The sequence below is a fragment of the Hippoglossus stenolepis genome, chromosome 18 (assembly GCF_022539355.2).
Source record: "Hippoglossus stenolepis isolate QCI-W04-F060 chromosome 18, HSTE1.2, whole genome shotgun sequence".
In the NCBI taxonomy this organism is placed as follows: Eukaryota; Metazoa; Chordata; class Actinopteri; order Pleuronectiformes; family Pleuronectidae; genus Hippoglossus; species Hippoglossus stenolepis.
In genome coordinates, this window is record NC_061500.1 from 7406615 (window position 1) to 7663585 (window position 256971).

The following is a 256971-nucleotide window of genomic DNA, read 5'->3' on the forward strand; positions in this document are numbered from 1 at the left end:
GAGAGTTTGTGGTGATAAGAGCTGGAGATATTACGTCACTTCCTGTCTCTGCCTGCTGTACCCGGCTGCTCCACCTCTCTCCTGAATAATGCAGAGGATTTGTTGCTGTTGTGAAAGCGTCTGTGCAGAGAACCTCCCGCTGTGCTGTGCGTGTGTGAAAGGTGAACTCTGGGTAAACTCTGTAGCCAATTCTCCAGATTTTACCCTGAGGTCATGTCTGAAAACGGCTTAACTAACAGTGGAGGGGTTTTCTCCCTCGAAGGCTCCCGAGCTGACGGGTCAGAAAGTAACCTAACACATACACCACCTGAAACCATTCATACTTTCTCATACTCCCCTCTCCTATGTTCACAAATCCCACGTTGGATTTTGTGTAATCGCAGGAAAATGCAATTGCCCAAAAGGGTTTTAAGTCATCTTATGTGGAAAATTCTACAATTAAAGATTTTCCGGCGTTTTGTCGAAACTCCAGCGAAGGGCTGAGTTTGAATCTTTTTTACACTCATAAAAGAAGCTCTAACCAAAGCCAGATGTGCAGCTTATTTTATTGATCACTAAACTTGCATCAAAAAAGCCACAGTCGTTTCCAGAGACAGGTCATACTGTGAATCACCGATGTAAATGTGTTTTCTCTGACTGCGTTTGAAGCAGCGGCTGCAGATTTTAATCACAGGATGATAAAAACATCTGCTCTTGTCTAATCTTGGAGCCTTTTTAAAAAAACATTCCATAACGATTAGTGAAAGTTTATCTCTAAGTGGGAAAAAAAAGTTTTAAAGATTTAAAAGATGAATCAACAAGACCATGTTGCATAACCTCACGTAGAAAATGAGCGGGGGTGTTGAGCTTTTTGTTGAAACAAGTAATGTGACACCCCCCCCATAATGCAGTTATCTGTACGGACATTATACGTATTGTCACTTGTTAAGAACAATGATACAAAAGTGGGCGTCTCTCACTGTGAACATGAACTTCACAGCTCATTGTTGTGAGTGATGGGCGAGCTCTTGTGCTCTGGATGTGGACCTGCGTGAAACATCCAGTGGCCGTCACTCCGACAAGAAAGTGTCTCGGACAAAGATCATGTGGATTAGTTGTGTCTCAGACGGGATTTGTGACCTATTTTCTCAAGCTCAGCATCCTGTGATGAAATGAGAGGTTTATTAACAATGCTTTGGCTTGAATGTTTTAAGGATGTTTGTTGAATTTATTTATTTTACCAATTATGTCATATCTTTGGATTGTCTGCAGCCCTCCTGCGACCCTCAAAGGATATGATTGATTGATGGATGATAATAAACCATTTACTAATGCGTTCTTTTACGCTGCAAATGGGAAAAGTTGTTTATAACACAATAAGAAGAAGAAAACTTAATTTCAATAGCATTTAAGGTTATAAAGTGCTTATAAATGGATTGTGGTGTAGATTCTCTGCAGCAAGAGTAATTTGAATGGTTCCCTGGTGGGGTTTTCATTTGAAAAACTGTAGATGTGGGCAGCAAGGTGCAAGGAACCACACTGTATATATGGTCCTCGTGATATACTAAATATTTAAAAGACAAAGAAAGTTCGAGGGTATTTGCCTCTACAACCACCCAGAAGTTTTATTACCATTGATGAATTGTAAACCTGTTCAAACCCAAAATGTGAAGTACTTAAAAGTGACATTACTGTATTATTGGAAGAACTAACTGTGATGGTAGTTGACTGCAGGCACTGCTTAAGCCACCAACCATGAAAATGTACATTCATTCTTTGCGTTTACTCATTCAAGCAGGAAGATGTGTAACGAAAACAGATTTCCAGCTCTTCCAGTTTCAAATGGTCTCGTTCGACTTTCAGGTGTGAGAAAACGTTTGGTGATCACCCGGATGCGTGACTGATCTAGCCTGCAGAAAAAAAGTTTGTGAAATCAACCTGTCTGATTCTCATCCACAGGGGAAAAAGCTCCACAAAATGAGCGTTGAAAAAGACGTCTAAGGTTTTGGTTGACTTTAATAATGTCGTCATATTCATCATCACCCTCCTTTTTTTAGCTTAAACATACATCCAGGAGTTCAGAGACATGTTGGCATGTTGCCATGCATGTTCATTTTTTTTGGAAGCAGACCGTGTAACAACTACAGTAACATTAAGCTCCTCATGAGTATTTTTTTATTGCTATGAATGAAGCCGAAACCCAAACTCCCCAAATAAGCCCCTCAGTGTGCGCCCTGTCCCGTCCTTGTCCGGGTGGTCGCAGCCCCTGCCTCTGTGCAGAGCGCGAGATTTCTGCTGCAGCACCGTGTTATTTGATCCTTGCTCTTTCTTTGCTGGGAAGAAAAGCTCGCCTCTTTCCCACGCTCTGAGGACACGTGGTGCCCGGAATGAATTGGATTCATAAGCCCCTCCCTCCCGGTAAAACGTCACCCTCTCTCTCTCTCTCTCTCTCTCTCTCTCTCTCTCTCTCTCTCTCTCTCTCTCTCTCTCTCTTTCCCTCTCTCTTTCTCCCTCTCTCTCACACACTCACAATCCGAGTTCAGTCCAATATGCTCCCTGGCAGGAAAGTTAAATCACAATATTGCCAAATCGTAATGATGAATCGACATATTTGCTTGACATCTCCACATTAATTTCCCTCGTGCGTTTTCCTCTCCAGCGACGTGCACTTACACGAAAACATCCCGGGACGCGACGGGACGGGACGGGGGGCTCCTCCTGTCTTGTCTGGCCCCGGCTGCCCCGGGTCTCGGCGCCAAAAACCCGGCCCCTGCGCACCGACTTAGCTCACACGACTCTGGCTTCTTTCTCTGTCACTAAATAAAACCACACGTCTTGTTTATCAATACACTGCAACAGACGGGAGATATGGCTGCACAAATACAACCAGAATAGACTTGGATTATCTGTGTGTTACGTGACAACTTTCCATTTGGGAGTTGGAGGAGACCCTGGCTGTGCCCATTCATGTAATTGGCGTGCGTATTTACGCACAAAGGAATGCGCGTTTTTTCGTTGGAAATTGAACTTTTCTGTTTCTCTGATATGTATAATAATATTAATAATCAAATGATATTCTGATAGTCAAAGTAGCCTATTCTTTATTTTATATCTTATACCTACACCTAATCTCAAGGATTGTATCTGGTCTTGGATTCTATTCAGACAAACTTTAGCCACACTTTGTGTGTGTGTGTGTGTGTGTGTGTGTGTGTGTGTGTGTGTGTGTGTGTGTGTGTGCGTGCGTGCGTGCGTGCGTGCGTGCGTGCTGTGTGGTAGGGGGCATTTGCGCTCTCTCAAGAGGGAGAGGAGCACAAATGCCACAGAGTTTGGGGAAGAAACTCATCCAAATGCAGAAACTTTTGGCTCCTGTGGTCTGTGCAAATGTTTTCCAAGTGTCCAGACGCTCTGCAGCCAAAGCTCTGATAGTGGACAGATGTTCCTAATTTTCCAGAAGGTCTTTTGCACCATTCAGAAACTCTAAGAAATAACCACACACACTGACACATACTTTACACGATAAAAAACCTCCACTGATCCATTCAAGTCTGAAAGTAACCATAACCTTTGTACGGTTTCGTATGCGTATGTGAAAGTTTTGAACTACAGACTCCAACATGGCCCAGATACAGTGCACAACCGTGTGCTGTTTTACATGAAGAACAAGGAACACACATCTGTTATGGCGGCCAACGTATTCACCACAGAATGACTCAGAGACACCGTCTTTGTTTTGGAGCATTTGCAGCTGTGGGCCACTTGTTGCAGAGGAACAAACAAAAAATCGCCGTCACACAGACACCTGCAGTTAACATTTAAAACAGATGCAGTCAGCCCAACAAAGTGTTGTTGGCCTTAATGTTCATCCTTTAATTCTCACTTGAACAGGTCCTATAATCATATGGGACACCTTTAAACATGGCTCAGGCCAAAGTCAGTTTTATTTACAGAGCCCAATTTAGAATGTGCAAATAACATAAACTAGACACAGTTTACAAAAATGGAAAATGCTCCAAGGCTCCACTGTGTCCTGTTATGACAATAATGGATCCAAAACCATCCAGTATGACCTTTTGAAAAAACACTGATCAGTTTGATTGGTGTAGGTTGAATGATTGATGAGGTGCTGTGACATAAAGAAATAATGGTTGAGCTGCATCAGTTTGGGCTTTAAACAACTGGAACACCAGGGAAAAGGGACGATTATGATGTACGAGATACGTACATTTTTACAGCTCATGTCTAGTTGCTTTAGCACATGTGGCAACAAAACTTGAAGCAAAAATGGTTCCCAGACGAATGCAATTGACTTTTGTCTTTTGGTGCCAACAGATCCAGACAGTTTATAATGCTCTCCTACATCTGTACCTATACAGTGAACCTGGTTTTATCTTCATTTTTGCTTCAGTCGTGTTCTCAGTCATATCATTAAAATTAAGTCAAATATTCTGTGAACTTCGTGGGATCTCTGCTGCCTTTTCTCCCACGCTGACGCTCAGGTCCCCCGACGCACGGTTTTCACACTCGCATGCAGGCAGATGCGGCCACAGACCTGCGCCAACTGTAGCTGAGACTGTGGGAAGAGAGGACAGTGTGAAAGAGCGGAGCGAGGAGCGGTTTTATAAAGTGTTACAAGCAGATGCACAGGCGGAGCAGACGGCTCCATACGACGGAGGTTGACATACATGTAGCTTGTGGTTTGCACACATTTCAGTTTCCCTCCGCGTGTCCTTCTCTGTCACTTTCACATGCATTCTTCTCTGTGTAGCTGTCTATCTGTCTATCTATCTATATCTATCACCACCTCTCTCTCTCTCACACACACACACACACACACACACACACACACACACACACACACACACACACCCACACACGCACGCACACACACACACACACACACACACACACACAGGCGCCCAGTTCCCACGGTGGTGGGGGCAGCTGAGCTTCGTGTCAATCTGCGCACAGCGTCACCTCTTTTCACTTGCAAAAAGGAAGTAGCGAGGGGCTTTTGTTATTTGAAGTCCCACCATAGTCATTCAGAAACAACTGGAATATATCCGCAGTTTATGATTTAAACAACCTCCTCCGAGGTGTTTCTTTATGGAGCGGTGCGTCTCAAAGACTCCCGGCCCGTTTGGAGGGTTTTTATGATTATTATTTTACCATTTGGTTCAGCTGACGTTTCAGATATTTGATGATTTAGATGATGTAACTATTTAAACTTTAAATGCACCTACAGCCTGTAGGTTGAGAATAAGCATTTTTTGTTTTATTTCATATTTGCGCACAAGTTAAGCCAGATGTTCACAGGCAGTCATTCCGCTGGATTGGGTAACATAAGCAGCAGCACACAGCTGTAAACCATACCCTCTCCTGGATAGTGTGTCACAGTAACCTGTCACCTTTTCTGCCCCCGTGGAACTTGAAAGAGTGTGAATGAGTCCACATGTTTTTCACTTTCAAAAGAGACATTTATGATCAAATTCGGGAAAATATTATGGAACCAATAGTGAGAAATTATTTTCTTAAGAAGTGAAATTCTACTTAAGTGAAATTCACCTATTGTATGAGTCAAAATAACAGTGAAACTCCAAAATGTCCCATTTTGATTTGTGCGTAAAATGTGCCATCGTGTTTCAGAATATATGATTTTTTGAACCAAGTGTCCATTTTGGTTCATTTCTCAGCCACTTTCTCGCTGTGCACATGCAGAGCAAACTCCTCAGATGCCAGGGAACATGTCCATCCCTGCCTCTGACATCTAACTGGACTTTTCTGTTTCAAGAACTTTGTTGAGGTTGAATCCACTGGACGATCCTTCACATGCACGTTGTTCACTCAGCGGTTTACAGCCCTGACAGCACCGATGCCTTCTGGCTTTGAGTCCACATCCTGGGGTCGGCTACAGGAGATCCGATACTGAGCTCACCATAACACTGCTGCGGGCGGCTTGTTTAGAATTTCTGCAGTTACGCTTGGCTCCCCCTCCATCAGAAGAAAACACGCCCCTTCCTGCAGATTCACAGGGAGCTGGTCCCTCCCACTAACCAAGCCGGCAGCCTATAACCTTCCCGGCTTTCCGCCCATTCCTCCACAGTTGATTCTTTGGGAAGGTATTGTCATGCATATAAAGGACGCGTAAAATATTCCCCCAGAGCGCAGAGCAGGGCAGAGACTCGCGGATCGCACGCAGGACACAGACCTGGGCCACACGGTGGATTTCTATCGCTTTCGTCGCCACGGACCCGTCCATCTGTCACAGGTAAGGCAAACATCCGCAGCGGATTACACCTCCAGACATGTTTAATGGCAAAATCAAGCAGTGTGTGCGTGCGTAAAACGTGCGCTCGGAGTGCTCCTCTCTCGCTCTTGGATGTAGCGGAATGTGAGGTCTCTCCTGCGGTCTGTAGGTGTGGACTCGGGATTCATGTGGACCTTTCTTGTCTTTTCTTGTCTTTCCCAGACGCCCTGGCCACACGAGCAGCGACTTATTGCCTGGACGTGTAGCCAGGAAACAGGTGGGAACGTTTAAGGAAAACCTGTGGGGACCCGGTAACGAGGAGGCTGCCCTGTGGAGATCCTACTTCCAGTTTCCCCTCAGAGAAGTCGGAGGTGTCCCTCTTCTCCATCCCCCTGCGATAGGCGACCTGCTGCTGCTACAGAGGGGGAACTTCATCTAGAGACCCTGGACCTCTCGAGAGCACCCCTTAATGCTTTAGGGATTTATAGGATCTCTCAATTTATTTACCTTTTTGCACACCGAGTGTGTTATTTTCTCTATTGTCCTTTTTGGGATATATACAGTGAGCATTTTTTGTCTTTAAGTACCTTAAAGTGCCTTAATAACTGGTTGTAGTCCAGTGTAACTGTGGCATTGTTACCAGACCAGAGACGCTCAGCAGGGAGAAGACGTTACCATCAACTTTAGAGCTCCGGGCAGGATTACGTGTTCCCCCACCATCCAGCGCGCTGCAACCATGAGCCAGGCGGAGGTGTCGACGTGCTCCGCGCCGCAGAGGGTTTTCCAGGAGGCGGTGAAGAAGGGCAACACCAAGGAGCTGCACTCGTTGCTGCAGAACATGACGAACTGCGAGTTCAACGTCAACTCCTTCGGGCCGGAGGGACAGACGGCCCTGCACCAGTCCGTCATAGACGGCAACCTGGAGCTGGTAAAACTGCTGGTGAAGTTTGGCGCAGACATCCGACTGGCCAACAGGGAAGGGTGGAGCGCTTTACACATCGCCGCCTTCGGGGGCCACCAAGACATTGTGCTATACCTCATCACCAAGGCCAAGTACTCCTCTGGCGCCCGGTGATCTGTCTCTGCTGTCAGGTAAAAAAAAAAAGAAAAAAAAAGACAAATAACAGAACAACAGCAACAATAAGTGGAAAAAATCGAAATGCAACACATGCGGGAAAGCCAGGCTCTTTTCAAAACTGCCATTATCTACATAGTTGTGCCAAATTATATATATATTCATATATAAAAGGAAATGCATAAACAGGCCTGCACAATAACCCTCCCTCACTGTAAACCAAACGGGGCCCTCTCTGCACCTCTGAGTGAAGCCACCACATGGTTCACACACACACACACACACACACACACACACACACACACACACACACACACACACACACACACACACACACTCAGCACGAATCTTGAACAAAAAAAAGAAAAACGCCACTTCGGTGAGTTTGTTGGTACTAAAGCTTTCCTCTTGAATGTGTCTACTATAGATCGTGTGGTCCACTAGAAGAGCAGCCTGTGTGTGTGTGTGTGTGTTAGGACTCAGGAGTGCAGATGGCCCAGTTTTTTCTCCTCTATCCATGACCTCCCATCCTCAGTACAGTTGAATAGTTTCTTTGTGGGGGGAGGGGGGAGGGGGGGTGTGTGCACAGATTTGACCTGTTGCCCCTCATGCATTGTTCACTTGTAAAAAAAATCCTCTTTTTCTAAGTTATTTGATATGAAACACGGCACTTGATGCTACATGGCTGCATGCTGGAATATCTGAAAGGGAAGACACACGAGCAAGAGAAGAAGGGTTGCCCTCTGTTGGCTACCAGAGGCCTATATTTCTTTAATGAATCAATTTTTTTTTTTTTTTAACTCAAAGAGCGGCATTATGGCTATCCAACACGCTTTCCAGATGTGTAATCATGATGTAACAACAACTGGCTTCATCGATGTTGTGAAGTACTGTACACAATAGCTTTACTATTATTATTTTTATTTTATTTTTAAAGAGAAAAAGAAAGAGACAGTAGCTGAGTGCACTGTGCCTCCTCTGCCGTGCTGGCGTCCAACTCTTTCCTGGCCAGTGCGACCACTTTGCCAATGGTCACTGTGTTACTAAAAAAGAAAAACCGCTGCTTTCGCTTTGTATCAAAAGAAAAAGAAAGAAAGAAAGAAAGAAAGAGTCGCATTTGGAATTCACTTTATAATCTCCTTTCAGTATTTTATTAACATCCTAGTCATCACTGTGAAAGCAGGCTGGGTTATTATTTTTTTTTTCTATTTATGAAGGTACATTGAGAAGATGCATTTTTGAATATGTTGTGGTTCTTCTTTTAAAAAAAACAAACAAAAATCTATGAGTGTAAGAATATCTAAGGGTGACTCAAGCTGCTTCAGACTCGTAGTATATAAACTGTCCCGTGTGGAGGAAACCCTGCCACCCTCACCCACCACCACCATCACCCCAGAAACCCAACTCCCCCCCCCTCTAGCCTGTTGACCCTCCAGAGGACTGTCTCCACCCCCCTCCTCCCATTTAAAGGACTTTGTTTGGTTGCCTTTTGCCAGCTACCTCGACTTATAAAGTATTCTCAAGTTGTTCAGCTGTCTCACCACTCTGCCACGTTGTTTTGGAGTCTGAAGAGATTCACTTTTTGTTTGTGATCATCCGCATGCCAGTATGTTTTGTTTTGTTTTTTGCTATGACACCTGACAGACAGACGGACTCCAGAAGATGCAATGAACCCATCCCTGCATCCTCAGTCGGGACAGTTTTTATTTTACACTACAACCAAACCAATTCTCAAAAGCAAAGCGTGATTTTCTGCAAAGGAGTCTGTGGTTTCTCTCTCTCTCTCTCTTTCTGTCTGTTGCGTTGTTGTTCCCTATAAACCTCCACCTCTCTGTCTCTTTCTCTGTCTCCATCAGCCTGTTTGGTCGTTTTATTTTTTTATTTTCAGTCATACAAAAAAAATGGAATTGTATCGCATGACTTATAAATGCAGGGAGTTTTATTGCACAAAAAAATGCGGAGCCTTGCGCGCCCCCAGTGTTTGTACGGGGTAACTGCAGGAGCCAAGGCTTTGGAATAGTTACTACTACTGAGCAGGACCCTAATACTGTTGGACGATGAAGACTTAAAGACAAAAAAATCACATGACTGTTGCAGGAGGTCACAGAAAAGGAAAAAAAAAAAATGGTTCCATCAACTTGCCTGCTGCATTTTTGAAAGTCATGGCACCCTAACATTTGTATCGATGCTGCTTGTATGTTTTTCTTTTTTTTTTTGTTCATGTTGACGTTGTTGTTGTTGTTGTTTTTTTAAAAAGCCTACTGCTCAAATGGCCAACAGTTGTGTAGAAGCTTCACAGCAGCACTAGTTCACCTCATGAGAAGCTGCTGAGAGTGTGTGAGTGAATATTTTCTTTTTGTCTTTTTAAAATTGAAGTGTGTGTTTGTGTGCGTGTGCTTCTCATGAGGCTCCGTGCCGCTGCATTGAACAGTCGTCCAGACTGAGAACTTCCCATTTTTCAACAACCACAATTAACAGAAGCGATAGATCCACCACATCAAGGTATAGATTGGTTATCAGGCAACAAATGAAATATGCATCGCTTGTCTTAAACTTGATTTTTTTTTTTGTTTGAATATTGCACTGATGACTGTTGTTGAAACGTTGGCTTTTATGTGTCAACATTTTTAATTTTTTTCTGAATAGAAAAAAAAACAAACACAACAAAATACTATTGTATAAATATATGCTCCAGGTGATAATGTCCTAATGTGTGTGTCACTTTGTGGAAAAAAAGAACATGATGTTTTTTCTTTTTGACAAAGATGCGTGTATCTCTGTGATTGGGTGTATGTATATATACATATGGATATATATATATCAACGCTGATGATGATGATATCTTGGGGCACTTTCTTTTCTGAAGTGCTGTCTTCCTGTTTTTTTTTAAAGGGGAATAATACATTTGATGGTAAGATCATTGTAACATGATTAAAAATTGCACGGTTGTGTGGTCGTCTGGCTCACGAGGGTCATAACATTTATGATGTAAGGGGCCAGCTGCCGGATTGGTGTACATGAGTGAGATGATTTTTGTTTTTTTAATAAAAAATAAAAAAAAGTGCTGACTTCTTTGGACCAAGTTGTGTTTCTGGTCTTGCTTCATTTCAAGCAGGAGAGAAACGGCAGATTTTTTCATGAGTGATGCAGATGTTCCATCGTGTTTCATTTTTGTTTGTTTGTTTGTTTGTATTCTTTTATTTTTGAACGTTTGTAACACTGTGATGATGACGTGACGTCATGTGGAGATGAGTGCTGTATTATTTTTGTACGTTTGTGTACAAGCCAGTAAAGAAATCATTAAACTCACTGGTGTATGCATACATTTCTTCCTCATCCTCCAAAGCACAAGCTACGTTTTCCCGGCCTCAACACCCCCCTTCCTCCCTCGCTCTCACTCCCTCCTCCTGCATTTTTCATAGAAAAGGTTGGTTTGGGAAACACCCCCCCCCTCCTCCTCCCCTCTCTCTCTTTTTCCCTCCCTGTCTTCCAAGCCCGGGCCCAACCCAGATCCCCATTCTCTCCTTTTGTCATTCATCTGGCCTCATCCTTTCACTGCCGGGATAAAAGAGCCCGGTGCATTGTGGGTAGGCTCGGTTTAAAGAAGGGTCCCCTCCCCTGTGTCTGTTGTGGGAGAGCTGGTTTTATGTTACACCCCCCCCACCCCAACCCCCACACACACATACACACCCTCAAAAAGTTTCCAACACACACCCGTCTCTTGTGCTCTCTTTTCCAACGACTGAGGCTTTGCTCGCTGCTAACAGCTCTGCTCTGCCTCTCCGACTCAGCTCCGCACACACTTGAACGTGTCTCGTATTCATTATTTATGATCTTTTTGTCGTTTCCTTCTTTGAATTTACTCACCTTTTCTCCTGAGCTCCATTACTCTGCGTCTGCAAAAGATTCCTCTTGTTCCCAAAAGAAAAGAAAAACGTTTCCATGTAAATATTTCAATGTCTGTTGAAATTTGAACTTTGAAGCCTCGTGGCCTGCTGTGATGAAATGGACCTGAAAATGTCTGGTTGCACTGTTAACCACTCTCACTTTATTTGGATCGGTCATGAGTCAGAAAAGGTCGAAGGGAAAAGAAAAGGCTGGAACACGCTCACTCGTTCGCAGCAAAAAAGGTTAAACAGTGTGTGTGTGCACTTTCTGTAAAGACTGTGTGCTTTTTAAAGTGTGACTTGGAGTTCAGCTTTTTTACTGCTCTGATAAAACGTGCACGTGATATGCATGGGCTGTATTTTGGTCTCTGCACCTGTTTGATTTGAAATTAAGCCTTTGACTGGGTCGTGATCTCCCTGTTTCACAAAAATGCTGCGCGTCTGCAGGAGGATCGTGGGAACACAGGCGCGTCTCTGCATCTTTCACAGCCCTGTTCCCGTTGCAACATCTACTGGGTGTCGACCCAGCAAGGGCTTGAGCAAAGAGGATTGCAAATGTGATGGGAAAAGCATAATGGCTGTGTGTTGTTTTGTTTTTTGCGAGTTTTCATTTCAGCAAGATCTTGAGCTCGAATTCCGAGAAGCGGCTGCAAACGTCTGGTTTTCACCGACAAGTAAAAGTTTGCGCTATTGTTAGAGCAGCTGTTAAAGCCGGCTCTCCGAGCTGCAGCTGAACCATCTGTGACCTCAGCGCTGACCACATCAAGTGCACTGGACTGATGTATTTCTTTGTCAGATACAAACTCAACACCAGGAGAGTTCGCTGCACTAAGCTCCAGCCCCTCTGTGTTTTGATACCGTGGCAGCCCAACGAGCTATCTGGCCTGCTGCTCGCTTGTCCTCTCCTCGCCTCCCTCCCAGCCTCCCTCCCTCCCAGTCTCTCACTTCTGCAGGATGTTTTTGTTGAGCTGGGTTCCCATTGTTCACACACTGAGTTGGCAGGCCTCCCAGGGTTGCTGCTGGCTGCTAGGCCCCCTAATAGGTTCTTCATGTGCCTTGGCTTTCCTCGCCCCGTCTTGGGTCTGGCTTCTTGCATGGAGCGGCCTGCTTTAGTGAGCCAGACAACGCCAGGCATTTTCAGGAGGAATTTTGCAGAGAGGACAGAAAAATCAGCTGAAGAATTGGTCGGGGAATTGTACTGGGTCCAGAAAACGTAGGAGGGCGTCATCAAAAATCACTTTAGTAAAGAAGTAAACAGGCCGAATTGGCAAAAAGGACCGGTTGCATTATTGTGTGCGTACGTAGGCCTCGTCTGTTTTATTTGTAGTTCAACGGTAAATGATATTGAGTGTTGTTGTAGCGTCAGTGTTGGAGCATCTGGGTGATTATCTTTCTTTGCTGTTCAAAGCACCCTCATAAAATATTCATACCTCATTTGAAGGGGTACACCCGATCTGTGAGACACAAGCTTAACAGAACGTGTTGTGATACGTGTGAAAACACAATTTAATTGGACGATGAATTCAGTGTGAGCCTTGATTGTGACATCCTTCTCTCGCTCAAAGTCGTTATCTGATTCAGGACGTGAACACACACATGAGGAGGTTTTACAGTTGCTGCAGGAAATCGTTGAGTGACGACAGCCACGTAAAGAGGAACTTAGAAAAACGTTCAACTGTCTTTTCATTAACTTGAACCACAGGCTTCACAATGGCTTGTGTCTTGGTTTTTTGTCACCCTCCACATGACACCCGCCCTGCTCTTCTAATGACCTCAGCTTGTGAAATCCAAACGTATATTTCCTCATATAGATTGTAACATACCTCTAACGTGACTCGATTCTTGCTTGCGACAGGATTCTGCTGCTTGAATGTGGACACTCTGTCAGCTTCTTGGCTTTCAGTGTTTTCCATGAGCACGTTTCAGAAAACACTGAGGCGCAAGATCAACTTCCCAGACTTGGGTTTCCTCCAGATCACGACAATCTCCCAAAATGTAGCGTTCACATGCACAGATGTTATCAGTTTCCTCTTCTCGGATACGTGAGCTCGTACCAATGAAACTTTATTGACCTCTACCTGACTTAAAATTACTTATCAGATATGTTCAAAATAATTAATCTGTGATGGCTCAGGAGAGTAAAGCACACACACACACACCCGTCTCTCTGTCTGACACGTTCTTAGACTCTCACCTTGATTCTGATGAGTGATGAATGAGACGTTGCTCGATCTGTGTTTTCATAAATCAAACCATGTGTTAACTGACTTTTTGGCCTCATGTTGAGGGCAGCACACTGAGCTCGGGAAACACTTTAATATTATCATCCTTTAAAGTTGATATAGTGAACTTGTTATCAAACAGCTGCTCACGAAGGTGTGCTTATGTCTAGCTTACAAATTCTTTTGTTCAAAGCATGAACTAAAACAATAATAATTAAATAAATACTCATTTGAGCAAATGTTTATGTAAAATTGTGCGGATTATAACAGTTTTAAAGGTGATGCTTATCCACGAACCTTGAACATTTTCTCTGGAGCCATGAAACCAATTGACCATCTGTTGTTTATATTATCAGCTGATCATAGTTCGTATCTAGGCTCTTTTAGCATCGAGCTGTTGCACGAACATAACAGTTAAAATTTCAAGCGATTTCAATGTGAAACAAAGTAAATTTCCCTTGAGGCGTTTGTGCAACAGACAACTAAACCAACCTCTAGAGATGAACTGTGTGCTACATCCGGTTTTACTGATGCGAGAAAAACAATAGAAATATTTATCTGAGACATAGTTGCACAAGTTCCACCTGAACAAATAGTTGGATGCAAAACTACTTTATCGTCAACTTGTTTTGATTGAATTCAAAAGTCACATAAACATGCATTCATACAACTTGCATTCAGCATTTCAGCTCATAGCGATGACTGATACATAAACTATGCAATATCCAGTAATCTTGTAGAAATGAGACACAACTTTTCAGATTTATTACTGATTCAGATCTTGTTTTATTTGTGTGTACGATCATCCCACAGTGTCACTTGTCAGCACCTTTTCTGCTCAGCCATCCTTTCTGACAGTCTCACGCCACGTTGCTTACTTTTATTTGGTTGCAGTTGTTTCACAGAGTGGGGAACAAGATGCTTTAAACCACAGCAGCAGACTGTGGAGTCAACGACGCTGGCTGATGACACTGAGCAGTGAAATCCTGCTGATACTGCACTTTCTCCCTCAAAATAAAAACATGTCTGTCGCTAAACACGTCCAGTGGACACCCCCCCCTCTCCCCACAAGTCTGCCTGTGAGTAAGAAGGGGAGTAAAAGGGATAAAGTGAGAGAGAGAGACAGGTGGTCGGGCCGGTCTTTTCCTTGCCCTCCGCTCCTTTTTGAACTTTTCTTTCATTCTTCCAGTTCATTCTGTGCTGCTCTCCATTGCGCCAGTGACAAGGCGCTCCATTCACTGCCTCATTCTTCCACCCCCTCCCTCCCCCCCTCCATCTCCCTCACACACCCCGACCCCATCCCCTCCCTCCCGGCTCCTTTGTCTAGCTCGCGGGGGCCTGCTTTAGCTGCTATTCACCAGCCAGACGGACCGCCATTGACTGGACCCTGCAACCCCCCCCTCCACCCTGACATCCCACAAAACACCCTCACACACACACATATGCACACAGCAACCTGGCCATTCCCCACCCTACGCCCTGTATCAGGCAGCTGCTATGCTAATAGGGAGGAAGGGATGGATGGAGGGAGAGAGGGAGGCGAGGAGGAGAGACAGAGTAGCCAGCCTATAGTAAAGGAACAGAGGGAGGGAGAGCAGGGAGAGTGACCCCTCTCCTCCATCTCCATAGCCATGCCAGAGCAGCAGCAGACCTCCTGTTACACAAAGGGAGTCCCCCGGCCCTCCTCCTTCCACCCCACTGTTCCCCTTTTTCTCATTCAAATCCATTTTATACCCCAGTGGTAAAGGGAGCTGTAAGTGCAGTATGTAAAGTAACCTTACTCCTGCCCCGCGGGCGTAACCATTCAGGGCTCAATACACAGAGAGCAGCCTGTGTGTGTGTGCGTGCATCTGTGTGTGTGTGTGTGTGTGTGTGTGTGCGTGTGTGTGGAGGTATGGGCTGCAGTCCTAAACAAAGCAGGGGAATGGATACACACACACACACACACACACACACACACACACACACACACACACACACACACACACACACAACTGACACCTGTCCTTGAGATGAGTTGCATCTCCCTTCACAGTCAAATAGTGTTACACACATTAGAGGCGTACGTGCCTCACACACACACACTTACACACACAGCAATCATTGTTTTCGTCCGAGCAATTAATAACGAAGTACACGCAGTTACCACTTTATTAGGTACAATTAGCTACAACCTGCAGTTTAAAGTTACAGCCCCCTGCAATAAATGCTAACGTCATGAAAGTCAAGCTCTAACTGAATTATGTTCAGTTACGTCAGTGAGAGAAGAAACAAATCATTTCTATTTTGCAATCTTTGCAAAAGAAGCTCATGTAATCTAACCACAATTATATTAAATTATATAAAACACAATTAAAATATAAAATGAAATTACAATGAATGCAAGATCTCAAGGAAAGTTACTGATCGTTAACTAAAGAGTGATCATACACGGTCGCCGCATGTTTCTGTTTTTAATTTACAGTGAAAAATTAGACTCCAATGGGTTGAACATTTATTTCACTCACAGCCATTGCAGCTCTCTATGTTTTTTCCCTTTCATTTTTTTTATACTTTTCATGATTTAAAAGTGTCTCAATGCCACTTAGAAGTGTGTAGTCGTGTGTGTGCCCGTCCCTGAGTGTTGGTATGTTTGTGTCAGCAGCTCATTTCTCTGATAGCATGTGTACACATCTCTTTGGGTGTGTTTTTGGGGTGGGGGTGTGCTGGCAGGAAGGCATCTCTCTCTCTCTCTCTCTCTCGCTCTCTCTCCGTCCCTCCTGTTCTGTTATTTACCCCTGTGCAGTGTGACCCTGTGCCCCCTCAGGGAGGCACGTCCCATTTGACATCTGCCTGTTTGCAGGGGGGGGATACAAGGGGTGGGGTGCCCATATGGAGCTTCAACCCCCCAACCACCACCCAGACCCAGCTACCCCCCGACCCTGACACACACACATGCACGCACACACACACACACACACACACACACACACACACACACACTTACACACGCACACACCACAGCTCCTGCTGCCAGCACCCTTTGTTCCACCGTGCATATGTGTGTGTGTGTGTGTGAGTGTGCGTGAGTGAGTGAGTGTGTGTGATGTCATGCCATTCCAACACACAGACCTGGTGTAAACTGAGTGAGGATAAGGGGATTGAGATTGTGTTTGCAGATATAGATAGATGGATGGATGGATGGATGGATAGATGGATGGACGGAAGGATAACATGGATAGATAGATGGATAAATATATTCATAGATAGATGGATGGATGGGTGGGTGGATGGAAGGAAAGATGGATGAATAGATGGATGGATGGACAGATGAATAAATACATGGGTAGATGGACAGATAAATACATGGATAGATTGACAGATAGATACATGGATAGATGGATGGTAATAAAGTTCACATTTCACACTTGTTAAATGAAGTTAAATCTTCCTGCCATTTTCATTTGATGGATCATCCTGCCCGTCTATCCATACCTACAGCCTGCTGTCCTTATATGCTGCATGATAGAGTGCACCAGTTCCCCTGTATGGATTATCCTCCCACACAATGATTCAGTGTGCTGGACGCACAATGAGCAGCCTGGCCGCAGGGCTGGATCTAGGCTAACAAGCTCGGTGGAGTTTAAATTGCTCAGTGCAACACTGACAAGAACTGTCGGTGATACTGCACTCTGCGACAGCACTGTCTTTGTCAAGGTCTGCTGCCTTTGTCTGACAGGCTGTTTAGTATAATACCTCTTGTTAAAGGGCTTACAGTGAATTAGGTTGTTAACACATATTGTGACACATCTGTTGCATCAATTTTTCTATTACGGCAAAAGAAATTAGGCTTAGTTGGCTTCGGAAATAAATCTCTAGATGCATTGTCTGAGTTGTGTCTCTCTGGGGTGATGGGGTGCACATCCTCTCTGATATTTAGGCCAGTCAGTGGTTACTGATCAATGTTTCAATAGGACCAGGTCTTCAGACAAAGAGCCTAGAGGACAACGGGCACAAAGATCACGACTTTTTGTCTATGTCTTGATCAGCTGTTCAGAAACAGTAAATAAAACAATAAACAGGTAAACTCTGTAGCAAGCACCGTAACACCTTTATGGATGTTTTTTTACGGCCACCGGCTGGTAGGATTTCTCCCAGAGAATAGGTTTGATCAATAAGCGGAACCATGATGATTATTATGTGCGTTTACAAATTTTCCTTTCTTTACGATCATGATAAATGAACAATCTTCCGAGTACATGACAAAGGAATGGCTCCATGTGGGCCTGTTGTGGTTGTCTGCTGTGATATGTTTTCTAAGCCATAACAGTTGAGCTTTCAATGAGACATGCAGCAGTGCAATTTCATTAATATTACGTACATGATTTTTCTGCATGTGAACTTCCAGGTTAAGCTGTTGAAGTATTGCAAATTGAAAAATGTGACTCTTGACATGTCTTTATTTCAAGAGTCAGTTATTTTTTTGATTAGTGCATAATTTATTTATATATAAGATATATTTATGCGTGTGTGTGTGTGTGTGTGTATGTGTGTGTGCGTGCGTGTGTATACGTGTGTGTCAAGGAGTAATTATGGAGAATAAAGGCCTGGTTGTACAGAGTGAAACTGTGGGTTTTGAAGTGAGATGGGAGATGCTTTTCTGTTTGGCTGAGCAGACTCAATGGTCCTATTCAGCCAGCCCCCTTACTGCCCATTGTCCTCCCACCACGAGCCCTCCACACACACACACACACACACACACACACACACACACACACACACACACACACACACACACACACACACACACACACACACACACACACACACACACACACACACACACACACACTTAGCTGCAGGGACTAGTGGAATAGGAGTGGAGGCCTGGAGGAGAATGGAGAGCTGTTGAGGAAGAGAGGTGATCTGGTGGAAGGAATCGTTTGAGAACTAGGAAACAAGTGTGACACATATTTGTCTCTAACATGAAATCTTTAAACCTTTGTTTGATACAATTTTCCTGCAGGAATCGATGTTTGACGAGCAGCGTCATCGCAAATTCTCAAATACCCAAACTGTTTGATATGAAAAAACGACACGAGCAGTTGTAACTATCTCCTCAAGACAAATTTAAAGCCTCTGCATGGGATGCCCTTATTGTCCATCTGTCCATTAATGTCCATCACTTACCCAGGTCAAGAAAACACATGTTGTCACCATCTCAATTAGACCTCTCCTCCAGCGGTTAACCAGCTCCACACAACAGACAACAACCCACACACCACTATGGTCTGTAAGCGCACACACAGCGGCGACACAATAGTCTGGCCAGGCGTATGAAGAATTCACACTCATCAGGGGTTAATGATCGTCGGCCATTGGTCCGGGGCCCATTAGGCCATTGATCTGGCTGCGTCTTTTATACCACCTGGGGAAAGGAATGTGCCGGGTCGCCTATTGAGTCTGTCTGGCTGTGTCACAGAGTGGTCATACACCAGTGTGTGTGTGTGTGTGTGTGTGTGTGTGTGTGTGTGTGTGTGTGTGTGTGTGTGTGTGTGTGTGTGTGTGTGTGTGTGAGAGTCAAAGAGAGGTCAGTCAAAGCAGAAAGGGTTAGAGCATCACACACTGTGCAGAGAGACAGTGGAGGGTTGAGGTCACTTGGTGAAGGGTCATGTGGTCTGGATTGACTTGAAAACATTTATGGCCACACGCTGACTGTATACGAACACAAATATATAAACACACACACACACGCCGACGCCCCTGCACTTAAAAGACCCTCCGTGGAAGTGGATTATAATGCAGAGCTCAGCACCTTTAGCAGCTACGTGAGGCGCATACACACACACACGCACCCGCACACAAAGGGAAGAAAGGAGCTTCTTTCAGCTGCTTCTTTAAGGTTGAAAAACACTAGAACTTCTCCACAGGTGGAAAACAACTCATTACAAGCACTTTCATTCTTAAATCGATAATCCTCCACTCACTGGAGTGGGACTTTGGATGAGGCAAACTGCCACTGACTAGTATGGCATCCATTTAAGTGGGTGTGTAAGTTGTGACTATTGATAGATGCAGAATGTGACATTTATCTGAACAACTTGCCTGTTTACACGGGGAAAAACCTATGATTCTTCGTTAATAAAGTATTTGTGTTTGATGCAAAAAAAAGTGCGTGGGATTAAATTATTTGAAATATACACAAGTATACAATATTTTAATTGTGTCTCTGTCTTTTGTATTTTCTGTTTTATCCGTTCTTGTATTGTTTTTCCTTTGGCATGTTTGCAAAGTACTTTGGCTCAACTTCTGTTGTTTCTAATGTGTTGTAGAAATTAATCTGACTTGACTTGACCATGCATGTAATGGTTAATAAATTAATAAATGGTGAGTTACAAACTCTTACTAAAGTATTCCTTATTAGAGACTGTTTTGATACATCAGCAGGATTTAAATGTCACATTTATCTTTGACTTTTTTACGACTTCTAACATTTCAGTAATTTTCTTGCTTTCTTTCCAAAGTTGAACTCTTTTGCTAAATGTTTTTCTGAAATCTGTCTGGTTCTGGAACAAACGTCTGCTCGGATCTCAGGCTTTTACTTAAGGGACACAGATGACACAGCTGGGATTTAGGGGAGGGGGTTAGCAGGGTCTTTAAATGTTGGGGGGCTGCCAGTTGGTCAGCCATGTAATCAGAGTTGAACTTGAAGAAGGAAAGAAAGTGATGTCCAGCACAAGATGTGTGTGTGTGTGTGTGTGTGTGTGTGTGTGTGTGTGTGTGTGTGGGGGGGGGGGGCTTCTGTGGGAAGGACAATAGTCAGTGGCAGCAGCAGCTGACCAGAATCCCTTCTTCTTTTGTCATCCTGCATAATGACATCTCCACCACACACACACTGTCTCTCTCTCTCCCTCCCTCCCTCCCTCGCTCCCTCTTTACCAATCACTGCTCATCCTTCTTCCATCATCATCCTTCTCTCTCTCTCTCTCTCTCTCTCTCTCTCTCTCTCTCTCTCTCTCTCTCTCTCTCTTCACCTCTCTTGTGCCTCTTTCTTGAAATCAATTTTCTCTTTGCACAAAACACGTGTTTTTATCATTACATATTTTCTGTCTGTAAAATTTGCTGTATAAATGTGTATTGGTATGGGTTCATATGGGTTTGTACATATACATGTGTGTGTTTTGTAAGGAATGTAACCTCGGAGACACTGTCCAGACTCAGTAAATATCTCGGCCACAGTCCATATGTTCAGTGTTTATGTCCAGCTCCCATCTGTGTGCAGCCTGTGTGTAATGACATCTGTTTCACTTTAATCACGAAAGAGACATCACTTCACTGATAAGGCCGACAGAGCACAAATACTATCAGCAAGTACTTGTTCTGCATAAAAAACGGCCCGTATGCCTTATCATTATCATTATATAGTACACTTTAATACTCATGCACTAATGTGTAAGCAGTATTTTAATGTTTTATTTGGCTGAGATTGAGTATTTATAACTTTAATTACTTCTAATATAGATTTACAAGTACACTTTTTGCAACAATAAACAATATCCACACACTCATTCGTTTCGGCTGCTAGAAGAGAAGTGGTCCCTGGAGATGGAACCGGAGAAGGTGTCACAGTCAATGGACGTGTGAAGGCCTGGTTGAGGGTGAAACAGGCTTTCTGTAGAGCATGGGGCAATCTGGAGGCCTGTGTGTGTGTGTGTGTGTGTGTGTGTGTGTGTGTGTGTGTGTGTGTGTGTGTGTGTGTGTGTGGTGGGGGGGTCAGTGTGTACACTCCAGGAGGAGGGGACCCTGCTTATAGTCTTCAAATGTTCTTGAAAGTTAATAAAAAAACGTTTCTTTCCTTCTAACCTGTTTCCATTTCAGAGGAATCAGTAGTGTTGCAGAGCACATCACACTGTGGACCCGACAGCATTTTGTTGAAGTGATTCTGATGGCGAGTATCTGCGGTCGGTCGGTGAGACATCGCTCAGAGAGACGCGCAGAGGTCAGCAGATGATGAGACAAACCAGCTGAAGGGTTGAGGGGATTTTCCTGTCTGTAGCTCGGCCCGTCTAAGGTACTGGAAAGTTTTGTGCATGACCGATTGAAGTTATCGCTTCCTCTCACTCTTCGTGGGAACCTGCTGAATTTCTTTTCCTCTTCTCACTCTGTCTATTCTCGTGGTGTAAGAAAACCGAGGTGTCAGAGTTTGTCCCAGCGAATGTGCACGAATGTGTGTGTGCTAAAAACCAGAGAAGTATGTGACTGTGATTATCCGTGTGTGTGTGTGTGTGTGTGTGTGTGTTTGCACTTGTTTGGTTGCCCCTCCCTCCCAGCGCCAGGTGATATGGCCTGGTACGGAAGGTCACCGCCGTGATGTCACTTCCCTTCCTCTCCGGATATTCCCAGCATTCTACTGCCAGCAACCGGGAACTCTGGGAACTAAGAGCAGGAAGCCTGGCTCCTTCGCAGGAGCAAGAGAGAGAGAGAGAGTGTGTGAGTGAGAAAAGAGAGAGAGAGCGAGCACAGTGATGAGGTTATATGTTGATGTTACAGTAGTGAATGACTCATTTACTGTAAAAGAAACATAAACAGTGAGGAGAGAGTTAAAATGGACAGAGATGCACTAATTACACAGGGATGAGGAAGTGTGCTGCTGTGTATTGTTTTTGTCTTTTACTGTATAAATGTGTGTGTGTGCGCGTGTGTGTGTGTGTGTGGTTATGTGTTAGTATCACATTGAAACTGTGTGAAATATATGTGAATCATCTGTACATAGACAAATATCTCCCCCTAGTGGTTATAGTCACACAATGACATGCTGCATGTTTTGCATGTACCCACAGACCCAAGTGATTTATATAATAATAATAATAATAATAATAATAATAATAATAATAATAATAATAATAATAGTTTGAGGTGTTGTTATTGCCCCGGATAAGGAAATACGTCATTTTTTTATATGTAATGAGGGAAATGCCGGAGTAGATATTTATTTTTGTAGATAAACGCACAGTATGTTAACCCCTCCGTGGTTATTTTACTTGTGTCATAGACAAACTTCTAGTTACATCTACAAAAAATGTATTCAAAACTCCAATAACATAACAGAAAAAAACCTGCAATCATAGATATAGCACATAAAGAAATCAACTATATTTAATTATATTTTTTTACAGGTGAGGTCTCTAGAAAGCAACTTGAAACAATAAAAACACCAGTCCAACTGATCATGACGTTTTATTAGTGATCGGTTGTGATGTAACTTCTCATATTTGAGGTGCACTGATACACTTCTTTATTGTGATGTTGGCTCATGTTGCATCTCTGCACAGTGTGATGAGATGTTTCCCCTCTTCTCGCTCAATTTGCCGTCAGGAGGTCTCCATCTGCCAAAAGGGAAGAAAGATGGGGTTTTTCCATTGGCTGGCGTCTGTGTCTGCTTCTATTTACAATCTGCTCTTGGTTACTTATTCTGCATTTTCTGTATTTCTATTGGACGTCTCACCATCTTTAATGATGCCGCAGTACTCCTGGCACTCTGCCCTGCTGTAGAACTGGTTGGCGTTGCTCTGGCAGGAGCCGTCTTTGTAGGGCAAGCATAAACCGGTGATGGAGTCGAAGGCCCAGATGGACGACTGACCTGTGCAGGGTTCAGGGTCCAGGGGCAGACGGCAAACAGCTGCAGAGACAGAGCAGATATTTGTACGTATACAACCTTTTTCCACATCATATTACTTAATTCCGGCCAGTGGATGTGCTTTGACACCGATGCTCTGTGTGATGCGTGTGTATTTCCCTCCTCACCCTCAGTGCGACATCTCTGCAGACACTCTTTCACACTTAAAAAGTTGTTCTGGTTGCCCATGCACCCTCCGAAGGTAAAGCGCTCACAGCTCATCGAGGACGAGTTGTAGAAGAAACGCGGAAACGACCCATAGCACGGTCCGATCTCTGGTGCCGCTTTGCAGGCCTCTGAGGAGGCAGAGTCGTGGATGAAGGGGTGTAAAGGAAACAGTCATTGCAACAGAACAGATCTGGGTGTGTCATTATCAAAGCTCCTCTCCTACCGGCTCCATTGAAGAGAGGTGCCATATCACCGGATCCCTCCTCTTCTGCAGGAGCCAGAGACGGCACCACCTGTCTCCTCAGCCGCTGCAGCAACACACACACACCTTGGTTTTATCTGGGCTGTTTCATTTTTTTGATTTAATTTGTTATCTTGATTATTGTGTTTTGAAAAGTGTATATTTATTATTATTATTATTACTCAGTTACCTGGGGCTCAGGCTGAGCTTTGGTTTCTTCCACCTGTTCTGCAGGAACACAGTCACCTGCACAGAGAAATTAAATAAAAACACACCATTAGGCTCCTTTAACATCTTCATTTGTCTTTTGTGTTGTTGTCGTGCTTACGTCTTTGTGTTGTCTGGCAGAGAAACATCTCCCTCCGTGCACCTTTAATGCTCTTTCAAATATTGTCTGGTAATGTTTCATAATTGGAGGCATGTTGTGTGTGTGTGAAAATGTGTGTGTCTGAGTTGTGTTACCTTTGTTCTGCTTGATGATAATGGTGTCGTCACTCATTCCCTGTTGTCCGACCAGAGTTTTGAAGTCATCCAGCACAGTGTCTCTCACAGACATCGTCCGACCTGAAGAGGTAAGAAATCCAACCCAGTGTTGAGGGTTTGAAGGAGAAACATCTTCTCCAATTCATCCAATAATCACTGTCACCTAGTTAACTCTTAATGAAATGACTGATTTCCCTTTGTAGTCAAAGTCTACAAACTATCATCATAAAGTCATATTATTCATCTTTATCTTTACACAGGAAGATGGAGTATCCTCCCATAAATCTGAAAAACAATAACACCAATCAACACTATTCAATCACTTTTATAGTAACAGCAAAAAACAACAGTGGAAAAAAGAGAAATCTGTGTCCGCTCACTGTACAGCTTAACTGAGGTGCTCTTCTCCCCCGATGTTTTCTTTTTGCTCATTATTACTATTGCATACTCGTTGTAGTTGGTGTGAACCACGTAGGCGTCCACGTCTGCGCCCCACCCTGCAGGAGAGAGAGACAGAGACAGAGAGAGAGACAGAGAGAGAGAGCACAGAGTGAAGACGAGCATCACTTCATCAGATTGAACTGAGACAGACTGAGAGAGAGAGAGAGAGAGAGACACCTACTCTCAACATGGTAGAAGATTCGTCCTGGTGTGCTGGTTAACTCATATTCTCCAGACATCTCCATACATGTTCCATGTCTACACACACACACACACACACACACACACACACGCACGCAAAAATAGAAGCGACACATTTTATGTTTACATGTTTCATGTTCACAGCTATGAATTCCTCTTTGCATCATGTATAATGTAACGAGCATCCCACTAGCTCTGATCTAATCTAACATCTACATATATGGGATGAAATCAACTTCAGATTCTGCCTGTATATATATAAAACGCTAACCCCATGTATTGATATGTTTGATATTTAGATAGTTTTTCCCTCTGATTTCTACCAATTTAGCCTCAGTTATCGTTCCCTAAAATATTTTATGACTGTTGCTATTTGCTGAAATTTTATGTCGCAATAATTGCATAATATTTTTCTGTTTTTTGATAGATACTTTTCTTATTTGAATCTGTTTGATGAACAACTATATCCTTTGAAATAGTTCATATTTTCCCGTGTGTGTGTGTGTGTGTGCGTAAATGAGATACACACACTTGTCACAAACCTGAGTGCAGATCGTGTCACCTTGAGTTTGCCTCCAGTGTCTCTTTCCAGAACCAGTTTACCAATGGCTGCATCTGCCCTGTGACGCTGCATATGGGGGCAGCTGCTCGCCACGGCAACATCGTGCCATGTTCCCATAAACTGTTAAAAAAGTGAGGCCATAAAAGTTTGCAACTTACAAAGAAATCACGTTTAACCCATTTAGAACACACACGTTCAAAGGGCTGAAAATAAGAATTGCTGTTGCACTGCTGAGAGCTGTAGTGAGTCTGGACCAATAAAACCTCTGCAGGGTGAACTTTACCTTCAGATTTTGTATTCTTAACAGAAAAATTGCAGATTTTGAGCAACAAATTAGTGACATATAGGTTTTATTCAACACACACCTGATATGATCAATTCATGCAATACAATTATTCGAGTATAATGCATTTATACGTTACTTTTCCACCATTTAACTGAAACTAATATTTTAATTCCAAACATCTTTAATGTTTTGAAACATTTCAATGCTTAAGAATTGCTGGAGCTTTTATCTTCTGTCTGTCAATATGTCGACAGTTGACATTTCATCCATAAAATGTTAGTAAATGTATGTAGAACACACAGGAAGTTCAAAAGTGCCTTTATGTACTTCTACATTTAAACTTAATTTACTGAATATATACATTTAAAGTAACAGAATATTACACACAAAGGAGTAAAGAAAATATAAAAAGTAAGACAGCAGATCTCAGCCGCTCACCCGGGTCAGATCAAAGTTCTCCTGTGTTGGGTAAAGAGGTTCAGGGAGCACAGGGAGGCCCTGGAGGGTCCCGGTCCAACCCAGGAGCAGCAGAGAAACCAGAACCATTGTTATATTCATCCTAGCAGCCATCTGTCCACTTTTCTCTGAGAGGATAAAAGTCTGACACAGTGAATCCCAGGAAAAAGGCTCAGCTCTTCAAAAGGGGGACAGGACATTGACCTGCTGTGTGTGTGCTGTGGCCCCCTGTGTGTACACACTCCCACAAACCAGCAGAAAACAAACAAGTTACAGAGCAAAGTTCTGCTTGTGTGTGTCTCTCTGTCTGATTCACCCGATCAGCTGACCTCTTCGACAACATCAACAAATCAATACACGTCTTCATCTAAGAGACTAATGAGAAACGGCTGCAGGATCATTTATCCTGTTATATCCACATGTCACAAACAATAATTTTGGTTTTCATGAGGAAAAAAAAGCTTCTTCTCCAATTTTCTGAATCAATGACATTATTTGGAGAAAAATTGAGTCATTTTTCTGAATAAGCAAGACAATTTTCTGTTTCCATGTGGAAAAAAATCTGCTCTGTTTTTCTGAATTAATTTGATAATTTCCTGTTTTCATGAGAAAAATCTCCTGCTCAATTTTTTTCTCTTTTCAAGAGATTTATTTTTTTCATGAGCACAAAATGTGCTCCGATTTTCTGGTATGACATAATTTTAGTATTCATGAGAGAAAAAATCTGTTCCCTTTTTCTGATATTATGAAATAGTTTTTGTTTTCATGAGAAAAATCTTCGGCCCGATAATTCTGAATCCACAAGATAATTTTGATAAACTCTGCTCTTTTTTATGAGATAATTTTCTATATTCAAGACAAAAATTCAGGTCTGTTTTTTTGTTAAAAAAATGAATTATAATAAGTTATTTCGAAAAAAAACCTTTAGTTCAACACAAAAAAAAAGAAATAAAAATTCGATTCAGTTCTTTTATTTAGAATACATACTTACAAAGTGATGTCACTGACATACAACATGGCATGATGTCAAAATACACAGCAGAAAGGCATGAATATTTATTTTTCAATTTTCTTTCAAGTTTTGTTCATCTTAACTTGATTGTTTGAAAGTTATGGGATGTTCCAGTAGTTTATTATTTATTTCATTTTCAGTATTATCTGAAAGGTCAGTTGCACTCAACGGAATCACTTTTTTTGCAAAGCAGCTACATCACAGATTCATTTGAACAAACCCAACGTTTTGTATCCATAAGAAATCTGGAATAAAGGTGTTTAATCAATTAAAGAAAATGTTCTTCTTGCTCAGTTGATTTGATTTGATGAGTCATTGATCGTGTGACCTCAGGATCGTGTGATGATCGTCCTCTTCAGTCGGTCTACGAGACTTCACTTAACAAACATTTATTAATATGCTCAAATTCCACAGAAATGCAATGTGTTATATATTTTTAACGTAAAATCAAGGGTCTAGAATACAGACAGTCACAATGCCTCTCTCCACAATTGTACATAATCAGAATTTGTTTTCTAAAATAAAAAACAAGGTTCTCTCCCATGGTCAGATATTATGAGAGTCCACAGGCGGCACCACATTTCTCTTGGACTTCTTGGGAGCAGAAATCTGAATGATGGATACACAAGAATCCCACAACATGTGAATGAGCACTTTTTATTTGCAGACACAGATGTGTGGTTTCAATATCTGCAGTTGACATTTCTGGGTTGTACCTGAGGCTGAGTAGTGGGCTCTGTCTCCAGCTCACGTGGAGCACACTCATCTGGGAAGACAGGAAAGAGGAAGAGGAGGTTTTTTTGCTATTCATACATTTGTCTATGTAAAAACAAATAAATATAAATTGTAATTTGAATCTAATATCTGCAGTACAGGAATGTCACTGGACAACAGAGAAAACACATCATTAAAAGTACCTTTTTTGTGATTCATGATGACGGCCTCATCACTCATTCCATGTTGTCTCACCAATGTTTTGTAGTTGAGCAGCACGGCAGGAGTCACATCCACAGTCCGACCTGAAGAACATCAGTAACACACACTGGTTTAAACAGGAAAAAACTAAAACACTGAACTGTGCTGTATAGGGAAAAACTTTTTTTCCCTATTTTCTGAAACTTAAACTGATGAATTGATTATTAAAAAATATTAGTAGCTCAAACTAATGATTACTTTCAAGATTTTTTAAAACAAACCTTTTGTTGGATTCACTCACTGTAAAGTTTGATGCTGGTGGTTTTAGTTCCCGATGGTTTCTCTGTGCTCAGCAGAAGCATCAATGCGAACTCATCGTAGTTGGTTTCAACCACGAAGGAATCAACATCAGCATCAAACCCTGCAGAGAGCAAAGAGTTCAACGGGGGACAGATCTGTGGACACATCTTAGTAGTAGATTTACCAAACCTGCTGCATTGAAGATTTAACCAAAACCTTGTCAATGAGGTGTGAAATGTGCTGAATGAAGCTAAGAAACATACTGAGAATACGGTGGAAGAATCGTCCTGGAGTGTCGGTCAAATCATAAACTGTGGACGTCTGCTGACACGAGCCGTTCCTGCATCCAGGGGAAAACACACACAGGTGACACTGAGTTTAACATTGTCCAATCTGTGTGTGCGTGTGCTGTTGTGTGCGTGAGTCTGACCTGACAGAAGCTGCCGTCATTGTGAAGTTGACCTGAGGAGCAACATGTTGCAGCTGCAGTGCCACGATGACGGGGTTCCCCCTCTTGCGCTGCATGTAGTGAGGACAGGTAGAGACCACTGCCACCTCGAACCACCGCCCCATGAACTGCAGGGAGCACGGAGACATTTACTAGTTACATTTGAGATAATATGATATCATCTAAAGCACATGGAAGGGACGACAGATTTCTACATGTGCTTGTCCTCAACTAGAACAAAACTCTGATATCTCAAAGACAGTCAGGATATAGTCTTCAAATATTGATTTATAGTTGAATTGAGCTTGAAGGACACAGAAGCATCACGTGGTGACAGGGAACACACAATCAAAATTATTGTATTTATCATCATTTTGACAAAATTAATAACCCCATTTGAAATAATAAAAGCAGGCAAAGAAAGTGCAGTTGGCAAGATGAGAAAGTGTTAACATGTTGTATATAAAAGCTGAAAGAAAGATGAGAAAGATAAATATGAAACCAGAAATTTGTATAATGTCCCAAATAAATTAAATAACTAGAATGGATTTCAGTAAAGTGCATAACTCCGGTGTGATAAGAAAATGGAAGGAAAAAAAACTGGATGTGCCCATTTATCCTCATTGACCCCAAAATGTGGGTTCTTCTCAGGCCCAGGACCCACACCCCCCACTCAGGTTAGTGGAAATCGGTTTGGTAGTATTTGCTCAATCCTGCTAAGGAACAACAAACATGGGTGAAGAGCTCCATGGCAGAGGTGAAGAGTCACTCACCTGGTCCAGATGGAAGTCCTCCTGTGGGAGGGGGGGAGTTTCTGGGAGTGTGTGGACCCCCTCCAGGGTCCAGACTGACCCCAGGACCAGCAGAGAAACCAGACTCACTGCTTTCTGCATCCTGTCTGTCCACCCGAGGCTCCGTCCCTCACTGACCTCCCGTCTGTCCACCTGAGGCTCCGTCCCTCACTGACCTCCTGTCTGTCCACCTGAGTCTCTGACCCTCACTGACCTCCCGTCTGTCCGCCTGAGGCTCCGTCCCTCAATGACCTCCTGTCTGTCCACCTGAGGCTCCGTCCCTCACTGACCTCCTGTTGCTGCACGAGGTGAAACTGAGACAGAATTGCGTAAATCTTCTCCCACAAAACTACAAGACAAAAAAAAGCTGGGGTCAGACCTGTATCTGCCTTTGCGTGTCTCTTGTGCGTGTGTGCATGTGATTGTGTGTTTGTTCCTGTGACTAATCAGTGAATCGCTGGACTTCAGAATTTGTCTCTAAAACAAACAACCAATCAATACCTGGCAGAAGTAGATGGCTGATAAATAGTAGGGAAAAGGCTGCAGTGTCTCAGAGTACATCAACAGAGACGGACACTTTCCATTAGTTTCTTCTTTGACAGAGAGGAAGAGGGTGGGAAATTATTATAATTTTATGTAATTAATGTAGAGGTTACAGTGGTCAAATTGATGTGTGGTGAAATCTGCCCCCTGGTGTTCATGTTGGAGTAAGGCCCTGATTTGGTTTCCTTCAGGTGACCCTACACAACCAACAGATACACACTGAACCTCTGTACACACATGGTACACACTTGGTACACACATGGTAACACATGAACAAAGGGGATATGACGCCACTCACAGGCGACTCCTTGAAACGCACGCTCACCTTGTGACTTCTGCAGTTGTGAGGAAAAGAAGAAGAGTTCCTTGAACATAAAAAAATCGATGAAATAAAATCAACAAAAAAAACGCAACAAAATAAATCGAATTAAACTAAACTCTACAAAATATTAATTAAAAAAATCTACAAAATATATAAATAAAACAAAATGAACAAAACATATCAACAAAACAAAAATGTATCAAACAAATCAATTAAACAAACAACAAAATTATTCAACTAAACAAAAAGATAAAATAATAAAACAATTAAACAAACAACAACAAAATGTATAATCTACCAAATCAACATAAAAAATCAATAAAGAAAAGATAACATCTGAAGTTTTTCTATTTTCTATTTCTTTATTTAACTACGTCATCACAGCAGAACAATACAAATGAAGTAAAACGTTACATAAAATAGGTTTTAGAAGAGGATTCATAAATGTATCATTCATCGTGTTTGCAGCCAGAAAGATGAGTTTTGCTTTTCTGTACTTCAGAGAAAAGAAGAAAACACTTGATCTGAGGTACATGAGGGAACCTGGAGGCAGAAACAGACACACACACACACACACACACACACACACACACACACACACACACACACACACACACACACACACACACACACACACACACACACACACACACACACACACACACACGTGAATCTGAGTTGAACTGCCTTTGGTTTCCAAAAGAAACCGATCGACCTAACGTCCAGATGCAGAGGGTGGGCAGTTCTCTGTGGGCCAGAAACACACAGAGACATGAATTAGAAAATAGTGATTTCATTCATCCTGTTTTATGTGTGTGTGTGTGTGCATATTGTGTATAAATGTGTGTGTTATTCCCTGCTTTACCTGCTGGAGGTGGAGTCAGAATAGAATCTCTGGATAAACCTCGGGACGAGGCGAAGCCTTTAAACCTCTGAATGATATCGATCTTCAGTCTGAGAGAACGACCTGCAGAAGCAGATGAGCAGGGTTGGTGAAGCTCAAATATGCAGCTAACATAAAAAAATAATATATTATTATATATTATATATATATAATATATATGTTTATCTCACCGTAAAGTGCCACCTGTGTGTACTCTCTGTTAAAAACCTTGTGTTTGAGAACCACAGCGTATTCACTGTAGTTTGTGTCCACCACTGTGATGTCCTTCACCATGTTATGGCCTGACAGAAAATATACAGCATTAAATATTTTACTTAACCAGAGAAAAATGAGAATAAATAGAAAAATCATGTAAGTGACATCACAATAGATGCTGTAGACAATTTAGTAAAATCTGTTGAAATTGTCTGCCAGAAATAAAAAGAGATTCAAAACAACAAAGTGCCAACATGCTCTAAAAGTGGGTGCACTGAACCAAAGGCAACACTATTTAAGATAAACTGAATATGAACGAACATGAAAAATATAAAAACATGCAATAAATATGATAGAACATACAGCAAATGACAGTAAAAAGTGAAAGAAGGTATTTAAAGTAAAAAAAAAGTATAAATACATATAGTTTGGAAATAAATCAATATCAGCATGGATTTGCAATTTATTTAAAATTTACAGAACAGCTTCTCTAACCGAATGTGTCAGAAACTGACTATTATCTTTGATATGATACAAATAAAACTATATATTTTATTATAATTAAAAAGAAATCAAATTAATATAATTTAAAAAAACAAAATGTCAACGTGTTCATTTAAAAAAAAAAAGAAGCATACTTTAGGTCAAACAAGCAACAATAAACAAATTTAAAATACATGCAAGTACATTCAAAACAATTCTATGCAAATCAACACTATAAAAATGTGCTTGGTTATTTTTTGTGTAAAATAGAGACAAGTCTAAACAACAGACGTCTATTTGCTTTCTTGTGTTTCTTGCACAAAAACATACTGTTGCACTTTGTAATATGTTTCTTCTTATTCTCAGGTTCAAACCAGAAACTTGTCTGCACAGTAAATACAAATCTATCGTTACATTTACTCGCTTTACGTTTTATCACATGACTCAGGAGTCACGGCCGACATCTGTGAGATCGTACTGTTGATCCAGAATCTCGACTTCTGCTGCAGACGCCTGTCAAATATTGACCCTATCACGGGATGAGTAGATCCACAGAGAGACTTACGTGTGCTGAAGTAGGTGAACTGTCCAGGAACAGTGGTCCTCTCATAGTGGTACGTTTTACTCTGACAGCCCCACGGCCTGCAGCACACACAGGAAACACAATGTTCTTCAACATCCCTCAAACCTCTTCACTCATCTGTGTGCTTCCCTCCCTTCTTTGACTAACACACGCTACTGTGTAAAGAAACATGGACTCTACTGTATAATATGACCATGTATAGACGGTGCTCAAACATGTCACAACCCCCCAAACACACACACACACACACACACACACACACACACACACACACACACACACACACACACACACACACACACACAGACTCACATGGAATCCCACATGGTGAGGTTAACGTTCCCGTTGGGCAGCTCTGTGATGATGCCCATGGACGCTTTCATCCTGTCTCTGAAGGGGACAAAACTTGGAGCATCATAGGCCAGACCCACACGGTACCATTTCCCTGCAAACTAAACACACACACACACAAATGTAAGTTTACACACTAAAGATCTGTGAGTGTCTTTTACTCTTCACCGTACATTACATTACTTTACATGAAGTATTTTTGAACTCTCAATCCATTTTTGCAGTATTCTGGTTTGTCCTACTCTCATCCTATCCACCGTGTGACTTCTGACTGCCTACTATGTTGTACTATGTACTATGTTTTGAGTACTTAACATGTTGTGTACTTATATGTTCTGTCTACTTATGTGTTTACAGAGAGAAACAGCAACGTCTATGTCCTGTTCACAGCAGAACTATCAATAATGTTGACTTTGGCTATATTTGATTAAATCTTTGTTGCTGTATATATGAACTGTTTGTTTTTTTAAAAACTGGTAGAAATAGTTTAATTTCATAGTTTAACAGATTTTTTAAACTATGAAGGGGGGAAGCTTCATCAGGGATAAAAAGGTTGTTAAGTAAGGGATAGAGACAAATGGTTGTAATAATAAGATAAATATGGTAATAATACAATAAGAATACACATTGAATTAAAAAAATATTATGCAATAATAGAATAAGAATAAAATAATAAGTCCTTGTACAGACACAAATGAAGAGATATATAAAGAATGTCATATATTTGTATAATGTGTGGTGGGTTATTATTATTATAATCATTATTATTGTTGTTGTTGAAGATATTAAAAGGAGATATCAATGATAATAAAATAAAATATAAATAAAAAATAAAATATAAAACCGAACCAAAGCTTGTAAATATGTTTTCAGTTTGTTTTTGAAAGAGGAAACTGTTGTAGCTCTCGTGGTGGAGAACTGACGATAAGATGACATAATACTTAATTAAAGTAAACAACCAAATACTAATTGGTCTAATGCATCACTGGTTTTAGTCTTTTGATGAGATTTGTTGATGTTGAAAAACAGAACATCAGTCGATTTGTCTTTTCCTGTGCGTGGACGTGGAAAAAACACTTTCATAGTATTGGAACATCTGCCATTTTGTGGCTGTTTTGCATGTATACATACATTTACACAAGTCTTTATTTTTAGCGTAAGTCACCGAGGGAGCAACAAGGGAGCTGTGTTCATGTTACCAACACTGCTGTGAACCACCGTGTTTCCTCATATCTGTACAAACTGTGAATCCTTTAAACACAGGCTGAAGGAGGGAGTGTGATCGGGACTGAACATCCTGACTTTAACTAATAAGGAATAAAATAATGATATAAAATAATAATGTGAGGTATAAACAAAAAATAAACTACTTGATGGATTAAGACAAAATTTGGTGGAAAGATGTGACATGGCTCAGGGAAAAATCCACTACATTTTAACTTTGAGAGATAGAGCGTTTCTCAACATTTTCTTTAATTTCTCAGACAACAGTTCAATGATCTTCATGAAAATAATCAGGCAGGTTAAAGGGAAAGATATTTATAAATGTGTGCAATTTGGTGCAGATCTAAGCAAAGATCTGGACCCAGTGAATTTAAATTTAATTTCCTGGGGGGGAACTGTTGGGCCTCGGTGGTATGAACTCCACAGAGAACGACGATTCGACTTTGTAGATAAAAAAACTGAGAACGTCACAGCAAAAAGTCCAGGTTTCTCTTTTGCAAAAAATGGAAAGTTCCACTATGGGGATCATTAAAATGCCTCGGAGATAAATCCAGTTGCTGATCAAACAAGTCACGGGAAACAAGGGAGGATGTTCCTTCTCATATTCATGACGAGTGTCTGCCATGTCAGACCAACATCTCTCAACCTCCAGTGTGTGACGACACCAGAATAAAACAAATGTATTAATCACAACAATTTGTGACTCAACTGTCACTGATGAAGAGGAGGAGGAGGAGGAGGAGTGAGATTAAACCGATGACTGTTTGTTTTGGGTCATCATGTGAGGAGCTGTTCTCAAACACACGCAAATACACAGTGTTCACTTGATAATCAACAAACAGTGAGAACACTAACACAGGAGTTCTTCACTTTACTAAACTGATTTAAATTGAGCTGTATGATGTGTGTGTGTGTGTGTGTGTGTGTGTGTGTGTGTGTGTGTCCACCTTACCCTCTGCAGGTTGAAGTCTCTCTGTGGCTTCACATCAGCGTCCACCACCATCATCAGGCACGTCACCATGACAACAGCCAGCACCGTGGTCCTCATGGCCGCAGGTAGAAGAGAAGAGGCGAGGTGCTGAAAGGTTGAGAGAGGGTATCTGAGCGGAGCCTAAAGTGAACTGCAGGCAGTCAACACACAGGTACAGAGTGGCACAGCCTGAGGCAATGTTTGTTTTTGGGTCCTGATCCACCCACCTGCTCGTCAGCCAATCAGGACGATCAGGGAACAGTGGCCAAGTGTTGAAGATGTGTGCTTCCAGAACGAGCCGGACTTCCCGCAGGTTACAGGAATATATCAGACACGTGGTTCGTTGTAGCTTCAGCTTCAGGATCATTTAGTCTCAGCACGACCTCAGACGGAAGTTTCCCAACACTTCGTCCCGCACTGAGGGACAAGGTGTTGATCAATTTGGACTTTCTACAAATAATAATCATGTGAATTAGTTAAAAACCCCATTCAGATATATTCAGGTTATTCACTTAGATAGATGTAACTGTTTACACTACTGGGGATTTGAATCAGTAACAATGTAGCATATTCTAGAAGTTTTGTAAGAAAACATCAAGTCCCCCAGACTTGTAAATACAGTTCTTTTTCACAGCTTTGGAGGCACAAAGTTAAACACTGATAAAGTATTTAATCAATTAATTATTTACTATAAAACAGTCAGTTAAATTAGTTAGTTTATTAATCTATGCATACGTGGAGCTTGGGGATGATTTGCAGGCTGAGTAAATATCAGAAATAGGCCACTGGACAGGAGAGTAAATAATTATATACAGAGCATATGATCGATGTGTAAAAGTGGGTTTGGAGGGAGCTGTGTTTGACATGAGAACTCACCTATGAGTTCTTTAGAGGTTTTGTCTAATTCATCAAGATATAGATAAATATAAGAATCAAAATAATAATCATCTCAGATTTAACATCATCTCTTTCTGTGAGTTTTCACCGGTTGAACCTAAATACAGTTTTCCTGATGTTTTACAGAGTATGGTTTCGTTGTTGGATTGTCCACAGGCTATTCATACAGTTTTTATATCAGCATTGAGAGGATATTGAACAGTCAATAATTTACTAAAACTTTAATAATATCTATTTGAAATTCTCTTACAGGAAGTTCAATATAACCTGAAGTGACCTGCTTAACCAAAGCTTTTATGCAATAATGGAACACTGCCTTTCTGGGTAAATGACCATGTAGCTTGTGCGGAAACAGCTGAGCTGCTGCCAGAATGAAACAGCAAAGAGTCAACGTGGATTAGTGAAGAAAAGTGTCCAATCACACAGCGGAAAAACAACCAGGGGCCAAGTGAACAATTTAAATAGTTTTTATTAATAATGATTTTCCATTTGCAGCAGGGCTTTTATCTCATCTTCTTCAAATGCATGACGTATACAGCTCGCCTTCTGTGGACAAGAGGACATCAGTGTGTGTGTCTCACACTCACCTCACAGACCTCCCCTATATACACACACACACACACACACACACTTGCACACGCTCAGACAGACACACACACACACACGCAGACATGTACAAACCAGTTTCCTTCTCTAGCACTTTTTTCGGAGGAACACGACAGCAAGAAAAAGACAAAAAGCGCAATAAGCAGGTTGAGTGATGTCGTTCGGAGACATGAGGAGACCAGAGAGACACTTGGACACAAAGTCCTCAGTTAGGGGTTGTGATCTGTGGCCTGTCTGCAGTGTAATGACCCTCACATAATAATCCTGAACTTCACAAGTCATTTTTTCCATCTCGAGACTTCTCTTCACTGATCTCAGTATGAGACGCCTGAAAAATATTTTCACTTTCACTAGAGCTCAACTGAATAAACTTGAACATCAACACACACACTTCAATCACCACGGAGTGACACAACGTACTATCTCAGGGTTTTTGGGGCAGGCGTGAAATTGGTTTTTCATCTGTCGATTAATAATGTGAATAAAGTAAATGTACAAAGAAGCTGGGCAATTATAATTTGTTTGACAAACTCTTGAATCAAAAATGTAAAAGGGAAGATTTTTAAGATTGGTGATATGTACAGGCCAACTGAAACATGAAAAAAAACTAAATTTGGAAAACGATTGACAGGGAAAATAAATCCACATTTTGAAATACATGTTAGATTTCATTTAAATCAACACATTTATTTTCTGTTACAGTTTAATTTGAAACAATTGGGTCCTTTTAATAGTTTATCCAAGGGCTGCGCGATAAATGGGTTCTCTTCAACTTTACTAAAAGTATGAGGGAAGTCACAGTGCCCCCATCTGGTGAAACGGGTGACTCAAAACCTCGACGCAGCCTGTCCCCACAGACCCTTCACCCACTGCAAGGCCCTTTCCTGCATTGACCTACAGCATCTGGGAAATGGTAAACAGGCTCCTGGCCAAACTCATCTAGAAAGGAAAGAGTCCCGGCTGGTTCCATGTGCCAAACATTTAGAATAAACAAAAAAAAGAAATCAACTGTTTGATTGTCTTCCACTCACTTGTCCCCTTTTTATACCAAAGCCGCAAAAAAAGCTGCAATTTCACGCAAAGAAAAGAAGAACGAACACAAATACCAGTGAAACAATCAAAAGTATAATCAACAGTTTCTCAAAAATAATAATTTAAACTCATAAAAAACAAAGAAAAGGAAACTTCTTATTCAGAGTGCTCGTCTATGAGGCTGTGTAGTCACGCGCCCCCTGGTGGTCGGGGTTCGACAAGCGCAACCCTCGGTCAGAAGCATCATAACAGCCAAACTGCGTTCCCTTCGTAAATGACACTTTACAAAATCATCATCATCATTGGTCGCTCATTTAGCTTTTCAGACATTCTTGTGAACATTTCACGCCCATCATTAAAGAACCTGTGAGAGAGGGACTCAGAACTAAGACTACAGAGGAAGCAGGGATGATTCTCAATTTCTGTCAAATGGCTTCGTTGGTCTTTTCTCCCCCCACCCAAAATAAACTGGGAAATGAGGAGTGAGAGCAACTTTGATGAACAGCGTCAGCAGACATCAAGGTCAACTGTGTCAGTCAGTGCAAAAAAAATGAATCAAAGTAAAGCCATGGAAACATATTGAGAGTCAAAAAGCATTGCCAGAGTGAAGCGTATGAAGAATTAGAGCCAGACGTTAAATGTTGGCAACAACCTGCCTCGCTTTACGGCCACTGACTAAGGATGTGGTCAGTTGCAAAGATAAGAAAAAAAAAAAGTAATTGCAAACTACACACAACGCACATCGGGAAAAGATACTTGAAAACAGATTCTGAGTTGGAACTTTGTGTTGACAAAAGAATAAGGACAAACTTTTAAAGAACGCCAATATTTTAAATCTATTCAACTACAGTTTTTACTTTTGTCTGAAGCAGACGTGGCAGAGAATAAGAATCCAGACGAGGCAGAGGATCCAACCAGGGGTCAGGCACCTGATCCCGGCTGGATCCTCGGACTGTGGCTCTTCGAGCAGGTAGAGGGAGAGAAGGAGGGAAGAGAGGACGGAGGGGGTTGGCAGAAAGACGATAAAGGCCTAAAGTAAAGGTGCTGAGCAAACGGTAACGTGGGTGAATGATATCGTCAGGACAACTAAAGTTACCGTCACGATTGAGAGATCAGAGGGAGGAAGTAAAGAAGACAGAATCCTTGACATTTCAAGCAGCCTCAAAACATTGGGACTCTTGCCCAGTGAGACGTGAACTCAAACCCGTCCTGTAGCTTGACCAGATGAAGGGGTCAGTCGCTTTGAGAGGCCCCTAGGACAGAAAACATCTAAAAGCTCATGAGATAATGGACGATAGAAGCTGAAGGAGAAGAGTGAAGGTAAACGTCCAGCGCAGGGAACCATATGAGACACTATGTGTGGGCCAGGGCCTGTGAATCTGGGAGGTGAACTCACAGTAAGGCACAGTGCTCTGCTTGTGGTCGATGACGCTCATTCATGCTGCTGCGACCTCCGATGACGGCTACTTCGGACAAAAGACAAAATCGATGACGAAGCACATGTTTCCTCTTCTTCTATTTCAATACAGTGTCCCTCCTCCATGCCCTTGAATCTTTGGATCGTTCGGCTCTCCTGAATCTGGCAGAACATCCCGCTTTAGCGACAGAAAATACTTCAAAAAAACACACAAGAGCTTCTCTCTCTTCACTCGAGTGTTTCAGAAGAATATTCGCACAACGTACGATACGTCTACGTTTAACAACCAACCTGCACAATACGGCGGCACGATCTCGCTGTACGCCAGCTCAGTCAGTGACCAGCGCTGTGAGTGGAGAAAGCCCCATGTGTTTAGCCCAGGGTTGAATCAGTCAGATCACTTTAGTATGTGTTATTGAGCCGCTGATATAAAATGCATGAAACCGATTTGGATAGAGATACAAAAAAGAAAAAACCCCTGATACATTTGTCACGACAACGAGAGAAGAAAGCTTTTACAACATAAATTACTAAAACTATTCTTAAATATGTAAACAAACACTACAACTTAAATATATTTGGTGTGATGCAGACATATTTAAACGCAAAGACTTGTTTTATATCAGCTCTGGTGTGGTGCGGCTGATTATTGCACTGCAGGAGCTCAGAGCCCTATTGCACTTTAGTGAACCCTTCAGCTGGAACCACTGGTCTGATTCAACCTCTGTACTTCACATGTTTATGAGTTCCCTTTACAATTCATCGTGGTGTCCCTCCTTCACTTTCAGTGCAAACTGGAAATGAAGAAGAGGAGACCAGAGGGGTCATTTCAGATAAAGGTGTGGTTGTCACAGGTTTGTCACTGCTGGCTGATTGTGCAGGTGAAGTCAATGATCGAGGCTCCAGTTTTTCCAAAAAAAACAACATTGTTAAAATAGCGATCAGAGAAAGAGAGAGAGAGAGAGATTAGGTCCTTGTAGGTCCCTCCAATGTGTTCTGAATCCATATTCCTCTTCATCATCCAGAAAGTTTGTGGTTTTCTGTAAGTTTCAAGTTTTTGCATTCAAGATGCCAGGCAGCCTGTACTCCTGACGACCCCCCTCCTCTCCCAGCCACCCGTGGTGTCCCCCCCCCATAACATCTGGTTCAGTGGATCATGATGAACACACCGTGGGGGGGTGGGCTGTTTGAGAGCTGTGTGCACCGGGATTATGTGGCGATGAAGAGTGGTCTCAAGTTACCAAATAGCCCTGGTCGCTGGGTTTGTGCATCTCTGTGTTTGCTGAGGTAGGGAGAGGAGTTGCCGGGGAGATTTCAGGAGGGATAATTGGAATAGTGCTGTGTGTGTGTGTGTGTGTGTGCAGCGTGCTAGAGCTAAGTGAGCTTGGGAATAAAACATTGTGTGTTGGCATTAGAATGAGCACATGTGAATTTGTATGGCTATTACTTTGTATGTGTATGCTGGGACAAGGTTCTGCGTTCTGCTCTCAATATATGTTCCTCCCTCTGTATGTGTGTGTGAGTGTGAGTGTGTCTGTATAAATGTAGTCGTCAGCCTAGTCATCACAATTTGTGTTTCCCTGACAGTATTGAGCTGTAAAACTCCTCATCCAGCCGCACATAGCGCCCTCTGCTGGAATCCATGAAGTAGAGTCTGTCCGGCACTGCGCTCGGATCAAAGCCTTCCCTACGCATATCCATCTTCTGAAACTTAAATGTTCCTGAGAAAGAGAGACACAGAGAAAAGATGTTGCTATTTCAGTTTGTCCTACAATGCATTAGCAAACATTTGAGTTTTTTTTCTTAGTGATGATATTGCTATTGAACAGATTTGATTTCTCATTTCTACACACTCAAGTGAGATTTAAGGAGAGAAAATGTCAAAACAAAATTCCGCAAAAGAATGTGTAAACATTCTACGAGTGACACTCACATTTTTGAGGGGGAGAAGGCTTTACTGTCTTCTTCAAAACTATTTTTTTCGAATTGCATTTTAAGAACGCCTGTATTTATCTTTTATGTTTTACACAAACAGCAATGGAAAGAGCATTGTACCTGTCTTGTTGACCTCAGGAAGGAAGCGGAGGAACACGGGTCTGGCGTACGGAGGCAGCGCCTTCTCCATGTCCTTCACGAACTTCTCCAGGTCTGTGTTGTTAGACGGATCAGCGATGGCTGCCATGCCAGCCTTTCCCTCTGCTCCTGCTCACACACAAACAGGCAAGTTAGAGGTTAGAGCCGAGGAGTCAGGTCAGGCAGATGCTTGGGTTTATGCAAGATACACAGTACGTTTCTTATTCATATACTGCTGGTATAGTCAATGTCTTACAGCAGATGAGATCTGTCTGCCTGTATTTACCTCTGTACATCATTGATGCCATTATTTCTTATTTTTTGTGGCTCAATGGACAGTATGTTTTTCATGTTGCCTCCTGTGATCAGTACGACTTGTGTATCTTGTTATTTGTCAATGTACTTTTCTGATCAAACTAGTTCCCCCTCTTTGAGGATTAATGCAGTTATCTAATCTAATCACAGTGACTGGAAAGTGGCTTTTTCTGATTTGTCTTTTGAGTCCCTCAGTCTGCAAAGCGTCAACTACAGCTCAGCTTTATGTGGAGTGACATTTCTAAATGGTGGAATTCATTTAATGTCACAATAGGTCAAGAGTAAGGAAAGACACGGCGGATGCAAAAACAATCTCTCTTCTCTCTATTCAGCGTGTCCCTGCATGTTGTTTTAAAAATCAATGATTTTGATTTAGTTTCCAAGGATGATTTTAATTGAGACAGTTTTAGAATAATACTGAAATCCAACTGAAAACAGAAAACCATGAAAAGGACCCAACTAAAGCACATTTTGAACGTGAATGAGAAGATGACCTGTGTCAGGAAGGCTGCATGAGAATTTTGACTTTTTAATCTCAAATATATAAATATATACACACATAAAATATTCAAACGTGCACAATATGTTCGAGGACGTTACCTGGTACTTCCACTCCGTACACAACTACATCTTTCATTTCTAGCAGCCTGCTGAGCGTTCCCTCCACCTCAGTTGTGGAGACGTTCTCTCCTTTCCAGCGGAAAGTGTCTCCTGTCCGGTCCTTGAAATACATGCTGCCGTAAATGTCCATGATCAACACATCGCCTGGTGAGAGGAGGACAATTTTAATTAGATTCACTCAAAAGAGAATAGGGTGAATAGCTACATATGTGGGTGATTGTGTGACTAACCGGAGAGATAGGCACTGTCTCCCTTCTTGAAGACACTATGAGCAATCTTCTTGCTGGTTGCCGTTTGGTTGACGTAGCCATCAAACCTCCTGAGAGGGTCGTTCTGAATGATCCTGCCTACGAGCTGGCCAGGCTCGCCTAGAAAGAGAAAGAGAAAGAGAAAGAGAGAGAGAGAGAGAGAGAGAGAGAGAGAGAGAGAGAGAGAGAGAGAGAGAGAGGCCAGACATAAAACATTAAAGACCAGACATATTAATGAATGAAACTTAAACTATAACTGCCATTTTAGTGTATTATTTGAGCTCCACCAGGTGTGTCAGAGGTCTGTGCATTTCTGTGTTAACAACAAATCACACACATTACAAACACAATGCTATGCTAGTCATTTGGGGACTGCAGGATGGCTGGTTTTGGAAAGTGGCTTTTGATATCATGCCAATATACACATTTTTATGTTGCATCATAAGTCTTAGGTGAGGCCATCAGTCTTTGTGTTGAAAGACAAATGCTTGTGCAAATAGCCAGAATCACTGCAGAGTAATCATTCAGCTTTAATTCACTGTTAATCAAACATGTGCTTGTGGATGTGAATGTATTAACAGCTGTATAATTGTCTGCTTAACACCACGTCTGTTTGTTCACTATAGCTTAACAAGCTGATATATAGTTTAATATGTGTACACACACACACACACACACACACACACACAGTACACATACCAGGTTTACAGGGAATGCAGACGCCGTCAGGCCCCCTAATGAGTTCCATGGTCTCTTCATCAACCCTCACCAGTCTGATGGGGTAGATGAAGGGTAAAATCTGACTGTTGAAGCCACACGCTCCGACCTAGAGGACAGACAAACAATGTCAACAACCACAGTGTGGATCAGTGTGGTGATGAAGCGGCAGAGGCTGTTAGAGCTCTAACGAAAAGTAAAGCCTTTGATAACACTGTGAAGTTCTCTCAGCGGAGAGTCGTCGACACATAATAGTAATTTTCCTTAAAAAATGACTTTGATGTTTGTTCAGAGCATCAGAACTTCAGTGCACGTTCCCTACCCTGTTATCGAAGTTGCCCAGGCTGCAGTTGCACTCTGTGGCTCCGTAGAACTCTGCAATCTGCGGGATATTGAAGCGGTTCATAAACTCCTCCCATATGCTCTGGCGAAGGCCGTTACCCAGCGCCATGCGGACCCGATGCCGCTGCTCTGTGTCCCGCACTGGCTGGTTCAACAGGTATCTGCAGATCTCACCAATGTACTGCACAATCTGTTGGAGGATGGTGGTAAGGAACAATAATTTAGTGATGAGACATAACAGAGATATGAATTCACTTATTACAGATTTAATACCTTGCTCATAATAATGAAAAATTGTTCCACAGAGGGGGAATAACATTAAATCTTGAGATTACGTTTATAGGAGGCGACATGCAATAAGTCTTCAGCGACACTGAGAGGCTATAGTGTGCTACTCAATAACTAAAGGAGTCTGTAATTTACACTGTGCTTACAGTGCAGTTGTATTTGGCGCAGTCGTCCCAGAAACGCGAGGCAGAAAACTTCTTCCTGATGACTACAGTCATGCCATGGATCAAACACTGGCCCACTCCCACAATGTTTCCTGTGGACAGAGAAATACGAGCTGTCAGGGTCGTAGGGGACACGTCACAACATGGAAATATACAGACGTTAATAATAACAATAATAAACTAATATTATACACCGTCAAAAACTGCATAGTATAGCAGAAAGGCTCCACAGTCATTCATTTCATAATTGGACTTATTTTCCCACTTGGTACAATTTGTTTGGAGATATCTAAAATGAGCAAATGAACTCAACTCAACAACTGCACAGGCACCCTGAGGACAAAGTGGTGTCAGTGGTGCCACCTCAATCTGAGCCAACTACATGGCCAACTGTGCTAGTTTGAGCTAAATGTCTCCTGTAGCCGGCTGTGATCTGCATGATGTGGAGCAGATGAGCAAAACCAAACAGTTTCAAGCATCTAGGATTTGTCAAGGTCTGATCTAGAGAAAGAATGAAGTACTTTGCCTTCTTGATGCAGTTTGTATTAATGCATTTTGGTTTGGACGGATACGTTTATATGACTTTACCTGCAGAGTGGTAGAGTGGAAGGCAATCATACAGCACATCGTCTGACGTCATCCTGAAGCCGTAATATACCAGAGCTGCCATGCGGTAGTACCTGAACACCAGGGTGTGGTGGGGAAAGTGAATAAAGTAAAAAATAAGTCTGACATGTTTTATGTTGTTTCTCTTCCACTACAATACTTGAACTACACATGAAAGCAGCGAGGATCAACAAAGAGCAGCTGCGGTTCCTGCGTGTCTTTAGTTAGCTGCGCGGCTCCTTCCTACCTGCTGTGCACAACAATGGCAGCTTTAGGCATCCCAGTGGTTCCTGATGTGTAGATGTAGAATAGGCGATCTGCAGCAGAGAGAACGAGGAGAGTGAAAAAACACAGACGTCTACAAGTTTGTTTCTACTGACGATTTTCAAATGAACATTTTGCTAAGTGTAAATGATTGGGTTTAATCCTTATTTAGAGGCCTTGGTACAGTTTAATTATTATTTGAGCATTGATTAGTTATTGTCTACATAAAGATATATAAAGGTTTCCCCCTAGCACAGCACATTCTTAGGTTACATGCACAGTGGGACATCAACAAAAATGTATCAAAATAGATCAAATGAATTAAATAAAATACAGGCAACAGAGTTCCAGAGCTCCTTGATATCACAATGGAGCCCTTGTGTTTGGATTTCACTTTCCTGCTCTCACTTGATCTTATCTGGAGCAACAACCACTGTTAAGCAGCCCCTCTGTGCAGCGATACTTCACTTTCACACTACACTACACTACGAACTGTATGTGTACACTTGCACATGCTCTAATCACATCTGAATGTGACCTTACTGTTCTAATCCCGATGCGTTTTGTTTGTATCCAGATAGTCAGAGAAACGTTTTACAAGCATGAGCAAAGGTCGCAGGTTTTATAGCAGAACCCGCCTGTGTGGCAGCCATGTGGGGCTGAAGTGGCCGATATAATAAATATGAATCAGCAGGTAGGATTTGATTAATTGTTCTGAATCTCATCCAACTGATTAGCTCTGTAGATACAGAGAAAATATGAAATGCTATGTTGATAACAGCAAAAAAAACGTTCTGAATGATGGATCTAAAACAGAGGGTATGTTGTAAAAATGGTCTTGACTTGTTTATTAGGGTTCAATTCATTCTGTTGACCCAGATACTGTATATGAGTTGCCTTAGAAACAAGCAATACATATAATCCCTAGTGAGGCATCAGTAATTGCCTATTACAAGAAAAACAGTGGAATCATTTCTCTCATTTAGCTTGTGACCATTAACTTATGAATCATGCAAATGCTTTATTTATGTGTGAACAATAATAATAAGAATCGTATCATTTCTAGCTCCGTGTTGAATTGTAGTTGAAAATATCATTGCAAAAACAATCAGAGATGACAATAGTCACAATTTCCAATGATGTAGTGGTGTGATTTCATTGACTTTGAGTTATTCCCTATTTTTATTGCCCTGAAGATATTATTCACCACTTGTCAACCGGTCTGTGTCGGGCAGCACAGTGAAAGCAAAGAAATTACTTTTTGAAATTGCTGTATTGCTTTAGTTCGAGTGTGCGCTGACAGTCTGACAGGGAGATTTTTTTCCCCAGATGAATTGGACACCGGTTGCTGGTTGGTGAATTATCATTACTCCCCTGAAAGAATATCACCAGAATTAGTCCCGAGAGCAACCGTAAAATGTCTGGAAAACTGACGACGTTTCTCACCTGTGAAGCAGCGTAGGGGCCGGCTGGGCAGGTGGGACGGGGCCGCAGCCAGCAGGGGCTCGAGGCACTCGGTGCCCTGTGGGACTCGTTTGGGGTCCCAGTCTCCGGAGCAGAACGTCTGCACCGCCTTCCCCATTGAACTGTGGACCTCGCAAACAGCTTCGAGAGGGGAGACAAACACATTAGAACAAATTAGGTTATTTCCCATCCCCGACTGCAAGAGGATGGCATGTGCTGTAACATTTAAGCACCAGAGCAGACAAGGAACAAAGGAGAAAAACATTAGGGGCGGAAATTGGGAGAGTGAGAGAGAGAAAAAAGAAACATCTTGAATATTTCCCCCTTAAAAAAACTGACTTCCTTTAAAAGCCCTGTGTCATGCTGGCTCAGTGCTAATGCTAGTGCCTCGACTTGGCCGGGGCTCAGGAGCCAAGAGGCTGCGTTTCTAATTACTTAAAAAGGTATAAAAAGCACATGACAGGTCCAGGATCCAGCACATAAACTCTTCCATCAATCCTAACATAGTCTCCAACTCCAGAGTGCTGCGTCAGCGCTGGAGAATGGTCTGGCTGCACTGTCATCATTTTTCTACGGGGGGAAAACACTCTGTGCTTGTTTGTATGACTTCAACCAATCACAGTTACCTTGGGTGGTACTAAACCCCCCCTTGCTGCGTGTGTCAAGGAGGGGACTTGTTTAGGTGGAAAATTTGCACGTGCTGCAATTTAAATAACTAATTCCCAAAAAAGAACCCCCCCCCCCCAAAAATAGTCAGTGAAAAGAAATATGTCAAATATTGGAGAGCACAATCAAAGGGGGATTTTGTAAATGTAATAGGCCAAAAGTGGAACGTGAGGATAATGTCGCCTGAATTTGGCGCCCAACACCCGGAATCGACATCCTGTGAGTCAGACTAATCCCAGGATGACCATCTCAAGACTAATTCGCTCATAGCTGATGGCTGATCTCAACAGCTATAAAGTTATAGCTGTTGCGATCAGGGCTTTTCAGATTATGTAGGGACCCAGGAGAGGATAATGAGGAGACTGAAATAGATCCTTAAAAATTATGTTTGGCCAATCGACTGAGCTGCAATTTCATTTAATCCATTAAAAACAACAGGCGTAATGTAACAATGCAGCAAATTTATAAAACACAATATATGAATCAACAGGGGTTTGTACTGGTATTAAATCAGCTCTTTTGTTTTAGTTTTTGTTCCAACATTCAGTCAAAAAAAATTGTCTGATAGTATTTAGCTGAGTATCGTACAGTACATATCTGTCTGCATGTCAGTGCTGTAGGTCACCCCCCCCCCCTACCTCTTATCTGTTTCATGTTATCATTTATCAGACAATCTTTCATGCTTGGACCTTGAACACGGGAGATTGATGATGGAGACATTTCTCCACTTCCTTCTTCATTATTTCTTCCCTTTCCTTCATACGCCAGCCATTTAAAGCTGCAGTGACCGATATTAAAGAGACACCTCCTTCGAAAGCCATCCATCTTTTATGACCCCCCCTGCACCACTCAGCGCTCTCAGTCTCACAGCAGAAGCAGAACAACACTCAACAGCATGAGGCGTCGTCAGACAGATTGTAAAGCCCTCAGAGACAGATTTCCAGCTACAATCTGGAATGTGTTGCCGTAACAAACAAAATCCGTCACATATCCTTCAGATGTTTCTCCAATCTATAACTCTACCCCCCACACACCCCTCCTCCGTTCTTCCCCACACTCACCATCAGTCAGCTCGGCGCCAAAGACCACAGCCTTGGCATTGGAGATGGTGACACAGTGGACCAAGGCCTCTAGTCTCAGATTGAAGTTGATGAGAGCGGCCTCTACTCCGATCTTGGCCATGCCCAGCCAGAGGCCCACGTACTGGGACCTGTTCTCCATGAAGAGGGCCACCACATCACCCTCCTGAGGAGAGAAACAACAGAAAGAGGGACTTGTGAGGCTGACTGCAATAAACTCATCGACTGACTTTGAATCGTATTTGTTTTCTGTCATGTCTTAGGGGAAATGTTTTATAGATGTACCTTGAAACCCCGTTGTAGCAGCAGGTTAGCCACTCTGTTGGAGTACTCGTCCAACTCTCGGAAGGTCCACTTCTCCCCCGTCCCCTCGAAGATGAGTGCCGTCTTGTCACCGTGGCGACGCACTGTCTCAGCAAAGATCTTGGGAAGGGTGTTTTTCTGTTTGAGGTGACGTCTGACGTTCATCTTCACACGCAACAACACACTTGCCGCACTGAAGGAGAAAGAGATAATTCATTATTAAAAGAGAAAATGCACAGGTTCAAATTACTTTGGCACAGCTTTGGCAAAAATACAAATGAAATATTTATTGTGACCTATGATGGTGACTTTTACAACACTTATCTCAGACAGGTTTAGGAGTTAGTTGATTTTTACTGATGAAGCTCAACGAGGCATAAAAGGTTATGACAGAGATGACTGGGTGGCAGTAAATGGAAACATCTCACTCAGTAGATTTATTGTGCAAAGGTACAGGGAGGGGTAGAAACATGATACAAATCTATCGAGCCAAGTTACTTCACAGAAACACTGTGATGGTGATAAGGTTTTTTATCTTTGAGGATTACTTTCATGTTGGTCACGATAACCACGATTGAGTGTTGCAGAGTTTTTCTCTTTATTTCATTATCTCCACCAATCAGGTTTTTTGCTTTCATTGCTGTTTCTCTGTTAGCACGATTAAACAAAAACTATTTATTTGAAACTTGATGGAAGGTTATGGGCCAAGGAAGAACATATTCATTATTTTGGATTCAAGTAAGGGGAAGGATCAAAGATTTTCTTTTCCACTTTCCTGAACATTATGATATGAGATGGGGAGTTTTTTGACATTTTTGTGAATTTTTCAAAAAACTAATGATCTTCAGGAAAAAATGTGTAAAGATGAAGTTTGGTGTACATCCGGATAATGATGCAGATGTATTGGATCGCAATGTATATGCAATATGGTGATAAAGTGGCCAATCAGCCTTGAAGGAGGTTTCAATCTCCGACTGCCCTTGTAGTTTATACACTTGACCGCAATAAAGCTATTTGGAGCCGTTTCTAATGCAACACATGAGCTGCATGGACTCTAAACTATGTAAATAATGTAATCACAGGTTTGTGTGGACTGGGGGTTGGTTTAGTCCGCCATAGACGGTGAGTTGTGAACCATACAAGTTTCTGACATTGTAAAGACCTACCCCACGTCACCACAGATTGCACAACAAGAATTTATGAGTCACTGAGGAAACAGCCTCCTTCACCCGTTCAGATATGGTGAATTTTTAACCTTGAGGCCTCAGACTGAGCACCACACTATCAGAATTATATACTTTGAGGTATTTGTAGCCTGGCAGGTAAACCCAACTTGGAGGCTGAAAGTTTAGGAAGTAATCGGTCTTAAGAAGATAATAATTTACAGTAGTTGTGATAAGACATTTCAGCAAAATGTCTTTAAAGCACGAACTGATCTTTGCCTCTTATTGGTTAAAGAGATAATCAGAGCTTATCACTAGTTGTTAAGTCACTTTGTCTTATTTCTCATGGAGAAATACAAAAGACGCTATTGAGGAGAAATAAGGAAGTTATTCACAAATCACTTCCAAGAGCAAACCCCAAATGTAAACACTAGCTTTAGGTGAGACAGTCACTCTGCTCCCCCATTCTCCTCTCTGTCGTTTGTTTTTGTCTAAAATACTTCAAGCTACCTGTTTTGTCACATTGTTCGGAAACATGCGCGACAGAAATATGCAGCTGGTTACAAACATTCACTAATAAATCAGGTCTGTTGAACAAGAACCTCAGGTCCTGGCCATTGAGTTCTAAAAAGATGACAGTCTACATTTTTGCAAAGTTTGGGATGTGAAAACATGTGCACATGTTCCTCTGTTGGACAACCCTGTTGACTCTTGAAACAATAAAATCATTCAAAACCGCTTGATACCGTTCCGGTTTGTATTCAGAGTGGAGTTTGAAAGGGATCTTGACCTGGTGCATGATTTTAATAATTAACTAAGACAACATTACTGTCAATGAGTGGATATAATTGTGTTGTGTCATCACATATGATTCCGCTGAGGGGTGATAGATGATCATTGTGATTTATAGCCCTGTCCTATGAACATGTCTTTGAAAGGGCTCTTAGCAAAGGTCAGCAAAGATCTTTAAAGTTTTTATTGGTCATATTTTGACTTTTCAATAACATATGGCGTAATTGTTTATGTTAAATGTTTCTTTGCAAGTATAGTGTGTACAAATGTCTTATTCAAATTACTTTGTGTCCAAGGTTTTGTTCTGGCTGATGAAAACTATCCTCAGGAACATTGACTGAGAAGCATTTCAGTCTTTTTACAGTGGCACAGTTTATTTTATTGTGTCTGTGTGCACTACAGTTGACATGAAATAATTGTAGCTGTTCTCCCACATATACTTAACTTATAATTAACACTGTAAGAATTATAGCTCTTTAAAATAAGAAAACTACAATTCCCTCATTTCTTACGACGATAGTGAGGCTTTTGTTCTAATACTGCTCACACAAGCTGGATATTAATACCTAATTTAAGCTGAAAGTCAGCACTGTATCCTCATAGCCATTGTTTCACTTGAGTTCCAGTGTTCTGGAGTACAGAGCCTAAACAGCTAATTTGTCATTGTCAAAGTACAGACGGCACAATACTGTGCCTCACACTTTCTGTTATAGCAAAGACGTACTCAGTTGAAAAGCGGTAAATTAAAAATCAATGGTAGTATTTTTTCCCATGCTTGGGAGAGACTGCAAAGCATTTGAATTCGATGGCTTTTCTGGGTTTAATTATTCATCATTAATTACACTTACTGTAAGTCTCTGCCGATAGTTTTGGCAAAAATCTGCAGGAAGCTCCATCCTCCGCTTCCCAGATAGAAGATCAGGATGGCCGGCAGAACCTGGTACCAGGGCAAGCCCACCAGCAGCCTCAGCACAAACAGCAGGGCTGTGCAGCACCCTAGACGCATCATCCTGGAAGAATGCACACACAAAAAAGGAAAGAGATAGTGACCGACAGGCTGCAGACTGTGGCTTGCAACTCCAAACATTTCAGACTAAACATCTGTTCAGTAGGAGACATGTTAAATGTGGTTCAAGCAAGTTCCGCAACAGTGGTATTCAAACCAATCCACTGTGGATGTTATCTCTTAGAAGAGTTGACTCGAGTGCAACTGGACTTGGCTGCAGATCGGGTGGGAAATCCCAGTTATTAAACTCATGGCCTCTGTAACGACAGTTGTTAGAGACACATGGAGTCACCTGCTGTTTACACTGATTCTACAGTCAGTTAGAAATGAAGAAGCCTCTTGGCCGGGAGGGGAAACGTCTTCGAGATCTACGACCACGTACAGCTGCCCGTACTGCAAAGAACGTCACCATATCCCTGATATCTTTTGGTTACATGGCTTCAGTGAATAAAAAAATGGCCGTCCTGATAACTTGTATTACAAAGGTTAAATTTCAACCGGCTCACTTGACTCTGGATTTTGCAGCTATGAGAATGTTCATAAGAGGCGAAGTAGTTATTGTTAATATGAGAAGAAACCCTGATACTTTCCATTAGTGTCAGTTATAGCGAAATTGAACAGTGACATTCAACAAAAATAAAATATACAAAACGATCACTTAACAAGAATTTAACAACAAACTGTAGATCCATGACTTTAGTCTTCTAATGATCTGATATGGCTAATGGTTGGGGTGTTGACAGGTTTCGATCAACCTGCTCCAGAGCAGGTTAGGGATTCAGCATAGGTTGCCATGGTGATTTACCCTGGCAGGAAGTGAACCAGTTTCGTAGGAGTGAAAAACCTGTATTAAAACCTGAAGTTACCTCGATCACCACACACCCTTATTCATAGTACAGACCCCTGGATGACTGAGAACCTTCACAGACGTCCTGGGCCCATTAGCCTCATATGAAATATTTAAGTGGCCATAACAGGAGTGTGGTATATTTATTTTTGTTTTTAAGTGTGCGGTATTAATGAAGCCAAGAAATCCTTTCGAGTTTCTTTTTCTCTTGCAGGCGAAATGAGGCCCAAGGCTGAAGAAACCTTGGGGAAACCCTTATTCAAAGTAAATAGTCCATTTGTGACAGCTAAGAAGCACAGAGGACAGCTTGTGTTGAGCTCAGTGCCACCTGATAGCTGGGAAGATGATCCCAAACCAGTGAAAGATAGGTTTACATTGCATATTATATATTCATTAGGCTGCTCAGAAAAAAAAACGCTGAAGGGTAGAATTATGGGACAGCAATTGAGCCTTTAGGGAAAACGGCTATTTTATCACAGTAATGTAGGTTTTCCCAGAAGCTGACTGGTTATTTATTGCTCTGTGTCCCTCTGCATGTGGCTCTAATGGTGGTGATGGCTTCATGATGGCAATTCAATAAGCCTGCTGCTATTTACACCACCGCTCTGTGACTGGACGATTAAATTACAATCCAAGCGGCTCAACATGATAGAATATGTGACACGTCAGGGGAAAGAAATGCAGTAAAAAGGAGCAGCAGCCACTCCACAGTTTAAAGAAAAAAAAATAAACCGTCATCATTTGCTGCTGCTGCTGCTGCTACACCCGGAAATTTAGCAGGCGCATAGCATCATATTGCGGTAGATAGCAGGGGGATCGTAGGGAGGCGCAACCCACTAATGGTGAGACGACACCTCACCAACCATGTGCGCGTTCAGACAGGGGCCTTCAGCCGCAGCCCGGCTGGGGAACATCTACCGGGCTAAACGCTGGCACGATGGAGCTGATCGCGGTAACAGGCGCGCCGGGGAGAGCAGGATGCGCAGCGTATTGCGCGCATCGGCTTATGGAGGAAGCGGATGGACAGTGTGACAACATCAGCAACCCGTTACAGGATGAGCAGGCACGCGGAGTAGATAGCACCCGCATTCAAATCACCCATCACGGGCACGGAGCGTGCGGAGCCGACCTCTCGAGTCCCGTCAGTGGACCGTGCGCTCCACAAGGTTGACAAAGGACAAGAGAGCCACTGCCGGGGCTCTGTCTCCCGTTCTCCGAGCGGACAATAACCGGAGCGATCGGTGAAGTGAATCATCACAGGGGTGCTCAGACCGGGAGGTTTTTTTTTGGGGGGGGGGTTACATACCTTGCACTGGGCTCGCACCGTCACAGCATGTATGTGCGCAGAAATCCCCTGACGCGTAAATTCGTTGTGTGCGATTCCACCTTGATCGGCTTACGCGTTAGCCCGGTCGCCCCCTCCGCCTCTCACAGCCGCTCGCCTGGCTCCACGGAGGCTCACACGGACAGAGACACACGCACCGGGATCCCCCCCTCCTGCAAATGCCACACCGAGCCGCTGCTCCTCTCCTCCGGCTGATCGGGAGTCAGATTCGCGTGACGGTGCGCGTCGACTTTGACCCCGCGATCATCATCATCCCGCCGCTGACAGCATTTCTGGGATCATTGCCGCCGATCACCTCGCTGGCGAACGTAATTCAAATGACCTTACAATTTTCTAAGCTGCGCCCGCCCACCACCGTCAACGTCCCATCACTTGTATCAGGAATAAGGGCTGACGGACGTGCGCCTCAGCCAATGGAGAGCTGCCTTCTATTTACATGTCTCATCCGGCAGGGGCGGGTTTGCGGCACTGGTGAAGAGGAAATGCGGCGCGGCCCTGCCTGCTCGCCTCTTTATATTTACAGAGCAGGCTGCTAGCTCACAGGCAGCAGCTTCCATCCAGCAGGATATCAAGGCCCTGATGCGGAACTGTGGTGCGTAAAATGAGCCCTGCCTCTCCCCGTAGAGTCCGCCCAGCCACGTCCATTCATTATTCCGCACTCAGCCACAATCTGTGCTTTAAATGCACGAGGAAGGACGAGGTATCAAACAATGCTGCCATAACCTGCCACTGTGGGCTAATAAAGGTGAAAACCATCAAAGCCACCAGCCTGCTGTTTTTCCCTTCATCGGCTGATTACATGGTTTAAGTAGCTCTTGGGCCAGAGGCTGGTTGTTCACTTACAAACCTGCAATTGAATAAGAGAAGATAATTCTTGAAGCCCATAATGTTAAAACAGAACTAGAATGGCGATCAGTAGAGCACATAACTCCACTAAAGCCCAACAGCCTCGTTAGATTCAATGAAGCTGCTCACACTTATAGAAATCAGTCCCCTAAAAGTGCCACATTTGTTTCCAATCAAGATCCATGAGCAAAAAGTGTAAATGTCCAAAAACGCCACTATGCCACTTCTCGCAATGTTGAAGTGAAAAAGAAATCCTGGATCCACACCAAAATTTGGTTCCTCCCTGACCCATCACTCCACCAAGTTCTGGGGTACTCTGTCCAGTAGTTTTTGCGTAATCTAGTTTACAAACAAACCAACAAACCCACAGACAGGGGTGAAAATATAACCTCTGTGGCAAAATACCTTTGGCCTAGTTTTCATTACAGCAGTTTAACACGTCATTAAATACTATAATAGACGTGAGTCACTACTGAAGGTCTGGAGAGCTCAAATTCACAAGGATGTATTTTTTATTTTTAAATTCTTACTGAATAAGGTACAGAATTAAGTCCTATTCTTACTGAACAGCTTGTAACTCATTCTTCAAACAGCTACCACCCTGTGCAAGAACTCATGACAACCACCTAAGTCAGCATTTTACACCTTGATCAGCACTCATCAGCTGGTATCATCGTGTGTGAACATGTACCACACTTAACACAGTATGACTGATAAGGTCAGATCAGGATAAGAAAATAGGATGAGCTTTGACCTGCAATTGATTAAAGTGTACACACACGTCACTTTTTCATCATACACTCACAGAGAACAGCCGCTATCAGTCCAAGAAGACACATTATCAGTGGGTCTCAGACAGATAAGGGCACACCCAGCATATTATGCCACTTGTGCGCATTGTCTGTGCAGAACATGTACTGTACGTTTCAGGCACACTGAACATAATTGTTTTTTTTGTTTCTTTTTTAAATAAAAGAAAGTAATGTAGCTACCAAACTGTTTCTCCTGTGTTCTACTTTTGGATGATCCCGTGGAAACGACAGGAAATTGTGAATGAGCGTGACAGTTGTCTAATATACTTGTGAGTGATGTTAACATGAGCTTCAGGGGGATGTTACAACTGTAATGTTTCACAATTAGAATTGATTTCAACAGAGACGGGCGTTAAAAGAGGGGACTATTTTTAACTGTTACACTTCCACTTTAATAAAAGCATTTACTTACAATTTGGAGACTGTTGATAACCGAACATAGTTAAACTCAGATGATTACTTCCACAAAAACTAATGTTACAACCACGATGTATCCGTATTTGTTCAGTTTCCTTCATTTGATTAGGGTTAGGACAAATAAAAAAATACTGTGTATGGTGGTACCTTATTTTATGTTGTCAATATACAAGGCATATTATACTAGGAGCAAGAAGCCGTTTATTTCACACGTTAAGTTCCCACATTCCTGCTTTTCTTCAGAGAAATACCTGATAACGATAAAGTCTACATGCCTGCATACCCTTATCCAAACCCCACTTAGATAAGCTCCAATGTCAAAACAAAACAAGTCCTTTCAAAGTTGTGTCTCAGGAGCATTTAAAGATGTGTGAGAGAGGCAAGGGAAATGCAGATGCCTCTATAAAAGGGCTCACTGGGCTATTTGAGGAGTATACAAATTAATTATATGCTCGCTTTGTGTGGAGATTGGGCCTCTTTTGTCATCGCCACTATGGAAATATTTATATTGTATATGTTCACGGCCAAGTCATGGAGAAGCACAGCGGTGTTTCTACGTAACTTAAATATTTTCTAGAACATTAATTCTTCATCAAGGCTCCATTAGCCTAAACCTTAAGATTTGAAACCAACTGAACACCGGAGAGAGATTTTGGAATAATGTGTTTGACAGCGCTCTTCATCATCATCATCATCATCATCATCATCATCATCATCAAATGACAGAATATCTTGTGGTAGAATATTCATCCCTCTGGCAGAATTCAGAGACTTGGAGAATCGCTCACAAGGAAGGGACAAAGTGTCGAGGCGAAAGGTGAAGCAACATCTTACTAAGACACTTCATCTTGGTTTTAATTTCTCACCCATCAATTTATTCTTGCACAAACAATATGCCGGAGAAAAGTCATATAATATATACATTTGTTTTATGTTAAAGTCTTATATTAATTGTCCAAAGCAGATGGTATCTCTTGAATATTAGATCTGCCTGCTGTACCGATACCATTGTCACCTCATCATGCTCACTGACGTTAATCAGATCTCTCTCTGTCTAAAGGAGGAAGTTCAGGTCAATACAGTTTCTCCAATCACATCTTTAGTCCACATCCAAACTCCTACCAAAAACTTATTCTGCTCCTTTTCTTTGTTTTTATCCTTATGCCTCCCTCCCCTCGGTGTTTGGAAACCATTCTCACCACTGTATTTTCATTCGTATATTTTCAGTCTTCCAGCTCCAGACCAAAGTGGCTGTAGAGATCTCGTGTGGTGGTCCCCCTCAGATCAGCTGCAAGACACAGAAAAGTGGGGGTTAGGTCCCTGTCTGCAGATGACATGGTCAACTTCCTCTGGTCCTTCTTTCAAACAAACCTCAAAACACTGAACAGACCACAGTCAGATCATAGCACTGAACAACTGATCACTCAACAGTTAGTGAGAATTTATAGGTTAAAAATAAAACCAAGCTCCTATATTAGCCTCTCTAGTCTTTTTCACTGCATCTAAGATCATGTAAGATCAGGCTTTTTCAAAGTGAGCCCCTCTAGCTAGCCCTCTGCTTCTTTTGATTCATGCAGAACCAAGCTATGCTGAGTTGTGCTGGAATGACCCTGACACAAAGACCAGCTTGTTTTCCTGTTTACCTCGTTCATTTACACTGTGCATATGTACAAGGTTTTGAAGTTAGGTTTCCTTTCAGATTTATTATTATTCTATTTGTTTTAATTCCTAGACATTTCATGAAATTTCAGCTTACTGAACATGAATACTACTTGCCAATTGTAAGAATCTAGAAGTGGCAAATGATCCTTTCATGCAACTAGAAAGTGAGAAACATTTAACGACCAATGACCTTCAACAAAAGCTAAAAATGGAAATGAAGACTTCCTCTATATATGAAAAAAAAGGATGCATCACTACATGCACAAAATTTAACTTTTCATCACCCACAGTTGATAAAGTTAGTTTTCCTTTTTCATTTCACAAGGTCAATTACATACACTAACCTTGAGGGCAAACTTCTTGTGGGTGAGACCATGTTAAATAAATGGCTCTAAACTTGTTAAAAACTAATAATTTACATAATAGCAAAGCAAAAGAGGACAGTTCTAAGTGATAATGACCTTAACCCTGACTGACAGACGAACATGGTGACAGACAAAGGGACAGTTGTCTTTAGAGGGTACTGCAGGGCATCTCCACTTGTCCCATCTCACTCCACAGACAGCCCACTGATCTCCTCCCTCTCAGCATAGCAGCATACAGTACAACAGAAACTCAGTGTTTAAGTGAAGATGCTTTGTGAAAGTGTGTGTCTGTGATTGAGAGAAAGCGAGAGGAGAGAGCAGAAAGGGGGGAAAGAGGGGATGGTAACATGTGTTTGTATTTTAAGGCGTGTGCATGCATTAGTGTATGCACGCGTCTGTGTGACAGACAGAGATTGTAATTGTGTGTGTGTGTGTGTGTGTAAGTGATGTAAAAGACTGTCATTGTGTCAGAGGGGAAACGCCATCTCCATTCACTAAGAGGTCATTATCATCCTGACTCTCCACTGTACTGAGAGATAATTTAAGGAGACAACTTTTAACTCAGAATACCATTTTAGAATAATGGCTCACCCAGTTTATTTCTGCATAGATTACTGCAGAAGTGGAAAATAAGTGACCTTAGAGAACGAAAGGTATAATTGTATGTGTCCAGATTTTACTTTACACTATCCGCATAAGCACATGAATGTCAAAGTAGGTAAAAAGTCTTGTTCGTTATGAACCATGCACAGATCGGGATGTGACTTGGCTGTGATTCATCCCCACTTACCCTTAACAGTGTGAAAAACTCAACATTTCATGCAGTTGCAGCACATGTTCACAAATAGACTTGAACGGGACTCAGACTCATAAGACTCATTCAGGCATTGCGACTTATTGAGTCATGCTGGGGTGACCCCACTGTACATTCATCCCTATCCGACAGACTCACACAGTACGATGCAGTGTCAGAAGTGATGGTAAAGGTTGTGGGGAGAGGCTGCGATGTCAACACAACATTTGATCTCACTGATAGGTTAAATAATGGGCTCATGGCATAACCCAGATGGCCAAAATAAGAGATACAACAGCCAATTAAAATGTCTTAATCTAATAGAATATTAAATAGTCTAGAGGCAGTCCAATTAAATACTGATTACACAATGTCTAAATGTAATTAATTAAAGATTAATTACTAAATACATATATTTTGAAAGACTTGGCCTTTGTACAGACTCACTGCGCTGTTGCCATCTAGTGGCTGATTGCAGAACATCTTTAAAATCAATGTGATCGAGCCAAGAACATACATTTTAGTTCACATTTTTCCTAGATGTAATAGCTGCTATACCTAATTCTGAAAAAAGTTAATTCAAATGTTTCTATTGATTTTAGTTGTTTTATAAAGCCACAGACAGATTCTTAACTATAATATTTATATATTTTCAATACACCATAATCTTTTAGATTCAGACAACAATGTAGTTTTTTAAGGATGCGATCACACGTTTGTCCAGTTTGTTTTCTTACAACTTAATTACACCAGGAAAACGACACATTGTTGTATGTGTCATCCAGTCTGTTCAGGGTTCACACTGACTGATGATAAATGAGCCAAGAAGTGTAAACTCCTATGAGTCACATAGAGAAGACCGACAGCTCACTCAGCTGACAGTTTTGGTGTGATGAAGTCTTGCGACAGGTTTTTTTTGGTGTGAGGTGCTTAATCACAAGTCATAACTGCAACTGGACTTAATCTGTAAGGGCTACAAAAAGGCTATGGACTGTAACATTTGCAAGCCCAGACTATGGGTGCCTTTAAATGCCACAAGCGAGAGCATAGAAAAGTGAATAGGAAAGTTTTTCTGTCTATATGAGCAGAGTTCATACCAATACGACCCAGGAGTGATTGTCCAATGTCTTTGATGTCATTGTATTCATGCAGCATATCAATATGATGTTCCAGCTCGTCTACGTTGCATCCTCTGCAGTAACACACACACAAAAGCAGATCTTTGCAATTACTCATACAAAGGCACGCACATAACGTTTGAAAAGAAGCAAAATCGGATTAATGTTGGCAAAACAATGGACCAAAAAAGATCTGTTTATGGGTATTTCATGGTATTACTTCTGAGGATCATCACAGTCCCATGTACTCTAATACTAAACCGAACCATCAACAATCAACACTACATGCTTAACCTCAACACTATTTAAGTTTAAGTCTACAAAAACAGGAATACAAGACAAACACACACACAGCTGTACTCACTCAGCCTCCAGCTGTGCTATCTCTGCGTCCAGCTGATCTCTTCTGTGCTCTAGCTCTGCCACCTCCTCTGCAGGACTAACTTTAGCCCTCTCAGTTACTTGAATCTGTGAGGTGCAAAACAGGCGACCATGATAGGGGAATGCACACGCGGCACTAAATATAGGATTTATCTCTGTGTGTGTGTGTGTTACAGACAGAGAGGGGGTTTACTTACAGGTGATTTGAAGTTAGAATTCACCCTCTTAAATTTGGAAAATGGTGTTCTAGGGGGAGAGAGAGAAGGAAATTATTGTCATAGGAATGACATTTTTCATGGCCAAGGCCAGTCAAGCTCTTAACCGACACACAAAACAAACAGTACAACTCTTATTTGACACTGTCACGCACTTTAAGGGTATTTTTGAGACTTTTTAATGATCAAGTGGAGTATGTATGTATGGATATGGAATTCATATATTTATGTTGTGTGAGTACACTGGATTGAGTGCATTGTCTTTTATTCTGTTGTCTATGCATCACTGGAGCAATTTAGATTTCGTTGTATTCAGCTGATAAAATGACAACAAAGTCTTTCTATTCTATAATAACAGAATCAATTGTCTTCCAGAACTGGTCACATGTTCTGTCGCTCTTCAGAAATAACTCCTAGTAATAGCATTATCTGTTTGCACAAAGAAAATGACAACTGATTTAGAGCAAATAAACCCACATAACAAGGTCACAATCTCCATCAGTTTCATGGCTGATAACTATCAACCAAAGGATGACTCAGATCAGTGGCCTCTGATTTTGTTTTGTCATGGTGTCATAATAAAAATCGACTTTAATTTGACACACATTCTGCAAAAAAGCACATGTACTTTACAAATGAATCAAACTGCTTTGGTGAAAGTTTGAAGAGCAGGTACTCTTTAGGGTGATGGGTTGATCGTTCATTGTATTAAAGGAGGAAAGATACTTACTGACATTGTAGTCAACAGAAAGGAGGGTACAATGTGACGTGTGGTCAAAACTACAGTAGCAGACAAAAACCATGTAATCTAACTTCTTCTGTGAATAAAACTGGGAGTAATGTAAAGAAAACGAATTATTGTTGGTTTTTATGTTAGTATTTTAGACAGTGATGTGTCTGTGTGTTACTATCTGTACCACTGGCCCACTGTATTCTGTTGTACACTGCGCAATAACAACAACGTTGGAGCTACTTCATGTCAAACATAAAACTTTTCCCAATTACTATCCAGTAACTTTAATGTTAGCAGGCGTTAGCTCTGACGGTAGCTAGCTAGCTAGCTAGCTAACTGTCACAACATGTACACATACACATGCACCGCACACAAATAGTTTGCTAGCTCAACAAGCTAACAACAGAGCTAACGCTAAGTGTTATATTACCGCTTGTTAGCCGCTTTCTTCACGTCGCTCTGCTCCGGCGTTGAACCTGAACACGTATCTTCACCGCGGCTGGTTTCAGTCGGCTGCTCAGAGTTCATGCTGCCGTAAATGTGACGAAAACGACCGTGTTATGGTGGATTTTAACGCAACAGAAGAGCAACGTGCGAAGAGCAGGACGTTTGGAGTTCGCGGCTGACGGCAAACAGACTGAGACTGCAACGTGATTGGTTGTTGAGGCCGAGAGGCGGGACTGCGAGTGGTTTGGTTACCCTGGTAACAACGTTGCGACAATGGCGTAGAAGTAGTTTGGTGGGGAGACTCAAATATTTGCGGATAAAGGCTAAGTAATAAGCGTAATTAACTTACAATATTATTTTTGTTTTACGTTGGAGTTAAAGGTAATAAATCAAACTTTAATAGAAATAGTTGACGTGAAATTAATTTGTTTTCACTGTGCTGGGTGATACAAGAATAAGCGCACATGATTTAAATCATTTTTTTAAATCACTCCAAATATTATTCCGTCAGTGAGTGATTGTCAAAATAAATTGTATACAAATGAATCGCTAACAAACAAAAATATTCTTGTTTTGTTGTATTTACAGTCCAAACCCAACAACCACAGTATTCAGAATTCAGGGACACAAGAGAAAAGAAAATCCTCTTACAAGAAAATGTTATTTTTGCACTGTTTTTAATCTATAAATTCTCGATTATCAGAATAGCTCCACACTGTCTTTCTAATGATCAACCTGAAGTTTCAGTTCTACTCAATTCACCAACCAACCTCTTTACTGTGTTGCCTGATTAGAACACGTTGACAAACCCACCCCTCTCTCTGCCCACCAGATGGTGTCAAAGCACTGCTCAAATGGACTCTTTCATTTCTCTGCTCATCTCATCTCCTCCTTGATTCCCACTCACATCAATTACATCCAGACTCTCTCCTTTTCACCCTCTGTCTGAAGCAACCCACACACTTCTTGACTGAGAAGAATATTGCATAATCAGAGTGTGATGCTGTGGCACATATTCAGGGCGCTGTAATCTAAACGGAGGCCACTGAGGACTGCTCACCAACCAAGCTGCCTCTCAGACCGATCCAAAGCCACCAGTGCTCTAAATCTAAATCGGTGGTGGATTAGCAAAGTAAAAGGTCACGTTCAAACCACAAACACAGACACACACACACATACACACACACACATACACACACACACATACAAAAACACACATACAAAAACACACACGTTTTCCCACTGCATACAGTCTTTCCAGTATGGTTCACTGGGCAAGTACCAATGGAAGAGGAATACAGCAAGATTTATCTCTCAAACCAGAGAGAGAGAGAGAGAGAGAGAGAGAGAGAGAGAGAGATGGAGAGCAAGAGAGACGGGGTTTATGGAGACAGGAAGAGGGTGAGAAGAGACAGAGAAAGGCAGACAGAGTGTGTATCCAGAGGAGTTTATGTCGGGGGTGTGGAGGACATAAAATTGAGTCCATTCTTGCTTTATGTCCTCAGAAGTCATTGCTTATTTATCAGTTGTTATACGGAGACAGAGAGGGTGGGGAATGAAAAATTCAGACAGGAGGCATGGCCTTTCCTCCTTTTAGAAATCGAAAGATTACACACACCGGGCGGTAACAGCTCCTGCATGCAATTGTGTGTGTGTGAGACGTGGAAATATCTTTCCATATCTCTGACACAGCAATAAGTGCGTACTCTGAATGAGTGCCATATGATATTTGTTAATTAAAGACACAAAATCATGTTTCATTTTGTCAAAGAATTCTGCAATAATGTCCACGAAACTTGGTGGAAGGATGGGACATGAACCAAGATAGAACTCATAACATTTTTGCCCATATCATTTGCCAAGATTTTTTTTCAAATCACTGTCTTTAACATTGCAAGATACATTTTCTGACATTTTCAGAAACTTCCCAGAAATTTATTGATGGATCTTGATTTTTTTTAAATCAGGCACATTTAGGTAATTGATATCTATGAGTGTGCCAAGTTTATTAGGACTATTGGGTCTTGGCGTTATTATATGCTCCAAGAGTGCCATTCAACTTTTAAATGTATGATAACAGCACAGGGTATATTTGAAATTTGTATTTTCTTGTAACGAAGCCTGCATTGAGTCCAACATTCACATTTGTATTTTGAATAACCAACATAAAGAAACACAAAACACAACCTTAGTTTGACTTTCTACTTTTCTTTTCTGTGAGATGCAGTTGTAATCTCTGTAATATGAGTCGACCTTGACTGATATCATTATTTCCAAGATCAAGGATTAATGTGAAACTCAGCTATTTGTTTTTCCTTGGACTTGGGACATAGCTGAGACAATTTCAACAAGGCCTTTATCAATAGTGATTGTTATTTGTGTTTTTTCTAAGAGTAAATAGCGCATGAACAACGACAGTTTCAAAATCCTATTTTACAGAAAATGAGTGTTAGGGAAATCTGAGCATCATGAGTGGAAGGAACAGGACAGGAGGCTGAAGCAGCAGGACAATAAGAGGAGATGAGGACACGGGGTAGGGAAGCTTTGGTTTGTAATATTAGTTGGAAAGCCCCCTATCTGTCGTGTCCATAATTCATGGAGTCCCAGCCACTCATCTGTGCTGCATCTAAATTCCACTGCTGGGGAATTATGGGCAGGAACCATAAAACAGACCTACACACACACACACAACACACAACACACAAAATACTAGAGAGTAGGGGAGGCTGCAGAAGATGAAGGGATAGAGCGAGAGAGAGAGGCCATAAGAGATGCAGTGGACAGACAGCGAGAGAGTGAGTGCAGAGCTACAGAGTGAGGGCTCGACAATTCAAAGCATGTCATAAAACATCAATACACCTCTAAAGGCCGCACGACGAGCTCTGCTTACGCTGGAGACGATTATGCCTCTAAATAATTAATTTAGCCCTCAGTGCATTCATACAAATACAGTACAAACACTTCATGCAAACAAATACAAGAATGATCAAGCTCAAACATCACCGAGAAAACAACGCAGTCAAATGTGGACAATGTCAGTCAGGACGAAAGGATGCTGTTACATACCTCCCACATTTTCAGCTTTATTTTTATTTGATTATTTTTTTATTTTGCAGTGTCATTGAGATTTTTGATCTCTTGAGAATAGGAGACATCCACAACCAGCAAATAAAAGCAACACAACAAGTCAAATCATGACTAACATCAAGTAGCAAATATTCAAAATCACCAAGTGGAATGTAAGACTGCAGTTGGAGGATTGCAGCTCAAAAAATGTGCTTGATACCTGAACCCAATTCTGCCAGCATTAGTGAAAGCATAGGAGATATTTAAGCTGATGTGGTTACTGGATCCTGTACTGTAGTAAGATTTAATTGAGAGAAGAGAAGTGAGATCGTTTGGAAGCTTCAACAGTAGAACTTTATAAATGAATAACACAGTTTCTTCTTGACTGTAAGAATAAATCAGATTGTCCATCCGAGCGGGTGATAACAGAGAACAATGATGAGTACAAAATTTGTGAGGTTTTGATGATGCCCAGTGATACACAGTGTTTAACTGCTGAAGTGTTGATGGGGCAGCATGACAGATGGATTCACAGTTGGCAGAAGACAGAGATTCTTTAATCCTGCACAACAATTCGATTTTTAATCTTCCAGTCAAATGTGGAATATGAATTATTATCTGCTGTCGAACCAAATTCCAAAGTACTCTAAAGTATTTGTATGAATAAACAAGAGTAATTCGTTTTTTTTTTCACAACAATCAAAACCCCCGATACTGTACATCCTTCCCAACAACATGGGCATTCATCTCAATGCCACTGATGCTTCCAGTCTCTTTAGCCGAGCTACAGCATGCTGCACACGTCTGAAACCTGAAACAAAGATGATTTCTTTGTAGGAATTTCCCATAAATGTCATATTGTTCATTCAAGTGTGCAAGTCCACAAATGAAAAACCCTCCAAGCCTCTTCAAAACAGCCAGACAGGGTTTTAAAAAAGCCATTTACTGAACCCAGCGCAACTTACACTCCAGCATCGCCTGAAGTGCCTGTGATATTATTACTCGTAAATTACGGCGACTGTAACGAGAACAAGTAAATACATTTCCATCCAATTTGTCTTGTGGGTGGAATGTTAGTGTGACAGTAATTCCCTGGTACAGTACTCACAATTCATGTAGAAATAAGTGGGAGGTTGAATATATCTACATCAAAGGGGAATCCATCATATGTGAGAGGGTTTTCATGTCTGAAGCGGCGCTGCTGTATTATTGCCATCGCAAAATGGCTATTCATGTCCCTGCCAGCGAGGCTTGGGTTTAATATCAGCTCCTGTGCGCCTCCATCTGTCTGCATCTATCTGTGGTATGTGCTATTTCATTAGCTCTGACTCATCCTTCTAATAACTACCTCTATTTCCTCCCTGGAATAGTTCTCACTTGTTTTTTTCTACAGCACGATTAGTCTCCTTGGCGCCATGACTCACTCAGTTTATTGTCAGAATAAAGCTTCCGTAGTCCTGTTGCGCGGGTGACATTTCATTGTGGCTGTCATTTCCTCGCCTCTGTCAGGGCGGTTTATCATCACGCTTAAGTGTCCCATTCTCGATGCTTTCACGCTCTCGCATTCAAACATGTTTGCTGTCATGACTCTCACCTTGTTGCCCCCAGGGCTGACGGGATGAAAACACACTTTGTTGCATGTGTGGATAAAGGCTTCACTGTTTTCTTATGCTGACGTCTGATCTCTTACAGTACGCCTGATTGTTTGACTTTAAAACACATTATTAGTTTCACTGGTTTGCTTCTCAGATATATTCACACCAATAAGCATTGAGCAAATAATATATTTAGCAACACAATGTCCTCCTCCGAGTTGAGATGTTGAACCGATGTCGGCTTATTAGTTTCATCTAAATCAAATATCCAACATATGCACCAAACACAGCAGAATTATATTGTTTACGAGTCGAGACAGATTTTCAGACAAACTTGCAGTTTATCAGTGAAACTAATGATAAATCTCAGTTAAGTTTGAAACCTTGATTTCATCTGTTATTGTATAATTGAATACATGTATGTTTTAATATTCTTTTATTTTCGTTGTAAGCCTGTTCAGCACGTTGGTCGACAGTGGTTGTTTTAAATGTACTATATAAATAAACTTTGACTTGACTTGGCATATTTTTCCACTTCCTCATATTTATGCATGCATTGAGCAGTTTACTAAAGAAAATAATCCAGGATGATGCACCATACTCTAAAGCTGAATCCATCATTCAACATTTTACAGTCAGCAGATATACAGTATGGTCCTGTCCAGGGGATGTGAATTCTCATCATAGAAAATCTCTCTTGATAAACCTTTTTATTATGAGGTTTATTTTCTCAGTTTTAGTGAAATCAACAACAATAACAACAAAACAGATGAGAAGGATTTTCACAACATTTTATTAGCAACAATGTGTCCGTTAGTTATACATTAGAAACAAGGAACATTTCTGCTGTACTGTACTGAGTCTGAAAAACCAGCTGGCTCATAAAATAAAGCGAGTAATTCAAATACTTTAAGGTAAAAGCAACACTGCATTTGAATATACACTAGTAAACATAATGATAATGATAATAATAATAATATTTCTCTAGTAATTCATTATGGCACTACAATTCCTGTGCAACTGTCACATAGTTTCAGTTTCAAAAATAAGAAAAGCATAGCATTGACAAACTAATGTGTGTGTGTGTGTGTGTGTGTGTGTGTGTGTGTGTGTGTGTGTGTGTGTGTGTGTGTGTGTGTGTGTGTGTGTGTGTGTGTGTGTGTGTGTGTGTGTGTGTGTGTGTATTGTGTTGTAGTGTATTTGCAGGAAAGCACATGTCACAAGAGGAAAAACTAAAAAACAAAGTCAGTTACTGTTTCACTCTTTGGGAAAATAAATGAGAATGATTTTTGATGAAATCAACAGATAGACAGAGAGAGAGAGAGAGAGAGAGAGAGAGAGAGAGAGAGAGAGGATTAACCATCCATTTGGGCAGCGCCGTGAGGGGGGGAGGGGGGTATCGAAGAAGGGACAATCAATCAGCTTCAAACTCCTCACACAGCCACCAGTAAATCATTTCATTCATTAAATGTGTGTCTATAAAACTAAGCCGCTGCTCCTCCAGTCAGAATATCAGCACCCCAGTCCAAAATAAAACAATCCCAAGAAGACAGAGGAGCAAAAGCAAGTACTCCTAAGTCCAACGCGTCGAGAGAGCGACTGCAGTGTATGTTATGGCCTGTTAAATATTTATACATGTGTCTTTAAAGGTGAATGAATCTTTAGCCCATGAACCCAGACAGCAACAAATCAGCGACATCACAAGGATTTGCAGTCCACAAACTGATCCATCAGTGGAGAACGATAATGGATTTAGAAGTGTTGCCATAAAAAGACCTGTTTGCGTCTGAGTGACACCCACAGCTTGAACCTGTGTTACAGCATTAATCAGGGAAATAAACATTTACAACCTTGTTGAAAACCGACTCAGAGTTTCTCCTATCCGCTGTTTGGGACATTCTTTGCATTGAAAGGGATTTTATATGAATTTAGGGTAAAGTGGCACATGTTCCCCTATTTCAACCAAAGTGAACCTGGTGCCAGTTTGCTTTTCCACGGGCTCGAACCATTTCATCTCCGATTACCCAGCGACACTAGCGGTGACTTCAAGCATCAACATTGACAATGGCGGATGACAGGGTCTCTTTTCAAGTGTTAGTCGTGGCTTTGCAAACGTACATTGGCATCTGAACATGACTGGTCCATAGTTAGAAATATCTAATCTTCTTTGCTGACTATACAGAACGCAAGCTCAGTTGGATTTTTCTTTAAATGGTCGTTGCAATGTGTTCGTTGGTCTTATTGGTCACAATAATCCCACCCCAGTCTTTCTTCTTGTGTTGGAACTAAATTTGAGAGCTGGTTCTCTGGCTGTCTAAACACAAAGAACTAGTTCCAGATTACGTAATCCCGAATCATCCCTTGAACCACCCTTTTTGGAAAAGGGGTTCTAGAAACCTTACCTCACGATTTTACGCTTTATGATAGATGTTTAAAATGTTATTGCAACCCACCACTGGGTTCATAGCGGTGACAGATTGGGTTTAATGGTATGGGATAAATATAACAATCAATCAAGTCACACACACACACAGACACGCAGCACACACGCATGCAGGCACGCTCACACATACGCACACAAATACAAGAGCCCAGCCCCCTTTGGCACCTATCATCCACCCTGCCTGTAAAAACACTGAGGTCTTTCTCTAATTAAGTGTACGATATTGTTTACACACTCAGTGTTGTTAGCAGGCGCTCAGAGAAACCAGCCTCTCGTCAAACCGGAGACCTCAATGACAGGATGTGGAAAACAAGCCGGGTTTTTTTTACATCTTCTGTGAGCCCTTTACATGTATGTCTTAAAATATTATGGCCTTAAGTTGGATCCATCTAAAATGTCTGTGGGTGGCAGCTAAAACACGACATCCCCCCCTCCCCTCTGTTCTCTAGTCCTTCCACTGGTGGCGAGTTATACTTTATAATCTCAATAATCTGTGGATGGAGGAAGAGACAGATCATCCCAATAGAAAAGGAAAACACTGGACTTCTCCTAATCATATTGTGTTTGTAGCAGCTATGGCAGAGAGTAAATCCCTGCCAATCAGGTCATTTTGACTTAGAGGGAGTCTCTCTGTCTTTCAGGCCACGGGTAGAGAAGGCTGGGGGAAGTAGGGCGACGCAAATATACTCAAATCTCAAAAGTAATTCCATTCTTTTTCAAAAAATAAAAAGAAGAAATATTCAAAACAAGTTCATGTTATTGATAATTTTACATTTTTAATTCAACAAATACTCTTAAGTCTATATTGGTCCAAGTGTAAGGTCCTGGACCGGAGCATAGTACCTTTAAAAATGCAATCCTGAGAGCCATCTGAGTCCTCCATTCTGCAAGAGGCGACCAGGAGAATGAGACCAGACTACATCACACAATAGAAGACTGGACTAAACTGGTCAAGATGACGAAAAAACAAAGTCTGACTCAAGCCCAGTCCATCCTAGGCCTTTACGAGCCATTTAAACATGAACTTCACGCCAAGTTCCAAGCAGCTACACATCAGTGCTGATGCTGCAGCTGCGTGCGAACATGTCCCTCATGGTGACAGACCGGGCGAGGTTTGGTTTGCGATAGTTTGAAATGTTCACAGGCACTGGCAGGTCCAGCTCCTGCTGCTGGACGCTGCGGTAGCTGATCCGGTCGCCTCCGTTCCTCAACCCATCTGGTTGGTGGTGGATCTGTGGCTGAGGGGGCTGGAGGTAGAAAGGCTGCTCATAGTGTGTACAGGATGGACAGAAGGTCTGTGAGCGAGTCAGTTTCCTGGCCAGCGGAGGGGTGGAGAACAGGGCGGGGCCATTGGGGATGGAGGAGGCAGCGGCCGTCGCCGCCACAATGTTATGATTGGAGTGGACCGGTGGTAGGCGGGACGTAACGGCAAAGTCGGGCTCCTCCTCCTCCGACTCCGACTCTTCCTTCTTACAGCAATAATACTGATGTTGAGAGATGGAGGAAAAGTGATGGGGACCAAAGACGAAGGGATAGGAAGGGTGGCAAAAGTATCAAATGATGTAAAATGTAAAAGGGAGACGAGGAAATGGGCGTAAACAGAAAAAAGACAGAACATTAGTTATTATAAGATCATAGCAGCAATAGAGCAAAATAAATGCTTTGCCAAATTAGTTTGAAGTCGCGCTCTGGCCAACATTCAGTATAGAGTGGTTATATAATTTATAATTATCGAAAGACAGAAACAACTTGTTACATTCATTATAAAATAAATAAAAAGTATACACATTTATGAGCAATGTCACACAACGACAATTGTCTACGATTCACACTCTATGGACATTGGAGCAAATTGACCGTTCGAGGAGATGATGTCTCTGATCTTTTGTCCATTTCCTCATGAGTTGTGCAGCCACATGTTCATATTTGTCACTTTAGTAAATCCTCAACAAGTTCTGCTCATTTTTCAGTATGGAGAACTAGTGTTTGCTATTTCTGGTCCACAGACTGTAGCTTTCAAATCTATTGCTGGCATCCTCCCAATTCATTGGAAGCCATACTATGTGAATCACGTTTTATTGCACTGTGAAATATAAGAATCTCATGAACTTCAATCAGCTCTAAGTGGAGAGGATCGTATATGGTAATTTACCCTTCAGCAAAGTTAGCTTCCAGTTGAGCTCACTAAAATGCACTTTTATATAAAGTGCTTTACAATTTGCTTCTGACTCACTTGCTCTCTACCCACTCCCCATACATATCGAAATACCACTCATACACCTGGCATCATCGGGAGAAGTTTAAAGTTCAGTGTGTGCTCAAGGACACTTAAGACAGGAGGAGCCAGGGATTGAATCAGCAGCTCTGTGATTAGTGGAGGAGCTGAGCCACTGTTTCAATCAGTTTTTAAATAAAGATAACAAATTAAAATTACGTGACATCTTTACAGACAGATTTTTAAGCCAATATATTCATATAAGTGCACACACATAAGCGATAATGGTGGTAGCAACACCCTAATAACAACTTTATGCCCCATTAATTAAATTTGGCTGAATAAAATATACTCTGAAAGTATGTAATGTTTCCTATGAGATAAGTTGATTTGGAGCAAGGCTTTTAAAAAATACTCCAAGGAGACTTTTTTAAACTCCGAGTGTGAGCACGAAATCAGACTTCTTTGAAATTATTATTACGCTCCCTCAGGGAAAAGAGATGTATTTTTCATGTCCCTCGACTAAGAGAGAAACTGATGCAATTCCTGGCAGTTGGCTGTCGAGAGTCCGAAAGCTGAAGAAATAAGTGTTTAATGACTCCCAGTTGTCCAAATGAGGAGCTCGGCTACATGGTAACAAGATTAAACTGCTCTCACTCGTATTTTCTGTACCTTGACATTCAGGATTAAAACTGATTTATTTTCTGTCGACTGTGCACATGTAGCGTACAGGTGTGAAAGTGCCTTTTGGATTTAAAACTTGTGATAACAGCAATCAGCTCTGCTGGCAAATGCATCTGACCCTGAGACAAGGGCAGAGGTGGTTAGTTTCTCTGTTGTTCAGTGATATCAGACAACTTAGTTCTGAGTGGTTGGAAGGCATTATCACTGTAGGGTTTGTTACTAGCACCTTAGCACACTTATAACTACAGCTACACACGCAGTTTTGAAGTCAAGGTTGAACGTGCGATATGTCACCTTTAAGGGTCTCTCACTCAAAACAATGACAAAAGCAACATGGGATAAAATGGATAGGAAGCAATTAAAATGCGACCAAAATTAAAAGTCTTGTTATTTTGCTAATAAGTGAGTGTTCGAGATGCTGGTAGGTGCATTTTATCGTTATTTTACACAGCAATGTTACAATTGTGAGTGTGGCTTCAATGTTTTCATCAAACTCTTCTCCACAAAGCAAATATGCATAATATCCAAAATGTTAAATAGGCACAATTATGAAATTGACTCAAATGTAATATGTGTAGTTTCAGTTGTGACTCATTCAGTTTGATTGTAAATGCTGAATTGCCGTCAAAGCAGCTGAAGGAATAAGTTCAGTGTAACGAGTAAAATAACAATGGTAAAATAGAAACAAACCAATGTATTGGATCAGTTATTCACAGAGTGAAGTAATGCTCCCTGTGGTGTTATTATTGTGATATGCAGTTTCTCAAGCATAAAACAGTTGTTCTTTTCACCTAATTTCATGTTTTATTATTTTATTCTGACACGGAGGACCTGGTCCAGACTGGGTATCTGAATACATACAAAATCTTTCCACTGTGCGATTTTCTCAGGAGGAGATGAAACATAAGTCTTCAACACAAACTAGTTTGAGACAAGGATCAAAGACAGGATTTGCTCAAATTTAAGACGACGGGGTAAAGAGGCCTGGGTGATACTGGCTGATGAAAGCCGAGTGTTCATTTTTCTGCCTACTGGTGTGAAATGAGAGTATTGGAAGTTATTTTACTGAGGGTAGATATGGTTTGTATTCCTCACTGCGCTGTAGCAATTTTGGACAGTTTCTTTTCTTCCAGCTGTAGAATAGATGATTTATGTCTTCATGTTCCAGTTAGGATTTTTCGCTACAGTTTGATGACCAGAAGGCTCAAGTCAAAAAGACGAGGATCAAGAACTGCTGATGTAGGTTGAGTTTACGCTTGATTTCTGCAAATGCTACTATATGAATGGCCATGCCCTCCGTAGGGATGGTCAGGCCTACCACTGAGGTCCAGACTGTAATATCTCAACCACACTTGGATGGATCACCATGAAATTTGGTTCAGACATTAAATTTTTCTTTAGGATGAATTGAAATTACTTTACAAACCATCATAAGGTCAGAACTCCACTTACTGCAATACTTTGATAAATGACACAATACACGCAGAAAGAGATCCTCTCATCTTTTGTAGATTTAAAAGCAGGTTAAATCCATACAGTTATTTAACACAATACTGTGACTGTCAAGACAGTGCAGAACTGAGGGGGATTCATTTTCTACAATTCGGTAAACTTAAAGACCCAATGGGTGGAAGATTGGCGGAATGCAGCGGTGCCTCACCTGCAGCCTGCAGTAGCACAGTACTGCGATGATAAGGAGTAATATAACCGTAGCAAGAATTCCACCAGTGATGACCACTGTCCCGGCTGTCATTCGAATGGCTCTCCATCAACACCCTGCAGAGAGCAAGAGGAGGGATGGATGGAGGAGAGGGTCAGAGAGGTTCAGAGTGAAGAGGAGGGAAGGGAGCGAGTGAAAGGAGAAATGAAGGAGAAGAAAGCACAATTCATCAGTACAGTGGCTTTATTAAGTAGATTATAACTGGGTGTCATCTCCGTGGTGCTTATTGAATTATCCAGCAGTTAGGAGACATGTAATTGAATCATCCCGCAAATGCTGCGCTTAATATAGATGAGATCTCAGACAGGAAAACATAGAAAGTGTAAGAGAGGGAGGGAATCAGCATTCAACAGCAGAGCGGCAATTAAGATGAGCTGCAGAAATGACAGGGGAGCAGAGAGGTAAAATAAATGGTTTGGGGGCGTGAGGGGAGCTGAAGTGAGCCAGCAGGAAGTGGAGATGAGCAGAGCATTATGTAGAGCAAGAGGTTTGATCAATGATATGAGGAGACAAAGTGATGGAGACGCTGGCGTGAGACAGATGAGCAGAGGTGAAATGTAAACAGGGGGTACATGGAAATGGGGAGGAGTGGATGAGAAAAAGATAAAGATGGAATGATGACAAAGGAAACAAGGGTGATTGAGTGACAGTTTAAAAGACCACGAAAGAGAAGATAGAGATGGAATAATATCTTGACTAAAATATGACTAAAAGGTCAGAATGTAGCAGAGTTTAAAATATCAAATACTTGGATGATAGCTTCTTAACAAATCAGCTCTTAAACATTTTCTTTATAGGGGGATTAGAACCGAATGGCAACGAAAAGAACCGGAGGAGAGTGCTCTTTGCCTCGCTCTTCCTCTCTCTCTGACCGTCTGTCACAGTCAGACTGAGGAATCCTACATCTGTGACTTTACTGTCTATGGCGGGGCAGCAGGAGACCATCCCCCTAATAACTAGAAATACCAATCTTTGGATGTAGCCTCCACCAACCAAGGTAGTTTCAGATCATGTGAGGTCACCCTGACCTTTGACCATCACCCACCCAAATTCTAGTTGAAAACATGATCAGGAAAGATGACCGATCAATAATATCATCACATTCCATTAAGTTTAGGTCAAAGGGATATCTTGACTAAGTGTTTCTGAATATTCCTCTTGGTTCCATCAGTTCATCTTTGATTTAAAGTGAACATTTGTACCAAGTTTGAATATATTTCCTGATCTTGTGATATGATGTCCACAAGAACCTAAGTTCACCTTTGATCCCCTACGGCCAGAATCCAATCGCTTCTTCTTTGAGTCTAATTGCATGTTTTTTACCACGTTTGAAGAAATTACCGTAAGGTATTCCGGACATGATGCGTTCACAAAACCACAAACATGGTTCATAAGGTCCCAGTGACCTTGACCTTTGACCACCAAATTCCATTCACTTCATGTGTGAGTGCAAAAATAAACATTTGAACCAAATGTGAAGAAATTCCATTGAGGCGTTCTTCATATATACCAATAATGCGACGGATGGATGGACAGACAGGATATACAACCAGAAAACAAAATGCCTCCGGCCACAGGCTGTATGTATACCCAGATGGTGACAGAAGATCAGGGGCAGTTTACGAGACACTGGAGAGAAATCCTGGGTCACTAGTTTCACTTTTATACCTGATGCATCTACTGAACACAGCCAATATGTCAATATCAATGCATCTATGTATCAAGTCGGTGAAAGTCTGAGGACGCTCCTGAAGGAGCTTTCACAGTCACAATGAAACAGCATTTTAAGAGCTCCGCTTCCTTAATCAGATTCCTCTCCTAACGAAACAGGGATCATTTAAAAGTCTAGACTGAGCTGATATCAGATGAAGGAGAGAAAAAAACAATCATGATTGGATTAATGCTTTGATTCAACAATGAGCAGAAAGAAAGGGAAATCAGACACAGTATTAATATAAGGTTACAGTGCAAAGCAGACACAGAGAGACCATGAGCCTCATTGCATTAATCAGCTGGAAACATTCAACAGGGCAGCTGAGGGTGACCTGTGACCTCTGACCTTTAATCAGAGGTCATGACAAAGACAAATGGAGATGATGACGGTGAGACTCAAGCTCCGTTTCATAAAGCTCTGGTGAACTACAGTATCTATCTTGTCTCATGTGATTGTACGCTCCTATTTAATTGCTTATATTCCAATAGTTATATGTTATATTTACATTTATATGTAATTTAATTCCGGATAACGTGACGTAGCTGTGGGTTAAGCATGTGTCCGTTTTGCATGAAAACAAAAACCCGAACCTTTGCCGTCTTAATGTAAAAGATAAACTGTTTTCCTCCATTCAGGAAGTTGACATTTGTTGTGTGAACACTTGTCGAATCTTTGGCACACTATGACGACTATGGTTTAATGCTGCAGTACACCATAAGAACATTTGCAGCTGTGTGATTGACTAGAGGAGTGAACTGACCTCATTCTCGGTTTATTATATCAATGCTTCCCTTTAATTGCCTCTTTTCAGTCTCTGCAGCAGCTGGATTACCGTGAGCGCCCAGAGGCTTTCAAATATTCATTCTGCTCTCGTAAGTAATGTACAGTTTAATCACAAAACATTGTAATAGCATTGAAATTGTCAAAAGCAAGTCCTTAATTTGAGCATGAAGCAGGGAAAGTGCCAGTGTGTGTCCATCAACGATTCATTCAACTAATACTGACAGACACCGGTTAAACAGGAAGACCACCCTAAATCCTCAGTGGTTCGACATCACTGTACTGTACATGGTGAAGAGCTGAGAGAGAGATATTCAGCTTGTTTTTATGATAAACTAGAACTTTTCACTCAGTCGAGCACACACCTCCGCCACGGCCCAACTGTCCTTTACATTCTGCACCTGAGCCAACATTTTAACTCCGTCCTAGTTGTAAAACCACTGGAGATACATACAAACTGTTGATTCCCTACTGAATCCACATTATCTCAGCAACACGTTGGTGGTAGTTACAGGTTTTTAGCCCTATTTGTTACTGGAGTGGCTGCAAAAAGCCTGCGCTTCCTGATGAACTTACATTTGCATCAGCTAAATCCACATTATCATTTGGATCCACCGCAGTTGCACAGACTTAAAGATATTAAATAATATACCTGATATTTGCCATCAAGATCCTCTAATTAATCCCTGGGAAATCAGTGAAAATTAAAAAAGCACCCTATCTCTCAATGATTAAGAAAGTAATAAAACATTCATAGATCTGCCCCTTGATTTGGATCAACCCCCACATTTTATTGGTTCTTTCTTGGCCTGTGTCCCATCCTTCCACAAAGTTTGGTGGAAATCCATTTAGCAGCTTTTGCATAATCTTGCTTACAAACAAACAAACAAACAAACAAACAAACATGTCAACCAACGAACATACAATACAATACAAAAACTGCACCATTGAATTGTGCTTTCCAAAGCTTTACTTGTATTTCACACCTTTCATTTGATTCCATGTGACCTCTACTTCATATAAATTCACATTACATATATTCTAAGACAGTATCTCACAGTAGTTATGAACTGTATGACAATGATACATGTGTTTCAAAATATTAAGGTTAAGAGTTGAGATGAATCTGTAAAACTACACTGCTTGTTTCATGCAGGCATAAATAAATGAATTCAATGATTTCCATATTAAACACCAAACAAAACCATGACTATGTAAAAAGCATGAGGGAAATATTGGAGAAAAAAATAGAAACAGCTTTAAGGCCAAAACGCTCTGTTCTATGTTGTTCCTTTCTTTTGATGCTATTTTAATGGGAAACAGTATTTTCCCCCTCATGCATATAAAGGAACACTATTTGTCTTGTCGGGCCTTCCTGCCTTGTTACCTGACATATCTCATTATAGTGGAACAGACACTGATTTAAAAAACAAAGCAAAAACAAAACAAACAAAAAGTTGTCACTCCAGGTAAAGTATATTTAGGGGAAGCCTGCAGATATTTGACAGATGTGGGTACAGACCTTTTCCCTTCACTACATCCTCAATATGGAAGTGTCACAGGGAGCCACACAGTCACACTGCATTGTGGATAAAATTGTGACTGAAAACCAAAAAATAGGGCCAGAGGGCTCGTTGCTAAGCCGTGTTCCATTGGTCTGAGCCATTATCAGCACTGAGCACACAGCAGTGTGGGCCCGTGTTGTCAAGGTCTATCTCAGCGGTGACACGGACACACCCTGAAATAGAAATGCTGAAGAGACATCAGACTGCCACAGTCATCACACAGAATATGAAGCATTCTGGGGTAAATAAAAATGAGCTGTCACATTATTTTCTGCTTATTCACCAAACATGCTACAGTGACTTTGTTCCTATTGCCAGGGCTCTCCATCAGCCTCCTCCCATTGACTTTACTGTAGGACAGAGAGTGCACTGTTTAACACATGACTGACAGCTCTGACCTTTTCACCCTGAGAAAAAACCCTTGGGTCACTTGTCTGAACCACATTAGCTCTCATTCTGATATTCCTCTCCAGAGACGCTCTCTATACAGTTAGAATGGATCAGACGCTCTCTACGGTAGATGTTTGTCCAGTCGACAAACACGAGGCGACTTCTCCTCCCTCAAGCTGTAATGCAGCCGGACTCTAATCCAATCTGCAGGCCACACAGTCCACCAACCAAATCAATAGCAAGGAAAAACACAGGACAGAGCATTTTGGCCTTTAAGGCGTCGAGTTAAACCGAAGAGGCAAATGTGGTGAAAAGGGAAAAACAAGTATGAATTCTGAAGAACGTTGCACGACCTCCTTTAAGGCAGTTACTGAAAAGTCTTTACTAATTGCTCGTGTCGGATCTTTATTAATTACTGATAATGTGTGAATTCATAACGATGAGTCTAAAGATACAATAATCAATACTTTTATAAAAACAATAGATTAAGTGAAACGTGAAATAGCTTAAGAGAAAAGTCAGTCAAGCTTTTATCTATTTCAGTCATTGACCGTATGTAAAGATGGAAGACACGACTTCTCCCTCAAAGTGAAGCAAGAGCTCGATAGCATCTGGTGGTTAACTACTGTAAAGGCCATGAACCCGCCACCTCCAAGTTAGTGGATGGGACATGCACCCAACTTAAAAAGGAGGTTTCTATCATTATGGGTCTCACACTGACGTTTAGACAAGTGCTCATTTTTCCTGTCAGTTTGGTTTTAATTCGTTATTTGATGCAACAGAAACGGAGCGAAACGTCATGATTGACAGCTGAGACTATTTGGGCTTCATTTCGGTACAGTGGGAGGAAGTGGAGACGAGTCGTCCATCTTTATTTATAGCGCATTGGTTTCCGCTCATTGTTGGGATTGTATGGTTCATCTACACTGTTGTTTCTCACTTTCAGCGCTGCTGCTCCCCTGTTTGCTTACAGAGTTTTATAAGGTGATTATATGTCAGTGTTGTATTTACAGATTGTTCCAATGCCCCCAAGTCACGAATAAATCTATAATTTCTACTTTTAAAACACACATACACACACACATACAAATATTTCACAGAGATACTCAGTGTCCTCAGATTGTTATTAACTAAAGGCAGAGTCACATTGTGCATGAAAATGGATTGGTGACATTTTTTCTGTTTTATAAATAACACTTCACATAATGAATGGAACAGCCAATGAGTCAGTTTCTCCCTGCGTGTGGGTTTCATCAGCTTGTTTCCTGTGGAGGTATTGAGCTGGTTCTGTTGAGAAAAGAAAAACACGATACCTAACCTCTGACCCTTCTCTAATGGTACACATTACGTGTAGCACACACACACACACACACAAACACACACACACACACGATGCAGGGATAAATTTCACGGTAGATTAATATTAAGCATATTTAGGACGTCTGTGTATTTGAAAAACAAACAAACATGAACCCTCTCAAAATCTTGACAAGCGCACAAACACTAAAATGATCATAAGCGGTGATACGGGAAAAGTCATTACTCATGTGCACACACACCCTGTCTTAGCCATCGTCAAATACACACACACACATGCATGCAGCATTAGTCATTGTGCAGGGCAGGCATGCAGCGTGTGTCTCTTGGGGCTCCCTTAATCAGATCAGTGTCTGAGGGATGTGTTGCAGCAAGGCGACGAACAGTGTTAATTATTTAACCGCAAACACAAACACGCAAATGCACTGTGAAATAGTACAGGGGGGGGGAAAGTTGTCTGCTCAGCTCCTTTTGCTGGTATTCGTCCGCCGGAATGACAAGTGGCTTCGGAGCGAAAGGAAGAGCAGCAGTGTGGGCACACGCACAAACACTCACAAACACTCACATGAAATAATTTTTGTCCTCGCTAACATGCTCAGACAGTGGGCTTTAGAATAAATTGCCACGCTTTGATAGAACATGGCAGGGATCACAGCAGAGGTCCTGCTAGGAATAATGGCTGTTGACAGGCTTTCAGTTCAGTGGGGGAGAAGTACACAGTAGGTGGCGGATTCCAGTCATACACAAGAGACAATAACATGCCCGCAGACTGTAGCGTCAAAGAGTGACTGCAAACACACGCACACACACACACACACACACACACACACACACACACACACACACACACACACACACACACACACACACACAGACATAGAAAACTCAGTGCACACACAAACGGTCCAAAATATTAGCTTTTGTTTAAAAGTGAATGGCGTCCTCGATGCCAGGAGTTTGTTTTCAAGCCTCAGCCTTTGGTAACTGAGCTCTAATCGGATAAGCAGAAGATACAAAGACCAATGCTTCATCAGGTACAGCTTTTCTCTACACCCTCTGATTAACTGTGCAATCAGTGAGTATTCAATGAGCTTTTGCCAAAGCTTAACAGTTTCTATCATTTCATCAAAAGAAATTAAAGTGAATTCAAATTTGCATAATGCAACATTAATCCTATTCATCACTCTCTAAATACTTATGTGTGATGTGCATCACGAAGATGATGATCGACTTTGCACATGTAATAATTTTAGTTTCTTTGGAGCACAGTTTGTCCTGGTTTGATATGTTTGTTACACTGTAGCTGGGAAGTTGTGGGGGCTGAGAGTTAGTCGACGTAATGATTTCATTTTAAAGGTCCAGTGTGTTGCATTTCACCACATCTGGCTGTAAAGTTGCACATTGCACCCGATTCCTCACATGATTAAAAGAGAAATACTTTATTATAAAAACTGTTCCATTGTTCAAATATGACCTGAAAAAATGTTTAGAGTAAACGTTTTGCCTTGCAGTTGCTGCAGCCCCCTCAGTGACCCTTACTTCCAGCGTCCTTGAAAGAGTTTGGTTTTTGGTAACTTCATTTTCATGCTGATGCTAAGATGAGATGATCGATACCTTGCTTATGTCTAATGTGTGGTAGGTGTGGAGATACAGAGCCAGGAATCAAATAGGTCATAGCTCAGCACCAGAGCCTGTTTTTCTCTACAACACAGCAGCTCACTAATTAACAAACAGATTTTAATATAAAACTGCAATTTCAAATTCTAGAGAGATATTTATCGACCATGTATCATTAGTCTGTCCAGGGATTTTCTGGCAACCTTGCTGTGATGACAGCAGGAAATCACTTCACCCTGCTGCTTTGTTTTGGCAGAAACTATTTACAGCACGTATCTGTCCTAAACTGACAATCTGACATTCACCCCCACAGCACGCCACCGCTGGCCAGCTGTGCAGAGGGGAGAAGAGGTAGGCTGGGCTGGAACATCTGTCTCTTGCTCTATCATTACTATTTATATCACCTTTTTGCAACACCCTAAAGTCCTCCTCCTGGAGATTGTCTGAAAATATGTGTCATCCCCTAACTTTAACGATATCACTCCTCCTCCTCCGACTCTATGATGTGAAGCGTTCCATTCCGCCCTCACCTGATAAAAAACGATAACTCCATGAAAATGAGCTCGTACAAGCAGAACTATTGACTACAATAAAGTCCTCATGAACCCACCTCTCCCCCACTAATGCACTGAAGTACACACTCTTTCTTAGATAAGCTTACAAATTCCTCGTTAAGCCTTGTCACAATATTATCCCGTGCGGATGCACCGACCCTGACGACGGCATCACTTGATTCTCCCTCTCAGGCTGTCGGCTCACCTTGTTCCTGCATAAAATTTCACTACACTCACAATTTTTTTTACCGAACTGCTGTTTTCTTTGTGTCCCTGCACCGCCTCCAAGAACAATGGCAACAAACAACTATATGGCCTCCGGTCTGTAACCTTGAAATGAAATGACCAACTGTGAACATCCCCAACTCTGACCTTGAATCAGGTGCCTGAAATCACAATGGCCGTCAGGGGAGGATTAGGGTTGTGGCTGAAGAAAAGATAGGAGCTGGTTTTCTGTGGTAGACATTGCCAGCCAGGAATAGGTTTCATCCTTCTCATGTGTCCTAGCAACGTTAGCAATGTTTCTGTAATTAGAGCCCCTCTGTGAACAATATATCATAAAAATGGCTCTGGGCTAGTGTGGATATAGCACCACGAGGACATTTGAAAAAACCTTAACGGTGACCCAGGGGTCCTCATTTAATTATACAGCTCACTAAATGTCTCTCATCCATCTGAATGACCTTGTCTGGCTGTCCCTCCAGTTCAAATTGCACTGATGTAAGACGCACCGCTGTAACTTTATCAACATGCTTCGCGTGCACTGGAAGCAAAGGGTGACAACTTCTGTTTGTCAGCCACCTACGCAATGTACTTTATTTTTTAAGCTTTACGCAACAGTCTCAATAAAATTGTATGAATATTTTGGGAATTGATCATGTAACATAATCATGTACATATTGGATTTAAACACTACAAGTAACAGAAAATATGGATGCAGGGGAAATGGATGGTCCTGCAGCCACAACAGTCAAATACTGAAAACTTCAAACAGACAAATTTGCCAAAAACTACGAAAAACCACACAGCAAATATTCAGTTGATTCAAGAATGGGAAATGATTTATTTCTTGAATTTTGCAGACAGCAAGACACATTTTAAATGTAAATCTACAGTTACTTCTGTAAAAACCATCCAGATTCAGATATTCTATCCCTATTAACAATAGATAAAAATGTCTAATCATTATGTAACAACATGTCAACAGTCAACATGGAACTATTGGAGATAGCTTTCATATTTCGGAAAGACATACAACAGGACATGGATTGTTAGATATTGTAAGTGTTGATGCTGCTAGTGAAAATCACAGGGTGAGGTTGCATCACTGCTCATGTAACAGCTTTCATCATGTCAGTGTAAAAGAAGGAGCGGTGTCATGTGACAACAAAAAGCCTAAATCGAGTTTCATTTATCCGTCAGTTTCCCAAAAATATCTCTTTCCCTCTGAATGGTTTAAGGAAAATGAACTTTCACTTTGAAATCATTTCAAAATAATTGCATTTAATCACATTTTGTCAGTCTTTCACTTCACTTCCTGCTCCGCCCCTCTGCCAGGCTGTGCTCTACCCTCTGCTGTGCAAATAATACCACTGGTCTGTGTTCGACAGCCTATAATCTCGGCTCCAGCAGCTGCAGCAGAGTTGTAGTTGGCACAGAGATATTGCATTTCTCTGAACGTCCCCTGCCAATGGACTGAAGAGCAGCTCCAGGACCTGATGCAAGGTGGTAAACAAGGGTTCTCGGTGCATTTCAACTATTGTCAAGGAGTTGAAGGGCAAATCCAGGCTTTTCTAGAGGCATTTACTGCAATGTCTTATTCTTCACTTAATCATAAGCAACTTTAATCAGTTGACACAATAAGCCTGTTTCACAGAGCACGCAGATTAGTCCCAGACACTGGAAGGAGCCATGTCAGTTAATAGGAATCTGGATTCATAAACAAACCCTCACAATAAACTCAAGCAACAAACAAGGCCACAATGAAAACGGCTGCAGCTGCTGTAATCTCAGGTATTCACCCCACCTAGGTCTGTGTACAGTATCTCACTGATTCCCTCCACCATGATTCAACATGCTCACTCAGCCGCTGATGAGGCATGACTACCGCCAGCCGAGCAGGGCAGACTGTAAGACCTACATCCAGCAGTCGACTGCAGAGGCAGGATGATGGCTCCATATCAGCTCAGCGGGTCAAGCAGCGATTACAAAATAAGATGCTGTTTAATGAGATTGCATTTTCGCTATCCATGCATACTTTATTTTCTTGGTCACATCCACATGTTGGATATGCATCATCAGTGACATGTTCTGCCCCACGGACGACAATTTAATGAACCAGGGAGTCTTATGTCTCTATATAGAGTCTGTGCATTTCTTCTTTTGTCTCTTTTTCTTCTCGATTACATGCTGAGAACAGAAATTGAGAAAATATACAAAAGCACCCACATCCAATCTTGATAATCACTGGCTGCTGGACAGAAGTGACAGCCTACACCAGTTAATGCTCATACGGTAAAACTTATTTATTCAACCTCCTGGGTGGGTAACGTTTTCAGACCCTAAGCATCCTCTGCTCCTCTAATGCATTTCACCCAGGAGTGTGGAATGGCCTCTATGCCCCAGTGGGTCTAAAGAAGGGCCTGTGCCCAAAACAAAATAAATACGTTTATGGGAGCATTAACTCGAGAGTGAACATTGATCCAACCCTAAAGTGCCTCAACTGAGAATCATCATCGTCTTGCGTCATCATTATTAAAATACTCTCTGTAAATAACCCTGACAGAAGCTTACCTTAATATTACAGAATGTTTGTGTGTATATATCTGTGTTTGATGAACAAGTCTTTTTGATGCAAGTGTGTATATTTTTGTCCGTGTGAAGACATGATCGTAATTTCACATGAGCGGAAAAGACAATATTTGTTACTGCGAGGCAAACTATCATCCAGTGGGTCTGTTTTTATGTCTCACTCTCACACACACACACTCACACTCACACACACTATCTCCAGTCTCTGCACAGGAATAAACTGCTGTTTATGACAGAATATCAATTGAGACTGAATTTATGCAAACTCTCTGCGCTCTGTTCTTACTGTGCTATTTCTCTGAATAATAACAATAACATTAATGAAACAACAGAGAAACCAAATCTCAGCACGTTCCATAATCTCAGGTGTGTGTGTGTGTGTATGGTGTGCAGCAAGCTGTCTATCCAGTCTATCCAAATGCTGCCTGCAACTGTTTCACTCTTATTTGTCTGTGTATTGTGTAAACTATTCTATTCTATTCTAACTATGAACAGGATGAATCTATAATATGTCCAGATTCTCCCTGCAATTGGTTCAATCTTGTTTGTGTGTGCATAGTGTGCACTAATATGTGAGTATTCTATTCTATTCTAGTCTATTCTAGTCTATTCTATTCTATTCTATTCTATCTCAGTATAACTCTATCTGATAACACTGGCTCCTGCCTTTAGATGGTTCACTCCTGGTTTATAAGTTTGCCGTCAGTCACTTCTGCTCCTGAGGAATCGCGGTGACAGAGGAGACAGTTTGTTGTGACACTCGGAGCTCGGAGCTCCGTAAAGAGCTCGCGATGTGAAAAACGTTAGCCATGCAAACACAAGGAGCGGATAATACTGTGCTGAGTCTCCTTCTGTGACAGGTTAATATATTACTGCAGAACACTCAAAAGTTTAATCATATGTATGTAAGGACACACACACACACACACACACACACACACACACACACACACACACACACACACACACACACACACACACACACACACACACACACACAGCCCTTCCCTCTGGCTACATGCTCTGTTCAGGGTAATACGCTGGCCCTCAAATAAATTTAATTCCTTTTCCTCTTCCTGGATTAGATAAGACACCAATAAATTACATTTGCTCCTTGACACTTGACAATGGGATCGTTCCAATTTTAGACTTTTTCCTTTTCTTTGCTTTCTCTCCCCAAGCAACAGCGAGGTATATATAGGCCCATATATAATGTTAGCCCTGGGTTGGGGAGTGGTTGGGTCTAGAGTTGGACTACATGTCAGCAGTTGCATGATTTTGTACCTTTTCAGTGTTCATGTTATCTGCACATATCAAACATCTCTGCTTTCCTTCAGAGTTCTTCCCACCTCCCCCTGTTCTCCAAGTTTGGAGTCTGCCAACTCAGAAAAAGCATCAATCCGCAGGAAGTCAATTCACACATCACAGGTAATGGTGGGTTTCAATTCTGTCTTGTTTGTTGCATGTAAACCATCTGCTGCTTACTGCTGTCATGCATGGTCACCCCTGGTGTGTGATTGGCTGCCAACAGAACATGTGGGTGTAGGAAACCAGCATTTAAAAATACATTTATGGCGACATTACTGCGCTTTGAATCTCATCGAATTCATCCTTGAATGACGTTACGTCAACACAGAAAGTATTTTCATGATTTTGATCTTTTCTCTAAAATCAGTTCTTTGTGAGTGAGAAGAAAAGTGTCTGCGTCCGTGTCACCTGTGCATTCGAGAGGAGAGACGAGGGATGAAAGAGAGGCGGGTTGTTTTTGCAGACTGTGTGAATGCAAAGTCCTGAGCTGATGCTAAGTCAAGGACGTGTAACCTGACCAGCCATTAAATCCTCATACTGCATAATGGCTATTTCATCTCATGTTTAATCTAAATGTGTGCATTAAAATGCACCATACAGCGCCTGAAGGATAAGAAGGTTGCACACACACACACACACACACACACACACCTGAAGAGACCACAGTAAATGTAGTGAAACAAGAGGTGGTGTAGTGAAGGTCACGTCGTATTATGGCATCCTAACCTGGTTATGACAGCGCTCACTGCTACTTAACCCCAGCTGCTGCTCCTCATGCACCATCTGACAAAGCATATGGTTTGTGGGCAGGAGAGGAGGAGGAGGAGGAGGAGGAGGAGGAGGAGGAGGAGAGGAGAGGAGAGGAGGAGGAGGAGGAAGAGAAGAGAAGAGAAGAGAAGAGAAGAGAAGAGAAGAGAAGAGTGTCAGAGACCTACGTAGAAAGTTGTGTTTATGTATTTTTATATATAAATAAGGGGGAATGTGCAATTTAGTCTAAATTGCAGTATCTTGTCTGTGTGTATTTGTGTACACTGTAACAATATCTATTAAATTATATATATAATATTCAAAAAGTCTGCCAGCCAGAGTTGCCAAACACTGTCAAATTACAGTAAAAATTATAATTTATATTCATAAATTATAGTAGTTATTCTAAAGAAATAGAATGTATATTTTGGTATTTTTACATAGAATTCAAAGAAATTTAACATTAAATACCATTTGAAAAATTCTTTAAATAAATCTGAATCATGAATGTATGGATTATAACTCATAATTTATTGTTATTATTTTTAATTTAAGTAATTTACTTTATTGTTTTAGTGCATTCACAATTAATTTAGGGAAAAAAGTTAATATAGTAAATTTCTGTTGAGACACTTCTTCCCTTTACTTTGCTGTCTTTCTCTCCCCCTCTGCTCTCCCCCACTCTCTCTGTCTGTACAGCTGATGCACGCTGTCCTGAGGAGCGCAGACAGACATCACTTTGAGCGGCAGTGCCACTCACGAGCGGAGACAAGCGCCTCGGACACGGAGACGGATCAATCCCAGTGCGCGTCACTTTGCATATCAAAGCAGAGTTTGTCAAGCAAACACGAGATTCACAAGAAGTAACTCGAGTCAGAGGAGTCTCAGGAGAGTCAGAGGTCACTACGTATCTGAGGCACTGATGAAATCATCACACAGCTGTGGCTGCAACAAAATGCCATCCATCCATGCGTCCGTCCATCCATCCATCCATCCATCCATCCATCCATCCATCCATCCATCCATCCATCCATCCATCCATCCATCCATTCATCCATCCATGCATTTATCCATCCATCCATCCATCCATCCATCCACAGACATGGGAAAAACAGGCAAACACACACATCAGACCGAGTCCCCTCTTGCTGTGAGGTGACCGTGCTAACCACTACACCACCATGTCACCCAACCCCCCCACACAAAATCATTATCATAACTTAGTGTTGCAAATGATTACATTGCAGTTCCTCAATATTTGCTCTATTGCCCGGTCAGCGTCATATCTGTGAAACCAGATGTAGGACATGGAGTTCAGCCTGCGTGTCGGTGACCTGGTTGTGGCAGGTGTGTGACAGAAGGTGCATCATGCAGCCAAACGACACTAGATCTGCAGGACACAGATGTGAGTTCCTGCGCATTGAACATCTGGTTTCAATGTTTGTCACGGTTAAATTGGGTGTTGCTGTTGTGTTCATGTGCTTGTGTTTGGAAAGAAAAAACCTGCACCATTTTTTTGGATGAAAATCTACTCATGCAAAGCTCCAATGTGAGAATTTGCCCCCCTGCAGGGAAGAGGTCGAACTTTATGTCCATGAGTGTAAGTGACAGAGACAATCAGAGAGAGACTATAAAACATCCGATGCAGAGTGTTTCTAACATGTTCTTAATAGTCATCTCTTGGCATTTGCCTATCGCATATGTCTGTGCCTCTGAAGGTCAAAAGGTCCCTGCAGGAGCAGCATCGGATTCGTACGATTAAACCATACACAACAAGCAAGAGCCATAGAGGAGAGGGTCAAGATGGAAAGAAACAGAACGGAGGAGCGTGATAAGCGATTGTGGGCAGGGGAGAAAAAGCTGAGGGCAAGAAAAGACAGAGAGAGAGAGAGAAAATAGAGAAATAAGTGATGAACAAAGAAGGAGAAAAGGCTGCAGAGATCAACTTTGAGAGGATGGGAGGGCTGATGAAATGTATGGATAATTGATGGGAATGTGTTAAAAGCTCAAGGCAGGTGGTTGCTCGGCTGTTAGTGCTAATGGTCAGCGCTCGAGAGGCCGTGTGTGTGTGTGTGTTTGTGTGTAAAAGTACCAATGGGTCTTCAGTTACTATGGCGACGGGGCTGCTACAGACCGACATTGCACCACGGCCTTCTTTCAGTTTTTTCCGAGTGGGCGGTTTTACGCTCATAAGTTCTGCTCTGATTGTACTTGAACAAACTTTTCACCCGGCTCGCTCACAGTATGCTAATGTGGACGCTGATGGAAGCGAAGCAGAGTGCAGCCGGGCAGAGCTGCAGGGACGCATAATAAGATACGATGCTTCACAACCAGTGGAATTTATGAATGAAATATCCCTCATCTCGTGTGCACGCTTGTTGTGATCAACTCTTGTGGCAGCGAGTCACGACCTTGCTGAGCCGCCTCGTCCTCAGTCCTATTGATTCATCACTTTCCAAAAAGGAGCATGTTGGCGTTTGCAATTTCTCTTAAGTCTCAGATTTAACGTTTCACAGCTAAACTCGGTGAAGGAGTTTTTGGAATGAGAAAAGCCCCGAAGCATCTTTAAAATAGGTTACACTTACAGATGTAATGCAAAGTGTAAACTGAGCCGCGTGCCGTCTGGCTTTATGCTACAAATGCACACATTACATTTTCATAATATACAGTGGGTTTTATTTTTGAAGCCTAAGCCGTCAGTCCAACTAAGTTTTAATATCTCAGAATCATGTTATAATTACTGAATTACTCACGATATCCATTACAAACACCAGATACTCTGCAGTTTCTATCTCTAGGATCAACATTGTGAACGTACAGGTTTTCACTGTAATGGGTGATTGTGACTGACAATTCAACACTTTCACTTTGAATCAATTCAATTCAATTTAATTAGTATAGGGCCAAATCACAACATTTGTAATTGTAGAGGAACCCAACATTCCCACAACTGGAGCAATGACAAAAAAACTAAAAACTTCCTTTTCAATCAATCATTCAAATTCTATTTGTATAGCCCATATTCACAAATCACAATTTGTCTTTATAGGGATTAACAAGGTGCGGAATCCTCTGTTCTTAACCCTCAACAAGAGTAAACTACAAAAATAAAATATTAACAGGGGAAACAAACGTAGAAACCTCAGAGAGAGAAACATGAGAGGGATCCCAGTCCCAGGACGGACAGAAGTGCAATAAATGCCGCATGTAACTGAACACATCAACAACATAACAGGGAGAAACCTGGACCATCTGCCTCGACTGGTCGGGGTAAGAGGAGAAACTTAACCTAGACCAACTGTGGGTTTGATTACAGCCTGACTGCTCGTATTACTTGGCCAGCGATGCATTCATGCTGTGCCTGCTGAGTGGGGAAAAACTGTTTATGTGTTTATGGTGCATAGGGCTAGTTCAAACCTTTTAGTCACATCAAATAAACAGTGTAAATTACCTAGTTTTGCAGTGAAATGTATTTGTGGCTGTTTGTGATCAACCAGCAGGGTTAGGGTTGTGCAGGTCCTGTAAAATTAGCTGAATCATTCATGAATCCTGATGAAACAAATAGGCCTGTTTAAGGGACTGATATTCATGAGGGTGTACATTTTGGTGCAGATCCAAATAAAAATCCAGATTTCAATGTGGTTTCATAAAGGGACCTTTTAGCAGAGGAACTATTTCTGAGTTTTATTGTGATGTGACTGCCAGCCATTCTGCCAATTACAAATCAGGGGCTGACACAAACTTTTCTCCACTGTGATGCTTTTAATAATTATTTCAACAATGAGACATGAATGCAGCATAATTGCGCAGAGTCACTCTGTCTTCAGATCACTGCAATTAAGCTGCTGAGTTTTAATAACTCTAGGAATGATGGAAAAAACTAATAAAAAACCATGACATGTACTTTGGGAAAGAGAATGACACAGAAAATGAAGGCTTCTATTTCCCATAACTAATACAATTATTGGCACTATTCAGATCACGTGTGCATGCAAATGAATTCAGGAAGGACACGCAGGGAGGAAGCGTTTTCTCTGCTGATGTTTCTCCTCAGCCTCTTCCTGTTCTCCGTCCCCACCTCCCCTCGCCTCCCTCGCCTCCCTTCTACTCCTTGGAATGAGATTCAGTTTTTTACAATCACTCACTGGGATGAGGCCAGCTGACCAACCGGCTTGTGCACACGCATGCATGTGAACGTGTGGGTGTGCTGGTCACGTTGGTGTCTGCGCGGGAACCCCTCTGTGCATGAGCATGATGTGTGAGCATGTCAGGGTGTAGCTGCGAGGGGAGAGCGGTGCCGGGGGAGGGGAGAGGAAGGGAGGAACGGGTGGTGACTGTTTAACATGATCAGTGAGCGGCCATATTCCCTTCCCCCCCCCCCCAGCCTCAATCCATCCACTCTTCCTCGCTGCTCTTTATCTCGACCACAGTGGATTTATCAGGATGCCGGCTCCCAAATGTGCATTTTAAAGGTAATTAAGCTAATATGTGAGTACACTTTAAAGGCCCAGGAAAAAAAGAGAAGTCGATATGCTGCCTCAGTAATTGCATTCACTCTTGACTATTCCGCCACTGTTCAAACCTTCCCTCCCTCCTCCTCCTCTTCTCCATCCCTATCTCCCTGTTATATATGCACCTTTCCTCGTCTTTCTTCATCATCCATCTGTCTTTGAATTTTGCTTTTACATCCTACTCATCTGCCCGTCCTTCAACTCTCCCTCTCTCTCCTACTGTAGCAGCAGCAAACAGGCCAGTAACACACAGTCACTCGGAGTCACGCTCCGAGGGGGTCTTGAGTGTGTGGTTTTGTGTGTGTGTGTGCGTATTTTGTGTGCACGCAGGAGTATGACTGATCTCCCAGGGGGGCAAGGTTGTTGCAAGTGTCACTGAGGAAGTCGTCATGGGAACACAGGCCCCTCCTTCTTCTTTCATTGTTGTAGGCCCTGTGTGTCTATGTGTGTGTGTGTGTGTGTGTGTGTCTGTATGTATAAGAGACCACAACATGAATTTAGTTCCAGTTATCCTCCACATACCAGCATTAGATCACATTGTCTTTGGCTATAGGTAATAGGATATGTGATGGTTACAGCAGATACAGCAGAGAGCTCCTATGTGTCATTCTGAGTTCAGTCTTCTTTCCCTCTCATATACTGAAGGATGTTAATCATCTAAGAAACACCCTGCTCCTCCACAAGCCTCCAAAGCCTTTATATAAAGCTCTGCTGCACGGATTAACAGGATTCTTCTCAAAGATGTTCGCTCACTGTGGCTGACGACAGTGGAGCGCTGCACATCATCCCTCAGGTGTTTAGTTGGGTGGAGATACGGTGACGGTTGTCAGTGACCCCCTTATGACCTGTGTGACGACATGTGACTGAAAACCATTTTTCCGACGTGAGACATGTGCAGATTAGACGCGTTCGGGAAAGAGGAACAATCACGTGGGGGGTCGTACCTTGGTAGAGCATGAAGGAGGCGGGACATGACGTATAAATGCCACTGCAGAAATCACATGTTTTTGTTTAGAGCAAGTCGACACTGTAGCTCTTGAATCTCATTGTATTTCCAAGTTTACTATTTCGTCTGCGTCCTCTACGTGTATGGCACCTCTTGTTAATCCTGACATATTTGTATTCTCTTTGTTTTTTTCAGTTTTATGTCCGACACCTTTAGAAACGTCATCAACGCGCCCACTTGGCTGCATTTTCATTCTGTATGTGGTGACAATGATTTGGGGAACCTGCTAAGATTTCATTTCCAATTTAGGTGCATGAGGAAGAGGCGAAGCATTTTAGGGTAAAGAGACACAAGAGATTACGATGGAGAATCAATAACTCCAGATCACTTCTGCTGATACACAAGCACAGAAGAGATTAATGAATATTCTTCCTCCTTGGATAGTTTAAGCTCAACCGAGGATGAACTGAGGATGAACTGAGGATGAACTTTGGATTGTCGAGCAGCACAATGGGGATTTGATTCTCTAGTAGGATACTGAATTACTTTTTCTCAAACCAACTAATTGCCAATTTGGGCAACAGGAAATAGTGCATCTAGCAAATATCCAAGAGTTTTAATGTCGATCCCTCCACTATTTACCCCAAATACCTCCGTAAGAGTGAGACATAACAATTTCCAATCACCTTTATGACACATAAAGCACAGAGGTGAGGAGTAGTCATCCCTACATGTAAAATACGAGTCACATGTTGAGCATTTCTTTCTATGTTCACAGTGTGGGGTTCATTTTTCGACAGCCCCTGATCCTAAAGTTCTTTAAGTTCCCCTGACAAAACTATTTCTCTCATCAAATCTAAAAAACTGTCGCTACAATTTAATCTTCCCGGCTCCACTTAATGTCTTTATATTTTAGCAGTTACTTCATCCCAGCTACCCAGTAGGGAGTATATTCCACTACTAAAGCATCTTGTCATTCTAACTGGATTTAGTGGGAGGTTTTAGTGATGCACAGCCTTAACACTGCTTGAGAAGCATTTCTACCCGGCCTAAAAATATCCAGAGCCAACAGTTTGGACGTGACCGTGGCTAACAGTTGGTGACAGTAGCTGTGGCTCACGAGCCATGCTGTTTTGTCAGCATGTGGTGAGCCGGGCCAGCCAGCAGGTCTGTCGTACGGAGGCACTGAACCTCTCCCTCGCATTTTTACCTCTCTCTCTCTCTCTCTCTCTCTCTCTCTCTCTCTCTCTCTCTCTCTCTCTCCTTCTGCCTGTCTGTGTTTCTGTAGCCGCTAAATACAACTGCTCTATCTTAACCATGTTTTACTTAATGCTTCTAGAAACACGCTCTCATGTATATGGTGCTGAGAGTTGAGCTATGATCAATTATACATGTTGTGGGTGAAATAGGGAGAAGAAAGAAGATTCCTGTGGAGCTGGAGTGTAGTGCTCTCCATGGTGCTGAAATGAAAAAGTCTATCTATCTATCTATCTATCTATCTATCTATCTATCTATCTATCTATCTATCTATCTATCTATCTATCTATCATTTTCCAACATGCAGCCAACTTCTTCTGACCCCCACCGCTGCATGAATGACTTGACAAGCAGATGCCTCTGATTTGCTCCAATTTAAGCATAATTAAATTTAAAAATCCAACATATGGACAGGTGCATGCAGCAGAAGACAAACCCCTCTGTGTTTCTCAAAGGGCTGAGGAGTCTTACCTTCAGAGATAAGAGGAATTCATTCGTGTCACATCGAAGGTGATGGGGGCTCCTCGGAGCTCAGGTCCCGACCTCTGCTGCTTCTCAGCCCCTGAGTAAGGAGACTAATGGAACAGGAAGAAGTCCCCAGTGTTTGGTAATGTAATCAGCAAAACACTGATTTCAATGTGGGTGCAGGAAAAGCCTCGAACAACTGATCCTTTCCAGTAGTTGGTTCAAAAAAACCAAAAGCAGATGAGTCCTTAAAGCAAAATCCCCTCGTTAATGCTGCTTGTTTCTACTTTTCCAAACACACTCTTGTCATTCACATGCAAAACAATCTCATGTCCGATTCCATACTCGCAGAGAGAGAGAAGTGGAAAACTCTCCCAAAACGAGCTCCAATTACGGAGAGCAGAAATAAAGCTGATTTCTGGGAGAGGTCTTTTTTTTTTGCAGCCTGCAGCCACGCACACGCAGTTGCATCCAGCGCTTGTCTGGAGTTGTTTGAACAGTATAGAGACTGGTTTACCAACGCTGGCCGCAAAATAAAGCACTCCTACGCAAACACCATCATCAGCATCATCATCGTGAGCAGCCTCAGCAGCGCGTGTGTTGGAGGAGGAGACGCAACTCTCGACATCTCCATTTCAACAACCAGTTTTGCCACCGTCCGAGGAAGAGGAGGAGGAGGAGGAGTAGGAGGAGGAGGAGGTCAGATATTTGCTGTGGAGCTGCTCCAGGTCCCGGATTTTTTACTTGCACGCTCCTCTTTCTAACCTTTTTTCGTTACCTAGGCTATCTCCTCCCTCTCCTCTATGTTTCGCTCATCGCGTCCCATCTCTGTCGATAAAAACCGACCTGCCCAGATGCTCCAAAGTGCTCGCAGCTGCTGCCGAGTCCCACAGAATAAAGCCTATAGCTTATCTCTGGCAGGAAGGGCTGTTGTTGTTGCTGGAGCTCCGTGTAATTGTTGATTTCTGCAGAGCGACGTCCGGCGCTGCATGCACGCGCGCAGAGGCGAGTGAAATGCGCTTTCGATCCAGAGGTGGCTCCTCCGAGTGCCTCCGGAGCCAGTGAGTGAACGCAGCCTGGAGAGTGCAGCCTGGGAGATGGCGCTTTAGTCACAGAGACAGATTGGCTATGGGTGCGGGAGAGAGGAGACAAGAGAGAGAGAGAGAGATAGCGAGAGAGAGAGGGAGAGAAGAGAGAGAGAGAGAGGGAGATAAAGAGAAGCTGGATGAGGTCCCTTTAGATTTTGGTGTAGTAATCTGTGACATGTGCGCATTGAAGGGACATAAACACAATGGAGTGGTTACAAATTACACAGACATAAAAACTGCACAAAACATGTCAAGTCATCATCATATGTCTGCAGTGTGTGTGTGTGTGTGTGTGTGTGTGTGTGTGTGTGTGTGTGTGTGTGTGTGTGTGTGTTTGTTTGTGAATGTGTATCACCAAGGTTAAGGTTAAGGTTAAGGTTAAGGTTAAGGTTAAGGTTCAGGTTAAGGTGAGGTTTAGGTAAAGGTAAAGGTAAAGGTAAAGGTAAAGGTAAAGGTTAAGGCTAGGTTAAGGTCAGGTTTATGTTAAGGGGTTAGGGTTAGGCAAGTTGTAACAATGGTTAAGGTTAGGGGTAAGATAAGAACTGTGGTTAGGTTAAGGTTAAGGTAAGGTATTAAGTGGTCATGGTAAAGTTTAGGGTTAGGGCTAGGTGTGTGTGTGCGTGTGTGTCATTAGAAAAAATGCTGATTACAGAAAAGCACTTTTGAGTTTCTTTTGGTTATTAGATGTATAACCTCTACATAACAATTTGGGAATAAATTGTAAACTGTCGATATATGAAGGTTCTGTGTGTGTGTGACTTCTGTATGCACAGTATATGTCGTCTATCATAAACCTTCAGCTGTTTTTATGCATTAATAACATTGAAAATATTAAAGTTGTCAGTTTTAGTTACACAATGGAGAAGGTCATTATAAATATTAAACTCAAATGAATAGGTGTTACATGGTGACTATTCTTTCTCTGATTACTTCTTAATCTAACATCAATTGTGTGTGCATGTGCATGTGCATGTGCATGTGTGTGTGTGTGTGTGTGTGTGTGTGTGTGTGTGTGTGTGTGTGCCCGTGTCCTCAGATAAACCCTGCGAGTGTATTACCAGCCACCGTCACACTGCAGCCTCCTGTGGCCCAAACCTGAAAGTCAACCTTCACTGTGTCCTCCCGTCCCTGCCGGAAACCAGACGCCGCTGCAGAATTCAGAGTGGATTCATTAAACTTAAGTCCCTGCAGTTAATCACTCAAACTACATGAATATGTGACAGCCAGCTCTATAAAGATAATTTGAAAAATCACACCTGTCCTCTCTGTGTGAGATTTAGCCAAGGTGGGCAGACGGAGTGGCTCAGTGTCTGGAACAAAACCTTCATTAAATTCAATTTGGGCAACGTACGGATTCAAGTGAAAGGATCATTCTTCTCTCTTTGCATCTCTCTCGTGTCATTTCACTCCTCCTCCATCACTCTATCACCATATTCAGACGATTGTTACCCACTTGTTACTCTGCCCCTGCGATATGCTGCTGGCGCTTCTCTTTAAGTCACAGTATTCTCGTCATGTCAGCCTCCGAACTGTTCTCCCACTTGTTTTACTCACCCCCCTTCTCTCCATCTCTCTCTCCTCTCCCCAAATTCTTCAATCATCGTCTCCTTGAATTATACAGTCCCCCCCCTACAACTGCTCACCTCTCCCATTCAGATCAGAACGAGGGCAGTTTGAGGCAACGCTAAGAGAAGCAGTGTTTTTATTGCATTCATTATTCAAAGTCACAGAAGTGGAGATTAGAGCACTTTGAGAGTGTGTGGTGTTGAAATATTTATACTAGGAGAGAATGAGATGGTTGGATGGGTGGTGTGGAGGTGAGTTTTTATCCATCCCCCCCCTCTCTCTCTCTTGTGTGTGTGTGTGTGTGTGTGTGTGTGTGTGTGTGTGTGTGTGTGTGTGTGTGTGATATACCACAGTGGCTCAACTCATATTCACAGCTTTTGCCCTTTTTTGCTCAAAATACAATTATGTCCAGAATTTAAATTAAGATTTTATTGTGAACACGATCATATCAACAGCTTTTCGTTTAATTTACTGCAACTCAGTTTTAAATTCATTTTTTTTGTAAAAGCTGGATTACAAAACAAGCAGCCCCCCCCCCCCAAAACCTCCCAGATTCACTGCATGTCATATTTGCAAACTTGTAAGGAATTTGCACCTTTGACCTTCAAGTGAGATTAAACAAGCAATGAAACATGCATGTGTCAGTTCACTACTCTTTGAAACATCTTTACTTGTATATAATCAAATTCCTGCAAACTAGTAGGGGTCAGGTTATTTTCCGCAGGAAAGCTGGTCAGTCTCTTCCTCTTTCTTTCTTTCTCTTGCAGATAGTGGTGGGGGTTCACGCTTCAATTGGGGTCACGACCTTTGGCCTCCGATCAGGTTAATGCAGCCATTTTATTTGTGAAACTCGTTTGAGACTTTAGCAGAAAGTTGTCAACTAAGGCTTAAGTTTCTGTTTTTATTGGAAGGAATTACTGTGATGGTATTTTGTTCCACTTTAAAGTAGATAAGGTGGCAATATACAGAATATGGTAAACCTGGCAATAAATGCAAAGAATATAGATTCTATTCCTAAAATGACCTTAACTATACTTACATTATGTATCTGTAATGCAGTGTCTGTAATTATTTTTGCATTTACACATACATACATACAGATAATACAAAATACAACCAAAACCTAAATGCAATACAAACCATAAACTCACACAACACAGCTAAATAACAAACCACAGTATATATGAAGTGAACTTATGGATAGTTTTGGAGCATAAACGGCATCTGAGGTTCTGTGTGTCCATGTTTGTCCCAAACAGAAAGCAAAGCATGATGGGAAGGTTTTGGGGAGAATATCTGGATTGTTCTTCAGGATAATGTCACATATACCCCAGGGCTTTTCCTTTTTTTTTGCATAAATACACCCACAGACATGATTACACAAGGGCCCATCATTTTCTCCCTGAATCCATTCCTCCCACCCATCCCCCCCCCCCTCTCCCTCCCTCCAGATCACTGCTGACTTTATGGTGTTTCGTCTCATTTGTGTTTGCTGACACATCAGCAGCAGCGGCAGCAGCAGAAAGATAAGTGTGTATGTAAGAGAAACGAGAATGCAGGACGACAGCGAGAGAGAGCGGCTGATCAGCAGTAATAGAGCGAGAGAGGGAGGGGAGACAGACGTGGTGAAGAGGTAGAGAAGTGATGGTGTAAATGATAAAAACAAACAACTATTGCACAGATACAGAGACTCGCAGAGAGAGAGAGAGAGAGAGAGAGAGAGAGAGAGAGAGAGAGAGAGAGAGAGAGAGAGAGAAGACATGAATGCCAGAGACATTAGAAGGACACATAGATCTCTGTTTGCCTCAGGGACAAACAGCCTTTATTACATTAACCAACATGATACCAGTCTATGTCTTTCTGCTCTGCTCTCTTTCTGTTTTCGGCTCCAATACAAACATTTCTCTCTGAGCTTCTTCCGGAAAAAAGGATTCAGTGGTTTGACGTCATGTGCAGAACACAGAGTTTGCACTCCATGACCATACGGCTCATTTAAAGATGAATTCACAGAAAGTGGACATTTATTGAATCGTCCCTGTAGAATCGGATGTGAATGTGCAGAAGCGACGTACGAAATGAGGTTGAATTTCCTGTAAACTGGAAGATGGACGTGATCAGACAGAGATGTGTGTGGAACCCCTCTCACAGGTTTGTGGACTACACTTGCAGCTCAGTGTGAAGTTGATTTTCAGGAGTGTTCATTTTTTTAAAATTCTAATGTTCCCATGACTACCTCTCTTTCATTATCTTCTCAAATCCCATGTGCACCTGCTGATCCAGGAATGATTTTTGTACGTGTTTATACTTGATGTCTTGTGACTTAATTCACTGAGGGGTGGGGGTGGGGGATTTGGCAGCTGCAGGTTTTCAGTCCAACCAAAGACTCTCCAGCGGATTAGCACCTCATTCAGGCAGAGAAGAAGAAGAAGAAGAAGAAGAATCGCTGAAATCACCTGCAGATATGATCAGCTGAAATTAAACCTACACGGTGGCAGAACTTGCCTTATCTTTCTTACGTTTCTCTCTATCTCTTTTATTATTTTTGCACCGAAACACCAGAGCTTATTTCCTTTATGTTGTTAACTTACTTGGCGATTCTGATCTTCAATTTTTATGTCATGATGGCTTTACTTTGTTTTCGTTTTTTATCTCTCTATTCAATATTTTCCTGTTTTATGTTAAGCGCCCTGTTACAATAGTTTTCAGAGGAATACAAATGTACCTCGCTATGATCAGATCGACTGTACAGGGACACATTTGTTTGTACAAGAGGAAAATGTTGTGTTTTGGAATCAAACTCAACTACATGTCGTGTCCGTTTGGAAATTGCTGTCAAGGCAAGATGATGTTGTTCTCTGGTTGTGTGACATTGTCCTGAAAACGCTGAATAAACAGACGTGATTAATAACCTGGTCTGTTTGTGTGTTTCTAAGCACATTCACTCGGTCAAAAAGGTCGGCTCTGACCTGTGAGGACACGAGTGACAGAAGCAGCAAAAACAGGATGCAAGTGCTTAAATATGTTTAACAACTGTTAATGTAGCAAATATTCATGAACCAGAAATGTAATTAAAGGTTAACAACAGGTGGAGGGAAGGTTCAAGAGGGGTTTTTGATCAGGTCGCCTGATTGGAGTTTCAAGGTATCTTTATTTTTAACCCCAGGGGGCAATTAGTTCAGCCAGCAGTAAGCACATGTGGTTAAATCACATACTAACATAATAACAAATAGAAATATATCATGATGGCCGACCTGTTTTGGTCGTCTCCTTAAGACTCTTTTTCCTGTCCTGTAAAAATAAGGTTATTTCAGAGAAACTTAACTTAGCTTAGCATAATGAGTGGAAACAGAGGGTTCACCTAGCAGAACGTCATCATAGTTTAAAAATAACATTGTTTAAGTGTGCAGGGGTTCTTCTAACTCTAACAGCATTAAGACTTAGTGAAAGGTTAAGTGCAGCACAATTTTACCATTTTTTTAGACATTCACCTATGCACACTCACATTCTGCTCTGTGTCCACCAAGTGAATTTTCCAAAACTGGAACACATTTCCCAATGTTTCCCACTTGACTTGTTCCTTTAATACTTTCGGAGCAAATCAAAAACAAACTATAACTATTGATCTGGCCTGGGAACAAAACCATGTCTTCTTGTCATTCCCTCTGCATTCTCACCCGACTTTGATTAAGGCTCATCTGTGGGGGAGATTCTAAAGAACAATATTTGATTTCTCTTTAATAATCTCTTCCTAATCCATTTGTCCGATGTAACAAACCTATTTTTCACCAAAAACAAACACACAGACTTAAGCACACAGGTTTTTTTTCTCCACAGGGGCTGTTCTAACCTTTGAAACCAACCTGAATGTGTCCTTCTTGCTTTTGAAAGCAATAATTGACAGTTTGATTAGGTCCTTCGCTGCCTGAGGCGCTGGCTTAAGGAAATGGTCTAATACATTAATGCCTTGTTTACAGCCCTGCAAGTGCTCGCTGCCCCCTAAATCCACTTTGAATCAAAAAGACAAAAGAGGAAGAATGGTGCTTGGAATATATTTTTGGGGAAAAATGGAAATGAGTGATACATGTTCGCCAAAGCACAAAAAGACAAAGACAGAGAGAGCGATAACGTTAGTTGAAACTGATCGTGATAATGTCCATGTTTGAGCTTGGATCAATTATGGGCTGGCAGATGTGCAGAATCATGGTTGACCCCAGGGCTTAAAGAATACAATCCAATTTCCCTCAACAAATGTAATGCAATTAGGCAGGATAAAAACAGACAAGTCAGAAGGGAGGGGTCTCTTAAAAAAACAGTTGAAGGGATGAGACAGGACGAGAGACAAAGCAGTTGGTCAGAAGAAAGAGACAATAACTGCAAGGAGCGGCTTGGACACAGACAAAGACTGGAAAGTTGAAGAAACTAACAGAAAATGACGGCCTGAGAGGATAGAAAACATGAGAAGAAAAGAGTAAACCTCACTTGATCACTACGGGAGAAGATACTGAGTCTGCTGTGGCTGAAAAAGGAGAGAGGAGCTGACAAGGTTAGAACCAGTGAGTTCGCAGAGCAGATACAGAACTACAGCGTTCTTTTCCTCACAACTTTGGATTTAACCACAAGTACATTCTGGAAAGTTGTTTTGTTCACCACATGCTCATTGAAGCAGATTGAGCTCCGTCATTGGGGGAATGAGAATCCTCAGCAGGAACCTTCGCCTCCAGGACATCACCGTCATGTACTTCACCGCCCTGGCTGCCCTCATGGTCATCTTGGTGGCTTCTTACCAGGCTCCCACCAACGCCGTTAACGTGTCCGACCTCAAACCGAGCTCCTCTACCCCTCTGCCACCTCTGCCCATGCCCTTCCATGTGCCCCTTGACCCGCGCGGGGAGCTCCAGCTGTCCTGGAACATCAGCTACGCCACACAGGAGGTGTTCATGGCGCTGAAGGTTGCGGAGCTCAGGTATGGCGTGGTGCTGGGGATGTCCGACCGCGGGGAGCTGACCAACGCCGACCTGGTGGTGCTGTGGGACTCTGGGACCAAGAGCTTCTTTGGGGTAAGCAAGCCTTTTGTCTGTAGGTCTGTGAGTCTGACTGACGCAAGATTCACCTCAATGTCAAGTTTCTAAACCGAGAGTGTAAAAAAGACTTCTTACAATCTCTAAACTTCTCTCTTTGTTCATTTGTGAAATTCATAAATGAGCAGGGATTACATGAGAGGCTTTAAGCAGCAGAGGATTCTCTTTTCTCGCCGTTCCTCGTCTGTCTGTGGTCCCCGAGGCGTGAGATTGGTGTCTTTGCCCGAGGAGCCGGCGAGCGGCTCGCTTCGTGATCACATACGTAGTCGCTAAAGGATGTTATCGGGCCCTGCTAATTGAAAATCAGTCAGACTGCACAAATAGCTGAAGTTCATCTGGGAATCATTAGCACACATTAGCATATCAAAATTGTATCCTGTGCTGATTAAGATGAGTAAAAATGCCAGATACAGGCCGCGGCCTTTCAGAATAAATCCAAATACATTTTCCTGAAAATTGCTGATAATTTTTTTCTGGAAGAAACCTTTATCTTAAAACAAAAATCCAATTTACCTTGTTTTTCATTTGCATTTCTACCCATTGTTTGAGTGTTGCGATAGGATAATGTGGAAATGAAGGAGAAGCAGAAAGCTCAGTGAATACAAATTCAATGCAGGTAAAGAGACCTTGTATAATATTTATATAGAATGTGTGCCGTCACTGCTCCTGCTCTCTGTGCACATATAGGCCTTCACAGTATTTTAATACATGCAGCTAAATACCCAATAGTATAACATTGTGAATGAAACACTTCCCATAGAGACAACATGTTAACAAGGCAACTATATTTAAATCTCTAATCAAGTACAGTAATTCCTCCACTAAATTCAATTTTTTTAGAAATTTAGTTTTATTTTGAAGCTTTTCAGCATATTTTTAAGTATTACCATTTTAATAGTCACCTATAACAATCAAAGGTAAAATTAGATTAACACAACACACACACACACACACACACACACACACACACACACACACACACACACACACACACACACACACACACACACACACACACACACACACACACAAAGCCAGGAACGTTTTAGATATGCTCTGTGGAACACCAACTGAATTCTCCGACGACTTGAATTCTTGCATTATGTGTCATAGGATTTAACCAGAAATATAAATATAGTATATGTTTTCTTCCTTTCTCTTATTAGAGTGACACATTTACATCACTATCAAGTATTTATAGAGAGAACCAATAGATTCCACAGTAAAACACGAGACATGCTGATCATTTCTCAGGAGGTGACGCGCTGCAGGACTTGCAGCTGAAACAAAAACTCCAGCTCAGGACCTGGACTAGAAATAACAAGCTGGTGCGGGTTGCAGAGGATGACTCCACATTTTTTAACCTGTATCTCAAAATATTAATCGTGAAAATCCAACTGAACTCAAGAGACAGGGTATAGGGGAGAGTCCACGGTGCAGGTGGTGAGTGAAAAGGTCTTCTGTAGTTTATCTGAAGCTAATGGGCCCTTAGCATTTTAAATAAGACAAACCAAGAATCTTTTGGTATGTAATTCCCTCCTACAAGAAGGACAGCTTGTAGAATGTACCATTTTAAAAATGAATATGGTCACTGTCTCTCAGTTCTATCTACTGAGGTTGTAATTTATGTATTCTCCACATGGGCATGTAACACGCATAACACATACTGCCCACATCTTTTTCTTTTTATATATATATATATATACAGTCTGTATGTATTTTCAAAATTGTTACCTTCAAAATCTTTGCAGTTTGTGCAGAACAGTTACATAAGAGGGAAAGAGAGGGAGACAGAAATACAGATCTCAGGTGCTATTCTGGACAGATATGAATGTGATAAAACAGAACAGAAGCAGAAGGGCTGAGCTGTTGCAAAGCCTCCTGGCAGAGAAGACGAATCTTCTGCACCGGGTTGGGAAGGTTTCACACTTTCACACAACAGTGTCAATATCTGCTTGTTTTAAAATGAACAAACAATATCTTTGGTCAGGTCACATTTATTTGACCTGTGTAATCGAGCTGACAGGACTGACCACCGTCTAATATCGACCTCATGACCTGTGTGTATGTTTGATTTTTTCATAGCATGTGTGTCTTTTCCCGTAGGATGCGTGGAGCGACAGCGAGGGTCGCGTTTCTTTGGACAGCCAGCAGGACTACGAGCTGCTCGAAGCCAAACAGAAACCTGACGGATTCTACCTGCTCTTCAAACGGCCGTTCAGCACCTGTGATCCCAGAGACTACCTCATCGAGGTGTGTGTCTGTGTGTGTGTGTGTGTGTGTGTGTGTGTGTGTGTGTGTGTGTGTGTGTGTGTGTGTGTGTGTGTGTGTGTGTGTGTGTGTGTGTGTGTGTGTGTGTGTGTGTGTGTGTGTACACATGTTGTGACTATGACTGAATATAGATGATTTCTTGGACTTGTTCACTCAAGTTCTGCAGTGTGCATTGCTCAGGAATATTTGGGTTGGCCTCTGTTTCTCTCTATTCAACAAAATCCACTTTTTAAAAACATATTTACTTAGCAAAGAGTGAACAAATAATGGCTCTAAGTTATTCTGACAACTAAAAGACGTATGTCTGATATAGCTGTGACTTTGCTCCTCTATTCTCACGTTAAGTTTGCTCCTCTCATTTGAGCTGTAAAACTGCTGTAGAGCAAACACGGCACTGGACTTGATGACTGAAGAATCCTATAAAATGATGATGATGTGCAGGACATCCTAACAGAAGGAATTAGCTCTTTCTTTTTTTAAACATTAGGCAGCAGATAGTTCACTGCAATAAGACTCCTGTAGTTTTGTTTCTTTGTTTCTATCTTTCTGCTTAATGTTCTGCTTTATTTGTTTTATTAATTTTACATGTAAAGCACTTTAAAAGTCCTATGCATGCTATGTTTGTATGCTATGCCTGGAATTCAAAAGCATGACTCAAGCTGCAGCCAGGTTGACAAAAACAACAGTGAAAACCTCCAGCACACAAGAGAGCAGTCAGACAAATCCATAAAAAGCTATAGGCAGAGGCTAGGGTCAAAAAACGAGAAAAAGTTAAAGACAAAAGAACAAAAATACAATGTCAGTGGCAGGGAACAGAGATGAACTGGCACCGAGGGGAGATAGCACAGAGAGTAAATACAGAGGCAGAGGACACAGGTGCAACACATCAGACGCACATGAGGCGAGGAGGTGTGGATCTGAATCGGAAGGAAAAAGGTGCGTGACACAAAACAAAGCAGGAAACTGCTCCAAAACAGAATGACACAACCCAGGATGCAGTCTGGGAAATTACCCCTACGGCCTCAAGTTGAGAAATCGGGTCTGTCAGTCCTGAACCGACTGAGCTTGACAGTCAGGTAAAGATGGAGGAAAAGAGTGTGTTGGTTTGTGTGCAGTCTGAAGATCAACACAACGTATGTAAACTCTACGGGTTCCCATGTGTGAGTGAGAAGGTGCGTGTCTATTGTATCTGCTGTATTTGGTGCGTATAAACAAGCGATGAGGCCCCTGTGCGTGCAGAGCTCATGGTTTCAGGTGCGGACATGACATACTCACAGAGTCGGAATGATCAGCACAATTTCCACTGGAGCATCCGTTATTATAATTATGGTTTCCATGGCACCGCGTCAGACCGCCAAGTTGCAGACACAAAACCGATGCTCATTGCTATGACAACACAATAAGTTCTCTCTGTTAATACAAAATCTATTAGTTTGAAATGCACGTCCCTGCTTTGTATCCATCAAACGTCCTCTCTCTCCTTATTGTTTCTGGACAGGAGGGAACCGTGCACGTCATCTATGGCTTCCTGGATAAACCGCTCGCCTCACTGGAGCAGCTGAACCTGTCCCGCATCCACACGGGGATTCAGAGGGTGCTCATGCTGCGCCCCGACACCCTGGACCCCACCCTGCCCCCAGGCCTGCAGACGCTGGATGTCCTGTCCCCAAATGTCCTCATACCAAAACAAGAGACCACCTACTGGTGCTTCATCCAGAAGCTGCCGGAGAACATGCCCAAGAACCACATTGTCATGGTGCGAACGTCATAATGAACATGGAGTATATTTAGAGCGGGTGTTTTAGATGGAGGTGGAGCGCAGGCAGCTCTCACTGCTCCGTGTTTCCCAGCTGGGTGGAAAGAAAAACATGAGCTGCAGTGTCACGGTTACACAGAAGGAACATGGATCAAATTCTAACACGTTAACTCACATCTGTAGTTTTTCACCAAGGAGCTAAGGTGGTATATTTACAGAACAGATCCAGCATGAAACATCAGCATGTTATAAATTATATAACCAATTAGTGATTGTTAATTTCTATTTACAAGCCTGTAACTGCCTCAGCTTGTAGGAGTGGTGGTAAAAACACATAAAACAACACGACTTTCTCTTATTCACTTGTCTCTCTCTCTCTTCCTGTGTGTGTGTGTGTGTTTCTGTCAGTATGAGTCAATGGTAACTCCAGGTAACGAGGCCATTGTGCATCACATGGAGGTGTTTGAATGTTCCCCGGATGTCCCCGATGTTCCCGAGTACAGCGGCGACTGTGATGACAAGATGAAGCCGGGCAAGCTCAACTCCTGCCGCCACGTGCTGGCTGCATGGGCCATGGGTGCTGAGGTATGATGGGAAACAGACAGACACCCGCACACGTCCTCTCATACTACTGTCTTCACGAGGACTCAGACTATCACGCAGACAAACACACAAATGCCATGCAGGTTTACTGTGTGCAGACCAGAGAGTCTAATTGAAAGAGAGGGGCTTGGGATGAAGCTTGATTCTGGTCCAGTCCTCGAATCTATTATAAGAGATAAACAAAAACTCCTACGAGAGTAATATCTGCTCGACGATGTGTGAGCAGGAAACATTGATCCCACACGTGGCACAAGTTTATTAAGAGCCTGGAGACAGTCTGCGTGTGGGAAGCACAATCACATGCAGATTCTCAAATACTTCCTCGCATGGACACTCGCATACACATGAATGAATCCAGATACGCACGTACAGAGGTTGCAATGAACAAAAGGCGTCATCGTGGCCGCATTCTTTCTGCCGACCAGATAGTTGATCAACCAAACACTAGGTCCACAGAGACAAAATCGAATAAAACACACAGTAGAGCGCAAACCTCTGCCAAGGCCCCAAATCAACCATGTTCATTTGGACATATGTCTAAAACTATTAAATATACATATAAACTGTTAATTCCATTCTCAATCCACATTATCTCAGCTACACATAGTGATTGTTACAGGCTTTTTGCCACATTTGTCACTGTACAGCTGCTGAAAACACCAAAATGAAGCCACATTTCAATTTGCAGGATCCAGATTTCTATTTGGATCTGAATCGGTTCCCTTAATATCAAGAATGTTAAAGAAAGACAAAAAAGCTAAACTTGATGGAATTCTTTGTTGGCTCACGTCCCATTCTTCCATCAAGTGTCATGGAAATCCATTGAGCAGTTTTTGCATAATCCTGCTGACAAACAAACAAACAAACTAGAATGACACTCAGTACAGCGCTTATCTCCGCCAAGGCCCAACAGTCCCCTTAAATGAAATCAAGCTGCAAACAGGGAAAATATTGAAAAAAACATCTTGTACTGGGTTCTTCCGTGACCCGGAGCACATCCGATGTCTTTGAGTAATTGAAAACAAACATACAAAGCAACCAACAAACAAACGGACAGGGCTGAAAACATAACCACCTTGGCGGAGGTAACAAACCAACCAACCAACCAACCAACAAACAAACAAACAAACAAACGGACAGGGGAGAAAACATTGCTAAATATAATCGACCAGATTAGTAGCATGTATTTTATTTTAATTATACATGTATCTGTATAGGGAGAATATTTAAGTATATGAGTGTTTCAGGAATTAAGGCCTCAACAGGCGAACCAGACCTTTGTCATTGTTGGTTACAATAATGAACACATGGTTACAAGCTCCCTGTTTGGTGTGGATTAGAGAAAGGTCATAGTTATTTTACCATGGTTAGGTTACTATCATTTTGAACTACAGCTGTATAAAAAAGTCCTCTGACTTCCTCCTCTCCTCCTGTCATAATTTCCTCAGCCACCAGACACTAATGGGTTGTAACGAGCTGCTCGGATAGACAATGTACAAGGTCGTCTTTTAGGGTCGGACAGTTACGAGCTCCCGACTGGAGACGAGCACCTGTTCATCCATTCAGTCAGTCACACATCAGGCTTTAAATCACAGCCAGTCACCGGGCCACCGACCAGCCGGCTGACCAGGCGAGCAGCAGGCCGCCCGCTAGTCGCATAAAGCAAAGAGGACAGGGAACGGCGAGCCTGTCACCATATTTCTCTGCTCGGCACGCCGCTTCTATCACAGCCAGCCGGGCCCCACTCCGATTGGATTATCTGCCGGCCGAACACAAACAAGTAAAGATGCCTTCTGTGAGCTGTGAGCTGCGAAGACAAGATTAGGTGGGAAATATTCAGGCCTCTTTCATCACCTCTTAATAGTGTTGTTTTATTCTCCGCGGCACCGCATCAGAGGGGAAACGTGGCCGGCGTGGAAACAACGGAGGAAGGGGAGAGCAGAGTTGAGGATGTTTGAAGGAGGAGAGAAACAATAATAAAGGACGCTGACAGAATGCAAAGACAGATGCCGGCACCAGAAGAAAAGCAGAGTGTGTGTGTGTGTGTGTGTGTGTGTGTGTGTGTGTGTGTGTGTGTGTGTGTGTGTGTGTGTGTGTGTGTGTGTGTGTGTGTGTGTGTGTGTGAGCAGGAGAACGCGAGTCTCTGAGGATTTCACTATTTCATATTAAAGCGAGATTAAATAAATCAATTCTTTCTTCCATCACACACGGTATCATGAGTAGAGTCTTAAGATTGGCCTCTCTCAGAAACAGGCGGTGAACCAGGATCAAATCAAGATTCCTCGATAAACAGCGCGGGAGGTTTGACACCCAGGGGGACGGCGGTGACGCAAAAATGATTTTCTTGCTTTGATAAGCAGAAAAAAAAAATCTGAATCCAAGGAGTGAAAGACGAGGAAAAATAAAACATACCTCACAAATTCAATCAATGTCCCACAGGGTGGGTGCAGATACTAGAATACAAAGTTTTCACGACATAGAAATCATTGATGAACATTGATTCCCAAATGGTCTCAAACTAATTTGATGTAAATAGTTGATGTAGAGAATAAAGTGATTTAAAACATTAGTTTGCTGAATCATAATCACTTTGAAATCTCATTTTCAGTCTTATAAACCACGACATGGATATCATTCAAACTTACTGTCCAGGCAACGGATGAAAACATTGGGCCTATGTTGTTTCCTGAGGCCACAACGTTGCCTGAGTTAATACAAGACTTAGCATCACCTGCTGCTTATCTCCACGAATCAGCTTCTAATATACACACAACAGAAAAGTGGACCAAAACAGTTAGAAATCCACATTTTCTTCTGCAGATTTTCTGAACATCCAAACCTCTGTCAAACCCGACAAGTGGCTTCCCCTCTCTTAAATGTAACATGTCTCCTAACAACAAGCCACACGTCATCAGAAGGAGGATATGAAATCTAAAAAGGTTTTCACTCCACGGCCCTGAATCATCTGTAAGATATTTGAACAGCCTTTGCTACAACTTCAAAGCAACTCCGCATAAATGAGAGGATTAATGAATTGTGTGTGTCCTGAATTTATATGTGTGTGTGTGTGTGTGTGTGTGTGTGTGTGTGTGTGTGTGTGTGTGTGTGTGTGTGTGTGTGTGTGTCTGTGCACTTGCAGGCTTTTTACTACCCTCCTGATGCAGGGATGCCTATGGGTGGACCAGGATCCTCAAGGTTTCTTCGTCTGGAGGTTCATTATCACAACCCTCTCCTTATATCTGGTACATACAGTACACGTGTAAACACACACACACACACACACACACACACACACACACACACACACACACACAGACATGCGCTCCGTCTTCAGCTCACTCTTTCTTACTAACACATACAGAAGCAGCAGGAGTCTCTCACCCGAGGAGCCCCGGGCTTCTCTTCAACAGAGCGATTCATTTAAAATTTTTACAGATATACCTTTTGATGTCGGGTGGAAAAAATCCACTACAGACTTGTCTCGTCCTGATCTGACCTTACAGTATGCACATCTCCTCCATACCATCTTCCAATCCTCTGCACATCTCTCTTGTTTCAGAGTTCTGTTGTTTTTCTGGTAAGATTCTGTGTGTCTGCTTGTCTTCAAAGAGGCTCCGAGCCGAGGCAACAAAAGATCATTGACACTGAAAAACAAGCCCCAAGAATAGCAGCAGCAAATCGCTCTGTGATCGATTGAAATTTGTTTTCTGAGACATTTATAATGTGTTCAAGAGATGAAATGAGGAAAATGACAGAAGACGTTCAACTAAGTTCTCCAGCTTGACTCCAACTGGGACGGTGCTTATTTAACCTCCAGGTCACCGGGGCTCCTTCTCAATTTAAAAATGTCAACCTCAATAACGTTTTAAAAAACATGATCAAATTCACCCCTTAATGCTTTAGGAATATTGACAGACTCCAGTGATATTTTGGCCTGTGTAGACATTACACATTCTGTATTCGCTGTATTTCTCTACATAAATTAAATACCAGATGCATGTGGGCTGACCAGCAGCAGATGGAGAAGACATATTACACACTTTCTGAAATGTTTCTTCATTCTATCTTTAAAAAATCTAAACTTGCCCCCGAGATAAACCGATTCACCCCAGTTTGCATGTTTATTTTCGTTTATTCATCGCCTGGTTTCACTCTGTCATATATTTTTACACGATCCACTAAGAAACAGACTGCATTTTAATATTCCATGATAATGTGCACGCAGGCCGTCGTGACTCATCAGGGATACGGTTGCATTACACCCCCAGCCTGAGGCGGTTTGACGCAGGGATCATGGAGCTTGGTCTGGTTTATACTCCGATCATGGCTATCCCACCCAAACAGCACTCCTTCTACCTCAGCGGGTACTGCACCTCCAAGTGCACCCAGGCAGTACGTATACATAATCTCATCGCATCGTTTATGGTTCAAATGTCGCATAAACATTTCAGCTGCGGTGCCTCGTATTTGAAGTTTTGTGTCTCTGGAGCACAAACGTCTTGGTTGGAGCTTGGCAGAGGAAAAAAGACTGTTTTCTCTGTTTGTCTGTTCAGGCTTTGCCTTCAGGAGGAATCTATATATTTGCGTCCCAGCTGCACACCCACCTGGCGGGGCGTGGGGTGCGGACGGTCTTGGTGAGGGGAGGCAAAGAGCTGGAGGTGGTGCAGGAAGACCAGCACTTCAGTACACACTACCAGGTGAGCAGCAGCACAGCTCAGCTCACCCAGAGGAGCTCGGTGCACAGATCTACTTTTGTGTAAAGCATCTTATATTAGAGAGGAGATGAACAGCGCCTGAAATGAACTGCTGCATCGATTTCCTTCCTGTGGCTTCTATAACTAGAACACGCTGAATATTACGAGCAAATTATTGAAGGTCGGTGGTGTTTTTGTTATAGACGAGGTGTTTTTATATTATTCATGACTTGAGCAAAGGCACTGTTATTGTAGTTTTTAGCAGTAAAGAAGTGGAGCTACACAAAAACGAAACAATGCCGTGTTTTCTTATCATCAAGAAACACCCTCGAAACACCTGAACCAACAATGTCTGCCCATTGGTTCCTGTGAATGTGATAATTAAAATTGGCCGATAAAAAAACGTATAATATCAGTCTATAAATAGAATTAATTATTCCCTCAAACAGCAGGGCACTGTAGGTTCTAATGAACGAACGTGTTTAAAACGTGTCCTCTCAGCGGTGCAGTGGTACACATGCACGGTGCTTTGGTGAGTATGGACGGTGCACGATATTGACTCAGAATAAACTAGAGTGGTACAAACTGAAAGCTGCACCAAATTACACACACTCATAGATACCGGTCCCCGAAATATGCCCGATTTGTTTTCCCTCAAGATCCATGAATTACTGCTGATAAGAAATCATCCGTCCACCAAGTTTGTGCGTAATCCTGCTTACAAACAAACCAACCAACCAACGGAGAGGAGTGAAAACAGGAAGAATGGAAGAATATTTCACCTTTGCCAACATTCACATTTGCATCATTCTTTCTCCTTTTGGCTAAAATACTCAATTTGGTCTCTGTGGTCAGAAAACATGAGAGATAAGAAACTAACTCTTGCATATGACCTTTATACAAGTGTTGACGATAAGAAAACACATATGGAAACAAAGGCCTCCTGGCAGGATTAAGAAAGTTTGAGGTCTTCTATAGTGAAGCGAATACAGACATAGAGTCATGAGTTTATGCTTCAGCACAGAATTATATCACAGGTTCATTCACAAAGCGTGAACCCTCCCTGTCCATCTACACAACATCCAAACAACTATTAACATTGTTAAGAAACAGCAGTTGACATCTGTTGTGTTTTGTTTATGCACAACATCCTAAGGCAGGTACACACACACACACACACACTTACAGAGAGAGAGAGTGTGAGATAGAGTGAAAGAGGAGAAGGACATCTGCTCGACCGCCTGATAAAATCTCCAGCTGCCGTTGATGTCGGACTAATGTGAGTGAACCTGTGTGGTATCATTAGAGCATAAACCATTTTCAGCAAAGCTAATAGGCCTTTACACACACACGCGCACACACATACACACACACAGACACGCACACACACAGCTAATGAAAGCTGCACCCAAGGAAAGCATCAAAAGCAACCGGTGTTTCATCTCACTGTGTAGGAAATAAATGTGTTAAAAGCAAAATGTCCAAATACACACACAGTTAAAATGCTACGTGGGGAAATGCATAGCATAAATATATCTAGCGCTAACAAGGAAGTCCATTTTGACTATTGAAAAACTTTAACGACAAATCCCTGTCAGTAGTTCACAGATTGCGGCCTCGGGTTTAGTTGTGAGGGATCAGATGTGGAACAGAGCACATGAACAAAACCACAATATTTTCAAGATTAATGAGAAAATGGAGATGATGTATCAACGTTTTAAGTATTTATATATAAAAAATTGTTTCTATATTTTCCTTTTAATGTGTTACATCTGTGTTCTTTCTTACAGACAATCCGAGTTCTAAGGAAGATGACAAAGGTTTTACCCGTAAGTATAAAGCTGATGACTTTGCCTGCTTTGAAAGTAACAAGAGGCAGCAGCTGTTTTATTTTTCTTCTGTGCAGATTTTACTTTCAGACAATAATAAAAAAATGTAACTTTTCTGCAATAACCTCCGCCGAGCTCCCCTGAATGGTGGTGATGTATTTTTTCCCTTTGCATTTAAAGTATTGCATTAGAACACCTTGCTGCTGTGTGAGGTGCTTAAATTGAGTTGAAATAGGGACAGACTGTAAAATCAGTGCTGCGATATAGAAAAAAACTCCCCACGGACGGACCAGATAAAAAAATAAAAAAACGCAGCAGCTGAGCTTCACAGAGCAACATTCTGTGGAACAGCAGTGAACTGGCCACTGGCTCTCTGGAAATAATGAATCCTCTGTCAGTAACCTCAATTTATCTGCAGCCTTCTTTGTCGGATCTCACAATATGGTGAACTGCTGGTGTGTGTGTGAGTGTGTGAGTGTGTGTGTGTGTGTGTGTGTGTGTGTGTGTGTGTGTGTGTGTGTGTGTGTGTGTGTGTGTGTGTGTGTTTGTGCTCGGTCCTGCAGGGCGACGTGCTCATAACAAAGTGTACTTACAACACAGAAGACAGGAGCGGGCCCACAGTGGTGAGCGGCACACCATCATTACACAGCACTATTTTCATAATGTTTAAGATCACCTTGAAGCGCTGAGCACAACAGAATAACCCTGAATCGTCTCCTTCATCCTCCTCCCTCCGTCTGCATCTTCACCATATTTCCTTCCCTTCTCATCTGCCCCCCCCTCCTCATCTTCACCTTCCCTTCGCATGTCTCCTCAGGGCGGTTTCAGCATCATGGATGAAATGTGCGTCAACTACATCCACTACTACCCTCGGACTCAGCTGGAGCTCTGCAAAACCCACGTTGACCCAGGATACCTGCAGAAATACTTTAATTTCATTAACAGGTAGCACACACATCCAAAAACCTAATCTCCCTCTCTCCCTGACATCCTTTGCTTAGCCACCTCGTCCATCCTTCCCTCCGGTTCCTTCCCCATCTTCCTCCCCATCTCCCCTGTGACTAAGCAATTTTTGTTTTCAGCATTCATCCCTCCCCCTCTGCATCCTTCACTCCCAGGGACCCGAGTGGTGATTACTTCTTTTAATCTTGAGAGCCAGATGCTTTATTTAAAGTGAGACTGTTCTTACTGCTTTCTTTCAATCTCTCCTTCCTTTTTCTCAATCTCCCTCTGCCTCCCTCTTCTATCGACTTTCCTTCAACCTCCCTCTGCTCACGCCATCCCATCCTCCCTGCAGGTTCCAGGGGAATGATGGGTGTGTGTGCGGCGAGGTTAGTGTGACGGAGCAGTATTCTCAGCTACAGTGGGATGCCTTCACTGGAGAAGTGCTCGACTCCCTTTACAGCACGGCCCCCATCTCGATGCACTGCAACCAGTCGACCGCACGCCTCTTTCCTGTAAGTCCCACCCCCCCCTTCCACACATACACACACTCACACACACTTCAATGGACTGTCAAGCCCCCAATTAAACCAGTTCAAGAGTGGACATCTGTTGGACAAGAGTGTCAGACAAGGCTGAGCAGACATAACACACTCACATACACACACAGGTTCGTGTACTTCTGTCTTAGATGAGGAAGTGTTTGGCTTGATCCATCGAGACGGAACTAGAAAACATAATGTTACATGATTTAGGTTTGGAAATAAGTATGTAAAAGATCAGGCAAAACACAGGTGCTCATATACATAAATATCATATCATCATTATATACCCTGATGAGTATGTTGTGAGGACTCATTTTCACTTATTGTTTTTATCACAGCCCCTGAAAAGATGGAGTAAACACATACGGATTTCTCTGGAACTTACTAAATGTGTAATGTGTTTGTGGGGTAGGGGGGGCATTGTCAACTATCTTCACAGTGGCCTGGCAACACACAAACCTTCCAGCAGCCATCCTCACATTTTGATAAGATATTGCTAAATCCTGAACGCTGCACAGAATGATGAGACTTTTTCCAAATGACCAGGCACAGACAAGGGAAACAGGACAAGAGATCTGTCATGTGAAGAATCCAATACCCGTCTGGTTTTGGCAGAAAAACTTTGCATTAATGTGGGAGCGGAGTCAGTTTGGAGAGAAAATGTTTCCAGGGCCTTTAAGCTCAACCATGTGGGCGGCCTTTAAATAAACTGACAGCGAGGGGGTCGCTGCTGAAAGGCATTTTGTATACACAACCATTTTCAAGATATTTGGGGGGGGGGAATCCATCATGCTTGAAATAAATTTAAAGTGATGCAGCCGTCCAGCTTCGAGTCTTTGTTTTCTCGACAAAATGCAGCATTCACAGTTTGGCACTTTTTGCGAGGGGATACTGAGAGACGTATAATATATAAAAGGTGGAAAGGACAACGAGAAAGGTACGATGCTAAAACTAGTGAGGGTCAACAGGGAAATCAACAACAGCAGGCAGCCACCTACTCAAATAAAGAGAGGCTGAGCTGGAGAGGCGCAAAGAACAACACAACGATTTGAGATTTCTCAGCTAATGTCGATATCTAAATGTAGCTATGAACACGCAGAAGCACACACACGTACAACAGGTATCTAATGCAACACCGGGGGGGCTAATGATGCACGACTGCTTTCGCTGTCGCTGCATGAGCATAAAATCTGCAGAGACATTATGATCAGAAAAACACACAGAGTGAGTCATTACCATAAATAACACGGCACAACGTAAACAAGGTTGTATTCTATCATCTGTGTAAGTGACTCATAAATGTACTGACTTACTGGAGAACCACTGGACCGGAATTAATCACCTTGGACGTAATAACGTATGTAGGAAGAGGTGCTGGTGAAAAAAAGGGGAGGAAGCTGCCTTTGTTGTCCCATAAAAAACACACTCGACGCCACACAAGTGTGTCCTTGAGTGTGTTTTTTCAAGATGCCCAATGATGGATATACTGCCCGCCGACAGCTGCGCAATTGCCTCAATAAAATCAGCCGTCGAAAATATCAAGGACGGTGCTTATTTTTGTCATTATTTGAAATATTTAGGACCAAGCAACACATCACACGTCAAAACCATCGTAAATATATGTGTCTCTCCAGGGAGAGTGGGACAAGCAGCCCTTACCGGTGGTGACGGAGGTCCTGGAAAAACCTCGGTACCCCTGCGAAGGAGGACCACTGCCCACCAGCCGACCCCTGACACCCCCAGTGTGAGCCCAGTCTGGGGGAGAGGGCCCCAAAACTGTTGCAAGATAAATGTGTCCCGGTTTTATTTCTGTGTTTGGGGGAATAGCTGCAGGCTTCTATCGGGTTTTTCTGACATATGCTGTATTTATATGCTTATTATAAAGACGCCCACTGTCCGCACACACAAGCTAATGAAAAAGTGCATTTTCATGTGTCATGTTTTAAAGCAGTGGAGCTGGACATTATTTCGGATCGAAGTGGGACGGACATATACGTGTGACTAGCAAATTGGTGCTATGGACAGAAGTGTTGTAAAGCATTGCTATTGGCTTATTTAACATTATGTAAAAGTAAATTAATTAGCTTATGTTTCACATTTATTGTGTTATTTTTCCTTCCCCATGATTCTGCTGATGATAACAAACATTATTCCAACATGAAAGATTGTTACTGTCAATAACTGTAATAAATGCATAATAAATACACATATGGCAAATACATACTGTACATGAGATAACTTTATATATAATGTCGTTTTCTACATGCTGTTGTGTGTCCTTGTATATTTTTTTTATGTGTTCAATAATGTCACAAAAATGTTGGCAGTTAAAAAGGCATTTATTAACACATGTATGGCTTCGGACAGAATCAATCCCTAAATTAACATTAAGTTCATAATGTAACTGGTCATCACAACGAGCCACTGATCAGTTTGTCTTTTAAATTGGTCAAACTGTTACACGACAGAAATAACAAGGATGCAACATTTCGAAAAAAACATATTTAAAAAGCTCAGGGAAGGGAAATTAATAATTTTGTTTGCACTTCTCCCCGCTTTTATTATCACCGTCACACTGAGGGAAGAAGAGAAAGTAAATTGCGCGAGGAGAAACATGTGGTGTAGAGAACCAGCGGTGATAGTGTTTATCAGTAGGTTTCACATTTCCCATATAAATCTTGTTATTAACCTGAGCTACTCCTGAGAACAACCATTCTAGTGATTAATGGTCGTCTGGGCAGAATCCATGAATCATTCCACATTAGTAAACATTTTGTGCGAAACACACACACATCTGAGAGGTGAGTTAAACACACAGACGCCTTCCTCTAGTTTCTACCACTGTTTTCAGCTGATGTTCACACAGCGCGTGTAACGAGCGTCGGTTCTTCTTTGGCCTGAAGAGCGTTAACGTAAACACAGATGGAAAATGCAATCCAGAATTAAATAAAATATCAAGTGTCAAAACAAAATCTACAGACGCACATTTTGTAGTTGACTCGTAAGACACTCATGTAAACACAAAGAAATACCAAAATAGCTTTAATTACTGTACATGTACCAGCACCAGGATTTAAGACATGAATCAGTTAACAAGGCGATAAACTAGTGTTTTCTTCTTTTCACACTTTCTCCTGTCGACACTGAAACAGGAGCAATTAGGAGCAAGCTTGTTATCACTTATTAACACAAACAGTTCACATGTAAAGGCACCAACAGTTCAGAATAGAAAGAGTTTCTGCACTGACTCAGGCTGTTGATTCAGCACAATGAATATAAGTGATTTTCCCCCGGACCTACAGTTCAGTCCCACTGAACCCAGCACCGCTCCACTTTAATAAGCTCATAGTTTCAAATGATAAGTGTTTGCTAATCAGGCTCATGTGGTTTTTAATGATCACACCACGTAGATGCTTCACAGTTTTAAAGATACTGTTGGAAATAAGGTCGAGGCCATCGGTTCTCGTCTGACGATGGATTCGCCTCTGGAGGCAACAGCCAATATTTCAAGGCTTCTTGTTTAAACAGCAGAAATTCAGGGGCAAGACTTTTAATCTTCCATTTGCCAAACACTGTTTACAGTTAAACACGGGTCGAATGTTTCTCTGCACACTTTTTGTAGGTGTTTGAGGTCCGGACGGCATTTTGGCTCAATACCTGCACATGAAGGCAGGTAACTTAAAAAGCTGATTCATGTTGGTATATGTGTTCTCGCCTCTTTCGCTCTCCACGCCGACCTTTTACTTGCGGGTGATCAAAGCCTGCTCAAACAGGATTGGTCAAACTAGAAACGGAAACCAGAAGAATCTCATCCCTCAGCCACAGCCTGTATATAATCTGTTTACAGAGAATACTGTGAAGCAGATACACAAAGTATTGGTTTTGACTGAAAATAAGACAAACGGGAGTTTTTTAACTTGGTACAATGTACCAGCATGCTAACATCAACAGCTGCTTCTTGTTAACTGAAGTCTTTTCCTGTCATCATTCTTCCTCAGCTGTGTTTAGTCCCTGGTTGTTCCTCTCTGCGCCTCGGGCTGTTTCTCTTCTACCTGCTCCTCCACCTCTGATGAACACTCAGCCGCACATTTAGACACCACACGAGCAAGTAACACTCATTTCTATCCGCACAAACATCAGTCATTGTAATTCACTCCAGACACCTGCAGGGCAACGGTGTAGTAGTTTGGGAATACTTGATGTATTCCCTAATATAGTTTTCTGTGGTCTCACAGGAAAAATATACGAGAGATTACAGCACCATAATAGGATCAAATATATTGTGGACAAAAAGGAAGAAATTAGTTCAACTTTGGTGAACCTGTGAAATTCCCCTGCATTCGTGTACGTATGATCGTACCCTATGATTAGATTTTGAGAAAGTTTCTCTTTATTTGAAGATACTAAACCATTATTTGGTGAAAGTTTCTCATTATATTGGCTTAAAGGATCTTTTTTCTCTCATGTTGGCAGTAATGAGCTTCCATACACGCATACACATCTGTCACTTTCAGCCCTATTAGCTGTGGTATAGTCACAAAGCCAGCAGATGGTGTAGTTAATGTAGAACTTGCCACCATTGCACCTACAGTATAATCATGGGAGGGAATCAGAATTACCGCTGTGTTTGCTGCCTGATTACAGGCGATAACAACACATATTTACCAACCTCACAAATCCAGAGTGGGCATCAATAACCTGGAGCGGAGACCCTTAAATCACCTTTAAGACAACAAAACACTCAGACACAACAGACTCAATTCAGAACCTCTTCAACACCGCGATACAGATTTCAGACCATCCATGAAAGAGAAGAGAAGAATCAGCTGCTCCCCTCTCAGCCTCATCCTCCAACCAGAATGTGTTTGTTTTCAGTTTGTTTGTTTTTTTCATCTGTGGTCCTCAAGCATAGATGCCCTTGACCCGTTTGTTCTCAGGGTCAAATGGAGTTTTGAGGTGGGCCTTGGCCTTGTACGTCACTCCCATCCTCTCCAGGGTGAAGTCGCCGCTCTTTATGAAATCAGCACTCACCTGATAGAGGCAGGAAGAGAGAGAATGAAAAGGAGAGAGAGGACAGAATTTTAATTTCGGGTTGGAATGAGGAGACGCTGGAAATTAAAACAGCGACGGCAGCAATCAAGAAGTGACAAATTCACTGTGTTCGAATTTGACACCAGAGGATGACACGGGAGTTCGAAAAGCACTGTGAGCAATTCATTCTCTCATGAGTCAATGTCAGGTCCCTCGTAACACAGAGAGGTAATTTTCACTGACTGACTCCCTCTTGCCTCCATGCAGCTCTGCAACTCAACTGTCACTGACACACACACACACACACACACACACACACACACACACACACACACACACACACACACACACACACACACACACACACACACACACACACACACACACACACACACACACAAAGAACATCTCTCCCTTGCCACCATTTGCGAAGCCTTTGGAGAGAACGGCACAGTGTTCACAGATTCTGTCCAGATGACAATCTCATTCAGGGACAAAATAAAACATCTACAGTCGTATGAGCTTCCTGCAGAGGAACGCCAGGATGGACAGCGATGCTTTTGTCTCAGTATAAACGGACACACACTTGTTACACGTCGATAACCTGAGATCAAAGTCCAGGTAGGATCCAAAGTTACATGGATTTGTTCATTGTTCCCTTCACAATCCTCCCAAGCCCTGATTGTTAAAGGCAACCCTGCTGCATGCAAACCGATACCAGGTTTCTATAATGAAAGTGAGTTCATTCTATATCCTGGTTTTTAGTCTTTATGTGTCGAAGCAGTCCATCGTATAAACCTAGAATTTCATCATTAGTGGGTTGTAGTTGCAAGAACAGCAGCATCAAGTGTTTGGATGCCAGTTGTCAAAATCGACTGGGATTAATTAATTTCCTCTTGACTTTAGTGTGTGTGAGTGTGTGTGTGTGTGTCTTTGTGCATGTGTTGAGTTTGTGCATTTCCAAACTAAATAAGTCGACAAAGCCGAGAGTTTGTTTTGCTGGTCACAACATTTATATTGCACACACACCTACTCAGCTCCTTCTCAGAGCCACGGATCTAAAAGCTCGACAAATACCGACGTATTGTTTTAGGTTTTTCACATTTTCAAAAAATGTCTTGTTCGTTAAACACGCAACTTCAGCAAATAACTTATAATCTCTCCTGCCATCTTGTCTGTTGTTCCATCTGTTATGTTGTGTACGTTCTGTCGCGTTATTATCAGCAGAGCAACACAAAGAAAACAGAAGAGAAATGAGGCTAAATATGAAACTAAATGAGAAATAACAAAAGTGAACATTACCACTCCTCCATCAGGGTTGCGGATATATCCATAACCGATAGTTTTGTCAATAAAGAAGCCATAATCAGAACGCCGTAGGTGACCGACAGGAACTCCATTACGGAAAACGGCCTCCAGACCGAACATCGGTATTTTCCTATGAGAGAGAGAGAGAGAGAAAGAGAGTGAGCGAGAGAGAAGGGAAAATGTAATTACATTAAAACACACACCACACATGCCCTGTTTCTTTCACACACTCACAAAATCAACTCCTTTAAAGTTTAATTTAGCGTTCCATCACTGCAGCCTTTCTCCTGCACACACTCATATACAGAATGTAAATGCATTAAGCTCAGTAAATGCATTAATATTAAAGCTTCTGATCTATGAGACTGTTCTCAAATTGATTTCCAGCTATAGTTATATCAGTTGCAGAAGCCTTCACTCCATTCCCTTCTCTCTATCCAGTGCTTTTTATCAGAATTTACTGACTCGTCAATGGTGAAGCAGACGATGCGCCTCCTTAGCCCCTCCTTCTTCTGTTCCTCCAGCCTATCGCGACCCAGGAACGGGATCGAACTCTTCAGTTTGCAGGTGAAGCCTAGCCCCGCCTCCAAGGGGGTGTCGTCCGGGCGGAGGTCAGCGTGCCAATGTCTGTAGCCTGGTTACGAGAGGACGACATGATTAGCACACAACTAAATAACAGGAGATTGAGTTGTCAGCCAAGACCAGAACTCAGCTTGATCTGTTTATTAGGGGCACTTATCATGACCTTATTACCTTTCTCTATGCTGAGCGAGTCGATGGCCCTGTAGCCCGAGTTGATGATGCCGTGCTTTGCACCAGCAGCCATGACAGCATGGTAGACCGGAAGGCAAGCGTCTTTGGGAATGTGCAGCTCCCAGCCGAGCTCCCCGACAAACGACAGACGCATGGCTCGCACCTGCACGAGGGAGGAGGAGAGAGGAGGCTCAGAGAGAGTCGGAGGAAAAAGCATGCAGAGGACCAAGCTGCCACCACTCTGCTTGAGCTCACTCTCTCTAGCTCACACACATATACAGTATATACACACACACACACACACACACACACATACACACAGAGTCTTCATCTTCAAGGACCAGATTAACTTGTCATGTATTTTAATACAAACAGCACTTTCAATGTGCGGCTGCTGCAAGAAAGTAAAACGGACATCCAGAGAGCAGAAGAGAACCAGATTAAAATTGATGCAGGGATAAGATAAATGTTTAGAAATGAACGTGTCCAAAATTCTTTCAGTCGTCAAAGAGATCAAGGCTTCTTGGGTTGAGAGGTGATGATGATGGAAGGGACAGAAAATACACAAGAAAAGATAACAGAGAAAGATTGAGATATATTGAAGGTAAAAGAAGTCTCCCACAGCTTTTTCTTTTTTTTTAATACCTCAGTTTAATGGAAATCATCTCAAATCTTTCTCCCAGAAGGTAGACACAGAAAGTCGTCCCCTGGAAATCCCTGTAGCTGCTGTAATGAACTGACGAGCAGCTGTAGAGCTTTACCTACAGCTAGAGCCTCTCCCGAGAGTAAAGAGGGAATCAATGAAAACTTATTTTTTCAATTTGGAAAGTTGAAGACACAAACAAACATTTTTTTTCTGAGCTTGAACCAACTCTAACGCAGAGAAACTAGTGAATGCACATTTCCATGGCAGACAATTCAGACAGCAAGAGCAGGATCCACCTGGATTTCTATAGGAGAAATTTCAGTTTTTAATTTCAAATTTAATGATTAGGGTTCGAATTTTTATTTCTATTGATTTTTAAGTATTTTCTCTACTTGTCAGACCATTATGATCACAATAGAAAAAATATGAGAATAAAATCCATGTTGACAAATACCAGAATAGGATGCCAAAAAATGTATATGTTTGTGAAAGACAAGAGAAAACAAAGGAGAGGAGGAAAGGGGAAGTAAATGTGGAAGTGAGTGAAAAATGAGGAGGAAAGAAAAAACTCTCTCCAACAGTTTCCCCAGTGGGTGCTGTGACAGCCAGGCCATCTGGCCAGCCAAGGATCACCCTGGGCCCCATATGGACACCATGAAACTCTGGAGAGGACAGTACATGTAAGCCTGCGCATGTTCACAATACACACTCAATACACATACGCCAGCCACAGACTTAAAAACACACGGACGCCTCTCGCACCACTGTCATTTGTGGATTTTCCAGATGGACAAATAAAAAGACAAACACAGCACAGACACAAGCACGAAACAATTCAAACCAACGTGAAATCATGTTATCTAACATTCATACCAGCACGAGAGAGAGAGCGAGAGCGAGCGAGAGAGTCTAATGAGCTATGAGTGGAGCAAAGGGCAGAGCGAGCACTGTTCTCGCAGCAGTGCAGCCATTAAAATGTCACCCGGACAAGGCCAGCAACCAGCTGGGATGGAACACAACACAAACAGTTTGCACGCGCACATACACACACTCCTGCAGAGCTGTGAGGAGATACTGACTGCCATCAATGGAGTGCTGCATAATTCATGCAAAAGCAACTAAGACAGACCCAGTGTGTGTGTGTGTGTGTGTGTGTACGCACAGTATGTGTTGATGCACGTGCCAGAACAACATGCTCTTTGATGCGAGGCATGAGACACTGTGGAGGTCAACTCGAGAAGCTGAGCCTCGGTACCTCTCAGCATTTTTGTTCCTGTTATTGCGAAGTATTTTTAATGAATATGTGATTTCCACGCTGCTGGTGAACAACAGCAAGACAAACTTTGTTTCGAGCTGATCGACCTGAGGGGCAAACATTTTAAGAAACTGAAATTGGAAAGAGGTGGAGAAACAAAAACCGTGGATAGAGTGAGACCACAGACATGTCATCAGTCCCTGTCGACTGAACCTTTGAAATAATAAAACACTTTCACTCCACAGTGTGTGATTTGCATAAAAGTATTTTTTAATTAACTATGCTTTTTTTATTTAACAAGCAGTGACAGGGTTATTATGAAGCTGACAAATGCACCACATCCAATTAATGTAGAAATGAGTTGAGGCATCAAGTGTGTGTGTGTGTGTGTGTGTGTGTGTGTGTGTGTGTGTGTGTGTGTGTGTGTGTGTGTGTGTCTCACCTGATGTCCTACTGCGTTTACAACCTTGTGGGTAGAGAAGGGGAAACTTTCGTTGCTCAGGTCTGTGTCCAGCACCTCCTGAAGTACCTCTCGACTGCACAGAAACAGAAAACACAGAAAATCAGTGTATTTAAAGTAGATCAATACAACTAATAATGATCGATCGATAAAACAAATCAGACACATCTGAAATTTGTCTTGCATCACATCGGCATCTCCATTTGGAACATGAAATACAACAATTAAGAAAAAATTGAAATGCTGCAACGGAGCTGGACACCTCCGTCAACAAGTGCAGTTTCAGTCAACGTTTTTTGCAGATTCATATAACCTTTGACTTTTAAATACCCAAATCTAATCAGTGAATCTGATTTGAAAGGATTCTCTTGAGGAGTTCTTAAGATGAAGCGTTCACAAGGCTAAACAGTCCCCTGAGGGCTTTCCTGATATATCATGTTCACAAGAACATGATGTCACTGATACCTTTGACCACCAATATCTAATCAGTTCATCTGTGAGTCCAAATGAAAGTTTGTAGTAAATTTGAAGAAATTCCCTCAAGGAGTTCTTGAGATATCATGTTCACAAGAATGGGACGGACAGAAAACCCGAAAAACGAAATGCCGACACAGAGGCACAAACGCATTCTTTCATGTAACATCACTTTACATCCACAAACTACAGTTAATGACCTTTAACGTACTTTTGATCTGGTATTAAGTTGCATAATTTATTTAACAATTGACTAATGCCCTTCAGAGTGCTTCAGTCTGTATCTGTGGTTTATCAGACTGTGCATCATCAATACTGGAACTTTAAGAAAAATAATCATCTGTTTTTTAAATAAAAACCTTGAATATTTCAAGAAAAAATGACTACAAAACATATTGTAAAAAGTTCAGTTCTCCTACACACACGCACGCACACGCACACACACACACACACACACACACACACAAATCAATATTATATAAAGATGAGTCAACAGAAAAAGGGACTAAGTTTAGATTACTTTGCTCCTTGCACACTTGCATGTTTGTGAGTGGGCTGCTAGAGAAAACAGTGCGTGGGGCCTTTTCTAGAAGATATTTTTGCAGCAGCGTGGCGGAGAGCCAGGGTTGAAGATATTTGGGGAAGGGTACAGGTTACGTTTGTGTGCACATGTGTGTGTGTGTGTGTGTGTGTGTGTGTGTGTGTGTGTGTGGTGTGTGTGTGTGTGTGTGTATCTGTGTGGGTGTCCTCCTTTCTACAGAGCAACTGATGTGGATGAAGAAATGTGCGTATGCCGCTACGGTCTCTTATATGTGAATAAAACATTTCTTGCATATATGGATGTGTGCAGGCATCCATGTGGGGATGATTCACAGTCTGATGTTTTCTTCAGGCTGTCCTCCGGTTTCTGTTCTCCCTCATGCAAGGCTTTGTTCACTGAACTCAAGAACCCAAGAGCAAGGCCAATTAGCTATATATAATCAGTGAATGGCTCTCTCTGTTTGTGTGTGTGTGCGTGTGTGTGTTTGTGTGTGTGTGTGTGGTACAGGGGTCCTGCAACCACCAATTTGTTTCACTGACTTGCTAATTAAATGTGTCTCAGCTCTGGATCCGAGGAAGGATACGAACACACGTGGCTTGTTTTTAAGGATATCACATAATTTCACTTTTGGAAATTAGGTTTGTGAAACATCAAACCAAGCAGGCACCAGTTTCGCCCTTTGGACCGCACTGCCAAGCTGTGCGAGAGGGAGTCTGCTGAGTTTAGTGACATCCCCCTCTCCAGAGAATTGGAATCAGACGTTTCTGGAAAGGAAAACACCGACAAACATCCATAAACGCTGTAATTTCCTCTCTCCTCTCGAGCTTTAAAGAGATCAATTTGCTTCATGAGACCCAAACATTGGTACTTGGTGGAGACAATACGGAGGAGCTGAGAATCATTACAGCTCTGTGCAGAGAGATGCCAATCTTGTTAACACACACACACACACACATGCACGCAAACACAGACACTCAGAAGCGGAGTATGCTTTGGATGCTCTAGAGAACTCAATGAGCTCCATAATCAGCATCGTAATGTGTGTGTGTGTGTGTGTGTGTGTGTGTGTGTGTGTGTGTGTGTGTGTGTGTGTGTGTGTGTGTATCTATTATGAATAGGGGTGCAACAATTCTACAAATCCATGGTTCGCCCCAAACCTGGATTTTTTTGTTTGTGTTTTCTGGGTTTGGGGCGATCCATAATGTACCGACACAGCTGAATTGAATTTACCCTGAGGTCTGCGATCTCTAGGTTGGCATCCGTCTTGAGCTTATTAAACTAACCTAAGTTTTACTGTGGGCGTGAGTGGACCAAAGTCAACAAATGTAATATTTACAAAATATATGGCTCGCCCTACAGGGAGAAACAAAAATTTTGTTTTGTTACATTAGTAACTAGAATGGATTCTTCTGCCGAGGCAAATGCATATCTCTCCATGTCAAAACAGGGTTTCCCATTAATAATCTAGACTGTGGCGGCGGGTCATTTTCTAATTGGTCCTGCCACAGTTTCATAATAAAGCAAATGTTTAATCATAATAACAGTAGTTGCATTATATAGCTGTGTGCAGCGCAATCATCCGTAAAGCTTTTACTGTCCATGCAGTCTTTAGTCCGTGAACTTGTAATCATTCCAACTACAACAAACAAACAAAACAAAAACTTGGTGAAGGTAATATGAGTTCAGGCCGAACCTGCAGTGGTGGCAGAGGGTTGGGTTTTAGAGTATCGCAGTTTCTAAATCCTGTATCACAATATCAGATTGTGGACGTTTTGGTCTCAGTTTTAGAATCCGCGACCTCTTGATCTATTGATTTGTGGTTTGATGCAAGCAACAAAAGCAAGAGGGATAGAGATATTTTGAAAAGAAGGGGATGAGGGCACAGAGAACAGGCGGCAGAGCCATAAAGGAAGAGCGGGGAGAGGGGGCTGAGAAAGAGCTGGATAAAAATCTAGAGACACAAGGACTAAGAGACAAGAAAACTTAGGAGAACAGAAGACGCAGCCCACACAGAGAACAGAGTGGCCTGAACCCTGCTGCTGGTGAGATGGAGGAACAAAGAGGAGGAGGAAGGAGGTGAGAGGGGAAGAAAAAGATAGAAGACGAGGAGCTCAGAGAATGAGCTCGGGAAGAGGTAAAAGTGGCCGGCTTGCACTTTGAGTGAAGAACAAAAGAAAACTGTAGGAAGAAAGAAGAAAGTGACAAGCTCGGAGTGCTGCCTCTGTCCGAACGTGAAAGACCATCTTCAGATGAGGAAACCAATACATGATGGTGCTGGTGATAAACAAAGATCAGGTTATTTGATTAGTGAGTTAAAGACATTTACTGAGAAAAACTCCAAGAATAAGAAAATAACAAAACTGGAGCTAAAAGCAGGAAGAAAGTATTGAAAGAAGAGAAAATTAAGAAGATGTTAATAAATAAGTTAATTAGGAACAATTACAAGTTTAACTGCTTCTACTTTAAATATCATCATGTTTTTAAAGAATTACATATTTTAATATTTAATATTTAGTATTAATATTCATACTATACTATATTAATATATACACAGAGCAAACCGAGGTAATACTATGATACTGTGATGTGGTTTTCACATCACATGAGGCGCTGCTGCTTCCCTATATCTTCTGTGTTACTAAACTGAGGACAAATCACAACACGTGACGAAGATATCTGAAAATTGTGATGTTTCCTGACCGTCTATAGACAAAATGATAAATCAATAAATTCAGAATGCCATGAGAGTTGCAGTCCTCGTTCAGATGTTCTCCTGTACCACAGATCCAGAGGCTCATCCAATGGAAACAAGCAGCTATGTACACACCACAGTCTCTGATAAACCCAGTGTTTGATGGTATTCAGATGTAATCCCTGGTTGTCCACATTAAAGGATCATAAAATCTGCAACTTTGAATCACTGCTAAACCGCATAATTACACCTAATTTTAAAATATTTGATTAACGGTATTTGACAATTAGCTCAGTGTTTACACATGGGGATAAGCATCGCCGACAGTGCAGGCGATGAGACGTGATTCTGTAGGATTCATTTTAATTATGGTAATGTGATGCATCAGTCTCCACGCTAATAACATGCTGAAGCTCATGCTCTGAGACGGAGAACAGCTTCAGGTTGGATTAGGGTTAGTTGTAGTTAGTAGGGTTACCAGTTTCCACTGTGGGGTTATATGATGCAACAGTTAAATGACGGCAGAAATAAGTTATTATACAAGAAATAAATTGAAACCATGTTGAGAGCTGGTTAAAAATACATCCATACAACCGCACCATACATTTATTTAAAAGACAAAATGTCTCTTGTCTTAAACGTCTAATCTAAACTGCTCTAAGAAACCTTTAACATCAGCATCACTCGCTTTTAATCTCATTTAACAGCAGATGCCGACGTCGAAGTGCAGAGTTAACCTTGAACCTCGCTACTTCTATGTTCTGTTCACAGTCAACCCGGCCTTCTACTTTCCTCTTATGTCTATTTCCAGATCTTGAGAATAGACACTTAACCTGCTTTTATGGGTCCAGTAGTTGGTATATTCAGTTTCCCTCTTGTGCCCAGGATGTGAATCACAACCCGTCTTAAGACCATAAATCTGGAGAAACATAAATCACGTCACCGTTTCCCATTCATTCGAAGCCATCTCCCCCTCCCACTCCTCCATTACTGTCCCACCTCTTCGGTCCCTGGATGCTGAGCATGCCCATCTCCTCAGAGAGGTCTGTTAGCTGGCAGCGGAAACCTTGGTCCTGAAGAACGGTTCTGATGTGGTTCCAGTTGTGCTCGGCGACGCCGCCTCCGATGGCCAGGTAGTATGCATCACCTGAAGCAGTGGGGTTGGGGGGGGGGAGAGGAAGGAAATGATTAAGAGGAGTGGGACAGAGACAATGAAAGATGGAGCATCTGACAGAAAACCTTTCAGCAGAACGACAAACTAAAAACAACAGTATGTAAATTTATAACGACATGAAAATACAACAAAAGAAATGGAGACAGGGAGGTTTAAACATTTAACATTAAAATGCACTTATATATTATACAATATATTTGTCTAAACAAGCTGTGTCACCTCAATATATTTAAGAAGACATAAACTAAAATCACACTCAGAGTGCACAACTCCCATTCAAATCGATGAATTATTCACCGAGAAAAGTAAACATGTCAAAAATGCCCACAATGTTAAAGAAAGTGAAACAAATGGATCTGCATCTAACTTTAGTACTGATGAAGAACACAGGAGAACTGATGAGATGAGCCGGGAGACAGAACAACAAAGGGCACGGAATAAAACAACAATACATCTGCAACAGAATGATGAATCCCACAAGGAATAAAATACGACAGCTGACAAAAGACAACAGCGACGGAATGACAAAGCAAGGCGCGGCTATTTTATTTACAAAGCCCGTTTCACTTACAGAGGTAGATTCAAGGTGCTGAGCAGATTGAAATAAGAAGGAAAGGATACAACAATGGAGACACACAGACACACACAGACACACACAGACACAGAGACACACAGACACACACACACACACAGTTTCTCACCGTTGGATTCTGGTGCCAGGGGCAGCATGGCGGCGCCGGGCTCCAGTCTGCTCACTGTCAGGTCAGCCTCCGCCCCTCCTCTTTTATTCAGCATGCAAGTATACACAGTGGAGCCTGAAACACACACACACACACACACACACACACTTAATTCTAGAGGCGTAATTTGTGGGCCAATTTCAAGTGTGTGCTCTCTTGGAACCAAGTCGACAGCAATCTTGAAATTAAAAAAAAATGAACCTGAATCTGGGGTAATTTTTCTGTTAATAACTGAGTCTTTGTGAGTATTTTAGTTTCTGTGCTTTCCTGCATCTCATGCGTGAACAATTATGATTTTTTTTGTGTTTTGTTTAAACTTCTTTCGCGGCTTTGTTATTTATACATTTTTTGAAGGCAGCAATCATTATCACTCTCTGCCTCCAGGGAACACAGACAGTCGCCCTGACGACACGTGAACCTCGTCTCTTTTGAACAATGGTTACAGAGGAAATGACTGAAATATGGAACACATTAAAACCCAATGAGGGCCGAGAGCATCAATTAACACAGATATTCACAAAGAAGACGTCCTCAAAATAATTTACTAATGAATGAAGTCTGTGTCTAATTACGAGAGCGTAACGTAACGTGTGCGTATTCCCATCGGCCAAAGGAGCTGATGGATGAAGTGACATGTTAATACGTGACTGCCATCTCTCATTTGACTGAATGACTGATAACATAGTTTCATTCTGTCGGGGGAATCAAAGAAAATAGGGGCTTAATGTGTTGGTGAAGTTTAATTTGAAATATTCTTTGAGCAAGAATCAACCGTATAATTGTTAAATATAAAGAACTGGAAAACGGAAAGAGGGAGTGACAGAGAAATAAAGGCTGTTTCAAGAAGCTACACGTTAAAGTGGATGTTTCTGTTCTTTTGAACTCTTTTATCAGCTCAAAACAAATTATATATATATTTTTCTTATTTTTCTGACTCCTCCTGCTCAGTCCCTCACAGAAAGCATCACATATTGGAAGATGGAAGACACCTCTCCACTTCCACTCCCGGATTTGGAGCCAGATTATGAGCAGCAGCTGTTGGAGGTCGGAGGTCCCATCGATACATGCACCCAACCAATCGTGAGTCAGTCTCAGCTGTCAATCATTGCATTCTAGCATCAAGGAACTGATTAAAATTCCTCAGTGTGATAAGAACTACCTCGAATGACCATCTCTGAGAAAACTTAATTTGTCGTGTACTTTGTTTGGTCTATGTCACATCCACTAACATGGAGGAGGCAGGATTTATGATCTATACTGCAGCCAGCCACCAGGTGGCGATTGAAATGTTTTGTTTTCAAGGGTGTCACATTTCCTGGAGTTTGTTGAACACTAGATCTTAAAGCTTGAAGGGAAACTTTTCTGGCTCCAGAAGTGATGTCACTGTTGGGGGGCGTGAAGACTAAGCCGCCCTGCTTGAGACCAGCGTCCCCCACATCTCTTGTGCAGAGCAGTAATTTGCTCTGTGGCAGTTCTTTGAGACAAACTGACAGATATCTAGATCCTGAATGCCCGACATGTCTGTGACTGCAGGGAGTGGGCAGGTAAGTTACAAATAGATCAGGCGATGAAGTCTCCCCTGCCACCACTTTCACCAGCGTCACTAAGCGATTATATTATATTATACATGCAGAAGGGGTATTTTTGAGAGTGTGTGGAAGCATGGAGTGTTTTCCTACTGTGCTTCCACCTTGTTTAGATTCTCTATCCGTGTATTGGACCTCTTCGTTCTGTCAGTCAATCTCCTCCTCCATCTGTCTGTGCCTGTGCGTGCGGTGTGTGCGCTCCGTGTGTGTATCGGTAGCAGCCAGACTGACCTGGTTTCTTGTTGACATCAGCAGTGAACAGCCAATCAGCCGCCTTCTTGGCATCTGGTCCGGTGAGATAAAACTTTCCAAAGTAGGACATGTCAAACACAGCCACGCCGTGTCTACATGAGAGGCACTCGCTCTTAATCTGCATTTGAAGACAAAAAATGAAAAATCACGACACAGGTCCAATTATGACATTGAAAAAAATCGAAACAAACGTGAGTTTTCTACAATGACAGCGCATCTTTGGAGCTCGATCCTTGAAGGCAGCATTCATCATGACACTTATATATCAAAGGGAAAACTTATAGCGAGGTTTTTTTTACATCAAGATTGTCATCATCTCTCTGTGTGATTTGTCCTCCGAGCTGCTGAGATAGTCTGGCTCTGCCCCTCAAACTCCTTCACGCACCATAAAACTCACAGACTACACTCCTCTACCCTGTCTGCCGTCCAGGGCCGTTATTTCCCATGAGGACACGCGTTCGCTCGTCTCTGGGGAACCTTCGGAGAATGTTCACACTCGTCTGACCGCCAGAATATTTTTTATCCAGTTAATGAACTGTTGGTCTACTGGGCAGCGCACACATTGTCACACACACACTTTTATGCTCACCACGTTGTGATGTGGGGGGAAACCGAAGGTGTACTCCTTCCCCAGCAGATCGTTGTATTTGTGGTTCACATTCTTCTGAATGTCATAAGCTCCATAGTAATCATAGTCTTTAACCTGTGCAATAACAAAGACAAGAGATAATAGAGAGTAGTAGATTAATCATTATTAATTACCTATCGTTACTCATTAAGTGTAGAGAAGTCAGTGTTGTCCATTACTGGCAGTCAGCTTGTTCAAACAGGTCCTATTCAGAAAACACTAGCATGCCATTCCAAGTGCCTTTTGTCAATATATGGAAGTAAATAGATCACGTGCATGGTGTGTGTGTGTGTGTGTGTGTGTGTGTGTGTGTGTGTGTGTGTGTGTGTGTGTGTGTCTCACAGTCGCAGGCCCGTCTTTGTTGAACCAGCCAGGTCTCTCCCAGCCGTGTCTCTCCTGGAACACACAGCCCTGCTCCATCAGCACCTAAAACAAACAATCACACACATATACACACACACAAAGAGGTAAAATACACAAGGATGAGAAGCTTTGATTTTCAGTGTTTATGTTGGAACAAACCGAACGAATGCAAATGATTTTATTTTTCTATTTAAAAGCACATGTTCACAAAAGTCCACAAATTTGTATCGTCACTCATATTTGTAAACGAGAAAACATTCACTGACAAGCAACCACAGATATTAAGTATGAGGGCATTTTGACTATTGTTTTCTAAACAAGCACTAAATAATGATTGTGGCTACTTACAGTTGATAGAACTAACTATAATTGCCACACTGAACAGTCAGAGAGGAACTGCAGTCGGGTGATAATAAAAGTCTTTCTCTGCAGTTTTTTCACTACATGCAAATTAACTTTCCCAACTATTAAAAATCTTACAAGGGAGGAACTGATGAGAAGTGATGATAAAAACCCTGTTTTAGCTCAAAGCCTTGCAAATATAGGACGCCTGTTAATACTTGGTCTCTTGAAGCGTGCTGAAGTATTTAATATTAGATATTTCAGCGCTCGTCCTCCTTGTTAAAACTGACAGTCGCCCACAGTTGGTAGGTATATGTTCTGCTATGCTTTCCTCCTAGCAGGCAGCTAGCTGTCTCTTGCCAAACCTACCCACACTGAGCTATATTTACTGTTCCTGCTACCGAGGTGGTGGAAACGTGTGAGTGTCAGAGATGCGCCTGCTTGAGCTGTGAATATAAAGCTTGTAAAAGTAGACCATCTCATTACCTCAACAGCTCCCATGACCAATCAACCCTCTTGAATACTTAGCCATAACATATGCTGTCATGATTACATGCAAGCAAGGAATCACAAACAAAGGCTCTTTAAAAAAAGATAATAATCAGACTTTTCTAGTGTTTTTCTGTTTTCGCTGTGCCACCCCCTGCATTTATCTGAGGCTCTGCAGCAGCAGGAAGGCTAGTTGCTAGGTGATGGCCCTCGATGAGTGATTAGCAGGGGCTAATGGGCTTGCAGCTGAGGGTTGGACAAAGCCAGTCTCTCAGGGACTCTGCTCTCCTTCGAGATGCAGTCTGGCTACCTGAGTGCTCCGCTCTGTAGCCGGCTCGCATTAAATCTGACGCCGTGATTACATTAACCGTAACATGATAATGGCTGACCCTGCACTTAATCGATTGGAGAAAGCTGTGATAAAAGCAGGAATTTTGTGCTTTAAATGTCGTGTTAATGCAGAACAGGACAATGGATCCGAATAACACTGCATTCTGCGATTCATTGGAATGATTTATTGGCCTTGTTCAAATCCGGCCTTGACTTGCACCTTTGTGATCCGATCATAAATGGACGGCACTAAGTACAGGTTTGAAAGCAATGAAAATGCATTGAGGAGCCATTGAGATGTGATCGCTCAGACTACAGTCGGAGGTAATCCACGCTGCCACGTTCTTTTAACAGTGTGCACACTATGTCCTGGGCTTCACTGATGGATACAAGTATGTACTCCTTCAGACTCATTCTTCTTAAATTGTGTAAACTGGCTTCTTCCAAGACAGAAAACAGCAGAGCCAAACATCTTGGATGACTTGGTTTGCCTGGAAAATGCATCATTTCTTCCTCTGTTACTTTTCATTCCTGTGTCAGGAAGAAGAAATGCATTGCAAACAGAAATGATGTACGTGTTTACAGTATTTGCATATCGAGCGGGGAAGTGAGATCCGATCTGAAGTGGTCGCTCGAGCACATGGAGACGCACGTCAGGTGTGTTCTGACGTACTTGTGCTTTCCACTTGTGGCCTACGATGCATGTTAATGCCCCATACGAGGAAGGTCATTGAGAGCTAAGTTCCAAATGGCAACTGGTTTTTAAACGTCTATGAGGAGATGGTTTTACACCAATAATGGAAAATAAAAATACATCCACCCACCATATCAAACAGAGGTCTGCAACAGGAAAGCATGGCTAATTAATACATCAAATATGGTGGCAAGTCCCATTAAGACATTGTGTCGCGCTGAAGAGAAAAAGGAAGCTGAGCGACATCCAGGGCCGGGCTACGGCAGCTAAGTCTATCATTTGTAGTCATGTTGGCAGCGATCGCATTAATAAATGTAGCTGCTGGGGATGTGTTACACTGGTAACTGCCTCATGCATGAATATATTTGCCTGGAATTCCGACCAGAGGAGAGAGGGGGAGAGAGAGGAAGGGGGGAGGCAGGACAAGGTGACGGAGAGCTACACTCCCTCATCGCCTCTATTTATCGTCTTCTCTGTACAGATGTGCATACAGATGTTCGAGCCCGGGTTTCTGCATCGTTTAATCTGTTGATTTGCTCCGTCACCACATCACCGCCTCAATTAGTCAACCAGACAGTGAGGTTAAAGAGGCTAATAGAGCGAAGGAAACAGCGGCACACCTTCTTCTCTCACGGAAAAACAGACTGTAACAAGGACAGAGACCACAGGAAGCGGGAGAAACGCACAGGGTGAGGAGAGGAAGAGAGGATTGTGTTGGGGCGAAGATGTGATAATGAGAGAATATCAGAGGAAACATGAGTAAAGGCCAGAAAGAAAAAAAACAGGACAGAGAGCGAGAGCGAGTGGAAAGGTTGAAAGAGAGCAGAGCAGAAATCGAACCGGTAAAAGAGAGAAAAGAAGTGAGTCATGCAACCTCTAAAAATACAGGAAATGCTGAAAGATGACTGGTCCTGTGACGTACTGACCTTTCCAACAGGTGTCTGTCCGAATCCTGGGAGCACACTCACAGCACTTTATCTCATAAAGTAAAATCCCTTCTTACTTAACTGAAAGTGCTTGGATAAAACCAAGATTAAATGTAATGCTCATCAGATATGAGACAAATATGCATTAATATGGTTTTATAACATTTCACAGAGAAGCACAAGAATAGTATCTATTATCTAACATGTCTAATGAACTGTCGGGTTTCCGCTACGTTCATTTTGAGCCGTATTGTGTCGTGTGCCTCCCTCGTCACTCCCCCGCTGACCGGCGCTCACTTTACACTTTAACAATAACACCAACACTAATCAGGAGTAATTAGGACACATACAGGACTTGCTTGACATTAATAGTTCAATAACTTAATGTGTGTATTCAGGATATAAATAACCAAGAACACCCTTCAACCTAAAGTACTACTGTAATTGCACAAAGGTTTGTGTTTCCCAAAGTATAAAAATGTGTCTAATAATATAACATGAGTTGTTCCTTCATCCTTTTTTCACTCCTTTTCAAGAGATTTCTTTGCAATTGAAACCTGCGCTGCCCTGAACCAAATGACTCATCAAGCCACTGAAGAGTCGGAGTAGCTCACAGCTGAGAGCCGTAGGTTCGGGTTGTTTCCTCGAACTCCTCGAGACACATTGTGTTTAAGTGCGGAGATCAAACCGCTCATCGTACCTGATGGAAAGGGTCTTTCCTCATGTTTCGACTGGCCAGCGGCTCATCAAAGGGGAACACCACGGAGTAGTTTTTAGCATACGACTCGTGGCTCCTCTCTCTGATCCAGCGCGCGTTGTCCGTGAGCGAGTTGTGGAAACGCCTGAGACAGGAGGGAGGGGAATTCAAAAGATCAGCGCTCATTAAAAGTCACATTGAGGCTTTGCTATTATTCAGGTTTTCCTGCTGCTCTTTGATAAAAATCAAAGGCTCAAAATGATGTCCAGCTGTGTGGAGTGACACCAAACCGATAGAAAGGGTTTGTAGCTGCCACTGCTCATACCATTTGTGTTTTTATAAGATATTTGAGTGCACTGATGTACCTGATGTCGTATCCGTACATGTCCTTCTCAGGGCGGCCGTGTATGATCCAGTGAGCCAGCTCTCGACCGCAGCCTCCTCCCAGCATCATGCCTGACACACACAGAGCAGCAACGTCACACAAACTGCCGGTCACATTTTATTATATTTGTATAATATTAACGCAGGTATAATATTCCCCCTAAAATTGTGACTTTAATCGCTCTTGTTTTTATTCTCTGACGTAGGTTTGAGTTTATTGAACACGAGGATTATCCTTTATATCTCTCTGTTAATCCCATATTGAATTTAATATATTACTTATTAGAATTGCAACAAAATATTACTATTTTCGAAATATTATTCTAATTATGATTAACTAATTATTATCATTGTAATGCTGTTTTGTTTAAGGAAAATTCCTGATAGGATGTCAAACAAAACAAAAGATGTCACCTTGGACTGAAAAACTGTGATGGTCACATTTCACTATTTTCTGATATTTTTAAACTTAAATGATAAAAGAAATCAGTCCAGAGAAAGAAATTGATTTAATGATAATGAAAATAATTGGTATTTGCACAAACACTACTCTGGAAATCAGAAGAACAACCTGAATAAAAAGAGTATGACCGCAGCAGATTTGTTTCCTCTGGCCACAGCCTCTGTATGTCACATGACCTAAAGGGGATTGTTTTGACCTTTGTACCATCATTTGACCCCCCCGCTCACAGCTGCCCCTGGGCCAACTGACCTCATCAGCTGCACAGAGCGGCTGCAGCAGTCGCTTTATCTCCACTCACACAGCAACACCGGGAATTCAATCCATCCAGACCCCAAACAGCTGCGTTATATAGCTGCTCCCTTTTAGTTTTGTGTTGCTGCGTATATATCATGTGTATGCGCGTGTATAGAATTCAAATACAGCATCATGACCAGTGTGTCCTTGCATCCCTCCTTCATCCATCTCCCTCCATCTCTTATCACTTCACTAAATCCTGGGCACTGTCACTCCTACTAAAGCCCGGGTGGACGTTTGAGTGGCGGGCAGGATGGATGGATGGATGGATGGATGGATGGATGGATGGATGGATGGGGGAGAGACAGAGGGAGGACAGTGAAAGAAGGAGATGATGGAATTGTCCAAAGATGCTGTGGAGACAACCAGCAGGGCGAGGTGACACTGATGAATGTCACCAGAGATAACCACGCTCATGTGCGAGCGTTTATCTGCGTGCGAACCCCTCATTCCTCCTTCCACGCATCTTGTCATCCCTCCTTCACCGCCTCCGAACTTCCCCTCTTCCTCCCCTGCTGTTGGTGTCTCACTACATCATTGCTTGTTGATGCTGTGGAAACATTTGTTCCTTTCTATGTCATTATCCTTCATTCCCTCTTCGCACATCTGCGTCGCTCTCAGATTGTCGTTGGATATTTGCTCTCTGCCTCTTTTCTGAAATTGACAGCGATGTTGCCAACAAACAAGACGCTTTTAAAGAGGGAGAAAAGGCAGATTGCTGTATTTATTCTTCCCTGTCATCAGCGACCCTGTAATCATATATACTGTGTATATTTGCGTGATAAGAAATGTAGACACCTAAACAGTGCTAAAAGAGAGGCTTAAAGGAGACGCTAAGTGACTGAGCAAATTGAACAGCTAATGGGAAAAGAAAACACAGTGGGTAAATTAAAAAGGAAAAGAAAATGGGAACCGAAATTGCCCTTTTAAATGCCTGACAAAAATTGGTATTTCTAATGTAATTTCTACATTTATTACTTAATTTAATAATTATTTCAATTGTAAATTATTCCTTTTTACTGTCCTTTAAAATATTAAGGAATTCATTATTTTGTAACACATTCATAGTCTAGAATAGAACTAAAAACTAAATTAAACATATTTCTAATTTAATACGCCCTAATATTAATTTTCTTAGTATCTTACAGACAAATCAATTAATCTTGAATATTGAAAAAGTATTATTTTCAGCCCTAACTAACACAAACCATTGTGATTGTTTGTTGGTATTAAATCAACTGTCATTGTTGTTTGACTGTATTCAAATCTGAGGCAACAGCACATTTAAATTGATGCGGTTTCTACAAAACTTACAAACGACTTCAAACCACCTCGCTGCCATCATGTCTCCCCATGTTTCTCTGCGTCCTCCACCCCAGCACAACTGTGACTAGATGAGAGAATCTGGTCTCATTGCAGAAAGCAGCAAGACGCATTATGCCACAAAACCCAATGGCTTTTTTCAGCCTCCGTGGAGCACTGCCTTAGATACGGGCAATTTCCTGAGCCTTCTAATGTGATGAAAGAACTCGGCTCGCCATTATACCGGGGAAGGTGCTCATTATTGTGATTATGAGCATGATGGTGATGCTGCTGGGTCAGAGGTGCAGCAGTTAAACGCAATTAAAGAACCGTAATCACAATAAATAAATGCACTCCCAAGTTAAAAAGTGTTTTTGACGCCAAGAGTCAGCGCCTGAAGGTTGCCAGGCTCGTCATGGACAAAGTTTTAGTGATTGCTTGGAAACCCGAAAACTAACCCCAGCAAAAAAATATTAAATTTACAATGATGAAATGGTACATTTGTGGCTTTGTTCATTTGTTTTTGCCACAATGACTCAATAATCAAAATGATCTGTTTTTGTGTTCTGTTTAATGTCTAAGAAATAAAAGTATGAGACATAAAATGTTTGGGAGATAAGAAAGAGAGGGAGGAGGAAGGTCTCAAGAACTGCAAGAATCCGTCAAAAGTCAGATCCAAGGTCTCGGTGTTTGTGTGAATGTTGAAACCACTTTATGCTGACTCGTTACCACTCCACCTCCTGGCACCTCCCAAGCGATTGTCATAAAACCTATCTCGACCCCTGGAGTCATTCGCAGAAGAAAGCTTTCTCCCAACACTAATGGCGATGACTTTACCCTTTACTCCCCCTCTATCTGCGTTCTGCAGATTGCCGAGACGCTCGCTTTCCTCCCCCTGTAATGTCAGAGGTAAGCTCATCTGTGAGTGAAGTAATAAAGTGACTTGGGATGTTGTTGGTATGTGAATGTGTGTGTGTGTGTGTGTGTGTGTGTGTGTGTGTGTGTGTGTGTGTGTGTGTGTGTGTGTGTGTGTGTGTGTGTGTGTGTGTGTGTGTGTGTGTGTGTGTGTGTGTGTGTGTGTGTCCTCCTTGGACTCCGAAAGCACTCCATTATTCATCTGTACGTTGAGCGTCCACGGAGATTGGCGGCTGCTGGGTCGAAACACTCTTGGACCACTTCTCCGTGCTTGTTTTGGTCCTGTTTATTTAGCCCCTGTAGATTCCTCTGACCTTTCTAGCTCTATCACTTCGGCGTTTCCTCAAGGGAAAGCTCATAACCAAGCACTTTAAAGAACATCGCAGTGAGTGATAGAACGTAGAATTTGTTTTAGGTAAAGATTATGAGGCAAACAATTCGACCGGAGATGTCTTTACCCTCTGGTATCATCATGCACCCTTCATTTCTCTTTCTGTTCTTTTGTTTCTTTTAAATCCCCCTCCACCTACGCTCCTCTCCATCTCTCTGCCCCGGCGGCACGTACCCGCGCTGTTGAAGCCACATCCCAGGAAGAAACCTCTGACCTCTGGTGCTTCTCCCATCAGCGGCTTATGGTCGGCCGTGAACGATTCTGAAAACAAAACACAAAGAGGGAGAGACTCTGTTGGCGTCAGGGGAAACAAAAGCAGGTCACACCAGGTAAACACAGAGGTGAACTGATCTCAGTGCAGTGCATGTCTGAAAGCAGCTTAATAATACTTTTATTAGATTTTAAAATCTTTATTTTGTGTAATGTGGACGTTTAAGGAGTATTCAAATAAATACAATTTACACCAACTCTAATAAAGGTTTATGTTTGCAGCTTCAGTTATTAATTGCTTGGGTAAAATACGAGTGTTTATGTGCAGGGAGCATAAAGAAGTACTTAAGTTCTGCTATTGAATGGAACTTAAAGAGCAGAAGATCCAAGGTCAAGTACTTCACTCACTGAGGCTAAAAATACCCAGATGCACTCTCTCTTATGTCCTGAATGCACGTGTGTTTGTTTTATGGTACAGAGTAAGTGGTTCATCAGCCATATTCAATTACCTGCTGAATGTGCCAAAGGAAAACATTTTGAAGAAGTTAACAGCATCAAAACTTTCCCCAAGTGGTATTTTAATCATTTTTCTATCCTCCTGAGGACATATAGATGATACTCGTCGTACTCGTAATACCTGGATCATGGTGAAGAGTTCCTCTCTATTCAGGCTGTTCTCTTCCTAAGTAAAGAAGTCAAGGACTCAGTAAGCTCACGGTGAATATATATCACTTAGGGTTGTGTTCTAATGTGAATTCAACACACTTAAATAAATAAATCTTCCTTCAAATGTCTCAACTTTTCCTTCCTATGTCTAAAATGTCCTTTCCTTCTTTCTTTCTTTCCTTCCTTCCTTCCTTCCATCTTGACATCCTACGTCTCAACTTTACCTTCCTTCCTTCCTTCCTTCCTTCCTTCCTTCCTTCCTTCCTTCCTTCCTTCCTTCCTTCCTTCCTTCCTTTGTCTCAACTTTTCCTCCACTTCGTTCCACATCTCAACTTTTCCTTCCCTTCCTTCCACCCTCTGTTTTCTCTCCGTCTTTCTCAGAACACCTCACAGAATCCCTCACTCTCTCTCTCACAACCCAAACAGCTGCATCATAATATGATGAGGAAAAATTCGACTCCATGCTGAAACTCTTCAGGCTGCACAGCGACAGATCGGCTGGGGCAACTTGGCGACGTGATATTTCCTGGACAAGGAGTCGGGCTTGAACTAATCAAACTATCTCCTCTACAAACATGACACATAGACACATGGTTTAGGTATTCATGAGCAGTATGGGAGCGGTGAACACGATATTTTACAGATGGATGCGTTCCACCTTTAAATTAGAATGTGTCCAATTTAAAAAGTGCCATTGCAGTTGCTTGTTCACCTGCCGTCGTGCAGAATGTTACAGAAATTTACCAGAAGGGTCGACAGGATTTTCTGTGGAGATGTGTGTGTGTGTACATACCTGGTCCACAGACAGTGGACTTGATGCCAGTCTGCTCCAAACTGGGGACTCTGTTAATCGCACCCTCAATATGTTGCGTGAATACATCCCAGTCCAGGTCGAACAAACTGAAGGCAAACTTATCAGACACCTGGGAAAGAAAACACAGACAAACATGTGACTTTCTTGTTTATTTCATTGCATTTAAACAAAACATACTTATGATCCAAAGGGTTTCTGCAGGTCTCAACATGTTCAATTCTTCAGACCCTGATAAAAGAACTTTCACCCTCAGAGTCCAACAATTACTTAAACCCATAAATGAAGATAAAGTCAAGTAGCCTAGTAAAGAATAACCCGGAAAATGCCACGTTATCTCACTAATCAGTTGCATGTTGGTCTTGTTCATATTTTTATTACCGCATGTCGACATTTCACTCATTAAACCTTTATAGAGAGGCTGCAGGTTTGGTCCAGAAGCCGCCCTTTGCTGCATGTCTTCTCCTACTCTCTCTCTCTCTCTCCCTATTTCACAGTTACTCTCCTGTCAAAAAAGGTGAAATGCTAAAAAGAAAAAAAAAACTTCAAATGAACCAACAAACTAATTTTAAAGCACGATGCAAGACTTTAAACTTTAAAAAGCCTAACATTTTATACCCTGTGAAAACCTGTGTATTCTGCTGCAAGAAGACATTGCAAACATTTTATTAATGCTGTACGTTTGCATTACCGATACTTCATTCATATTTGTATATGTTTTTTGTTTTATTCAAAATTAACACAAATCCCAGAAAAATGCTCCTCCTGATAAAATGAATCCACACGACTACAGTGATGTCCAATGCAGGTGCCCCACCTCACAGACTGATAAGCTCCTTTTTCTCTCTCTTCCTCATCACTTTTGACTGACTTCAGTAAAAACATGATCGAGATCAAGTTAAAACATGATCCTGTGTGAGTGCGCTGCCCACTGCAGCTGGAACACGTCCTGTCTTCTGAATCTACACTTTCTCACCAGGGAACCAGCATCTGTCTAATCAAACCCTTCCTCTCTCAGTATTTGGTCCAAGCTTTGATTTGCTCCCAGCTCCGGGGCCCTCTGCAACTCCCTCCTCTTCATCCGGGCCAGAACTCGGCTGTAAGCTCCAGCAACTCACGCAGAGCAGCACAGACCGCCTCGCCCTCAAACTTCTCCCCCTCCTACACAAATGTGGCTGAGCTCAAAATCTGTAAGTCCAGCTCACCACCTCATGCTATGTGCTGCGAGTTTATCAGCCACGTGTATATCTCCCTGTATCCCCGCACTGATCTGCTCATCCTCTCCTCTCAGTCCTTCTCCATCTTGGATTGACATGTGCTCTTTTCCATCCTGGATGCTCTGGATTGTGAAATGCAGCTCCCTCTTACATATTATACAAATGTCGCTCTGGATAACAGCATCAACTTATTCCCTTAAATGCCTAATATGTTGAATATAAGCATTTCTTCAAGTTGAAAGTCAGCAGTTGCACAAAGGAGCTGTAGGCAAACTGAAAGCACTTCCCTGTGGCTGTACAATGAACGTCAGTGGTGACACTTTCAGTCTTGATTAAGACCTGAATGTCACATGGAAAGTATAAGCTGACGGCAGCCCCGCTTTCATGTGAACAAAGAGTTGTGCGTTATTGCTGAGCACCGACACTGGAGTGTGTGAGGAGCGCTGCTCTTTGTCCTGGACGCCAACACTTCTCCTCTCAATCCCTCCCGAGCCATCGATCTCGCTCATCTTCACTCGGTAGGCCTCCTCTATTCTCTCCCGTCTCCCCGCTAATTCTCCTTTCTGTATCTGCGCTTTCTTCCTCCATCCGCCTCGAAACATCAAAGCAAACGCTCAGCTGCAGAGCGAGAACAAAAGACGCCGCTTCGTGCACAAAGAAATCCTTCAAAGTGTAGATATGAAGGCAGCGGGACGGAAAGACAGAACAAGTCGTCCAGTCACCGAGAGGCGAGAAGATTTTATCTGTGTCCACGTTTTACAGTAACTGAACATTTATTATAATTGTTTACATTATCTCAACAAAAGAAAACGATTGAAGAGGCAACATTATCTTAATAGAATTAAAATGATTTCTGATATTGATATACTATTTGAAATCCTTTGCATTTCAATAACTCATTCTCACACATGAATGGGGTGGATGCAGCTAGAAATCGTTACTTGTGAATGGCACAGGTTGAAGGGTTACGTTGCTTTCTACAGATTTGAAGGAATAAAATCAAACCGGAGCGACTGAGGTGTGAAGAAACTGATCCCCAGGGAGCACCGGGACAGGATCAGAGACAAACGGAAAAGCCGTGTCCTTGAGAGAAAGTACACTTCCATTAGGACGAAGACCACCTGTTGATTCACAGGCTTTTATAAAGATCGATCCACAGAATAAAAAATAAACCACCCTCTTTAAAAGAGTCAGTAAGTACGTAAAAGAACTGCCTGTGGAGTTACTTTTTATTTTAATAGCTGCCAAAGGACAGTTTGAATGATTTGTTTTTTCACAGCCACTTGTTATTTCTGTCTTTTACAGAGACACTTCGGTTTTAATGTTCCAATAAAAGTTATTTTCCCGCGAGTGAATCTAAAAATACAAGGTTTGTGGGTGTTCACACATTTTCCTTTGGAGCATGGATTATGCTCATCAGTCCACCCATTAGAAATTCAATATCTGGTGTGAAGGTAATAAGACACTTGATTGCCACCAAAAAATCTACACAAAACTTTTTTTGAGATCATTTCCAAGTATGTTTTCCTTTTCCTTTTTAATGTGCGAGTGTTTAAAAGCCGTTGATACATTTTCAGTATTGAAGTTTATTTTCAGTTCTCTTAGCATTTCTCTTAATGTATGAGTTAAATATGTCGGCCTCAGACCTGGCTTGTATTTTTTTACCTTTGCAGAAGGTCAAACCAGCCGCAGCCCCACCTCCTCTTTTAATATAATCAGACTAGATATGCTGGAAACAGGGGAAACAATTAAGCCACGTTGGAGCTCGGAATTTTTGAAGTTGCAACTGGAACGCCCCCTCAAGTCGGAACTTCGACTCAAAATGCTGGAGGAACCTTACCACCCCCGACTTCGAAATCCAAGATGGCCCCTACGTATATAGACAGAAGTGAAAGGTGTAGTTTTAAGTTTTATTAGCGCTTCTGTAATTTTATGTGTTGTACACAAAGTACTGTCCAATTACTGTCAAACCATCTTGATAGCCCCCTGGTGGCTGGCTGCAGTAGTCCTCCTTCATGTTAGTGGATGAGACATGGGCCAAACTAAAAAGTCAAACTACGTATGTTTTTCTCAAAGATGGTTTGGTTTTAGTTATTTGATGCGATTAAAACAGGGGAAATGTCATGAATGGGGCGATTGTTGACTGCGCAAACTCATTTTTTGGGGAGGAAGTGGAGAAACGCTACCACACGGTCTATACTGGTTACAGTGGTATCATTCTTCTCATGCAACTATTGGCAAGGAAGCAAATAAGGATATTTCCCAAACTTTTACTCTATGGCGCTTTATGGCACTTTCACACTTTTACTTCTACTAAATTTAGAGTGCAGGACTTTTACTTATAATGGAGTCATTCAAAATTATTACACTAGCATTAAACACTTCCTTCCACACTCACACAGTTTCATGAGTCCTGTAAAGAATACGGTTTGACCTCCAAGTTAATACAGCAGTAAGTAATGAAGATGAGGGAAAGAAAGACAGGATAAAAAACAGGCTGAGGTCAAACTGACAGAGACAATGAGAACTATATAAACAGGATTAAAGTTTATTCAGCTACCTAATTGAGGTATTTGATTTTATGTCGATCGAGGCAGACGTTACGTCACGGCTCACTCAGACACACGCACGTCAATAAGTGAGGTTTCAGAGTCTCCATTGACCGAGAACGAGATGGTCGATCATTAGTTAGCACTCGAGCTTACCTCGTCCCAGAAGATGGGGTTTTGTTCGTAGCCGCCGACAGACAGGGCGTCACCTTGGAGCCGCAGGTACACTGATGCATCATGGTCCCTGACATTTGGCATGTTCTGCAAATAAAAAAGGGTAAGCATCAAATCATGAATTTGTCAAGTAGAGATAAGGGTTTTCACTTGTTATGTCAGTTTTAATGACAAAAGCTCAGTTACTAGAGTATTATCTGTTATTATGATAACTTCATACTATAAAATTACTAAGTCTTAAAACTACAAAACATTCATTCATGATGATGAGACACAAAGACAGACTTTCACACATCTGCAACCACACCACCATATGTTTGTTGGATACTCCACTAAACTTGAAAGTAAAATTGTCAGAAAATTAAGCTGCTGAAACGTAAAAACACATCATGCCATCACCTTAAAAAAGCTGGTGTTCCCATTACATCATTTAAAGTAAGAGTCAACTTTATTTCACTTCCGCCATATGTGAAATGTGAAATGCCATTTCTCTCTGATCCCGGAATAAACACATAAGTACACAAATATGCAGTAAGAAAATGCAGATTGAGCACTTTATGGCTCCTGTGCAGACAATGTGCAGCTGTGACTCAGACTCTGATGTGCTATTCAGTGCTGCCTGGTGCTTTACACACTGTGTAAACAACTCGAGACATAACAACCTACAAATCTACAGCACCAGCGGCACATACCATGACATAACGGAACGAGCCTCAGCGTTTCTTTATGCCTGTGTCACTGCAGCTGACAAACCATGAAATCTTCTTTCAACAGCACAACAGAGGGAAACATTCACCCTCGTGTGGATACAAGTGTCCGATGAATAGTGACACCTGGAGGATGTTGTGCCATTTGAACTCATCCTGTCCGGAGAGCTGTTCATGCCAAAGTAAACTGGCTCTGGGTACAGAAACCAAAATACCAGTGAGCGAGCTGACATTTGGAAAAACAGCTCACCACATTGAATAAAAGCCAAACTGCTCCTTTCTCTCTGCCAGGCTCAGCGTGGCTCAGCCAGGCAGCTTCCTCCATGTGATCGATACTGAGCACTGCAGTACATTCTGTCCTTCATGTGTTCTCACACAGATGAAAACAAACACCGGCTACCGTCAGCTGGCCCGGCTACGTTCTTCAACTTAAAGGATTCACCCACAGATCTGCAGTCAGCGAGGCAGGTTTGATCTGAAGTTGCACGGCCTGATGGAAACATATTTCCTTGTGGCATCCCAGTGTGTGAGTGTGTCATTCTGTGTGTGTGTGTGTGTGTGTGGGCTCATGTCAGTGTGCATGATGTAGCAGTAATGCTGGTTAAGCTGCTCTTAAACTACATAACACGGGGAAGCTCTGACAGCCCGTCTAAAACCACCAGCCTCTAGAGGATGAGCACAGTCATGCATGTGTACACTCAATAAATCCAACACACACACACACACACACACACGGTCACAATTACAGTGGATCATGTGCACGAGCAGTGTAGCTGCACACACAGGCCTCACTGATGCTCCTGAATACGTACACATGACTGACATTTATGTGTTCAAACAAATCAATCTGCCTCTATCCCTTACACAAACAAGCAAACACACTTCATCACTACACACACGCACACACAACACGCACACACAAACACACACAGTCTGAAATCTGTGGCCATAGTGCCCCCTATTGTTCACATGGAAGTAATACACACACAGGACAGAATTTCTGTCTCCAAGGGGAATTAAAGGGACAATTAAATCTTACAGTAGACATTTGTCTGGGCGTATTTCAGATAAAGCAGCAATAGTAACATTAAAGTCCAAGCTTTACAATTACACTGCATGATTACCTCATTAGTTAAAAGTTAATGTGATTGTTTATTTTAACAAAACGTCCAGCCAGGAAACATATTGATGAGTGTCTCATATTAATGACAATACAAAACATTTGGACTTTTTAAAAATGTGCATCCAGCATGCTACCGGGACACTTCACAACACTGGGCCAATGGTTGATTTTATAGTTTAATGTTTTTTTAGACATGACGGGTGGCGGCTGGTCCCACCTGTATGCCTTCAATTCTCTCCGTCACCACATAGGCATGATGCATCGCTACGAGAGGCACCTTGACTCCGGCCATTTCCCCGAGCTTGGTGGCCCACACACCTGCAAGCAACAAACAGAGACAAGAATTCATATTGCATCCAGGAGAGAAGCAGTTTTGGCAAAAAAAACAAACATATGATGATTTGGATTCAAAAGCAATCTCACTTTTACCTCCTATGCAGCAAGGGCTCAGAAGGATGAAAAGCTGCTTTAACATCAGTTTCCACAAACTGTGTCCAGTCAGTGCACAGCTCAGTGTTTCTTTTCCATCTCTAACTAAACCAAAATCCTCGTCAACTATAATGTTTTGTGTCTTGGGAGGATTAGTTAGTTAATCTCACCTGCACAGTTCACCACACAAGATGTTTCAATTGTCCCATGTGGGGTCTCCACCGCCTTCACCCTCTTCACCCCGAAGTCATCTGTGCGCACGCTGATGCCGGTCACAGGGCAGTTCTCAATCACCTAGTTTTAAGACAGAAAGGTGGAGTTATTCTCAAGCAACGTGGAGATACAGTATTTGGCTTCAGCTTCGTGAGGCTAATTAAGGTGATTAATGAATTGTGACATCACTGAAAACCTGTTGGTAACTTTGTTATTTTTACGACAGGGTTTTTTTAAATTTCATGGCCTGAATACTGATCAACCTGCAAACAGCAGCTGCCTCCATGATGAATAAAAGCCAAATAGTAAAAGACATAATCCTCCAGGCTGAATTTTACGAGTACAACCACTTGTCTTAAACATTTTTATGCAAAACCGACATTTTCTCTTATATATATTATTTTTATGTAAAGCACTTTGGAATACATTTCTAAAGTCAGCACAAGGTAATGACATGACCATCTTTAATAGACTCTCTTGTTCAGATAAGGATGCTATTATTAAACTGTACTGTGTTTTGTCACACACACAAAAACACACAGCAGCAGCTCACCTGACTCACTGACCAGTTTGTGTGTTGGTTAGAAAAACATATTCATGGTCCAACCAGAAAAGAGCTAGTTAGTGTATCACTGCAGTTTACCTTGGCTCCCCTGGCTGTTGCAGCTCTGCTCAGCGTGGTGCAGGTGCCGGCCGGGTCCATGGTGCCGTCTTTTGGAACATACAGGGTTCCGTACAGATCATCCACGTTCATCAGAGGATACAGGTCCTTGGTCTCGGCAGGTGACAGCACGTAGGACTCAATACCGTAAACTTTACCCAGCTAGAAATAAGAGGATATGACACGTCTCAGTGTTTCAGGTCTTAACGGAGAAGGATCGATTCATCTCAAGTAACCACGTCTGACGCTGATGATTATTAGTTAATGAATTTAACAGATTTCAATTTGCAAAATCATTTTCGACTTAAACATTCATCGCAGCCAGAAACCCACTTTGACTCTGAACATCACAACTTCACAACTTCACTGCAGCTGCTGCCCTGGAGATTCCAGAGGGGATCTTCAACAACATGAACATCTGTGGATTTATCTTTTCTTCAGTAAAGATTTCAACCATTTTATTTTCATTTGTCTAATCTCAAGCAGAACAAAGATTCAGCAGTGGATGTGTGCATCAAAGTGGGAATCACATACATTTCTGTAATACAACCCTGCGTCAAAGTTTGACTTTTTTGTGTTTCAAAGTGAAACAAACATCTGAGGAAAACTAAACTGGGAGTTGTTGGTGTTGACATTTTACCTTTTTTTTTTCTGGCTGAACTTTGAACATGCAAAATGTGAATCACGGTAAACAAAGACTGTTAAGTTTTAAAAACTTAACATTTTAAAGCCCCATCTATCGAATCAACCCTTGCACCAAACAAAAAACTTGTGTCCCATGATGAACTGATCTCTTTACCCCACCATGCAGTTCTCCTTTCCTCCCTGTGGCCAAAACAAGCCCATCTCCATTCTTACCGACATGAGGCGCTTGTACTCGTCCAGTCTCTGCTTGTTGGAGGCGATGAAGAGTCCTCCATTCTCGATCCATCCCGTGTGGAGGCCCGTCTCCTCTTCCAGGTCTTTGCTGATCACGTTCCTGGTGTGGGCCAGAAGCTCCACCTCAACGTCACTGGGCCGGAGCTGCCACAGCAGGCCTGGTGAATAGAGACATGAGTCGGTGTACAGAAATACATAAACAATAATGTATATCCAGTATGTGGATACACACGACCAGAGCCACACAGGCCGGTCTGGGACGGATTCAGAGAAATTTTTTAAAATTGCCGTATGGGTTCAGGTTAAGTTTGGCCACCATTTAATTTTACAATAATTAGAGAATCTTTGGGATGCATTTCAGTTAGCATTATTTCCAGGTACACACACACACACACTCCTCACACCTTATTCCTGCAGTTGGTTACCTGCAGTGTGCCAGGTGGTGCCCGCGGTCAGTCTGTCTCTCTCCAGCAGGACCACGTTGGTCATTCCCATTTTAGCCAGGTGGTAGATGGTCTGACAGCCCAGGCTTCCGCCTCCGATCACCACCGCATCCGCTGACCTTAGGCGGGTGACAGAGAAGCTACAGGTGAGCTGAGACTTTCAAAGTGGGACAAGGACGACGCCACTTAAAGCTACCTTCTGTTATTCAAGGGAATAGGTTGATTTCTCTGAATACTTTTTTCAAATTAAAAAAAGAATAATGATTGGGCTTGAATTTCTTTTGAATTAATAATATCACTACTTGTATCCATAGGTGCCATTATTTCAAAATGAGCTTTTATTTTGTTAAACCGACAGTAAAATGTCTGTTTTCAGAGCTTCTACGATCTTTCAGTCATCGTGACCATTAGTCCTCCATCAACCAGTCCATAATCATAACCACATATTGATCCATCACTTTGCATCACTGTGTACACAATCCTCCTCATAAATCATCCTATGGTAATATAAAAGCTCTCTCTCCTTCCGTCCATCTGATGAGCTGACCTGGGCAGAGGTTTAGTGGGTCCAGAGGACGTTCCCTCCTTCTGTTGGAGCGTCTTCTCGTAGGGGACACTTTTTTCCTGGGTGGGCGTTGAGCTGTAGGACCGAGCACTCGTCCGGCACAGAGGAGAGAGGGGGGGGCGCGCTGCCAACACCAAGCGCCGAGCTGCGCTCCCAAGGAAGGCCATGGTCACCTGTGGACAGTCAGATGTTACACGGGGACAAAGTGCGACACAGCAGAGAGACGGTTCACAAAATATGCAATGTCACAGAAAAAGGGCTAGTCTTCAAATTATTTATAAAACCCATTTTTTCCTCGACACGATTGTTCACAGGATGCAGAATCAATGTCACACTTAAATCCAAAGTTCAGGTAATTTTTTTGCCAAATGGAGTTGTGCATTAATTTAGATACAATATAAGGTTCAAGAAAACCCCATATCTAGATTTCCACAACCAGGTATAAAATTCTGCGACGAGATCAAGGTTCAGCGAGTCGCATTATCACTAAAAAAGATAAAACAAGTAGTTTGTTCTGATAATTACGAGTTGTTCTGATAACTAATGTCTGCACATGTTGAGCTTCACATGGATTTGTGGATCAAACTTGTGCTTTTGACAGTGATGAGGAGGATATGGGGGAAAACAAAGTATGGTAGCAACGTCAATGATTCATCAATGATTAATCAGATAAAAAGTCTAAAGCTGTTTTATCCTTACCAGCAGTTTATTTGTGTTCTTGACATTAGTCTCTTTCTATATGTATTACAGACATGTGCAACTTAAATATTACTATAATTCCAGTTTCAGATACCTACTATTTAATTCTGACTGGTCATGATTCAAGTTCAACATAACTTTAATTCACCTCAATTCAATTATAATCGACTAAATCGATTAGCTGTTGTAGCCCCAACTTTGAAAATGTACCAACATTTAGTTTAAGTAAATAATGAATTACATGAAGCTTGGAAATGAGGAGTTCTTCCTATGAAGAGTACAAACTGACAGATCAGCTGCAGTGACGTCACCCACACTCCCCCCTGCGATGCAAAGTTTGCACAACATGTTCACAACACCTGAAATAAACAAAACTCACAATACAACAAACTGACACGTTCCGCCACATGCACTTGAACGCCACACGGCAGAGTAACAAGCAGCAGTGAGAGCAGCTGCAGGAGGCGACGTGGCATTAAACGCAGCATGTGATCTCACACGAAACAACAACCTAACACAACTCAGACGCGTCCTCGTGGTGTAAGTCTGTTGCATGACAGCTCGGGTTCGATCTCCACACTTTACCTTCGGTTCCTGCTGACACACACCGACCCGGTCGCACCCGATACAAGGAGGAGGAAGAGGAGAAGAACAGTTTGCAGGGAAGGAGTTACAGGAAAAAAATGGCCGAGAGGTCGAGCCTTTATTAAAAAGTGCAGCGTGGGAGATGAAGAGGCTCAGAGATCTGCTGTGGTAGTTCTGGTAGTTCCTGTTTTTACTCCTCCTCCTCCCCACGCACACGCACACGCACAGCAGCTGAGACCAGTGCACAGAGGAATCTCTGGGTAATATGTATCAGTCTTGTTGATATTATGTCATGTATAATTCAGATTTTGAAGTGCATTGATTGTTTTTAATAAACTGTATTTGGAGTGAAAAAGGGAAAGTGGACATTTTTTCCAGTCCTCACTTTTACAAATAGGTGTGTGTGTGTGTGTGTGTGTGTGTGTGTGTGTGTGTGTGTGTGTGTGTGTGTGTGTGTGTGTGTGTGTGTGTGTGTGTGTGTGCTGGGGGATATGAGGTAGCAGCTGTTAAAACCACTGAAGTCCTCAAGGTCCACAGAGCGATCATGGTGTTGTGTGTGTGTGTGTGTGTGTGTGTGTGTGTGTGTGTGTGAGTGATCTTGCAGAGGGGGAATCAATGGTGCAAAGAGAAGACCCTCAACATTATGAAACCTTATGCTCGGAGCCATATGCAGTTTCTCATCTTGCAAAGCTGACCCCATTTAACTCCACCTCCAAACCAGCAGCCAATGAGCAGCTGAGTCTGTGTCCCCTCCTGGGACAGGTTCTGTCCAGTCACTTCAAACAGCCTCAAACTGGACAGGAGCTGGACAGGCAACCTTTGAACTGTGTGGCCTGTATTACATGTGGTTAAAAAGCTGAAGTGTAGCATGTACACGTAAGCAGGCGTGTAGATCTTTAAGTGTGTGTTTCACTCACTCTGATCCCAGAGAAAGTTTTCCAGAGAGAAATAAGGTCACATAACTGGTTCATGTGCAGACAGCTGTGCTATGCCCAGGGGTTAATGTGTGTCTCTGCCTCATGCACATATCAAATGTTTGTGGAACCTTAAAGGGAAATAAGGATTAGACCAAAGTGAGTCACCATGCACCAACTGCATATGCTAATAATGTTCTAATGTAAAAAGACATTCTTCTGGTAACATCTGTGAGTTTAAGTCTAAAATACACAGCCCACTCTGGATGTTGCAAATGACTTGAGAAACCAACTAAATATTAAAGGAGATATTACATCACAAAAAAAACCATTTCACACTAAAGAGCTAAATACAGATTTTCTGGTTTGATTTTTTCAACTTAAATGATGTTAAACGAACGAACTGATATACTTAGATATACTTATATAATTAGAAATTAGCCCCAGCACAGACTTACATACAGTATATACTTGACAATGAATTGCACTAAGGTTTTAAGTTGACTTATTTTGCAGCGAGGAAGTTTAAGCCAATGTTTGCCATTGCTTTAATTTGAAATATGGATCATACAGATAGTCATTAAAATAAATGAATAAAAATAAAGGTTTTCTATAACAAAAAATGGAAATCTACATGTGTCCAGGAAGCATGAGCTCAGCACATCCTCCTGGTTCTTGCATGAAATACGATATTCCACCCTCTTGTGGCAGACTTTTGTAAGTACATGTATTCAGATGATGAAAGAATGTGCAAAATCTCACTTTTATTAACATTTAAAAAGTTGCTTTACACTTATCACATCCTATCTTTATAAAGTCTGAATATACAATTGTATCGCTCAAAAACAGAGAGAGGGGCCTTTGGTAGAAACGACATTCCACTTTGGTGACACGTTGTTCATAAAGTTACGTGACTCGTCTGTCGACCACGTCAGAAAAGCTCAATAAATAAATTAAGACAAATGCAGGAGGAGTAACATACGCACACCGACAGACTAATGAACACGTGAAATCAGATCATCGTAAATGCAAATACATGAATGTACTCGGTGGCTGTAATTTCAGTCACTTGCATTACACGCCACCGAGTGTCAACACATTCCTGGATTGAAGAGGATCCAAGTGATGCTACGACAAGGTTATTATAGGCTGCGTTTCAAGATGGCTTCATGAGACAGCTGCTACGATACATGTGGGGTAGTTCATACTTTTTAAAAAGAAGATGCAGCAATGACTTGATATCAAAAATACACATTATTTAAAAAGCTTAGATTGTACAAATGCAAACATTCAATGAGTTGGTTTCAAAAACTAAATACTTCCTGCATATAGTCTGTACCAATGACACAGTCACATGAAGCCAATAGGATAAATTCAATAGGATCAATCAGTCTACGTTTGCATTGGACTGTCCCGAATAGAAGATATGGACAAATGGAGAAATGGATAAACAGACAGAAAAGACATCATAGCGATGACCATATCCGACTTTGGTCCAGACTTGCCAGAGGTTGTGAACAGTGCAGCTTCTGGAGCCTCAGTCTTGTAAAACCGCTTCTCCTGTTTTAAAAGCTCTGTAATTAGTGTTATGAACATGCATCATCACAAACACACAGGCACACATTCAAGTAAAAATGCTATTCTTAGCCACACGACTGTTTAAACTCTCAGAATATTAAAAATGGATCTTCTGAGTAAAGTAAAAAATATCTAAAGGGCGGATTGTTCGAGGAAAATCTGTTGTGCAAGTTCAAGCATCTGATTTGCTGAGATGCAAACACCCATTGTTATAGAATAATCCTCCTGTGCCGTACACTTGCTTACACGCTTTGAAAAAGTCAAAGTCCAGGTGAAATGACACAGAGCGTGTCGGTGGTGTGACAGAGAGTCGACTCCAAATAAAGTCTGGGTGTAGCTTCTTCCTCCGGGCATCTGTCCCTCTGACCTCTTGACCTCGACTTTCTGCACAGCTACGTCAGCTCCGCACTAGAGTTCATCCTTGTAGGCAGCTGACAGCATCTCGGGAGCCGCCGCCGCCCCTTTCAGGGTCTTGTGGGAGCCCCTCCAATCTGTACGTACAGAGTCATCGTCCCACAGCGTGGACGTCTCTGTGTCGCTCACCCAGTCGGGATCCCCGGCGTAGTGGCACGGCTGGACCACCAGGGGGCGTGTACTGAAGGCTTGTAGGTTTCTGTTGGCGAAATTGGACTTGTAGACCTTACTGCGGAGAGAAAACAGTGGTTAGAGATCACATGGATTTCATTTGAGGCTATAAATCCTAATAACAGTTTGAAAAATTGCGTCAGAGATTTACTATTCGTGCACCTCTTGCAATTTTTCCCACAATTCACTGTTAATCCTTAATATTTCTGTTATTTTGAACCTAATTTCAAATACATGCGTTTGGCTGTTTTTCGGTTACTTTAAGCGTGAAGGACGACAGCAGGACTGATGTGTGGTGTGCAGTCGCCGTCGTGCATTCTTAGAGGACCAGTCAAGCATATTGAATTAGAATCACAGAGGTGAGAGAGGGGGAAAGAGACGGAGAATAGAGAGAGTGGCTTGGCTTTAGGCCAGTTTTCCACACATGATGAAGAATGCCGTCACTGCAGAACACTCCGGTCTGCAGGGGCTCCATTTCATCTCTTACAGTCTGCAGGCCCCTTGGCCCCTGCAGGTCCATTTCATCTCTTACAGTCTGCAGACCCCTCAGCCCCTGCAGGTCCATTTCATCTCTTACAGTCTGCAGACCCCTCAGCCCCTGCAGGTCCATTTCATCTCTTACAGTCTGCAGACCCCTCAGCCCCTGCAGGTCCATTTCATCTCTTACAGTCTGCAGACCCCTCAGCCCCTGCAGGTCCATTTCATCTCTTACAGTCTGCAGACCCCTCAGCCCCTGCAGGTCCATTTCATCTCTTACAGTCTGCAGACCCCTCAGCCCCTGCAGGTCCATTTCATCTCTTACATTCTGCAGGGCCCTCAGCCAAGGGTCAATTTCATCTCTTACAGTCTGCAGGGCCCTCAGCCAAGGGTCAATTTCATCTCTTACAGTCTGCAGCACCTCATATGTGTCTCTCTTACTCTGCTCCATCATCACTGTGGCATGATGGGAAAAGACTGAGACTCTCAGAATCGCTTTAACATGCAGCTGTTAGATTAAAAAACAATTTGGCACAATGTCTTTATGATGAACTAGAAACAAAAGATAAACACAGATTACATGTGCAACCATCTGGGTGAGGATTCATGAGACAAGGGCAAAAACTATGTAGAAAGAAAGTGGGACTGTTGGAAGGAGCTAAATGCTGTTGCTAACAACATTGTATTGTTGTTCACAAAATGTGCATAAAAGAAAAGAGACAAGATGGAGAATAGATTCCACGCAGAGAAAAAGTGCAGAGTAGTGTCCGAAAGCATTTTTTGCATTTTCCCGATGAGCTCACTATGTAGTGCTCTATGTAGTTATCACTATATAGTGAAGTAAGGAATAGTGAATGAGTGGGTGGATTGAACACAGCATTTGTCTCTGCAGTAGTGATCAGGGGGGTGGAGCCGCAGTAGTATGGTCCTGCCAAAACACACGCTCAACCAATAATGAATCAGTTCCATGGAGGAGGCGGGGTTTATGAACTATACTGCAGCCAGATACCAGGCGGTGATAAAGGCTTCACTTTTGAGGAGCTGTCGTGTCGTCCTTCAAACTTTTAGACAAATCAAAAATTTGACCTGATGTTAGTGTTTAAGTAATTCAAATTCACAAAGATGGTGACATGCGTGTATGGACCAAATTCTTTTCAGAATCCATCCAATAGACACGCAACAAGCGTGGCTAAAAATACCCAAACATTTTTTTTACTTTCAGCACAAGTCTGCCACAAACACATCTGAATCCCGTCTGTCTGGCAACCACACTGTGGTTAACAAAAGTTAACTTCCACATAGCCAAGTCCAGACAATCACTCACAGAGAGAGATGCAGCCAAGAAACCTGCATATCATAAAAAGAAAAATGTTCTGAAAGAATAGAGATGTGTTTAGGAATGTGGTTTCTTTGTCTATCTTGAAGTGCTGCATAATAAACTGACAGGAATAGAGATTATGACCGTCCTCTCAAGGAAACCACAGACTTCACTATAGCTCTTTAATCTATTCCTCAATAAAAGGTTAAATATATAGCATGTATACAAGTTTAGGCAGCTATAGGGAAAGTATGCAGGAGTTCTGTTTTTAACTTTATATGTCTGGGGGCAGAAGGCGGCTGAGAGAGACAAGGTTTACCACTGAAGAACAAGAGTTACTAAAACAAGATAAGAAAAGGTAAGAGGTGTGCATGCATCAGTACAAGAAACGAGCCGGTTTCTGCCAGTGGCCTCAGAGCTGTTTTCATACGTACTTGGGATGCTTGTCATACATGATGGGGAGGAACTCATCCACGGGCAGCATCTTGGAAAGCGGTTCCGCGTTGATCAGTTTCTGGGCTCCTTGCAGGGAGATGGCATAAGACAGAGTCCAGTACGAGTAGCCGGCGTACACCAGGTTATGGACGTTCTCCACCTCCTTCTCGCTCCCAGGATTCACCTGCTTCCTGCCAAAGTATCTGCAGCAGAGAGACGGAGGGTAAAGAAGAAGGAGAAGGAATGAAGATCTTTTTTTTGCAGCATTTGTTCTGCACATGTGTCATGACTACTTTCAGAATGTTATGGAAACAGAAATACACACAAACAACAAGCTGGCGCACTTCCCGCTTCCTGCTGATAGTTTCAAAACACTTTCATCACGTTTGAAGTTTATTTCCATGCTCTTTAAAGTCTAACTCAGAGAAACTGAGAAACAAATACATGCCTGAACTTGTTTAGCCCCTGAGACTGTTTAAGTTTATTTTAACGCACAGTGTATTTTTCTGCCACTAAGAAAAGCAGGAGATGGAGTTTAACGTCTTCATCACCATGGCGTTCATTGCACTCAGCTTCTCCCGATTTGGATCCCCTCAGCGTTTGTCCTTTTTAATTAGGGTCGAATTATCCACTGAAGTCTCCTACTCTACATAACAAAAGGACCATGTGACTTAAACCAGTTAAAACACTGAATAAAACGGTTACACTTTAAAATTCGTCCTCGGACGCTGTTTGGGTCGACACGTGATGTCCCGGGAGAGCTGCTTGTTTCTCTGATAACTTAAGATCAGGATGTTAAATGACTGAAAACCCTCATCCAGATAGAGTTAAAAACGACTGAGATCCGCCCCCCCCAAAAAAGTACACAACTCAGCTAAATATTTAGACCTTTAAATAAGCTCTGAGTGATTTGTTTTGCATCTCTGGACTTTTCTTCTGACTTCTGCGGATACTGTATTCACATAACCTTATATTATCCATCCTTCAACAGGGGAATAAAGGACGTCTTACATGATGTCCCAGTCCAGTTCCACCTGCTTCAACTCCTCCAACAGTCTGAGGACCCGTCGCTTGAAGTTGGCCTGGAAACGGACATCGTCTTCCAAGACCAGCGCTTTGTCCATCTGCTCGTCCACCATCTGAGATGAGCGGAGAAAAAAACACATCACATCCAAACGTCAGGATCCAAATTAGCAAATATACTAAAATTAAATTGCATATCATCTATTTGGTAAAATCTTAGCATTGGTTCTTTAAATTAAACTTATTTAAACTTAAAAATGTCATGGATCGCAATGAATGCCATAAAAAATACAATCTATCTGCCCGTATAATCTTAATACACCCTATCCCGACCACAGAATCCAATTATTTGTCCCATTCATTTTATTATTCCCTACACACAGCTGTCAGTCATGTCCATAAAGACCCCCGTGTGAACCGTGTGTGTCCCCTCACCTCCTTCCAGATGAAGTAGTGGCTGAGGAAGCAGCCCACCTCTCCTTTGGTCAGGGTGCGTCCGGAGAACGGGTCGTAGTAGCCCGGTAGCAGGTCAACACCCAGGATCTTAATGTCAGTGCTGTTCAGTGCACTGCAGACACACACATACACAAGATGTTATATCAATCATGGTGGAAGGACAAATGATCCATGAACCTACAGGAAAAACAATATTCCTATGGTGAATTTTCTTTTTTCCTGCCATTTTCTCTCAGTATCTGCTTTGATTTTTCTCTTTTTCCTTCATGGAAACACTCGAAACACACTTTCCACCGAAGCCAATTCAGCGCCGTCACTGTATTTGGTGCTGCACTTACTTTCCATCCACAGCATCCACCACCTTGACGTCAATCTCCAGCTCGTTCAGCGAGAACAGCATCCGGTCTCTGCGGTCCTGACGACGCCGCAGATTTATCAGATATATCTGAGACAAGGAGGACAAATGTTAATCCACTGTTCATGCCGTTCTTTTATAAACTCCACTCATCCAGGGACAACTTTTCACTTCCCCTTCTATCAGCATCCTCACACTGGATGGAGCTCAAACTCCTCACATGCTCACATCATTACTCAGTCGTGAGTAAAAAATATCTTTTACCTCATCAAAGCCCATGAGGTCTCTCTGTTTGGGGAACACGTGGACAAAGCGAGACGTTTTCATGGGAGGACCATCAACTATTTGACAAAGAGGGGGCATGAGTTAGAAGACAAGAACGTAAAATCTAAACTATAATAAAGCTAAAGCGACACAAGATAAACATGTGGAAACAAAACAAGGATTAGTTGCTTGTATATCTGATTTCAGTCTGTGTCTTAGTTTATTTTTTTACCCTCTGTCTGTTTATAAATATGAAAAAGCAGTGAATTCAGTCTGTTCTTACTCATGGACTCCAGGTGCACGTGGACAAAGTTGAGGCGATCATCCTCCAGGGTGTGGTGAGGTTTGGCCGGGACGTTCAGATAGCCGTAGCGCTCCTTGTTGCACAGGTACATCTGTATCTCTGAGGAGCAACACAGACGAAATGAATGAAGAAGACGAGACATTAACTGTGTAAAATCCTTGTTTTCCCCTTTGGACACATTTAACAGTATGAAAGTTAAATAGCAGTAGCGAACCTTCAGCTCGACAGGAGAAGGCGAACACGATGATGTCGTCGTAGGGCCACGAGTAGTCCTGGTGAGGAGGGAAGAAAGCCAAGTTCTTCATGCCCTCCTTCCTTAGATCCAGCAGCGTGGTGGAGTGGACCATGGGCACCGGGAAGCAGCCCAGTCTGTGACGCTGACGGGTGGGGAAATACTCGGCTGTTCGGCGATAGTATCCCTGAATAGGTGCAGTATGATAACTTTGAATATACACGTGTGTCCATGAGTCCAACCTTTTTCCTCAATCTTTACTTTCCGATGGGTTGACACTGACCTGCGGAGTGATGCCGCACCAGTAGTTGGAGTAGGCTCCCTGAGAGTCCAACATGGGAGCGATGACCGACTTGTTCTCTGCGATCATCAGGTTGAGTGTTTCTGGGTTGGTGAGGATATTGTCAGTGTCAGCGTACTGACAGGGAGACGCAAGGAGACGGAGGAAACAGAAGAAACAGGAGAGAGATTGTGTATTACAGCAGCAAAGGAGGAAACAAATCCAATGAAGGAAGATACTGTCTATACTGTACGATATGAATTATTCCATAATGTACCAGGATGTAGTCGGCCCAGCGCTTCCGGGCAAAGTTCAGTGCCGCCTGCTTCAGCTTCATCACATACTCGTATCTGCTGTTGGGCCAGTGCTTAGGACCCAGCTCTCCTGCATAGGACCTGAGACACAGACACAGCACAATATATGTATATATACATACGAAATAAGAGTCTTATCCACCACTCAAAGGGCTTTACAGCACAAATTGTATTCACCCATTTACACAGCACTTTCCAACGCAGGACTTTTTTCTATCACACAATATTCATTCTCTGTCAGCACATCCCTCAAGGGCAATTTCTTCCCCAAGGAAATTTCAGGGATCAAACCACCAACCTTTTGATTTGTTCTTTTCTCATAATTTTAAACTTAGCCTAGAGGTTTTCTGAACCTTTACTGAATCTCCACTTTTCAACACAGTCTTTAAAAACTGAGACATAAATACCAAAAACACTAACAGTATATATCAATATGGGTATAAAGTCTATTTGGTGGGTCATACTTCATGATAAACACGACATGTACAACAAAAGTTCTGTAACTGAGCAGATATTGTGGAGTCCAGACTTTATCATTGACTTGAAAACACAAATTATTCCCACTCGTGGCCTCCTGGGCTCAGACAGGTGTCCGCACAGACAGACGCGTCCGGACAAGCAGCAGCGCGCCGCATCATTCCTCATTATGCGAAGACAAAACCGAGCGACTCCACCGGGGCTGATAGCTGAACTACAGAGTGCGAGGCTATCAAAGTGTCAGCTAATAAATTTCCGCCGTGCATGTAGGATAAAAAGCCTGAATGAGCGAGAAGGAAGCTTCAAGTACAGCTCTGAGCTTCACCATTAGCAAGGGGCTTAATTTATTTCATTACTATCTGTATGACACTTGAGGGAATCTTTCATTACAGTCCTGGTGAAATAAAAGAGAGGCACCAGGCGTGTTACTTTCTCTTCCTTCATATTAATGCATTTGTGTCTTTTGCTGGTTCTGCACGTGATCACTATTAAAGCAGATCGGTATTGTAAGTAAAGTTCAACAGATAAATACTCACGTGGGCTGATCCATGGGTCTCCACTCGACATAATGGTAAAACTTCTGCGTGTATGTGAGCCACTCTTTCAACATGGCTGTGGTGTTGTCGGTGTTGTGATCCGTGGCCGCCCTGAGGAGACAGAGAGCAGATGGTTAAAACAAACAAACACGGGTGTGAGATGCTTTAACTGCCGGTGTGACGGAGGGGATGGGGACAGGACTGCAACAGATCTTTAACATGTATGGAGTAGTTTCACCTCATATGACAACAAGAAAGAGAAATATAAAGAGAAATAAACCGGTAGATGATACAGAGCCATGAAACAATACTGGGATTTTTGCCATAATGTTTGTTGTGTGGTATTCTAAGCCTTGAATGTCAATTTAAGTCATTTAGCAGAACGTCTCTATGTTAAAAAAAAAACGTTTGCGAAAGCGTATACATCCTATAAAGTGTAAATCCTATATGCACACACTGCTATGAACATATCACCTACAGAAGCATTATCACATTTAAGAGTAATCATGTTACCACATCATGGATCATTTCAAGTGATACAGTTCATGTTTTGACAAATCAAACCTTAACAATAATAATAATGATCACTAATAAATGTTTTTTTTATAAATCGCTTCTCATACATATAATGCAGCTCAAAGTGCTTTTGAAAAATCAATTAAAATAGGATCAGATGAATAAATAAAATAAAGTCAAAGATATATACAAAACAATAAGACGTGCAAAGTTGTTGTAAGAATAAACACAAAGTAATTAAAAGACCAGAAAAGCAAATCCACAAACAGTAAAAAAAGAAATAACACATTAAACAGAATCAAATCAGCATGAGCATAAATAAACTTGGTGAAACAATCTGGTACAACAAGGCTCTGGATCTGAGGGAAAGCCAGAGTACGAGGAGTGTTTCAGAGTTTCAGGGTCAGTTCCATAGTTTTGGGGGCTTTGTTTTTTTGGGGATTCACAAGCAGAGCTGGATTTAAATGATGGACACTCCATGAAACAGTATCTCCAGGGATGTAAACAACAGGAGGACCGTTCAGTTTGAGGGTTCTGGTCTTGATTTGGAGCTGGAACAACCTTTGCAGAACACAAACCCATGCAACCCACAGAAGGAAGTGAATGTGGCAGAGAGAGAGAGGGGGAGAGAGAAAGGCAGCCTGGGCTGAGAGAGAGGCACAGAGGGGGAGAAGAAAGGAGGAGGAGGGGGAGAAGAAGGAGAAGAAGGAAGGCTGCAGCTTTCAAAGACTCATTTAAATGCCGTTGACCTTTTGAACGGCTGCTGCAGAGGGATTAAAAAAAGGCAGGGGGACACGGAAACCAACCCACCACACGGTGATGCGCTCCTTGGGGTAGTTGAGTCTGTCCAGGGCTCCGAGGTAGAAGGGCAGCGAGTGAGCGGCGTTGCGGGCGATGATCGCGATCACCACGGTGGGAGGCTGCACCTTCGACTCCTCCGGATACTTTTCCTCGGAGAAGTAGGAGTCGGCCTGGAGGAGCAGGGCCGCTAAAGCCAGCAGGAGCAGGGTCATGGTGGCGGAGGCGCTCGGGACTCTCACGGCGGCTCCGCACTGGACGCGTCAGCAGCGGCGGTCCCAGGAAGAAGAGGGAGAGAAGTCTGGGGCTTTACCCAAAAAAGAAAATCTCAACTCCACCTTCTTACTGTGCGAAGCCACTCGGGTTCTCACGAAGTTACACGAAGTCAACCGGCAGAGGTTCACTCACAACTTCCGCTTCACGCCCCAAGGCCCCAGAAAAAGTTTTCATCCAAGGATAAAAGTGTATGAGACTGTTCATAAAACCTCTGAGACACTGGAGACACGTCCTGCAGAGGAAAGACACGTTTATACCCTCAGCAAACCACATAAAGACTATTATTATTATTATTATTATTATTATTATTATTATTATTATTATTATTATTATTATTATTATTATTATGCTTTCATCGGCCTTCTTTTCTTCCTGAAAAAAAATACAACTTCAAAAAGGCACATATGTTTTTTAAGCTAAAAATAAAAAGTACTGACGATCTGTAGATCAATTCAAGATTAAAAAATCTTTATATTATTATTATTATTATTTATATTATTGGTAGTAGTAGTAGTAGTCATAGTAATAGCTGTATTGGTAGTATCATGATGATGATGATGGTGATGATAATTTTATTATTATAATGATAACATTATTTTTATTACTTCATTTCTATTTAGTTTTTTCCTGAAAAAAATTGATAAAAAATTGCACATATGTTTTAGTCTGAAAAAGTACTGAAGATCTTTACTCCTTGTGTAAGATTCAAGATTCAAATATCTTTATATTATTTGTAGTAGTAGTAGTTGTTGTACTAGTAGTAGTTGTAGCAATATTATTAATGGTAGCATCATGATTATTGTTGTTATTGTTATTATTATATACGTGTAGAAATATATATAAATATAGTATATAGTCAATATTCTATTTTTAGTCCACAGATAAATCATAAACATTTAGCCTGCAGTGCACGTGATGACGGTGTAATGCACACTGAGTGCACTGTATTTAATGCTGAGACATATAATTTATAAGGAGCATTTTTGATTGATATGAAGTGTGAGATGTTCAAGTGTTGAGTGGAACTACATCATTTGGTTTTAACTGGAATCTGCATTACAGAGGCTGACCAGCAGAGGGAGGGTTTGATCCAAGAGAAGGCCCACAAGAGCATATGGCTGAGGCCCTGGACCATGATGGTTCAGTCAGTGTTTCACAATCATATGGAGAGGACACACACACACACACACACACACACACACACACACACACACACACACACACACACACACACACACACACTTATACACACTTATACACACCTTTGTAAGTGACTCAGAGTGAAATCATACTAGTTATATTGCATTTTAATATGTATAATGTTTTGCTCTAGCATGAGCTGCCTGGCAGTATATGAAGTAGTTTAAATTTGTTAATAAAAAGACTAAAATGCTGGCTACTATTTTCTTACTTATACATATAAATATACGTATTAATTGTTTACAATTACAATTCATAACTGATGGCTTTATCAATCTGCTGATAAAGATTTTATAGATTAATCAGGGGCCACTTTAATAAAAGTACATTTCTCTTCAAATATTTATATACTTTAACTTAATTTAATTTCAAAACAAGACTCTTACTTGCAATTAAGTTTCTCACACAGTTTTATTGTCACTCTAACTTAAGGGATGTATCTGGGTCTGTCTTTAGAATTGTGAGATTGGGATTTTTTTACCATTATCCCTAATTTTCCCAGGAAATAATTATTGGATCTTGTTGAAAAGAATAAGTCATATTTTAGAGGACTGATTCAGTGTGTATGGTGCAGCTTGATTGGATTTAAGCAGACTGTTGGGCCTTGGTGGAGGTTTATGCAAGGAGCACCATTAAGTAGGAGTTAAGATTAAAGATTAGCTCCACATGTAGGGGGGTCAAAGTTGCTTCCTGAGTGTGTTGGGTGTCGCTCTGTGGACAACGCACAGTTCACTGCTGAGTACAGGATGCAGGAGGAGACAGACAGGTGCATTGTGGGTGAATCCAGCAGGATGAGTTGTGATCAGGCCAGAGGGTTAAAACAGATATTGTCCCTTAAGTGTTGGGTCACTTATACTGATGGAGCAATGCTAAAAGTAACAATACGATGGAAGTGGAACTGTAGAGATAACTCCCATTTACCCCCATGAACAAACACATGCATGTCAGTCAACATATTTCTCTTATTTATTCATCATTTATTCACATTTCCTGCAATGTGCACTTCAGATTCTTACTGCAGGGGACCACCTTGAGCCTCCTCCCTGATCCTCAGAGGGCCCCGGGGCCCAGATCGAGAAACACAGTTGTTGTCTGATTTGTTTTCTGAAGAAATAAAATTAAAAGAAAATACCTATCATTGGTCATACCCAGTTTAAGTCATCATTGACCAATTTGTAGATGTAAATAATGTTATATAACATGCACCGTACCTCTGTATGATCGTTCAAATGAAACACGTGTTAACATAATTGCAAGCAATCATCTAATTAGGCTAATTAGCCACAAAATCATTCAACTAACGATCTATATTACAGAAACAAAATCAGATCTATCATCATCAGTCACTTCCAGCAGTTCCCCCTCACTCTGTGCACATATATGCAGATTGTTAAATCTCCGAGGAAATATTACGTTGAATGCAAACATAATAAATAAACATAAAGTGGAAAAAAATAGATGGATTTTTAGTTCTAATGTGCAATCTGCTCAGAAGTCAAGTGAAGATTCAAGATCGGACGTTGAGGTTGACGTGACGGAAACTGTGAAGAGAGGGAAACGAGGAGTGATGGGAACAGGAGGAAGAGAATGGTGGAGAAATAAGAAAAGAAGTGAAGCAGAGACTTGCGTGGAAAATAATAAACAAAGTGATATATAATGAATTTGGCCTCTTCTGGCCGGCCGCTGTGAATAAACTGAGGCAGTCACCACTCACAATAGTGGCCCTGGGTTAAAAGGCTCGTTTGTGTGGACAGGTCAGGCGGTTGAGGGTCAAATCTCTCCTATTCATGACACCCCGAGTGTTTCCACAGTCGCACACACACACACACACACACTCGGACACACACATATGTGTATGTATGACAAGGGGCACTTTCCCATGCGTTTGTGGCACAGGCCGATCTGGGAGAGTTCAACCCCGGGTGCACTAACTTTTCACAGTGAGGTCAAGGGTGGAGATGGCGTTTGTGTGCGGGGGTGTGTGAACGAGGGACAGAGGGAGATCGGAGGAAAGGAGAGAGAAAGGAGAAGGAGAGAGAGGGTGAGACAAAAGGAAAAGCTGCATTGTTTTGAGCAGATTGCACAGGTCAGACTGAAAGAGAGGCGTACTTGACCATCTTGGATGTGTAGTGTGGCTTCATTTGACTTGTTAAATAAAACACATTATCTCGTTTACCACTAATTATATTGATCCATGCAGATGGTTTTATTTGTGCACGTTCTGAGATTTAAACACTTTTTCTGCCTCCATCCAAATACAATGGTGGGATAATTTTTGAAGTGGTGACATCATTAAAATGTGAAGTAGAAAATCAAACATCAATGTGTCTCACCTGAAGAATTGTATATATAACTCTGGATAATCCACAGATCTCAGTGTGGTTAGTTTTTATTGGAACTGTATGTGCTTGTTTGTTTGTCAGCAGAATTACGCCAAAACTACTGGACGGATTATTATGAAACTTGGTGTAAGGATGTGGGAGGAGTCAGGAAAGAACCTGTTATGTTTTGGTGCGGATCCAGATCAGGGGATGGGGAGATCTTTAAATTAAAATCTGAAAGACATATGTAGAGTGGTAATATCTATAAACTGGTAATAAAAAAAAAAGTTCAGGTCTGGATAACGATCCAAGTTTTGTGATCTTTATTCAGTTACTGTACAGTAACAAATATTAATTTCAGTTATATCAGAGAATGGATGTTTTGCCTGTGTTTAGTGTAAAGAGTTTGTAGAATGTATCTGTGCACGTGGTATTTGTATCTGATGCAATACATGTAAATGCAATATGGGGATAAAGTGGCCGATCAGCCAGTTTGTGGATCATCCAGCGAAACACTGACTGATTCTGGAAAGTTGTTTTCTTGCTGGACACAAAACCAGTGAAGCCTAACTCACCTCCATTGTAATGTCGGTGCAGCAGAAATCTCAAAGACATTTGCCTAAAAATACCAAAACCTTTCATCGTGGCTGGAAAACAGCAGATAAATATGTTTCCTGGAATGTGGGTAAACTGATCCTTTAAAGCATGGTGGGATGGGTGGGGGGTCTATTAAGGGCCCACCACTCATCCATGTTCACACACACACACACACACATCCTCGCCCAGCCAGGCAGTCACCATGCTGCCGTTCTCTCTTTCATCTCTCCTTTGTCCAGACAGAAAGCTGGAGTTAGTGTGAGAGAACTGCAGGTTGGGATGTGTCTTTGTGTGTGTGTGTGTGTGTGTGTGTGTGTGTGTGTGTGTGTGTGTGTGTGTGTGTGTGTGTGTGTGTGTGTGTGTGTGTGTGTGTGTGTGTGGGTGTGTGGGTGTGCGTGGGTGTGCGTGGGTGTGGGTGTGTGTGTGTGTGTTGGGACCCGGGGCCTGGAGGCAGCAGAGAGTCGTGACATTCTCACAAGCTTCCGGGACCTTTATTGCTGTGGCAATAATCAATAGCATTCCCACAGAGACGTCTTTTGGCTGGGCGGGTCAATACCTGTCACTCAGGGTCTGAGCCGTGGCACGTACCCTCTTACTCAGCAGCTACAGCAGCAGCTCTGCCCCTCCCATGTCAACATATATGTGTTTTCAGAAGTGGAACGTTTTCACCGTGAGGAGTCGTATGATCTATTTGAACTCTGAGCGACTGTATCTGTGACTCTTTGCACGTGTGTGTCACTGAGCTTGTGAGGAAAATCGAGCGACTCCAAATAAAAGTGATTTTCTTCACCTATTCACCTTTTTTTTATTGATGGATTTACCCAAAACACAATGATATTCAATAGGCAATGATATAAAACAGATAAAAGCTACAGGTCGTGTTTGAGAAGCTTGAACCAGTTTTATTGTGCACAACTTGGATGGCGATATTTAGATTTTTATCGAAGTCATCGAGGGCGGTGCTAAGAAGCTCATTTGTTTCATTCTGGAAGAAAGAAGAAGGGCCCACTGTTAGATTACAACCAACTGAGCTGACAGAAAGAATTAGATTTATTCTTGAAGACAAAATCAAGGGATTTAAGCTTTTACCTGAAAGGCTGAAACAACTCAAAGTCTGTTTATAATTCAAACTACATGCAATAAGTAACAACTCCTGCATGGGGAGAGTTTTGGGGCTGCAGACATTTTGTATTCCTCCTCTGCTGTGTGTGATGCCAGGATTGTTTCTTCTCATAGCATCTGATCAAATAGTCCTCATCACTGACAGTGTTTACAGTTTGTATTTCCATGTGTTAGAAGGCGATTTAGATGCCATGTATAATGATGGAATTTTTCTCGAAAACCAGAAAATGTTGGGCCTTTTTTTTCTTTCATTCATTTTTTACTAACTGGTGAATTCTTAGCTCTGAACACTTGAGGTTATTAGTTTTATTGTAAGCTGAATTATTCCATTATCAACTTCTGCTTTAGAAAACTATAAAAACCAGCTGAGCTCATAAAACCCTTTTAAATCTCATTGTACAAACCTAAAATGTGAAAACACTATTTGAACAAGCAGTATTTTGCAGCTGATATTTTGAAAACTCTTACTTTTATCTGATGCTGACAATCTGCACACTGCGATTAAAGATGTTACTGAGGAGAGGAGGTTCCTAAGAGGATGTAACCTTACAAATACTTCAGATGTGATTAAAGCTGTAATCATTGAGATAATTTGAAAAACTGTGAGATCATCTCAGCTATTGCATATGTACAATACATTTCCTATAATTTTATGGGATGTAAAACGTGTATATTTTGTTGCAGATGACTTTCACTCACAGGTATGTGATTATAAATACGTGATGTTCACTGACACAGTTTTCTTGCAAAGTCCACTCAGTGTTTGTTTTCCTGTGTGTAACGAAGAGTGTGATGATGGGATGTTGTGGAGCCGACAGCAGGATCTGGATAAAGTGACATCCAGGCCAAGCAGGAGGCTCAAGCACTCAAACAGAATTGCTTCAGTAAAAGAGAATAACCAGTGCACATTGTTTCCAGTCTGTACATGACACCAGTCAGTCAAGACAAAGAGAAACTGATGCTCACACTAAAGGCTCTGGATTAGAATTAGATTACGAGGTCAGTGATACAGGTATGATTGCATTATCTGGTCTCATCGATATGAAAGAAATCATATTTAAGATTTAAGATGTCTTATTTCCAATGAAATGTTTCTTTAAATATATTTTGCCACATAAAAGTATCACTCAGTGAATTAATTTTACAATAGATTGGTTTTTTTATGATGTCAGTGAATCTGGTGTAGAGTGAAGCAGAGGGTTTGAAATCTCAACATAATTAAACATCTTTTTCTTGGTGGCATTAATTTCACATTTGTGTTTTTATGGTTCTGAGTCGGTTTAGAGATGCATGTGCAGATGCATAATTTAGTTTTTTGTTTTTTTACATTTAAAAACTCATATATATTATACTTCATATGTTCATTTACACATGGATTTGCTCTCCGTCTCACAATCTTTGATAAACACGAACAATCTCCAGGCTCTTTGCAAACACCCTCATTGCCCATGATCTCTATACAAAGTAATGGTGAGATTAGTGCAGACTTCTCTGCTTCTCATCTTCTCTGTTACTCCCTGGATGACGCTGTCCGTCGCCCCGTTGCCAAGCAACAGCGCAGCTACTGTCAAAGAATTCTGGGGGATGTTTAGGCAGCGGCATGCTTGGGGGGAAGGAGTATGTGTGTGTGTGTGTGTGTGTGTGTGGTTGTGATGGTGGTAGAGGGGGAGTCAGAGGGTGAGGAGGAGTGTGTATTGGTGTGAGAAGAGAGAAGCAGGACACACTCACTCCGCGTTTAAAGGAGAACTTTTCTTTTTAATCTTTTAATCTCGGCCATTATGCCAGCCGGTGATTCCTTCAAGATTTATTTTCCAGCCCGGCCTTTTACCGGGAGTAAACCTGTAATCTCTGATGAGTCAACTCTTCTCACACCGAGGAAAAACCTCACGCTCACACAAATGTGTGTTTGCAGTGTCGGTTGAGGTCAATAGATCAATTCCCTCAGCCCCTAAAACATGCAAAGCGTGGTGGATTTTAAAATAACATGAAATGGTGAGATTTGTCTTCTTCAAAACCTCATCAAACTCATCAAATGGGACATTATGGTGCAACATATGCAAAAAGCTAAACCCCCAAAAAATGCAGACTGTGGGCGACAGAATGAATTTATAATGAAAACTAAAAAGTGTCTCTCTTGTGTGTCACGGCCTTCAGACGGGTATGCCTCTCTGTAATTGGTTTCCTGCAGTCGCTGCCTGTCTGCTTTTTAACGCCCCTGGTTGTGCATCATTATTTCCTCCCTATCTCCAACATTGGCTCCACTAAATATTGTAAGCAGCCGGTACAAGTCCCACTGTTTTAATGCTGGCTGGATGAAACGAGTGTAAAGAAAAGAACAGTGCACTAGCAGGTGGATGCACGGACGGAGGAACTGTTATAACCTTTTCAGGAACTCTCCTCCCCATTTACCTCTTTGTCCGTTTGACTCTACGTGCCCCGTCTTGCCTGAACATCCTTCCCACTATAAATTCCGGTGACATTCCCTGCCACAGCGTTGCCTCTCTCTCTAACCTCACTACTCTTGCTCTCCATCCTCTGTAGCTGTGCCCTAGCAGCGGGGAGGAGATGCCTTCACCAGAGGAGGTTTATTTTAAGGATTCCCCTGTTCCCTTTGTCCTCCCTCGCCTCTCCATCTCTCGGCGGCATGGTTTCATGGCCCAACCCGCCGACTGGGCCTCCCTCTCCCCTGCCAGGCCTTTTAGCCACCGGGTTAAACATTGATTTGTGAATGGAGGGAGGCACAGTGGCCCCCACGTCGAGTGCAGCGGTTCCCTACTGTTTCTGTGTGTACACACAACATACCCCTACTATACACCACCAAGACTAACAGCCAACATGAAAGCCACTGAGCTAAAAGGCCTTAAATTCCAAAGCTGAGGACAGTCAACAGTATTTTAGGTTTTGTTTTTGTTGCTCTTTAGTCTTTTTGATCCATTATTATGAGCTTTTTTTAATTGCAAGTCACACAAATATCACACTGTGTCAATTAATTGAAGCCAAATATGCACAATGAGTGAGAAACAAACTACTTTCTTGTGCTTGACCTTAAATGTGGTCTTTACTCTTCAGAATTTGCAGATTTGAAAAAGTTTCTCATCCACAACTTTAAAAGTTTACAAGGATCCCACATCATGTGCATCACTTGTTGAGCCGTGAGTCACTTTTTGCAACACATGGCAGAGGTTTTAAATTAAATAAACAATTATTTAGTACATTTTTCTGTGATCTCAACAATAAAGAGGCTTTTATGAGGCGTGTTTTTGTCCACTTAACTGGGAGTATCAATGCGTCCTTATAGGACCATATGAGGGGTGTCAAGGTGAGAGTGAGAGTGGACCCTCTTGACTTCTCCCCAGCTGGTTTCCCGCCTTTAGGAGAGTCAGGGCATGAAAAGGCAGAGGGAGAGAGAGAAGTGGAGATGGAGGGGTTTGTTTTTCACCCCTTCAAAAAAAAAAAAAAGAGCAATGAATGAGTGACTGGCTGTGTGAATGAGAGGCGGGCTGAGGCTGAGAGAGGCTCCGGCCCTGTGGATCAGCAGAGGTTAACTCGGCTTCTTCAGAGGGATGAAAAGGGAAAAACGGATTGAGCTTTAAAGAGGAGGACCCCCTGCGCCCGGGGCGGGATCAGTCAGGATGATTTATTAGTGAGGGAGAGAGGAAGAGAGTGAGAGGAGGAGAGGGGGAGAGGAGGAGGAGAGAGGGAGAGAGGGTGGCGTTTGTAAGCATCAAAAAGCTGCAGCGCAAACGCAGCATTCACAAGTGCTGATGTGCACGACATGAGGATGGGTTTGATCCTGTTTGAGAGAGAGAGGAGGCACAGGCTTAAAGCTTCTTTTTTTAATCTCATTTTTTAAAAATCATAGCCGCTATATGTTGGTGCATTTACACAAACCCCTTTTACGCATGAACACCAACGTGCGCCAACATGGACAGGGGTTTTTCCACTGTGCGTAAAAGGCAGTTTTAGAGCCATTCAGATGGAAAACGCTCAAATAATCTCGTTAATTCGCTTCCACATTTTTACTTCTGTTTTAATTCTTGTAAAAATACTGAATTTTGATCTCACTAATCACTGTGTCTGTGATTCAACCATGCAGGTGCGCCGAGGGCTAAAAGACTTAACCTTGACATTTGAAAGATGAATAAAAGAACAGCAGCACAAATGCAACATAAAGGGTATTTAAATTGCAATATAGGACATGTGCACCACATTGGATTGTTGCAGTTTTTGCACCTTTTCCTTTTACTTTTCATTACGTCTTTTTTGCATGAAATGTGCAGTTTGAATCAGGACATTCAAAGACAACACGGTGTCTGTCCCCCGATCAATCCCCTGTCACATAAACGTCATATAATCCTCTCATTTTCTGTCACTTTGGGACGACACTGCTCCACAGAGGCCTTACAGTATAGGCTAGCCTCTCCGCTGCAGAATGGCTGCACATGGCGCTGAAGGCACCGCTTTATGTCCAAGTGCCTGGTCACAGCGTTGCACTAGTTTGCTCACACCGGAGAAGGGGGCACCAGAGAAACACTAAACGTCATGCAGTGCGGTCAGAGAGTAAACAGTGTCGGGATTGTAATCTCTTTTTGGGTAGAAAATAGGGCTGTTGTGTCTTTAAGAGGGGCTGCTGGTCCCTCATCGCAGCTGCTGGCGTGTGTGTGCGTGCGTGTGCATGTGTGTGTGTGTGTGTGTGTGTGTGTGCAGCACAGAGGACAGCGGAGATTCATTACTTAAGCAGTACAATGGACATTTATCACCCCGTGGTGTTATTCAAATTCAGTACCAAGCGGAGGACCCTCTCCACTCCTCACTCCGCCTTGCGTCGTGGCCGCGCTGCGTTTTTTTTTTTTTCATTGTTGGAGCGGCGCAAAGAAAAAGGCAGGAGGGCAGAGAGACATCCATCCCAGTCGGTCAGTCAGTCAGTCAGTCAGTCCGAGGGAGGGAGTCGTGGAGGAAGGATGCACGGGGGGGAAGCCAGGAGCGTGTGGCCGGAGTGAACGCACCAAGCCCCCGACGCTTCTCCTGCGCCTCAGCCTCCTTCTTCTTCTTCTTTTTTTTTTTGTCACCATCCGACGCTGCTCGCTGGGGGCATCTGGACGGAGCTCGGAGCCCAGAGAACCCTCGTCTGGGAACCAAGGACGCACCAACGGGAACTAAGGGGTTTCCTCCTCCTTCTTCTTCTTCTTCTTTTTTTTTGTGGCATTTTCCTTCATTTTCACCAGAGGAAAAGAACCCAAACGCTCCAAGTATCTTTCCTCCAGATAGAGGAAGGGATGTTTTTCCTCCTAACATCCATGGAAAGGCATTGTGCATCCTCACAACTGAACAGTCTTTCCCCTTTTAAATCGATGACAGAGCACAGGTGCAGAAATGGCGTTTTTTCTTTTCTTTCCTGCACACCGGACTTTAAAATGAGAGAAAGTGTAAAGCTGCTGCTGTTTGATTCGTGTATTGTGTTTTCACTGCGCCCCCTCGAGACACCTGAAAAGTAAAAATAACCCTGGTGAGGCAAAGGAGATGACATTTTACTTGGAAGATGCAGCGGCCGTGCAGCCATCTTAAGGCCCCCAGAGACGTGGGCAGACTTGGGGGTTAAGTTTACAACTATAGCAACCAGTGTACAGACATGGAGAGATAATAGATAGAGGAGAGAGTGAGAGAGAGGTGGGGGTGGGGGGAGATAAAGGATGCGTGCATTTTCAAACAGCAATGGGAAAAGTCAGAAAGTGATTGAGATTGCAAAGATGCACCACCAGGGATAAGTTTCTATCCAAGTGTGTTTGCAGGAGAGTTGCACCACATCAGGGGAAAACGAGGCTGTGTGTAGAGGATTTGGTGCAACAGCTCAGTGTTGGAAAAGCTGATTTTTCAAAAAAAAAAAAAAAAAAAGGGGGGGTAAAGGAGGCAATGCTGAGCAGTGAGAATGTCAAAAATAATGCACAGGGCTGCAACTCTCCATAGGAGGAAAGGAAACAGTTTTCAGTGTCAGACTCTGCAGCCAATACTGTCAAAGAGCATTTAGGCAGCAGGAGCAGGTGCACCCAGGGGCCTCTACATGAACTGCCCACAGTCACTTCTGATTCAAACACTCAAATGTCTCATCTCTTCTTGCTTTTCTGTATTTTTCTATCCTGGCAGCGGGTTTTCCAGAGTCTCTAGCGGCTGATTGTCCAAACGCAATTCTTGAGTAAACTCCAATTTAACCCCAAGAATTGTGTATGGACATCTGTTGCTGCAGACTCACATTCATCACCGCTTGTCGCTGGCCAAGCGCCACATAAAGGGACGTGTGGGCCTCCGCACCACAAAGCAGGCTGAGGCCTCCTCTCGTTGTGTTTGTGTAACTGTGTCGTTCGCAGGTAAGATGCACAATCACAGTTTGCATGTTGTGGAGAAAGGAAGGAAGGAAGAGAAGAGAAGAAGGTTGCATGGGCCAATAAAGTGGAGGAAACCTCACTCTGCCTCCTGTAATGTGTTTTTCGTGCGTGGCGTCGTGTGCGTTGCGCTTTGGGCCCGATTGGTATTTACACTTTGTCGAAGATCTAATGAAGACTGTTTGTTTTAAATGGCAAATATCGACTGGAGGCGTCGATGTATCGACTGTGTTCGACAAACGGTAGAAGGCTCGAAGCTGAAGGTTCACACATGCAGCACAAGACGCTCAGTGACGAGCAGAGCTACAGAAGAAAAAAAAACTGGAGCATGTCACAGACTCAGTGAGGAAGAGGAGTAAACACGCATGAAGCAGGTTTCATTCAGCTGCAAGGTTTCTGATTTAGTTTCGGTTAAAAAGCTCAATTTGGATGGAAAACATTTCTAATAATTAAACTATAAATTTAGAGGCTTTTAAGGCTGAGCATCCTGCAGCAGGACACTTTAACACACAGGCCTGTGTTAGTTCAACACTAACACCAATTCATAACGTATTTGATGTTCTATTATTTTTGTTATTACTTTATTATTTTTATTAAATCCATTTTACATGTACAAATTGCGTAATTCACATTTTTAGACAAATTAAATGTGATTATAAATAATGTGCACTAATGTTATTATATTTAATAATAAAAACAGGGTTAGAAATTTAGTAGAAAATATATAAAATATTTCAACTCTTACAGATATTTTGTTACTTTAAATCTGTTTTAAAAATATCATATTTATTTCTGCTATAGACTCTAATTAATTCTAAACAACACCTCGCAAACACTACACACACACACACACACACACACGAAGAGCCAACGTGTGTGTGTGTGTGTGTGTGTGTTGTTGTTGAACATTAAAGACTAACCTTTCTTAAATCCTGGGGATTAGTGCGTCATGTTTGCTCTTGTGGAGAAATTCTTCTGTGTCCATTGAGGAGAGGACTCGTCTTTTATTCTGTTTTTATTTCTCACAGAAGGTTCGTTTTTAATCGTTTAGGTTTTTTATTTTAAAGAACATTAGCAGCCTCTAAATTACACACGCAGTATTTTAACAACCATGGTGAGACATGTTCATCCGTAAATCTAAGGTTTCTACACGTGTTTCAGCCGAAAAAACAATCCAAATTCTCAATTTAAATAAGAATAATCAGCAGGTTGTAGTGTTGTGTCGTAAAATACGTATAATAGTTATGTATTGTTATATTTTTGATTGTGGTGACAGATGCAAAAAATACCTCGAAGCCTTTGGAACGATGCAATTAACTGGGTTTTCTTTGGATAGTTTTTTAAAACGCACGTTCCCAGCTACAGGGTTTATTTTCCATTCACATCCAGATAACATGTGTTTAGTGTGTGACACTGGATTCACTGCAGGGGAGAGTGTGGGAGCCCAATGGGAGCAACAGCAACCACACGATGGACAGTAACATTTAGCTTTTAAGCATTAAAACCAGCAGGCAAGTGATATTTTATTTAGGAGATGATCTCAGATTACGGACCAAAATAATTCCAATTACTAATGGTTGAAATTATGTCAGTATAATGGATATATCAGTGACAAATACTTTATTATTGGAGTTTTTTTCCCCCTCATACATAATCTAAAGAGAGGAGCGTGCTGTCACCCTGATAGTAATAAAGAAAACACTAAATCAATGCTGTTATGTATAATCATAGTCTAGTGCTTTACTTTTATTGGCTGGTGTTGACTTTATGGCTGTTTACCGGATACACAGGCGCGTTTTATTCCCACTGTTGCAGCCTGAGCTCTTCACAGTCGTTGTGATGACACGTGGATGCTGTGGGGTCCAGTCTCTCTCCACCAGCACCACCACCACCATGCACCTGCAGCCTGTGGGGCAGTGTCAGAGTGTGCAGGCCCCAGGTAATAGACGGGACCCTGCAGAGAAAAGAGAGAAATCATAGAACGAGGGGACGAGACGTGGGTGCAGAGCGGATTTGGACACAAAACTGGAGACTCGTGTTACATAAGATGTGACACAGAAGGTTGTACACTTTAAAATATCAGGGAACATTTCCAACATTTGATATTCTGGATATTTTACCCAAATAATTAGAATAAAGTGAGATTTTAAAAGGGGCCTGTAAGAGGCATTACGCACGCACACGCACACGCGCACACACACAGTCATGTTCTTGATAATCTTCTCCATTTTAAGTCTCTCTCTCTCACACAGACGCAAACACCAAATAATTAGAATAGAGTGAGATTTTAAAATAGGCCTGTAAGAGGCATAATGCACGCACACACACACACAGTTATGTTCTTGATCATCATCTACATCTCAAGTCTCTCTCTCTCTCACACACACACACACACACACACATGCAAATACATGTTCTTGATCATCTCCTTCTGTAAATCCCCCTCTCTCTCTCTCTCTCTCTCTCTCCCTCACACACACACACACACACACAGTGCCACCTCCTCTCTCCTCTCTAACCCCCTCACATGTAGCCTCATTAGCATTTCCTTTCTACCGGCCATTATCGCTCGGTTTCCCGTTGCAAATCGGACTCCACAACCGAGAAAAGGTTTTAGGTCGCCCCGGGCGTTCAGGGGAGGACAGCCCGGAGGCTAGAGCTCGACCTCCCGCAGTGGTCCTGTGCTCCTCACCCCCCCTCTCTCTCCCTCTCCTCCTTATGAATATTCCGTCTGAGGCTGCAGGACGGTACCATCTCCCCAAAGTCTCGTCTAATCAGCCTAAAAGTGCAGTGTGATCACAGAGCTGGGTTTTAATCGATCAGGTATTAGATATCACCAGGAATTATCGAAGCTGCATGTAAAATCCTGATGGAGAGATTGGCTGCAGGCCTGTGTGTGTGTGTGTGTGTGTCACAGGCTGCTGCCTCCGAAGTTTGTGTTCAGAGAGTAAAATGTAGAGATACAAAGTTTAAAGAATTTGTGCCAAAATAACATTTTCAATAGACAGAAAATTCAGTGATGTTATTTATAAAATAAAGCTGTAGAAATATTCTACAAAATAAAAAAAATTAAACAGACAAATACAGTAGCCTAAAACATTTGTCTAATTTATTATGTACTTAATTCCACATTTCAACATTGAGGCCATTATTGAAAATATTCCCACCAGATGGGGATGTATAGGAAAAAATAAGAAAATTGAAGTGGAAGATAAAAAAAAAGAAAGATGCATGTTGTTTGAGTTTTTAGAAAAGAAAAAAATATATATGACTAAATTAAATCCCAGAACACAGAAGCATCTGAGTTTAAAGTTTGTTCTATATCAGGAAAGAAATTGTTGATAAAAAATAGAAAAAAAAGGTAGAAAAATAATACATTTATTCTAAATAACATGGGACCAAAAAAACAAAAACATTAAAAAACTTTTTGGGGAACACTTAAACATTAGACCTTCACACTATATCAACATTTAATATTAGAAACTAGTATTTTTAAGACACAATAATGTAGATGTAAGTACATTTATATGCAGATATTTTAGGGTGTTTATTAATAGTAGTAATATATCACTATAACTTCACCTGTGAATTATCAATCATCAGTGTATAGACAGGTGAATGACATCGATAAACCCTGTTATACTAATATTAAAATATGTATAAGATGTTACAAAAACACTTAGAATGCCTATATCTGTATACAGCTACATTATAATGTATATATTTCTATTTTAAATGCATCGCATAAGTGCTAATTCATGGATGTTTAAGTGTTACCCTTCATTTTAAATTCTCACGAGCAGAGAACCATTTTAAAACTCAAGCTGAGGTCCTTTTGTCTTCTAATATCACGCTAGATGAGAAATTGAAGGGACGTGAACACACACACAAACTGTTGGTGTTTACACTTGAATCTGTGAGCTGACCAGGACAACCCGAGCTTTACACGACTGCCCCATGAGCCTGACCAATTTGATCTAAAAAAGGAAAAAAAGTCAGTATTTATGAGAAAGTCTGCAGAATTCCCATCTCACACCTTCCTCATTTTCCTCAACAGCCATCTCTGAGTTTCCACTCATTCCTGCAGAGGAACATCAATCACCTCCATCGTCACGGTGCAGGTTGACACATTCACAGCGTCCCAGTGGGTTTTACGTGTTGTTGGGATGTGGGGTGGGGGGGTGGAGGGGAGACTGAGGAGCATGGGGGATGTGGGGGGGGAAGGGTGTTACAGAGAAGTCAGGGATGTGTTTGCATTCCTCGCTCATTTTCTATCCGCCGTGAAGAGTAGAAATAAACACGACGTTGTCTTGGTCTTGCAGTTGGTAATCCAGCTCCCCCTGAGGATCAGAAAACGCACACAAAATGCTCAATATTCACACATCTGCACGAGTCCACGCAGAAATATGTGTGTTTACCAATACAAATATGTGCATTACTCCTGTGTTCCCTTTGGGGTCCAATCAATAACAAACTTTTCATTTCATTTACATCCTGTGTGGAGTCCTGTAATTGAATCAATGGATTCAAATGGAAGCATTCAGACTGTCTGTGAGTGTAAATATGTGTTCAGATATGAGACCCCAAGGACAAACTTGTCTTGCAGCTGCTTCTACATTATATGAAACATTAAGTGAGTCGGAGAAAATGAACCATCGCAGCATCAGTGCACACACGGGCTAACCTTCACACACACACCAACACGCTTCCTCTTCCTCATTCAAACGTTCACACAAGAATTTGATATATTAACGGGAGCTGTGCATGTAGGGTGAGGATCTAAACACTGCAGAGCATGATCTCTAAACAATGAACACTGTAATAGTGGAATAGTGCATCCTGCAAACACACAGCATGCTGCAGATGAAAACACAAAATGCTAAATATTATTAGTCACACACACACACACACCATCTGACAGTGAACATGGCTCCCAGCGCTCACCATTAGTTCCCAGTCTGCATCATTGATAAGCACCAGAATCCCAGGTCTCCTGTGGGAAAACACACCATTTTGAGTCAGACGCATTTCCCAAAGGTAACACACACACACACACACACACACACACACACACACACACACACACACACACACACACACACACACACACACACACACACACACACACACACACACACACACACACACACACACACACACACACACACACACCTACTTTGTATACATTATAAAGAAACAACTAAAATGAAAAAAACAATACTTAAATATGTTAATAAATACAATTGAGAGAAACATTCACATTGTTTGGAAAGAAAATACAAAAAAATGTGTTGCAACAACCAAAATTTAAATGAAAAACAAAATTGCTATAATCTCAAGTGTGGGAGTTTCAATTTGTCTCTGTCACTTTATAATTCATTATGTTTTTGAGAAAAATTTACATTAATCATCAAATTCCTTCTCATTCTTCCAAAATTAAATTTAAATTTAGTCTACGGGTGGTGCACAGGGACACAGGGACGATTTGTTTGCAGACACCGCATTTCTAACATTTCCAATCAAAACAAAAATATCGAAGTGATAAATATACCTGAAGACTAGAAAGAATATATGTACAAAAATATACTTAAACATATATATGTTGACCATATGTAGCAAAATGTACCCCAGTTAACTTCAGTGTAAAAATAGTTGTATTACAGATTAATCATGGTATATTCATGCGACTGCACATGTTTTATGTTATTTAAATCTACATTAAACACCTGAATAACCAGTGTTTATTTCCCACATTGTATTCTGGCAAATAAAGACTGAACATTATGATATTTTTTTTCTGTGGCTCACGTAAAATAAAAGAGCGAAACTGGGGGAAACAAACTGTCACTGAAAATTAATGGGGGCCCAAAAATAACACACATGTAGCTTAAAAAAATCATCACCCTTCCAAAGAGGATAATGGGGATAATGGGGGAGGGTAACACCAGGCACCTCTGGGTGCAGTCTTCTTAACGGATGCAGTGTGTGCCTCTTCCCCCATGAAATAGAGCTGAGTTCGTGTGGAGGGCGAGATTACGCCTAAAACAGACACTGTTGCCTCGCATATCGTTCAAACAGGCTCCTCTGCACCTCCAACATGCTCTGTGACGTCAATGAGCAAGGGCAACGTGAGAGGAACCTGCGAGAACAAATGCGTCGCACGAGCACGCACACAAACACAATAACACAAACAAGGAGTGTGTTGAGAGAGAACAAAAGAACAGGGGGAAAGGTGAAGATTGTAAACTCATCGCACACAGCAGCCATAGATCTTTTTAAAAGATAATGAAGAAATATTATGATGGTTTGCTTTAAAACAAGTGTGTGCTGCCGACAAAAAACACACACAAACACACATCTAATCTATAAGCTTTATAGGTAGCCCAGCTTTTTCTCCATTCATTGGTTAGGTGGTGCTATAAATAGTCCTGCACAAAGGCAGCTGTAAAAGTCAGCCAGTCCTATAAGACTGCTGCGAGCCCTGGAACCAAACACACACACACACACACACACACACACACACACACACACACACACACACACACACACACACACACACACACACACACACACACACACACACACACACACACACACACACACACAGGTAATCATCTTACTGAAACCTATAACTTGAAGGCTACACTGCTTTTTTTTTTCTTCTCCTCAGCATTTCAGCAGTTTCTAACAGCAGAGAAACAGAAATGCTTGGGAAAGACTCACGATCGGGTTCAGTTTCATTTTTCAAATTTCTGAGCCGCTGAAAGCTCTGCTTAGAGAGCAATTTTATTATTTGACAGTTCGGATTATGCTCCAGCATCAGTGTGATGTATGACATGTTCTGTAAGGCTGTATTGTTGCACACAGATCAAGTGTGTGTCAAGTGCACACACCGACGACACACACTCACACTGATTCTCCTTGGACAAAGAGTTCAGGCCGCTCCTTCAGCAGGTTCCGTTGGATCCAGACCAGCAGCTGCTTCACGTCCCCTGGAAATCACACACACAGACACACACACACACACACACACACACACACACACACAGACAAACAAAGCCCATACACAGGCAGACAACAGAGGTCACAGGTTAGGGGTTAAGGGTCAAGGTGCACGGTTCCAGCCCCCTGGTCGATGTGACGCGACAGAGGCACCAGGCGGGACGAGGCTGCATATACGTGTGTGTGTGTGTGTCTGTGTGCATGTATATTTATGAGTGTATGTGTATGTTTGGGGGCGAGGACACTGGAAATGGGGGAGGGTAGAATGATGTCAATGGCCAAGCGTGGCGTCTATACATTGAGAAACAGCTGATATCTACAGCGAGACCTTTTAAAATGTTATAATGAAGAAAAATATTATTGTAGACAATATATACATATAAATGCTATTATACACACATCTCTTTAGGCTCATACTTACAGCGATTTTCAGTGCAGCACTAATGGAATAAACAAATAAATTATACATTTTCCTGAATAAATTCAAACGCTAAATGCTCCATTTTTTTGCCCGAACTTGAATATCAGGGATGCTTGAATTTTCTGAGTGTGACCTCGTGAACAATCAGATTGACCTCGTCTCAACAATAGGTTGAGCCTCACTCAGACCGACTCACGGCCACAAAAGCAACATGGTTGTAGGATAAATCCCCACTAAACAACTGACAATGAATATATTATAACTATCCCATCTTTAACGTTAAGATTCGAGCAGTTTTAAAGGCCTGTGAGAGTTAGTGTGTGTGTGTGTGTGTGTGTTATGATGTGGACACACAAACCAGGTAAATGCAGTAAAAGGACAAGAAACAGTTTTCTTTAAGACATTTCTGCTGTTGATATGTCTTGCGTGTCTTGCGTATGAAGACGCAGACAACTGGGCGCGCAGAGCGCGCGCACACACACACACACACACACACACACACACACACACACACACACACACACACACACACACACACACACACACACACACACACACACACACACACACACACACACACACACACACACACACACACACACACCTGAAAGAACAGAGGAGACAGAAATGTACAAGGGGAGAGTAACTAAATAGAAGAGAGAAAGAGCAAATACACTCCGGGAGAGCAGGAGGAAAGAGAGAGAGAGAGAGAGCGAGAGAGCGGCAGCAGATGCGAGCATAATGGGACGACGGTGAGTCATCGCGAGCCAGGTGTAAGAAGGAGAGCGGCGAAGCTGTAGCAGGTAGGCGTCAAACCAACGACTTCATCTCGATCAAAGGGACGAGTTAATAACACAAGTCAGTTCTGACCTGGAAAACATTTATTCTTTAAATGGAGTCAAATGTAGATTTTGCTTTATTGTTTGATTTATTACTCTATTGGACAAATAATACAGGTTTACATTTGTCTAAATCTTATTTCTTATGAGATCTTACACGATCTGAAATTGTATCGAACTAAATTGATTCTAAAGACACGAAGACAGAAAGCAACTCAGAAAACCTAAAAAATGGATTCCAGTTAAAAGGCATACTTTAAACATTCAGTTAACAAAGTGAAAAAGAAAAGGACTTTGAGATGCACCTGACTGGTCACTGTGGTTATGAGGGCAAAAGACTGTGTGAGTGATATGCGATGTAGAAGGTGTGTGTGTGTGTGTGTGTGTGTGTGTGTGTGTGTGTGTGTGTGTGTGTGTGTGTGTGTGTGTGTGTGTGTGTGTGTGCCTCCAAGCCTGTGTGCATGGTGTTCAGGTTAATTGCAGTGTCGGCCAGCTCAGTATAGTATAATGATGGTGCTGGTTTTCTACGGTTCCAGGCCTCCACATAAAAAAAAAGACAAATACCTCCCCTTGCAAAACACACTCACTCACACACTCACTACTGGGCAGTGAATATTGACCTGCACCTCTGCGGGGCTAAAAACAGAACTAATCACTCCAGCAGTCATAACTCCTTCTTTGTGGTGACTCCTTTCTTTCTCTCCCTCTGCCTTGGACTGTTGGTATTTTTCTCCACCATTACCCCTTATTCTCTCTTTCATCCTCTTGTCCATTTCCTTTTAAAATTGTCTCTCTCTCCGTCTCACACACACAACACACACACAACACACACACACACACACACACACACACACACACACACACACACACACACACACACACACACACACACACACACACACACACACACACACACACACACACACACACACAAAACGCCTCCACCTCAACTCTCTCCATCTTTTGCCATTTATGATCCCCCCACACACACACACCCACATTAAAAGCAACTTAACATGTTGCCTTAGCTCAGCACACAGGTTGGTATTAATTCAAACTTTCATTATTTAATCTTTGTAAAACAGACAGTCATCAGGTGCCGGTTTCTCATTGGCCGTCTTGTAAAAGATGACACGTCTACGGATTTAAGTCGCCCGCAGGCTTATACAAGGATTATTATTAAAACAGGTATCTGGGTTTAAGGTTGTAAATGAACTGTGTGAAGGTGAGAGTAGAGACAGGAGGAGAGTTGAAGGGTTTTTTGATCACGCCTCGCGGTCCAGGTAGAAGGGTGAAAGAAAACGAGGGAACAAACGGACATGAGAGAGGGAAAGTGCGTCACAGGCTCCTAATGCATCTTGGGATAGCTGCGTTGCGTGGGTGGAGAAGGACACACGGAGGAAGGGAGGGGGGAGAAAAGGCGCCATTTTGCCGCCAATTCAAAACCGGGCCCGCTTTTCTATTGTGCACGCAGTTTCCCCCTCTCTCTTTCTTCTCCTTTTTGCTTTTCTGTCTTCGTGCAATTATGACAGTCATGTGAGGGGGTGAGGTTGAGTGTGGGGGGGCGAGCTATCCATCTTTCTGCTGATACAAGAGGTAAAAACTGTGTGATCCTTAAACCACGGGGGTTTCGTTGAATGTATGAGCGACGAGAGAGTTACATAAAGAAGGGAAGAGAGAGCGAGAAAGAGTGGGGGTGGTGTCTCTCAGTCGAGGGTCATCAATCACTGGCTGGGGTCAAAGAGAAATACGAAGGATTCAGAACCAATTATATCTGCCTTCGCTGCACCCCCTCTCTACTCTCACACTCACACACACACACACACACACACACACACACACACACACACACACACACACACACACACACACACACACACACACACACACACACACACACACACACACACACACACACACACACACACACACACACACACACCAAAATTAGCTCAGAGGGGCATTTGCAGGATCATGCATCCAGACGTATCATGATTCGTTAGGTCTGAATGTCCGTGCTCCTCTGACAATAACATTATGAACTTCGTGCACTTTGTGGAAAAATCACAGGTTTTCCACACACACGCGCGCGCACGCACGCACGCACGCACGCACGCACAGAGGTCGGGTTGTGCAGCAAGGTCACAAGGCTGACATTCCCTTTTCTGGTCAACTTTTGTCTTTTGGTTGTCGTGGTAACATCAGCGCCGTGGATGAACACCCTTTGTTTCGTCAAATACCAAACACACATATTTCTCATTTGTTCTCTCTCGCTCACATTGTAACACACACACACAACACTACACTACAATACAATTTTCCTCTCCTCATTTTCTTAATGACCCGGGTCCTGTGCTCGGTTTGGGGGAATAAAAGTGTAGACAGGTTTCGTCTCCTCCATGTCGAGTTAGTGACCCGTGTTGGAGGGAACCTGAATCCCCTCGACAAAATAAAATGTAATCATTTTGGATCGTGAGGTGGAAAACTTTTTTATGAATCGAGAAATGGGTACACGCCTGCCGAGTCAGCCAAAATGATCTCGGAGACAAATAAAAAATGACTTGAGCTCTGTCGCCCCAATACTCACAGACGCTAAATGAGCGTCCCTTTAATCCCCTTTACTTCACATACATCAGTGTAACTGGTGGGTGACATTTACCAGTGAAAGAGGCAGAATGGATGAGTTAAGAGGGAAAACACACAGCTGAACAGATGTTAGAGAAGAGAATGATTGAAGGAGGAAGAGTAAGAGAGGAAAAGGTAAAGGTGATGGGAGGGTAATGGCCATGAGATTAATATGTAGATATGGTCATCATTTCTTTATGGAGAAACACTAGATTGTTATAATTCACTGGCCTAAGTAAAAAATGAGGCAAAATAGGGTCAATTCAATATAAAAAATACATTTAAGTACATTATACTAGTCAACTTGAAAAGGCTGCTGAATAGATATGGAGTCAATCGCTGTGAACCTCATATGTACTTTTAATTTTGTTCATCAGCATGTGGCCGTGGAACGAAAATACAGTCTTATTTTACAAACATATCTGTACTTTTGTATTCATGGACAGATGATTGTCATGATTATTATTTTTAAATAATGACCTTGAACTTAGCATAACATCAGTCTGTGATTTGTAGTAATAAGACATTTTATTTGCAGAAAAGAGACATTTCTAAATACAATCCTTCAAACCATCAGGAATAATTATCATCATTGAGTTTTCTGAACTGATGCAGCTACATGATATATTCAAAACACTGGTTAAATATTAAGTGTGTTTGAGATTATAATGATATGGTTGACAGATAGGTGGTAGGTGATACTCACAAGGCTCTGATTGGCTTGGAAGAGTCACATGATGTTCCTTCACGCCATTAAACAGCAGCTCTGCTCCTCCTCTGGAAAAAGAAAGAGTCCAACAGGTGAATTACACTAGTGTGTGTTTCTGTGGCCTTTAGAGGCACATGCAGGTTTACAATAAGGCATCTATCACTGCTTATTATTGTATAATATCTTCCAAAGAAAAACACACTTGAACAAACAAGCATCCTCAAGTCTCGTTGAGTTGAGAGTAAAAAAACAACTTGAATATTTTACACTTTCACTACTGAGATAAACCTTGATCATCTTAACCAAGACAAACAATCTAAAGATGTTGCAGGATTGTATGTGGTATAAAAAAATCATTTATCCCTGGTTCTCATTATTAGATGATGATTTATTCAATAAGCCAATAAGTTCCTAAATCTCTTTTTCTGGCAAGTATCCAGGAAAAAACGACAACGATATTTTGTTGTAGGAATTATACGAGCTCATAGCTGTGATGTTTACTCATGTGAATTTTATCAGATGTAGATCAGAGTACAGAAATATCAATAAAGTGAGGAACGAACGACAGAGAGCAGGGTTTTCTCTCTTTCCGTTCTTTCACAGTTTTTTTCTGGGAAGAACTGTTTCAAATGTTAAAGCCTGGAAAACCTGTCCTGATCTATTTAATACTAAAATGTGAATTAACTGGTAATGGCGAGCTGTTTTCTCTTTTCGTTGATTTGTATGTTTGTCTGGATTAAAGACTCTCTGGGTTATAACAGACTCCATTTTCCATATTACTCGTCCAAAATCACAGACCATGAAATCCAGTGGATTTACTATTACTACTACAAACATATATCAAAATACTACACATACTTCTTCTTTATATATACATTCGGCCACTAATACGTGAGGATCTAGTTCAAGTCTAAATTCTCGTGAAATACTCTCACAGACAGACAGACAGACAGACAGACAGACAGACACACTCTCTCTCTCTCTCTCTCTCTCTCTCTCTCTCTCTCTCTCTCTCTCTCTCTCTCTCTCTCTCTCTCTCTCTCTCTCTCTCTCTCCACACACACACACAGCTGGTTACTTCATAAACAAACTCCTCACGCTCGGTTTTCTCCACAGATTTCACGTCTTTCTTTATAAAAACCTCACAAACTTAATCCCTGTAAGTTTCGTGTGATGTTTCACTCCATCTCAGCAGCTGAAGAGAAGCTTCATCGGCCACAACAGCCTTTAACAGAGCGTTTTAAATCCACTTACCCAAACTCCAGGTGAATCGCTACGGGCGCCGCCATGTTGTCGGCAAAACCAGGAAGTAGTGGAAACTGGATGCCGGAAGTGACGCAATCTGACGCGTTTTAAAGGAGACTTACTTCCTTGAAACGTCTTTTCTATACATTTGTGCCCAACACCTGCTTCTATATCCTGTTATTTATCCTTTCATTTACATTTATTTCGTTATTTCTCGTTTCTCTCCATGCATATTAATATAGAGTTATATATTGTACCTGCTATGCTCTACACATGCTGTTAACGTTATTCTTTGTCTTTATGTTTAAAAGAAATGAAAAGGAGATTTGATATTACCTCAATTAATGTAAGTTTAATAAATAAATAAAATAAGATAAATATAACACTATTTATTAGATAATTTTCACAAATAAAATTTTCCTCCTCATAGTCAAATGTACATTTACTTTATTAAGTTCATAATCACAAGCAGGTTGCATTGGGTTTACAATTTATGCATCATAATTCATTATGTAATTAATAAGAAAGAGGAAGAAATGTTGCCAAAAGCTTTAAAATTGTGTACATAGTTTGTGTACATAAACAAACCGCTAGATAAATATAAAGGTATAAAATAACTAAACATAAACACTGGTCAGTCGCTTTGATCAAATTTGATGTGTTTTATATTTTGTCTTTCTTCATACATTTAAATGTAATATATTGAATAAACTTTTTGCTGTGCTTATGTTTTCCATACATTTATTTGAACTTGAACATGTTCAGACTGAGCTCCATTCTGCACGTCAGTCAGAATTACTAATAGCAACGGGCATTTTGAAAATTTCAAGTCTTTAAATTGTCGTATTGTTTTCTTGAAATTAATATGGTTTCTTTTTCATGTTCTCATTCAGTACTATACTCTAGAAATGTATTTGAGACCTTTGTAAGCCAGGATATAATAAACTGATGCATTTATTTCTCCTCAGAGTCCCTGCATTAACTCTGCCATATGGTGACGCCTTCATTTATGGACTGATATCCACTTGAACTTGACTTTTTTTAAAGGAATCATTATATTGGAGAATCATTAGCACACACAGGTACTGCACTCTCTCTTACACACTTTCTCTGAATGTGCATATGCATGTATTTGCATCGATGCTGTCGATATGAACATGTGCCGAGGCATGACATGAGTGTGTGAATGCACATCTGTCCCTCTCCATCCCTCTCTCCCTCCTCGCATGCGTCCTCAATCATACTGGTGACAGTTCCAGTCCCAGTATACATGGCTGGGAGGACGAGGTGGGGGTGGGAGGAGGTCAGTCAGAGGTTTGAATTGCAAATCTGTCGCCTTCTGTTGGCGTCCAAGCCTTACAGGCCCTTCCCTGTCTTCATTCATGTGTTAATGAGGAGTCAGTGCAGGGGCAGATAGACAGATCGACCAGGGGCCTTGCGGGGGTGAGGAAGCAGGCGGGAAAACCAGGGTGATGGCGGAGTTCAGCAATAGAGAAAGTTCTGAAAGATGATGAAGACGTGATGATGATACACGGCTGCCGGTTGTTGTCTCTCAACACAGCTGGAGTGAGGTGTGTCCTCACAAGTGAAAACAGTCATGGGGTGAGCGCAGAGGGAGGTAAAGAGGAGCAAGATGAGGTGTAGCAGGGATTTTTTTATGCCTGTAAGTTTCATGGTTGTGTAGCGAGTTATCCAGGACTGATCACACAGTCACTGGGTGTCACATCACATTTGCTAAGCTGCCTTGAGCGTCACATACTGCTGTTGTGGATGGTGCGCCATGCTTCTGTTGTGAACTGATGGATTTCTTGGGCTTTCTGCATCTCCATATGAAATAAACCCAAAATATCTTTAACTGGCATTTGATACTTGAACACAAATAGCTGCGATTTATTTATTTAATATGATTTACATTTATTTTACAGGTATAAATTCATGACTTTAAACCAAGATGCATTTGAGATATTTTTGTATTTTGAGAATAAATATCCTGTTGACGGTGATTTAAAACAGCTGTTAATCTTAATCATGGTGGAATTATAAAATCTAATGCTCAGGTTTGCTAAGTAATAATGTTTGAATGTTGTATATTTCAAATTATAATGCACAAGGCCCTATGTAAATGATCTGCCAATATTCACATACCAATTCAATTACAATTAGTTAGGTTTGGACTCAGTCAAATCATGATTCTCATCCAAATACATAAGGTAAAACATTTCTAAATTAAATTAGTAGAATATTATTTTATTCTATGGCATATTAGCAACCCCTAATGTGATGGCTTTCTCTGTGCTCAGAGACACTACGAGGCTGGAGCTAACATACATCCAACCCCAAAATTCAGCCATGTTCACCTCAGCCTCTCACATTCAAAGTTTGATGAGTTTGACGTGAGGAAATCCCACAATCACACACAACCACAGCCCCGTACTTCCACGAATCAAGTTTTCACGCCACTGCCGATATTGCGCCTGTAGATGGATGTCAAAAGTCAACGCTACACTGCCAGGCACCAGCTATAGAGCAGCCCGGGTCACACATGATCAGATGACAATGACCAACACAATGGATTAGCTATAAAAGGGCTGGGGGGAGAGATTAGGGGTGAATTGATGACGGTTGGCTGGCAGGCAGGCAGGCAGTTCCTGGGAGATCTTGGGTCCGTTTCAATAAGGAACATAAAGAGCTGAAATTAACATGTACCATGATACCAAGCAGAGAGAATCCCCTTAGAGATTACATCCATAACATGTTACGCCTATGGAACTGTATGGAAGAGGGAGACAAAGAGCAGAGCGAGTGATCATTTTCCATTGTAGATGACGGAGGATCCTGGTCTATTCTCTTGAATCTGTGGTTTCCCCTTTTTCCTGTTGTACAACATATTTTTCTTAATATTGTAAATGCAATAATTCTTCCACTTTCATTTCACCCATTGTAATACATCCCCTCGGCCCCATAAATACAGCTGCCAGGCCGCACTGCTGCCTCCCGCTATAAAGAGCTAAACAGCAAGATGCATCCGGCTACATCTGTATCGTTGCACATATACATGCACACAAATGTCGACAGAACATCACATTGATACCGATTGATACATAAACACACACACACACACACTGTCCATCTGTCTTTTTATCCCTCCCACTGCCACAGAATCCCAGTGGGTTCGTCCACGATGTGTGATTCCAACACGCATGCTCAATGACACTTTGCATTTTCTGTGAACCAGGACACAATTGCACATTTTCATGCATAACAAATGTTTAAAAAAATGGGCCCAGGAAGCTGCACGATCCAGAAAATGTAAGGATGTTGTTATAGATGGAAGAAATCTGAAAGTGAGGATGTGCTGCTCTGCAGGCACATGAACTAGGCCAGGAACCAAACTGCTAATAACTGCAGATGGTTTGATAAAAGGACTGGAAACTCAGGGTCAGCTTTGGTTTGACAGGGAAATGCTGTCCCCTACTGGCAGCCAGTGGGAATCACAAGACAGTGGCTCCCCCCCACACACACAAGGATCAGATCTGAAGCAGCTGTTGGACACCATCTTCAGTGGCCCTAGTGGTGATGGTGGTATATGAGTCTACATGAGCATCTGTCCATTATCTATACTGATTATCCTTTGAGGGTCACAGGGGCCGAACCCCCTGGACAGGTCGCCAACGTATCACAGGGCTGACTTACATAGACAAACAACCATTCACAGTTTCAAACCCGCAGGCACAATCACCTTCATTCAAACTAACGACAGAATCCCCTTGTGTGGTTAAATGATTGAAGAAGTCTGGCAATTTAACGTATTTTTCTTACCATCAACAAATCCCACGAAAACACCAGAGAAACTGACAATGCATAACTTCCTCCTCCTCAGCCCTAAAGCTGTTTGTACCTTCTGAAGATCTTCTGCAGTCTTTGTAGTGGCCACTGTTGAATTTATCGAAATAAAGCTGGAAACTTTGGGTAATTGTATATTATATATCCATAGACTAAACAATTAATCTATAAACATGAATTCAATGGAGAGATGTAGCTGATATAAGTAATCAGAGGTTTCCTGTAAAAGTAGTATTTCACACAGTCAGACCTTTACTAAATCATGTGCATGTTTTTCTGTCTGAACAAAGACTCAAACCCATGGAGACAAGCAATTATTTTATTTGAAAAAAAACGAGTCGTTATGTACAGTACGTAAAAAAAACATGAGATCAGTCCTAAATCGTTTCTTGTCTTTTTTGCTTTTCAAGGCCCCGTCAGACACAACAGGAGGATCCAAGTACCGAGCATTCCTGTACAGCATTCAGCAGACGCCAATTAAACACATCACATCATCATCTTCATCACCAGTTTGCACATATCAAACCTAAACCAGCAGGCCTCACCTTGGTCTCAAAACACACACAATTAATGCTTTCACTTGTGTGTGTGTGTTCCTGTTAAATTGTGTTACAGATAGTGATTCAGTGTTTTATGCTGAATAAACATTACCCCCTGCTGGACAACAGTGGGAACTGACACGTGAGCTCACTTCAAATATGGTTCAGACCAGAGAGTGGCACATTCACACATCCATGAACTCTGGGGCAGAGTTATATATATGTATTTTTTTTTTTGGAATTATTTATTGATACCTGATGTGAGTTTCATTCATATATAGATTATCAGTTTGGATAAGAAAAGTTAAATGCATGATGAAAATAAATGATTGCATAGGCCTGACAGTTGGCTCCAGCCACCTCAGGGCCACGTGCTGTAAGTACAGCGATGATTTAACAGGGAATAGTCAACGGAAATTCAAACCAAATGTGACAACACAATTCGGATCTTTTAGGCTCTCTTGCAGAAACACAAATTTAAAACAGACACTGGCTCTCTGTAGCAGGGATGTGGAATCAATTTCCTTAGTTTGGAATATTTCCAAACAGAAATAAGATGAAAGATGTCATACATTAAAGATTATCCACAGACAGGAAATATCTTCACCGAATCATCTGTATAATTCTCAATTTTGACACATCTTCATATTAAATTAATAGTTTAAAGCATAGACTTTATATAAAGATGGACGACATGGCTGCTCCCCAAAAGTGAAGCCAAAATGTCTTGATCGCCACCTGGTGGTTGTCAGGAGTATAGGTACTCCTGACAACCAACTCCTCCATGTTGGTGGACGGGACATGGACCAAACTAAAAAGTCAAAGTACCCAAAAGTAGTAGAATTTTTCTTTCACATTTTAGGTGGTTCTTATCAAACCGATGTTTTGATTTTATATCATTTTGCAGTAAGTTTGGTTTTAATTAGTTGCACAAGATGGCAGCGTTCACATCAGGGATATGTTGGCTTCATTTCTTCGGAGGGAGGAAGTGGAGGAGTGTTGTCCATCTTTATTTACGGGCTGTGGTTTATAGCAACATTTTACTTTTTTTATGATTTCTACAAATTGCAGCTCCACATGAATGACGCTAGTGTCACACATGTTTCTATTCTAAGTGAAACCTTCCTTTAACTCTTTAAAATGCTTGCGTTAAGCTTCACTTTGTGCTCAAGACTATCAAATGTATTTTTCAAAATGCTACAACATGAGGTTTGCTTTGTCCTTAATGTTTTTTAGCGACTCGCTAAAACCCGCTAAAGTTGCAGTGTTACTATTGCAAATATTTCATTTCTGATGCATTTATTAATGCAGGCCTGATACATTTTTAATGGGGTTTAATGGGACTGCTTGATACATAGTTAATGGGATTTCATTGAACACGGTTCCCTCAGAACGAGCACCGTCAGATTCTCGTGAGTTTGGTGAAGCAAAGTCTAAAATATGCAGATATGGTTTGATCATATCAAATAAATAAGACAAAAAAACCACATTGAAGATTAATGACGCACAGAAACACAGTGTAAACATACATACATGTGCACAGACTGACACACACACACACACACACACACACACACACACACACACACACACACACACACACACACACACACACACACACACACACACACACACACACACACACACACACACACACACACACACAGACAAAGCATCCATCTGATGTATGAGCCATGTTAAGTTACTGCTGTCTTTTCTGCTACAGTGTGCGACAGCAGCAGTTTGAAACAAGAGAGTGTCTGTGTTTTATTGGAGTCCTGTTTGGCCCTCGGGGGACACCGTACATGGGACCATTTGTACCAAGCACAGGAGCGAGTCACCCGTCTCCCCCCCGTATTCTTCTCCTCTTGTCTCCTCTTTGTTGCCTTTTACATTTTTTGAAGTGAGGAAAATCCACAGGGAGTGTTTGGAGTCCACAGTCAGTGCGACACATTATAAGTGCATAACCCTCTTTTCTGTGTTCCTAGTGCTCAACGCACACGTAGCTGCCTCTTCGTTCACTCTGACCCCTCCCAGCGTTCATACTGGACTCTTCCACATCATCCTCTGCGATGCAAAACAAGGCCGTACGACTATGAGTAGGGAGTGCAGATGAGGGGGTTAATTTTTTTTTTCGATGACGGGCACTGAGGTGAGTGTTATAGCTCGCTGTGGCGCACGGGCGGCTCCAGCTTGTGTGACAGGGCAGTGAGAACCTTGTCGAACTTCTCGTAGCGCTCTGATTGGCTGCCCTCGGAGCCGCGGCTGCCCCACAGGAGGCGCATCTGGAACTCCGTCTGGAAGATCTCGTGTATTTCTGATTGCTCCTGGAGCCCTGGAGAGGAGGAGGAGGAGCAGCAGAGGAGAAGAGGAGAAGGGGAAGAGAGGAGGTTACTTTATATTGTTGATATCATGATCATAAAAATCATGGTGAAATAGAGGTTACCAAAAACTTGATTGGGTAATAAAATTATTGACTGTGGACTGTGAAACATCTGTATGAAGGAAGTTTCTGAAGGTGCAGACGGAGGTCACGCTGATCGATATCGACACATAACAGAAAACACAGATGTGAATTGATAGTTTCTGAAGGACTGTTCAATAAAGCAGTAATGACCTTAAACTGAGAACCAATAGGGATCAATACAGTCAACATCGCAACCACACACACAGACACACACAGACACACACAGACACACACACACGATCATGAAGCCAAATCGGCGAAAGCCATAAATGCAATTATTATTAACACATCAACAGCATCAGATATAACACAGTGATTGTTGAAGATTTTACTTCCTTCCCAGTCCAGGAAGGCGGGACTTAGGCCACACCTAAACCAATAGGAGGCCTGGATCAGGGCCCGCTCACGCTGAGCTGCTTTAAACCATTAAAGCAACACTATGTAAGTTTTACTTTGAGTTAATTTACAATCTAGTCTAATAACTCTTAGACCTCTCTGCACTCTTACCCTGCAGTTTGCCCTCAGTGTTGTTTCTGTAGATTCCCCCGTGATGTGCGATGGTGCGAGCTGCCTCCAGGTGGTACATGACCACGTCCACTCCGACCTCGGCACTCTCCCACGGCTCCAGCGCCTCCCCGAGAGCCAGGCCGCGCTCCAACAGGGACAGGACGGGAATGATGTGGGGGAAGGACGTGTTGGACAGAGCACCGGACTCTGTGAGCAACAGAGAGAGGTGAGGTGTAAAACACATGACCATTTATACACTTATTATTACTACATGTAAATGAGAGTCTCACCTTTGCCGTCGTTCATATTCTTCATGAAAGGTTTGAGTTTCTTCTCGTATAGAATAGCGCCCTCTGTATGTCTCTGCCGTAACGTCACCCACGTCTGCTCCAGGCGGGAAATCTGACGTAATGAGTGACACAGCAGCAAACGTAAGAATCTATCTTGAGGAAAAAGTGATGGAAACCTCTGGGATTCATTTTCATCTGTAGGTCGATTACCTGTGGCAGCTCCAGGGCTCTCATCACAGCAGCGAAGCCAAACATGTTCCCCATGTTGCTTTTCAGCTCGGCTGCTAATTGGATGGTTTTATGGAGCAGGGCCGCTCTCTCCTCCGTGCTTCCAGTACAGCCGAGCAGGTCCACTGCCATCATGATGGACATGGTGTAGAACCTGGAGAAAGAGGAACACATGAAAACAAAACTTAGTTCGCACTTTAAGTTGGTTGTTTTAGCTTTAGAATGATTGTTACAATGCATAAAAGCAGTGGGTTGAGAAAAGGATGAGAGGAGACGAGAGGTTTGGAGGGCGAAGATAAGAACAGAAGACTGAAGACAAGAGATAAGAGGACACCAGAGGAAGTGAAGAGCAGAGATAATCAATATCCGAATTAATGAAGACGTCACTGTTTGATGCAGAAAGGAAGACAGCGGGAAACTCGTGTTTGTACCTCTCCAGTAGGTCAAGTCTCAGCTGGTGTCCGTGTGGAAGCGTCAGTAGCTCCAGCCCTGACGACACTCCCATCATCCTTTGCGTCTCTGAGGTTACACCCAATATTCTGGCCACCTGCCCGAGGGTTAAAATGTCATATGAATTTATATTTATTTGCCTTTGTATGCATGTGTACGTGTAAACGTGTGCTGGCATGGTGTGTGTGTGTGTGTATGTACCGTGCAGTCCACCATGGTGATGTGTTTGGCCGCCGTCCTGGCATCCACCTCCGCCAGCAGCTCTTTGACTCTCTTCAGCACCGACATCTCCAGAGGCTTGTTCTCAGCCGGCATGAGGCACGACTCGTACCTGCACCGGAGCATTGACACGGCATTAGAAAACCAGGGGAGGACACAAAGGACGACAAGGGCACAGCCAAGATATATTTGCTACAGCAGAAATTCTAGCAACCTTAAAAACATGTAGTAACAACTTTTTAGATAAATCTTTGACTTTTCTAATCCTGAATTACATCAGACATAATGTGCCGCAGACTTGTAGCCAGAAATGGGTCAGGGCAACACAGACCCACTCACATTACTCACTGTCCCTGCCCAGCCAACAAAAATATATAATATAAGAAATAATGAAACGGAACAAGTGAAACAAGGTCGGAAGCGACAGAAAACTGAATCTCAATGCTAGTTCTAATATTAGCGACACAATCCTAATTATGGTGCTTTTTCTTCATCTACCTGATCCCAGACTCGGCCTTCACTGCTTTAACAGCCAGTTTCCCTGTCGTGTGAACACATATTCAGCATTAATCCCTCTGCACTGAGATTTCACAGGAGACTCTCGGATGTCCAGAGCTGCTTCCTGCCCCATCTCTCCTTCCAGCACAAACTATTTTTCCTTTCACTGTCCTCACACGCTGTGTCCTCCAATGGCACCTTGAGCCAAATAAACTCCAGTACCTGCCGCGTCTATGACCGCAGAGCAAAGTGAGCTATTTCCCAAAGGACTATCAGCCGTCTACTCAAGTCTCTGCTCAGCCACAACGCAGCTGTGCTGCAGAGCCTGGTCAAAATTACCCTTCATGACAAAATGTCAGCAGATGTTTTGACCTTTGAGCAAGTCAACTTATCATCCTGATAAAATGTGGTTCAGTGTGGAGAAAGCTGAGCAACAGTCAGGATACAAACAAACCTTCATAAGGAAAAAGGTAAGATGCAAACTGCAGATTCAAATAAACCATTATGTTTAAACGAATTAATGACATAAAGTAGCTTCATCTACCTCATGCATTTAGTCAGAAGTTTTTTTTATAATTTCCTTTCTCTTTAAGACCTTTTCTTAAAGAATTCTTTGGTGGTTTGATCCCTGGCTCCTCTAGTCTGAATTCTAAAGTGTCCTTGGGTCTGAGACACACCTGGATTCTTCTTACTGACTCACTAAACACCCAAAGCTGCTATGTGTTGTGAGTCTTTTTCATACTTTGCTCCAAATCCAGTTAAAATAGAAGCTCACCCTTTAAAAACGTAATGTGCACGTTTGTGTGTCTGTGTGTCTCGTACCTGGACGGCCTGAATGAGGATGTCCTCTCCACCTGTGGAGCGGAGAACATCCCATCTCCTTCCTCCTTCGCTGCCTCCTCCCTCCCTTCCTCGACCCGCAACCGCTCCACGTAGCCCTTAGCCGGGGGCTTGGGGGGTCCAGGGCAAGGTCTGAGGTCACAGTAGCTCCCCGCCGTCTCCGAGGAATGGGATTGGTACCCGGGATGATGGGCGGGCGAGGAGTGCGCCGAGTGTGAGGTATGAGCGGGATGCTCCGGAGGGTTGGTACCGGCCAAGGGGCTGAGCTGAGGGTCGCTGGAGTGACGCATCACTGGGGAGGGTGGGATGACGGCCAGGACGCGCCCGCTTGAGAGCGCTCTCTGCCTGGTAACTGCAAAAAGACAGAAATATGAAGTATGAGGGGGGGTCTATTTATTCTTTATCAACACATCAGAGTTTGCAGTCACTTACTAGCACTATACGCAGGAGAGAGTGGGGTCTCCCCGACGGGTGACAGGGGGCAGCGGTACTCCTGGATCTGGTCCATGCTCATCGCACAGTTCCGCATTGCGTCTTTGTGGTGGTGGATTGTCGACGGGCTGCAAACAAAGCATTTTTGTGATATTAAAAATCTTTGGGTTTAAGAGCTGTCAAGGTGCTGAAGGGGAACCTCGCGACGCAGCGCAACTCAGGGCGTCACATTCCTCAGTTTCAGAGGACAGGGGGTGGTGCGGTTAAGAATGTTAATACTAAATATTTGAGGGTGAGAGAAGAGGGAGACGTTTTAGTTGGTGCAACCTTGTTGTTCTACTTCATTATACAAACATATTTTATTTATGAATTTAAAAAAACATGTTCAAGTCTTACAAACAGGAGCAGAAAACATAGAACAGTGTGGCTTCTTGGGAAAAGATTAACAATACTTAACTCATGTTAAAGATGTATATTAATCACCTTTATCACATTATCAGCGAGAGATGTTAGAAACAATTTCCCACACATCTTTTCTTCCTAAAGACACAAGTATCATGTTTTTGTCTCATACTTTAAAAGCTTGCAAACTACTTTCCATTCTCCTGATGAGGATACAATTTATTTCCACAGTGCACGACATGTTTTTCTGCTCCTTCTTTGCAAATTCAAGTTCCAAACAGCCTCGATCTATTTGAAACTTAAGTGCAGAAGTGATCATTTTAACAGCGTCACTACTCGATGCTCGTTACTACGGGGAGGTGCTGACAGTGCGTGGGAGGTGAGGGGGGACCACAGGAAAGTGGGAGGTGAGTGCACTGCTTCAGTGCTCAAACACAACACTGGTGTCACACAAACACACCACCTGCAGATGGGCACAGGCTCCGGCTCTGGATCTGGTGGTGCCACCGGTGTCTCAACCGGGCTGGGACTGTCTGAGTCATCACTGATCATGTGTGTAACATAAAGTAAAAGATGAAACAAGGGCAAATATGAAGACTGCGAGAAAAGTTAAATTATTGTCTGCTCAGCTGTCTTTCTCCACCTCTAAGAAAACCCTGACACTTCACTCCTCTTCCCCCCGGGCTCACCTGTGAGGCATCATCTTCTCCGTCGTCAGCCCATCGTTCATCGTGACGCTGCGCCTCTTGATGTACGCTCCCCTCTGACTGGACGGCGAGTAGGCCGAGCCGTGGTAGTCCTTGCTGTTGGACAGTGAGAAGGTGGCCTCCAGGTAGCGCAGGGGGAGAGTCCTGCTCACGGGACAGTAGATGTGGACGCCGCTGGCCTGGGAGACCGGTTTGCGCTGGCCTATGTAGAAACGCACAAGCTCCTGGACCGAGTCGAAGCTGTCAGTCTCCAACATGTACTGCACCTGAGGATGAAGAGACAGTTCATATAGCATCTTTGGATATTTCATATAACTACTGTGATTAGCCAGCACCATGAACACATGTAAGATAGTGGAGGTGCCGGATTTAGTTTGAACCACAACGACTGCAATATCACTCCAGAGGAGAAGCCTGAGAGTTGATGAATAATGAATGAAGTGAAACAGAAATAAACAAGCTGGTGGGAATAAAGATTTGGAGGCAAAAAGACAAAAAGGACACTGGGCAACAAGAGAAAAGAGGCTTTTGTCATCTTGAATTGTGTTGAATATAATTTTGAAAATGCTCGGTGCTGATCTGAAGAGGAGGCAGATCAGTCACAGATGTGCATGTTTATTTATAGTATAAATTGCTCTAAATAGAACAGAGCCATTCAAAATTTAAAACATACAATATGTACCACTAGGGGTCTCTCAATCAAAACAATAACAAAAGACCCAGTATAGTGAAGCACTGTGGGATCATGGGAGTTGTTGTATTCACCACCATTGCCGAAAAAAAATCTACAATGATGATTTGCATTAAACAAACTCAACAGAACAGACAGAAGCATGAATGTATTCTCTGATTTCCTTTGTGCCTAAAGAATATAAAGTAAATGCAAAGTGCTACATGATGTAAGTTTGAATTACTGAATGAGAAACTAGATAACAAATGTAACAGAAAGGTTAAAGGCAACACAAATGAGAGTATCAGAAGATTGTGAAGCAGAGATAAGAGTAGAAACAAGCAGACAGTAAAAGTTAACATACTGCACATACCTTGGTCTCATTGGATTTGACCAGGACTTTGCTGATCTTGAAGTGCATCACTTCATTGCTCCATCGACAGGTCAGAACATAGTCACCCACACTGGTCAGAGAGTCCCGCACCAGGAAATCTCCGTTACGCACAACCAGAGTCTCTGACACCTGCACGGAGGAAAGAGAAGTGTTTTTAAATTAGTAAAAGGAGACAAAAGCAACAACGCTGCAATCCCAAAGAGCCGGAAGCCAACTTGGCTCAATGTGCCGGAGTGTGTATGTGTGTGTGTGAACATTTTGTTACCGACAAACTGACTTTAGAGAATGATGATTATTTATGACAAGGCCTTTGTGTTGTTGAACAAACACAACTATCTCTCACACACACACACAACAGTCTGAATTAGGATTGATGGATAAAAACACCAGGGACGACGGCCGGCATGACTTTGAGTTCAGCACTTACAAAAAAATTATTATTATTACGATTTTAACGTCAAGACAGAGCTAAATGCAATCTCCCATTGATTCATGGTGAATGGAGCAGCTTCAGGATGAATATGATTCTGATACAGTGCAGATGTGTCGCTGCTGGTGTCTGTGAGAACAGATCACACATATTGATCCAGCAGTCACGTAGGAAATTACATTTTAAAGCTTCCTGCCAAGAGACTGGTGATGAAGGCGAGAGTCACTCAACACAAACATGAGATATTAAATATATAAGAGCACTATTGACCAGCAGGAGGCAGTATATACACAGATTTAAAACTCAACCCAAGCACAGGATGCTCTTTAATATTCTAAGAGTTTTTTGCAGCTGAATTTGAAAATATATCATTTACTTTCATGACAGTTTGGAAGAAATTGCATTAAATAAAACGAGTGAAAGTAAAAATCACACTGGTTCATATGCTCGTGACTTATATACACGCAGGAGGACGTCTTGACTTTTAAAAGGGAAGAGCAACAAAACAGGATTAAGAAAACAAGAAGGACAGAAGGACGAGACTTAGGGACGACAACATACACTCGTACAGGAGATCTAGTCATTGAGCATTGTTTATTCAGGGTTTCCCCAACTTTACACTGGGGCAAATCCATGAATCCATGAATATTTTATGTAAATTAAAAGAGGGAAGACTCACAGATGGCTGATTTGAATCTGTGTTGTGTGTGTGTGTGTGTGTGTGTGTGTGTGTGTGTGTGTGTGTGTGTGTGTGTGAGGGAGAGACAGAGTGCAGAGGCCGATCAAGAGACAGAAGCTGCGTCTATTTACGAGCACCCTCCACATGTGCATGCAGCGTGTGTGGGCGCCGGGGTCTGTTGTTGTGTGTCCCTGTGTATCTGCGTCTTAGGCACCAGCTGTGAAACTCGATTGCGCACATCAGCAACACGTGCAGCTGTCTGTTTGGCAGCGTTTCCCCTCCTTCTGAACGCTAAAGCAATTTCTACTGAGCTGTGACAGATGATGGGATTCATTAATCAGTGTCATTCTGTGTGTAAAGCATTTAAACTGTGCTTCCAAAGCCAGGGAGTTTGGCCGAGTAAGCGCTGAGCTAATACTGTTGGTTGACAAGCACATCCACCCACACAGACACGTTTATTATACTTTTATCTCAATTGATTCAGACTTTTTACATTTTTATTTCACTGTGACAGCGACTGAGACATGGAAAGTTCAGTGTTTTGAGCTCTTTTGACTGTGGGTTTTGAAAGATTATCGTTACTTGTATTTCATTAAAACACAGTGCAGAGCTTTACTAATGAAGCTAATATGTATTTTGAATCTCTAAACGTAGCCGTTGATCACATTTTCAATTAATCTATTGATTGTCTACCCAATCAATAGATTCCTTGTTTCTAAGGTGATGTCCTTGTTTCCCCTTTGTGACGCAGAAACCATAAGATATGAAGTATTTAAAACTATGACTAAACTATAAATCAGAAACTATTGATCCCATATATGGATCAAATAACAGTCCCAGTGTTTGTCTGAGACTTAAGGTGTCACGGTGTTGCAGCGTGTCGCCTCACAGCAAGAAGGTTATTGGTTCTAATTGTGGTTCGGACAGGGCCTTTTTGTGTGAAGTTTGCATGTTCACTTGACTGTAGGAGTGAATGTGAGTATGAATAGTTTGTCTCTGTGTGTTGGATGGATGGCTGAGATTTGCTTTTTACATTCTTGCCTGCCTGCATGTGTGCGTGTGTGTGTGTGTGTGTGTGTGTATTGGCTGTGAAGCACTGTACACAAGCAGTGTGTTACCTTAAGGGTGTATTGTTGCCTCAGGAAGTGTTTGTGTTTCCATCTGTTTCCAAACATCCTTTAAGAACTCACAGACTAACATAATGTACTCCACTGTACATGTACTCTATATTGATTTTACAGTGTGTGTGTGTGTGTGTGTGTGTGTGTGTGTGTGTGTGTGTGTGTGTGTGTGTGTGTGTGTGTGTGTGTGTGTGGGTGTACCTCTCTGGGTATGTGCCCATGGTACCAGCCATGGCTCCTGATGTCAGCAGGGCTCAGTTTCAGCTCCTCCTCCAGCTCCTTGCGAAGTTTCTCTGGAGGTGACTCCAGCAGGTACTTCTCCTTGGAGAACTGCATGAGGCAAACAAGCAGAAGGAAACACAACATCAGTGGGAGAGAGTTTACACAGGCACAGTGTGTTCACAGCGAAATGGACCAAAGGTTTAGATGCAGAGTTTATATTTAACTTTGATTTATTCAGATAAACCCCGCAGACATTAGGAGCTCAATTCCCAGTGGGACCTGACAACTTAAACTGAATATACAAATACATATTTTAATATTTACTGTACAAAAAGAAGTACAGTAGCAGAATAATTATCTATCTGTATATATGGGTGTGTGGTTGGCATCATTTGTACAAATACAAATACACACAGACACGCACAGAAACGTACACCTGTGTTACAGAAGGCAACTCTGCAGGGAAGCAACACTGTGTGCTGCCTTCCACCCAAACATATACACGCACACACACAAGAACCAATCCAATCGACCCTGACCTGATTACAAAGACGCACAATTCATCATGAGTAAAACACACACACACACACACACACTCACACTCATGCACGAAACAAACACACAAACAAATGGATCCGATTTCTGATTTCAAAGCTTCCTATTTCAAACGGCCCTCGGGGGAAATCTGGCTTGTAAAACATGAAAATACATTCCACTGAGCATTTTCATAGTTATTTACCAACAAATACTCCACAGTGTTGTGTGTGTGTGTGTCTGTGTGTGTGTGTGTGTGTGTGTGTGTGTGTGTGTGTGTCTGTGCGAGAGGATGATAACAACAGGAGTCTGGTGCCTCAGCAAATATTGACACATAGTTTGGTTGAGTCCACACAATGGAGGGGTAGAAAGACAAACAAAAGCGTTGTATTTGTCTTATCATTAAGTGCTCTATACGCTTTAGTCCTGAAGATACTGTGTGTTCTCAGATCGGATCTACCCGAGTATTCTTTTCTTAGGGAAATCCCACGCTGGGACCTCGATGTTACGTGGCGACGCCATAACAACCGTTGATTTTTGGAAAGACTGAGTTCAGATGGATGATGTTAGATGAGAGGCAGAGGACACGCACACAAGTACACAAACACAAATATTGCACAACACAGAAAATCCACACAGGAATAAACAGAGAGAGGAAATCATCTCCACTCCTCCAATATGAGGAGAAATGAGACTGGAGACCAAAATAAACAGTAAACAGCCTCGTCGCTAAGGCCAGCCTGTCATTCCTCCTAATATTGTCCTTCATCTCTCTCTCTCACTATTTCTGTCTCAGTGTTTTACTGTCACTTTCTCTCAGTCACAATCTTTTCCCCATTTCCCACAGCTCATCTTCCTCTTCATCATCCTCCACGACCATAAAGTTTCAGTATATTGTCAGAGAAAGGGAGAGATGTGTAAAGAGAGTGTGTGAATGAGGAGGTGAAACTGAGAGGATTTGTTTGTGTGTGCAGTGTTTCCGCCCGACAGATTTAGCATGTGCGCGCGCTGCGAGACAACAAGGGCCAAACAATCGATCTTATCGTCTCCGGGTCACTGCGAAATGAAATTATTAACTTCCTCCTCTCCCTGCTCCTCTGCCCTTCTCTCCTCTGCCTCTCTCCTCCAGTCCTCGGGGGGGAAGATGGGAGGCATATCGCCATGGAGGCTCACTCTCCCAGATTAGATTTGAGGTGCGAGTGTGTGTGTGTGAGTGTGTGTGTGAAGGAGAGAAGAGGCCAATGAAAGAGCAGAGAGGTCAAGTGTGCAGTTATTGCTTTTCCTTGTCTCTGTGGAAACCCAGAGGAGGCTGTGCCAGTGAACTGATGCTCAACAATGAACTTGTGTATATATATATATTTGTGTGTGTGAGTGTGTGCGTGTGTGTGTGTATGTGTGAAGGCTTATGGGGCAAATTGAAATGTCAGTGGGGCTCTATTTATGATATGGTTCAAGGAATGGACTGACATCAGGGGGACACGTTGAGAGAGAGACTGGAAAATGGACAGACCATCAAAAATAATTTGACAAGGACACAGAAAAGATTGACATTATTATATTACAACATATATATGTAAGTATGATAGTGGACTTTTTCTTCTACGGGCTTTTTTAAGAGTGGAGGCGCTGGAGCTCAGAAAAGATGAGAATAGAAAACTGAAATACAGATGACAAAAGACACACAGGGAATAAGGACGACACAATGGGAGACATTGACAAATATGATATTACTAGTATTATTCCAATGACTGGGTGTGCACCACACTTATAGCCCCACCATGCTGAATCCTTGGTCGCCATGGTAACATGTTCTTGTGTTTGTTGCCCTGCTGGTTTGCATCTTCTTTCATCTACAGAAGCAGAAACTATTACTGTGACTAATATCAATGGTATTTCCTCTACTACAATACTTATTATACAGCTATTTAAGATTTACTTATATTAGTCACCAAATTTATTCTTAAAAGCATTTGAATTTTGAATACTGGAATACTAATTATACTTATGACTCTTTCTTCTCTTTCATTTTTATAACCGCTTCTTTATGGTGCTGCAATATAAATATGCTACATAAATATTTTATTCTTATCATAAAATAAATAAATGTATAAAATGTACTACAATTTGTATTATGTAGTACTGCTTCTGTTGATAATATTTCCCAGCCCCTATGGTTCTTCTACTTGTGCTATAGATGCTATTTGTACTTTTATTACACTCCTTGTACAACTGTTGTTACTCTACATGGAACTAGTACTGGTACTATTTTCCATACACACAGTAAAAGTAGCTGCAAAGAAGAAACTGAGATATCAATACATATATAAGCAGACTTCCCTATTTGCTTTGTTGTGTATTTCCTATTGGTTTAGGAGCAACAAAAAGCACATGATCATATTACATCTGAAATGTGTGTGTAGGCAAAAAACCGATAGAGACAGTTTTCAGAAAAACAGACGGATGGACGGACGGAAGAGGAAGAGAAGCAGACACGCAGCAGAGACGTCCTGAGACAGACGACAAAACAATCAGGATACATAAAGACAGGACATCAGACATTCAGGAAGGCACGGAGGCAGACACACACAGACACACACACACAGAACAGAAACTCATTAATGTAGACAGAGAGGCAGACACGCAGGAAGACAGGTAGCCCATTAGCAGATGAGAGAGTTTAGGCAATTTAGCAGCTGATGCAGGACTTTGCTTTCCCAGGGGGGTGAAAAGAGGGAAAGAGATTGGTGTGTGTGCGTGTGTGCGTGTGTGTGTGTGTGTGTGTGTGTGTGTGTGTGTGTGTGTGTGTGTGTTCATCCATAGACTGCATATGTGTGAGTTCTACATGGGTGGCACTATTAATGGATGGGGGGCTCTCTTTTGGTTCGGATATACTCATTATAATAGTTGGTATAACATATACTTTAAATGGATGGAAGGGGGAGTCAGGAAACAGGCTATAGGGGCCATGGAGGAGAGTGCGAATGTGTGAATATGAGTTATAGATAACAACCCAGTGTGATCCATCACCTAAGTTACACCAACACGCGCTTGAGCCCCCTTTTTTCCTCGCAGCGGGCCAATTAGAGGGTTTCGTCAACGCACCCGCCGCGGCTAAAATAGACTCTGTTATCACTCAACATCAGTAAGAGGAAAAAATGGACCACCTAAAAGGAAAATAAATGAAAGGGATGATAATGGGGAGAAAATTCAAATATATGCACATATTTATACATATATAATGTAGAAACACACACACACACACAACAACATGCTGAAATAAACAGTGCTTTATTTCAGCATGTTGTTGACTTGTGTGTGTTTTTGTGCTGAATTGATTATCTATCTATGTTTACAGCTATAAAATAAAGTTAATGAACATTAGTTGATGAGACAAGTTTTCACTGAAGTCAAGAGATATACAAGCAGAGGTGCAATGAGTAGAGCACAGAGGAGTAGAGTTTTAAAGGAGACGGATTCTGCTCATGTTCCGGTTCATAATGTTAACTTGTGTCATTACTTGAGAAGGTTTACGTGCTCCAATGTTCAGAAAACTGTCCATTGCTGCAGCCCCTCTTTTCAGCCTCTGTCTGAATCGCCGGGTTTTTAAAAACTATATAACAACAAAGAAAAAGCATCACGTCTCCTTTAAATGTTGCAGAAATTAGCATGTTGTAGTTTGTCTCTGAACTAGTTTGCCAAAGCATGGATGAGAAATGAAAAGGAAGATAACAGCTGGATAAAAACCCACAGGGGGAACAAAAAAAAAAGAAAAAGTAAAGTCTCTGGTATTTGTCAGCATGTAAACAAAGACAGTGGAATTAATGAAACAGGCAGAGAGGAGCGTTTTCTGAACAGGCCGCAGCACTCACTCATGTCAGAATGCACCTTCTTTCTTTTGCTGCTCATGGGCTAGCCTCTAACCCCGTTGTCATGGTAACGCACTGTGTGGTGGTGATGCCGGCAGTGGGGGGAGGAAAAAGGCACACACACACACACACACACACAATGACGTGAGGGGTCCTAATTCTGAGGAACCTTGCTTTCCTTTCATCAGCCCTGTCTTTCTCCTCCTGCCCCCTCAAACGCCATGTCTCCTCTCTTTTGGGGTGATGGAGACCAGGATTAACGCAGAAAGGCCCTTGAGTCCTTCTATCTCCTATTTCACACACACACACACACACACACACACACACACACACACACACACACACACACACACACACACACACACACACACACACACACACACACACACACACACACACACACACACACACACACACACACACACACACACACACACTTTACTGGGGTTTATACATATGTGCGTGGCCGGTATCACCCCTCTCCAGACTGGTGTAATCCCTCTTTGCCCTCCAGCCTGATTTCCACTGTTGTATTCACACTGGTTCACACGGGTATAATGGTCTTTAACTTGCATGTAAAATGATATGAGCGGCAGAGGGAGTGCTGGTAACATTGGGCTTTTTATATTTACCCTTTATTTTTACTTAGCAAGGTGAAGATGACATTGGATCCAAGTGAAGGAAATTGCTTTTGCAAGGACGCTGAAAAGTTTATTTGACACCTTGGATTTTTTACTACATGTCAAACAATATTTTTTGACTAGATACTGGGGAGTGGTTTATGGGCATGTGTTTGCTGGTGATGTTCATTCACCTGTATTTAGTCTTGAGAAAATGTGATTTGAATGTTATATGATTATGAGAAACTAATACCAGACTAATTAAAGTCTTATAAAAAGCCAACCTCTTTAATGTGACTTTTTGTACCTTTATGAATATTCGTACAAACCTAATTCAAATTCAATCAGATTTTGACAACCACACCATGAGTTAATTATGCAAAAGGTAACCTATTTATATATATATATATATTAGATAATGAAGAGGACACAGATCAGAGTTGACTTACATCCTGTTCAATAATTCATTCTCAATGAAATGTGTCCAATGCAAATGACCAATTCACAAACTATCATCACTTCACCTTTAATATTAAACCGACAGCTGAAACCCTGAGACACAAAATGATGTGTATATTTTTAAAGTACTGCCTATAGTAGTATGCACAAGCACTCAAATAAATAAATAAATACAGAGGAAAACATACATGAAAATGACTGTGTTGACATCTCATGTGATCTGACAACCAGCTACTCCCACACGACTGGTAGAGAGACACAGAGAATATGAGACTGATAACAGTGACCTTCTACTGTCGTTAGGAATCAGCGTCTCCCACCAACACACACACACTAAGGACAATCACCCCTCGAGGCAGCTGATGCTGGTGTGTATACAGTAGTCACAGACACACACATACAGACACACACACACTGGTGAGAGCTGTCAGTCGGAGTGGTATCGGAGAAGAGACCCCCTGGATTGAGTGACAGCTGGTGAAGAGGATATGACACACACCTACACTCCCACAGCGACTGCAGGAAGCACAGTGCCACTCTGCACTGCATGGGTCCACTCTCTCTTCCCCTCTGTCTCTCTTTCTCTCCTTTTCTCTTTCTCTCCGATATGTTTGTGACTTCCCCAGCAGCTCCGTCATGGTCTGTATCCTTTAGTTTTGAACGTGATTCCCGCCGTGATTCAAAACTTTATTTACTGAGATTTGAGAAAGAAGCAACACCTCTGAACACTCTTTAAAATTGACCGTGTGCATCGAACAGACAGAGTTTAAACAAATTCAGATTTCAACCTCTGAGGCTGCAGGCACAACCAATCAGAGGACGGGACGATGGCCGCCGTGTCTGAGCGACCGAACCCCCGGGAACAGAAAAGTCTGCAGTTACTTGTCTTCTGCTCATAAAACTTAATTGCCGTGACAACTGAAAGTGACCTTCATCAGCGTATCAACGTTTTTTTTATGAACTCCTCTCTCCTCTTGTGTGAATTATGGCGTCTGGACAGTGAGAACAGTCTGTTCACGGAGATTACAGCGAGTGAATCAAGCATAGACTGGATAAAATGATGGATGACATGACAGCTGCCAAAATGTGGAGACAAATCTTAATCATCTTAATCACCCCCCCTGGTGGCCGGCTGCAGTGTACAGGTCATTAATCCAGTCTCCTCCATATTAGCAGATGGGACATGGACCATAATAAAAGGTCAAAACATGCCAAATAATTTTTTCTCAAAGATGGTCGGGGTTAATTTAGGTAGTTATTAATCACACCGACGTATATTCAAGTGTCCGTCGTCCATCTAATGAAAGTGATGGGGTTGATTCAAATCGTGCCAAAAGATTAAGGCTACAACTGTAAACCAAAATCTAATTGTAAAATGCAATACCTTAATGCAACGATCTATCATCTTGGACCTATGCCTCTGCTGTTCTTACTCTAATGTCTCCTCCTCTGTGAGTCACCTCTTCTCCTGCTTTTTGTTTCTGGCTGAAAAAGCGTTTCCTCTCTCTAATCAACCTGGTGAGCAACATCTATCAGGACTTTGATGAGGAGACCATTACTGAGAGTGAAGCATGAGTGAAGCATGAGTGTGTCCGTGTGTGTGTGTGTCATCTTGCAAAAAGATGTATGCTGACAATCAGCTGCCTAAAGGGCTGAATGTCCTCTGTGTGTGTGACTGTGGTTGTGTATTATATTATTCTAATGTGCGTCTCCACAACACCGACACTCCTGTGAATTTAATTGTGTCTTTCTGGGTTCATTTATCTTGTTCTTTTCAAATCTGTCGAGTGTTTGCACATGACAGAGCTGTCGGTGATGATGAGAAGGGAAACACAAAAACACATAAAAAAACAGAGTATCCGAGACATCACAGTCGGAAGAAAGAACATAAAAATGTTTTTATCCTCACAAACATGAACAAACGGAGAAACACCAACACGATTGCACGCAGATATAAATGCACATGGCATGCCGCTACGCACAAACACACAACCGGCCACATACACACACAAAGGAGCAGAGAAGATTTTAATGATGTCTGACTGTTAAGTACGACTCCTGACTGCACGGCTCTCCCTCGCCTCCTAACCCCACAGTTTCCCTGCTAAACAGGCCTATAGGCTATATTCTCTCTTACACACACACACACACACACACTCACAGAGAAGAGTGTGAGAGGAGTAAACACTCAGTTCCCCAAAGTATCCACACAAACACAAACCCCACAACCGACAGAATCAGAAAAAGATGTACATATACACAAAGACTCAGGGTTGCACACACATACACAAACACACACGCACACACTGTTACACACAGGTACACACAGGTACAAAATAGAGGTGACATTGTCCCATACTGAAGGAACCGATGTGATGCCTTGTTTAGTTATTACAGAAACCAACTGGAGTGTTGGTGCCGCCCAGACACTGATTAGAGAGGTTACACAGATTCAATTAGACATTTCTCCGGATGAAATGAGATAGCCCACTTGAACCTAATTCAATTCAAATTACTTTAATACCTCCGCTAATGACACAGCAATGCAGACACACACTCCCTGCATTGCTGTAAATGGATACACACACACACAAATTAAACACAAACATATCCACGGTTTTACAACAGGGGCTCGTCCAGTGACTGAAGCGCAGAGTGCTGACGACTAAGTGGTTGGGTTTTATCCTTTTATCGATGGGATCGTACATGAACACAATTTTCTGGTAAAGTTATTGGTTAAGTTCGGTTTATGTCCATAGACTGTTTATAAAACTGGACGTAGACTCCAGGTCCAGAAAAGTGAAGCCAATGCGGAAGGGCCTGAAACGTGTATTCTCTCGAATGATCAGCAGAGGGCGACTCTTTTTTCAGCTTGTTCAGTTCGGTTTATCTTCTAATTAGAAATTCACCTACTCTGGACATACAGGAAGTTCACTGTGTATTTATATCAGAGGCGAAGCAGCAATGAAATGCCACAAGACTGAGTTTACAGAACATGTTAAAGACTCTGGTTTGTAGACGTCACTAAAAAATAGTGGTATAAATAACGGATGGATGGATATTCACATACAAGTACCGACTAGATTCACATGTTCTTTATTGACTTATTTCTCCAATGAGCTCACCTTAGCAACATATTATGGTATGGTGGTGTGTTGCTTGACTGCAGATATCTGTGTGTTTCTAATGTGGAAAGACTGTCGAGGCAGTAAAAAGACAGATGTCCGAAAAACAAAATCATTGCCAGACATAAAATAAGACACACACACACACACAGACTTCCGTACTGTCGACTCAGCACTGCCACACCTAAGATGCTGTTGCCATGGTAACTCCATAGTTTGCGTGCCCCAGCTGGTGTTTCCCCCGAGGAAGAAGAATGTATGGGTGTGTGTGAGTGTGTGCCAGAGAGAGGTTAATGTGCCCCATGTGTGCTTTGCTCCGTCATGTGCAGTGGGGTGTAATGAAGAGGAAAAAATGGCAGGTTGGGAGCAGTTATCATGCTTTTCCATTGTGTGTATGATTATGTGTGGGTTTGTGTGTGTGTGTGTTTGTGTGTAGCAGTCACTATATTGGAGACATCAGTTTTCTCTACTGGAATAATTGATTGTTTCACTCTAAATGAAGACGGCACAACTTTGATTCAAAGGCAGTAAACTGAAGAAGCAGTGAGTTAAAACCAAACACCATAAAACCCTTTAGATCCACTTAACTGCCAAAATATGACCTCAATCCAACTTAATTAAAATCCAATAGCAAAACCACAACAAAAGCTCATGGAGCCACACCAGCGTAAACAAGTGCGTCCCACTTCATCACCCTCGTTTTTTATATTCTTCTTACCATGACTCGTGCTTTTAATTGACTCCCAGTACAGTGTGTGGTTATCCGGGTGTTGAGAGGATTTGGGACGAGTACAACATTTACTTGTGGTCATGTTCTGTTTCAGCTGCTCAGTTTTGTTTTGACGTCGCTCCACACAGGAAAATCATTCATTACTAGTGCACACGTAGTAATGATATAGTATAAATCCTTGGTTCTATCATATATCTCTTAGATCTTGTTGAAACTGGCTTCTTTACCTGCTGGTCAGAGCTCAGAGTGATCACAGCGGAGTGAAGGCTTTGCTTTGCTTGATTTCCTGTGCATCACACACTTCACCTCTGACTCGCTGCGGTGCAATTTATAGACCACTCAGATGTGGAGAAACACTCACCTGACTCATCATAAGGCTTTCCTATACATCACTGCTTTATTTTCCACTCCTTCTCTCCCCCACCCACCTTGTGTTAGTCAAACACCGAAGCCGTTCTCCACGCTTCTCATCTTTTATCTTGACATATTGAGACTCTTTATTTGAATGTTTATCTTCCTCTGAACTCGTCTTGTTCATTGTGTTTCCTCCTCATCCTGTGACACATCTACCTGTCTCCCATAGAGCTGGGATGTCTGGAGATAAGACAATAGCTGTGTTCCAATTCATGGGCCGCCTCTTTCGGAGGCGGCATTTGAAGGCGACCGACAAATGCGTCCTTCCCCGAGCAACGGAGGATCCAATGGGGGATTCTTCTCAGGCCAGGATTCCTTGGCAAACGTCCTAAGAGAATACTACAGTACAGCCATCATGGTCTTATGCATAGACAGCGTCCTTCAAAGGAGGCGCCCCTCGGAGCTAAAACAGTAAGTGCAGGGAGGTGGGTTGTCTCATTTCCTGTTTGGTTGGACAGGCCACAGTCCAGTGCTCCATCCCTGAATGTCCATGAGTCAGTGATTGGGTTGAGTCCGTAATCAAGTTGCACTTTTGGACAAACCGTGGCTACATCCCAGAGAAGAGATTCTGCAGTGCGTCCCTGGCTGGTAGATTCACATCTCTCTCTGCGTCTGCTCTGAGCGTCACAGAGGCGGAGCAGCAGTTTGTTACCCAGAGCAGGCTGTACATTATGTGTCAGATAAAAGCTGCTCCCAGTCCTCCACTGCAGCCCTGCACCTTTACAGACTTCTACCCCGGAGGATCTGTACGTGTGAACGAGCCGCACATTAAATGGACTCCCCCCCCGTCAGCTCCCCTGCTACTTTAACATCTGTGTGTGTAACTTCCTACAGCTGCATCCAATAGATAAAGAGCTGAAAAACAGCTGACACCAGACAGAATGCAAATCTGACGCGATGACATCATATGCCAACTCACTCCATCACATTTCTCCTCTTCCATTCCTTTACCCCAAATCATCTCAGTCTGTCTTCCCTGCCAGCACATCACTCGCTCCATCCCTCCCTCCCTCCCTCCCTCCCCGTGCTCTAACCTGCCATCTCTCAACCGCACATCATATCATTCCCCCCCTTCGTGCACTTTCCCTCACCGACCCACTCAGCCGCTCTGTCAGTGTGTGGTTGTTTGTGTGCGCGCGCGAGTGTGTGTTGGTGCCGCACAACAGCAGAGGCATCACCTTGTTCCATCAGCAGAACAGAGAGAGAGAAACAGAGACAGAGAAGCAGAGGAGGTGGAGGAGGAGGAAGGATATAAAAACACTGTATATAAAAGTAAACGTTGAATGAATCATTCCTAAAAGTGTATTTACATGGATCTAGATACTTTCTCACTTCAGTAGTTCTACAGATTTGATGTTTTTTACCTTCAATGAAAGCAATGCCAATTATCTGCTTTATGCAAAATCTTTTATTTCACAATTTTCTGTATCCCTTATTTTGAAATCAGGTCCAGATATGAAATCCCAATATTCTTCTGTTAAAGCCTCAACTTTTCTCTAATGGTAAAACGTATCCTCTTTTGTTTTCAATTGAAACAGGAGCTGTCGGTGTCCATGTCGACCGGGACCAGCTGGGACAGCTGAAAGACGCTTTGGGCAGTTTCTTCACTCGGCTGGAAACGTGTATCTAACCTTTCATTCTGGCAGCTCAGAGAGGGGCTTGTGATCGGTGGGGCAGAGGGTTGAAATATCATGAATGTCAGCAATACTGGAAAAGTAAATGTTTCTAAATGCGGCCTCATCGTGACAAATAACTTAATGGGGAGTGTTAAATCGACGCTGCGTCCGCTCACAAATAACAAAACACATTTTTCCAGCTCGGTCAATATTTCTGCAGAAAGACAGAACACAATCACTTACACACAGACACACACAATTCCCCCTGAGGGCTGTGCCACTCACTGTCATCCTCTTTTCTCCCGGCTGAACCATTAATGGCTAATTTGAAGGCGATTGGGGGTAAAAGGTCATCCCCCTGATGGATGGAAGGTCTAAGGGCTCATCAAAACGACGCACAATATATTCTTCAACCTATATCACAACAATCAGATGTATATGCTGATGCACACACACCCACACATGCACGACAAAGGACGAGGCCCAAGCCGCAGCCTCGTAACCATGGATACAACACATATGGTGACACAGCATCGTATGAATTAATCAATGAGTGACAGCAGCGGATTAATCGGCTGAAACGCAGCCAAGAAAATGGGAAGCAAACAGAAAACATGGACACTGGCAAACAAACACAACCACAGCTTTTGATGTTTTGTCTGTTTTTTCCTCATGCATCACAAAGTTAATTAAATTGTAGGCATATGTGTGTTTGTCGGCTGCGACTGTTTGAAAACGCAGCATTGCTTACACCTGGTGTTAAAGGATTAGGTGGAAATTCAAGCTTTACTCAAAAGTCAAATGGGATCAGATCAGGATGCACAACTCTGACAGTGGTGATCTCCGTGTCTGGGAGGAGCTGCTCACTTTCTCTGAGCCCGAGGAGGCGACTGTGTGTCCAAATTCTGCTTCAAGTCCTGAGACGAAAACACATTGTGACCACATTTCTTTTATCAGACTGACAAGCTGTTCTTTTTTGTGATGTGGTTCCCAGAGATCGTTTTTTGGAAAGTTAAAGTCCCTGAATCATCCATGTTTTGTCTGATTTATTAAACAAGACATGAAAGGATTTATACCAGGCTCTGTTCTGCTCATTAAACATGAATCTGGAGCTAAGAGTTTGCTTTATCTTAACTTAGAATGACAATGTCGGGAATCTATGATGCAAATAATCACTTTGGATGGAAGGTCACAGCAGGACAATGTATCGTCAACACATTTGTCTCTAGCTCGGTCACAGTGATATCCTACTCTCTGCTGTGTCAGTACACACACACACACACACACACACACACACACACACACACATTTTGCCTTGTCACGGTGCAAGCAGTGACCTTTCAGACAGGCCTTGACACAGCAGCATACCGCATGCAGAGGGATGAGATCATAGTGACAATGATACAGTAGAAGATGTAAGAAAGAGAAAGAGAAGAGAAAAATAAGTAACAAGTTACGAGCGAGGAAGATGAGAGCGAAGAGGGAGGAGTGAGGAGGGCATGCAACAAAAGAAAGTGGAGAACATGCATGATGAGATGGAAATGAGGACCGGTTTGATCCCATAGGTAGACCACAGATGCATTTCAATGAGTTTTATCTCGCCATTACAAAGCGCACATACACACACACACCCTTCTTCAGCGCCCCTGCTCATGCAGACTGGCAGAGAGAAGCACGCCCTACAGCTATGATGCCATTGGCCAGAGATGATGTCATCTCTTCCTGGAGGATGAGCAGCGAGCTGAACGACTGGCTGGCTGAGGCAGACAGCGGGAGAGCGGCGCTGAGGTATCAATTCCATTCATACAGGGGCAGCGATGTTGTGTGTGTGTGTGTGTGTGTGTGTGTGTGTGTGTGTGTTTGTGTGCGACCACTCTCCACAGGGGCATACAGGCAGTGCTATTAGGGCCATGTCCATCAGTCAGAGACACAGACAGTACCTGCTCCCTGTTGGACGCTATCTGTCTCTCTCTCAAACACACACACACTAGATATTTGCCAAAATGCACACCATCAAATATGCGAGTAATCAAGCGTGCACACACACACAGTTGCACACACCCATTTGGTGGCACTTAGGAGGGTTAGGATGGGTGTTGTCTCCCTGTTGTTACCGGGCTGTTGTCATGGCGATGCAGATGGAGCTTTTACTGCTTGCTGGGACTCTCACTTAGCGATACACACACACACACACACACTCTCTCTCACCTTCTTTCACTGGTATCTGCACATATACACCTTTTGAGAGCAGGCTTGCCCTTGCAACAGCTCGTAAGTAAGTGTGTGTGTGTGTGTGTGTGTGTGTGTGTGTGTGTGTGTGTGTGTGTGTGTGTGTGTGTGTGTGTGTGTGTGTGTGAGAGAGTAAACACCCCCATGAGAGACACTAGACACGTTCCTCTAAGAGATGCTCATGGGAAATTAGCCCGTGATAGCCTGTTACAAAGCGCTGCGCATTCACTCTCCTCCTCCTCTTTCTCTCTTTCCTTCTTACGCGTTTTGCACTCCCCTCCCCCTCTTCACTTCCCACACCTCCCACTCATCACTTTTTTAGTGTATGATGTCACTCGCAGGCCTGTAATTGCCAGTAGAGCTGTAGGGATTTCTTCCAAGACTTCTACGTGTGAACACAAGATGCAAAACCAATCCCTGAATCTCGATTGTACTCGAGCATGAACTGCAGTTACGGGTTTCTATGAAGTATGCAGCACACATAGAATAGATGGATAGAAATCCAGAGACCACACACTGAGGGGAACCATAATAATATAATTTAAGATGTCCTGATACAGAAAAGAATTGCCTCGCTGGAGGAGGTTCTTTGCCTGCTCCTTGTCCATCACTCGTTTATACATGGAAACTTCCATTGGTGCATAGAAACAATGAGAGCTGCTATCTACTGTTCTATCAACACAGTGTCGTCGCCTCTGCTGAAAATAATCACGTGTATTAAAACCTGCAGTGATTATGTTGCAGACACGAGTTCTGTGCATCCATTAGCAGAAATATTAATCTAATTAGGATTGAATTACACCCAACAAAGCTATCAAACATCAGGCAATTAAATGGGTTTAATGTTTAATCAGTATCTGTATCTGATTCACATTAACACCACAAACTGCTTCATGATAAAAAATGTTATCACCACCTTTAGGAAAATGGCTGCCAAGTCCTCTCCATCCCGTTGTTTAACCTGTGCATGTATAGTTGGTCTGAAACAATGAATCGGTTATAGATTATAAAGAAAATGGGCATTTCTGATCAGAGATTAATAATTCAAGGTGTTAAAAAGGACAAACGCAAATGAGATGCAAATTGTCAGACACCTCGGAGACCATCAGATTAATCGAGTGCTGAAAAAAGTGTCTGTGCCTAATCTGTAGAGCCACATGTGTAGGCATGGACATGTGAATGATTGTGGGTGTGTATGTTTGTGTATGTGTGTATGTATGTGTGTGTGTGAGAGAGAATGTGTGTGTTCATTGCCATTCTCAGCTGCTCTCCGCAAATCACCCAGAGACGCTTTAACAGCCCTGGGTCTTTTCATAAAAGAAAATGATGCATTAAAAACTCCACAGAGGTCCATGGCCTTCCGTAACTCAAACACACTTTACCCAATGGGGTTTATTAGAAATTAGAGTAAAACGCAAAACACAGCCATGGAGAGATGGGAAACCATATGGAAAGTGGTCCCGTACATTCTCCACAACAAGATTTGGATCTATATTCAAATAAATGAGTTATTAGCAAATAAGACTCAAGAGAAGGGTAGGGGGAAAAGATATACGATCACATCATCACACACATAATACATTCAGCTAAAAGTAGACCACTAATAATGATCAATCCTTTACTACTAACTAAACTTAACCATCTCAAAAGAATCAGTGGCATCTCAACTGCTGCACTCATTGTGCCTCTCATATCTCACACCAGAAGGCCTGATGTTTTTGCACAATGGGCTTTACAATGCAGAGCTCCCTGTGCCGGAGCAGCCATTTGTTCCATTTGGGAGAAGTGAACCTTTAAAGCTGCAGCCGCCTGCCATCAAACAGCCCTCCGCCTTCTACCGAGGTCGGAAGAGGTCAAAGATGAAGAGTGCAAACAATTCCCGACCTCCTGCTCCGCATCCCTTCGCTGCCACACGCTCCCTCTCAGCTGTGTCTTCCCCAGCATATGTGTGCATGGCGTGTGTGTGCGTGCGGATCCACAGGCATGTGCGATTTCCGCAGCGAGAGACCGGTGGAGAGACTTCAGATGACTGATTTGCACAAACACACTGTGTCGGCGTAGAGGCACAGACACAGACACTCGACTTCATTCATCTTAAAACACTTCACATTGGAATCTGTGAATGACTGTTCTTGCAATAAAAGAAGAGTCAGAGTGTGGAAACGAGGGAGACGAGACTAATATTCCTGCGATGGATCAATGGTGAACACATGGGAGGTGATACACAAACGGTGCTAAAACGGCCACTGCGTTCTCTGGGAAATTACACCGTTGTGTTCAGTTATCAAGACCTCGTTCATTAGCCGAGATCGTTTGTGCTCTGCAGCATCCATTCATGTCCAGGACCGATTAACTGTCAGCATTAACATCCCTGTGAGGCGATGGCAGTTATTATTTGAAATGTTTAACCTCTCGATCCACAGAAAAGACCAATCAACTATTGGCAATTTAGATCCAGTAAAGACAACAAAGTGCAATTAGGTTTAACACTGTAGAACAAAGGTCACCGATAGGTGGACCGTGGTCTAGGACCCAGGCACCATCCTATCCAGACCCAGACTGATGACCAATAAATCGTTGAAAATGGTCACATTTTGACAGAGCATTTCTTTGCCTTTGGGTCAGCAGCTCAGGAAACTTACAGACCATGCGTTGTAAATCATATGACGCCACTCAGGCAGTCAAAAGAGGAAGAGTAGAGAAAAGTAACTTCACATGGTTTGCTCCAAAAACAGCAAAGTAGATGAGGAAAACAGATTTTTTTTTTATTCATACTTGACATTAGAAAAGAGCATTTATTCTTATTAGAATACTGAATATTATTATATTTATTGCATTATACTTTCATTGAGCCGTTGACGTCTAATATTTCAATATATATTGCATTGTATCATAAAGCTAGTTATGCATTATCACGTTCCAGACTTTAGCTTGAGGAAAATCTTCTCTCTCTGTGCCTCTCTTGAGTTTTAATTGAATATCCCTGCCGTATACACACTGTAGAGTCTATACAGGTAAAGCTAAAAGGGCAAAATGTAAATATTCACCACAGTAATTGCCTGAACACAGAGAGAGAAGACGCTGAGAGAGAAGACGATAATTATATCGCGAGGTCGAAGGGCATCTTCATCGCTCACCTGCAGGCAGATATTCCTACAGATGAATCTCTCTCCTCCAGCAGCCGTTGTTTAAACACTGCGACTGTGATTATTAAATGCACAGCTGTGTTCTCCATAGGTTTATTTTCTCATGTTCTTCTGTTTTAAAGCTTCCCTCTATCGCGACGGGGGGGGGAGAAAGCAGATGATTGCATGAAGCACTGAGCTGGAAAGTTCTGTGATCCTGGCCCGCGGCTACAGCGTCATGATATGAAGAGACCAATTCCGCCTTTTTTGTTTTTTTTGTTTCGCATTTTCACGGCGAGCACGTTGCGCACTCGAGTTTGCTGAACCGAGGAGCGCCTGAAGACACGTTTCTACTCCACTACGCTCACACATGCAACCGGCTCCATCCATTCACGTGACAGTGTTTGTAACTAAAGAGCGCAGCGCATTTGGAGCAGAGCTTTCTTTATGTGTACGATTAACCTCGCAAACAAGTTTACATTGTTTGACAAGAGACTCAATGAAGCGTATATGTCAACACCTCTGTTAATGCACATTCTGTCTCGTCAGGAGTCAAAGCACCACTTCCACCTTTTAGAGGAAGCTGCCAAATAGTGACCTGCAGCTGAAGGACCACTTAACTCCCAGTGATTTCTCTGAGCTCTTAAGCCAAGATGAAGATTAAAGAAGAGACGGAGAACAATGTGTCACAGGGACAAAGCACAGCTGAACAATGAGACAGCAGAGAACTCTTAAATATGCTACTGACGCAAACTAAATACTTCCTGGTGCTCCTTCTCAGTAAAAGCTTGTGAAGAAACTTATATGGAGCCTTCTGATTGGCCGGGGTTGTTTTGAGTGTAATCACTAGGTGCTGGAAACTTCAGGCTTTAAAGATTCAATATGAAACTTTGGCCACTAGGGGTCTCTCAATCAAAGCAATAAGAAGGACCTATTGATGACATTGAGAAGCAGCGTGGGATCATGGGACTTGAAATTGATGAAAATTTGATGAGGTAACGCATTAAAGTTTTATTCATGAATAATCGTGATCTGTTTGAAGTGACCAACACAAACAATGGAAGGAAAAAACTGTAAAAACAAACATCTATGAAATGAAATTGTTCTAAATGATTGTTGATTGATTACGCCAACTTTAACTAATGTCAATGTTGACCGTACCGTCAACATATCTAAATCCATCTCTTGTCATTACTATACACACTCAAAATCGGTTGAACTGAATATATTACGAATCAGAGAGCAGCCGAAAACATTTGAATAAAGAACTAATTCACAAAATAAACTAGAGCATCAAACACACACGAAACATAGCTGAGACATACAAACACAGACAGGCTCGTGCCCAATTAGTGCCAACAACATCACACAGCTCTAATGAGGATATGGACTCTGAAACAAGGCAATTTAGACACATTCACACACATACATGCACACACACCACACACACACATACGTACACACACACACACTTATGCACAGCTGCCCTTCACACTATGAGCCTGCAGGGTGTGACAGGCGGGGACGCCAAAAGAGGATTTGTGGTGAAAAGCTTTGGGGAGGAGGGTGAGAGGGAGAGAGAGAGAGATAGGAGGAGTGGAGAAGAGGGGATTACATGGTGAATATTTCAATACTGAAACATACCAATTGGCTTGGGCTCCCTTTCTGGCTCGGACAGACCGATACACACACACACACAGACACACACACATAAAGGCATTAGCGGGGCCATATCTCCTACAGCTAGCTTAGCCCTGACTATACACAGAGTGGGGTGATGGGTAAAGCTAATACCAAACCACTGGGACCCCGGGGATCTGACTGACAAGCTGATTGCTGGCTAACCTGCTGTGTGACTGACTGAGTGGACTAGAACCAGTCAATCTCTTCCCTTTGTAAGAACAACTAAAAGTGCAGAGCAGCAGGAAATAGATCCCACATGTCAGAGGAGAGAACAGTTTTTACTGTAAAACTAATAAGATCAAAGCATCATATAGAGAAGCTGGAAAGAACATTACACCAATACAAGCAGGTTTAGTGTCTGTTATTAAATTACGGACTCTTGAGAATGAAGATAAAGCGTGGACGAGACATACAGAAGGGACATCAGCGTAATAAAGCCGGTCACTTTAAAATGTATGATGTATTTGTTGCAGGACTTCTTGAGAAACCTCATCCCTCTGTATGTAATAAACTGACTCTTATGATATATTTCTGACTATAGGGCTCAATGTTTCCAGTTTTTACTCTGTGAAAAGTGTTAATTTAACAGTGGTTATTTTCAACATTTAAAAACCAAGTGCAAATTTGATTTAAAAGACAAATCAATACAACAAATATAACACAAACACTCTGTACAGCCACTTCTCCACTAGTCAAAAAACCCACTAACATAATGGGAATGGATACAATCAAAATTCACTCCCAGGTCAAATGACGCAGCTTTTTATCGGCTCTGGATCAACATGTCACCTGAACACGCTAACTTCTTCTTCTTCTTCCTTATTTTGGCAGTCTACATGCTGACTCTGCACCTTTTCTGGCACGACATTATGACGCACATTAAACTTTCGTCCGTTGGCGCGTTAACAGCCATGAACATTCGTGTACTTATTGTTTAAGTACAAGTTTTAAAAAACCTGCATATACGCACAAATTTTGGGAATAAAAGACTCTCTGAGTTAAGACTCCTGGCATCATCGGGCAGCAGGAAGTAAAACAACTTGTGGCGCACCAACAAATAGAATGGTGACTTAATTATCAGAGTAATCTCTTTTTTTTTGTTCTGGGTAAAAGGCTGAGTAACATTGAGAATCCAGAGAAAGGAAGTAAAATTGGGGCCAGGGCACATTTTACTCTCCAAAGTCATCATGAGGTATAATTGAGAATCGCTTTGCACACACAGAAACGTCAGGGCGCACGGGACTAGATGGCAGAGAGGGGCCATGTTGTGAGGTTAGAGGTCAACAGCAATGTCCCAGATACAGTCGGGCCTCTGGAACTCTAAAGGACAGAGGGACCGGCTGCTGGCTGGCATGATGGCTGCCACATGCTGCTCGGGTCAGCGGGGAATGAGGCTACAGCGTCGGAGTTGGCGACACACACAGACACACACACACAGAAAGAGAGAGAGTGAGAGAGAGAGAGGGGTGAAAGAGGGAAAAGGATTAACTTAAAAAACAATCCAAGTGTAGGGGAGTGGGTTCGTAATGTGTGTGTGTGTGTGTGTGTGTGTGTGTGTGTGTGTGTGTGTGTGTGTGTGTGTGTGTGTGTGTGTGTGTGTGTCTCTCTTTTTCTGGGGGCTGATGGGGGGTGGGAGTGTTCAAGCGGACAGTACATTGTCCCAGTTTTTTTTCCACCCTGGAAGCCCTGGGTTATAGACACAATACATACGTGTGTGTGTGTGTGTGAGTGTGTGTGTGTGTTCATAGTTAGCATTCTGCAGTCTAGACCCGGGGATTAAGTGTAATCTCTGGCCAGTGATACAGCTGATGAGCTGAGGTCTCACATCACTGCCTCTGCATCGACACCATCATCCGTGTGTCAATTATTTTAGGTTTGAAAAGAGAAAAATAAAGCATTTACCACTAATGACGCAGCATGAACTCTCATAACATCATGAAAAATACATTGTATTATTCTATTTTTGATCTTATGGGAAATGTACTATTGATACAGAGCAGCCAGATGTTCAACCGCTGGGTTTGTTACCATCTCATCAAGTCTAGGATGTATCTGTATCATCTTATCTTGTCAGAGATCATTTGTGTAGAAAAGTAAGTAAAACGTGACGAAACACTGCTTCACTGCTGAAAATAAGGGACAAAAACTAGTCCTGATCTAAATTCATCTCAGTTCAGATGAGCTGAAAACAAGTGGAGGTATTCTGCTTCTGTGCAGAATTACATATACTTCAAAATAATTGAGGATAAGGTGAATAGCCCAGTAGAGACAGCAGGTAACCATCTTCTTTCCCAGCACTGAGATATCTGAGTGGGTTGTTTGTTTTAGGTTGTTAGTTCCACATTGGTCTTGTTTGTAGATTTATTACAGCGTGCTAATATCTGTATCATTGAGAAAGAACTGCAACACACAAACATTACAATCTACGCATTCTGCTGCCAAAACAGCTCCCTCTCTAAGACCTAGTACTTTATACTTTAACACATTTAAAACTTTTTAAGGTTAGGTCTTTTAGGGGAGTATTGCATTTTAGGGGCAGCACAGTTGCCTGAAGTTTCCAGATTCAAGTCCCAGTTCAGCCGGAGTCTTTCTCCCCGTGTTTAAATTGTTTTTTCTCTGGGTACCCCCGTCTTCCTCCCGCAGTCCAAAGACATGCAGATTGGGGATTTAGTTTAAATTGAGACTCTAAATTGACGGTAGTTGTGAACGGTCTCTCAATGTCAGCTGGGATTGGCTCCAGCTCCCCCTGCGACCCTCAAAATGATAAGCAGAACTCTTAATGGATGGATGGACTGAATTTGAGACTTTCTATGAACGCCATGCAGAAACCCTGAATCCTCACTTTCACACACCAGTGAGGCGCTGAATAATCCCTCGTTTTTTTCCAGATAAAAGAAGCTGCAGTCACCACTTGTGTGTGTGTCGGAGAGAAAAGTACTCAATGTGAAACTAAAACTACAATATTAGAAGTAATGATTACCCCCTGGAGGCAAAGCAGAAGCGTCGATATGACATTGGATGTGCAGAGCGGCTAATGATTCAAGCGCTGCATGTCTGGGAAGCAGACAGTGTTTGGTCTACATGACACACAGGGCTGTGTTCGTCAGGCTGTGTTTAATTACAACAGATCGGGGGGGAATCAATATCGGTCTATAGACTAAAATCACACTGTTGGTAAACAAACCCAAGTTTTTCAAGCATAGAAAAGCTCCCACTTAACTCCAACCATTGAGCGAGTGCTAATTAATTTACCCCAGCTCACACACCACCACCACACAGGAACCCCATTTGCAGATTTAATTAAAATAACTTCATTACTCGGAGCTTCAAAACATTTCACTCTATAAACAAAAGACAAGACAAGAATCTCTTTTCGAGGATGGGTGTTAGAAGAAAACTACCAAAGCAACAAACATGACGACAAAGAGGGTGACACCGCGGAATCGTCCTGCTCCCAGAGACAAGGTGGGACATGTTGCCACCTGACATCAGGATTACTGCACTCGCACTCGCACACACACACACACACACACACACACACACACACACACACACACACACACACACACACACACACACACACACACACACACACACAACACAACTAAACAGCCTTCAAGTAAAGCCATAATTATAACAACACAGTCTGCTCAGATACAAAGAGAAGAGAAGAGAAGAGAAACATGTGGATGATCGACTACAAGCACTTGAGTCCAGTAGTCTCATAACCTCGGGCAATACAGTCTTTTGTTCGTCATCTTCTACCATTTCATATTATCTCATAGTAATAACCAATCCCCTTTATGTATTCTCCTCTTTTATCACTGATGTCATGTGAATTCATGGACGTTCTCAGATTAAAAACTAAGAACTAAGAACCAAACCCTGTCAGATAAAACCGAACTGAAAGCAGAGCGGCCCCCTGAAACACACCACATTTAGTTAGTCCCTGGAAAAGTTGACATTCTAAAAATACAAGCATCAGATATCAAGTATAACGGACACAGGATCACACACACACACACACACACACACACACACACACACACACACACACACACACACACACACACACACACACACACACACACACACACACACACACACACACACACACTGGGTGTCATTTTGTCCCAGCAAAAAGGTCGGATATTTGGTTTCATGCACCGTGCCAGAATTAGACCAAAGTAAAACTGATACTGTTTGCTTCAATCTGTACCCATCAGACACACACACACTTTCTCTTCCTCTCTCTCTCTCTCTCTCTCACACACACACAGCTTCTCCACACACTCTACACACACACACACACACACAAAACTCTCCTCTCTCGAACACTCTCCATCTGACACCCAAGTTCTGTTCAGCATGATCTCATCCGACTGCCGGCAAGCAGGACAATGAATCACCTCACACAAATACACACTAGCACAAATACCTACACACACACAGACACACTCTCTCACACACACAGACACACATGTGCAAAGAGGAATGCACCAAATATAAGAAGACCTGGATCCAGAGCATGCGTGTGTCTTGTAATAACATATCAAGTCCTGGAACCACTTTGTTGCAGACACATGCAAAGACATAGAAACACCTGCACATGAATATGTATATGCATGTGCACATAGACATGCACACTCACCTGCACCTGCATGAAGGATCCCCGGTAGAAGCAGCATGCTGCAGCCGACAGGGCACTCCACAGACTACACCTCTCCGTCATGGTAGTGCACACACCTTCCTCTGCTACCTTTTCCTCCACTTCACCTCTGCTCCTTCTTTCTCCCCCACCCAGAGTGTCCGATCCAGGGGGGAAAAAAATAAGCCCCAGCAGCCCCTGCCTGGACTGAGCCTGTCCCACCCCTGCCTGGCTACCAGCCCATCAACATAGTACCACCAGCACTACAAGAGGAAAAACCCAGGCTATGAGCTGAAGAGCGAACAGCACAGCCCCAGCCTGCAGACAGTAACCACATCAGCTATTTGCCACAGGAGTGAGCCGCTAACAGCTGGTGCTGATGGCAGAGAGTGATACCACAGATCCTGACATCTCCTCCTGCGCCTGCTGCCTGCTGCCTCCTGCACCGGCTCCTGCCTCTGCTGCCTCCCCCTGCACTTGCTGCACTTCACGAGGCTGCTAGGGATTACCTCATTGCTTTGCTGATGAAAGGAGAGTGGGTGGGGGGAGGGCGGACCAGAGAGGAGGAGAGAGAGAGAGAGAGAGAGAGAGAGGGTGGGAGGGATGGATGGATGCATGGAGGGAGGGATGGTGGAGGGGTGTGCATGCGAGGAGGCACAAGCGGAGAGGAGTTGCTGTCGAATTGCAGGCAGAGAAAACCCAACCCCACCCTCCGGTCCAACCCACGACCCCCGCTGTACGCACTGAGACAATGCTTGACACGGGTGGGGGGTCACAGAGGGGGTGCAGAACAGGGACAAAGTGAGGAAAAAAAGAGAGGAGGAGGTAGAGAAAGGATAATTAAAAAGAAGAGAGGATGAATGGAGAGAAGATGCAGAGGAATAGAGGAGGAGGAGGAGGAGGAATGCAGCCTCCCAAAGGAATCTAACCTTTCTTTTGCCAAGAAAACAACCCCAACAGGGACCCACACACCCCCTCCCAAAAATACACACACACACACACACACACACACACACACACACACACACACACACACACACACACACACACACACACACAGTCCATGACTTCAGAGGACATCACATAGACTTACATTGATTTCCTGGAGACAAACTGAAGAATAGTTACTTCTTGCCTAAACCTTAACCTAAATCTAACCTAAACCCTTCACCTTTAAATGTATTGATTTGCATAATGGGGACTTGCTTTTTGTCCCCATAAGGAAGAGAAGTCCTCATAATGTGACTATATAAACAGATTTTGGTCCCCACAAACAACTTTCTTTCTTTAGGACCAAGCTTTGGTCCCCATGAGATCTCATGGTCCTCACAAGGTCAGTAAGATGGAAAAGATCCTAAAGATGTAACAAAAAATTGTGTACACACACACGCTCATACTAACGTGCTTAACTGCATATTCACACTTTTTATTTCGCCTACACGTCGACACATTCACACACGATATATTAGACAGCAGTGAAAATGTGTGTGTGTCTGTGTGTGAGTGTGTGTGTGTGTGTGTGTGTGTGTGTGTGTGTGTGTGTGTGTGTGTGTGTGTGTGTGTGTGTGTGTGTGTGTGTGTGTGTGTCTGCAGTGTGTGTGTGTGTGTGTGTCTGCAGTGTGTGTGCAGTTGAATATAATGATGTGTCTCTAAAAAGCCATGCAGACTGCAGCTAGACAGCTCATTATAAGCTGAAACATACAGGCAGGTGTTTCAAGGATAACACAGTGTTTTCACCGGCCCATTTCATACGTGCACACACGCGTACACACACACACACACGCGCACACACGGACACAGGCACACATACCGGCAGGGAGATATCAGGAGGGGAGGGGCTGTGTCTCCAGAGGTCTGAGTGAGTGACATCATTGAGGACGCTTCGCCATGGCAACACTGCGAGAGCCTTGACAGCATCCCAAAAAAATCTGACACTGCATTTAGTTGGGTCTGCACCACTGCAGGGAGGCAGCACGTATCAAGAGAGAGAGAGAGAGAGAGAGAGAGAGAGAGAGAGAGAGAGACATTGCCAGACAAGGAGAGAAAAATGCAACACACCAGGTCAGACAAATACTCCTGTAGTGACTTTGTGTCTTTCAGGTCATCTCCGCACAACACACACAGAATCAGATGATGCCAGCGATCACGTTGCTAATCTTCCTCTCGAATGCATGCTAGTGGGTCAGAGGCAAGAGGGGAAAAAAAGGTTGATAGATAAGACGATACAAGAACCAGGATGGATTCATTAACTGCAGCGACTCCTCTTAATGTAATCTGGAGCCATCCACCACTGGATTAGACAGATTACACAGTGGGGACACAAATAATCTCATAAGAGGGGCCCTGTGCTCCCCCCCCTCCCCCTTCATCCCCCCTGTAATACCAAACAATCACAACATATACGGCACGACACATCTGGCAGCTGCATGCGCCACACGTGAAAAACACACGACAACATGATGGATGCAGAGTTTAAAGCGTCGACCGTGTGTCGTAGCTCCGAGTTTCGCATTAACGTTGGCCGTGTGAGGGGGGGGGTAACTCCCGCTCAGACAGGTGATAATGAAAATGTATTGCTGTGTAAGGTGCATTAGCTAAAAGCCGCTCGACGAAATTATACTTCCTAAAACATATGTAGTTTTTATATTACACCTCCTAATCCTTTTAAACGTGCAATATAACTTCAGCCACTTGGGGGTCTCTCAGTCCGAATAATAACAAAAAAACATGACTTTTGTTGAAAATCTAGCTACCTGGTGCAACTTAGGGACAAATCATGTTCTCGGATGAGGTCATGTTTTAAAGTTTTATTCACGTCACGCAACAAACCCATGAATAATCGTGATCCGTTACAGAGACTAATACGAACAGTGGAAGGAAGAATCAGACGACATGGCTAACAGGCTAAAGGTGTGTTTCTGTGTTTGTACAGGTCCTTGTTCCTCACTTTCTTTTCTGCTTCTTCTCGAACATCCAATCGTTGAATCTATCCTTTCACTTTTCAGCCTTCCTGTTTCTTGTCTCCCTCTTTTTCTTCGTCCTGTCGAATCCAACCTTTCTCCAAACCCTTCTTATCAGCGCGCTCCTCCCCTCACCTCTCCCTCCTCCTTATCCCGACCTCTCATGGCCTAACCTCCTCCTGCCAGCCTCCTCCTCCTCTCTGATCCCTGATCTTTTACCTCTCTTCTCTCCTCTGTCCTCCCCCCTTTTCTCCTCCACGGACATCCCTCCACCTCTCCCTCCCTCCAGTCCTCTATCTCTACATCTCCTCCCCTGCTCGGAGGTGGTCTTCTGTTATATATTAATTAGTGCGGCCCCATCCCGCTGGCTGATAGAAAGCACAATGGAGAATCCCTGCATGTGCCTGCAAGCCTCCCGCTAATGAAAGGAGCGTGCATGTGTGTGTGTGAGAGAGACACACACACACACACACACACACAGATAGGAGAGTGAATATAGACAGTGAGAAAGGGTGTGTGTGAGAAGGGAGAGAGCAAAATGTGTATGTGTGTGTGTTTGTGCATGTGTGTTAGAAGATGAAAAGAGACACACTGAGGGCACTTCGAGATTATATGTGCACACACGTCTTTGAGTGTCTATGTGTGCACACGTGCGCATCTAAAACAAAGACGGAGCTCCGCTGGGGGTTCTGAGGGTACAGCTAATGATCTGTGTGTGTGTCTGATTGTCATCGGTGTGTTTTCACAGGGTGGACCCTCCTCACAAACCGGGTAATCCGTATTGAACCATCAGATATGTGTTTCAAAGCCTGTTTGAAACATCAGTCTGCAATAATGATGCAGGGAGAGAAAGAGGCCCACCCACAAACACACACACACACACACACACACACACACACACACACACACACACACACACACACACACACACACACACACACACACACACACACACACACACACACACACGCACACAGACAGAGGTGTGAAATAGCACAATTAAAAATCATCTTGCTTTAATCGCCTAAAACATGACTGTAAACTTACGCTGATGTGTTGCCGTGGCAACTAGACACATCTTTTAACGTGAATAAAGAAGTGAGATCAAGGCGTCATTGTTCTCGGTCCTGTGTACTGTGAGCGTGTTGACCTTGAAGAAAGTGGACAGAATGGGGGAAGCACCTGAGAATATGACGGAGATCAGACGTGTTGGTTCGACTCAGTGGTGATTTTTGAGGCGGCAGTTTGTGAAGTAAATATTTAATGTTTCTTGTGTTGTTCAGTCAGTGTCGCAGATGTTCGGCCTGTGACGAGAGCCAGAACGATATGGATCTTTTGAGGCCGATAATGATTTCTTAAAAGTCGTTAAGACAAAGAAATGGAGCTGAGGCTTCGTATTTTACAATGTCAACATTAACTTTATTAAAAATGATTCATTAAAAGAAAACACAAACACTACCAAGAACTTGAATTATGTAAAAAGTAAATTTTCTGCACATAAACGCTGAAACCAATATCCATGAGAGGCTCATATCTGACACGTTTATCAGCCATGTGGTATGTGAGACTTTTGTCTTTAGCACATTTTCCTCAGTATTTGCGACACCAGCAGTTAAAGGAGCAACCATTGTACTTTAAAATCACAATTACAGAGGCAACGATACAATGACACATTTTAAGTTGAATACCAGATAGTGCAGGGTGCTAATTGACATTTTTAGCCCCACTCATGATTCTCTGGATGGGTTTTCACTCTTCACCACACTGGTATTTACTGCAGGGCATCTCTGTGGATAGTCCATGTCCTCAAATTCAATACCTTCCTATTCGATTACCTAAATAAAGTGATTTGTGCAGTGATCGAAGATGCCAATGGCCTCTCAGTAAACACGAAGTGTGTTGTGTACGTGTGTGTTTAGGCATGTGTCTGTATTCTGTGTCTTTGTCAGTCTGTCTGCTCATGGAACAATAACTGTAGACTACACAGGGGTGTGTGTGTGTTACCGAGGACCAGCCCTGGCAGTTTACACCCCCTCTCATTAACAGGGGCGCCACATTAATTCAGTCTACTGTAATTGTCACACACACACACGCACACACACACACACACACACACACACATGGGGCACTGCCTTAAATTAATCAGGTGGCACGCAGACATACAGATTTTGGAAATTCAAACCATTCGCATAATCAAACATCCAGTAACACATGATACACAGCTGAGTCCCCCTTCACACACGCGCACACACACACACACACACACATAGTTTGGAGCGTGCCAGACATATGTTAATAAAACTCATATGAATCCCCCCATGTCCCACCTCCCCTGCCCGGCCCCTCCCATCAATCCAGCTCCATGCCACTAAACAGGACCGGAGACAAAGCAGGGCCGTGCTGCAGGCAAAAACAAACGCACACAATCATAAAGCGAGGACCCACACACACATACACATCACCCAAAATGTCTGAAAAATGTTACTTCACCAGTCATAAACCATTCTGAATCAGGTTTTTATGTCTTTTGCACAAAGAGTCACAAAAACAAAAACATTAGACGTTGCTTGACCAGAGATGCCTCCCCATGAAAAATGAATGATGATGGATATTTTATGATAAAGCCGAACAGATGACGAGCTCGTCCTGAAAGCTTTGGAGCCTTTTCATACCGTTCTTTGAGCCTATTCAGACCAAGTTTGTTTGCCTTTCTCTCTGTTTTGTGTGGGACAGTGTGTGTTTGTGTGTGTGTGTGTGTAAGCATGTGTACCCGTGTGCGAGCCTGGTCTTCTCCCATTATAACAGAGAACGCTGAGGCCAACTCCTGATTTAAACATCAGCTGCCATAAATGTTTCAGAGGAATGGAAGGCGACGGGCGGCCCGCTGGCAGCTCTTTAGAGGCGGGCGGGTCGGAGGGTGGGTGGGTGGTGTGAGAGAAAGGGAGAGAAAATAGAAAAAATGGTGACAAATCACCAACAAGGATTTGAGAAAAAAGTGGGTGAGTTCAGGTTAAAGCAGAAAACAGTGACCTTACTTCTCCTCCTCCCTTTTTAAAATCGGAGTGATGTGCTCATCTTGAAAGAAATATGTTGAAAATTCTCTTGAAGGGCTTAGTCACGCACACGTCAGGCTTATTTTAAATCAAAGAAACAAGTTGGGTGATATTTTGTGTCGGTGTAAGTCCCAGTTATTGTGTCTCAAAATGTTACACCACCACCTAGTGACAGAAACGACCTAAAAATAGTTCAATTGTGGCAAAAACAATCACATTAAAATGTGTAGTTGTACATGAGCATGTTATGTTAACTGTCAACTTCTATAAACAGTAACCACGGTGCTCTGTGTAAGGAACTTAAAGGCATAGTTCACAAAGTTCTATTGAATCACAACAGTCCAGAATCAATAGAATACTCAAGAGTGTTTTGTAATAGATGTGGACCATCTTCTCAGAGATAAAGACTACATCAGTGATATTTAAAAATTACCTTGACCTTATAGGATAAGTGTTATAGATAATGGATGGATGAATGGACATTGCCATTAAAGGAAAAGTGAAGAGGCCTTTATCTTGGACTGCAAACAGCGAATATCTATACTTTGTTAAGGCCTTAATCTTCGATCTATATTGGCACACTTAGGTTTTGTTGTGTTTGCTATTAAAGCTTCAAACTCTTTCATTATATCTATGAGTGAAAAAATCTACTTTACACAGACGAGGCGGCGGCTGTGTGGTGGGATTTAGCTGCAGTCGATTTGTGGTGGCCAGGGGAAGTTGGATGCATTTGTTTTACAAAAGAAATTCCGTCCGGGGTCAGAGGAGATGGCTCTCACCACCGCTCCTGTGATGTATAATCAATAGAAAGACACACATCCCAGGAGCTCATCATTTCACTCCAGTCTCTTCTTCCCTCTCTCTCTTTTTCCGTCTTTAGCTTCACTTTCTTCTCTTCCCTCCCCACTTTGGCTCAAACTTTAAAGTCCAATATTTGAACATATGTGTCTTTGTAGTAGACACGGCTCCATAGCATCGATCTCCAAGGTCACGAGACAGCTTCTCACAAGCTCTCTGATCTTTTACAAGTCCAGTGTCTGGCCCCACCTGCTGGCCGCAGCACAGACTGGCTGCTGCACACGTGAGCGCCGCTTCCCTCCAAATTAAATTAGCTAAATGGCAAAGTGAATCAGGCTAAATGCAGAGCGAGTCTGCTGAAGTGATCGCAAGTGTGGGAGATTAAGGGATAATAATCAGCCGCCATTACATCTGAGCACTCACGTTTAAAATAATCTAATTCAATAACACGAGAGGAGGCCCTAAAAAATACAGCTCATATCTAAAGTCGTGTGTGTGTCGCTGAGAACTGAGAAGTTGCTGTTTTCATTGGATTCCAATAAATTCCCATACATTCAAATGCTGTTCTCATTTGAAAACACTGCTGCAGAGTTTAATTAAACCCCAGCACTGTTGATGTGATGCTATTTTACTGAAGCGGGAGAAAAGGCGTTATAAAACCAACCGTTTTCCTCTGCCGGGGTAAAGTGAAATATATTTTAAACGGTTACATTTATAAAGACAACACTTTCAGATATGTTTTTTTTAAGATCAGTGATGTATCCACAGCCACGCAATTAGAATAAATGGTAAAGTTTACTCTTCCATTTTGGTTCATGGTTTCACACACAGGGTTTGTGCTAGTGCGGATATGGAGGTTCCTCTGTGTGAAATATGTAGAAGTGATAAAGGAGTAAGTAATACGGGATATTGCAAATTATATTGAAATATATGGTTATACATTAGGTTGATCTCTTTTAATGGGCCCAGTTACTTATTTTATTTATTCTTCATTCCTTTTGCAGGTGAAATAAATCCTAATCTTCTGAAATGTATTTTGACTGCTTGGTCCCTGACAACATCTAAAATCCCATGGTGCTAAAGACTAAAATAATGATCTGCAATAATGTCTGTCATTATGGAGCATTGATCACCATTCAGGCTTAATGAAGCTGACCTCTTTTCATTAAGGGAGAGAGATTTCTGTGGGAAGTTATTCGATTCCACGTACGTACAGTGCACACAGAGAATTTGACCACACACACACACACACACACACACACACACACACACACACACACACACACACACACACACACACACACACACACACACACACACACACACACACACACACACACACACACACACAGACGACAGAGGATGATACAGACACATACAGATGCTCACACGCCTGGACGGAGCAGACTCACCTGGACATATTCAGCCTGGCCGTCAGTTGGCTCCATGTGGCTGAAGAAACAGAAAAACAAACGAGAGTGAGGGGGAGAAAAATAAGGCCAACAAAGGTGATAAGGAGCAAATGTTAAAGATAAATCTATGTGAAAAAGTGCACATGTACACACTTTTTTTAGTGTTTGATCAGGTCTTGTAACAGGTGCAGTGTTACCACAGACTTCCAAAAAATCACGCCTGTATTCCCATCACCCATTTCTGCAGCGGCCTCTCCGGCGAGTTAAAAGTTGCCGCAGCCCAGCCTCATGGAAAATGGACAGATAACAAACCCCACTGAGCATCTAAGGTTCCTGGCCTCTCAAATCCCTCGGGAACCATAATTCACACATTTACACTCATGGTGGACCCGGATCATGTAACAAAAAACCCTGTTGTGCTGCAGTCCTGCGGGGGGTAATTACACCCCAAGATAAGTTTTAACATCAATCAGTAACAGCTCCCAGTTGCCTGATGGGTCTCATAAGGCCCGGCGTAAAGCTGTGCTACACATGACCACAGAGGGGCCAGATCAAAGCGTCCCATCACCGCGCTGGGCTCGGGAATGTTAATGGATCCCACGGCAGAGCAGCTCCACATTCCCCCCCCCCCAAACTGCTCCTGTGTGCTGGATCTCAGCACCAAAAAAAACTGAACTACTGAACAAAATCTTACAAATATCTGCCTGCGACATTCGCATTGATAATATCTGTATGAAAAAGAAAGAAAGATTGTGAGTGAGCTGAAAATGCAAAATCAGGCCAATCCGACATGAAGCTTTGAAAACAAACAGCATGAGATCAGAGCGTCTGTCATGTTACAGAAGAGCTGCATCGCTGTGAAGGCACCAGCTGTGGTTCACACACTCCACTCGTGTTCATCCTCTGATAAATACATAGATGATAGATAGACGATAGCAATTTAAACCTTTTATCAAAGTAAAATTCAGATTGTAAGTTTGTGTGATGTGTGTGTGATCACTGTTTGACACTGAAAGGTGCAAATACAAATCTTCACTAGTTAGTCATTAGTACTAAAAAAATCAGTTTCAATAAAACTTAACTGTGTCTCATCAATGCAAGAAACACCAACAGCAACAAGTGCAGAAGAGAAACTTGTGCTTTTAGCCTATATATATAAAAATGTATTTTAAAAGTAACCACTCAACAGCAAATGAGAAGCTGGATCTGACTAATATTCAGCTTTTTTTGCTTCAAATACATTGTGATCAATTAAATGAATCACCAAAAGTGATACCAATACATTTTTTAATGGTTAGGTATTGAAATTGTTTTAGTTGAGGCAGTTTATGCTTTTTCACGACACTGTCTGGTTTTTTTGGGGGGGCCTCTCTAACCCAGGATGACGGTACACAGAGTAAACTCAGACTAAGATTGTCCAAATTCAGTCCAAATACTTTTTCTCTATTGCAATGTGTGTAGGACCTAAGTTTGAGTTAAGAAGCCAGATAGGTAACAACTGAAGGAAGGAGACGGATAGAAAAGACACAAGAATGGTTTGGCAAGATGAGCCAAGGTAGAATAGCTCCACATGAAGAATGATGCCATGTGGCCACTGTGGCGTGCAGAGACAAATCACCTTCTTGCAAGGACGGCTCAGATTCGGTAACGTTAACTTCACCAAGTGAACTTGTGTCTCCCTGATGCATCTGGTGTTGAGAATAAAAGGTTTCACTTAATATATCATACGTCTCCAGAAAAAACTTCATTCCTTCACCCTGTACGATTTCCCTCACACAACCAAACAATATTCACTTCACTGTCAGAGCTATGTGACAAAAACAAACCTCACATCTGAGATAGAAAACCTTTTTTGCATGAAAACTTAATCAGAAATCAAAACAGCTCCTGATTAATTCTCTCTCCATGAATTAATCCATTAATCGGCTGACTGTTTCAACTCCAGCTGTGACATCACATGACTGAACATCGAGGATCATCCCTGATCCTTGTTCCTGCTCCCTTTAGGGAACACTTTGCTCCACGAGGCCTAAAATGAGACTGAAGAACAGAATTCAGAGTTACAGCCGCTGAGGTGACATAAAGACAAACACCAGGACAGAAGAGACGATTCTTACCAGCCACCGAAAACACCTGAGGAGCTTCTCCGGAAAGAGCAACTCTGGCAAAGAAGTGAGGGAATGAGAACATGGGACGGAGAGACGGAGAGACGGAGAGACGGAGAGACGGAGAGAAGGAAGGAGGTGTGATGTACGACTGAGCTGTCAGACTGAGGAGGGGGAGCCCTTCTGATGTGCCCACCCTGAACTTGCAGTAAACTGTATTTCCCACGGTCCTTGTGATGACCTAATGGGCTGATGATGCACGCTCACACATGCCACTCCATGTATGTCTGCACAGCTTCAGCCTATATAACCATGCACACACACACACAGACACAGTGTAAAATCCTACTGTAACATGATACACACACTATGGTATCATGCGTGGAGAGAGCCTGGCATGTCGTGGGAAAGCAGCGAGAGAATGCAATCTGCTCGGCTGAGAGGAGGTAAAACATTGTCAAACTCTACAGGAAACTGCACACAAAACGTGTTTTGTACAACAACATAAAATGCAACACAACAGGCAACACAAAGGCTTATTCTTATTTCTGTTGTTCAGAGTTAGAATGAATTAATAATATAAATGATCAATAAAAGGAATGAACGTTATCAGCTGCTCTAAGAAGAAAGAGTCACGTAATGAATAATGTTTCTCACCTCACACCCATCGGCTGAGACAAATCCAGGACACGACGGAGTCAGCTCTTTACTGTGAAGTGTTCACCCACCAAATACAACTACAGGTCCACACACACACAGTTTATACTGCAGATCGGCGCCCCCTGGCCTCCGCAAGGAGCACGACCGGATTAACCCTGCTACAGAGGCCTGCGGCAAAAATGTGGCTATTGGGCCCCAGATGACCTTGTTCCAGTTTTCTCTGAGATACACGTCCAGTCTTTTTAAAGGTGAAATATAAGAAAGGACATTTTTATTGTGTGGTAATTTCATCAGGATCTCACTAATTTAATGATGAGACCCATGTGAGCACAGAGCAGATGTAGTGCAGGAGTTAGAACTAGATTTTGTGCAGTGGTTTAAAAAGAAACAGATTCCTTTAGTCAGGCAAAGGTGAGAAAGTATTAAAAGTGAAATAGATGTATAAAGAAAACATATAACTATAAGTCAAGCAAAGTGAATTAAAACTAGTAAAAACTAGTGTGTATATCTGCCAAGACCCAACTGTCCCCTGAAAACATTTAATTTCACTAGATCTGGATTTTTATTTGGATCTGCACACACTCATAAATATCAGTCCCCAAAACATATGTTTTTTTCATCAAGATCCATGAATGATTCTCTAAGAAATCAATGAAAATGCCTTATCTCACAATGTCAAAGAAAGTGGAAATTGGATCTGCACCAAAACTTAACCAGTTCTTCCCTGACTCATACTGGATCTGTCCACCAAGTTTCATGGGAATCTGTGCAGTAGCTTTTGGGCAGTCCTGTTAACAATCGAACTTTCCTTTACACTGATTCTGACAAAGGACATGTTCCTGTTTAAATAAGCTAACACGAGTTCTCACACAATGAGACTGGAGCTTTCAGGAGGCCCCTGGACTCTGGGAATCCAACCTGACAGCACAGAGGAAGACAATGACGCCTCCTTAGTGTCAAACTGCATAAAAACCCACAATCATTATGTCATAGGTAGGTTTTAGTTCATGTAGCTCGCCCTTTTGTCCTTCCTCTTTCAAAACAGGAGGAAGAGGGTTAGGAAATGTTATTGTTTACAAATCAAACCACTGTGGAGGAAGAAACTAACCTGTGAGTGCGGCTGGAGTCTCCTTCATCTTCTCTGCTCCCTGTGACCTCAGATAAAATCCCAGACTCTGACCCTTCACCCTCATGAGTCTGCTCCTTCCCCCGGCGGAGAGGAAGTGGTGGGGTCTCCTCAGGGTCCATGTCTGCACCTTCCTGGGTGATTACTTCCTTGTCGCATGTCCTCTCTGTTTGGAGTGCAGCGCTTGAGGCACTAGATGGCGCCACATCTTTGCAGGCAGCTGGAGGTGCAGAGATGATGTTTTGGGTTGTTGTGGCTTCAGCTGAAGGTTCAAGCTGAGTGTTGAGGTCAGAGACAGAATCCTGACTGATCGTCCCTGTGTCTGCTTTAACCTCAGCTTCATCCCCGGTCTCTTTGCAGGGGGAGGCCTTGATTCTCGGGGGGTCACGGTCTTTGAACCCTACAGGTCGCTGGCTTTGACTTCTGCTGATGCTGCCCTTCTTACTGTTGCTGGGGCCTCCTGAAGACAATAGGAACATTAGTGATAAACACAACAAAAGTAATTGTTACATTCCAGCATCATAACTTCCTCCACTTTACCTTTATTACTCTTCTTCTTCCACAGTAGCCGTGGCAACGTGCCCATGTGCGTGTAGCTCTCACTGGAGCGCACGTAGCTGGCAGTGCGAGGACGCATGGCGCCCAAGTCGTCCACTGTCGTCTCAACAACCGGAGCCAGGATCTTTGAGAGGTCACCGCCATCTCCAGGTAAATCGCACCCAGACTTCGACGGAGATTTGTCGGTGGATCGGCGGAAGGTGAGGTTGGTGAGGCTGCCGAACCACTTGAAAGCTTGTAAGAGGAAAAAGAAGAGGGGGAAACTCAGGATGAAGGATTATGCATTTTCTCTCATTCATTTCTCCGTTTTTGTGATTGTTCTCTATTCAACCACTGAACTGTTTTTATCGAAATCATCTGTTAAACCATTTCAAAGTTTCAGGAAAGAGTTGGGAAATGTACCATCTCCTCCAAGAAGGTTGTATTTACGCCTCTGTGTGTTGGTTTGCTTGTGTATTTGTGGACAGGATTACACAGAAAGTACTAAACGTATTTCCACTAAACGCATTTCCACTAAACTTGGTGAAAGGCTAAGGAAGAACCTATTCCATTTTGGCGTAGACACTTTTTGACATTCCTGTGGATTTCTTAATAAATAATTCTTGGATCTTGATGAAAAAAACCTGGCATATTAAGGGGGCAGATGTGTATGAGTGTGTGTAATTAAATGCAGCTTAATTGAATTTAATGGGAACTGTTGGGCCTTGGCGGAGGTTGAGCTAATCTAGAGTAATTAGGGGACAGTATTTGGATAGAGCAGATAATTAAGTCAGGGAAAATAAGAGAATTTAAGAACATGAGTCAATCAAAGCTGCACAAAAATGTACATACCAATGTTATTAAGTAATATCAAATGAGAAAAAAATGTGACAAACCCACAGAGGATTTATCCACAGCTCAGTCAGATCGACTGTTTTTTTCTGACTTACATTTTCGGCTCTTATAAGATATCTTGCAGGGATTGATCTCAGCATTAAACAGCAGATCAGGTTCAAAACAAAGCAGAACTTCCAGTAAGATAAAAGCACAATATTTCACTCAGCAGTTAGCAAAGACTTTAGAGTTATTATTGGACGTGAGGTGGAGAGAAACACAACTCAAAACAAAGGATGATTTGGCTCCATGTCTGCTGGACGTGTAGCTGTGGTGGTAAAATGTAAAATGTTGTGTTTCCTGCTTGTTTTTCCACCAAAGCAGAAAAGAAATATTGAGTTTGCTCATGTCAGAGATAGAGAAGCAGTCAACCAAGTTTTTATTTGCAGCTGCCGAGTGAATTTGTAAATAATTATGTATATTTGCATGTGAGATGTGAGATGTGAGATGTGTGTGTGTGTGTGTGTGTGTGTGTGTGTGTGTGTGTGTGTGTGTGTGTGTGTGTGTGTGTGTGTGTGTGTGTGTGTGTGTGCGTGCATGAATACAGCCATACTCAGTTTTGTCTTTGTGTCAGTTAGCATGAGAGGGGACCTTTTTATTTAGCTATTGCTCAAATTCCCACATGTTAATATGCAAATATATACATGACATGATTTTAAACACTTTAAATACTTATACTTGATATTAATATTACCATACTTTTTCATGTACTTTAACTATTTGTTTTCTGTTGTGAAGCACTTTGTACTTTGTGTTGAAAAGTGCTCTAAAGATAAAGTTATTAGTATTAACATACTTAATAGTATTAAAATATGATAACAAATATATGAGACTATATTAGACTATTTGTATGTTTTTTTTTTTTACTGATTACTTGTTTTACCTATACTTTATTTTTGATTCCATTAATTATCTTGTTGAATTGATTTAATAAACACGAGTGGCTGACTCAACAAAACGGAACAAATCATGGCAGGGAAATTGCCTCAGTTTATTACTGTGCAAGTCGTCCGTCTCGACTGTGGAAGTATCATCATCACCAAAACATTACACAACTGACATGGCAGCGTGTGACCAGCACTGGTTAACCTAACCCGACTTACTGTAAACACCTGAACAGAGTGCAGCTGCACACACACACACACACACACACACACACACACACACACACACACACACACACACACACACACACACACACACACACACAGTACTCACTCAGTTTCTTCATGCTCATGATGTGGCTCCAGCTGCAGGTGGCTGATGGATGGATGGATGATGGATGGATGGATGGTCAGAAAGAGGATGCAGTAAAGGGCAGATAAAGTCTCTCTGAGGAGCAGAAGCATCAGTGTGAACCACAGTTCCTCTTCTGTGTCTCCGAGGGCTGAGACGCTAAATACAGTTTGCATGTGAGAGAGAGAGACGCCGGCAGCAGCAGTGACACTTCCTGTGTCGAGATGAGAGGACCAGTGGTGAGAGGAAATGAAAAGGATGAAATGAGACAAGCTGACAGGTCACATGAAAGTGGGCTGCCTTCTGGTCTAGATGATAAAGTGTTGATAGATTAGAAAGATAGAGAGAATAGTGTAAAGGAGTGGTGATGGCTGTGAAAGGGAAGTGCTGATTGGTGACCTTTGTTCCACTAAAATAAAAACGTTTGCATAAAGAAAATGTTTCCAACAAGGACTGGGGAATAAAACAATATCAATAATTAGTACAATATAGTTTTCATCATATCACTGATCAACATCAATATAATCAATATAATACTGTGTGTTGTGCTAGTACAGTTACTGTTTATCAAGTGTTACATTTTTTTATCTTTTGTTAATTTTGTTAAATCATATCGACAAATGCTAAATATATAATTCAATATATCTATTTTATTTTGTCCTTTTACTTGTATGAAATCATTTCTTGAAACATACATCATTTATTGTAAATGTCACATCAGGAAACATCAGATGCTTCAGTATAAAAAGAAACGAGTAGTGATTATTAGAGTGTCATGTTTGTTTTTGTGATGTTCAGCATGAGCCACACACACCCGCCCGGGTTTTCACTTCCTGTTGGTTCAGTCTTTTCACTCTTGGTTTTGCGGCTGCTGCGAAGACGCATTTTTGACTTCCTGTCAGTGCACATCACACCAACACATGTAAAAACTGTGAAGAGTAAAACAGCAAAATGAGACTCTACATCTGAAACACTTGAATAGTCCTTTGATTATTATCATTATTGTGTCACCGCGTATCTTCAAAGGGACACAAATACAAATACCACCTAGATATTTCAGGCCTCCGCACTCCTCTATTCATTTTATACCAATAATACTCAAACAGTAACACTTACTGTGCCAATTATGTATTAACAGTAACAGTATTCAAATGGCAAGAGAGTACTCCTTTTATAGTAACTGTAATAGTTTTAATTTTATAGTAACACCAACAGTACTCATTATGTATTAACAGTAACAAAACTCAAATAACAACATTTTGAGAACTCCTAGTAACTGTATTCAGTATATGGTAAAAAGTACTCATAGTAAAAGTACTGGTTGCATAGTGACACTACTTGTTATATAGTCACAGTAACAGTAGTTGTTATATAGTTGAATGGCTGGATGATGTGTGTTTATATATATTGCCGTGTGTTCTTTTCAGAGACTTCAGGCTCATGATGCAGCAGGAGTTAACTTTTATAGAGTTTTTTTTTTCTATGTTCCCTTCAGGTCAAATCTCCCTGACAGTTCATCCTTGATTATTTGAAGCTCTCTGTTTATTTGCCCTCTGAGGAAATGCAACCTTGTCTCTGTTCTTACTTCCTCAACCCCACCTCCCCTCCTCCTCCTCCTCCTCCTCCCCCTCCTCTTTGTTCATGACATCTCCTCTCCCTCTGAGGCGTCTGTCACTTAGCGTTGTATACTGTCCAATAAAAGAGAAACGCCGGCGGAACAACAATAATCGTAAAAGGAGGTGAAGGAGGGAGAGGAAAAGGTCAAGACGACAGTGTTTTCAGATTGTGTCGTCATCGGGTTTTCGTCAGTCTGTATTGATGTGGCCTCTGTTTGTCACAACATCAGGGAGGCGGAGCGGCTGAATTATTGAAGCCTTGTTTGTCATCGAGGTGAAATTAAAGCAGCACACATTCATCCTGGTGTGTACACGGATACACGCTGTAACTGTGAGAACCTTCACTTGATATTTCTGTTTCCTGAGGCCGACATGTGTCATTCATCAGCTGAGCCATCAAGAATATGGGCTTTATCATTTATTCCACCACTAATATTTATGATCTTTGGGGCTAACCTTTGAATAATTTGATGTGTTTTACGGGGACGGCTTGAAAATGTCTTGAACCTTTCATAAATAAAGCAACTGGTGGTATAAAGATCTCATTTCTATCTCTATGTCCATGTTGAGGGTTTAGCCACGAGTTGTTGCTGCTATATAGACAATAAACACTTCTTTTTTGTTTCTATATCTGCAGAATTGGCCCTAAACAGTGTGTTATCACTCTCCATGTGTTTCTTTGGTGGTGCTTGTTTGTCTGTTATTTAGAAGCATTACACAAAAAGTAGATGACGGATTACGAAACCTGGTGGAAGGATGTGGTTTGTCTCAATGTGTGGACTTGGATCAGGGGCAGGTCAAGTTATTCATTTAGTTTACTTTATTTAACCTTGTGTTTTTGATGTGTTCACCAATTCCCCAGAGAAAAATTAATTTATCACGAAGAAAATTCAGGCATGTTTAGTGGACTGACATCTTCAAATGTTGTGCAATTTGGTTTAGCCTGATTGAATTTAAAGGGACTGTTGGGCCTTGGAGGAGGTTTGCTGTCTATCGAGTGGATTCAAATGAGGTGTGGTCTTTAAAATTGACTGTGGGGGGCGCCAAAGTCTTTAGGTTAAATATCCCAGTAGAGATGCATCTTCAGATCTAGCTGAGAATTATAAAAAAAAAAACTACAATAGAATATATACATTAATTTAACATAGTAATTAAAGTAAATATAGAACTGTGGCTATTGATATTTGATTCCTGTAAAGGATTTAAGAAGATATAAGACTCTAACTGTCTGGTTAATGGGATCAAAACAGCCATCGGGAAATTATGATTTATCATCAGTGGTTGAAATGATACATAGAACAATACAGAATCAATTTATCATTTATCCCATCTTCTCCTGTCTTACTGTACTTACAGTGCTGGTACAAAAATGTACCAGCACTTCATTTTTAAAATAGTTATTGCACATTTGAAAAATATTTTTGAAAGGATATGGTTGTCTGGATGTGATAAAAACAAAATCCTAAACATATTTTCAATCTGCCATTTTTTCTTTTCTTTCCAGTGGGAGTGGCTGCAGGTCACAGGGTCACACACATGCACTAACCCTGTCCGGGGTCACGTCAGGTCTACTTTTGGACCCTGAAGTTTCAGCAGAGCCGTCTGGGATTACGTGCCTCGTGAGAGTTGTTGAATGATCGGAGTTCTTCTGTTTCACTCCCCTGTCTGATCTTCTCTGCACCCCATGGATTCAGCCTATTTACACTCAACCCATATACATACCTCGAACATTGACAGGGTATAGCTGCTTCTTCAGTCAGGTTGTGAAACTCATTCAGCTGAAGCAACAATCATTGTAGATGCACCAGGGTAAATATGTTTATCATGCAAAGATCTGCAATTGCACTAAAACGTAGTAACTCATATATATCAGCCCTCTAAATGTGCCTGATTATTATTATTATTTTTCCCTAAACACAACAGTAATGTTGAAAAATGCCCAATGCATGCATGGTTAAAGATTGGATCAGCTGGTCGGATCCAGTTCACACCAAAATTGATTGAGTTCCTTCCCAGAATCAGCTCCTGTCTCACCGTCAAGTGTGGTGGAAATCAGTTTTGTAGTTTTTGTGTCATCCTGCCAACAAATAAACAAACAGACGGGGGGGGGGTCGAAACGTGATCCTCTCGGCGGAGTTATGTCAGCTTTCAACCACTAGAGGACTGCACATGACTGAGGCCACAGAAGAAATCTACGCAAATGTGTGAGCTTGATTCGAATTTAAGTCACTTAAATTATATTTGTGCACATTTGATCGAGTATGCATGACTGCAGCTGGATGTGAAGCTGCACTGTGTGTGTGCAGAATGTGATTCATGAGATGAATCATGAGCATCCATACCATTAGCTCACATGGAACACCTTATGTGTTCAGTGGCTTTTTGCAAATTATTCAAAATCCAATAAATGTTGGTGCGGTGATAAACAACAACAGCTGTGATGATCAAAGTTTAACTGTAGATTGATTTTCTGTGACGTGTTCATCTCACGTGGCTCAGACACTTGTGAGCTTCAAATGAATCTTGGTGATTGAACAAACATAAAAATAGCAACACACAAAACTGGATTCTCACATGTGCTGCTTACTCACGTGCACTCGGGGAACAGGGCAGATCATGGACAGAGATCCGGAGAGAAAAATATGTAGGAAACACAGATATTGTAATGGAATAAACTAAAGGATCTCTTTAAATGACTGAATCCTTACTTCCTTAATGTGATATTACCTGTAGAAACAGGCCATTGAAGAGTTGATCCAGTGCCTAAACAACTGTCCTATTGATGCTTTGATCTTTAACACCAACATCACATATAGACCACAATGTTTTCATCGGATTATAACGAGAAATATCAGCGTGTTACACTTCAAACCTCCTTGTAAATGATTGTAGGTTCATGGTTTCTTCTACAACATAAATTAATCAATGCTTGTCTAGAAACTGGGGCAGGGATAATGAGAAGAAATTCTGTCGTACCTACTATAAAATACCGAAAATCATTGTGTACTATGATAGTAATGGGGTGGCTGTGGCTCAGAACAGGTTGTCCTTTTACCAGTGGGTCGTTGGTTCAATCCCAATCTTCCCCTTCCGCATGCCGAAGTGTCCTTGGGCAAGATACTGAAATACTGTTCTCAAAAAAAAAAACTGTACCCTGAATCACTCATCAAGACTAAAAAAGCTCTGTGTAAATACACACCGTTTATTTCAGTTTTAATGAATTCCTGTTTTCTGGGCCTGAGACAATCCTGATGAGATGCAAACAGAATCCTCACGCGCAGCTTTCTTATCATTCAGCTCTCAGGGGAATATGACTGATCAGCTCTCAAGCACATGCGTGCATACACACGACGGCACACATACAGGAAAGAGGAAGAAATAGACAAAGGGGAAGCAGTAGACAGTGGGTCTTCAGAGCACCAGGCAGTGGGAATGCCTGACGACACAGGGAGTCTTATGGAGAGTCGTTTCCAATGTTTTTCATGACTTATTCATGTGTTTATTTATTTGTCATCGTCCAGATCTTCAGAATAATTGACTGAGTGTCGCTAACATACTTTATTTGTCTAACAATGATTGTCTAGCTTGCATCCTCCTCTGTGACCCAGTTTTTGAGAGTAGATCATAAATGTTTCATCTACTCTAATATAGAGCGTCTCCGTCATATTGTTATTGTGCGAATGCACTTTGCTTTATTACTTTTCACTCTGCTTTTGTATGACAATATCGCTTTCAAATGTATTTCTATCAGGGCCCCCCCATCATACAAACCTGGACACTCTCTGTTTCACCCCCAACACACACGCACACCCACCCACACACTTCTACATAAAAAAATGCACATAGAAAATCACTTTGTTCAACCTTGAGCGTCCTTCTCCACAGCTGACTGAGGGGGGAGACAGGAGGAGTGAGATTGAGGGAGAAGGGGGAGGTGCAAAGTCATCAATTATTTATGGTTGAAATCTAATAAGAGGCAGGAGTTTAGATGGGGAGGGAGCACAGTGACTGATGGACAGACCGACACAGTCCCTGTTTGATGCAACGCCACAATAAAGCCGACCTGTGAATCTGAATATAAGATTTTACCATTTGTGTTCCCATTAAAAAAAAAAAGGGTTTTCAACTTGATTTTAATCAGATTCCTGTAATTACATCATTTAATGCATCCCCCTGTCCCTATGTGTGTGTGTGTGTGTGTGTGTGTGTGTGTGTGTGTGTGTGTGTGTGTGTGTGTGTGTACATTTCACAGAGCGTTTGCATTGAATGGTGAAGCGCTGCAATGTCTAAAAATTCATCGCTCCATCCGTCACTCTCTCATATTTGCAGCCCCTGTTTGTGTAATGCATTTTAAATCCATCTCTATTATCGGCTCTCCTTCCAAATGTAACTCAAACTCTACTAAATGTTTGGTATTCACTCACTTATTGTCCTTTCTGCTGCAGGTTTAATTCAAGCGTCACCAGAAACTGATGGAAAGTCACACACACACACAAATTCCCTGAACACAGGAGTAAAAATAAAACCTGTCTCTGCGACGCACCGAGCTCCTGCTGTGTGTTTGTCGAGTGTTGTGCCGTCCATATTTGCATACTTATTTGATTTGAGGGGCGATTTGAGGAGCTTTTCCAGTTCCTCATTAACAGTATTTTTATGTCCACTCATGTGTGAATGCGCTGACAGCTTAAGTGGTGTTCACACAAAGCAAACTAAATTAATCCTCTCTCACTGAAGCACCAATAAATAGTCTTGTAATTGGCTCTTCAAAGGACCACTTTCTCTGTTCTGTTGTCCTGTTTCTGCGATTTGACCTTCTGTCTCAATTGTTTGGGTTCAGCTCAGTGATATGACAGACAGACATATAATATAGTAGTATAGTAGAAGTATTTACAGCCAATATACACAGTATTCACACAATTATAACTGTAATAAGTTAGTTTTCTACCACATTTTAATCCTTTGTCCCAAATAAGTAACACTCATTAATTTATCTGGAATCATTCATGAAAGCCCTTCAAATAAATTGGTGAAAGAATAGCTTGCCACACTTTTCTAAACCAAGTTATTTTGTAAAAGGACATGTGTTGCTCTTTAATTCTTTGCAATATAATGACGTACAAGGACGTCAGACTTGGCTTAGGTTCTTCTGAGGCCCTTCTTTAACATGAATAACTGTTATAATAATTGGCATAAGAAAAATACAATAAGAGGAAGATATTTTTTGAACTTTGCATCTTGAGAATAAACTTAAAATGTCAAGAATAAACTTTAAATTTCAAAATTAAAGTTGAGGTTTTAAGAATGTGTTAAACTAATAACATTATCACATATGACTGTCTCTGCTAAAAGCCTTGTGTGGATACATCTGACAGTTTGACGTTATGCTACATTGTAAGTATATTGAGATCAGTACTTTGTGTATCCTAATGCGTTCTGGACTTTAATCAGGAATGTTGACTATGTCACAATTTTTCTGAAAAGATACATAACGTTAGGAGTTATAGTTCTCGAACCTCCAGTTTAACATCTTCAGGGATGTGAAGTCAAGCAGATGAATCTCTCCAGCGAAGCTAATCTTCACCATGAAAACAAAGCCAGCACAATGACAGTGGCTCCTCGGTGGCGTGCCCTTTCTCTGTAGCTCTTCACTGAGCAACCAAAGCTCTGACAAATGTTAAAAACTAACTCCAGTGTCAGGAAGTGAAAGAAAGTCCACTTCAGAAACAGATCTTTTGAAAAGATGATCTTTAATAAAAAACTCTGCCACAGGGTGAAAACCGAAGATTGAGGTAAGATGAGATGGAAGCTTGAAGATGAATTAAACATTTAGCAGGGTGTGTGTTGGTGTGCGTGCATGCTTGGGCGCACGTGGAAGCCGATGAACGGGATTTGCTGACGGTGGCAATACGTGACTGCGTATGATCCCCCTGTAATACGGAGGATCAGCAAAATACATATAGCGACATGTTGGATCATGCGAGCACACACACACTCACACATGCAGTCACACCAGGGAGCACAGATGTGTTGCTGCGTTGAGACGTTAAAGGTGAAAATTAAGAAAGAATATTGCAAGCGTGTGTGAGCTTCAACCTTTAGGAATTATTTAGCAATTTACTCTTTAATTTATTAAGTTGTATCTATATGTAATGATGTTTAAATCATTGAGAGAAGCCAACACAGGAAGACAAATCCATCATCCATGCAGTTTATCCCTCTGAAGGTCGCGAGGGGGCTCCCAGCTGACACGAGGCAAGACGTATCACAGGGCCGACTGAGAAAAATAAGCATCTGTGCTCCAATCACACCTACGTCTGTAATTAACGTAACCCCAATCTGCATGTGTATGCATGGTGGGAGGAAGCCCGAGTCCCCAAAGAAAAAACCCACGCAAATTGGGGAGAGCATGCAAACTGAACCTCTGCACCAAGATGCCGCAGAAACACAAACATCCAATCATGTTCACCCGCTTCAGGTGTCCCTGCAGCAGTGGCGTGCTCCCGTGTGTCAGGGGCCACAGACGGAGGTTAGGGTTACGTTTAGCTCCAGGGTTTGTTAACACGGAGACACTCAGAGAGACCAGAGACACACCTGGGCCTCTCAGGTGCTCCACTGGTGTGCAACAGGGCAAACGCTAAGTAAGACAGGGTCCTATTAGGGCACAGAATATCCTGCTGAAAACACAAGGCTTAAAACAAAGGCTCTGCAGAGTGAAAAAGAAAGAGGGTGGTACACAGAGACAGACTGCGAGAGACAGAGTTAAAAATACATGACCTCTGCACACGCCGCTGCCCTTGTCTTGACCTCCCGTCCTGATTTGCAGGAGAATAGTCGTTTTTTTTCTCCCAATTCGGCTCTCATGTCAGATGCACCCTGACAAGAACAGCAAGCGTCTGAAACACTGGTTACGGGGCTGCTCGCTCTAATGATGTCCCAGCTGCCTGCTTGCTTAACTGTGTGTGTGCAGCCCTTGATGCATTACTTGATCTCACTGTCATATTAAGTCTGTCCAGAAAGCATGGTCATTTGCATATCTGAATAAATACAACACCTTTTAAAGAAAAAAACGAGGCTTCTGGTGCTCTTTCTTTTTTCACTTAATTTTAATAAATCCTTGACCGAGTTAACACAACAAGCTTTTTAGCCCGAATTTCCAGTCGCCGACGAGTTGTGGAGGTCGCCGACCAAAGCTCTTGATCAGAGCCAACTTGTGGATGGATCGGCAGTAACATGTCACCGTGTGTGAACTCTTCAAAGACCTGATTCAAGGGGTTCACTGATACATCGCAGACTAGATTTCTATAGCGGGCTTAATATCTGGATGACAACTACAGCCAATCAGAGCACAGGACAGGGTGAAGTGGGGAGATGTGTGTGAATTCAGTCCAAGGCTAAGTAAAGAAGGAAATAAAGGATCAAATATGAAGTAAAATTCCTTGGTTATATAAAAAGTCTATAAATTGTTGATGGCAGTTGAGAATAATCACCGTGAGAATAATTTATACACAACCACGATGTGACGTCCACTGAAGCGTTTCAATATTCCTCCATCTTGATGATCCTGTGAGCAGGACGGATACGTTTGACTCACTGTGTCTCTTGTCGCGTAGATCATAGATCAGAGATACGAACACAGTAGTTGGGGGTTTCTCCTGGTGAAAGCTTGTGCAGTGTGTGTGTCAAATGGCCCACTGTCTGTTTGATAAAAGTCTATCTGTCATATAGAGCATCAATTTAAACTTAAAAGTATGTAAAATCAACTTTGGTTTAAAAAGAATATATGTCTGCAGCCAAATGCCTGCTACAGGTCTCACTGGCCATGTACACACCTGGTATTAACATCTGCCCAAGAGATCTGATCACAAGTGGTCTCACTTCCCCGTTCTACATGCAAATGAACACATATGTCCTTGTGTTAGTTGAGACCAAATATGTTGTTTTGACCCATTCTGAGATTACAGCTGTGTCAGTGTGTGTGTCTGTGAGTCGGCATGGGAGAGAGAGGAGTCAGGAGCCGCTGAATGAATCTTGATGTCACTAATATAAGAAAGGAATCAGTCATGATGTCGTGGTCAGTGTTTATATTCTGGCGATGGCCACAAACAAATCAGCGTATGGGAACAGATACGAGTAAAAATAGGTCAGTTCATAAGGAAACTGCAGCGGGTTCGAGGACGTCAGCTGAGCAGCAGGTTCTTCACATGTGGACCAGGACACATTCACGTTCACACTGCTTAAAGGATGTGGACACATGTGGCTCAGACCACCTCCTAATGTGGTGCCAATCTAAATGCGTTCACATCTGTACTTAGAGCTGTCCACTTGTGATCGGATCACTAAAAAAACCACATGTCAATACAATGTGTGTACTGTCACACACACACACACACACACACACACTGACACAATGAATCCTACTGTCATCCTGTCTTTCAGCTTCTTGCTCACTGCAGAGGGGCAGAGGCAGTGTGGCCTCAGGTGTTGGGTTTCACAGAGGATCCTGCTGATCTGTCACTTCTCCGTGTCTCCCCCTCCTCATGCATCCCCCTCTCCTCTCCGCCCTTCTCCACCATCCCCTCTCCTCTCTCTGCTCCCTTTGTTAACCCGAGGCCATGTCGCTCCCACAACACAACAATCTCATTTCCACATGCATTCTATCATTCATTCCCCCCCCCCTCTCTCTCTCTCCACCTGGTGTGCTTTTTCTTCCTATACTCATAATTTTTCTGTTCAAATCCAGTTACACTTCCAGCTCTTACTTCGTTATAAAAAAAACATGATGAATGGTTCAGGGCGCAGAGAAGTAAAATAGGAAAAAATCCTTGGTGCATGTAAACAGCATCACAACATAATCAAGTAAAGCTCTCGAGCATAAATCATTTCCATTCACACGAGACTAATCAATCAGAGGATGGAGAGATCAAATAAACCAAATTCACAGAGTCGTCGAGTCCTTGTTCTATTTGTATGGGTTGACAGCTCTGATTGGATTTCCGTGTTATTTGTACTTTTGTCATCATGAATGTAAATCACACCATTCTGATGCAATGTACAGAGAGAAAAACTGGTTATTCTAAGTCATTATTCACGGTAACACTTCCTTATGTCGCTCCGCGTCTTGTTTCTCCTGTTGTCACGATCTTTTTAGTTCATTCTCTCTCGATCTGCTGGAATAACATGAAAGGTCTCTGAAACAAAACATCCCGCAGACCCTAATACTGAGGAATTCACCCCCGTCTTCCTTCTGACCTGCTCCTTTATATCAATTATTGTTTATTGCACTGCGACACAACAATCCTGTAAGACAAATCCCTGCAAGTATTCATAGATTGAGTGGGTGGCCTCTCACCAGAGAATGAATGGGGCCGTCCTCGTTTATGGCAGAGAACTGTGCATTTCATCTTGGCTGGAACAGTTTTTCCTTTAGCATTCATGGTTCCCTGTTCTTTCTCCCCTTTCTCTCAAAGGATTGTAAGGGATTGGTTAAATAACCATCACTAAATATCACACACACAAACATGTGTATGAACCATAGACTACAGATGGATAACGTGCCTCTACTTCCTCCCACTATGCAGAAATGACGCCAAAATAGGATACGTACGCAGTCATGATCGAGGAATGGAGCCGTGGCAGCGATTTCCAACTGGCAAGCACTTGACCAATCACAACGACCAGTCAGTCTCAGCTGTCAATCATGCTGTTTCACCCAGTTTTTATAGCATCAAATAACTAATTAAAGCCAAACTTACTGAAAAAAGGAATGATAATGAGCACAACATTCATCAGTGTCATAAGAACTACCTAAAAAACATTTGACGTGTACTTTGAGTTTTTAATTTGGTCCATGATCCTTCCACTAACATGGATGAGCCAGGACTTATGACCTATACTGTAGCCAGCCACTAGGGGGTTCCAGACATTTTGGCTTCCCTTTTGAGGAGTCATGTCGTCCAGCTTTAGATTCAGTCGTCACAAACAACATATTCATAAGCTATTATAACAAATATTCATAGTACTGCTACGATTGCTGAGGCGTATCAAAAGTACTCTTCGAGAGCTGTACTTTGTTTTCTCATGGAGCAGTGACTCCCAAACAGGAAAGCAAACATGACGAGGGGAAAGACTGCAGCCATGTGATTTGTCAGAGGTGTAATAAGTGACACAATTCATAGCTGTGTTGCACTGCAGTAATTGCTGGGAGCCACCAGCAATGTTATTGGCTCCATCTGTGCTTTGTATGTAACGACAAGAAAGATTCTCTGCTGTGAAAAACTTGAATGAATCTTGTTCATCTGGGAATAATAAAGGAGGAGGAAAGCTTGTAAAGTTGTCAAGAGTCTGGTGAATTTCATCAAGAAGCTAAATGAGAATTTAGGACAAAATTGCCTGAGTTATCGTTGTGAGAGACGGAGAAGTGCCACCAATGAACTAACATGTTGCATCGGTGTAATAAAGTTTCCGTTTCCTCTTTAGTCCTGATAAACTTTGTTATCAAAGTTGCTCTAATAAACAGACAAAGAGGTGTCAGTCATATCTATGATTAACAGCATGTTCCAAGTCTTCTAAAGTAAATTTTAGTGATGGTGCCATCTGTCCACTGGGAGCAGTTGTGAGTAAGAAGCTCCCTGGATCACAGAGAATGCAATAACATATATTATGATACTGTTAGGGTGTGCTTTAATCAGAGTCTTTGAGTATGTAGTTGTAAGTAGTTTTAGGATTTTTTTAATCACTGATTTTAGCAGCACAGTGAGATGGAGCATTTAATAAAAAGTGCTGCACTGTTTATCTTGTTGAATGGATTGATGCATTGATTGATCTCAACTTGTGCTTATTTCATAATGGATGTATCCAACCTAAGGTGCCTCAGGCTGTCCAGCATCGAGGGGATGATTCAACACCAGCACTGCTTACTACAGTTAATGGATTTTCTTTACTTTGCCTTCTCTAAATATCTCGGAGAGCAGATCTGCGAGGACCAAACCTCGCTCCCTCAGGGGTCATCAGAAGTTCAGGTGAAGGTTACAGGTAACCTGCTCCTGTGCTCATCAGTTTTCCAATTTCTCCACAGACGGTCGACCTCCCCCCCTCCTCCCTCTTTCTGAGGGAAGCCAATCCTCGACATTGGCTCCCAACCCAATTAGTGTGAGTGCATTGATTTTGGTCAATTACGTGGGCTGTCCCCGGAGACCTCCCGTTCCTTGGGGCTGAGGATCAATAAACATGATCATTGATTACTTACATATAACGAGCGCAGATTTATTTGCAGCTTTCAGCAGGAGTTACGAAAAACAATTAAAGCCAGTTTACATCCCTCACACCAGGAGGGTTTAACATCATTAAGATATATTTATAATATAAGGAATTAACCTTCAGTATTAAAAGAAGTTCACACAGAAAAGCTCTATTATTGGTGAATGTGGAGGATGTTTTGTCTGTAGCTGAGTCATGAGATGAGATATTGCAGGATTGTTTACCACCTCAGCTGAACAGAATCCCAAAGGCAACTTCCTTATTATTGTCCTAATGTTGAGAATTCTCAATCACAGTTTCATGCTGGGGACACACATCATAGCCTTTGTGATAATTTGCTCTGCTAGCTATCAATGCAATGATAAAGAGAAGTAAAGCCTCTAACGCATACATATGAATCCAGAGTCATTACCATTTTTCCTCTGTCTCTGTCTCTGTCTCTGTCTCTCTCTCTCTCTCTCTCTCTCTCTCTCTCTCTCTCTCTCTCTCTCTCTCACACACACACACACACACACTTACATGGTGGTCTATCTCAGTAAATAGCTGGAGGAACAGGTGCTTGGCTTCTGATTGCTTTCCTGAAACCTCTATAAATACTTTCCCTCCATTGTTACCATTAATATGTGGCTCTTTCTCATAATGTATCTGAATTTTATCACCATCAGTGTTTTCTACAATTAGGGGTAAATATTTTCTGAAGCCTTTCAACATCAAGAATGCTCTAACGAGGGCACGAAATAAGAAAGTCCCAACTACCCGAATACGTTTGAACACTGACACACGCAGTCTGCAAACAACAAGGGTTAGCATGAGACAAATACCAAAACCTTTTGACCTAATCACTCACATATTTTTGACCAACAACTGACAGCACCATAGACGGAATCTAAAGATGGACTCTGCATCTTCAAGTTCCATCTGATAATGTGGAGGAGGCTGGATGTATGACCTATACTGCAGCCAGCCAACAGGTGGCGATCAAAACACTTTTGGGGAACATGTCATCCATCTTTCCATACAGTCTATAGACAAGCATATTTATTCAAACACACCAGGAAGAAAAATAACACAAACTAGCTTATCATATAACTTTCTATAGGAACACACTTGATTCTTTACTTTTTGTTCGGCACCATGTAGAATTTCATGACCCTGCATCAGCCATTATCGAGAAACCATACAGAGGGCAATGAGAGGAGAAGGAGGGAGAGAGTCATGAGAGAGGTGAGAGCGAGCCGGAGAGAAGGAAGGAATAATGAGACGAGGCCTGTGTGAGAAGAGAGACAGATCAAAACGTGCAAAGAGAGAGGGAGCACATCTCTGTGGGAACGGGGGCACGCGCCCTTAAAACCCGATGCAGACGTGAGAAATAAATGAATGTAAAAGTGGTAGAGAGAAAACAAAGGGAGGATAAAGGTGGTTAAAAAAAGAAAAAGATCAGACAGCAGTGAGAGACAGAGAGATTCAGGCAGATGAGGCGACAGCTTTCGACAGAGTGTCTGGGATAAATCCTTCATCACATGTGAATCTAGTCTCCGCCTGCAGATTTCGTGTCAAAATGGCTACTGCTGCGTCTATTGAGATGAACAAAACAGTGATGGCTGGGATAAAACAGTGTCAGAGGCAATGGGGTGAGTAAAAGGGAAAATGCAGAGGACAAGAGAATATTTTCTACACAGTGCCACATTCCTGCTCGTAGCGAGACGTCTGAAGTTCCATTTTAATCCACTACCACTTGTCAAACCATGACGATACAAGACATGAATAAAAATAAAGTTTAAATTTCTTGCATGGTTACAGTGAACACGAATTCAATTTCAGATGTTCACTCAAGGCAGCTGTTGCGCTGCCAAAGGTGCTTATTTGTCAAATTAAAACGATAGACTGTATATAAAAAGATTAAAACACAAACGTGGCTGAAAGAAAAAAAGCAATGAGAGGTTTAATAAACTGCTCCCTCGCTGAAATGAAATTCTTTTTATCAGTGACAGGATAATGAAAAGCAGTAGGATGTTTTCATTGGTATTTCTGTGCATGTGTGTGTGCACACCTTGCTGCTTAAAGATGCAACAAGAACAAAGTTTCACGGTTTCATCTGAACATTTTCATGCATGCACATTTAAATTCCGGTCACCCACCCATCTATCTATCTCCAGACGCTTACCCATGCACACACATCTCCCTGCGCTGTGTTCTCTCTGAGGAGGAGCAGACAGCTGCCTCTCTAAAACAGAACTGTAATTAACACCTTCAAACGCAACATGCCAGACTCATAAATAAAAATGCCAATTAAGGGCCTGGGACACATTAAAAGTGGATTAACCCCCAAAGATGTAAATATCCCCCGCTCATTTTCATCGTGGCACCCACAGTCCCTTGCCTGCACCATCATTAGGGGGGTGTGGAGCACAGAAATGTATGCAAATGTTTGTGAGACGGGCTGGGGAGCTAAAATGAAAGAGAGAAGGGGTCGGGTGGGAGAAGGCATCACAAACAGAGATGTGTCAATCACACAGAGCCTAACTGCTTTGGATCTAAGCCGCGGGATTTACATTGTTCTTAATATCCTTCTCTAAAATACACACCGATACACATACCAGTTATCAGACTTCATTCCACATGAGCTGGAATCAACATTAACAGCACTAAGTTTAGGAATAGTAATGATAATGTGTTATTTTTGCACCTCAGTTGCACTACTTACGTTGGTACAGTAACTCTTTAATGGCCAATGGTGGAACAAATACTCAGATTCTTTTTAAACAATACAGTAATTTAAAAGTACATCTTGAACTAGAAGGGCACTCAGAGAGTTCAGTCCCATGATCCAGGATTTTATTTGGATCTGCACCAATTGGTGCAAACTCATAGACATCCCTCCCCTTAACATGCCTGATTGTTTATCAAGTTCCATGAATTATTCTCTGAGAAATCCAGGAAAATGTTGAAAAAGACACAATCTCACAATGACACAGAAAGAGAAAAAAAAAAGCTAATCCTAAAGTTTCGTGGAAATCCGTTCAAGTATTTTTGTGTAATCTTTCCTACAAACAAACATTAACTGGGCAAAAATGTAATCTCCTTAGAAGCGGTAATTAAATACAAAATTAAAGTACTCCCACTGCAGAATAGCCCCTTTTATTAGATTGGACTGTATTTAATGATGCATGAATTTCTAAGCACTTTGTGGTTTAATTTGTGATGTCAAATGTATTAGACGTATAATGAAAGACTCACTCTGATTATCAATGTCATAAAATTAAATCACATTTTCTGTCTCCACTAATACTTTATAGGAGCTTAATTGTGTTGAGTGAAACAACATTAACATTGAGAAATGTAACTGTTTGTCTGATTGTACAAAATATTTGACTGACGCACCGACTTCACCTCTCGAGCAGGAAACGTGTTGTTTGATATTCTCTCCTTTCAGCTTGATGCAATGTGAAGTCTGTTATTGCTCAACAGATGGAAGGATTTAGGCTGAGACACGCTGTCTGTCACTTTCTCACAGACACACACACACACACACACACTCTCACACATCCAAGCACAGACAAAACACCCATCCACAATTTGGATTTGCCTCATCCTCTGCAATCATAAACAAGATATATACATGATTTTGTTATCTAATATTAGGTAATAGTTCCTTTCCCATCACCTAATACCTAAAAGTAGTCAGTAAGAGCAGCTTTACACTTATTAATCATTCTACAATAGGGGATGTTGTATATCTGTTGACAACCCTGAGTTTATATATATATATATATATATGTCCTCTCTCTTCATGTTTCTGCTGCTTTTGAAGTGCCTCTGCGGTAGCATATAGATGCACAGGGTGGGGTGAACCTCAAGAGATGGAGGGGAAGGATTTGAACGGAGGGACGTAAAGACGGGGGGGGAGGTGAAAGTACCATGATGCTCATGAGGACGAGGAAGGATAGAAGAGCCAGGTGGTTGTGAAGAGATGATGGAGTATGTGGAGCAGGGGCTGCACCGGCTGGATTGATGTCCCTCACTGAACTAAAGTAACCAGTTCCCATCAAGGTCGAGATCAATGCTGCGTGTCAGTGTGGCTTTCTCTCTTCTGCCGGTCTCTGTCCTACTCTCTCCGGCCGCTGTCAAACTCTCAGCTGGGATGTGTGAGTGTAAAGTCAGCGTACATGTGACGAGCTGCCACACGAGCAGCGCTTTGACCGGCCGCCTCCAGGGCAGCTCGCACTACAGCCTGAGCGATACAAGGGGCGACTGCAGCATGTGGAGCTGGTTTCACTTCTTTGCATCATCCAGCCAAGAGTCTGTTTAAGTCAAAGTCTGTCCACTCAGAGCTCTGTGGGTTTCCACCTCTGATGTCCCCACTGCAGCTCTCTGTGTGAGGGCAGGTGTGAATGTGTGTGTTAACTTTGAAGGCTCTTCAAAATGAAATAAAGGTTTGATAATGATGCGTAAAAGCATATCTTCAGCTCTCTGCATCCTATTGAAGTGTTGCACTCATGCAGTGTCAAGAATAAAAGGCAGGTGGAATACAAAGGGCAAACAGCAAGACCCTCTTTATCCCTTCTTTCCATCAACTCAATTACATGGTTCCTTTCACAATAAAGTGTCAACACTCGTTTGAATTAACTTGCAAACCTTTTATACTAAAAATAAAACACTGATGGAGCCTCACCTTGTTAATGTTGGCATGTGGGTAGATATCAGCAATATAGTATTTCGGGAAATAATGAAATTGCTGTGGCTTCTTCAAATGAGCAGATTCAACCGCCTCAGATGATCAATGTTTTTCTTAACAGGCTTTAACCATAGTAATGTTTATATCACCATATTTGTGTTTATGTGGTATAATGATGGTACATTTGTGAAATATTTTATATATTTTATATACACAGGTTGATTAAAGTAAACAATTCAAAGCAAATATATAAGTGACCCAATGGAAGTAAATGAATAATTACAAAAAAAAACAGGTGTAATAAAAATAACAGATTCTACAACTGAGAGAGGCCTGGTCACATCTGTGTTGTGCCAAAAGAGAGCCGGCTGACAACAAAGGTGCCTGTTCAGAGCAAACCCAAAGGAAATCAATAAATTAATCATATTAAATTCAATTCAATTAATTCATAATTAAATGACGTGTTTGGTTCTAGACGTCCAAATCACCACAAATCAATTTCTGGGGGCGAAAAGAACAACAATGAATCAGTTTGATTAACAGGCTCCTGCATCTGCTGGATTCCTGGATGACATATAATATCTCAATGGTCCCCAAAGGGCACATTTATGTTTAATGCACCAAGGAGGTCAGAGGTCAGGGTTGGCCTTCTGGTTGGGGCAGAAGTTACACACAACATGTGGTTTTGAATTAACACTGGCTTCAATTTCAAAATAAGGGTTTTTTATATCTTAAGAAGTTACGGTCTAATAAATAAAAGAGTCTGTTTCTCTTGGCTTGACAGCTGGAGGACTTGTTGTTGTGTTTTGCTCAGTGTGTTGTTTCAGTGAACAGGTCTGAAGATCCAGGAGAGTCACGGCCAACAAAAAGAGTGTGTCAACCATTTTGATGAGTGTGTGTATCACGCTGTCACCACCGGAGCAGACTGACATCA

General features: G+C 42.3%; 12 protein-coding genes across 17 annotated transcripts; 2 read left to right on the forward strand and 10 right to left on the reverse strand.

Annotated features, from left to right (window-relative positions):
- The first annotated feature begins 6074 nt into the window (after window positions 1-6074).
- Window positions 6075-10610, forward strand: nrarpa (NOTCH regulated ankyrin repeat protein a). Of its 2 annotated transcripts, XM_035141381.2 has the most exons (3): window positions 6075-6247; window positions 6449-7318; window positions 7729-10610. In XM_035141381.2, exon 2 carries the CDS (start codon window positions 6963-6965, stop codon window positions 7299-7301), a length of 339 nt encoding a protein of 112 aa, XP_034997272.1. In that variant the 5' UTR covers window positions 6075-6247; window positions 6449-6962; the 3' UTR covers window positions 7302-7318; window positions 7729-10610. The 2 variants fall into 2 exon arrangements, with proteins under 2 accessions (XP_034997272.1, XP_034997270.1); XM_035141379.2 differs by having other exon boundaries at window positions 6076-6247; window positions 6449-10610.
- Window positions 10611-22610: 12000 nt separating this feature from the next.
- Window positions 22611-26098, reverse strand: LOC118125774 (alpha-1-microglobulin/bikunin precursor). Its single transcript, XM_035184740.1, has 10 exons — window positions 25886-26098; window positions 25142-25281; window positions 24580-24656; window positions 24338-24454; window positions 23937-24038; window positions 23665-23720; window positions 23457-23541; window positions 23194-23361; window positions 22895-23068; window positions 22611-22775 (listed from the first exon to the last, which is right to left on the reverse strand). Exons 1-10 carry the CDS (start codon window positions 26015-26017, stop codon window positions 22750-22752), a joined length of 1077 nt encoding a protein of 358 aa, XP_035040631.1. The 5' UTR covers window positions 26018-26098; the 3' UTR covers window positions 22611-22749.
- Window positions 26099-26858: 760 nt separating this feature from the next.
- LOC118125935 (protein AMBP) lies at window positions 26859-29793 on the reverse strand. The gene is made up of 8 exons (XM_047344495.1): window positions 29660-29793; window positions 29352-29545; window positions 28561-28706; window positions 28394-28470; window positions 28132-28251; window positions 27833-27934; window positions 27632-27681; window positions 26859-27524 (listed from the first exon to the last, which is right to left on the reverse strand). Exons 2-8 carry the CDS (start codon window positions 29469-29471, stop codon window positions 27462-27464), a joined length of 678 nt encoding a protein of 225 aa, XP_047200451.1. The 5' UTR covers window positions 29472-29545; window positions 29660-29793; the 3' UTR covers window positions 26859-27461.
- A 783-nt stretch (window positions 29794-30576) lies between these two features.
- Window positions 30577-35118, reverse strand: ptgdsa (prostaglandin D2 synthase a). Its single transcript, XM_035185026.2, has 6 exons — window positions 34927-35118; window positions 32712-32851; window positions 32382-32458; window positions 31309-31419; window positions 31100-31201; window positions 30577-30981 (listed from the first exon to the last, which is right to left on the reverse strand). Exons 1-6 carry the CDS (start codon window positions 35020-35022, stop codon window positions 30950-30952), a joined length of 558 nt encoding a protein of 185 aa, XP_035040917.1. The 5' UTR covers window positions 35023-35118; the 3' UTR covers window positions 30577-30949.
- Window positions 35119-36292: 1174 nt separating this feature from the next.
- Window positions 36293-53617, reverse strand: slc27a4 (solute carrier family 27 member 4). Its single transcript, XM_035184430.2, has 14 exons — window positions 53161-53617; window positions 50850-51011; window positions 48029-48239; window positions 47726-47909; window positions 45981-46139; window positions 44518-44587; window positions 44253-44344; window positions 43647-43756; window positions 43193-43402; window positions 42853-42979; window positions 42136-42273; window positions 41885-42049; window positions 40952-41098; window positions 36293-40617 (listed from the first exon to the last, which is right to left on the reverse strand). Exons 2-14 carry the CDS (start codon window positions 51008-51010, stop codon window positions 40460-40462), a joined length of 1932 nt encoding a protein of 643 aa, XP_035040321.1. The 5' UTR covers window position 51011; window positions 53161-53617; the 3' UTR covers window positions 36293-40459.
- A 2505-nt stretch (window positions 53618-56122) lies between these two features.
- swi5 (SWI5 homologous recombination repair protein) lies at window positions 56123-61169 on the reverse strand. The gene is made up of 5 exons (XM_035184431.2): window positions 60972-61169; window positions 59791-59839; window positions 59577-59680; window positions 59192-59286; window positions 56123-56562 (listed from the first exon to the last, which is right to left on the reverse strand). Exons 1-5 carry the CDS (start codon window positions 61067-61069, stop codon window positions 56498-56500), a joined length of 411 nt encoding a protein of 136 aa, XP_035040322.1. The 5' UTR covers window positions 61070-61169; the 3' UTR covers window positions 56123-56497.
- Window positions 61170-66419: 5250 nt separating this feature from the next.
- On the reverse strand, window positions 66420-93796 carry fam163ba (family with sequence similarity 163 member B, genome duplicate a). Its single transcript, XM_035183970.2, has 3 exons — window positions 92700-93796; window positions 72652-72767; window positions 66420-69576 (listed from the first exon to the last, which is right to left on the reverse strand). The coding sequence occupies exons 2-3, from the start codon at window positions 72742-72744 to the stop codon at window positions 69139-69141; spliced, it is 531 nt and encodes a 176-aa protein (XP_035039861.1). The 5' UTR covers window positions 72745-72767; window positions 92700-93796; the 3' UTR covers window positions 66420-69138.
- A 5896-nt stretch (window positions 93797-99692) lies between these two features.
- On the forward strand, window positions 99693-115284 carry dbh (dopamine beta-hydroxylase (dopamine beta-monooxygenase)). Its single transcript, XM_035185013.2, has 12 exons — window positions 99693-100404; window positions 102532-102678; window positions 104195-104452; window positions 104861-105037; window positions 108195-108297; window positions 109281-109447; window positions 109609-109752; window positions 111540-111578; window positions 112142-112201; window positions 112396-112523; window positions 112876-113035; window positions 114700-115284. The coding sequence occupies exons 1-12, from the start codon at window positions 100036-100038 to the stop codon at window positions 114811-114813; spliced, it is 1866 nt and encodes a 621-aa protein (XP_035040904.2). The 5' UTR covers window positions 99693-100035; the 3' UTR covers window positions 114814-115284.
- Window positions 115285-115385: 101 nt separating this feature from the next.
- sardh (sarcosine dehydrogenase) lies at window positions 115386-150439 on the reverse strand. The gene is made up of 22 exons (XM_035183914.2): window positions 150127-150439; window positions 148825-149015; window positions 148260-148396; window positions 147814-147992; window positions 146938-147117; window positions 146252-146375; window positions 145870-145970; window positions 143805-143909; window positions 139865-139994; window positions 138370-138456; window positions 134812-134902; window positions 134450-134591; window positions 130948-131031; window positions 130567-130680; window positions 129957-130095; window positions 128101-128214; window positions 127225-127372; window positions 122501-122594; window positions 120158-120320; window positions 119870-120038; window positions 119399-119534; window positions 115386-118096 (listed from the first exon to the last, which is right to left on the reverse strand). Exons 2-22 carry the CDS (start codon window positions 149007-149009, stop codon window positions 117968-117970), a joined length of 2751 nt encoding a protein of 916 aa, XP_035039805.2. The 5' UTR covers window positions 149010-149015; window positions 150127-150439; the 3' UTR covers window positions 115386-117967.
- A 1345-nt stretch (window positions 150440-151784) lies between these two features.
- cercam (cerebral endothelial cell adhesion molecule) lies at window positions 151785-161346 on the reverse strand. The gene is made up of 12 exons (XM_035183915.2): window positions 161001-161346; window positions 159675-159785; window positions 158625-158742; window positions 158351-158485; window positions 158050-158254; window positions 157815-157934; window positions 157532-157608; window positions 157251-157357; window positions 156892-157024; window positions 156445-156572; window positions 155433-155636; window positions 151785-153261 (listed from the first exon to the last, which is right to left on the reverse strand). Exons 1-12 carry the CDS (start codon window positions 161201-161203, stop codon window positions 153027-153029), a joined length of 1776 nt encoding a protein of 591 aa, XP_035039806.1. The 5' UTR covers window positions 161204-161346; the 3' UTR covers window positions 151785-153026.
- A 14622-nt stretch (window positions 161347-175968) lies between these two features.
- On the reverse strand, window positions 175969-185794 carry urm1 (ubiquitin related modifier 1). The gene is made up of 5 exons (XM_035183803.2): window positions 185732-185794; window positions 184475-184545; window positions 179792-179873; window positions 177826-177874; window positions 175969-177221 (listed from the first exon to the last, which is right to left on the reverse strand). The coding sequence occupies exons 1-5, from the start codon at window positions 185764-185766 to the stop codon at window positions 177153-177155; spliced, it is 306 nt and encodes a 101-aa protein (XP_035039694.1). The 5' UTR covers window positions 185767-185794; the 3' UTR covers window positions 175969-177152.
- A 4076-nt stretch (window positions 185795-189870) lies between these two features.
- Window positions 189871-238699, reverse strand: sh2d3ca (SH2 domain containing 3Ca). 5 transcript variants are annotated; one of them, XM_035185143.2, is made up of 16 exons: window positions 238473-238699; window positions 236364-236615; window positions 235806-236283; window positions 231933-231972; window positions 200640-200768; window positions 198188-198337; window positions 197127-197410; window positions 196901-196981; window positions 196036-196163; window positions 195586-195955; window positions 194248-194377; window positions 194028-194143; window positions 193579-193750; window positions 193369-193480; window positions 193079-193285; window positions 189871-192439 (listed from the first exon to the last, which is right to left on the reverse strand). In XM_035185143.2, the coding sequence occupies exons 1-16, from the start codon at window positions 238489-238491 to the stop codon at window positions 192264-192266; spliced, it is 2844 nt and encodes a 947-aa protein (XP_035041034.1). In that variant the 5' UTR covers window positions 238492-238699; the 3' UTR covers window positions 189871-192263. The 5 variants fall into 5 exon arrangements, with proteins under 5 accessions (XP_035041034.1, XP_035041035.1, XP_035041038.1 ...); XM_035185144.2 differs by lacking the exon at window positions 196901-196981; XM_035185147.2 differs by lacking the exons at window positions 235806-236283; window positions 236364-236615; window positions 238473-238699 and adding an exon at window positions 234695-234761.
- Between the last annotated feature and the right edge of the window lie 18272 nt (window positions 238700-256971).

Bases quoted from the DNA above. Each gene is read 5' to 3' on its own strand.
- nrarpa (XM_035141381.2), top strand. From the start codon at position 6,963: ATGAGCCAGGCGGAGGTGTCGACGTGCTCCGCGCCGCAGAGGGTTTTC.
- LOC118125774 (XM_035184740.1), bottom strand. From the start codon at position 26,017: ATGGCTGCTAGGATGAATATAACAATGGTTCTGGTTTCTCTGCTGCTC. The intron at 24,039-24,337 runs GTGAGCGGACAC...TTACCTCTTCAG, and splicing joins CACCTCAGTTAAGCTGTACA to GTCGGACGATGTCTGTGAGA. The intron at 23,721-23,936 runs GTAACACAACTC...TTCTCTGTGCAG, and splicing joins TATCATCAAGCAGAACAAAG to GTGACTGTGTTCCTGCAGAA.
- LOC118125935 (XM_047344495.1), bottom strand. From the start codon at position 29,471: ATGCAGAAAGCAGTGAGTCTGGTTTCTCTGCTGGTCCTGGGGTCAGTC. The intron at 27,682-27,832 runs GTACTTTTAATG...CTGTCTTCCCAG, and splicing joins CATCATGAATCACAAAAAAG to ATGAGTGTGCTCCACGTGAG. The intron at 27,525-27,631 runs GTACAACCCAGA...TCCATCATTCAG, and splicing joins AGCCCACTACTCAGCCTCAG to ATTTCTGCTCCCAAGAAGTC.
- ptgdsa (XM_035185026.2), bottom strand. From the start codon at position 35,022: ATGAGGACCACGGTGCTGGCTGTTGTCATGGTGACGTGCCTGATGATG. The intron at 32,852-34,926 runs GTAAGGTGGACA...GTGTGTGTTTAG, and splicing joins GAGACTTCAACCTGCAGAGG to TTTGCAGGGAAATGGTACCG. The intron at 31,420-32,381 runs GTAAGTCTCTCT...ATTTTCTGTCAG, and splicing joins GTTCACCTACTTCAGCACAC to GCCATAACATGGTGAAGGAC.
- slc27a4 (XM_035184430.2), bottom strand. From the start codon at position 51,010: ATGATGCGTCTAGGGTGCTGCACAGCCCTGCTGTTTGTGCTGAGGCTG. The intron at 48,240-50,849 runs GTAAGTGTAATT...TTTCTCCTTCAG, and splicing joins ACTATCGGCAGAGACTTACA to TGCGGCAAGTGTGTTGTTGC. The intron at 46,140-47,725 runs GTGAGTGTGGGG...CCCCTCTCGAAG, and splicing joins TGGCGCCGAGCTGACTGATG to CTGTTTGCGAGGTCCACAGT.
- swi5 (XM_035184431.2), bottom strand. From the start codon at position 61,069: ATGAACTCTGAGCAGCCGACTGAAACCAGCCGCGGTGAAGATACGTGT. The intron at 59,287-59,576 runs GTGAGTACAGCT...GTGTTACTGCAG, and splicing joins ATAGCACAGCTGGAGGCTGA to AGGATGCAACGTAGACGAGC. The intron at 56,563-59,191 runs GTATGAACTCTG...TGTGTCTTGCAG, and splicing joins ATCACTCCTGGGTCGTATTG to CTGATCTGAGGGGGACCACC.
- fam163ba (XM_035183970.2), bottom strand. From the start codon at position 72,744: ATGACAGCCGGGACAGTGGTCATCACTGGTGGAATTCTTGCTACGGTT. The intron at 69,577-72,651 runs GTGAGGCACCGC...TCTCAACATCAG, and splicing joins TGTGCTACTGCAGGCTGCAG to TATTATTGCTGTAAGAAGGA.
- dbh (XM_035185013.2), top strand. From the start codon at position 100,036: ATGAGAATCCTCAGCAGGAACCTTCGCCTCCAGGACATCACCGTCATG. The intron at 105,038-108,194 runs GTATGATGGGAA...GTGCACTTGCAG, and splicing joins CATGGGCCATGGGTGCTGAG to GCTTTTTACTACCCTCCTGA. The intron at 112,202-112,395 runs GTGAGCGGCACA...ATGTCTCCTCAG, and splicing joins ACAGGAGCGGGCCCACAGTG to GGCGGTTTCAGCATCATGGA.
- sardh (XM_035183914.2), bottom strand. From the start codon at position 149,009: ATGGCCTTCCTTGGGAGCGCAGCTCGGCGCTTGGTGTTGGCAGCGCGC. The intron at 145,971-146,251 runs GTGAGATTAACT...TGTTGCTTGCAG, and splicing joins TTGTGTGGTGAACTGTGCAG to GTGTGTGGGCCACCAAGCTC. The intron at 131,032-134,449 runs GTACGATGAGCG...TGTTTGTTTTAG, and splicing joins GGAAAGACCCTTTCCATCAG to GTGCTGATGGAGCAGGGCTG.
- cercam (XM_035183915.2), bottom strand. From the start codon at position 161,203: ATGACCCTGCTCCTGCTGGCTTTAGCGGCCCTGCTCCTCCAGGCCGAC. The intron at 159,786-161,000 runs GTGGGTTGGTTT...CTGTCTCCTCAG, and splicing joins AAGGAGCGCATCACCGTGTG to GGCGGCCACGGATCACAACA. The intron at 157,025-157,250 runs GTAAGTGCAGCA...GTGTGTCTGCAG, and splicing joins GTGGATGCTGTGGATGGAAA to TGCACTGAACAGCACTGACA.
- urm1 (XM_035183803.2), bottom strand. From the start codon at position 185,766: ATGGCGGCGCCCGTAGCGATTCACCTGGAGTTTGG. The intron at 179,874-184,474 runs GTGAGTATCACC...TGTGATTTCCAG, and splicing joins TCCAAGCCAATCAGAGCCTT to GGGACGTGAAGCAGCTGCTG. The intron at 177,222-177,825 runs GTGAGCGCTGGG...TCTGATCCTCAG, and splicing joins ATGCAGACTGGGAACTAATG to GGGGAGCTGGATTACCAACT.
- sh2d3ca (XM_035185143.2), bottom strand. The intron at 231,973-235,805 runs GTTAGTTTCTTC...CTGTTTCTTCAG, and splicing joins GACTCCAGCCGCACTCACAG to CCACATGGAGCCAACTGACG. The intron at 198,338-200,639 runs GTACACCCACAC...TCCTCCGTGCAG, and splicing joins ATGGGCACATACCCAGAGAG to GTGTCAGAGACTCTGGTTGT.